Below are 288,358 nucleotides of genomic sequence, written 5' to 3' on the forward strand. Positions count from 1 at the left end.
TAGGTCAAAGGAACAAGGTGTGCTTTTCTCTATTTTAAATATATGACATCTGGAGTATATGTGATGCAAAGAATTGCTCATCAGTCTAATATAGTCACATAGTGATGCTGTCACTTGCATGTGTGCTTTAAAGCAGTCTTAGCATGAAGCTGTTGGGTATGCGAAAAAAATTATAAAACAGATTTATCTACTTAGTACAACAAATAAGGATACAAGGTGAGTCATAGATGTGTGGAGTTCATTAGCATATGAATATGTATTAAAATTGGGAAAGAAAGAGGTTTCTGGGTAGTAGAAGATACCTTAAATCTAACCAATCAAAAGGCAGAGGCAGGTGAATCATTTTGAGATTGAGGTCCACCTTGTCTACAAGAGTTAGTTCCAGATGGTCCTTGCTCCGAATCTCCCAGCAGCAGCAGCAGCAGCAGCCGTCGCCACCCTGTGATGCCCACTTCCAGTCCTCTGCAGAGTCCCATGCCTTGCTTCGCTATGACCATGGTCTCTGTCCCGCAGGGAGAGCTCGCTCTGGGCAGCCCCCTAGCACCACTGGGCTTCCTAGGGGCCCTCCCGATGGTGAGCCCGGCCCCGCCTCACTTGCCGCGCCTTCCCTACCCGCGGGCGCTGCCTCCCACCCTCTTCCTGCCGCACTTCATCTAGGGAGATGGCCCAGGCCTGGCCCCCGCGCCTCGCACCGCTGCACCATCCGGCTGCAGCCCGGCCCTGGTGGCTGCCCCGCGGGCGGCGCCCAAGAAGCATCTGATGAAGAAGGTGCGAACCAGCCAGGCTGGACAACTCCCCAGCAGCTTCCACCAGTTCCAGCAGCAATGGCCAAGCCTGGAAGGCGGCCACAGCCCGACCCCGGGGCCGACTGTGGCGCCTGAGGAGCGGGGCCCGGCGGCCACAGCCTGGCTACACCGACAACCCCCGCTCGCCAAGGAGATGTTAAAATCAAAGATGGAAAAATCGGAGAAAACTGTCCTTCCTCACGGCCAGCTTGTACATGCTATACACTTGTGTGAACAACCAAAGATAAACAGACAGAAAAGCAAATTTAACTTACCACAAACCAAGATCACCTCTGCAAAAAGGAATGAAAATGACTTTTGGCAGGACTCTGCTTCCTCCGATAGAATGCAGAAGCAGGAAAAAAGCCTTTTAAAAATACTGAGAACATTAAAGGTAACCATTTGAAGAAATCAGCATTTCTGACAGAAGTTAGCCAAAAGGAAAATTACGCGGGAGCAAAGTTTAGCGACCCATCTTCCCCTAGTGTTCTTCCAAAGCCTCCTAGTCACTGGATGGGAAACACTGCTGAAAATCCCAGCCACAGCCGGGAGCTCTTGGCAGTGCATCTGAAAACCCTCCTCAAAGTTCAGACGTAGATTATAGTTTTCAATATGTATGTTAAACATAGATTTTTTTCCACATCCTTGTACTCTAAACAGAAATGGATACAACGGTGGAAACTTGCCGTGTTGCAGCATACGACAGGAGATGAGCTTAAGTCACACACAAGAAACTTGTATTATATTTTATATTTTGTAAATACTGTATAACATGTATTATGTGTATATTTTTCATACTTGAGAGGTACATTATAGTTTTGTTATGAAAGTATGTATTTTGCCCTGCAGATGTGGTGGGTGCTTTGTATATATACAGTGGAGATATTTTAAGTGGGTGCTTAAGGCATGTGGAAGATTGTTTGCATAGGTACTGAAAGATTTTAAGAACAGCTCTCGTCAGTATTGCTGTATAGGATAAGGTCATTTCAGGTTCCCTATCCTCAGCTGCCCAAGGGACTAACTGGAGACATCACCATGGGCTCCTGGGAGCCGCTCTAGGGTCAAGTCTCTTGCCAACCCTAAGGTGGATCTCTTAACTAAGAATTGTGCTTCCGTGCTCCCCTGTCCAACTTTCCTTTATCCCAAACCTCCTGTTTCCCCAAGTTCCCCCCCTCCTTCCCTTCTCACTTTTCTCTCCCCTTCTCCCCTTACCCCCCTCTCACCCCACCCCCAAGATCCCAATTTTCTCCCCGGCAATTTTGTCTACTTCATGTTCTGGCTTTGTGGAAGCCTAGCAGGTTTTGATGTTCACCTTCCTAGACATGGACAGAGGGGGGCGGACCTTGAACTATCCACAGGGTAGGGAACCCTGACTGCTCTTTGGACTGGAGAGGGAGGGGGAGAGGAGTTTGGGGGAGGGGGAATAGGGTGAGAGGAGGGGGAGGGAAATGGGAGGCTGGGAGGAGGCAGATACTTAAAAATAATAATAATAAAAGAAGAACAGCTCTCAATTCTCCAAAGTGAAGACCTAAATGTGAAACAATTTACTATGTACTACTGAAAGTTAAATCTGGCACAATCACTGTAAACCTGGACTTTGTCTGTGTTTCTCTAAATTGACTTGCCTTTTACTCTGTAATTGCTAGAAAATTTCTTGTTTTTTTATCAAACTTGATTTCTAGATATCAATATATAGCCATTATTGAGATTTAAAACTCCTCAAATTTTAAATGCCAACAAAATTGGTTGTAATCAAATTTAAATCAATAATAATTTGGCCTCCCCCCTTTAAAAAAAAGAGTTAGTTCCAGGTCAGTTTCCAAAATCAGAGAGAAACCAGTCTCAAAAAAAAAAAAAAAAGAAAGAAAGAAAGAAAGAAAGAAAGAAAGAATAAAGAATCTGGCAGGCTGTGAGATCATAATTGTTGTTAGGCAACCCATGTGGGATTCTATCTGCTTATTTCTAGGGCCAAAGATGTAGGAAGCTGCTGAGATGTAATGTTTACACGGGAGGATTAACAAGTTACTTCTACATTTTTGGGGCATCGTTTCTGTAAGGTGATTCTTTAAATAAGGCTATGGCCATCTCTTTGCCATTTGGATATTTAGCTGGCAATATTTCACAAGTCTTGAGTTCATAATCTCACAGAGTACCATCTCTCAAAAAAGCTTTACAGAAACGTTTATGGGAAGAAGCCCTCTTCACTAAGAAATAAATCCCTGAATTAAGAATTTTAGTCTCAGAGGTCTGCAAAATGGTGAGTTTTCCATCACTACATTCATTTATATGTGTTTTATTTAATATTACAGCTCAGAAGGAAAAAGCGTCTGGGCACAAGATCATCAGTGAATACCAAAAAGTTATATAACTCATACTAAGAGTTACAAGAGATAAATACTAGGATGAATACTATAATGGGAGTGTCATATAGGAAAGATTCAGTAAGTAATTGAACAAAATGATAGATTTATATAGGCACTCTGAGATGGTGGACCTTTTCAGGGTGCGGGTTCCAGGTTATGGATTGGGGTGATTTACTATCCTGAGGTTCTTACTTATACCCAAGAGGGCAGTGATTAAGATGTGGGCTAGGTGATTTTTTATAACAGTTCCCATCATTTTTCTATTTGTGGAAAATGTCAGGTAAAATTCTCAGGGGATGGGCCTGTTGCCTAGTGTGCATAAAGGGGCCTCCATTTTTTTTAACAGTTTCATTGAATAGAAATTGGTTAGACTGAGGTATTTGTGTGAGGAGGCATCTACCAACTTCTATGTGTCATTCTCTAAAAAGAACAACATGTTCTTAAATTTCTGGTCCCTGCCTATGGAATTAGTGTCTACCCAAGAATGTACTTTTTTTATAAAAATTTTCTGTGAGAATATGATTGTTATTTCCCCATTGCTTTTTCATCTCCATTACCGTTCAATCACCATTGCTTCTGCTCTATTCTCTGATTAAATATTATTATGACAGTACAAACATGAGCATTATTTCTTAAGCAAGAGTTTAAATATCTATGGCTACTCTAAAATTAGTATCAAAGATGAAAGGATGAGTCTGAAGTACAAAAGGATCTGGTAGAAGCTTAGAGAGAATCAGATTGGGAGAAAAACTTTTCCAAATACACAGAACTATTTGTTACTCAATATAATTATTTTCTTTTTAGATGAAATAATATTGCTATAAAAAGCCCCAAAAATAACATCATAACTATAAATATATTTTTGTACTTACTCCAGATAAATAATCTGTCTAACAATGGTTTTGCAAGCATTCATCATACCAATAATTAATACTTGGTGGTGGGCTATCAGAAGCCTGGTATGCATTGTAGTTATTGGCTTTGACATTCGGTAAGACACATGAAAGAGCAGAAAGCTGTTTATTTTCTTGGAAGAAAAGTAGCAGAACAGAGATTTTCATGATGTTTTTATTTTCCATTTAATACTGTGAAATTGAGAAGAGATTCCTGTGTCCAGTTTTCATTTCTTTTGTGGTTAACCCAAAAAGTGAATTTTGAAATAACTTACTCAGTAAAAATTTGGTGGTAGTTCTTCGAAATTGGTCAAAATTCCCTTGAGAAATATCAGTGTTGAATTTTATAAAAGTTCCATCCACCATATTTCATAGAAATTCTATCTTCTTTGAGAATACAGAATGTAATTTCAGGGGGATTTATGGTTAGCATGGTGTCTAAGCATTTTGTGTCTTAAGTATGATGTGAGAAACCCACAAAATACCAAAAGATAATACATTTTTTTGTTGATTCCCTACCGAGAATTCCAAGAATGGAAAATTGGAAGAGATATCTTAGAATTATTCTTGTAATGCGTAAATGTTGGATTGCAAATCTATTTAGCAATTTCCAAATATAAAGATTTACCAAAGCTAGATCTACTGTGGAGCTATTTAAGAACAAAAACCTTACAATGAGCTCAAATTAACACAGGTTATTATTCATTTATCACATAAAATTACATATATTCTTATTCAAAGGGTTGTCTAATTTTTTTGTGAGAGCAGATAAGAACATTTACTGGAAACCATATACATAGTAATTTTTAAGATATTTGAATTCGATAGTGAGATGTTGATGAGATCCATAGGAGGAGGATGCACAAGAAATAAGGCTTTTTTTCATTTAACTGAAAGTGTGAAGTATAACACAACATAACTGCTTCTTTTGTCTGCATGGTGAAAATATGACAAGGGGATTATATGAATGATATCTATGAGGTCATCAATCTATTACAATGCAACAATGACTCCTTCACTTGCATATGTAGTTTACAGCTGACGTGGTAAGAAAGGTCTGTGGTAGCTGAAATAAAAAGAATTAAATCACACAGATTTACTTTAGTAAAAGTTAAATAAGGCTATATGTTTTGTTTGTGAATGGTGGGTGCAATTTGTTTATACTATGGAGATGTACTAGAATTCTTGTACTAGAATGACTAGAATGACTCTTGCCTGGCAAATCCACATGTACTCTCTTCACTTATATAAAAGAACCCAAAACAGGGATCAGATGATATGTTCTCTTTTTATTGGATGTCTTAGTATATCACACATGAGTATCCTATATCACATTTAAAGGCATCATAGAAGGGAGTGGAATAACCAAATAGGCTATTGCCAAATCCATAAAAAAATGGCATTTCCGTTATTTCCAAGTCACCAAAACCTTATCTCACTAAATACAGTCTGTATATAAAGTTTTCATATCTTTAATTGTTACATGTCATCTTCACTGAGAAGTAAAACTCTGAATTAAAAATTACTGACCTCAGTTGCATCTAGCTAGTGGCAGGTTTTTCAATGTTACTTTCTTTCATATAAGCTTTACTAAGTGTTAGAGCTCAGACAAATGGTTTCCTGGCAGGAGGTAGTAAAAGAGTACGACAAAGGCACACATCACAAAATCTAAATTTGAAAAACACACAAAAATTCAATTGGGACAGATAAAACCAGGAAGTTTCCTGTTTCTTCTAGGGCAAGATTAAGAACAGAAAATGTCTGAACAGAATACAGGATTTACTTTGATTTTATTTAAGGATAATGAAACTTTTTAGGTAAAGCTTTTCATGGTATCGATTGGTAGGATTTCTAGCCCTGAGCTTCAGCTATTTATACAATAAGGCAGGGCTATTATAGAAGCCAATTTCTTCCTAGTTAGAGTAAGAGTATTTTACTGGGTGCAAATTAGGTGAATTACAGCAGAGCACAACCTTGGATTAGAGTATGATCAGAAACCTCCATTTTGTAAGCCATTACTTAGATTGGATGGAGATTGAAGTATTGTCCTCTACTGAGTCTGCTACCCATATTATTCATTTTGACATCCACTGAATGTACACAATTTCCCTTCTATTCTGGGCCCTACCTATAGGGTTATAATAATTCTACAAGTGTTTTAAGTTTAGAAAAAGATTGATATTTTCATTTGCTTTTCAGTAAAGAATACTTCCCAATTAGCCTGTTTTTCTCTACCACCTGTTAAAATTAAACCAGAATCAACATGAATATGACAGCCTTAACATGAGCTTGCAAGTCTGAGAATAGCTGTTCCAATATTTCTAGAGGAAATAGCAGAAGGACTCAACACTACATAAACATCCTGAAGAAACTCAGGTGTACTGTGTGTGTGACAAATATTTCCATAATCAGAGAAATATTTGTAACTCAATATAATTATTTTGTTTAAACAAACAATACTGAAATAAAAATTGTCACAGCTATTACCTCATCAACATAAACATTGCATTACTTATTTTATCGAACACTTTCTTTAGAAATTCTTTTCACAACAACAAATGTTTATATATGTGTGTACCCATCCCTTAGTGAATACACATAACTTCACTGTTAGCTATTTTTGTTGCCTTTTGTCCTTTCTTGCTTACTTCTTTTTTGTACCCAGCGTGTTTAATCACTTTTCAGCATGGCTTCTTATTATTTCCCTTATATGTTTTTTTTTTTAATTTTGCTTCTCTTTGATTTTTTGGAGACTGATATTCTGGAATTGGCTCTGTAGACCAAACTGGCATCAAATTCATAATAATGCTCATATCTCTGCCTCCTGAGTCCTGGTACTAAAGGCATTCACCAACACTGCCCAGCTACAAATGATTCTGCCATAAAAAATTCTGCTGTTTTTTACCTGCTTTTAATGTAAATTTATTTTAATGTTATGCATTTATTTATTTTAAATAATATTTTTATTTTATATACAATCCCAGAACCCTCTCTGTATGCTCCTTCCACTTCCCCATCTTAATCCTTATATCTACTCCCTCAAAAACAACTCATAGAAGGAAAGTTCTCCCATGGGAGTCAATGGTCTGTGAAATCACCTGAGTAAGTTTCACTGCCCTCCTTCATTGTTTCCAGGCCTAGCATCATATTCCTAAAAAGGGACCAGGATCCAAAAAGAGAGCTTAAGTTGAATATAATAGATGAAGTATATTTCAAAGAATGTTTCTGAAAGAAAACTACATGCCCAGTATTACTTCTTGCCTGTAAAAATCCTAATGTGCATAGTAAGCACCTAGTTCTGGCAGTCAATATGTGGCAGCAAAATGAATACTGGGCTTTTTCTGTATAGATGATTATATGAAGGAGAGACTTTCAAGTTTTGATCAATTGGTGTTTAAAAGTAGTAAGATAGGAAGTGTTGCCTGTTTCCAGCTTTTGTTAATTTTTTGGAAAACCTATACTACATGTGTCTTGAAATACTTGCCACATTAAATATGGTGAAAACCCACACAGAAACTTCTGGGTCAAAATTCTTAAAAGTTTCAGCCATAATGTTCTAAAGCAAGTGAGTACTCCTTGGAAAGGTATAGTACAATGAAGGTGGAATAATTGATAGCACAATGTATAAATACATGGTAGGAAAAATCTGAATAAAAAAATCCCATAAAATAACTATGTATTCTGTTTTTGAATCATAGAAATGAAACCAAGCGGGGAATGTTGAAGCAGAAATCTCAGAATAGTGTTTAAAATTAGTAAATGTAGAACGCTACATCTACTACTGTGCCTTTCCAAGTATTACGATAGAATAAACACAGCTGTAAAGCAGAGGCAATGTGTGGATGCATGGAGCCTTCGTTAACACATACTATAATTAATAGAACAGATAGGAGAGACTTCTTTTCTTGTCAGCAGTGTTTTATATTTTTCTCTGAGCAGAGATAACACCATTTACTGGTAACATATACCGAGCAACTTATAAGACAAAGGAAGAACATAGGTTAATCTGTGTGAGAATTCTGAAACGGTGGACACACGAATGAGGAAACATTTTATTTAAGTGAAAGTAAATGGAATAAAAGAAATGAATATGAATGGTGCTTTTTTCATTTTGAGAATATAAAATCTAGAGAATAAGAACTATGTCTAATGTTCCTTTTTTATTATAATGATATAGTGACTTGCACTTGCATGGGTGCTTTCCTTTAGCATATTAGGTAGTTTTGGGGTAGAAGAAATTATGATACTTATAAGTCTAAAAAAATTTGTGTCCTAGGTAAATTAGGATGAATGGTGGGAATTGTAGGTGCTTGGAGTCTCTTTATAATTTTGAGATATCTTATATTAGTACAGAATATGAGATCTTAAGTTTTGCCTCCAAATACCAAAACAAATATTTTTTGAAGTTTTTCTTTATTTATTCATGTCTGTGCACATCATATGATGTGATAAACCATGGAGGTCAGAGGAATACTTAGAGGACACCCAGATCTTGTATAGCTAACCTTATACACAAAATAAAAACACTCAAATTGTATTCTTTTAAATACCGCTTGGCCCATTAGTGTCAGCCTCTTAGTGGCTAATTCTCTCATTTTGATTAACCCATTTCTAATAATTTTAGTATCAACATGAGTGGTGGCATACCAGAAAAGATTCAGCATGTCTGACCTGGTGGCTGGCTCTATTGTGTCTGACCAACTATGCTTTCTTTCTCCAGCATTCTGTTCTGTCTACTCCACCTATATAAATCCTGCCCTGTCAAGAAGCCAAGGCAGTTTCTTTATTAACCAATGAGAGTACCACATAGACAGATGACCCTCCTCCATCATTTCCCCTCTCTCTGTTTAAACAAAAAAGAAAGGCTTCAACTTTAACATAGTAAAATTAGATATAACAAAACAGTTATCAAGCATGAGTTGGAGTTACAATATTTTAATCTACTTTATCTTTTATCATAACTAAGAAAAATAATAACTCTCTATCCATTCTTCAACTCCATCAAAGAATCCTAAAGGATATATTACCTAAGTAAACAAGAAGTAAGAAACCTCGAAAACTATAGAAGTGACAGAGTCTTTTCGCTGCCTTGACAGTCACCCAAAGATCTTTTGTTCCGCTAAGGCATCCATCTTCAACCTTCAGGCTGGTAGTATCCAGAGACATTTCCATGAAGCATGAAATTTCAAGGGCAGTTCTGTCACTATCTTCTGTGTCCTGAAGAATGCACACAGAGACTCTCATGAATCAGGAATCCTGAAAGATCATGTCACCTTTAGGCAAGTTCAGCACTCCTCTCTTTGTGGGTCCTCTGTGTCCAGTTTATGCAACAGTCCAGGCAAGAGCAGTTCCTTGCCAAAATGGCTAACTAACTCCATAAGGAGCCCCTTCAATGCCCATCTTCCTCTTGAAGTAGATGGGTGCTGCCAGGAGCAGACGTGTCTCATTGTCATGATAACCTCTAAGGTATTAAAACATTTAAAATTCCATATTCCATAGTCTTGGAATGTATAAAGAATGCCTATTTAACTGAAATATATCTCCATATATCTAGAAAATCTAACTTACATAACCACAAGCTTGGCTATTATTGATGATTATCTATTAACAACCTATATTTCGTAATTATACATTACACTTTTAAATGAACTACACAATCACAATACCTTAATCAAGATCAGAAATACATATACATATAACCAAATTGCCCTAAATATAAATCACTAAAGCAAAATCCATATCATTACAAAATATTCATATCTATATCATATCCCCTTTTAAATGTAAAAGAACATTCATAAACAGTATTTGGGAACATGAGCAGTTTTTTTTCTCTCCAAACTGCTTCCTGCTGAATGGGGGTGCTGTTAATCAGGTGTTTGATGGTGTAACCTGTGTGCCAGGTTCATCTAAGTCAGCAGTTGAGTGAAGTAATTTTTTTGAGAGTGTTCTCAACCACTCAGGAGGGCGTGGTCTCTCATACCATATTGGAATAGAAGCAATCCAGAGGGTCTCATCATCTGTGAAAACCAAAGAAGAACTTTTTCAAAGCATCATAACCTTAGATCCAAATTTTGAAGTCAAGATATATAAAGAATATATATCTTTGATAAGTTCAGCAGCATTCATAAAGAAATATCTTTTAGCAGTTGTTGCTCCTTCCTCAGGAGTCAAACAATTCAAAGAGAGCATAATAGCATACAGTATCTAGATTCTCTGTGTACTTTCCGTCTTTTTGCAGCTTTGTTTTAACATCTATTTTGTATATTTTTACTTTTTTGAGACAGGTTCTCTGTATATGTTTGTCCTGGAATTACTTGGTAGACCAGGGTATCCTTGAACTCACAGAGATCCACTGGTCTCTGCCTCCCAGGCATTGGGACTAAAGGTGTGTGCTACCACACCTCGAAGTCACAGAGGTCAATCTACCTCTGCTTGTTGAAGTCACAGAGGTCAATCTACCTCTGCCAAAAAAGTGTTGGGATTAAAGGTGTATACTACCACACTCAACTATTCTCTTTCTTTTTTTTTTCCTTAAGAACTTTAACATTTTGCCTTCATATATTTTTAACAAACTGTATACCATCTAGAGGTTTTCTTGTCTTTTAATCTCTCTTTACCATATATCTCTTTTTCTGACTACACAAATCTTTAAGGAGATGGTGAAAGACATGGTTTTGATGGCTGGATCCAGCCAATTACTTAGTTTTCCAGCCTCATCACGGAAGTACCACTGGAGTCATCCAAAGTGTTTCTTCGAAATGGGTTGAACTTTTCAGTCTATATCTTTCCAGTGTAGGGATTATTGAGATATCTAGTCGAGGGCTGTGAGTTTTTACTCAGTAGGCCACGGGATGGAATATAGGCTACTTGCTGCTTTTGAAATATTTAGATTATTATATGGATGAAATCTGGCAATCAGAGGTACTTAGTGTCACTGTCCTGACCAGTAGCACATTGCAGACATCGACAGGTTTTAAAACACTTCTTTTCTTAGACAGAAATTTATGTGTGAGCACTTTTCCTATAAGGAACTTCTATAAAATTAAATTAATCTGATGACATCTAGAAACATATAATACTCATGTTCTCACTCTGTTCATGGAGTAAATGTCTTCCCCCAAATATTTACTTTTTTTATCTTTGAGGTCCAAATGTAATTATTGATTTCCCCATTTCTTGGCCAGTCCCTCAATTTTTACTGTTCTTTGAATTAATTTTTACCAGTACAACAATAAAAATATAATTATGATTGCCTAAATAATAGCATGACATGATAAAGAATGGTGGTTCCCAACTATATATGAGAAATAGCATGAGGCTTCCACAGTACAAAAAGTTGAAGATACTCTGTGTTGCTACAATGTGAGAATAATTCTCCCACAGGTAGAGAACAATGTGTATCTGTATGTGTTTGTGTGTATAACTATGCATATAGTTAAGGTGCTTCAGTATACATTTCAATGTAAGTAAACTCCATTTTCTTGGTTGCCTGTACTTGGATCCTTTTAACCTTCTTCTTTTTTTCTACTTCTCTACCTTCCCCACATTCTTAAGTATTCCTTATCCTATTTCTCTTTCCATTTTTTTTTACTTGCAAGTGTCCTCCATTAATAGAGCTCAAGTTTGGTGTCTTTGATCAGCTTCATCTTAAATGTGTCCACAAGCAACCAATATGTTTATTTTTAATACTCTGTGGTGCTATCCCTATAGTTTGCAAGTAGTTGTAATGAATTAAAAACAAGAAGAATGCTTTTATCTCAGGGTGAAAATTAGCAGAACTACTGACTACCATGATGGGATGCAATGGTGTTTAAAACCAGTGACATAGTGTTATAATATGAGTGGTGGGCTGCTTCCCGCTACCTGCTACTGGCTGCCAGGTTAAGCCCTGAAATAATTACATGGAAACTTTATTCTTTTAAACACTGCTTTGCCCATTAGCTCTAGCCTCTTACTGGCTAGCACTTACATATTGATCTAACCCATTTTTAATATTCCGTGTAGCACCACAAGCTGGCTTACCAAGAAAGATCTTAACCTGTATCTGTCTGGAGTGGGGAATCATGGTGACTGCCTTACTCAGCGTTCTTTCTCCCAGCATTCTGTTCTGTTTACTCCGCCTACTTAACTTTCTGTCCTATCAGGCCAAGCAGTTTTCTTTATTAGTTAACCAATGAAAGCAACAGATAAGATACAAGACCCACCTCCATCATTTCCCCTTTTTCTGTTTAAACAAAAAGAAAGGCTTTCATTTTAACATAGTACAATTACTTATAACAAAACAGTTAAAAAGCAAAAATTATAGTTACAATATTTATACCTATTTTATCATAACTAAGGAAAACTATAACTATCCATTTTCAACTCCATTAAAGGCTCCAGAAGGATATATAATACTACCTAAGTAAACAAGAAATGAGAAAACTTTAGAAATGACAGAGAAATCTCGCTGCCTGTACAGTTATCCAAAATTCCTCTGTACCATTGGGGCATCGATCTTCGGCCTCCAGGCCCATAGTATCCAGCAGACTTTTCCATGAAGCAGCAAATTTCAAAGACAGCACAGTCACTTTCTGCTGTGTTCTGCAGAATGTCTCACAGATTCTTTAATGAATCAAGAACCCTGAAAGACCATCTCACCTTTAGGCAAGTTCAGCAGTCCTTTCTCCACGTGTCTTTGTTTATTCAACAGTCCAGGCAAGAGCAGTTTCTTGCTAAAACGACTAACAAACTCCATAAGGAGCCTCTTCAATGCCCATCTTCCTCTTGAAGTAGCAGGTGCTGCCAGGAGCAGACATGTCTCATTGTCATGAAAAGCCCTAAGTTATTATAAAATTTAAATGCCATATTCTGCAGTCTTTGAAAGATATGAAGAATGCCTATCTGAAATATATCTATGCATATCTAGAAAATCTAACTAACATGAATACAATCTTGAACATTATCAATGATTATCTATTAACAACCTATATATCCTAATTATAGATTAAACTTGAACAATGAACTACACAATCACAATACCTTAATCAATATTAGAAATATGCATACACATATAACAAATTGACCTTAAAATCCATACCAATGCAAATTATTTATATCTATGTCATATCCCCCTTTAAATGTAAAAGCACACTTATAGACAATATTTGGGAATATGGGTGCAGTTTTTTCTCTCCAAACTGCTTCCTGCTGAATGGGGGCATCGTTAATTAGGTCTTTCATGGTATAACCTGTGTCAGGGTCATCTCAGTTGGCAATTGAGTGAAGTAATTTTTTTGAGGGTGTTCACAGCAACCTTTCAGAAGGGCGTGGTCTATCATACCATTTTGGGATAGAAGCAATCCACAGAGTATCATCCTCTGTGAAAACAAAAGAAGATCCTCTCCAAAGCATCATATACCTAGACCCAAATTCTGAAATCGTAATACCCTCATATCCATTCTGTTTTAACTTGGCAGCCCATGTAATGCTATGTCTCTCTGTACTTAGCTCCTTCACAGTCAAAAATTTTAAAGAAAACACAATGTACATAATCCAGACTCTCTGTGAATTTTCCATTTTTACGTGGCTTATATTTATTTCTTTTAATCTATTACTATCTGTACTCTCCCTTTTTAAAGACATTACCTTTTTTAAAGGGCATTAACTTTATTCTCTCTCTCTCTCTATCATAGAGAGAGAGAGAGAAGGAATATATATATATATATATATATATATATATATATATATATATATATATATATATATATAACCTCTCTCAAGCCTACCTACACTCATCCAACATTGTGAACCATTTAGTGGTCTGAATATGTCCTATTGTGAATCTGTAAGTTTTTTTACTATCCAGGATTACTTTTTTTTGCATCTTTAAATGACTAAGCTCTTAAGAATCAAAGCTGTGACCCTGACAGTTCAAAAACAGGTACTGCCTGTTTGCCCCTCCGGGTCCAACATGGCAGAGCATCTGATTCAAGCACATTGTACCAGTAGCATGGTGGAGCTGCTTGTGTCTCTGAGCCACAGCATGCAATGACTTCCTTTTAGGCACACAGCGAGTCTAGTTGCCATTAAACAAATTGTAGCACTTTACTTCAAATACTCTATTCAAAAACTCTTTCTCCCACAGAAGCCACACAGAGATTGTAACGGCAGCACAGCCCAAAAAGCCAGCATTTTAAAACAGCCCGTTTTTTTCCTGCTGCTGAGTCAGGACAATTTCTTTGTGGCACTCATCTCACAAACAGCAAAAAGCTGTGTTAAATTTTTTCTCTCTCCTTTATTTTTAAAACCCTCTCAGGTTTTTAAGTGGATTTTGTCCATCAGGTTGGGTGCCACTCTGTTGTAATAGGAGCAGTGGGCCACTCACCGCCACCTGGCTCCTGGCAGGCAGCTTGCTTATGCCCCAAAATAATTACATGGAAACTGTATTCTTTTAAACACTGCTTTGTCCATTAGCTCTAGCCTCTTACTGGCTAGCTCTTACATATTGATCTAACATATTTTTAATATTCTGTGTAGCTCACGAGACGGCTTACCAAGAAAGATCTTAACCTGCGTCTGTCTGGAGTGGGAGAATCATGGCGACTGCCTGACTCGGCTTTCTTTTTTGTATTCTGTTTTGTTTACTCAGCCTACCTTATTTTCTGTCCTATCAGGCCAAGCAGTTTTCTTTATTAGTTAACCAATGAAAGCAACAGATAAGATACAAGTTCCACCTCTATCAACATAGAAAGAGTTTTTCTGAAATTTTTTCTACTGTGTTTCTGGATTACAAACAAGCATTCATTTTTACATACCTGTCTCACATTTAGTTTTGTGACAGTTAAGTTCAATACATATAAAATTCACTAGAGAAATACTGGTGTCAAAATTCATAAAACCTTCTAGACATTCAATTTCAAACAAGCCGGCATTACATAAGATGAAACTATTTTTTTTTTTTTTTGGATTTTCGAGACAGGATTTCTCTGTAGCTTTGGTGTCTGTCCCAGAACTAGCTCTTGTAGACCAGGCAGGCCTCGAACTCCCAGAAAGAGATGACACTATTATTAATGGTAGAATAATGATTACCTAGTTCCCAAACATTATGTATTATAAATATCACCTCATAAATCCACAGTTTGACCATTACTGCTCACAAACTTTGTCACTTTCTGAGAGTTAACACCATTAATCCCCTACCATTTCCTGCTTACTACATAGCATAAACTATCTAGGGAGGTGTGGAGAATTCATGCTGATGTTGAGGATGAGGAAAAACTGGCAGGCTTACCAACTCAGCTTTCATCCATTAGTATAATCAAATTCTCTGTTTTATCAATGTCTTCCCTTAGGCTATTTTACTTCTGTTTATTCTGTTCAATTTTGATAGGTTAATTTTGCTTTACTTTTTAAATTTTATTTCTTTTTGAAGACAGGTTTTCTGTCTAGTGTGGAGCTTGACATGGGACAAGCTCTTGTAGAACAGATTGGCCTCAAACACACAGAAATCCACATGCCTCTCCTCCTGAGTGCTTGCATACCACCACTGCCCAAATATTTATATTTATATTTTTATGTTATAATTTATGTAGAAGTGCATTACCTATAAAAATATAGATATGTGATTTTTTGTAAATTTTCACACAAATAAATATCTATATATTCTTGATAATATCTGAATATTATTATCCTATATAAGTTCTATGCTACTACATAGTTCAAAGACTATAGATTATGTAATAATAAAATTTTCATATATATGTTTTTGCCCTTGGATACATATTCTAATTATTTCTAAAAGGAATGTCTACAAAATTCCCCTCCACAATTGTTGATGTATACATTTCCATATCCTGTCTTTATTCTGTCATCATAGGAGGAGAGAAAATATAAGCAATTTACATGATTTATTTGTTACATTTCTGTGGTATTAATAATTAAAAGACTGCTCCCTCATAGGAGTAGGTGAGAGTACATAGCTCTTCCTCAAAGTATAGGACAATGAAACATTAATCCTGAGGGGAACATGATGCCTCCCTGTCAAGATGAAAATTGGTTTTCCTGAGGAGACCATGAGTCATAGTAGTAGCTGTTCATTCTGGGGAATTGATCTTAAGAATCTTATATGACACTGTTCTATGAAGTATATCTTGAAGAATTTACTTGATTCACAATTATGTAGAAATAGACTTCAGTGTTTCAGACAGGAAGGTGTCCCTGACTGAAAGAACATTGTTTTGGGAAGTGGAAATGAGAGGACTCAATGGTCTACCTATTTAGTTTTACAATTGTAACAAGTATTTTCAAATATTTCTTCAATTTTATGTGTATTATGTTCTAATTTTTTGAAGTTGCAGCGGTCTCTCCAGGCAGATTTTCTAATTCTATGTAACTCAATGTCCAAATTTCCTATAAATATTTTGTTACTCTTCCCAATATTTCATGCAATATTACCACCTAAATATTAAGTTGTTCATGAACAGAGATTGAGCATAAACAATTGTACATTGCAAATTTTAAAATTTTCCATTAAATGTAGATATTTTTGCTTTTTACCCTGGGATGGTAGACCATTTTACAGTTAAATGTATTTAGAAGTGAGGATTATTATTTGCTTTCTCAGCTATACATGGAAACCCAGTGTGAGAAAAAGTAAAAAAAAAAAAAATCAACAAAAGTCACTAAAACCAAAATAGGCATGATGCTGAAATCCCTAGATTTAAGTCTGTAAGACGCCACTGGGGTATAGTGTTGGCAGGACATGATAATTTTCTGTTCATTCCTAGCATTCACCAAAAAGAAACGTTGTCTTGTTTCAATGATGTATATGCTGCAGAATGTTACACTTTTAGTGATTTAGGGATTATTATTCATGCACAATTATTATTATACATGCACAATATCATCCTTCTGAGGTTCAGAGAGGTATGGTCTAAGGGATATTCTAAGCATGGCCTATGATCTGTATAGTATTCTTCCTTTAAAATACTGGTGGGAAGATTTGGTGGACACTGTATTGACACAGGATATTAATGATATTAATCCTACCTTGGAGAGATGGAAATACGAAGAGGTAACAAGAGTCCTGTGATTTGACTCTATCTTTGATAGATAGAAAAACTTTTCCTCAAAGAATGTAAACTTGTGAGCCTAGTGCTGGTATGGAGAAAAAGGGATAGTACATTATTAGAGTACAACTGACGATGGAGAGAGTAGAGTACATATTTTCAAGAATGAGTATAGCTCCTCCTGGGCTACTATAATAGAGTCTGTCTCACTTATCAGAAAATTCACTGGATGCCAGAATTAAGTGACTGTGAGGACATTTCTGTAAATCTAGCAATGTAAAGTATAGGCCCAAGAAGACAAGAATTGTGAGTTTGAGCTTTTCTTTAGATTTATAGGTAGTGCTTGACTTAAAAATTATCAAATGCTAAAAGAGGCACAGTGATGTGATGTGAACGTATGTGGTGGTTATAGAACTGTAATTTATGCATTATAGACTAAACTTGTCAAACACTTCCACAAGGGCAGGTTTTGCAGTAATTCATTTGGTTTCACAGTCATGTAAACCCAAATTTGGAAGATGGAAATCATAGTGTATATGTTTTAACAGCCTGTGTTATAATGGTTTGAAAAAAAAAGGAATGAGAGAAAAAGAAATGGTGAGAGTGAGAAGAGAGAAGTAGGACATGCGGAAGAACACTGGGGAAAAGAGAGAAGATGGGGCATGGATAAAGGGTAGAAAGGAAAGAAATGGAGTTGTTACAGGACAAGAGACAGGATACTATCAAGATGACTGACTTTGTGTAAGGCAGTTCTTTTGGCATACATGCTTGTAATGTCGGTACAAGGAATATTTGGGTAGGAAGGAATAAGAAAGAAAGAAGTGACATAACCTGGAAAAAGGCAGAATTAGAAGGTGGAATGTGTAATAGGCTAGTGAAGCTAAGGTTTTGTTTTTGCTTTGTTTTGAGATTGGGTTTGATTGTGTATTCCCTGGCTTTGCTGGATCTAAATTTGTTTACAGGGATGGACTTAAACATGGAAATTAGTGAGCATCTTCCTATCATGTGCTGGCAGTTAAAGTCTGTGTCACTTTTCAAGGCCCAGAAACTCTCTTAAAATAAAAATAGAAGTTATCATGGCATTGTTAGATGGTTGGTAGTATACAGACTCAATTCAAAATTCTCTGTACTAGGAGCTGGAGACTATGGACCAAATAATAATAATATAATAATGTTTGGACCAAATAATAAGACTCATGTTAAAATATTAATATCTAATCTGTGGTTTAATATTTACTCCTGATTATGTAGCCCATTAGCTCATGATTTTATTAACTAATTCTTACATCTTAAAATTTCCCATTTTCATTATTTTATATTTTACCATGATGCATGTGGTTTGTCACCTAACATCTTGCTTTTTTAAGTGATATGTATCTTTGCATATCTAGAAGACATAACTAGAATGACTAAAATTTGGACTATTAGAGATGACTATATTTACCTTCATCCTACTTAACCATTTATTACCAATCTTTTTACAATGAAAGTAAACATTTATATACAATAATTTGGGGAATGTGTGAATAGTTTTATCCGAATTTGTTTTGGCTGTTTAATGAGCAAATATTTTTAGGATTTGTTGTCACCTGCTGGGGCAGTCTTCTTCCATCAAGCCACATGAACCTAATATAAATCCATAGGATTCCATAATCTGTGGAAACAAAGCCAGAAGTTCTTTTTCACTACAAATTATCTTTTGCCTCAAATGTGGAACTTAACCTATTGTTAAAATAAATGAGTTTGTTTAGCATAGCAGTCCCAGGAATCAGATATTTTTCTCCTGTCAAAAAATGCAAAGAAGATAAAATAACATACGTTCTAGACCCTCTGTGTATTAAAAAAGCATTTAAAGCATTATTTTAACCTATGAATATTTCTATGCTTTGTTTTATTTCTCTGTCAGGCCTATGCACATTCATCAAATATACTGTTGCCCATTCAGTTTTTTTCCGTGTGAATCTGTCTTTAGTGTATATCTATAATTGTTTTTTGAACAGGAGAACTTTTGATAAGCAGCAAAGCTAAGTCTAATATTGCTGCTTTGCTGTTTGGCTCTGCCATATCCAACATTGCATGGGTTTGTTTACCCAAACACTGTGAGGAATTCTAATGGCTCCAGATCCAGTGATGCAGTTGGTCTATGTTGCCATTAAGCAACTTATGGCACTCTGCTCACAAACCCCATTTAAGTGCTCTGTAGCAGGACCTCATGAAAGAGCCAGAAATATCCCTTCCACAAGTATGAACTAGAAAGGTGCCTTTAAAGAAAACCTACATCTGTTTGGCCAGCAAACATATTCTTTCTAAAAAAAAATGTGGTTACCAAGAAGCTTAAACTAACACTGGCTATTTTTTTTGCAAGAAGTATATTTTTAAGCTTCCTTAGACTTTACATGGATATATAGTGAATATGGAAGTTATAAAATAACCAAACACAAGCTCAGTATTGAGTATAATAAATAATTATTTATTTATGAGTACACTCAGTGATCACAATCTTCTGCACAAATTGGGAACAGGACTTGAATCCAGAAACCAGAAGACAGAGAGTACATATGCTTTATAGTGGTGTTTATAGCATACAAGGCCATGCTCACGATGGGCTTGTATCTTAACAGCTACTAGCCATTAGAGTTCCTATTGCACCTCCCCCTTTGGTTTAAGTAAAAGAGTTTTAAGCCTAATATAAATTATATGATAAATATAAATGAAAATTAGAATTCTAACCAACATAAGCAATATTAAGTGAAGAACATATGCTAAATGCTTCAATAATCATTCTATCCTGGGCTGTCTAAATCTTATATTAGAAATAGCCTGTCTAAATCATAGAAGGAAAGTAACTATGACTCTCTAATCTTCAGCACCAAGGTCTGAGAAGGGAGATAATATTACTTGAATAAACAGGCAGTACAATCAAGCAGCTTCCAAAATGTGCAGTAGATGACAGAGACAACTGGCTACCAAAGCAATCATGCAAATTATCATTTGCAATGGTGAAGCAATCAACATTGACTAAGGCCTAGAACAACTGACCATTTTCTGAAGAAGAAAAAATTCAGGATCATCTTACCCTATCTTGTCAAGATTTGGCCATCTTATTACTTATATAGTGTTTGTCCTGCCTGATCATCATACATTTTATCAGTGGTTTAGGCATGGGAAATTCTTTGCCCAAAGGCCAGTTTTGCTAAGATGAAAACAAGCTGCAAGTGGGATGTCTTTGGTATGCAACATTCTTTTTGGAATACATCAGTGCTGCCAGGGACAATTGTGTCTCACATAAACAGAATGCTAAGTTATTTAAATGCTATATTCTAAACATCTTTAATGTGGTTGAAGATTGCCTACGTATGCAGAATAAAAACTCTACATATCTAATCAACCTGATTAGTCTAATGATAACAGTGACAAATATGGATGATTTTTTTACCCAAATTTCTTAATACTATATAGTTCAAATACTAAGACTTCATATGAGAATATTAAACAATCTTTAAACAACTCGGCAGCAAATAGGACAATGATCTCAAAATGTATACAAAGTATAAAAATCTTGATCAGAGGTAGAATATGTAATGCAAAATGATAAATATATCCTAAACATGTATCCATATAAAAATGTCATTAACAGAGGTAGAAATATGAATGCTTAGGATATAACAAAATAAATTTACATAGCATATACAGTATAATAAACAGAATGGGACAATACTCAATATAACAAATATAATTTGAGTATGTATCACTGTACAAGGATATATACAAATGCAAATTGTCTATAAATGATAACTTACAAGTATTCACACTATAACTCACTATTAGTATTATTACTGTAAGCTAGTTCACAATAAGTTACATATTGCTTAACAGGGAGAGAAGGGTCTATAACTAGATTTAACCTTGCAGTATGTGTCAGAGTCAGGGATTACTTACCCAGAGTTCGAGCTTCTTATCACAGAATCTCCTCTGACAAGCCATCCATTAATAAATACTCTAAAGGATTCTAAGAATGTATAGGTGTGAATGATCAAAGAAAAGTTAAGCAAACAGTAATACCTTACGGCTCACCTTCACCATTTTTAGGGAAATGGTGAGAATATGGAGTCAAGCATTAAGGCTACCCATTCTGTTGGTTTCAATTTGTCCCAGCAGTCCTCTAAGACCGAGAACAGATGCTATGGTAGTGCTATAAGTGAAAAGAGGCAAACATTTTAAAATAACAGGAAAAAGTAAGAGAATTTGAGACTCTCCAAGATTAAATTCTTGTCAAGGTCTCTTACATGTATCTACAGGACCAGGCTCAACATGATTAACATAAGTTTTACCTTTTCCCTAAGCCTAAAAGCAGTGTTAAATGCTTGGGACAGTATTCAAAAATCAAGAGAAATAATACAACCATATACCAGCATTAAACAGGGCAAGAGAGAATCCCTTAGAGAGTTTTATCAAATATTAACTAAGATATTACAAGGAAGTATGAGACCCAGAAGCTAGATCAGTATTCAATGAAACTCCTGCTTTTGAAAATGACAATATAAAATGCAAAAAGATTCTTGGGCGTGAAAATATCAGATCAGCACCAAATGCATGAATGGATTTTTGCCAACAATAAGTGTTGAGACACTTAAATATATTACTGAGGTTTGGGTAGGATAAGCAAATTCCAATGTTAGGAAGGGACTCTAAAATGTCAAATGTATTAATTGTGGTACAATAACACATCAGGGAAGGTAATATAGTCAATGAAGGCCCAGCAATAATGTCTCCTTTGAAAATGGCAATATTAAAAAAGCTCAATCTTTCTGACTATGTGGTAGAGTCTGACACTGTACCAATAAATGTGGATTAACAAAGAACAGACAGAGCAACCTGATAACACCAGGAAACTCTTTGGGTGCCTTTTGCAGGCCCCATGACAAACATCTTCCAGTTATTCTCAGTCACTGTGTATGATATGTGCCACAAGAAAAATTAAAAAATCCAGTGCCTCCTGTAAAAAATCATACTTTTTTGGACTCTGGAATAGACATGGAAGATAAATCAAAACATCAGTAGGAAATAGCAAACCTATTTTTATAAACTTCTATCAATGAGCAAAGACCAAAATTAACCGTGCATATGAATAACATTGTGGTATTGCTAGACAGAGGTGTGAATGTGACTATCATTACTCAACTTTATATGATTGAAAAATATCCCAGGATAGCTTACACAATCCTCCACATTAATGGAACTTTTGGAGGCATCACAATCCCTGACTTAAAATTCTTTATTTTTTTTTTAGTTGTTGGTAAAAAAAAATTTCTGCCTACTCTCCATTCCCTATTTCCCTCCCACTCCTCACCGATATTTCCCCCTCTCTTGACTCCCCTCCCCCTCTCCTCCTTCCCCCCACTCTATACCCACTCCCTCTCATGAATGAAGAGCAGTCCAATGTTCTCTCACTTCTATCCAGGTCCAGGAGAGTGAGCATCCAAACAGGCTAGGCTCCCACAAAGCCAGTTCATGTATTAGGATCAAAACCTAGTGCCATTGTCCTTGACTTCTCATCAGCCTTCATTGTCTTCCGTGTTCAAAAAGTTCGGTGTCAAGGCATGCTTATTCAGTCCCAGTCCCGCTGGCCATGGTGAGCTCCCAATAGATCAGTTCCACTGTCACAGTGGGTGGGTGAACTCCTCGTGGTCCTGACTTCCTTGCTCATGTTCTCCTTCCTTCTGCTCCTCATTTGGATCTTAAGAGCTCAGTCCGGTGCTCCTATCTGGGTCTCTGTCTCTATCTCGATCTATCTCCAGATGAAGGTTCTAAGGTGATATGCAAGATATTCATCAGTATGGCTACAGGATAGAGTCATTTCGGGTTCCCTCTTCTCAGTTGCCCAAGGTACTATCTGGGGACATGTCCCTGGACACCTGCGACTCCTCTAGAGTCAAGTCTCTTGCCAACCCTAAGGTGGCTCCCTTAATTAGGATATATATTTCTCTGCTCCCGTGTCCCAAACATCCCATTCCCCCATCCCATTCCATTCCCCCAAGCTCCCCCATTCTCCCCTTCTCACGTTTCTCACCACAATTCCCCTTAGCCCCACACCACCTCACCCCCATTTTCCCAGTGTTTGCCAGCAATCTTGTCTACTTCCCATATCCAGGCAGATGACAATATCATTTCTTTGGCTTGACCTTCTTTTTACTTTATTGAGAAAAGGAGAAAAAAATACAAGTTTCCACCTCCTCCCAGCCTCCCATTTCCCTCCCCCTCCTCCCACCGTACTCCCCTCCCCCACTCCTCTCTCCCACCCTCTCCAGTCCAAAGAGTAGTCAGGGTTCCCTGCCCTGTGGTAAGTACTAGGTCCTCCCCAACCTCCATCCATATCTAGGAAGGTGAACATCCAAACTGGCTAGGCTCCCAGAAAGCCAGCACATTACATAGGATCAAAACCACGTGCCATTGTCCTTGGCTTCTCAGCAGCCCTCATTGTTCGCCATGTTCAGAGAGTCCAGTTAATCTCATGCTTTTTCAGTCACAGTCCAGCTGGCCTTGGTGAGCTCCCAATAGATCAGCTCCACTGTCTCAGTGGGTGGGTACACCCCTCGTGGTCCCGACTTCTTTGCTCGTGTTATTCCTTCTTCTGCTCCTCATTGGGGCTTTGGGAGCTCAGTCCATTGCTCCAGTTTGGGTCTCTGTCTCTATCTCCATCCATCAACAGATGAAGGTTCTATGATGATATGCAAGATATTAGTCAGTATTGCTATAGGATAGGGTGATTTCAGGTTCCCTATCCTCAGCTGCCCAAGGAACTAACTGGGGACATCGGCTTGAGCACCTGGGAGCCACACTAGGTTCAAGCCTCTTGCCAACCCTAACGTGGCTCCCTTAACTAAGAATTGTGCTTCCGTGCTCCCATATCCAACCTTCCTTTATCCCAATCCTCCTTTTCCCCAAGATCCCCCCATCCTCCCCTCCCTTTTCTCTCCCAATCTCCCCTTACCCCCAACCCACCCCACCCCCAAGATCCCAATTTTCTCCCCAGCAATTTTGTCCACTTCCCATAGCCAAGAGGATAACTATATGGTTTTCCTTTGGTTCACCTTCTTACTTAGCTTCTTGAGGATCACCACTTGTAGACTCTGTGACCCTTATTTATGGCTAGAAACCAATTATGAGTGAGTACATCACATATTCATCTTTTTGGTTCTGGGTTACCTCACTCAGGATAGTGTTTTCTATTTCCATCCATTTGCATGCAAAATTCGAGAAGTCACTGTTTTTTAACGCAGCATAGTACCCTAATGCGTAGATATTCCACACTTTCTTCATCCATTCTTCCATTGAAGGGCATCTACGTTGTTTCCAGGTTCTGGCTATTACAAATAATACGGATATGAACATAGTTGAACAAATGCTCTTGTCATATGATAGGGCATCTCTTGGGTATATTCCCAGGAGTGGTATTGCTGGGTCCAGGGGTAGGTTGATCCCGAATTTCCTGAGAAACCGAAACACTGATTTCCAAAGTGGTTGCACAAGATTGCATTCCCACCAGCAATGGATGAGGGTACACCTTCCTCCACAACCTCTCCAGCAAAGGCTATCATTGGAGTTTTTGACTTTAGCCATTCTGACAGCTGTAAGATGATATCTCAAAGTTGTTTTGATTTGCATTTCCCTGATTGCTAAGGAGGTTGAACATGACCTTAAGTGTCTTTTGGCCATTTGAACTTCCTCTGCTGAGAATTCTCTCTTCAGTTCAGTGCCCCATTTTTTAATTGGGTTAATTAGCATTTTAAAGTCTAGTTTCCTGAGTTCTCTATATATTTTGGAGATCAGACCTTTGCCCATTGTGGGGTTGGTGAAGATCTTCTCCCAGCCAGTAGGTTGCCTTTTTGTCTTGGTGACAGTGTCCTTTGCTTTATAGAAGCTTCTCAGTTTTAGTAGGTCCCATTTATTCAATGTTGCCCTTAATGTCTGTGCAGTTGGGGTTACACATAGGAAGTGATCTCCTGTTCCCATCTGTGGTAGGGTACTTCCCATTTCTCTTGTATCAGGTCCAATGTGTTCTGACTGATAGTGAGGTCTTTAATCCATTTGGACTTGAGTTTTGTGCATGGTGATAGATATGGGTCTATTTTCATTCTTCTACAGGTTGACATCCAGTTATGCCAGCACAATTTGTTGAAGATGCTTTCTTTCTTCCATTGTATACTTTTGGCTCCTTTATCAAAAATGTGGTGTTCATAGGTTTGTGGGTTAAAATTCGGGTCTTCAATACGATTCCATTGGTCGACTTCTCTTTTTTTATGCCAGTACTACACAGTTTTCATCACTGTAGCTCTGGTTGTTAACTCTGGTCATTTTTTTAGTCATGGAGTTTGTGTGTTTCCCTTCTTTGATTTTTGTTGGTGAAGGTGTCCAGATATCTGAGTTATTGTGGTCATTGTTGGACTTCTTGGTTAGTGTTTTTCCTTCTATTACTTTCTTCATGGCTGGATTTGTGGCTGCGTATTGTTTAAATTTGTTTTATCTTGGAAAATTTTATTTTCTCCATTTATAGTGAATGAAAGCTTGGGTGGGTATAGTAATCTGAGCTTGCATCCATGGTCTCTCAATGTCTGCAGTACATCTATCCAGGATCTTCTGGCTTTCATGGTTTCCATGGAGAAGTCAGCTGTAAATCTGATAGATTTAACTTTATAAGCATTTTGGCCTTTTTTCTTTGCAGCTCTTAATATTCTTTCCCTATTCTGTATGCTTTGTGTTTTGGATAATTATATGGCGAGGGGATGGTTTGTTTTTTTTTTTTTTTTTTTTTTTTGATCAAGCCTATTCGGTGTTCTGTATGCTTCTTGAACCTTCATAGGTATATCTTTCTTTAGGTTGGGAAAGTTTTCTTCTATAATTTTATTAAATATATTTTCTGGACCATTGAGCTGCACTTCTTCTCCTTCTTCTACTCCTATTATTCTTAGGTTTGGTCTTTTTATTGTGTCCCATGTTTCCTGAATGTTTTGTGATGAGAGTTTTTTGGACTTGCTGTTTTCTTTGATCAGTGTGTTTTTTTTTCTCTATGGTATCTTCACAATCTGAGATTCTTTCTTCTAACTCTTGTATTCTCTTGGTTATGCTTGTTTTTGTAGACTCTGTTTGTTTACTTAAATTTTCCATGTACAGCCGGCCCTCTGTTTGTGTTTTCTTCTTTGCCTCCATTTCAGTTTTCAAATCTTGAACTGTTTCCATTATCTGTTTGATTGTTTTTCCTTGGTTTTCTTGGGTATCATTCACTGATTTATTCAATTCTTCAAACTTTCTGTTATATTACTCATCCATTTCTATAAGGGCGTGTTTTACATGCTGTTTAAGGGTGTCAATCACTTTCATGAAGTCAATCTTTTCTACCTCTTCTTGATTAAGGTGTTCATGTCCTCCCATTGTGAGGTCGCTGGTTTATGGTGGCTTCATGTTGCTTTTCAGCATGTTGGGCGAATTCTTGCCTTAGCGTCTGCCCATCTCTTCTTCCAAATGCTCCCTTATGGATCTTCTTTTACCGGATCATGTCTCCTTGCCTACCCAACGCTGGCTTTCCCCAATGTTTGCTCTCCTGGCGCCGAGAGATCAGGTCTCCATGCTCATTGGGCAACTCGCAAACAAAGAGCCTAACCCCAAAGCTGGCTCATTTGGCGCAGAGAGATCAGGCCTCCATGCTGGTTGGGTAGCTCGCAAACAAAGCACCTATCCTGCTTGGTGCAGGCAGGCCATAGAAACAAAGGAACTCCCGCCGGCTTGTGTGCCCCGAGGATTTGGACCCAGTGCCCAAACAGGCTGGGCTGGGTGATGTTATGTGCCAAAAGAGGATGGTGGGGCCAAAGTGGGGAGGGTTCTGGATGGAAGCTGGTTGGGCTAGGAAGAAAGAGGCCGTAAGCAGGGAGTAGAGGCCCTGAAGAGAGCCCAAGAAGGATAGGGGGCCAAGGAACCAATGAGCTCCCCGTCCCAGGGTGGCGCTGAGCCATGGGGCCAGAAACTCACCCCAACGCTGTCTCTCCTGGTGCCGAGAGATCAGACCTCCGTGCTGGTTGGGCAGCTCACAAACAAAGTGCCTACCCTGCTTGATGCAGGCAGGCCATAGAAGCAAAGGAACTCCCACCTGTTTGCATGCCCCGAGGATTCGGACCCAGTGCCCAGACAGGCTGGACTGGGTGATGTTATGTGCCAAAAGAGGGCGGTGGGGCTGATGTGGGGAGGGTTTTTAATGCAAGCCCAATGCTGGCTCTCTGGCGCCAAGAGATCAGGCCTCCATGCTGGTTGGGCACCTTGCAAACAAAGCGCCTACTCTGCTTGGTGCAGGCAGGCCATAGAAACAAAGGAACTCCTGCCCGCTTGGGTGTGCCGAGGATTTGGACCCAGTGCCCAGACAGGCTGGGCTGGGTGATGTTATGTGCCAAAAGAGGGTGGTGGGGCCAAAGTGGGGAGGGTTCTGGATGGAAGCTGGGTGGGCTAGGAAGAAAGAGGCGGTAAGCAGGGAGTAGAGGCCCTGCAGAGAGCCCAAGAAGTATAGGGGGCCAATAACCTCTGTGCTCCCAGTCCCAGCTGGGTTGACCTTCTTATTTAACTTCTCTAGGATGACAGATTATATGCTCAATGTCCTTTATATATGGCTAGAAACCAATTATGCGGGAGTACATTCCATGTTCATCTTTTTGGCTCTGGGGTACGTCACTCAGGTTAGTGTTTTCTATTTCCATCCATTTGCATGCAAAGTTCCCAAAGTCATTGTTTTTTATATTTTTCAGCTGAGAGTACTCTATTATGTATATATTCCACACTTCATTCATCGATTCTTCCATTGAAGGGCATCTAGGTTGTTTCCAGATTCTGGCTATTACAAATAATGCTGCTATGAACATAGTTGAATAAATGCTTTTTTCATATGATAGGGCATCCCTTGGGTATATTCCCAAGAGTGGTATTACTGCATCTTGGGGTAGGTTGATCCCGAATTTCCTGAGAAATGGGCCCACTGATTTCCAACGTGGTTGCAGCACTTAAAATAATCTGTCATTGGCATAAAAATGAACAGAATGACTAGTGGGATCAAATCAAAGATGCAGATATTAATGGACATACCTACAAACACCTCATTTTCGACAAAAAGTGATGAATGGAAAATGAAAAAGAGCAAGCCTATTTAAAAAATGGTGCTGGTGTAATTGGATATCAGCATGTAGAAGAATGAAAATAGATCCATATTTGTCACCTTGTGTGCAACTCAATTCCAATGGATGAAAAAAATTCAACATAAAAGCAACCAAGCTGAAACTCATACTAGAAAAAATGAATGTATTGGCATCAAAGACCTCTTCCTAAATAAGAACCCATGTATTAGAGAAACTGAGAGAAACAATTAATAGGACCTTCTAAAACTGAGAAACTTCTGTAAAGCAAAGCACACAGAAAACAAGATAAAACAGCACCCTACAGTATATGAAAATATCTTTACCAAGCCCATATCAAATAGAAAGATCATCTTCAAAGTGCATAATAAAATCAAGAAATTGTTCATCAAGTGAACAAATTATCTAATCAAAAATGGGATACAGACCTAAACAGAGAACTCTCAAAAGAGGAATCTAAAATGGCTGAAAGTAATTAAATGCTCAACATCCTTACTCATCAGATGAATACAATTCAAAACAGCCCTGAAATTCAATCCAAGACAAAAGACACAGTTAAAAAATTATGCTGTAGAGGATGTGGGGTAAAAGGAAATCCAATGCACTGCTAGTGGGAGTGCAAGAGGGTACAGCTGCTTTGGATTTCAGTGTGTTGAATTGTCAGAAAATTAAAAAAAAATCTGCTTCACAATTCCAGAAAACATAGATAACAAATAGTGGCATATATGGGTCTAACATACACTTACATGGGAGATAGAAAGTACAAGATCTCCTAAGAAAATTGGAAGCATATGGACCAGAGAAGATTTGAAGATCGGAGGGCAATGGAGAGAATTATATAAATTAATATGAACTGCAAAAATGGTTAACTGAGAAATCAATATTGGTTAAACAATACAATTTAAAAAAAGAGAAACTGTGGGTTTTAGAACTGCTTGTTAAGGAGCAAATAGATACTCAGCATTTTGCAGAATCAAGCCATCATTGTAATTCTCTCTTATTTGTTGTTAAAAAAATCTAAAATAAGAAGAATTATTACAGATTTAAGATCTTCCAGCAAGGTAATTGTAGCCATGTTCCCTCTAAAACTGGAATTCTTTTGCCTTCCCTCTTACCTAAAGTATGATCTCTTATATTTATTTATTTAAAATATTGTTTCTTCACTATACCTTTACAAAAAAGAGTTTTAGAAGCAGGCATTGTGAAGGTAAAATGCCTGCTTCTAAAACTTCTCAGCATAGTGGAGATGTAAATGTACTGTCCTCCCAAAGAGAAAGCGAAATAGCCCCACCCTGTGACAATACATTGCAAGTCAGTCATTAAAATAAAATATCAACAGATTTCTAATTCTATACGATTACATGGAAGACATTCTGCTATCTTATTCAAATGTAGATACTTTTTGAGGGATTTACTAATTTTTCCAGATTTTTGTTTGTCTTCCCCTCCATTTCTATAAGAGAGTTTTTCACTTCTTTTTAAAGTTTTCCATCATGCTCATAAAGTCATGTTTAAACTTTGTTTCTTCTACAACTTCTTGGTTAGCATGATCAAGTCTTCTTGTTTTGTTCTGCTTAATTCTGGTGTTACCATGTTGCTTTTTAGGATGTTGGAAAAATTCTTGTTGTGGTGAATACACATCTTACCCTTCAAATGACACTGGTAGTGTCTTGTCTTCTTGATCCAATCCTTGCTGTGCTGTCTCTTAGGAAAAAGCAGTTTTGGAGCAGGCTCTTAATCCACTCAGTTTTGGTGCAGCCTGTATAGCAGTGTTCCACAGAGCTCACAAAGAATGGTGGTTTGGGGCAGGGTGGATTGAGGGCTATCAGAAAATCTCACCGCTGGCTGCTAGAAATTCCTAAGGAGCTGGAGAGTGGCCCCTGGTATTCCTCCCTTGCAGACATCCCAGGGAGTGGGGTATCTTGGGCCACAGGTACACTGCTGACTCAATTCTTAGCTACACTCAGTATTCGCAGAGGTTGTGTAGTAGGGATCCAGGGATCTTGCAGGTAATGGTGGGATGGGTGCTAGGTGGATTAAAAGCTATCAGGAAAACTCCCTGCTGGTAGTTGGAAATATGGATGGATTTGGGAGGGACCCTTGTGTTGCAAGGAAAGGGCTTTGTATTTGCCCTCGTGGCCGGGCTAGCTTATACCCAACATAACCACACATCAACTGCATTAATTAAATTATAGCTTTTCCCATTCGCTCTAACTTCATATTGGCTAACTCCCACATCTCAATTGAACCCATTTCTATTACTCTGTGTATCACCATGTGGCAGTGGCCTACCAGGAAAGATTTGGCATGTCTGTTTATGGAGGCTCTATGTCAGTTCTGCCTGACTCTGTTTTCTTCCTGCCAGAATTCAGTTCTGCCTTCTCTGCCTACATAAATTCTAGCCAATCAGGTCAAAGTGATGTCTTTATTCATTAACCAATGAAAGCAACACACAAACAGAAGGACTACAAACAGAACCCCTTGTTTTTCATGCACATTGAGGTCATAGGGAGTGGGGTGACTGGGGACACAGTGCCACTACTGTCTCAATTCTTAGGTCTACTCAGCTTTGGTGCAGGATGTGTTCCAGAGAGCTTATTGAGATTTGAGCTTAAAAGATTTATTTATTGATTATCCAGAACTAATTTTATATGAAAAAAGATATCATAAATTGTCACTAACTTTTTGAATTTTGTTTTTCTTCAGATATTTAATTTGAAGTTGAAATGAAGTTCTGAAAATTAGAAACTTACAGGGCTACATATATAAAGGTGAAAATTAATACAGAAATTTACTAGTGAATTTTGTTGGATTAACAAAAAACTGTTCAGTGCTGAAAAAAATATTTTCTTCTCTTGTAAAGACAGTTTCTTCCAGGCTCAGAATTTCTGATTTCCTTTTATATGCAAAGAGGGTTCATGACTCTGTTGTTTTACACATATTTTGGCACATGTATTGTGTGATAACTGAGAACATGTTTGGGCTGCTATACTGGTCAGATTTTATGAAATTTGAGAGCAATAAAAGATGCTGACAGAAAATTTTTGAGACTTCAAAAACGGAGAAATCATATAATAATATTGATCTGAAAAAATCAAATCGTACATTCTGAAGAAGAGCCATGTATGATCAACTACACTGGCAGAAGCAAGGATAATCAGGATATGTTGCATCCTCAGGATATGGAGACATAATGGATTTCCTTTCCATTATATCCCTAAGCAATCCATTTTTGGTAGCAGATAGTCCATAAACTTCAGAAACAGAACACACAACTCTATACTCAATGTCAGATTTCAAGACATCTCACTATGGAACAGCAGAATCTTGACATGGAACATGGTACAGTGCTGTTATCTGTCATCTGAATGCCACGTTCAAAGAAGGCCAAAATAGTTTATGCCATTCTTGGTTGTTCTGACACTCTGGATCCAGGCTACAGATATGTGTAAACATTTCAACAAATACCAAAGAATATACCTTCATCTCAAAACCTCATGGAAATTTTTTTAAAACTTACCAAATACTTGATCATAAACAAATCTTAAAAGAAACAAAGAATTGAAATAACCTTTATATAATATTAGATTACAAGCTATAGTTCAACAGTATCATAAACTACAGAAAGGCCACAAAATCATAAAACATGACCAGTTCTCAACTGTTCCACAAATAGTTTAAGGAAGACATAAAAAGTTAAAGACTTCCTAGAAATTTAAAGATGTTTAATCAACAATATATAACAACTTATGGACAAGATGAAAAAAGTTATAAGGAGAAAGTCTATATCACTAAAATTATACATAAAGAACTAGAAGAAATGTCACATGAGCAACTTAACAGTATACATAAAGGAATTAGAGCAAAAGTCAGCAAATTACCTTATATAAATAGATGGCAAAAAAATCATTAAGATAATGGCTAAACGTGATAGAATTGAAACAAATAGATAAATACAAAGAATCAATAAAATGAAAATTTAGATCTTTGAGAAAATCAACATGATTGAAAAACCAAAAAAATACTAACAAAAAAGCAGAGCGAGAGAATCCCCAAGTTAAGAATATTTAAAATAGGACATAATAACAGTTATTGAGGAAATACAGAGAAAGTTCAGGTCATATTTCAAAAAACTATGCTCCACAACACTTGAAAATCTATAAAAGAAATGGACAGCTTTTTTGATAAATTTCATATAAAGAAATTTTATCAAGTATGCTTATTCTTATTCTTATTATTCTGTCCCATATCACGTGACAGAAACTCTGAGATATCTCTTATGAAGAGGCTTGGAATTTTAGAGGGACTGATCAAGATTCCTACACCAAAACCAGCTTTATATATTTATAAATAATGCATATTAATACATATAAAAGTGTTTATACTTACTAAACAAATTCGGGTTTCTTGTTGATCCATAAAGGATCATAACTAGTTTTCATCCATCTGTATTTAAATACCCAGGGTCCCTTACATTTTTTGAAGATGAGTGTTTTACTGTGGAGATAAGAAGAGAACCCTGCCCCCAACCTATATGTTATGATTATTATCCATGTGAATGAGATTTTATTTATCTTTTCAAAGAAGCTTCTCCTCTTCAAACTGAACCTTTATTAATTTTGATGGTGTCCACCATTTTTCCTCTCCTGTGGAGACAAGAGCTAAACACCTGCCCCAACACAGCACATCTCCTGGCTTCCATCGAGTAGTCAGCACATCTTTGAAATATTCTGGTTGATTTAATTCGGCAAACTTTTACATTATCCAATGTCTTTCTGCAGCCGTTGTCCCCTTCTCATTAGCATTAAGAAAATTCAAAGTTAATAAAGCATTAGGTAATCTATTTCTGGGGTTATAATCCACCTCTTTCTGTTTGTTTAATGTATCCTTTATAGTTCAGTTTGATCATTCTATGACTCCTTGACTTGTAGGGTTGTATGGTATATCTGTAACATGCTTAGTATTGTCATAATCAAAAAACCGTTTCATTTTCCTAGAGACATAAACTGGACCATTATCCATCAGTTCTGTATCATCTGGTATAAATTCAGCAGTTTCAATATGCAAGATAACTCATTCTGCATACTGCGAGTCAGTAACTACATTAAAAGGGTTTTTTAAGTCTCTTAGCACCATAAAAATGACATATAATTCTGCCTTCTGGACAGAATCATAAGGAATTTGTTCCACCTTACTCAATTCTTCTGATTTCTAACCCACCTTCCCTGATTTATTAGCATCAGTATAAAATGTACAGGCTCTGGTTATTGGAGCATCATGGGTGATTTGAGGAAAAATCCAAGAAGTTTTCTTTATAAAGTTAAGCCTATTTCTGTTGGGATCAACTATTCTCCCACAAAATTAGCACAAGCTCTTTGCATGGTTCCTTGTCTTCCAATAACTTTTTTATCTCATCAGCAGTGAAAGGCACTATAATTTCTGCTGGGTGTATGCCTGATAATTGACAAAGTCTCAATTTATGTTTTATAATTAATTCAGAAAAATTTTCCTCATAAGTTTGTTAGTTTTTACTTGGTTTATGTGGTAAAAAGATCCATTCTAAGATAATATCATCTCTCTGCATTAAGATACCTGTTGGAGAGATTTTGGAAGGCAATATGACAAGAATACAACTAAGCTCTGGATTTACCCTATCCACATGTGCCTACTGTAACTTTTCCTCAATCATTGTTTTTTCCTTTTCTGCTTTGGTTGTTAATTCTCTGTGACTGTCCAAGTCTTTATCACCATCCAAGGATTGTTTAAATGAATTATTAGATCAGGTGTTACCCCAACAGCCAGTCATAGGCTGGAAATATCACCTAGCCATCTTTGAAAGTCATTAAGAGTCCATAACTGATCTCTCCTAATTTGTGCCTTTGTGTCTCAAATTTTTGTTAACATATTTTATAACCTAGATAATTAACAGAATCCTCTCGGTATTTTTTCAGGAGAAATCTGTAAGCCCCATTTACTTCTTCAAACAGTCTTTCTAAGGTATGTATGCTTGAATCTGACAACAGATTATCGCCCAGGTAATGTTATATGATAGACTTAGAAAATTGCTTGCATATTATTTCCAATGGTTGACTTTCAAAATATTGGCACAAGGTGGGATTGTTCAACATGTCCTATAGGAGGAGAGTCCACTGGTACCTCCTCATAGGCTGAGAGTCATTATAAGTAGGCACTGTGAAGGCAAACTTTTCTTTTTCTTGTAAAGGTATAGTGAAGAAACAATCTTTTAAATCAATAATTATGAGATGCCATCCCTTTGGTAATAGAGAGGGCAAAGGAATTCCAGATTGCAGAGGGAACATAGGTTGAATAACCTTTTTGGTAGCCCTGAGATCTGTCACCATTCTCCATTTGCCAGATTTTTTTCTTAACAACAAATACAGGAGAATTCCAAAGGATGGTAGATTCTTCTATATGTCAACCTTCTAATTGCTCTTGTACCAGCTGTTCTAAACCTGCAACAACTTTTGCTCAGCTAAAGGCCATTGCCTGGTCCATATTGGTATCTTGCTCAACCATTTTAGAGTCAGGACTGTTGGTACCTCAAAAGCATCATCAATTGCTTTGTGTTCTTTTTTTTTTTTTTTTTTTTTTTTTTTTTTTTTTTTTTTTTTTTTTTGGTTTTTTGAGACAGAGTTTCTCTGTGGTTTTGGAGCCTATCCCGGAACTAGCTCTTGTAGACCAGGCTGGTCTTGAACTCACAGTGTTCTTGTACAGTCCAAACAACCAGTATCTGCTGTCTGAAATATATTTTAATATTTTCCTCAGAAATATAGGCTCTCAAAGCAGCAGGAATGTTCATTTGGGTATTCCATTGCTGCAATAGATCATGGCCCCATAAATTCATTGCAATATTGGTTACATATGGCCTTAGTTTTCCTATTTGCCCTTTCTGGCTCTATGCATTCAACCCATTTTGTCCTTTGTCTTACTTGAGAGAGGGTACCAATTCCCAGGAGATGAACATCCACTTCCTATAGAAGTCAATTAGGATGCCAAAATTTCAGAGTAATGATACTTACATCCTCACCTGTGTCCAGTAAATCAGTAATAAAAATGCCACTTACACACACTCTTAGCTTTGGTCTTTGTTTATTTATAGAAGTCTGCCAAAATACACGTCACTCATCCTTCAGGCCATTATTGCTTTGGACAGCAGGCATGGGGCTGTCTAATTTTCCTGACGAGGCACGTTCATTCTCTAGAGTAACCAGAAATAACCAGACCACATTCACCATGGGGGCCTGTGAGAGACCCCTCATTGTGTTTCCCAATGATAACAGATTGCCTTGTCTACCTCTTGTTGATCTACACTCATTTGTCCAATGCCTGCCTTTTCCACATCTCCTACATAAACCTGAAGGCTGAGTGTTCCTATTTCTGTTATTTCTAGAAGAGGCATTATTATTATTATTCCTGGACTTGGTTGTCTGCAATTCCTTTTCTTATGTCACATTTTACCAAAATTACAACATTTGGTATCTTGATGCCTTCTTTTACCATTGGAAATTGCTTTTTCTACCCATGTTTCAGTACCATAGTCAAATGTATCAACATTAGTTGTATGAAAGACACATTTGTTCAAGGGCACTTATCTGATATTTAAAGGTTCCAGGATCCTTTTGGACTCTACATTGGCATTCTCAAAAGCTAAAGACTCATTTACTATATGTCTTGCTTCTTGGTTAGGTATCCCTATTTGTACAGCCTAAGTTCTTCTTTGTATAAAGTCACTAAAGGGTTCTCTCTGACCCTGTTTAACCCTGATATAAGATTCCATTCTCTGTCCTGGGTCATGAGTCTTATCCCAAGCCCTTAAAGTTGCTGTGGCACATATGGATAAACTGTGATCATCATACAGATCTGTTCTTGAGGATCAGAGAAAACTCCTTCACTTAGAATTTGATCTAGGGAAATCTCAATTCCTTCTGCTGTTTCCTGCTTTTCTAAAAGTCTGGCCTCTTCCTTGCAAAGGCATCTGAAATGCAACAGAGCCCCACTCTCTAGTACCACTGAAGTTAATTGAGCCCAGTCGTGAAACATGGCCTTTTTAATAAGAGCCCACGTTTTGAGTATCTCTCTAAAAAAGGACAAATATAGTTTGTAATTCGCAATAGCTTGTTTAATTTCTTTTAGATCACTCGTATGGACAGGCTCCCATGTATGTTCCTTGATGACCCTAAGGTTTTTGGAGCCAGTCACTTTTCAGATGTTATTACTGGAAAGGCAGGTAGAACTCTGAGGAAAGTATCCTGGAGAGGTTTACTCACTGACGGAATTAAGTTTTGCCTTTTAACCTTTTGCTCCTGTTCATCAGAGTCTATACTTTCCTCAGGCTTTTTCAATCTGTATACCATTGCCTTCTGTAAGGCCTGAATATCCTGTCCAGTATTCTGCTCCAAAGCCTTCGTCAACGATTTTAAGGTATGAAGTTTGTCTGTTAGAGATAATATCTCACCCTTGTATACAATTTTCATAGCATGCATTGTGACTTCTTGTACTGAAATTCTGTCCATTAATCTTTCATACCCCTTTGATGAAGTCTTATTAATACATTTAGCAGTTTGAATTTTCTCAGGTAATATTTTAGCACCTAAAGACAGCGACTGAAGTTTATGATCCAAATCAGGTGTCCCCTCCTTCAGAGCATCAAAGCTGTTTTTAATATTAGACTGCACCTTTTCTAAATTTTGCTCAGTTGATGGAGTCATATTAGACAAAGATCTATTCTCCTCCTTGAGAATTTCAAATTCTTTCTTGAGGAGGTTGGTGTCAGTCTGAATTGTTTTTGAAATTACCTCAACTGACTGAAAGTTGTCACTCAAAATAGTTGTGCCATTTCTTAAGCATTCAACCTCTACCCTAAGAATCCTGTATTCATTCTGTAAGGACTGCATCATTTTTCTATTATCAAACCATATTAAAATGAAGCCACCAAAAAAGGAGAATAATAAGCCTCAGGAATATCCAAACCACTGGAATATCCTCTTGTAAAATCTCAAACATGGTATAATTTAAAAAGCTGCGAAAACATTGAATGATAATGTTTTCCGACATTTTTTAAGCAAACCTGTAATTATTTGTATTTAATCGAAAGAAATTTTACCTGTAATGACCATTGCCCATGGCCAGCTGGGGAGGCAGTCGAGCTGAGCTGCACTTTCTGAGCTCCATTCGCTCACTCACTGAGGGCACCTCTGGGCTGTGTGGAGGGTGGGGGGAAGAGGTGCCAGAAGAGAGTTTGCCAGCTCCTGGCAGCCATGCAGCAACCAGTAGCTAGGAGGCAGCTAGCCAAAAAGCCGCACTTCAGGTGCAAATTATGGGCGTGGCTGATCAGAAGATGTAATTAACCAAACCAACTTAATATAATATTCAGCTTTAATAAACAGAAGAAAGGAAACTTAAAAAACCAGGGATTCAGGAGAGCAGGGACACATAGAGAGGAAACAAGAGCACATGGATGTTTATATTGGCTATGTTTGGCCCCAGGGGGATGCACCTTAAGCAGCATGTGATTGGCTGAAGTCCCCCATCATAAGTAGAAAGTCTATATCAGTAAAATCATACATAAAGAACTTGAAGAAATGTCACACAACCAACTTAACAGCACACATCGATAGGAATTAGAGTAAAAAGCAGCAAATTACCCTTGAGGAATAGATGGCAAAATATCATTAAGGTAATGAATAAACAATAGAATTGAAACAAAGAATCAATAAGATAAAAATTTAGTCCTTTGGGAAAATCAACATGATAGACAAACCATAAAAATAGTAACAAAAAGCAGAGAGAGAGAGTCCCAAATTAAGAAAATTTTAAAAAGGACATATTAACAGTTATTGAGGAAATACAGAGAAATTTCAGGTCATATTTCAAAAACGTAAGCTCCGCAACCCTTGAAAATCTAAAAGAAATGGATAGGTTTTTTGATAAATTTTACATACCAAAATTTAACAAAACAAGATAAAACATTTAAATAGACATACAACTCCTAAATAAAGAGAAAATATCATTAAAAGTCTCCCAACCAAAGAAGTGTAGTCATGTGATTTCAGCTCCAAATTTTATCTTAATTTCAAAGAAGTTATTAGAAAAAAAAAACACCTCAAATTGTTTTACATAATAGAAACAGAAGGAATATTGCTAAAATCATTTTATTTAGCCAGAATTATAGTGATGTGGAAACCAAAAATGATGTAATGAAGAAAAAGGATTACATACCATTCTCTCTTATGAACATTGATACAACAATAAAATACTGGAAGTGAGAACCAAGAACACATCAAAAAATCATGCACCATGACTGTATAGAATTCATCCTAGCATTGCAGTGATAGTTCAACATACAAAAATCTGTCAATGTTTTCAACCATATAAACAAAAGGAAAAAAAATCCTCTCATTAAGCTCTGAAGAAGCATTTGTTAAAATCCAATATTCCTTTATGATAAAGGTTCTTAAGGTGACAATGCTACAATTTACATGCCTAATCACAATAAATAAATTTTCCAGTAAATAAATAGCCAGTATCAAACTAATTCAAGAAAAACTCAAAGTAATTCCAATAAAATCAGGGGCAAAAATTCTGTTCACTCTCTTCTTATATTCTCAATAAAGTTCTCGATTTTTTAGCTAGAAAAATAATGCAGAATAAGAACATTGAGAGTATACAAATTGGAAAGCAAGAAGCCAAAATTTATCTAATTGTAGATAATATGATTGTATAAATGACTCCAAAATTTCTACCATGGAACTCCAACCACTGAGAAACATCTTTGGTAATTACCTGGATATAATATAACTCAAAAACTTAATATATCCCTATTATATACAAATAACAAATGGGCTGAGAAAGATATAAGTGAAACAACAATTTACAACAGCCTCAAGTAATATAAAATATCTCGGGCAAACTCTATCCAAAAAATTTCAAAATCCATTTGACAAAAATGTTAAGTTTTAAAGAAATTGATTGGGGGAAATATCAGATATTACATCTACTTTCCTCAAAGACTAATTAAATGTAAAAACGGTGATCTTACCAAAAGAAATCTACAGATTCAAATCAATCTTTATCAAATATTCCATGAAATTCGTCACAGACCTTAAAAAACAACATAAACATTTATATAAAATAAAGAAAATTCTGGATGAATCATAATCTGTGAATTCAAGCTCTATTATAGAGCTTTATAATAAAAATAATTATGTATTGGCATTAAAAACATGACTGTGAATCAATGAATTGAAGACTCTGATATCAATCCACATTTCTATGAGCATGTGATTTTGACTAAGAAGCTAAAATTATTCAATGGATAAATGAACGCATCTTCAATTATTGTGCTGATTTAAATGGATGTTCTTAGGTAGAGAAAGGCAAATGTATTCTTATCTATGATCCTGTGAAAAACTAAAGTCAACGTTGATCAAAGACTTCAAGATAAATCTAGTTACACTGAAAATTATAGAAAATGAAAAATAGCCTTGAATGCATTGTCCCAAAAGTCAATGTTAGGAGAATCCATTGCAGATCATATTTCAAGAATAAAGACCACACTCCTCTTGTGTCACACACACTTATTCAGCTACTTGTTACTCAAACAAGACACATGCAAAATTTGCTCTTTGTTAGGAGGACTAACCTAAGAAGTAAGATTAAACTAAATAGATGAAGTAATTGAATTAATAATTGTTCCAGTACAAAACTACAGTAATACACTGAAAGCAGAAAAATACACACCTACACATAACAGATTACAGAGCAATCAATTAAGCTCTCTCTCTCCTCTCTCTCTCTCTCTCTCTCTCTCTCTCTCTCTCTCTCTCTCTCTCTCTCTCTGTATTTCTCTTTCTTTCTCACACTCTCTTTCTCCCAAACACACACTCACAACCACATATACAGAATGTAAAATGACACCGATGCGCTATGTTCAATGCCAAAGGAAACTAGACATTACAATTTTCTCTAATTCTTAGTAATTTGCTTTTACCCTTAGTAATGCTTTTGATATCCCAAGAAGAACTCTTTCCCTTACTAAGTCATGAGTCTAGAGATGCAACATGATTACTACTAAGAAAACTGGTAAGCTACTTTGAGAAGTCCACTCTCCCTTTGGCTGAAACTATGTTGTCCTTCCTCCTTAATATGATGAGTCTTGTCAACAACATTGTTGCCAAAAACAACTCTTTATTCTTGAGGACAAATTATGAGGTCTCAGCAGGAGCTTGTTTTGTAATTTGTCTAAAATACTGTGCCATATATCTTGACCCAACAGTTTTTTTTCTGTTTTAACAGAAGAAGAAATAGTTGATTAAATAAGGCCCTCTGCAATTCAATATCTTGGTAAACTTTATTTGTTTGTGGGTCCCCTATCAGTGGGATTACAATCTGATCTTTATGCATGAGCTGATGTAGTGGAACATTTTCACTATGGTTGGATACCTATTCAAACCTTGATGCAGAGGAAGGATCTTGGTCTTAAGCTCAACTTGATATGTCAAGCTTATTAGCATTCATGTTATGCCTGGCACTTCCTGAAAGTAGGAAAAATGCATAGGGTGTAGGCTGGATGTTATTGGATGGAATGAAAAGTGAGAAGGTATGAAAAACTGTACATGGTATGCAAAATAATTGGAAAAAAATAGAAATGAATAAAATGAGAAATATTTTGTTGTGAAAAGTAGATCAATTCTTTTTCTGATTGCTGGATAATATGTTCTTATAACTTTAGTAACCTTACAGTATTATGTCTTTTGGAGGCTTCCCCCATTTTCCCATCTTTATTTCCTAATAACAATAGCTAGGACATCCTATGTTTACTACAGACAATAATAATACTGTGATTTCTTCAAAATATTTAGGTAAAGGTGTCCTTTTGTGTATGTGTTGCTTTCATTAGTGAATAAAGAAAATGCTTTGGGCCTACAGTAAAGCTGTAGAAGAACATAGCTAGGTGGAGAAAAGTAAACAGATCTCATGGGGTGCAAAGGCTGTGCAGGATGGAAGCCCTAAGCATCTCTTAGTGCTGACCACCATATCTGGGGGAAGGAGCCACACTCTAGGGTAGCTAATGCCTGAGAGATTATAACTTTATCCCAATATAGCCTTATCCCTATTGGTCTGGGCTCGAAGGCAGCAAACCAACCACAGGCACAACACACAGCCACCCAGGCAGCTTGCCAAAAACATGCCCACACAACTGAAAGCACAGGGACCCTTTCTCTGTAATGTTACATGCTTCTCCTAAAAGGGCCACTTTAGACTTATACATTAAAAATGGTAAATCAAGGTTTCTATCGGTGGTAAAAATCTGGGGGAAAACTGTGGCATCATGCCGAACAGGCATCGCCTTTGGGAAGGCTGACAGGATTCCCCTTCACTGCTCCGCCTTCCACTGGATCCACGTTATCAGGGATGACTGCAGGAACTTTTTCCAGAGACTCAGCCTCATCCTTAGGAACTTCCTTGATCATGCATGTCAGCCGGCTCGGAACTCAAAGCAGAGCCTCTTGGCCCTGTGGAAAAACACATACAGCTCCCCTGGATCTTGCCAACACAAGATCCGGTCCATACCATTTGTTATCCAATACATTTTTCCACATCACATATTCCTTTTGTTCCATAGGGCCTGCTGCATGCTTTTCAGCTGCTGTAGTACCCGACTCATTCAGGTTTACAAAGTTAAGTGTGAAGAGAGCAAGGGAGATTCTTTCCCTGGGGGAAGCAGATTCAGCTATTCCCCCTTTTTGTTTTTGTAGAATCTCTTTAATATTTCTGTTGGCTCTCTCCACAATACCTTGTCCTTGCAGATTTTATGGAAGACCCGTAATGTGGGTCACCTGGAACTGTGCACAAAAGGCACGAAATCCATGGGAGGTATATGCCTGGCCATTGTCTGTCTTCAGGCATAGGGGTTTTCCCCAGGCAGCCCAGGCCACAAGACAATGTGTTTTTTACATGAGTTACCTTTTCTCCCGCTAGGGGCGTGGCATGAATAATGCCCGAAAAGGTATCCACTGATACATGCAAATATTTTAATTTGCCAAAATCAGGCAGATGGGTAACATCCATTTGCCACAACGCGTTAGGTTGCAGCCCTCTAGGGTTGACCCCAACATTAAGGGGGTATAAAAAGGTCACACATGAAGAACAGGCTTTAACTATTTCTCTGGCTATCTGTCTGAAAATATGAAATTTTTTTTCTAAGGGTATTGGCAGGCACATGCCAAAGCTTATGAAAATCTCATGCTAATTCTACAGGGTCCGAGACGACCAAAGCTATGTGACCAGGTAAGGCAGTCAGCCAAATCATTGGCCTCAGACATGGGTCCTGGAAGCAAAGTATGAGCCCGAATATGTCCAATGAAAAAGGGATTATCTCTTTGTAAAATGCATGCTTGAATTTGACACAAAATATTGGAAACTGTACTTGAATTTCTAACAAAGGCAGCCACCTCCAATGAGGCAACAGCATTCACCACATATTTAGAATCTGAAAATAAATTGAAGGGTTCTGAAAATCTTTTAAAAACTTCCAGCACGGTCATACATTCCGTGACTTGCGGGGAATCAGGTCGAAAATCAAGTAAAATGGGATCCCTACCTTGAATTACTATGGCACCTTTGCCAGTTTTGGAGCCATCAGTAAAAACAGTCAAGGCCATATTAATGGGCTTTTTATTTTATTATTTTTTTTAAAGATACACATGGATTTTATGAATGCCAAATCAATTCACTTCCATTTAACACCACACACCTTACATCCACAATAACAATATCCTCCTGGAAATACAAAAATAGACTTCCACAACGGTGACCGTTACCAGGTAAATGGGGAGGAGACCACAAGAGGACATAATCTGGACTAACAGAGGGATAGGATTCTCCTCAAGCTAAGATACATAGCTCAATAAAAACAATTAAAAAGGCTCAGGCATTAAAATTGATATGTAAGAAAAAGTTGTAGTGAAATATGTTATTACATATAACTAGTATATACTAATAAAAAATATGTTGGCTTAGCATGGTAGCACATTCCTTTATAATCCCAGCACTTGGAAAGCAGAGACAGGTTGATCTCTGTGAGTTTGATAGCCTGGTCTACATACTGAATTCTAGGTCAGCCAGAGTGATACAGTAAGGCATCGTCTCAAACAAATAAACAACAAAAAGAACTGATATCCATAAAAATATGCTTTAAAACTCCAAATATTTAAATGTAACAAGTTTTAAAATATTAATATTTAATTTTTAAAGGTAACCTTAGGAAAATACACTAAGTTCCTTTCTACAAAATTTAATAGGGGATGTCTTGGATAATGATTATCAATAAGGTTAGGAAAGGTGCAAACCAAAACAGCCCATTCATTTACTGTAGCTGCCAATGTCTCCACCTGTCCCTTGGTATAGGGAATAATCAATTTATCTGGCATGGTAGCAAAAGATGTTAAACAATGTTTTATCCCCAATACCGCTTGAGAAGCAACCAACTCGGGATAATATTGAATAACCATTGGTACCTGAAGAATTACCATGGATCCACCACAAGGGGCCGTCTTGCCATAGCACTCCAGTAGGGTAATGTGCAGTTTTTAAGATGCATAAGAATATGGGCAAATCAGGATCGACTCGGCACAATTGTGCCTTAGTCATTGCTTTCTCCACCTGTTTTAAAGCCTTTTCAGCCAAGGGGGTCAAAGTTCTGTTCGAATTAACATTTGGATCACCTTCCAAAATAGAAAACAAGGGCAACAACTTTGCCCGGGGGATGTTTAAATACCCCCTAATCCAATTAATATCCCCCAATAATTGTTGAAAATCATTAAGTGTCCTCAAATGATGGGTGCGAATGGAAACCTTTTGAGGGGTCACTGTCAAAGGGGATATAACTGCCCCCAGAAATTTTATAGCAGTAGTCTGTTGGATCTTATCTGGTGCCAAGACCAGGCCCCAACATGTAGAAAAATGAAAATAGATCTACATCCATCTCCATGTACAAAACTTAAGTTTAAATGAGCCAAAGGCCTCAGCATATAAAAATTATGTTGAACCTCACAGAGAAAAATTTTTGAAGCACATTTTGCCAGGTCTCAAACACAGCCTCAGTGGCACAAACATTGTGAGAAGCCATAAATTATATCTCCTGAATTGAGAAACTTTTGTATAACAAGGCTATATAGTGGGAAAAGATCTTTACTTATTATAAACCCATTTTAAAAATATAAGAACTCAGGAAATTAGTTATTAAAAATTTAATCCAAAAATATTTATTACAGACCTAAACTGAAAACTCTCAAACGAACTAAAAATGACTGACATTTAAAAAATTTTTCCTTTAGCCCTCAGAGAAATGCAAACCAAAACTCTGAGACTTTATCTTATCCTTGTAGAAATGGCCAAGATTAAAAATTATTGTTAACAATTTATACTTAAGAAAATGTGGGTAAAGAAAAAACTCTATTGCTGGAAGTGTAAACTGGTGCTGAAAGTGTGAACTGACAGTCACCTTTGGGTCACACATAGTATTGAAAAACCTGGATGAATCCAGACTCTCCCAGCAGCGAGAGAAGAACCAAAAATCCAGGGCTAGCCGCTTCAGCGACCCTGCCCTAGGAACCAGCCAGAAGACAAAGCCAGACCTGTAATCCTGACAACAATCCTGAGAAACAGTGAGTTTCCTCCTTGTGATTATCAGCTTGCTGTTTTAGGAACTAACAGATTACGACCTTGGGAGTGGTCCCAAGGCAACCACCTGTGGATTTTTTGGAATTTATGACCCTTTTGGACCACTGGGCCTTGGCCTCCTTTTTTAAAAAGTCTTTCTCCTGGTACTCGGGGTTGAACTCCTCCCCCGCCAACCAAGGCCACGTGTGTGACCTCACCAAGGATGGTCTCCTGCGAGCCATGCAGGGGCCTGCGCCATCCCAAGACCCGAGTGAGAGTTTCCCCAGCATTGGGAGTCTCCCACTATGTCTATTTATTTAAAATTAGGCAAATATCTACCTCAAAGCTTAGCAATACCCTTTTTGGGCCTAAATACAAAGTTGTTTAATCACAAGAACAGGCGCCCAGCCGCTCAGCCTTGCTTGGAGGCTTGGCTGAGCAGAGTGGCTGGGCCCGACCATTTAAGCTGGTGAGCCTTACCACAGTTGTGCCGTGCTTCTATGCCCTGAGGCCCACGCTGGGAGTGGCCCAGCGTTCTAGCCTGTGGGTCCTCAAGGCAGGTCCTGTATTTGCAGCTTTGCATCTTGGAGCCACAGCTGTTCACATTCTACAAAATCTGGAGGCCTCGGTAACTCAAACCAGAAGAATATAATTCTCTTCCTTAGCATTACTTGTTTAGTGGCCAGATCTCTACCAAGCCTATCATAGGATGACACATTAAGATTACCTGAGGCGGCTTTCTCCAGCTCTTCCTCCTCCTGAGGGTCTAACTCCTCCTCAGATCGATCCAGGCCCACAAATTCCTCGAGCACTGGATAGAGGGGACATTCCCTCTTCTCATTAACCTCCCTTTTAGGGAGAATTGTATCAGGATCCTTTTCTTTTACTTTTTTTCTTTCAGGCCTATTCAAGTTTCCTCCCTTTGAATCTGAATCTGAAAAACTGTTCTTGTGTTTAATTCGGGCCTTTTGCCCCTCTCTTGGAATGTCCACATTGTTCCCCACTCTGAGGTTGCGGCCAGACTTACAGCAGTGCAACCAGAGACAGCAGGCTAGTACAAACACCACAAACACCACGAACACGAGACCAAACACCCAAGAACCCACTCCCGCAAACAGCATACTTGGGGAGACTGAAACCAGCATACTGTGAGAAACTTACCTACGTCTCCACTCCACGTGTTGAGTTCAGAATCCTCTTTGGCCCTTCGCCTGGCGACCAAAGTTCCCAGGTTTCTGGCACCAGCTGTGGCGGACTTCTTGACCGGTAACGGAAGAAGGACCACCACACCAGGATTCCACTCAGATCACGCTTTACTGGAGTGCCCTTGATTGATGGGTAGCAGGAAAGGAGGGGGCAAGAAAGCGAGGGACAGGGAGCAAAAGGGAAGGGAGCGAAGGGGAGAGGCAGCAGGAAGTGAAGGGGAGCAGAAAGCGAAGGGAAGGGGCGCACTTAGGCAGCCGCTTAAATAGGGAATTGGCACACGGGTCGCCCTGTGATTGGCTGCCACCAACAGCTGACACCAGACCGCATCGGGATAGGCTCAAGAATCCACATCCACCGCGCATGCAGGAAGCGGGGAGCGCAGCTCTCAGTGAATAGCCAAATATGGAGTTGTTTGTAACCAACAAGACAGGATGTCAGCTCCATCTTGTAATGGCGATCCTGTCCGGCTCACTACATTTATTCACTGAACAATAAAAGCTACATGAAGACAAAAGGCCCTCCCACACCAGGTCACTGTAAGTTGTAGGTCATCCTGGTCTACAGAGTGAGTGTGAGGACAGCCAAAGATACACAGAGAAACCATGTCTCCAAAAAAAAAAAAAAACCATAAAATAATGAAAAAGGAGTTTCAGTATATTTGAATATAATTTTCTGATGTAAACCCTGGAGTCATTGAAACATGGACAGATGAAAGTATTCTGATTGTGCAATTTTAAACAACATTCCACCCAGCCACTTAATAACTCAAAGCAAAGCAAATGCACAAGATATTCATGAACACATGATGAATACATCCCAATTACAGATGAGATCTTTCATGACAACCCTGGAGAAACACCAAACTCTTTTGGCTATGTTCATGATATTTCTCTATCTTCCGAACACAGTCTACGAACGTTCTGGACTACTGGCATTCACAAGGACAAGCTTGGAGAACTCAACTGGAGTCAACTCTCATCCCTCATATATATATATATATATATATATTCAGCTCCATACAGGAAATATATATATAGCATGGAGCTGACAATTGGATACATTTATGTGGTTGTCGTGCCTGTAGTGGTAGGCTCAAAACCTGAATTGAATTTACCGATCCTAATCCCAATGCTTATTGCAACGTGAAGCAGGGATTGGAATTTGAACCTAACCCCAATGTGATAAAACATGGTCTGTTGACTCCCATGCGATACCTGCTTCTTTCTTCACGGAGAAAGAGTGATAAAGAGGTGGTATATGGAAAGTGGGTAGAGTGATCTGGAAGACAGAAGATAATTTGTAGCAAAATATGGATGGTATGGGTGTAAGGGGAGATAGGGAGAGAAAAGTTAGAAGGGAAGGGGGGGACTTGGAGAAACAGGAGGATTGGGATAAAGGAAGGTTGTACAGGGGAGCACGGAACCACAGTTCTTAGTTAAGGGAGACAATTTAGGGAGGGCAAGAGACTTGACCCTAGAGTGGCTCCCAGGAGACAGCCAGAAATGAAGAAGCAGCCACAGCCTACAAATATTCTTTGGCTCTGCTTCGTGAGTGCTGGGATTAAGGCATTTTCCTCCTTCAGATTGATGATGTTGGACAGCACCCAAATTTGAGAAAAATCACATTATCCATCAAGCTCAGTCTCATCTGTGAAATGGCTTAAATTGTTGCTGAACACAGGAAAGAATACCGCACTTACCCTGTGGTTAATAACATTGAGATTTTGCCTCTTAGTCAAGAGATTTACTTGTCTTGCATGAGGACATTAAATAGCAATAGTCTTTTGCAGGTATTTCTCAGACTATATTCACAGAAATTTGGTAACCTTGCATTAGGTAATAGCTCCCGTGGCTAAGCCATTTCCATGGCTTTATTGTTGATTGGAATTGGAAATTCACTTAAAATGTGGGTTCACATTAAAAGGTGTACAATAGTATGACTTCAGAACCTTAAAATACTCAAGTATACCACTGCTACTCAGCTCTTCTCTGCTTCTTGAGCCACTGATATGAGTAGAGAGTGTTTGACCGGGGTTCCCATACAGCCATTATAACCTAAGAGTCTATCATTATATTGTAAACATGCTAAACCAACCACATTCACTCATGTTCTCTAACTCTATCCTCCTTTAGTTTATCAGAACCTCTTTCTGTGGTGTTACTATTTTTATACCCCTTATACCACATTTAAATACTATAGAGTCTAGCACACATGTAAGTGAAAGCATCCCTTTCATGGCCATTCTGGTACACTAATGAGCACTTAGATATATATCTCGCATATTTCCCAAATAGAGATATTAGTTGTGTGTCTCTGAATCAATCATCCCATTGTAATTCAACAGGAAAAAAAATGTGCTTCATACTCTTTGTTTAATGTGAACTGACCCCAAGGTCAAGCTACAAATTAGTAGAAAAAATTGATGAGTGGATAAATGTTCACATATGAAGAAATACTGATAGAAAATAAGGAACAGAATAATACATATCTTCAATTAAATGGTGCACACACACACAAGGACATGTACAGGAGATAAAAAATGATACCTAGCTCAAAAGCTCACATGCTCACATATATTCTTTGCCTTTGATAAATGATGGTGATGATTTTCTTGAGATTCTTAATATGTTGCCTTCTTTTCATTGGGAAAAGCTTATATTACTCTCAGATAAAGTCTACCCCTTGCCAAGTCATGAATATACAGAGGCAAGTTGTTCAATGTTGAGATCTATAGAAAAAGAACATTTTTTTCTTTGATAACATGACATCTTCACTATTTACCAACCTACGTCAAGAAGGCCTCTTTTTCTGACAAGTTTTCTTTACTCAAAATATTAGGTCTCAATAGAGACTTGTTATTTAATTTAATGTCCTTAAATGATGATCTGTTCCTGTCATAATTGAAGAACTGTGGATGCCAGAATGCAGGAAGAAGGATACTGATGTCCATGGGAAGAAAATAAATACTGTGCATGGTATGTAAAATAAATAAATGAATCTAATATAGAAAAAGGAATAGATAACCATGGTTGAGCAGGGTAGATATATCTCTTTTTTTATCACTAAACTATAACTGATGCTTAATTATACAACTCTGGATCCTTGTGTCTGTATGTGTTTTATACTGTAAGCATATCTTGGTTTTTGGTTTCATCTTAAAACTTGGAGAGAGCTGATAGTAAATATATCACCATATAACCACTACATACAAGAATCACAGTGTGATACCTTCTGTTTATCTGAAGCTTGGCTTCCTCCCCAGAAGACATACATAAAATGATTTCGCACCTGCCATTATATGGATTTGTGAAGTCAAACCCTATCTTAGTCAATAATTAGGCCCCATGCTACCCATTATTCCGACTATGATTTCCCTGCATCTTCACTAAGAAGGCTATTTAGCGATGAAATTTCATGGACGGAAAGATTTTAAAATTTTGAACATTACTGTACTCCAGAGAAAGTAGGAGTGAATTGTCACAAATTAAAATAGATCAGGTGTTTCAGCACACAACTTTCTTAAGTAAGCTACAAAGATTTTTAAATCTGGAAAAAATAAACTCCTACTATTCCACATGTTCTCAAAAGTATCCCACACAAGTTTGAATGTCTCTGCTTCTGCCTGTGTTCTCCCTGACACATGGTACAGGAATTTTACAACATGGTGCTGCACATTCACAATCGCTAGCGTAGAATCAGGCCTAACCAGTATTTCAAGCTAGAGGGCACCCTTCACATTGTATTGATAATGGACATGGACATGCTGTTGGCTTGCAGAAACATTGTCTTTCATTTTCTTTTTGTATGAACTCAATCTTAAATTTATTTGAAGGATGACACTTGAAAATCTGAAAAAAAATAGAGAGAAAGGTAGTAAAGAAAGTATGAAGGAAACCAAAACAAAAAAGAAAAAGGCCAGGTGGAACAGTATATAATCAGACATGTAAAGGATTAGGAGAGAATAAGAGATGCTCAATGATGTAAAGTGGTCAGAAGGAAAGAAGGTAGGAAAGAAGAAGCAAAGAAAGCCAAAGGTTGGAGTCTGGAAAATGTTTCATTAAAATTATTTAAGGAAGTATATATATATATATATATATATATATATACATATATATATATGTATATATATATATATATATATATATGTGTGTGTGTGTGTGTGTGTGTGTGTGTGTGTGTGTGTGTATACATATATACACATATATATACATATATATATACACACATATATATACATATATATATATATGGATCAAGAACTGATAAATGTATTAATATATATTTAATAGCTATATAATCATAACAAAATAGGAAAAGCGTCATGACTCTGCTATGAATTGAAGATAGTTGGTTTTGTAGACACATATGGAAAGGATTTTGTTGTATTTTTTATCACATAAAGGAAGCACTATTAGTATTTAATGAATGGCTATGATATGCTGTAGGACTCCCCTCTGTATCATGTGAGTGTGTTTTATTATAATTGGTTAAAAATGAGGCCATTTTGCCTATGGCAGGGCATAAAAAATTTAAGCAAGACAATTAAACTGAATAAGGAAAATGCAAATCAGGCAGATAAAATATAACCACTCAAGAAGCAAGATATGAGATAACAAACCATGCATCCTGTCATAAGATGTAAAATAATACGAATAGTTTAATTTAATATGTAATTGCTTGCTAGGAATATACCTGAGTGGATGGGCAAACAATACCGTAAGTATGGAGCTTTTACAGGATTATTCTGGTTTGGGTGGCCAGTCAGAAAACGTGCAGTCTATATTTATAGTTTTATTTCCTTTGAGAGATTGTTTCTTTGAGTCACAGAATGTCTAACCTTGTTTTTTTTTTTTCTTCGTTTTTTTCTTTTTTCTTACATCTTTGTGAAGTGTAACTAAATATGTTAGTTGAAGCTTCCTGGTGTTTCATTCACATGCTTTAGCATATTTCTTGCCAGTTTTTTTTAATTTGATAAGTTTTTTATACTGGTAATATTTTGTAAGCATTGAGAGTACATTTGGTCATATCTTGAAGGATTTTTTTATACACAAGACTTGAGATAAACAATTTAAGAACATAGTTATAAAAATTCTCATTTAGAAAAGAAGCATGGAATGCTTTAAGCTCCAAGGTTAGAGGACAGAATAACAAAGAGCTATTGAAACCCAGGTTATGAGGAATAGGAGGGTTTAGAGAGGTCGTAAACACTCAGACACACTCTTTGCGACATTTGTAGTCAATTAATATTGGATCTCTGCTAAGAAGATAAGAAGAAAACTTAGGCAAATTCCAAGATTGAATGAATTCTTACATATACTTCTGAATTTCTATAATTTTTCTTTTCTTTTTTTCCACGTGTGATCGAGTTTATTGTAGAGAAAGTTAACAGAGACTGTGGTTGTGTAAGAACAGTCAGACACAGAACTAACGTGGGCTTAGCAGCCCAGCCATGGGTCTGCCCGGTTCTTCCGCATCAAGAAGTTAATCTTTCGAGCCATTTCCATGTTGTAGATCCCCTGGCATGTTTTATAGCTCCCCCGCTGGCGGCGGCGGCGGCAGGGCTTCTCATAGAAACGCCGCTGCTTTATGACCTCAGTAAGCCTGTCACTAGTGAGGCTTCGAGAAGGAAACCTGGAGCCGCCAGAGTGCCAGGCAAGCGTCGTGCCAACGCAGTAGTCCCAAGATTATAATCCAGCTCACGGGGAGTCCACACCTCCTCTGGAGGCACCTGAACACACATGGCATAGGTATACATACACCTGTTCAGGGGCCTGTATGCACCTTCCACGTTCCCCTCCTGAACCATCACAGTCCTGGCAATGAACTTCAGGTGTTTAGCCATGGCCTCGCTTTCAAATCTTCATTCTTCGGGACCTACAGGCTGCGGCTTTAGCATTAGGACTCCAGCTATAATTTTTCTTTACTACTGAATCTGGTCAACAGAAAAACTAGGAGACCCTGCTTTCAGAATAAAATACTCAAGTATAACAATGTACATAAGCTTTTCCCTGCTTATATATGTTTTGAGCCAACTCTCTTCCTGTTTCTTTAAAGAAAAAATAACAATATTATGCCCTCTGCACGTGTGTGACAGTTGTATAGCTTTTCTGTAGGTACATCCCCAAGAAATGGAGACAGAACTTGTCTCTGGACAAGAACTGAATTTTTGGTTCCTATTTCCCATGCTGAGGAAACTCTTCAAGCTTTGATACAGGGATAGACCCTTGGTACTAACCTCAATGTAATAATCCAGTCTATGCTGACAGACAGGGGTTCTTGGCTTATTTGGAAAGGTGGAAGAGTTGGGATTAGACATGCAGGATGTGGGCAAAGAGAATATCAACCTAAAAGTTATACTGTGAAAATTATGGATGATATGTAAAATAAATGAAAGGAAAAATGAAGACTATCAATATGTTGAGGATAGATATGTCTATTTTATGATTGTTGGGCTATAACCTGTGTTAAACTCAATTATCTTTCAGTATATTTTCTGTGTGTTACTTCCATCATGTGTGCAGTTTTCTTTTTATTAAAACTTGAATAGTGCTAATAGTATATGTGTCACCCTACATCTAATATAAAACAGAATCGCTGTGTTATGACTTCTAAATTTTGGGCATTTTCTTTCTCTCTTGAGGACAGACAAGCAATGCTTTCTTTCTTGCCATTTTATGGACTTGGTGAAACTAAACTTATGTTATAAGTATACCATTTGCTATGCATTACTCTACTTGGAATCAGGCAGTATCTTCACCAGGAAGGCTCAGCAGATATGGAAAATCATAAATTGAAGGCTTTGTAGGTTTGAACCTTGCAATTCTATGATAGAATTTGAGGTTGTGGGGCTGAAATGCCACATAATTAAAAATGGATCAGATATTTCAGCATTTAAATATGTTAGATAAGCAACAGATTCATTTAAATCTGAACACATGGGACACTTCCTACTCCACAGCTATAAAAACACTCCACCACAGCATGGTAGTCTCTGTCTTCATTTAGGTTCACCCTGAAAGTCAGCAGAGTGTTTTTGCTATTGATACTACAAATGTGGTAGTAAAACCAAAAGCTCCATCTGCAATCAAACCTATAAGAATCCCTTTACATTATATTATTAATGGTGATGGTTTTTTTTTTTTTGTTTGCAGAAAAATTATCTGTAGTGTAATTGGTCTGTGAAATCAATCTTCGGCTGTCATAAAGGTAGACATTTACAAAAGAAAAGAGAAAAGATGAACGAAAGGAAGAAGAAGGAAAAAAGAGAGAAAAAAGAGAAAGAACGAAAGAAAGAAATGAAAGGTTTACGAAAAATGAGAGGGATGGGAGTCTGGCAGAAGCGCAACTGGTTACCGGTTCTACTGCAGGCCATGAGCAAAGCAGTTGCCATGAGGCACTGCAGGGCCTTCCCTGGTGTGCTATGGCGGCGCTGGTGGCAGCGGCAGCAACAGCAGCTGAGGAAGCGGCAGTACTCGTGGCCAGGCCGCCAGAAAGGCAATGGCTCTGGCTGCACTGACATGGGGCTATCTGGGGTTCAGGAGAAAATGTTTGCGGGGCAGTCAAAGATCAATGCCTACATGAAGCCAAACAAGTGCTTAGGAATGTGCTACCCTTTTCAGGAAGAGAACTCAGTTGTACATTACGAGGTCCAATGCCAGGGGAAACCATTATCTGGAATCTCCAGGAAGCCAAAAGAGGAAAGAAATGCTGGAAATATGATCCAAAGTTCCGTGAAGTCCGATGAACAGAAGATAGAAGATGCCAGGAGAGGTCCCATGGCATCTTTTCCAAACCAAAAAACCGAAGCAGCAGATCCCCCGCAAACTCCACCCTCATCATGTGATTCTATCAAAACAGTGGCTCCCAAGCAGGCCCTGAAAAAACACCTCAAGGGCAAGCAGGCCCCTAAGAAAAAATTTCAAGGGAAAACACATCAGAAGAGAAAACTGACAGATTTACACCCAGTGCGAAGGAGCTCCAGGAAGAGCAAAGCTGAGCTACAGTACGAAGAAAAGAAAAAAATTGATGAACTGATTGAGAGCGGGAAGGAAGAAGGCTTAAAGGTTGAACTCATTGATGGAAAAGGCCGGGGTGTAATTGCTACGAAGCAGTTCTCCCAGGGAGACTTTGTGGTAGAATACCATGGGGACCTCCTAGAGATCACCGATGCCAGGAAGAGGGAGGCTCTGTATGCTCAAGACCCCTCCATAGGCTGCTACATGTACTATTTTCAGTATCGGAGCAAAACCTACTGCGTGGATGCCACTCGAGAAACTAATCGCCTCGGAAGGCTGATCAATCATAGTAGGTATGGGAATTGCAAGACCAAACTTCATGACATTGATAGTGTGCCTCACCTCATCCTCATTGCCTCCCGCGACATTGCAGCTGGGGAAGAGATCCTGTTCGACTATGGTGACCGCAGCAAGGCCTCCATTGAGGCTTATCCTTGGCTGAAGCATTAACCATGTGGCATCCCTGTCTCCCTACCACCCTGCCTTCTTCTTCAAAGGAAAAAATGACCTCAATCTGAAATGATTTTTTTAAACACACTTACTCTTACCTAAAAAATTCAGATGTTTTCAAAAAGTCTATTAAAGATGGATTTTCATGTAGCATTTAAATATCTCCTACAGGTTTCCAAGGTGGACTTGAACAGGTGGTCCTGTATTATGAAAAGTTTTTTTTGAATTTTTTTTTTATTGAGAAAAGGAAAAAAACACAAGTTTCTGCCTCCTCCCAGTTCCCATTTCCCTCCCCCTTCTCCCACCATTCTCCCCCTTTCCCTACTCCTCTCCCCATCCCTCTCCAGTCCAAAGAGCAGTCAGGGTTCTCTGCCCTGTGGTAAGTCCAAGGTCCCCCCCCTCCGTCCATATCTAGGAGGGTGAACATCCTAACTGGCTAGGCTCCCACAGAGCCAGCACATTAAGTAGTATCAAAACCCCATGCCATTGTCCTTGGCATCTCATCAGCCCTCCTTGTTCGCCATGTTCAGAGAGTTCGGTTTTATCCCATGCTTTTTCAGTCACAGTCCAGCTGGCCTTGATGAGCTCCCAGTAGATCAGCTCCACTGTCACAGTGGGTGGGTGCACCCCTCGTGGTCCTGACTTCCTTGCTCATGTTCTCCCTCCTTCTGCTCCTCATTGGGACATTGTGAGCTCAGTCCAGTGCTCCAGTGTGGGTCTCTGTCTCTATCTCCATCCATCAACAGATGAAGTTTCTATGATGATATGCAAGATATTCGTCAATATTGCTATAGGATAGGGTCATTTCAGGTTCCCTATCCTCAGCTGCCCAAGGAACTAACTGGGGACATCGCCCTGGGCTCCTGGGAGCCACTCTAGGTTCAAGTCTCTTGCCAACCCTAAGGTGGCTCGCTTAACTTAGAATTGTGCTTCTGTGCTCCCCTATTCAACCTTCCTTAATCCCCATCATCCTTTTTCCTCAAGTTCCCCCAATCCTCCCCTTCTCCCTTTTCTCTCCCCATCTCCCCTTATCCCCATCCCACCCCACCCCCAAGATCCCAATTTTCTCCCCAGCAATTTTGTCTACTTCCCATAGCCAAGAGGATAACTATATGGTTTTCCTTTTTTTTTTTTTTTTGTCTTTCGAGACAGGGTTTCTCTGTGGTTTTGGAGCCTGTCCTGGAAATAGATCTTGTAGACCATGCTGGTCTCAAACACACAGAGATCTGCCTGCCTCTGCCTCCCGAATGCTGGGATTGGGTTCACCTTCTTACTTAGCTTCTTTAGGTTAACCATTTGTAGACTCCGTGACCCTTATTTATGGCTAGAAACCAATTATGAGTGAGTACATCCCATGTTCATCTTTTTGGGTATGGCTTACCTCACTTAGGATAGTGTTTTCTATTTCTATCCATTTGGATGCAAAATTCGAGAAGTCATTGTTTTTTACCGCAGCATAGTACTCTAATGTGTATGTATTCCACACTTTCTTCATCCATTTTTGCATTCAAGGGCATCTACGTTGTTTCCAGGTTCTGGCTATTACAAATAATACTGCTATGAACATAGTTGAACAAATGCTCTTGTCATATGATAGGTCATCTCTTGGGTATATTCCCAGGAGTGGTGTTGCCGGGTCCAGGGGTAGGTTGATCCCGAATTCCCAGAGAACCCGAAACACTGATTTCCAAAGTGGTTGCAAAAGAGTGCATTCCCACCAGCAATGGATGAGGGTTCCCCTTCCTCCACAGCCTCTCAAGCAAAGGCTATCATTGGCGTTTTTTATTTTAGCCATTCTGAGAGGTGTAAGATGATATCTCAAAGTTGGTTTGATTTGCATATCCATGATTGCTAAGGAGGTTGAGCATAACCTTAAGTGTCTTTTGGCCTTTTGAAATTCTTCTATTGAGAATTCTATGTTCAATACAATGCCCCATTTTTTAATTGGGTTAAGTAGCATTTTAAAGTCTAGTTTCCTGAGTTCTCTATATATTTTAGAGATCAGACCTTTGTCTGTTGTGGGGTTGGTGAAGATCTTCTTCCAGTCAGTAGGTTGCCTTTTTGTCTCAGTGAGTGTCCCATGCTTTACAGAAGCTTCTCAGTTTTAGTAGGTCCCAGTTATTCAATGTTGCTTTTAATGTCTGTGCTGCTGGGGTTATACCTAGGAAGCGATCAGATTATGAAAACTTTTCTATTCTCATTGTTTTTGTGCTGTTATGCATACAGTTGAGCGTTTGTGCTTCCCGGTGCAGTCGAGAACTGGGCATACACATTGATTTGTGTGAATATTTTTTAGCCAATGTATTGCAACAAGCTCTTCTTTCCCTCTGCTTTCTGCACAGTTTACTGGGCCTTGGGCTTGGAAGCTTTGTGGGGAACAGACTTCTTCCAAAGGGAGAAAGAACATAATCACAATATAATCTTCAAGTTATACAAAACTAACTTTACACAAAACAGTGGTTTGCATTCAACTGCAAAGATAGAGTCTAGAATAACCAGAATACATTGAGAGCCAAAGAAATAAAAAATTGTATGTTTAGAGAGGCCATAAATAACCAGGGACATGTTATGGAGCTTGAATAGTTAGGGTGATTTTTTTTTTAACTGCCAAGAAGCCAGGAAAAGAGTTCAAGTAAGATTGCACTTTCACAATATCCATATATTGTTTCCCGGATTTGTATGATGTTGCTTTCCATCTATCGTGGGTCACCAAAAACACAGAGAAAATGATTTATGTCTCATCCTATTCTAGAACCCTAGAAGTCTGCATAATGAACTAAAAACTAGACATTAAAATGGGGTCTATTGACATTTAAATACTTAAAACTTCACAGAATGAACTTTACCTTCTCCTAGAAAACTAAGATTTATTTCAATTGAAACACTGAAAAGGGAACAAAGGAAAGTGCTGCATATATTAGTTAAACAATTCTGCTTCAGGGTAACATGTCACTAAGAAGTCAAGCTATTATGACTTTGTTTTACTCACTTGGTTCATTTTGAAAAATAATTGTCCCCTTGACCTGGCTACGAAACAAGCCCACTTCCATAGACAAATCTAGACATGGGTATTTCTCACAGCATGAGTCAATGGAAGATTGTTCAGTTTAAAGACTGCAGCAATATAATTATCAATTATTTCAATCTTGCCTCTAGTGAAATGGTACCACACAAATCTTGACACAATATATACAAAATATATATATAAAATAAATTCATAATTCGCAAAAACTCCAGTAGTCTCAGAAAGAAATCCATTAACAGTGGAAAAACATACAGTGACCGGTCTCATACTGCACCAGTAACACACTGTTATGTATAGCACTCCAGCACCTGAGCTAAGAAGAACCTCAGCTATATCAGGAACACATAATCAACACGATATATAATAGCTTAAAATTTCTTGTAAAATACTGACATTCTGGATCCAAGCTTTTAAATACCTTCAGATAGAGTATGTTTTGCATTTGCCATATTAGAGAAAAACAAACCCTAAAACAGCCTCACTCTAGTCTAAGAAATGGTTTAAAACTTTGTGGAACACAGGTTAAAAATGGAAAAATTACCTTATGGGAGATAATGTTGATTTCTTATGTATCTTACTCAAAAATTTTAATTCAGATGAAGAACATACACCAGCTGAAGGCATTGAGTAGCTTCTTCACAGACTATAATCACTGAGATTAGGTGTCCTCTCTTTGGATAACACTTTCAGTTAACCAATGTCCAAGGTTTTGTTTTTGGGTTCATTAGGAGATTCACTTCCAATGCATGTTGATATTAAAGGTTGTCAAATGCCACATGCCTGTGGAGAATAAAATACATAAATGACACTGAATATTGACTTCTTCTGTGCTTCTTGGAGTCATGTAAGGGCAGAGAGAATTCTGCCATTATTAGCAGGCAACAATTTGCATGTCACTATATAATCTACCTCCAAATTTTAAATCAACCACACCCACTCATGTCCTCACATTATATCCACTTTTACTTTATCCAAAAGACACAAGTTTTCCTCTGTCTTTTAACTATTTTTAACTTCTCTTACACCACAGCTACCAACAAGAAATGTGGTCCAGCATATTTGTCAGTGAAGCTATCATCATACAACTCTAGGATATTTACATTGAACATTCAGATCTATTCTATATAATTTGCAGTTCTCATATCTACAGAATGGAAACAACATTATGACTCTTATACTTCTTACTTTTTCAACCCAATCTCACTCAAGTGAAGACATGTATACTTTATGCAGTTTTCTTTTGGGAAACTAGACCACATATGAATGAAAAAAAAGGAATGGATAAAAGCTATGTGTTCCAGTATAAACACAAAGTCACAAACTGAAGGAGAGAAAATCCACACATTCATTTCACAGATGAACACAAACACCCACACAAGCACAAATGTAAGGCACCAAAAAGGACTGTGAATCTCACAATACATATGCTGACATATATTCCTTGCCGAATGTAACCAGAAGTGACAGGTTTCTCTAGATTTTGTAATTTGCCTTTTTTTTCTTTAAGAAATGTATTTTATATCCCAAGAAGAAGCCTCCTCCTCTCTAACTCATGAGCCCATAGATGAAAGCTGAACACTGTTGAGAACTTTGGTAAGATCCATGGAAAAAGACTGACATCTGTCACTAAAGGCATGGTATTCTCCCTCTGAAACAACCCAAGTCAATGAACACCATTTGTTGCAGTCAAGTGCTGTTTTCTCATAAAGACTAGCTGTGAGGTCTCAAAGGGTAGTTTCTCTGATTTCATTCCTTGAAAGATTTTTTCTTATATTTTGAGCCAAAAGCCATTCCTGTTGTCACAAAAGAGGAGATTACTGATTATTGATTAAAATAGAACCTCTCCAGGTGGTTTATAGTTATGTATAGTTTTTGTGTGTGAAACCTCTGGGATTGGAAACAGAATCAATCCTGGTGCATGAGATGACCCTGTGGAAATAAAAACCAAACATGGGATAACAGCACAAAGCTTTAAGCATGGAGAAGGATCTTAGTCCTTATCTCAACTTAATATGCCATAATTTGAAGACTCACATGGGAACCTCCGTTCTTTCTGAGATGAAGAAGTGTGTATTGGGCTTGGGGATATTCAGTATGTGGGTGAAGGATATAAAAAGGGAGGTTTAGGGGAAAAAATTTGATACATAAAACAAGTAAAAATAATTATAAATGAAAAATGAATGTAAAATAACACGGAGAAGTGTTAATATGTCTCCATATTGATTGAGGATTAAGACCCAAGTTTATTTATGTTTGTGTGTTTATGTTTATTTTCCAAATAATACAGAATTCAACCTTCTTAAAACATGGAAAATTTGTAAGTCTTGACATAGAATCCTACAATTATTACTTTCCATGTGATACTTCTCCATTATGGAGTGTTGAAATCCTCTTTAAAGGACGAACAGAATACATTTTGTCTTACTATGTTGCATATTTTTTTAAGTTACATGCTATGATCGATTTTATGTAAGTCATATGCCAAATAATATTCTTCCTGTGATTCCCAATACAATCACAAAGATGACTATCTAAATATAAAAACCATGGATAGAAATTTTCTAAATATGAACCTTAGAATTCTCTATGAGATTTTGAACAAATACAGATAAAATGCCACAAATTAATGTGAATCAGGAACTTCACAGTATAACATTGTTAACTTTGCCACAGAGTCATTGAAATATGGACACATGAAATTCTTCCTATTCCATGAATTAACAATATTGCACACTAACATGGAAGTTCAGCTCCTTCTGTTCACCCTAAGAGATTATTATATACATTATTTTGTAAATTGATGTTAACCATTCACAAGCAAAACCAATATCTTAATTTGTAATTTTTACTAAAGAGCTCCCATCACATTATATCAATAATGGGTATGCTATTTGCATGAAGATATACTGTGTGACATGTCCATGCTTTATGAATTGATACTTCAGATCTCTTTAAGGCATACATTAACAAAGAAAAAAAAGAAAAAAATGTAAGGCAGGAATAGAAATCAACGTCAGAAAGTAAGAAAAGATACTTAACAAAAGACTTGATTAAACCTGAAAATGAATGGGAGGGAATAGTAGAAGATGAAACATGAGAAGTTGGGATGTGGCAGTAAATTAAGAAAGAAGAAGCCAAGAAGTCCCCTAGTGGTAGGGGCCTGAAACTAAGACAGTACTCTTTAATTAGGGATAATTATTAATACATAGAGGTCTGCATAACTGTACTGGAAACATTACAGTTCCTTGTGATCCAAAGAGTTTAAAGCATTGTAGAATTCACAAAAAAAGGACATCTAGTTCTTTGAGAAAATGAAAGCCCCCACTAAATATACAGAATAAAGAAAGAATATTAAGATCTGCAAAGGAAAAAGGGTAGGTAAAATATAAATGTACACCTATCAGAATTACAACTGAATGTATTCGCATTGGAGACAATGAAAGCCAGAAGGTCATTTTCAAGGGTAATGCAGAAATTAAGAGACCATGGATGACAACTCAGACAAATATACCCAGCAAAACTTTCAATTATATCCAGCAAAACTTTCAATCACCATAGAAGGACAAAAGAAGATATTCAGTGAAATAACTAGATTTCACCAATACCTAGCTAAAAACCCAGCCCTGCACAAAATAAAAAATGGAGAACTCCAAGCAAAAGAAGTTGGTAACAACAACAAAAACAGAGGAAAAAATGATAATCTCATAGCAGAAAATCTCAAATAAGGGAAAATGCACAAATTAACATCATCAACAATGACAATTTAATTAACAAAAGAAAGCAATCACTAGTCATTAATATCCATTATTATAAATAAACTCAACTCACATATAAAAAGGCACAGATTGGATACCAAAACAGAATCCCTTCTTTTTCTGCATACAAGAACCACATCTCAACCTCAAAGACAGACCTTGTCTTGGAGTAAAGGGTTGTGAGAAAAATGTTCCAATCAATTAGATCTAAGAATCGCTTGGTGTAGCTATCCTAATATCGAACAACATAGAGTTATAGATAAGAATCAGTCAAAAGAAATAAAAAGTCATTATGTATTAGTCATAGGAAAGATCCATTGACACATTTTCAAAATATGACCTGATGATTCTCTGTATTTCCTTCATGTCTGTTTTAATGTCTCTCTTTTCATGCTGGTTGTGTTAATTTGGGTATTTTATTTCTGCCTTTTGGTTAGTTTCTATAAATGTTTTTTATTTAGTTGATTTTCTCAAAAAACAAACTCTTTGCTTCATTTCTTTGTATTGTTTTCTTTGTTTTTTCTTTTTAATTTTTGATTTCAGTTCTCAATTTCATTATTTCTTGCTGTCTGAATCTCTTAGGTGCTTTTTGCTGTAAGGTTTTCAAATGTTCCATTATTTTACTATTTTGGGATTTTCCATCTTTTTAAATAGGCATTTAGTGCTATGAGCTTTCCTCTTAAAACTGATTTCATTGTGTCCCAAATATTTGGGTTTCTTTTGAAGTCATTTTCACTGAATTTTAGAAAGTCTTTAATTTCTCTCTTTATTTCTTCTTTGACTCAGGTGAGCATTGTTAAATTCCCTTGTGTTTGTGAGATTTCTGGAATTAGTATTGCTGTTGACTTCTAGTTTTAAACCATGGTGATCTAATAAGGTATATTGGGTTATTACATTTTTTGTAATTTTGAGGTTTGATTTGTTACTGATTATGTGGTCAGTTTTTGAGAATGTTCCATGAGGTGCAGAGAAGGAGGTATATTCTTTTTTTGTTTGGATGGAATATTCTATAGATGTCTGTTAAGTCCATTTGAGTCATAATCTCTGTTATTTTCTTATTTCTCTGTTCATTTTTTTTCTCTGACTGTCCTGTCAAGTGGTGAGAGAAAAGTTTTGAAGTATCCCACTATTAGTGTGTGGGGTTTGATGTATGATTTAATTTTTATAAGTATTTCTTTTAAATATGAATGTGCTGTTGAAATAGGAGTGGGGGGCCGTGTTCCTGCTGCCCAGGTCCTGGCTGCCAGCTAGCTTATGTCCGAAATTAATTACATGGAAATACAGATTCTTTTAAACACTGCTTGTCCCATTAATTTTAACCTCTTATTTGATAGCTCTTACATATTTATCTGACCCATTTCTAATATTCTGTGTAGCACCACGAGCTCGTCCTGGGGGATGTCACTGTGTTCTTGAACAGAAAAGTAGAAGGCACATAAATGTATATGTCATTGACACCTCTCAAGCAGAAGGTCTTAATAGCAAACAAGCTGCATCATCTTCCACAGTCTCTCTGGAACGTGCTTCCTAAGCATTAGAGTGAAATTGCTGTAGGAACTGGGAAGTTATATAAGCAAGTTTGGTTTGGAATTCATGGTTGTTTGAGTAACACCTTGTTCACACACTCTTTCTTGCCAAAGCAAATATGACCCAGTTGATATCAGGATCATTGTGTTTTGCAATACATTTTGAAATGGCATGGAGATTACTGTTAAATCAGACAAATGAGCTAGGCTGGCTGCATATGGTTTTGTAGTATCCACATCCCACAAAGAAGTTGCAGGTATTTCAGAAAGATCCAGTTTGGAATCCTTCTTGTAACACAACTTAAGTTTTAACCTTCCTTTATCAGGGTGACAAGATCAATTTGAAAGATGTTGAGATCATAAATATCTTCTAAGTAACAGGAAATGTTGAACAAACAAGTAGTCACACAGAAGGTGAATCACCTTCAACAAAAGAAGTTCTTTTACAAAATCATTTCATCCCAAAACAGTGTCTCATAACCAAGCCATGGCTCACACAACCTACTCATTCCTCTCCTTTGCCTTGCTTATTTAGAGCCTCATTTATACACTTCAAGGTTATCAGCACACCTGATATTCCAATCCCTCCAATGAGATCCACACAATCATTATCCTAATTTTGTTCAGAGAAAAACAAAACAGATATTCTGTTTCACATACTCACCTTCAGGAATTCACACAGGTGTAATGGACAGCACAAGCTCCATAACCCTCATAGACACTCAGGTACTCCCAGGACTAATAATATTCAGTAGGATTTACTCACATGGAAATGATGTCAATACACAGCTGAATAACCGCAAGTTTTTTTGGCACCCTGCATATTCTGAAATTGAAAGTTGTTAATAAAACTTACTTAGAATATATGAAATACTTGAATCTATGTTTCTTCAATCAAGCCCAGATGTTAGGGAATGCCCAGTATAAGAGACTGATGTTAAAAAAATTTTAAGCTTCCGTGGTTTCCAGAGAAGAATATATAATTAGCATATAACTAGTTTGCTGATTGACATATTGTCTTAAAGGATCAGGATGGTTAATACCCCTATCATGTGTGTGTTTTAAATTAATACTTAATCTATTTCATTTCATACATCAAAATGTTTCCTCATGCAATATAATTTCATCTTGATTTCCTCTTAAAATCAGTTGCCTGCCTATACACTAAGGGTAAGGATGCAGAGAGGGCATTCAGAAAAGCAACAAATTTCAGGATAGCCACAAATAGCATAAAATATCTTGGATTAACTCTGACTAAGGAAGTGAAAGATCTATTTGACAAGAACTTTAAGTCTTTGAGAAAGAAATTGAAGAGGATACCAGAAAATGGAAGGATCTCCCTTGCTCTTGGATTGGGAGGATCAAGATAGTAAAAATGGCAATTCTACCAAAAGCAATCTATAGATTCAATGCAATCCCCATAAAAATCCCTTCAAAATTCTTCACAGACTTTGAGAGGACAATAATCAACTTTATATGGAAAAACAAAAAACCCAGGATAGCAAAAACAATGCTATACAATAAAGGAACATCTGGAGGCATTACCATACCTGATTTCAGTGTTTATTACAGAGCTTCAGTATTGAAAACAGTTTGGTATTGACATAAAAACAGAGAAGGTGATCAATAGCATCAAATAGAAGACTGGGATCTTAACCCACAAACCAATGAACATCTGATTTTGATAAAGGAGCTAAAAATATACAATGGAAGAAAAAGAGCATCTTTAACAAATGGTGCTGGCAGTACTGGATGTCATCCTGTAGAAGAATAAAAATAGATCCATATCTATCACCATGTACAAAACTCAACTCCTAATGGAATAAAGACCTCAATATCAGTCTGAACACACTGAACCTGATAGAATAGAAAGTGGAAACTACAACATATGGACACAGGCGATCTCTACCTACATATAACCCCAGCATCACATACATTAAGGGCAACAGTGAACAAATGGGACCTCCTGAAACAGAGAAGATTCTGTAATGCAAAGGAAACTGGCACTAAGACAGAAAGTCAACCCAGGGACTGGCAGAAGGTCTTCACCAACCCCACAACAGACAAAGGTCTGATCTCCAAAATATATAGAGCACTCAAGAAACTAGACATTAAAATGCTAATTAAACCAATTAAAAAATGGGGCACTGAACTGAAAGAAGAATTCTCAACAGAAGAAGTTCAAATGACAAAAAGACAATTAAGGTCATGCTCAAACTCCTTAGTGATCGGGAAATGCAAATTAAAACAACATATAGATACCATCTTACACCTTTCAGAATGGCTAAAATCAAAAACACCAATGATACCCTTTGATGGAGAGAATGGAGTAAGGGGTATCCTCATCCATTACTGGTGGGAATGCAATCTTGTGCAACCACTATGGAAAGCAGTGTGATGGTTTATCAGGAAATTTGGGATCAACCTACCCCAGAACCTAGCAATACCACTCTTGGGAATATACCCAAGAGATGCCCTATCAAACTACAAAAGTATTTGCTCAACTATGTTTATAGCAGCATTATATGTAATAGCCAGAACTCGGGAACCTAGATGCCCTTCCACGGAAAAATGGATGAAGAAAGTGTGGAATATATACATATTACAGTACTATTCAGCGGAAAACATCAGTGACTTCTTGAATTTGCATGCAAATGGATGGAAATAGAAAACGCTATCCTCGGTGATGTAACCCAGACACAAAAACATGAACATGGATGTAATCACTCATAATTGAATTTTAGCCGTAAGTATAGTAAATATTGAGCTGATAATTTGTGATCCTAGAGAAGCTAAATAAGAATGTGAACCCAAAGAAAAAAAATAGAGTTAGCCTCCTGGATATTGGAAGTAGTCAAGATTGCTGGGCAAAAATTTGGGAACTGGGGGTGGGGTGGGATGGGGAAAGAGAGATGGAGAGAGAAAAATGAGAAGGGGAGGATAGGGAGACTTGAGGGAATGGGATGGTTGGGATAATGGAAGGATGAATATGGGAGCTGGGAAGAATATATCTTAATTAAGGGAGCCATTTTAGGGTTGGCAAGAGCCTTGACTCTAGAGCGGTTCCCAGGGTTTCAGAGAGATGTAATCAAGTAGGTCCTTGGGCAGCTGAGGAGAGAGAGCCTGAAATGGCCAGGTCCTATAGCCTTACTAACAAATACCTTGCATATCACCGTGGAATTTCATCTGGTGATGCCTGGAGATAGAGACAAAGACCCACATTGGAGCAATGGATTTATATCCCAAGGTCCAAATGAGGAACAGAAGGAGCGAGAACATGAGCAAGGGAGTCAAGACCGCGAGGGGGGGAACCCACCTAATGAGATAGTGGGGTTCCACTGTTAGGAGCTCACCAAGGCCAGCTCGACAGGGACTGAAAATGCATGGGGTAAAACCAGACTCTCTGAATATGGTGTACAATGGGGGCTACTGAAAATCCAAAGACAATGGCATTGAGTTTTGATCCTACTTCATGTAGTGGCTTTGTGTTTTCCTAGCCAGTTTTGGGAAGAGGCAAAAATTATTAATAAAAAAAATTGATATTAAAAAAATAAAATAAAATTTATTTATATTTAATTTTCTGTGCATGTATATTTTGCCCAGTTGTATAGTCGTGCAATATTGTGTGCAATACCCATGGATGTGAGATTATGGACATGGATTATGGATGCTAGTAGCTTAATCTGGGTGTCATACAAGATCACTCAGATCTCTTAACCATATGACGGAGGAAGGTCATTGGTTAAAAAATAAAGAAACTGCTTGGCCCTCATAGGTTAGAACATAGGTGGGTGGAGTAAACAGAACAGAATGCTGGAAGCAGGAGGAAGTGAGGGAAGATGCCTCAGACATATACCATTTCCTCTTCTCTCTGCGGCAGACATGATGAAGCTCCGACCCAGGATGAACATAGCCTAGAATATTCCCGGTATGCGCACCTTGGGGTGCTACACACATTATTAGAAATGGGATAGTCCAGGTGGGAGAGTTAGCCAAGTGGAAGCTAGATATAATGGGCCAATACAGTTTGTGTGTTGTTATTTCAGGCATAAGCTAGCCAGACGGCTGGGAGCAGAGCGACAGGAATGCAACCTGCAGCTCCCAAACCAAATGGCGCCCAGATGTATGGACAACTGAATCCATTTTAAGCCTGAGAAAGCTTGGGAAAGAGTAAAGCATGTTTTCTTGGTAGCAACAATTTCTCGGGTTTACTCTGCTTGCTAGAGGAATGCTAGCCCTCTCATCTAAGAGAGGCTTCCTGACTCAGCTTTAGCTGCAAAACCCTGCAGCTCATTAAGAGGTCCTGACATGAAACACAAATGGTATTGAATAGCTGACTGCATGGTTGTTTGTTTTCAGCTGTAGCAGGAAAAAGTTGTGCTGTTTTAAAATGCTGGCATTCTTATCTGTCCTGCCAGAGCAAACTCTGACTCTTTGAGGCACTAGGTAAGCTACACAGAGAGTATTTGAGTGTTGTAGCTTGTTTGCTGGCAAGGACCTTGAAACACTGTAGACTTGTGGCACTGAACATGGCTTTGTTCGGTACCTCAGCCACAAGGTTGGAATGGTAGAAAGCTAACGAATGGGCTGGATCCATCCATCAAGCCATGGCTTTAATCTTACCCGTATTGCTCAGTAATTTAAAGGCTCATGTGGTCAGAAAGAGAGAGAGAGAGAGAGGGAGAGAGAGAGAGAGAGAGAGAGAGAGAGAGAGAGAGAGAGAGAGAGAGAGAGGCAGTAAGAGAGATTAAAAAAATTAAATGATTTACAGTGTGTTAAAAAATATGCAGGCTAAAAGTTAAAGTTCTTAAAGTAAAAAACAAAAAGAAGGGCAGGAAGAGAGTAGTTGGGTGTGGTAATACGCACCTTTAATCCCAACACTTGGGAGGCAACGAGAGATTGACCTCTGTGACATCAATTTATGACAGAACACACCTTTATCCAAATGCCTGGGAGGCAGAGTTAGTTGGATCTCTTAGAGTTCAAGGACAGCCTGGTCCACAGAGTTATTCCATGTCAATGATATACATTGAACCTGTCTCAAAAAGAAAAAAATAGAGGTTAAAATAAAGCTACACAAAGATGGAAAATACACAGAGAATCTTGATACTATATGCTATTATGCTCACGTTGAATTGTTTGAATGCTGAGGAAGGAGCAACAGCTACTAAAAGATATTTGTTTATAAATACTGCTGAACTAATCCAACATAGATATTTTGATAATGCCTTGACTTTAAAATTTGGATTTAAGAACATGATACTTTGGAAAAGAGTTTCTTATTTTGTTTTCACAGAGGATGAAACCCTGTGGATTACTTCTATCCCAATATAGTATGATAGACCCTGTCCTCTCAAAAGGTTGCTGTGAACATCTTCAAAAAATTACTTCACTCGACTGCTGATCTAGATAAATCTAGCACACACGTTGTACCATGAAAGACCTGAATAACAGTGCCCCCATTTAGCAGGAAGCAGTTTTGAGAGAAAAATCTGTGCCCATATTCCCAAATATTTTTTATAAATATTCTTTTACATTTAAAGGAAATACGATAGAGATATGAATAGTTTGCATTGATATGGATTTGACTTTATTGATATAAACTTAAGGTCAATCTTGTTATATGTATTTCTGATCTTGATTAATGTATTGCGATTGTGTAGTTCACTTAAAAATATAATGCATATAGAGGTTGTTAATAGATAATCATAATAGTTAAGTTTGTAGTCATGTTATTTAAGATTTTCTAGATGTACATAGATATATTTTAGATAGGCATTCTTCATATCTTTAAAAAATTATAGAATATGGCATTTTAAATGTTTTAATAACTTAGGGTTTTTCAAGACAATGAGACACTCTGCTCCTGGTAGCACCAATCTACTTCAGGAAGAAGATGGGCATCAAATGTATCCTTAAGGGGTTTGATAGCCATTTGGGCAAGAAACTTCTCTTGCCTGGACTGTTGCATAAACAAGACACAAAGAACCCACAGAGAGAAGATGCTTAACTTGCCTAAAGGTGAGGTGATCTGTCGGGGTTCCTGATTCATGAAATAGTCTGCAAGATATTCTGCAGGACACAGCAGATAGTGACTGAACTGCCTTTGAAATTTCCTGCTTCATTGAAATGTCTGATGGAAACTATGGGCCTGTAGCTCAAAGATGGATGCCCCAACTGTACAGAGGAACATTGGGTGACTGTTCAGGCAGTGAGATATCTCTGTGATTTCTAAAGTTTTGTAAGTTGCTTACTTCTCATTTACTTAGGTCTTTGATGGAGTTGAAACATAGATAGTTATAGTTTTCCTTAGTTATGATAAAGATAAAATAGATATAAATATTGTAATTCTTACTTGATAACTGTTTTGTTATATGTAATTTTGCCATGATAACGTTAAAGCCTTCTTTTTTATTTGTTTAAACAGAAAAAGGGAAAATGATGAAGAAAAGTCATTGGTTAAAAAATAAAGAAACTGCTTGGCCCTCATAGGTTAGAACATAGGTGGATGAAGTAAACAGAACAGAATGTTGGAAGTAGGAGGAAGTGAGGTAAGATGCCTCAGACAGACGCCATTTCCTCTCTTCTCTGGGGCAGACACGATGAAGCTCGGACCCAGGATAGACATAGGCTAGAATCTTCCCAGTAATCTCACCTTGAGGTGCTACACACATTATTAGAAATGGGCTAGTCCAGGTGGGAGAGCTAGCCAAGAGGCTAGATATAATTGGCCAAGCAGTGTTTAAGAGAACACAGTTTGTGTGTTGTTATTTCGGTAATAAGATAGCCAGACAGCTGGGAGCAGAGCAGCAGGAATGCCACCCACAGTTCCCACAACAACCATAGATTCACCACACTATCCCCATCTTCCTTTTCTTGTTGTAAATGGTTAATTCTTTTTTTTTATTTTATTTATTTTTTTATTTACTTTTTTATTGATAAAAAGAGAATAAAAAAAATTTCCACCTCCTCTGAGCCTCCCATCTCCCTCCCCCTCCTCCCACTCCTCTCCCCCTCTTCCCACCCCTCTACCCCTCCCAACACTCCACTCCCCCTCCCTCTCCAGTCCAAAGAGCAGTCAGGGTTCCCTGCCCAGTGGTAAGTCCTATCTCCTCCTCCCTCCGTCCATATCATGGAAGGTGAGCATCCCAACTGGCCAGACTCCCACCAAGCCAGCTCATAAAGTAGGATCAAAACCCTGAGCCATTGTCCTTGGCATCTCATCAGCCGTTATTGTTCGCCATGTTCAGAGAGTCCAGATTTATCCCATGCTATTTCGGTAAGAGTCCAACTGGCCTTGGTGAGCTCCCAGGAGATCAGCTCCACTGTCTCAGTGGGTGGGTGCACCCCTCGTGGTCCCGACTTCTTTGCTCATGTTCTCACTCCTTCTGCTCCTCATTGGGACCTAGGGACCTCAGTCCAGTGCTCCAGTGTGGGTCTCTGTCTCTATCTCCATCCATCACCAGAAGAAGTTTCTATGATGATATGCAAGATATTCGTCAGTATTGCTCTAGGATAGGGTCATTTCAGGTTTCCTATCCTCAGCTGCCCAAGGAACTAACTGGGGACCTCAGCTTGGGCACATGGGAGCCCCTCTAGGGTCAAGTCTCTTGCCCACCCTAAAGTGGGTCTCTTAACTAAGAATTGTGGTTCCGTGCTCCCCTATCCAACCTTCCTTTATCTCAATCCTCCTGTTTCCACAAGTCCCCCCATCCTTCCCTTCTACCTTTTCTCTCCCCATCTCCCCTAAACCCCATCCCTCCCCACCCCCCAAATCCCAATTTTCTCCCTGGCAATTTTGTCTACTTCCCTTATCCAAGAGGATAACTATATGTTTTTCCTTGGTTTCACCTTCTTACTTAGCTTCTTTAGGTTCACCTATGGTAGACTCCGTGACCCTATTTATGGCTAGAAACCAATTATGAGTGAGTACATCCCATGTTCATCTTTTTGGGTCTGGGATACCTCACTCAGAATAGTGTTTTCTATTTCCATCCATTTGCATGCAAATTGCGAGAAGTCATTGTTTTTTAACGCAGCTTAGTACTCTAGTGTTTATATATTTCATACTTTCTTCATCCATTCTTCTATTGAAGGGTATCTAGGTTGTTTCCAGGTTCTGGCTATTACAAATAATACTGCTATGAACATAGTTGAACAAATGATTTTGTCATATGATAGAGCATCACTTGGGTATATTCCCAAGAGTGGTATTGCTAGGTCCAGGGGTGGGTTGATCCAGAATTTCCTGAGAAACAGAAACACTGACTTCCACAGTGGTTGCACAATATTGCATTCCCACCAGCAATGGATGAGGGTACCCCTTCCTCCACAGCCTCTCCAGCAAAGGCTATCCTTGGTGTTTTTGACTTTAGCCATTCTGACATGTGTAAGATGATATCACAAAGTTGTTTTGATTTGCATTTCCCTGATTGCTAAGGAAGTTGAACACAACCTTCAGAGTCTTTTGGCCTTTTGAAATTCTTCTATTGAGAATTCTATGTTCAATACTATGCCCCATTTTTGAATTGGGTTAATTATCATTTTAAAGTCTAGTTTCTTGAGTGCTCTATATATTTTGGAGATCAGACCTTTGTCTGTGGTGGGGTTGGTGAAGATATTCTCCCAATCAGTAGGTTGCCTTTGTGTCTTAGTGACAGTGTCCTTTGCTTTACAGAAACTTCTCAGTTTAAGTAGGTCCCATTTATTCAACGTTGCCCTTAAAGTCTGTGCTTCTGGGGTTATATCTAAGAAGCAATCACCTGTGCCCATCTGTTGTAGGGTATTGCCCACTTTCTCTTCTATCAGGTTTAGTGTTTTCAGGCTGATATTGAGGTCTTTCATCCATTTGGACTTGAGTTTTGTGCACGGTGATATATATGGGTCTATTTTCATTCTTCTACAGTTTGATATCCAGTTGTGCCAGCACCATTTGTTGAAGATTCTTTCTTTCTTCCATTGTATACTTTTTGCTCCTTTATCGAAAATGAGGTGTTCATAGGTTTGTGGGATAAAATCCGGGTATTCTATACGATTCCATTGGTCGACTTCTCTGTTTTTATGCCAGTACCACCCTGTTTTCATTACTGTAGCTCTGTAATAGAGTTTGAAGTCAGGGATCGTAATGCCTCCAGGGGATCCTTTATTGTATAGGATTGTTTTGGCTATCCTGGGTTTTTTGTTTTTCCATAAAATTTGATTATTGTCCTCTCCAGATCTGTGAAGAATTTTGATGGGATCTTGATGTGGATTTCATTGAATCTATAAATTGCCTTTGGTAGAATTGCCATTTTTACTATGTTGATCCTCCCAATCCAAGAGCAAGGATTGTCCATCCATTTTTTGGTATCCTCTTCAATTTCTTTCTTCAATGCCTTAAATTTCTTGTCAAATAGATCTTTCATTTCCTTGGTTAGATTTACCCCAAGATATTTTATGCTGTTTGTGGCTATCGTGAATGGAGAAGCTTCTCTGATTTCCCTCTCTGCTTCCATATCCTTTGTGTATAAGAGGGCGACTGATTTTTTGGAGTTGATCTTGTATCCTGCCACATTACTAAAGCTGTTTATCAGCTGTAAGAGTTCTTTGGTGGAGTTTTGGGGGTCGCTTATGTACACAATCATATCATCTGCAAATAATGAAAGTTTAACTTCTTCTGTTCCAGTTCGAATCCCCTTGATCCCCTTATGTTGTCTTATTGCTATTGCTAGAACTTCAAGCACTATATTGAAGAGGTATGGAGAGAGTGGACAGCCTTGTTGTGTTCCTGAGTTAAGCGGGATCGCTTTGAGTTTTCTCTGTTTAATTTGATGTTAGCTGTCGGCTTGCTGTATATAGCTTTTATTATATTTAGGTATTACCCTTGTATCCCTAATCTCTCCAAGACTTTTAACATAAACTGATGTTGAATTTTGTCAAATGCTTTTTCAGCATCTAATGAAATGATGATATGGTTTTTTTTTTTCTTTCAGTTTATTTATATGCTGGATTACATTGATAGATTTTCGTATGTTGAACCAGCCCTGCATCTCAGGAATGAAGCCTACTTGATCATAATGGATAATTTTTCGGATGTGTTCTTGGATTCGGTTTGCCAGTATTTTGTTGAGGATTTTTGCGTCGATTTTCATGAGTGAGATTGGCCTGTAATTCTCTTTCCTGGTTGAGTCTTTGTGTGGTTTTGGTATCAGAGTAACTGTAGCTTCATATAAGGAATTTGGTAATGACCCTTCTGTTTCTATATTGTGTAATACATTGAGGAGTATAGGTATTAGGTCTTCTTGGAAGTTCTGGTAGAATTCCTCATTGAAACCATCTGGCCCTGGGCTTTTTTTGGTAGGGAGGTTTTTGATAACAGCTTCTAGTTCTCGCGACTGACAGGTCTGTTTAGATTGTTCACCTGGTCCTGATTTAATTTTGGTAAATCGTATTTATCTAAAAAAGTGTCCATTTCTTTTACATTTTCCAGTTTAGTGGCATACAAGCTTTTGTAGTAAGATCTAATGACTCTCTGAATTTCCTCTGTGTTTGTGGTTATGTCCCCCTTTTCATTTCTGATCTTATTAATTTGCAAATTTTCTCTATGCCGTTTGATTAGTTTGGATAGGGGTTTGTCAATCTTGTTGATTTTCTCCAGGAACCAGCTTCTTGATTCATTGATTCTTTGGATTGTTTTCTGTGTTTCTATTTTGTTGATTTCAGCCCTCAGTTTGATTATTTCCAGTCTTCTGCTCCTCCTAGGTGAGTCTGCTTATTTTTTTTTTTCTAGAGCTTTCAGGTGGGCTGTTAAGTCTCCAATATGTGTTTTCTCTGTTTTCTTTAAGTGGGCACTTAGTGCTATGAACTTTCCTCTTAGGACTGATTTCATAGTGTTCCATAAGTTCGAATATGTTGTTTCTTTATTTTCATTGAATTCAAGGAAGACTTTAATTTCTTTCTTTATTTCTTCCTTCATCCAGGTATGGTTCAGTAGTTGATTGTTCAGTTTCCATGAGTTTGTAGGCTTTCTGGGGGTAGCATTGTTGTTGAATTCTAACTTAAATCCATGGTGATCTGATAAGACACAGGTGGTTAGTGATATTATTTTGTAACTCTGTAAGTTAGCTTTGTTACCGAGTATGTGGTCAATTTTTGAGAAGGTTCCATGAGCTGCAGAGATGAAGGTATATTCTTTCCTCTTTGGGTGGAATGTTCTATAGATATCTGTTAAGTCCATTTGCTTCATTACCTCCATTAATTCTCTACTTTTTCTCTTAGGTTTCTGTCTGATTGACCTGTCCATTGGTGATAGAGGAGTGTTTAAGTCTCCTACTATTAGTGTGTGCGGTTTGATGGCTGCCTTGAATTTTAGCAATGTTTCTTTTACGTACGTGGGTGCTTTTATATTAGGGGCATACATATTCAGGACTTAGACTTCTTCCTGATGAATTGTTCCTGTTATGAGTATAAAATGTCCCTCTCCATCTCTTCTGATTGATTTAAGTTTGAAGTCAAATTTGTTAGACATTAGCATGGCCACACCTGCTTGTTTCTTAGGTTCATTTGCTTGATAAGCCTTTTCCCAGCCCTTTACTCTGAGTAGGTGCCTGTCTGTGGTTAAGGTGTGTTTCTTGTAGACAGCAGAAGGTTGGATCCTCTTTCGTATCCAATCTCTTAGCCTGTGCCTTTTTATAGGTGAGTTGAGCCCATTGACATTAAGTGATATTAATGACCAGTGTTTGTTAACTCCGGTCACTTTTTAGTATTAGGGTTTGTGTGTTTCCCTTTTTTGAGTTGCACTGGTGAAGGGTCTCTAGATGTCTGAGTTATTGTGGTCATTGTTGGACTCCTTGGTTAGTGATTTTCCTTCTATTATTTTCTGTAAGGCCGGATTTGTGGCTACGTATTGTTTAAATTTGTTTTTATCTTGGAAATTTTGTTTTCTCTATTGATTTTGAAGAAAAGCTTGGCTGGATATAGTAGTCTGGGCTTGCATCCATGGTCTCTTAGTTTTTGAAGTACATCTATCCAGGACCTTCTGGCTTTTATGGTTTCCATAGAGAAGTCAGGGGTAAGTCTGATAGGTTTAGCTTTATAAGTAACTTGGCCTTTTTCCTTTGTGGCTCTTAATATTCTTTCTTTATTCTGTATATTTTGTCTTTTGATTATTATATGACATTGGGATGGTTTTTTTTTTTTTTTGATCCAGCCTATTTGGTGTTCTGTATGCTTCTTGAACCTTCATAAGTACATCCTTCTTTAGGTTGGGAAAGTTTTCTTCTATAATATTATTAAGTATATTTTCTGGACTGTTGAGCTGCACTTCTTCTCCTTCTTCTACTCAAATTATTCTTAGGTGTGGTCTTTTTATTGTGTCCCATATTTCCTGAACATTTTGTGATGAGAATTTTTTGGGCTTGCTGTTTTCTTTGATCAGTGCGTTTATTTTCTCTATGTTATCCTCAGAATCTGAGATTCTTTCTTCTATCTCTTGTATTCTGCTGGTTATGCTTGTTTCTGTAGTCTCTATTCGTTTACCTAGATTTTCCATGTCCAGCCGGCCCTCTGTTTGTGTTTTCTTCTTTGCCTCCATTTCAGTTTTCAAGTAATGAACTGTTTCCATTATCTGCTTGATTGTTTTTCCTTGGTTTCCAAGGGCATCATTCACTGATTTACTCAATTCCTTGAACTTTCTGTTATACTTCTCATCCATTTCTATAAGGGCATTTTTTATATGCTGTATAAGGGTGTCAATCACTTTCATGAAGTCAGTTTTTTCTCCTTCTTCTTGATTAAGGTGTTCATGTCCTCCTGTTGTGAGGTCACTGGTTTCTGATTGTTTCGTGTTGTTTTTCAGATTGTTGGGTGAATTCTTGCATTGGCGTCTCCCCATCTCTCCTTCCCAATACTCTCTTATGGATCTTCCTTTACAGGATCAGGTCTTCCTGCCCACTGATGTACCTTCCCAGTGATGTCACTCCCCAGTGATATTTCTCCTGGTGTCCAGATCGGATCTCCTTGCTGCTTGGTTAGCTGGCAAACAAAGGGCCCACCCTGCTTGCTGCAGGCAGGCTATGGGGAAAAAGGAGCTACCACCCTCCCCTTTCCCCTAATCTTTGGGTTCGGTCCCAGCGCCCAAGTAGGCTGAGCTGGGAGGCACTCTGCCCCCAAAGATGGGAGGGCGGGAGGGAGGAAGACAGGGGGTTGGGGGATCTGGATGTAAGCTGGATGGGATAGCAAGAGAGAGGGGGTATTGGGCAGTATAGCCCCTGTAGGATGGCCAGGAAGGGTAGGCAAGCCTTTCCTGGGTGCCGCAGCACTCACTCACCACAATGCTGTTTCACTCCGTGCCCAGATCGCCCAAATTGAAACTCCCTGCTGCTTGGTTAGCTCGCAAACAAATGGCCCACCCTGCTTGCTGCAGGCAGGCTATGGGGACAAAGGAGCTACTGCCCTCCCCTTTTCCCTAAGCTTAGTTTTCTGTCCCAGTGCCCAAGCAAGCTGAGCTGGGAGGCGCTCTGCCCCCAAAGTAGGGAGGGAGGGAGGGAGGGAGGGAGGGAGGGAGGAAGGGAGGGAGGGAGACAGGGGGTGGGGAGATCTGGATGTAAGCTTGATGTGATAGGAAGAGAGAGGGGGTATTGGGCAGTATAGCCCCTGTAGGATGGCCAGGAATGGTAGGCGGGCTGTTCCTGGGTGCCGCAGCACTCACTCACCACAATGCTGTTTCACTCGGTGCCCAGATCGAAACACTGTGCTGCTTGGTTAGCTCGCAAACAAAGGCTAAATGGTAAATTCTTGAAATAGATCCTGTGTCTTCATCCTTGTAAGACAGGTGCTTTCCTAACTGACCCATTTTCTCAAAATAGTGATTTGTGTTCTTAAGACAAATGGTACTAGAGCCAATATGTACCTGACAGTTACAGTCAGAGTGAGCTGAGGTGGAATTTCCTGTGTGTCTTAGCCCACTGACCCATTAGCATTGGGGATAACTCATAAACACAAAAAATGGGACATCTGAATTTTGGAAAAGTGTATTGGGAAAGTTCTACGGATGTGTGACCAACTTTTGAGGGAGAAAGAATGTGACCGCTGTCTAGATTGCCTTGGCTGCAGGCAGGACACAATGTTCTCCATAGAGTGAACAAAGACCAGGGAAGGTAAAGACCTTAATAAACTCCATTTCTCCCAGCTCATTGCTCAAGCAGAAATGGAGGGCTTTTGTGACCATCTTCCACGCTTCCCTGAGAATATAATAAATCAGAATCTGCACCATGGGCTCTGCAGAATTTAATAATGTGGATCTCTTTATCCTGTGTCCTCCTCTAAATGGAAACCTTGTTTCGATTGTTCTCTTCATGATTGTAGGCTCAACAGCATAATCCCTGAGAGAAAGCAAGCTTTTGGGGCTCATTGCCATATTTCTCACCTCCAAAAATAGCAAAGTGAAGTCTCAAACAGACCATTTATTTACTAAAATTGAGAAGTTAAGAGAAATGGCCCTTCCTGGAGCTGTCACTGGAATGATAATTTCAAGTGAGACATGAGACACTTGTAGCATTGTTGACTTTTAATATTGTTCTTTTTGTTGTACAGAATTGTGTGTATGTGTATGATAATTCTATACTTTCGTGCAGTGTGTAATGGTCAAGTGAAGGCTTTCAGTATATTGAACTCTTCAAATATTTGAAAACTTAATTCATGCCAGGCAGTGGTGGCTCATGTCTTTAATTCCAGCACTGAGGAAGTAGTGCAGGATCTGTTTGAGTTTGAGGCCAGCCTGGTCTACAGAGAGAGTTCTAGGTCAGCCAACGCTACACTGAGAGACCCTGCCTCAGAAAAACCAACAATAAATAAATAAGTTAATAAATAAATTCACACAGAATGGTAGTGTGTGTTTGTGTGGGCTTGGGGTAGGACACCCCAATATAAATCTGATAACCCAATTTTTGACTTCTTATCATTACCCTGTGGTTGGAGCCGGTAAGTTCCCCTATTATGGATAGTGGTAAAACATATAATAGTATATTTGAACTACAGTACTTCAGAAGTTCTGGCACAAAGTGTCTAACCTCCCATCATCCCTGTCTCTGAGCTGCTGTAGCCACATTTGAGGCCTTTTAGTGCTGGGTCGGACTTTAGCCACTTAAGTTAGCCTACTCTCTTTGATCTCCATACACCAAACAGTATATATGTCCTTTATCAATATGGGGCAGCATTTGCAGGTATTTCATTATAGTTGAGTTTGTAAATCCCTATTTATTCTAGATATCATTCTTTGACAGAGCAATGATTTGCAAATAGGGACCAGGGAGCTGATTGAGTTGATGAAGTGCTTAATCCATAATCACAAGTCCTGAGTTCAGTCCTCAGCCTCCAGATATAAAGAACAGGTTTTATGCTTGTGATCTAAACTCTGGGGAGGCAGTAACTGGAGGATACCAGGAGAAAAATGGCTAGATATTCTTGTCCAATCAGTGAGCTCTTTGATGTAATAACACACCCTGTTACAAAACACAAATTAAATGGATCCTGGGGGATTCAATGTCTCTTGATGTTGACCCCTGGCCACTACACACACACACACACACACACACACACACACACACATTCATGCAGGCACACATGCTCACACACACACACAAACACACACAGTTATCACCTCCAACCAGCCATGACACATTTGTTCTCAGGCTTCTCATGTCTACAATGAAACCACTGGTCTTCATTATCTGTGATTCACTGTGACTCTTCAGCCCCTCCCTTGAACTTCACACAAAGACAATACCCAATGAAGGACAAGACCTTCAATTGTTGAGTTTAGTCCTCAGCCTTTAGATCTAAAAAAAAAAAACAGGTTTTATGCTTGATGCTTGTTGTACAGGAGTGGAATAAGATAAACCTGGGGTTCCAAGAGTGGTGATTTGAGCACATAAGTAAAGGTAAGTTAAGGAAAACAGTGCTCTCCCAAAAGGCAGCTGAGGTTACAAAACTCCTTTAAATTATGTTTATAGGTTTACTTGTCAGTATTTTGTGACACCAAGTGGCTTTCCTGGAGCTGTTCTATCAGTTGTTTGTCACCAATGAGTGCTAACAAATTTCTCTTTGTCCCCATTCTGCTCTTCTCATGCTTCATAAATTAGAGCTATAAAAGGGTTGTGAACATCCACTGGTGTCAAGTTCTGTGTAGGGTGTGTCTCTTGCTGAAGTGTCCCCATGTTCTTGCCTTCTCCCCCACAGTCTCCAAGACCAATGAGACCAATTTTGTGAATGGGAAAAAGATAAAAAGCAAAGTGAGCACCATTGTGAAATATATCCACCAGCACTTCACCACCCAGGGAGTGGTAACTGTTCGGGTCCCCAACTGCTGCTGCAGATACAGAGTTCAGACACATAGCTGAGCAAGATCAAGGCCTGGAGGATCCCAGTGACATTCAAGAGAAGGTGAGTTAGAAGCTGCTGGGACCAATGTGTCTGTGGGAGGCAACATCTGAGGTGTGTTGCCATGGACTGGGTTTGGTTTCCAGCAGTGTATGGCAATGCCATTTACTCAGGCCACTGTGGATCTTATTTGGTTAATTACTAAGAGTTGGACACGAGGAAATAACATCAAAGATAATAGTAGCAATAGCAGTGGTGATACTGGTAGAATCACAGAACAGTTTTTGGGATGCAGGAGGGTGATGTGAGATCTACAAAGTATCTATACAAAGCCTGACATTTCATATTTCATATCAGAACATAACTATTTTCCAATGTTCATCAAGCGACTGTCTCTTTGTTTTTCTTTTATTTCCTTTTCCTCACTGGCAGTCATCACTCATGGAGTGAGGTGTCATGTGGACAAGACCATATGGTTGGAACTGAGATTGCCTGAAAGTTATTCTTGGTTTCTAAAATGTACTACCCTTACCTATTGACTCCACCTGTTTGTTCTCTAGTTCCCTCCACTATTAATTTGGAGCAACAGTGTTACAAGAAGTATGAAGAGTGCAGAGAAATGATGTCTGTGGAAGGGCTGATATCAAACTCCCCATCATTCAACTCTTTGGGAATTTTATGGAACTTTCAGGGGGCAGAGTGGGTCTGGGGAAATTATATCCCCAAGGTGTACTTTGTGAATGTACCTCACTTCCTTCTCATACTCTACTCTGCTTCCTGATATGTGTACAATTTAATCAGTCATTTTCTTTTTAGCCCTTTTTGCCATGCCTTCCTCATCAAGATAGACTATATTTCTTGGGAACTGTGAAACAAAAATCAACCCATTCTGCCCTGAGTTGCTTATCCTTCAGGTATTTTATGGCAGCAATTGAAATAAAATTAAGAATTCAGTCATGTGTTAAATCTGGTGCTATGCCAAGGAGTCTTTACAGATGCAATTACAGCCAGCTACCAATCTATTATAGAATGTGGTGATAATCCTGGAAGGCCAGAAACATCAGATGAGACCCTTAAAGCAGAGCTACTTCTCCAGTTTGTGGTAGAAAAGAATTGGAGAGTTCAGAGTGGTTGGGAACCATTTGACAGAGTGATGGCTGGCCTTGAAAATGGAGAAAATATTGCACCATGTGAAGTGTATGGGGCCTATAGGATCCAGAACTCTTCATGCTGAGCACAGCCCATTGTATAAAATTTTCTAAGTTTAGAAACTGATTACTAAATATAACACCTTAACTAACCTGGCTGGCTAGATGTGAACTCTTCCCCATCAGCTTCAATTTTGAAGTCTGCAAAGAACTCCCCATTTGAACCTGTTTGGACTGTGATTCACATATCCCCAAGTAAGCAAATGGATGGTGCTTTGAAACTCTGAGGTTTGTGGACATTCTGTCATACCACAAAGAATAAAGTAACCCATATATTGTTACCCACTTTGAAGTGCAGCTGTAACAACTCACAGACAGTCTTTGAAGCAGACAGTGGGCAGGTGGCACAAGAAACACATAGCCTTTGGCAGACTCTTCCTAGAGTCATGGGTGTTGAAGGAGGTGACAATGAGTTTGACTGCATGGAGCATTATGGGAAATCTCCCACCATCTAGTTGGAAATAGAAATAATCCTGAACAAGACCGAGCTTAGAAAACAGCTCTGATGAGTGTGCAGAGGATGTGGGGAAACATAGATCCTCTTCTGGCAGCTACAGAATTCCAGTGTGCCATGCCCTGTAGTTACATGGAAGAAATAAGAAAGCTAGCTCTGCAGCTGAGATTTCCAGGCAAAGTGTTAAATGTGTGCCTCGGATTCATCTTTTGTACAGTTAAATTTGAAAGGAGAGATAAACAGAGGCAAGGGCTGTTAAATGGAAGAGAACAGGAACCCAATGGTGTTTTTACAATCAACTTTTCAAGGTAATACGTGATGGGAGTCCTTAGACATACTTTGAAACATAGACTTGGGTGAGTATCAGAAAGGCCCAGCACTAGGCTACTGGCTCCTTCTCTGAAACATGAAGGGTCAGCACAGTAAGGTGGTATGGCCTACATGACTGACACCTTCCAGATGTTTCCATAAACATATAGGGACATATTTCCCCTTGAGAAAAATCAGCAAGGATAAAATTGGATCTAGGATAATTAGGCACACCAATGAAACCAGAATACCACTGATGGCCTGTAAACTCCAAAGCACCTTTGAAGCCAGAGCCTGTGTGCCAAACCAGAACAGATTTAACTGAAGTGGACTCTTAGCATCATCAGTGTGTGTGCATTAACTTTTGTGTATGTGTGTGTGTGTGTGTGTTTATTTCACAATAAAAGTAGATGGGTGTAATATTGAAATTACCAAAGGAACCAAAAAATTGTCCCATTACAGGTGGACAGGATCCTTGCCTGATGGGAATCAGGCATCAATATCATACTGGTATTATGTGGTCTGATGGGTTTGTGGTGTCTTTGCCACACTCAATCTAGCATTATGGATTCCCTAGTTAACTGATTTTATGAAGTTCATTGCATTCACCATAGGTGTGCATACCACACACCATTGTGAATCAATATGTACATATTTAGTCTGTGTGCCGGTGAGTCTGTTCATGAGTTTTATAGCACAAGTCCCACAGAACATGATCAATGACAAGGGAACAGTGTTTTCCAGATATGGCAGGGCAGATGTTTAAATGAACTCACCCGATGCTCATAAACCTCTCCAAACTACTCTAAATCAACCAAATCCTTGTCTAATCAATGGCATAGGGAAAATTCTATGTTCTCTCCAAGGTACTCTGGGTTTTTCTCATCCAAATCAGGGACTGTAGAACATTCAGCATCTTCCCCATTAATTCTGAGTCCACCAGCATCTTTCCAAAGTAAGCTATTAAACTTGTTTTGCACAGATTTATCACCCTTTTAAAAGGGCCTACAGGGCCTTAGTGTTTCCTTCTGGAATACAGGCCTTTTTCAACAAGGCACTAGATCTCATGAATCTTCTTTATCAACATCCAAAGATCTAGTACATTTTCTATATGACCAACTTTACATATCTCCTCAGGGAACTCTAGCTTCTTCACCATATAACCAACAATCACTACGACAGTCAGCATCTTCCCAAGAATAGTTGGGACTGTACAAGTTTGACCAGTGCACACATAGCCATCTGTCTTCTATTCCAGGTGATTTTGGAATGTTTCAATTTGCACATTGCCACCAACACCAATGACTCAAAGACGTTCCTCTCTAACATAAGCGAGTCTAGTACCTTCTCCATCTTTGCAAAAACATAATGAATTTTGATTATCTTCATAAGAAGCTCTTGAAGTGAACACATCAGGACAGGTGATGCTGAAACCTTCACCTACTACTCAAATTCCTGAAAAATATTTTCCTTATACAGAACCCACTTTGGCAAAACCCACACAGGCCCAGAGCACTGAAGGACATCCACTTTCTAAGTTAGGGGGTAATCAAAGTGCCCATAAGGAACTCAGTGTTTCTCCACCTATTCAAAGGCTACTGATAATTTCTTTACCTACACAAGGAACTGTTGGATTTGGGGCATCTGCCCCAGAATCTAGGATCTTCACTATCTGAACAAGTGTCTATAAATCTATCTGTATTAACACAATAAATTGTACGGACTCTGGCACCTTCTAATAGGGCTTTAAAACATCCAAATTCTTTACAATAGTATAAATAATTTTCTTCATCTACCCAACATACTAGAGGGACTACAGGACATTACAAATCTAGCCAGAAACTCAGGGAAATTTTTTTCTTCACTAGAGCACATAAAACATTTTTCATCTTCTCTAGGTGCTCAGGAAAATCCTTTATCTAACCCATGGTCTCTAGGAACTTTGCTACTTTCTAAATTGCCTAAGGTACTCTCCACAGCCACAGAGGTAACTTTGCCTGTCCCAAGTTCTTTGTCATTTATGCAAAGGTCTTCAAAACATTCAGTATATTCTTCAAAAATTTGGAGACAACAGCAACATTCCTGGAAATCCATGGGACATGATTTATGTGTGAGAGAGATTGTGAAAACTTCTCAGTCTGCTACAAGCATTATAGGAGCTTTGTCACCAACTCTAGTGGTTAGATGATTTTTTACTTCTGTCCAAAGATCTGCAGAATTTTTTATCCCTTTTGGCCAAGGTAATCTAAGGCCTTTGAATCCTGCCCATGGGCCTCTGAAACATGTTATGTCATCTGAGGAAATGCTGAATATATCATGATTTGCTGAAGAGACTCTACAACTTTCTGCACTTTTCAAAGCAGTTCCATGGCCATATTTAAATTCCCTATCTACCCAAGTGAATAGAGGAACATTCCATCTGTACCAGGGCATCTGGATGTTTTTTCATCAAGATAAACAACTCCACCATCTTCTTGTTCTGATGAAATGACTGTGAATATGACCACCATCACTAGGAACTCAGAAAATTTCCAATTCTGCACAAGGAACTCTTAGAAAATTCTTCTGCTTCCCAGGGCCATGAGAGATTCTCTTACCTGCCAAAGGCACAACTGGAAATTTGACACCTATAAAACATACTGTAAGACCATTTGCATCAAGGACAGGACCTCTGAGGTTTATTCAAAATACACAGACACTGTTAGAATATTTGCAATCCAGTCAGAGGTTTTTGTGAGTGTCATGCTTCAGAAGGGTCAGTGAACACTTCTTTATTTCCCCAAGGGTGTTTGGCCATATCTGTGACTGAACATGGAAAGATAGTGATATTTCTATATAATCAAGGAACTAGGAAACATCCTGCTTCATTCCAAACCCTCAGAAAATTTTTCAGTCTGTGCAAAATTCTCTACAGCATCATCCATCTGCCCCAGGATTTCTGAATACTTCCTAATCATAAAAGAGCACACTCTGATCTTTGTCCTCTCCTTGAGGTACTGGAATATCTGCCCCTGGTTCTTGGGGAATGTTCCAAATTTCTGCAATTTCAGGATATCCTGAACATTTTCTATATTTTGGATAATCTCTGAAAATTTCTTTGTGTGCACAAGTAACTCTGTGAATTTTTTCATTTCCTCAAGAAGAACTATTATCCTTTACATTGTTTCTCTGGTAATCTAGAATCATCTTAACTTGCCCAAATGAATCTCAGCCATTTGTCTTCTGTCATAGAGCCTGTGGTAACCTCTCTATCTGTCCCATCTCCTAGATAGTCTTCACCATTTAATAAAGTGCCTAGAAGACTTTCATCATTTGTCCCAAATAATCCAGCATTTCTAATCTCTGCTCATCTGCCTCTAGAACTTAGTCCATCAACACTTCAAATGGAACTCTGGGGCCTTTGATATCTTTTGCAGACATCCAAGTAAATTTCAAAAATAAACATTGTTATCATGGGCAATGTCACATAAAAGAGAGACATTGGAAACTTTTCCATCTCATGTAGGAAGTTCAGTATATTATGAACCTAGTCCTCAGGAGACTCTGGGAATTTACTCATTTTACCAGGGAAGTTAAGCAACTTTTCAATGTGCTCAAGAAACTGTAGGTTCCTGTCAATTTACACAAGAGTCTGGCCACATCTGCACAAAGGAGTCTAGGACATCCTACATGCTCAAGGGCTCTCAGGAACTTCCTCACATACACAACATACATTATCACAGTTCAATTCTGCACAAGTATATTAGCATATTCATCATCTACCCCACTGTCTCAGGGATATAGCCAGCATGCCAAAAAATGGTAGAAACTTTGAAATCTGTTCCATGGTCTCCAATAATTTCTATCATAGCACAAAATTCTGTAGAACTTTTGCTAACTCCCTGGGACTCCCAACGATAATCATCATCTTTACCAGGTGTATGCAAAACTGTTACAACTACCAGACGACATGTGGTATCTGATGTGCCTCTGGAACATTTTGTAAATGCCCAGAAAACTTGAGTTATTTCCATTCTTTCTAGTACCTTTGGATTCTTCCCTGTCTGAAGAAGGAAATTTTGGTTACTCTAAACCTATGAAACCCTTTCTAGGACCCTCTATTTCATTCTCTGTGATGACTTGGATATTGGAAGTCTGCCCAAAGGGTTCAACAAGCAGATTCATCTGCTGCGTATCCTTTTGGATCTGTGCCTTCTTGAAAAGGGCAAATGGTGATTTCTTTTTCTGGGCAAGAAATTCTATCGTCTTACATAGAGTCAGTGGAAATTGTCTTATCTGTTCAAGTGTGTTCCAGACATTCATTATCTTTATTAGAAGCTGTGGAATCTTGTCTTTCTTCATGTAGAAAATGACTCTGGAAGTTTATACCTGTGCACATGGCAATCTAGTGTTATGCAATTCCTCAAGAGGGGATTTGGGATCTTCATCTTCTACTCCAGTGACTCTAGGATTTTTGCCACCTGCCAAAGTGGATTTAGGAATGGCTCCATCTGTTTCATGGACTCTGAGACGTCGTGTGTCTATCCAGGGTGTTCCCAGAACACCTATGTCTTCCCCAGAGGTGTAGGAAATGGTCTTTAATCAGAGGAGAACAGAAACTTTGCCATATGCTAATGATGATCTCTTTCCCTGGGAACTGAGGGAAATCTTAATTTTCAAAGGGTGAATTAAAAGACTGGCCATCTGCCCGGGGGGGGGGGGGATGTGCAAACTGCTCTGTCTACCCCAGGGCCTGTAGAAAAATTTCTATCTGCCTCAAGGACACAAAGACTTTACATTTACACACTCCAAGATGCTGGGAGCTTTTATTTCTCCTCCCAAAGTAAATAAGAACTGTACACACCTTCATAGAAGCATACAGCATCTTCACCAAATCTCCAAACTTCTCTGAAACATTCTCTATCTTCCCAAGAGTCTCCAGCACCTACCCCACCTGCACCAGGTACTCTGGTACATTCTCCTCAAGACTAAGTGTGGTAAAAAGTGTCTTTATCCACAAAAGTGACTCTAGGATAAACACCACATCAGAAGGCCTATGAAGGATGTTCATTATTTGTCCAAGGAACGATGTGATTGTCTGTATCAGGACAAGAGTCTCTAGGACATTGTGCATTTGTCCAAGAGTCTCCAGAATCATCCAGATTGTCCCACAAAGTGCAAGATACTTTATATAATCAAGGGTCTGTGGCACAGTACCCATCTGTCCTACAAGAAACACATTTTTCCTTGCCCTGGGAATATTGCAAAATTTTTCATCTTCTCAAGTTACTCTAGAAACAACATATTCTCTCCAGAAAAATATAGAATGTTCTTTAAATGTGCATCATGCTGAGAAACTTCAACCTGACTCTCAGGGTGGTTTGGACATACCCGATAAATTCCACAGTTATCAGAAACTTTTACATCTCCCCAAATGGTGTTGAAATATTCAGAATCTTTATCTGTGAATATAGAAACTTTGACACCTCTCCCAGAAACTCTGGGACATTCAATATCTGCCCAAAGTGCTCTGTTCCCTTGTGATTCTGACCAACAAATTTAGGAATCATCATCTCTCAAAAAATCTGTTCAATCTTTTCCATCTTCTAAGTGTTCAGTGAGACCTACTTCACCTGTAATAGGGACCTCCCAATATTTATTATCAGCTCAATAGTTTTAATTATTGTTTATAGCTACCAAAGTGATTCTAGGATCATCACCACTTCAGTAAGGCTGTTTAGCAGAGTCATTATCCATGCAAAGGGCTCTTGGAACTGCAATATCAGCACAAGCATTTGTAGGACATTCAAAGTCTGTACAAAAATCTCTAGAAATGTTCATATCTTCTCAAGAGGATCTAGACCCTTCTTTAGTTCAAGAGGTTTTTGTACATTCATCGTCTATTCCACAAGATTGTGGACTTTCTCAATCTTCAAAAGATCCTTTAGGAACATCACTGTCTAAACAAGGTGCTAGGAAAACTCCATTATCTATCCAAAATTCTATAGTAACAGCACCATTATTAGCTCAAAGTGTTTTAGAAATTCAGACTTCATTGGAGTGGTCTCTGGGTACCTCCCAAATTTGCTTAAGAGACAACAGATCCTTTGCCATTTCATGAAGAGTTTTATAGTACTTTGAAATCTCTCTCAAGGTCTATAGAACCTCAGACATCTATTTTAGAGACACTGAAATTTTCAACATTTGCCAAAGGTGCACAGGCCCTTCTATAACTGAACAAGTGATCCTGAGATCACCAACAATTTCCTACAGAGCTCTGGGATTTTCTCCATCTGACCAACACTTTGTGAAAACTGCCTCATCTCAAATGGGGCCTGATAGAATTTCATTAATATACATAGGTTTAAAAAAATGTGTTTATGTGAAAAAATGATTTTATGAAACCACTGCAGCAAAACTCTCCAGGAAATATATGGTCTACACAAGGAGCTCAAGGAATGTCCATATCAGCACAAGAGTCTTTTGGAAACTCACAATTTGTTTATTGTTCTCCAGATACTTCCTTGTCACTTGAAAAGTCTTCAGGTGCTTGTTTTGAATAAGGGCATCAAAGGCAATCCTTTCCAAGGCAAGCATTATCAGGATATATTGCGCTGAGTATTCACAGGGGACACTAGAAACACCACCATCTACCCATAGAACTCTAGAAATACCATCTTCTACTTAAAGGATTATAGAAACTTCACCACCTGCGCAAAATTCTTTAGCACATCTGCCTCTTTCAATGCAGATTCTAAAACAGACTCCCCTTTTGCCAGAGACATATCAGAACTGTTGTAATCTACCAAAGAGGCTTGTAAAATATCAGATTCTTCCCCAAGAATGTCAGAAACTTTTCCATCTGCCTACCAATGTCTGGAAATTTCATTCTCTACCAAAGAACTCTGGGACCATTTGTATCTGAGAAAGAAATTTTAGGACCAGCGGTATTTCTGGAGGAATCCCTGGGACCTTCTCCTCCTGAACAAGCATCTATGGGTTCCACTCCACCTGCATCTGGGACAGGGTAACTCTCCCCCCTCAGAACAAGGTTATCAGGACATATCATTTGGTGTACAAGGAGATTCACTATCTCATCAAACCTAAGCAAAATTTATTCAACTCACAAGAGGCTCTGAGATGGTCTATATCAGCAGATACATATTCAATAAATGCTTCTGGGTCTCCGGATACTTCCTTGTCACATAAATATGCTTCAGGCACTTGTTTGGAACAAAGGCATTCAGAACAGTTATTATCATTATCCTATCTAGGAAATCTTGGACTATCTGAATATTCAAATGGCCATGAGAAGCACGACCATCTACCCATAGCACTCCAGAAGAGCCATCTTCTACTCAGGGGAATATAGAAACTTCAGCACATGCACAAAATGCTCTAGCACATATGGCTCCTTCTGTACAGATTCTAAAAGAGGCTTCCCTTATGCCAGAGACATCAGAGCCTTTGTCATCTACCATGAAGCTAGTAATATATCAGACTCTTACCCAGGAATTTCATAAACCTTTCCATCTATCCTAGAAACTCACAAAATTTCTTTCTCTCTCCAAAGGACTATAGGACCATCTGTATCTGAAAAAGAAAAATTTAGACCATCAGTGTTTTTGGAAGAATCTCTGGGACCTTCTCTTTCTGACCAAGGTTTTCTAAGACCCACTCATCCTGCATCTGGGAATTGTTCATTCTCCTCCTCATCAAAAGGTAGTTAGGAAATATCTTCAGGTGTACAAGGAGATTCACCCAATCAGCAAAGCTATACAGGAAATCCATTGCATTCACAAGAGGCTCTCGCAATTTCTGTATCAGCATAGGAATCATTTGGATGTTCATCATCTGCTCAAGAATCTCCAGATAATTCTTAGTCACCTAAGAGATTTTAGGCCATTCTTTAAACCATAAGCCTTTAAGACAGTCATCATCTGATCCAGGAATGTTTGTACTTGCTCACTCTGATTAGGGGGACAAAAGAAACCCCACCATTTACCCAAAGTTTTCTAGATATACCATATTCTTGCATTGGGCTTACAGAAACTTCAACAATTTCCCAAGATTCCTTAGAATATCAAGCGCCTTCAGTGCAGACTCTGCAACTTTCCCTTACACCAGAGAACTCAGAAACTTTTCCAACAGCAAAAGAGGTTTGTAAGACTTCAGAACCTGGTCAGGTGCTCTAGATACTTTACCACACTTTTTAGGGGCTCTGAGACATTGGCATTCTGAAAAATTTACTCTAGGCCAGTCAGTATAAGACCACAAGTATCTGGAGCCCTCAAAACCTCTTTATGATACCTTTGGAAATCCCACACAACCCCAAGGGCTTGTTGAGCCTATACCACCTACCCAAGAAAGAGTGGAAACTATCTTTTCAATGGTATCTTTGGGAATGTCCACTTGTGCACATGAAAGATTCATTCCTATTCCTTCTCATGGAGACTGCCTGAGATATTACTCTTATCCCAATAAAAGCCATAGATTTTCCAATTCTACCAAAACAATAGTGGAGCATGCTCCATTTCTTAAATGAATCATCAGATATTTACTTTTAGAACTTGATGCCTTAAAATCATTCACTCTGCCAGAAATAGGCTCACATCTTCCATATATATCAGAAAGGACTCACTTTCTACCACTACTACTCCAAGGAGTGTCTCACACCATGTATTATCAGAATTGAACTTCAGATCTAGTTCCCCTCCTAAAAAGTATCAAAGATGTTCTCCCTCTTAACAAGGTGGCTCCAAACATTTGAAATCAAAGAACACAAAATCAAAACTTGCTTCTAAAGAATCATGCCTCAAATCTATCCCAACAGAAGATGAAGGCTGGAAATTTCAGCATTCTCCCAAAAGGCAGGCAGAGATTAGGTTTCTAAAAACGTTACTCTAAGGCTTAAAACTGAGCCCAAAGAGAGCCTCACTACTACTTCTGCAAAGGGAGTTTGGAGATCATCTCAATCTTATGAGGAGGTCCTCAGATTTTCTCCTTCTTCCCATGGAATTCCTAGATATTCCAAATCTACCAAAATCAATTAGGAACAGGTCCCCTCTAACAAAGCAGTTGTTCATGTTTCCCATTCAGAACATGAGGGCTGCCTCATATGCTCCTTGTCCAAAACAGAGTCCAAGCATTCATGCTCCAAATATGACCAGAAACCAAAACCTACTCCTCAAGAATGCATAGAAACTTACATCTTTAAGGGAGTCTGCAGATCCTCATGATCTCATGAGGATAGTGGGAGAAGTATTGCTTCCTCCCAAGGCAGCCATAAACATTCAAGATCTATCAAAACTCTATTGGAACAGGTTCTAACAAAGCAGATGTTCATGCTTCCCATAGAGAACATGGGGGCTGTAAGCATCTATCTTTGTCACAAAGAGGATTTAGACAGGCTTCATCTGCCAAAAGGGACAAGAAACAAAATGTTACTCCAAAAGAGAGCATAGAAGCATCCACTTCTACAGAAAAAGGCATAGCAACTACTCCCTCTCATTAAGACATTTTTCATTTACTCATGGGACTTCAGTGTTTGTTCTATTCATACCAGAACAACATTCAGTCATTCACCATATACTCAAGAAGTCATCAAATCTTCCACTGAAGCACAAGAAAGCTTTAGTTCATCTACAGATGGAGACATTCCCATTGATAGTGATGAGTCATGTCTTTCTCATCGCCCAGAAGCAATGCTGTGAGACATCCTGTTTCTACAAAGCAGGATTTTAAACACACAGTTTCTATCCAAGAGGGACATAGACTTTGTTCTGGTGCCAGAGACTGGAGCAAGGCTTCGATTTCTGTACAATGGGGACTCATATATTCACCAATTCCAAAAAGGAGTGCCACATCATTCTCTGTTGTTCAAGGAAATTTCCGACATAGCTACCTGAAGTAGTGGAACTGAGACCTTCCATCACTTACCAAGGCAGATCCACAGGCTTTCAATATGAACATGGGATGCCCATACATAACCCTTCTGTCCTAGGAGGCCATAGATAATCATGTTTAGTCCCATACAGTCTGGAAAAGATTCCACTGTGAAAAACTAAGTAGTATTATGCCTGCCTGCATGCCTGCAGGTCAGACGAGAGCACCAGATCTCATTACAGATGGTTGTAATCCACCATGTGGTTGCTGGGAATGAACTCAGGACCTTTAGAAAAGCAGGCAGTGCTCTTGACCACTGAGCCATCTCTCTAGCTTTGAAGATCTGCCTTTTTTAAATCAGTGAAATGTGTTTAACCAAATGAATTTCTCAGATGCCTGAATATTTTGGATTTTTGTTTCTGCATTTAGACCTGTGTTTAGGAAATGCTTATGATGAGGATCCTGCCAGAATAAAAGGTAACTGGACTCACAAAAAAGCCTAAGTTCTTACCTCCCCCCCCCCTCAAGAAGGCATCAGAACATATCAATGTGACCAAAGGGGCTTTAGATTTTCCTATGGAGAAGGCAGCTTCAGAATTTTGCAGTCTGAAAGTGAGAGCCACAAGAATTAAACATCTAAATCACTGATCCTCAGATTTGCTCCTTGTGACCAGAGGAAATTCAGAAATGTGCCCTCTAATGTAGAATAAGTTAGAACTTCAGCTTCTGCCCCAGGAAGACACAAACACAATCCTTCTGCCCATGGAGGCTTCAAACCTTAAGAGCCTGTCAAACTGAAGTTCTAAAGATGCACATATCAAGGGGGGATTGTGGGTCCTACTGCCTTTTATCATGCCGTAATTACATCTTCTTATTTACAGGCCAGCCTCATATATTCCTACTCTGTGGCCCACATGAATAACAGAAGTCTATAACTTTTCTTTCTCATCAAATGCCCGTTAAACTTTTGATTTCCATTTTTGGCTATCTCAGATGCACATTAAGGCACCAGATTGGTCCATCTGAATATAAAAATGGAAGATGTTTTGCATCTGATTATTAATAAGTCACAGTTTCTACATAGAGCATGATATACAATCTATTCTTACCCACTGAGTATAGCATGTGCTTTTTAGGACAAATATTGCCCTTGACCTACCAGTGGGTGAAAGATCAATTCCCTCTGTCTTAGAGGTTCAGAGTGTTTCTTATCCAAATCTTCTGACCTCAAAGTCTCTGCCCAAAAATAAAACAACCTAGGTGCCTAAAGTTTTAGAGCATTAGAATATCTAGCATTGCCCTAAACCCAGTGTATGTGCCTTAACTTGATCAGCAGAAATAAAGAAAATAAAGAAAGAATCAGAAGGAGTTAGCTGAATTGGTTCAGAACCTAGCTGAGGATTGCCTCCTAGCATGTTGGAGATTGATCACACTGCTTCCTGACCTGCAAAACATTGATATTCGAAATTCCCGTGAAGATATTATCAGGAAAATGTTCAGGCTTCTCTAATTACTCAGTTGACTCTTGATATCCCGTGCTTCCCGCAAGAGTCAATGACCTTTCTGCATTTCCCAAAATAGTATAAGACTCTCTGTCTCTGAAAACAAAAAAATTTGTATTCAAAATTCCCTGTGTGTCTGTGGTTATATGTAGGAAGTGGTCTCCTATGTCCATGTGTTGTAGAATACATCCCCCTTTCTCATCTATCAGATTCAGTGTGTTCAGACTGATATTGAGGTCTTGAATCCATTTGTACTTGAGTTTTGTGCATGGTGATAGATATAGATCAATTTTCATTCTTCTACAGTTGACATCCAGTTTTAGCAGCACAATTTGTTGAAGATGCTCTCTTTTTCCATTTTATAATTTTAGCTACTTTATCAAAAATCAGGTGTTCATAGCTTTGTGGGTTAAAGTCCGGATCTTCTATTCAATTACATTGGTCGACTTCTCTGTTTTTATGCCAATGCCAAGGTGTTTTCAATACTGAAGCTCTGTTATAGAGTTTGAAGTCAGGGATGGCAATGGCTCCAGATGATCTATTATGGTATAAGATTGTTTTGGCTATCCTGGGTTCTTTGTTTTTTCCATATAAAGTTGATTATTTTCTTCTCAAGGTTTGTGAAGTATTTTCATGGGAATTACATTGAATCTATAGATTACCTTTGGTAGAATTGCCATTTTTACTATGTTGATCCTCCCAATCCAAGAGCAAGGGAGATCCTTCCATTTTCTAGTATCCTCTTCAATTTCTTTCTTCAAAGCCTTAATGTTGTTGTCAAATATATCTTTTCTTTCTTTGGTTAGAGTTATTCCAAGATATTTTATGCTATTTGCGGCTATTGTGAAAGTTGATGCTTCTCTGATTTCCCTCTCTGCTTCCTTATCGTTATTGTATTATAAGGCAAATGAGTTTTTGGATTTGATCTTGTATCCTGCCACATTACTAAAGATGGTTATCAGCTATAGGAGTTCCTTGGTAGAGTTTTTGGGGTTGCTTTTGTATACTATCATATCATCTGCAAATAACGAAAGTTTAACTTCTTCTTTTCCAATAGGAATCCCTTTGATCTGCCTATGTTGTCTTATTGCTTTTGCTAGAACTTCAAGCACTATGTGGAAGAGTGGACAGTCTTGCCGAGTTTGTGATTTTAGTCAGATGGATTTGAGTTTTTCTCCATTTAATCTAATGTTAGCTGTCAGCTTGATGTACATATCTTTTATTATATTTAGGTATGACCTTTGTGTCCCTAATCTCTGCAAGACTTTTATCATAAAGGGATGTTGAATTTTGTCAAATGCTTTTTCATCATCTAATGAAATCACCATATATTTTTTTTCTTTGAGTTTATTTATATGATTGATTGCCTTGATAGATTTACGTATGTTGAACAAGCCCTGCATATCTGAGATGAAGCCTACTTGATCAAAATGGATAATTTTTTTAAATTTTTTTATTGATAAAAGGAGGATAAAGAAAAGAAAAAAAAAACAAATTTCCTCCTCCCACCAGCCTCCCATTTCCCTCCCCCTCCTCCCACTCTTCTCCCCCTCCTCCCACTCTTCTCCCCCTCCTCCCACCCCTCTCCCCTTCCCCCCACTCCGCTCCCCCTCCCATTCCAGTCCAAAGAGCTGTCAGGGTTCCCTGCCCTGTGGTAAGTCCTAGGTCCTCCCCCCTCCATCCATATCTAGGAAGGTGAACATCCAGACTGGCTAGGCTCCCACCAAGCCAGCACATTGCGTAGGATCAAAACCGTGTGCCATTGTTCTTGGCGTCTCATCAGCCCTCATTGTTCGCCATGTTCAGAGAGTCCAGTTTTATCCCATGCTTTTTCTGGTAACAGTCCAGCTGGCCTTGGTGAGCTCCCAGTAGATCATCTCCACTGTCTCAGTGGGTGGGTGCACTCCTCGTGGTCTCGACATCTTTGCTCATGTTCTCACTCCTTCTGCTCCTCATTGGGACCTTGGGAGCTCAGTCCAGTGCTCCAGTGTGGGTCTCTGTCTCTATCTCCATCCATCGCCAGATGCAAGTTCTAGGATGATATGCAATATATTCGTCAGTATTGCTCTAGGGTAGGGTCATTTCAGGTTCCCTATCCTCAGCTGCCCAGGGAACTAACTGGGGACCTCAGCTTGGGCACCTGGGAGCCCCTCTAGGGTCAAGTCTCCTTCCCACCCTAAAGTGGGTCCCTTAACTAAGAATTGTGGTTCCGTGCTCCCCTATCCAACCTTCCTTTATCCTGATCCTCCTGTTTCCCCAAGTCCCCCCTCCTTCCCTTCTACCTTTTCTCTCCCCATCTCCCTTAACCCCCATCCCACCCCACCCCCAAGATCCCACTTTTCTCCCCGGCAATTTTGTCTACTTCCCTTATCCAATAGGATAACTATATGTTTTTCCTTGGGTTCACCTTCTTACTTAGCTTCTTTAGATTCGCCTATTGTAGACTCCGTGAATCCTATTTATGGCTAGAAACCAATTATGAGTGAGTACATCCCATGTTCTTCTTTTTGGGTCTGGGAAACCTCACTCAGGATAGTGTTTTCTATTTCCATCCATTTGCATGCAAAATTCAAGAAGTCATTGTTTTTTACCGCAGCGTAGTACTCTAGTGTGTATATATTCCATACTTTCTTCATCCATTCTTCCATTGAAGGGCATCTAGGTTGTTTCCAGGTTCTGGCTATTACAAATAATACTGCTATGAACATAGTTGAACAAATGATTTTGACATGTGATAGAGCATCTCTTGGGTAAATTCCCAAGAGTGGTATTGCTGGGTCCAGGGTTAGGTTGATCCCGAATTTCCTGAGAAACCGAAACACTGACTTCCACAGTGGTTGCACAATATTGCATTCCCACAAGCAATGGCTGAGGGTACCCCTTCCTCCACAGCCTCTCCAGCAAAGGCTATCCTTGGTGTTTTTGACTTTAGCCATTCTGACAGGTGTAAGATAATATCTCAAAGTTGTTTTGATTTGCATTTCCCTTATCGCTAAGGAGGGTGAGCATGACCTTAAGTGTCTTTTGGCCATTTGAACTTCTTCTGTTGAGAATTCTCTGTTCAGTTCAGCGCCCCATTTTTTAATTGGGTTAATTAGCATTTTAAAGTCTAGTTTCTTGAGTTCTCTATATATTTTGGAGATCAGACCTTTGTCTGTTGCGGGGTTGGTGAAGATCTTCTCCCAGTCAGTAGGTTGCCTTTGTGTCTTAGTGACAGTGTCCTTTGCTTTACAGGAGCTTCTCAGTTTCAGTAGGTCCCATTTATTCAATGTTGCCCTTAATGTCTGTGCTTCTGGGGTTATACCTAAGAAGTGATCGCCTGTGCCCATCTGTTGTAGGGTATTGCCCACTTTCTCTTCTATCAGATTCAGTGGTTTCGGGCTGATATTGAGGTCTTTAATCCATTTGGACTTGAGTTTTGTGAACGGTGATAGATATGGGTCTATTTTCATTCTTCTACAGGTTGACATCCAGTTGTGCCAGCACCATTTGTTGAAGATGCTTTCTTTCTTCCAATGTATACTTTTAGCTCCTTTATTGAAAATGAGGTGTTCATAGGTTTGTGGGATAAAGTTCGGGTCTTCTATACGATTCCATTGGTCGACTTCTCTGTTTTTCTGCCAGTACCACCCTGTTTTCATTACTGTAGCTCGGTAATAGAGTTTGAAGTCAGGGATGGTAATGCCTCCAGAAGATCCTTTATTGTATAGGATTGTTTTGGCTATCCTGGGTTTTTTGTTTTTCCATATAAAGTTGATTATTGTCCTCTCCATATCTGTGAAGAATTTTGATGGGATCTTGATTGGGATTGCATTGAATCTATAAATTGTCTTTGGTAGAATTGCCATTTTTACTATGTTGATCCTCCCAATCATAGAGCAAGGGATGTCCATCCATTTTTTGGTATCCTCTTCAATTTCTTTCTTCAATGCCTTAAATTTCTTGTCAAATAGATCTCTCACTTCCTTGGTTAGATTTACCCCAAGATATTTTATGCTGTTTCTGGCTATCTTGAATGGAGAAGCTTCTCTGATTTCCCTCTCTGCTTCCATATCCTTTGAGTATAGGAGGGCGACTGATTTTTTGGAGTTGATCTTGTATCGTGCCACATTACTAAAGCTGTTTATCAGCTGTAAAAGTTCTTTGGTGGAATTTTGGGGGTCGCTTATGTACACTATCATATCATCTGCAAATAACGAAAGTTTAATTTCTTCCTTTCCAATTCGAATCCCCTTGATCCCATTATGCTGTCTTATTGCTATTGCTAGAACTCCCAGCACTGTATTGAAGAGGTATGGCGAAAGTGGGCAGCCTTGTCGTGTTCCTGAGTTAAGTGGGATGGCTTTGAGTTTATCTCCGTTTAATTTGATGTTAGCTGTCGGCTTGCTGTATATAGCTTTTATTATATTTAGATATGATCCTTGTATCCCTAATCTCTCCAAGACTTTTAACATAAATGGATGTTGAATTTTGTCAAATGCTTTTTCAGCATCTAAGGAAATGATCATATGGTTTTTTTCTTTCAGTTTATTTATATGATGGATTATATTGATAGATTTTCATATGTTGAACCAGCCCTGCATCTCAGGAATGAAGCCTACTTGATCATAATGGATAATTTTTCGGATGTGTTCTTGGATTCGGATTGCCAGTATTTTGTTGAGGATTTTTGCGTCGATTTTCATGAGTGAGATTGGCCTGTAATTCTCTTTCCTGGTTGAGTCTTTGTGTGGTTTTGGTATCAGAGTAACTGTAGCTTCATATAAGGAATTTGGTAATGACCCTTCTGTTTCTATATTGTGGAATACAGTGAGGAGTATAGGTATTAGGTCTTCTTGGAAGTTCTGGTAGAATTCCTCATTGAAACCATCTGGCCCTGGGCTTTTTTTGGTAGGGAGGTTTTTGATAACAGCTTCTAGTTCTTCGCGACTGACAGGTCTGTTTAGATTGTTCACCTGGTCCTGATTTAATTTTGGTAAATCGTATTTATCTAAAAAAGTGTCCATTTCTTTTACATTTTCCAGTTTAGTGGCATACAAGCTTTTGTAGTAAGATCTAATGACTCTCTGAATTTCCTCTGTGTTTGTGGTTATGTCCCCCTTTTCATTTCTGATCTTATTAATTTGCAAATTTTCTCTCTGCCATTTGATTAGTTTGGATAGGGGTTTGTCAATCTTGTTGATTTTCTCCAGGAACCAGCTTCTTGATTCATTGATTCTTTGGATTGTTTTCTGTGTTTCTATTTTGTTAATTTCAGCCCTCAGTTTGATTATTTCCAGTCTTCTACTCCTCCTAGGTGAGTCTGCTTGTTTTTTTTCTAGAGCTTTCAGGTGGGCTGTTAAGTCTCCAATGTGTGCTTTCTCTGTTTACTTTAAGTGGGCACTTAGTGCTATGAACTTTCCTCTTAGGACTGCTTTCATAGTGTCCCATAAGTTCGAGTATGTTGTTTCTTTATTTTCATTGAATTCAAGGAAGACTTTAATTTCTTTCTTTATTTCCTCCTTAATCCAGGTATGGTTCAGTAGTTGACTGTTCAGTTTCCATGAGTTTGTAGGCTTTCTGGGGGTAGCATTGTTGTTGAATTCTAACTTTAATACATGGTGGTGTGATAAGACACAGGTGGTTAGTAATATATTTTTGTAGCTGTGTAAGTTAGCTTTGTTATCGAGTATGTGGTCAATTTTTGAGAAGGTTCCATGAGCTGCAGAGAAAAAGGTATATTCTTTCCTCTTTGGGTGGAATATTCTATAGAGGTCTGTAAAGTCCATTTGCTTCATTACCTCCATTAATTCTCTAATTTCTCTGTTAGGTTTCTGTCTGATTGACCTGTCCATCGGTGAAAGAGGAGTGTTGAAGTCTCCTACTATTAGTGTGTGTGGTTTGATGGCTGCCTTGAATTTTAGCAATGTTTCTTTTACATACGTGGGTGCTTTTATATTAGGGACCTAGATATTCAGGATTGAGATTTCTTCCTGATGAATTTTTCCTGTTATGAGTATAAAATGTCCCTCTCCATCTATTCTGATTGATATGAGTTTGAAGTCAAAGTAGTTATAAGTAAGTTGGCCTTTTCCTTTGTGGCTCTTAATATTCTTTCTTTATTCTGTATATTTTGTGTTTTGATTATTATATGGCGAGGCGATGTTTTTTTTTTTTTGATCCAGCCTATTTGGGGTTCTGTATGCCTCTTGACCCTTCATAGGTACATCCTTCTTCAGGTTGGGAAAGTTTTCTTCTATAATTTTGTTAAGTATATTTTCTGGACCATTGAGCTGCACTTCTTCTCCTTCTTCTACTCCAATTATTCTTAGGTTTGGTCTTTTTATTGTGTCCCATATTTTCTGAATGTTTTGTGATGAGAGTTTGTTGGACTTGCTGTTTTCTTTGATCAGTGCGTTTATTTTCTCTATGTTATCCTCAGAATCTGAGATTCTTTCTTCTATCTCTTGTATTCTGCTGGTTATGCTTGTTTCTGTAGTCTCTATTCGTTTACCTAGATTTTCCATGTCCAGCCGGCCCTCTGTTTGTGTTTTCTTCTTTGCCTCCATTTCAGTTTTCAAGTAATGAACTGTTTCCATTATCTGCTTGATTGTTTTTCCTTGCTTTCCTAGGGCATCATTCACTGATTTACTCAATTCCTCGAACTTTCTGTTATACTTCTCATCCATTTCTATAAGGGCGTGTTTTATATGCTGTTTAAGGGTGTCAATCCCTGTCATGAAGTCAGTTTTTTCTCCTTCTTCTTGATTAAGGTGTTCAATTCCTCCTGTTGTAAGGTCGCTGGCTTCTGGTGGATTCGTGTTGTTTTTCAGATTGTTGGGTGAATTCTTGCATTGGCGTCTCCCCATCTCTTCCTCCCAAAATTCTCCTATGGATCTTCTTTTACAGGATCAGGTCTTCTTGCCAACTGATGTACCTTCCCAGTGATGTCACTCCCCCGTGATGTTTCTCCTGGAGTTCAGTTTGGATCTCCTTGCTGCTTGGTTAGCTTGCAAACAAAGGGCCCACCCTGCTTGCTGTAGGCAGGTTATGGAGACAAAGGAGCTACCACCTTCCCCTTTGCATTCACCTTCGGGTTCAGTCCCAGCGCCCAGGCAGGCTGAGCAGGGAGGCGCTCTGCTCCAAGAAGGGAAGGATGGAGGGAGACAGGGGGTAGGGGGATCTGGATGTAAGCTGGATGGGATAGGAAGAGAGAGGAGGTACCGGGCAGTGTAGCCCTGTAGGTTGATCAGGAAGTGTAGGCGGGCTGTTCCTGGGTGCCGCAGCACTCACTCACCACAATGAAGTTTCACTAGGTGTCCTGATCTAAACTCCTTGCTGCTTGGTACGCTGGCTGACAAAGGGCCCACCCTGCTTGCTGCAGGCAGGCTATGGGGACAAAGAAGCCCCCGAGCTCCCCTTTACCCTAAGCTTTGGGTTAGGACCCAGAGCCCAAGCAGGCAGAGCAGGGAGGCGCTCTGCCACCAAGGAAGGGACGGGGGAGAGAAACAGAGGGTGTGGGATCTGGATGTAAGCTGGATAGGATAGGAATAGAGAGGAGGTATCGGGCAGGGTAGCCCTGTAGTTTGATCAGCAAGTGTAGGCGGGCTGTTCGCGGGTGCCGCAGCACTCACCACAATGATGTCTCACTAGGTGCCCTGATCACAACTCCATGCTGCTTGGTTCGCTTGCAGACAAAGGGCCCACCCTGCTTGCTGCAGGCGGGCTGTGGGGACAAAGAAGCCCCCGAGCTCCCCTTTAATGGATAATTTTTTTAATGTGTTCTTGGATTTGGTTTGCCAGTATTTTATTGAGAATTTTTACATTGATGTTCATGAGTGAGATTTGCCTGTAATTCTCTTTCTTGGTTAAGTCTTTGTGGGGTTTTGGTAGCAGGTTGATTTGGCAATGACTCTTCTCTTTTTATATTGTGAAATACCTTAGGGAGTATAGGTATTTGCTCCTCTTGGAAGTTCTGGTAGAATTCTGCATTGAATCCATCTGGTCCTGGGCTTTTTTTGGAAGGGAGGTTTTTTGATAACAGGTTCTAATTCTTCGTGACTAACAGGTCTATGTAGATTGTTCACCTGGTCTTGATTTAACTTTTGTATATGGTACTTCTCTAAAAAATTGTCTATTTCTTTTAAATTTTCCAGTTTTGTGTCCTACAGGCTTTTGTATTAAGTTCTAATGATTCTCTTTTCATTTCTGATCTTATTAATTTGCGTGTTCTCTCTCTCTCTCTCTCTCTCTCTCTCTCTCTCTCTCTCTCTCTCTCTCTCTCTCTCTGTCATTTAGTTAGATTGGATAGGGATTTGTTGATCTTGATTTTCTCCAAGAACCAACTTTTTGTTTCATTGATTCTTCGGATTGTTTTCTGTCTTTCTATTTTGTTGATTTCATTCCTCAGTTTGATTATTTCGAGTCTTCTACTCCTTCTGGCCACGTCTGCTTCTTTTTTTTCTAGATATTTCAGATGTGCTGTTAAGTAACCAATGTATGCTTTCTCCATTTTCTTTAAGTGGGCACTTAGTTCTATGAACTTTCCACTTAGCTCTGCTTTCATCATATCCTATAGGTTTGAGTATGTTGTCTCTTTATTTTCCTTTAATTCAAGGAAGATTTTAATTTCTTTCTTTCCTTGACCCAGGTGTGTTTCAGTAGTTGACTGTTCAGTTTCCATGAGTTTTTTTTTTTTTTTTTTTTTTTTTTTTTTTTTTTTTACTTTCTTGGGGCATCATTGTTGTTGTCTTCCAACTTTAATCCATGGTGATCTGATAAGACACGTGTGGACACTGATGGGGTTTTTTTTTTGTATCTGTGGAGGTTTCCATTTTTACCGAGTATATGGTCAATTTTCGAGAAGGTTCTTGAGCTGCAGAGAAGAAGGTATATTCTTTCCTATTTGGGTTGACTGTACTACAGATGTCTGTTAAGTCCATTTGCTTCATTAACTCCAATAATTCTCTTAATTCTCTATTAGGTTTCTGTCTGATTGACCTGTCCATAGGCGAAAGAGGTTGTTGAGGTCTCCTACTACTAGTGTGTGTGGTTTGATGTCTGCCTTGAGTTCTAGTAATGTTTCTTTTTCATAAGTGGGTGCTTTTTTATTAGGGGCATAGATATTCTGAATTGAGACCTCATCCTGATGAATTGTTCCTGGTATGAGTATAAAATTTCCATCTCTATCTCTTCTGATTGATTTTAGTTTGAAGTCAGTGTGGTTAGAAATTAGTATGACCATACCTGCTTGTTTCCTAGGCCCATTTGCTTGAAAATCCTTTTCCCAACCCATTACTCTGAGTAGAAGTATTTGAAATGTGATTCATGTAAACAGCAGTATGTTGGATTCTGTTTCCGCATACAATCTCTTAGCTTGTGCCACTTTATAGGTAAGTTGAGTCCATTGACATTAAGTGATATTAATGACCAGTGGTAGTTTACTCCAGTTATTCTTATTGTTTTTGGTAGAGGAGTTTGTGTGTCTCCCTTCTTTGAGTTGTGCTGATGAAGGGTCACTAGGTGCCTGAGTTACTGTAGGCAGTTTGGCAATGTTGGATTCCTTGGGTTGTTATTTTCCTTCTATTACTTTTTGTAAGGCTGGATTTGTGGCTATGTATTGTTTGAATTTGTTCTTCTCCTGGAATGTTTTGTTTCCTCCATTGATAGTGAATGATAGCTTGGCTGGGTATAGTAGTTTGGGCTTGCTTCCATGTTCTCTTATTTTCTGCAGTACCTCTATCCAGGATATTCTGGCTTTCATGGATTCCACAGGGAAGTCAGGTGTAAGTCTGATCAGTTTACCCTTATAAGTTACTTGACTTTTTCATTTGCAGCTCTTAACATTCTGTCTTTATCTGTATGTTTTGTGTTTTGGTTATTGAATGGCGATGGGATTTTTTTTTCATCCAGTCTATTTGGTGTTCTGTATGCTTCTTGAATATTCAAAGGAATTTCTTTCTTCATGTTGGGAAAGTTTTCTTCCATAATTTTTTTTTTAAAGTATTTTCTGGGCCTTTGAGCTGTGACTTGTCTCCTTCTATCCCTATTTTTCTTAGGTTTGGTCTTTTTATTGTGTCCCATATTTCCTGAATGTTTTGTGATGAGAATTTGTTGGCTTTCCTGTTTTCTTTGATCAGTGCGTTTATTTTTTCTATGGCATCCTCAGAATCTGAGATTCTTTCTTCTATCTCTTGTATTCTACTGATTATGCTTGTTTCTGTAGTCTCTGCTCATTGACTTTGCTTCTCTATATCCAGCCGGTCCTCAGTTTTTGTTTTCTTCCTTGCTCCCATTTCAGTTTTCATTTCTTGAACTGTTTCCATTACTTGTTTGATCATTTTTTTCTTGGTTTCCCAGGGTATCATTTACGTATTTACTCATTTCTTCAAATGTTTGGTTATACTTCTCATCCATTTCTTTAGTGGCATTTTTTACATGTTGTTTTAGGGACTCTTTTGTTTTCATAAAGTCATTTTTTTCGACTTCTTCTGTTCTAGGATGTTCAGGTCCTTCTGTTGTAAGATCATTGTTTTCTGATGTTTTCATGTTGTTTTTCAGATTATTGGATGAAATCTTGCCTTGCCACTGGCCCTTCTCCTCCTACCAATGCTATTTAGTGGGTCTCCTAAAACAGAATCCAATTTCCCTGCTGTGCAGGGTCCCCACTTACAAAATGCCCCCGCTCCATTTCTGGCTCCCGCTGTGGGCCAAGATCCCTCTCACCACTCAGGAGGGTCTACAGGAACAGGACAAGGCTCCCCGTTTGCCAGGTATCTTGCCAACAAAAGGCCTACCACTCTGCAGCCCAGCCACCAAAACAAAGACACTCCTGCTGCCCTCTGCCCCAAGCATTGACCCAGCGCCCAAACAGGCTGAAATGGGTGATCCCACGTCCCCGCAGAAGGGAGAGAGAAGGAAGGAAGCCTCTGGGAACAAGCTGGAATGGGCCAGGGAGAGAGAGGTTGTAGCAGAGGAAGAGCAGCCCCAGCAGAGGGGAGCAGACCCCAAAGGCTGACCGTTGAGTCAAGGGGGTTGGGGAATGCCCCTGGTCTGTTTCCAGGGTCCCACCGCAGTTCAAGAACACTCTCATATTTAGGAGGGTCTTCAGGGACAGGACCAGGTTCCCCGTTCGCCAGGGACCTAGGTAGCCAACAAGAGGCCTACTACTCTGCAGGCCGGCCACCAAACACCTACTTTAATTAGTTGTCATGGGATTATCTGCTCTCAGTGTGGGCTTCACTGTTTCAAGCTTGGACTATCAAACAATATAAGTTCGAGTCTGCGCATGTCTGCAGCATCTGCACCACGTCCACAGCATCTGCATGATATCTGCCACGTCCACTGTGTCTAATTCTGTACAGGGCTTCTACATTTTTCTTTCAGACAAAGAGGGCTCAGACTTGTTCCTTCAGGCCCAGAAGGACTCATCCTTTTCCCCAGTAACTGAAGTGGACCTCAAAATATTTTCATGGACTCACTAGGTGCTCAGGCACATTTCTTCTGAACCGGGATGCAGAATGAACTCCACTAATTCTCAAGCAGGCTATAGTCCTACCCTGACATTATAAGAGATTTCCCAAAGAGATGTATGGACGAAGGGAGCTTCTGACCACTCCTTCAGAAACTGGGGGTTTCAGATCTTTCTCAATGACCCAATTGGCCTCAATCTTTTCTGCCTAGAGCCAAAGTAACTCACAGCTTTGACCAGTAAACGAATAACCTGTCAACAACAAAAGTTTCAGCCATTACACTGTGTTCAAAAGAAGATTGACACACCCTCCTTTGAGAACCAGGAGAACTCAGATATTGTGTAATTGCCCAAATGGACCTCATACTTAAAACTTCATAACAAGGGTGTCAGGCACATCCTCAATGCTGAAGGCATCCTGAGACATAACTTGAGAAACAAAAAAAGCCTCAGACTTCCCCAATGCTCCAAGGAGACTACAAATACAAACCCTTTAAGGGAATGAGCCATAGAATTTCTGCTAATTTACACTGGGAATTCAGATTTATTACAGAAGCAGAACAGTTCAGGCCTCCAGCTAACAACTCTATCATGTCTTAGAGAGCCTCTTCTAAATTGAGTTAATTCACTAATGGAAGAAGCATACACCTTGGAGCACTCTCTTCTGAAGAGGGTTTTAAAGTTATTTCCTCCAAATACAGTAACCCTTGATTTTCATACTTTGCCAAGGAGGGATTTCTTTTACATACAATCTTCAAACAGGAAACAGAGCTTCGATTGTCTCTACTGGAGGAGTCTGAGATATGCCTGTTTGATGAAGTAAGTTGTGAAAAACTGGCATTTAACTGAAAAAAATCTCAAATATTAATACCTGGCTGACAGGTACTTGAGATTGACACCATTTTACTAGGAAAACAAAGGAGCTTCTTTTTGTGTTCATGGCTGATTCAGGTCTAGCAAATAATAGAGACTAGAGCTTCTCCTTAAGAACTGAATGACTAAGAAGTACACTTCTGATCAGCAAAGGACACTTATGGAACTCTAGTTTGAAGTTACATGGCAGAAGAATAAAAACTACCCTTGATCTAAGATAATCTGTTTTCAAGCTGCAATAATTCAACTTGTAAGAAGAACCCTCTGATTGCCATTGTACCTCAAAAAAGTGGTCAGAGATGAGAATTTTAGACAGTTCACTGAAGAGTTGGAGAAGGAATAGAGAGTGCTTAGATCTTCTCTTATAAAGAAGGTAAGCAGATGCAATCCTATTTGACCAACAAGGTCTAGGTTCTGTCTCTTTCCAAAACTTTATTTTTTTTTTGCTCTGATAACTTAGGCCTTAAAATACCCCTTTTGGCCCAAATGGCTTTCAGAAATTTCCCTCTGAGGAAGGGCACATGGAATACTTCACCACTGACCAAAAAGCATTAGTCCCTGTGGTTAGTTTACAGAAGTCAAGAATAGTAGGCAAATCTAGGAACCCATGCTACTTCCTAAATTAAAGTAGCCATGGAATAGATTTCTAAGTCACACCCTGTCCTGTTTGACTGCACAGCATTCTTGGGAGTCAATCACACTGTGCCTCCTCCAGAAGATCTTCATGAATTCTGATAGTGATGTTTTGTCTCTTGCAGATTCAGATAATGATATGGAAATTCTAAACTATAAAGCAGAGTTAAATGGTGAGGCAACTTTGAAAGCTTATGAGGTATAGAAGTCAATTGAATTTTTGATCATGGTTATATGAAATTTTCACATTCTGATCATATCTCCCCTGCCTCATGGGTCTCAGAAACTCCATTCTTCACAAGGGTCCTCACTCCTCCTATTGATAAAGGAGATATTTGATCTTCATCCTGGAACAAAGGGAGTCCTACATCTTTCCAGTTTGTTCAAAGGAGGCTTAGATGTTCCTTTCATTTGACGGGCCCATATAATTCCTGTTATTATGGATTGAACCTCAGACATTTTTCTTAAAACATGGGTCCCAGATTTCCACTGCAGTAAACTGTAGGCAAAATATTGATCCTATGAGAGCCTCTCACAATAAATACCCTGTCAAAAATGGTGGTAATATTCTACTTTCCTTGAAATGGGGGACTTTAGACACACCATTTACCTTCAAGGTTACTGAAAGAGACTCATCTGATTAAGGATATACTGACCAGGACAGTGACATGAAGACTCACTCAGATGTTCATCTTTTTGTCATGTAAACTAAAAATAAGCAATCCGTGACCTTCGCTTCCTTCAATAATCCAACTTTATCTGCAGAAACCTCAGGTCTATTTCTCTAACTGAGAAGATATTAATTTTCCCTTCTGACCTATGTGTCCAGGCATGCCATATGATCAAAAAGATGTCAGAGCACTCTGAACTGATATCCTGGGACAAAAACATTAATATCTGATCCCTGATTAATCCCTTTTACTTCTTATAGTCTCACCAGAAATGGAGTCGTCCCATTTTGTCTCCTATGGCTGTGCTTCTGATAAACGGCTTGTGGAGGACACAGGGCTAGCAACTGCCAACCAAACTATAAAAGAAACACTCTGCTTCCAAGCGGATCTCTTGAGAAAATGGAGAGCATGGGGATATTGGAAGAAGGTTGAAGAGGAGGGTAGATGCGGAGAGGAAAACGGAGAAAAATGTTCAATGAAAATCAATAAAACAGGAAAAATCACTCTGATTGCTTGAAATGAAGCTTCAGAACCTCCAAACACATGAGTATTCCATAGTGTGATGACATTTGGACCAGATAAGATATCGGCTCCTCCTTCTTCTAGTTCCCAAGGTAACCTGGGAGCCTCATCTTCTGCCTGATTGTTCTGTACCTTTGAGCTTTTTCTTACCTTCTCAAAACATTCTCCCTTTCAAACATGGGGCCAGAAACCTTACACGTATGGCCTAATAGGTCGTCCATCATGCTTTTCAGGTATATGTCCATGGGAGACTCTCTCTATAAACAAGGGACACTAGTCTATTCTGGTTTGAGGTCACATAGGCATGTTTAGCAATCGGAGCATAGAACCACATTACATCTGCATTCAAATCAGTTAATATAAATGGGATGATTTTAACATCTCTGCCTAGATAAGGACTGCTGAACACAAACTACAGGAAGTAACCTAGCGAGGAACAATCATCCATGTCTTTGGAAGAAGATCTAGATTGTTGCTGCCTTGTCTCTCCCAGATGGAATACAAACCAGCAATAAGAGTTAAAAGACCATGACCAGTGCTGGGAACTTTCTCCACTATATGAGGGGCCCAGAACAGAAATGCGTATGGCACTTTCACACTTTGTCGAAAAGGGATTCTGTTCTCATTAATAATGGGATCTCAGAGTTTTCCACTCTTAAACTGGGCTCAGAATTTTCATTTTCCTATTATTATTATCACTGTTAATGTTAGTCACCTATTCTTCTTCAGTACATGGAACAGTATGTCAGTACTCTGTTAAGACTTAGATTTTCATAATCCCATTTTCCAATGAGCCATAACCTAAAACAATTATTTGGTGTTTCATGGTTCTTATATATTCCCAATGCTCCCAAGTGACTCTGTCTTTATTCTACTCATGTCAGGGGTACCAGACCAAGAGTGCCTTATACCACCACGCAAAAGAAATACGAGACATTCATGATCTTCACTGAAGGTTTGTGACCCAATTATCTACTTCAATCCAGGAAGAAGATTTCAGAAGTTAAGTTTCCACAAAAGGAAATCTGAAAAATCAAACTCTATTGAAAGGTCTCTCAAAACTGACCCCTGTATAAAAGGGAAGTCTCAGACCTACACCCTATGATCTTCAGCACTTTAGTCTACCCTAAGATTAAAAAACCATCAAGTTTCATTTTTGTGATGTTGATATTACACATTCCTCTACTAAGATTGCTTTAGATCTGACCCTGCTGACAAAGATAATCACACAAACACATATGTGATCAATGGGAACTTAAAACTTTCTGCTTTTAAATCACAGGACAGAAGGTGGAAAGAGCAAATTGGCTCTCAAGCCATCTGTCTCCAAGTTCATTTTTCAAAAATGCACTGTTTCTGTATTTACAAATATGTACAGCTGAACACATCCTTGAGGAAACATCAATGCTTGCATTATTACTTAGTCTATTGGAAGATTGTCATGAGATTTGCCTTAGACTATCAAATATTTCTCATTGGGTATGTATTTTTGCATTGTAAAAATTATCTGGGTCCTAGTGCAGAGCCAGATTCTTATCCCATTATCCATGATGCCTTGGGCCCTTCCACTTTTGATCTTGAGTGTATTGCATGTTACTTTTCTACCATATGTGACTGGAGCCCTCCTCCATGTGAATAAAGACATTCAGGAATTCTCATTTGCCAAAGGTAGTCTCATAAATTTCCATTCTAGGAAGAGGTTCTCTGTAGTCCTGTTATCAAGAGACCTCATATATATTTTGTTTATTGAAAATTTCATGAGAAAAACCCTGAGTCAAACTGGGCCATAATCCTTCTCTCCATTAAGAATGTGTACTTACTCATAATCCACCTATCCAAGGGAGATTAGGAAGCATTGTCTTTGACTCAATGAAACTCATGCATTCCTTTTTTTTTTCACCTTGTGAAATACTGCATCCTACCTTGTAGGATTCTGTCAAAAATTCTCAAGAATTTTATTCTGTTTTCAAAGTACTCCAAAATATGCTGTTCTAAATAAAAATGATTTAAACCTTTAAGATTTGGTACAGGTGGCTAGTGAAATGCATTGCACCACTGTAGATTTTTGGCCCCTCTCATAACTTTAGAATTAGAAACTGAATCCTAAGCTATGTTTTTCAATCCAATCACTAGAAATCAACTGGCCCCATCATGTGTGCCCATATATGGAATAAGAAAACAACCTGAAAAAAAAATCTTGCTGTTGACAGGCATCCAGACATAATGAAGAAAGCTCTTGTTGGTGCCTAAACTCTCCAAGAGTCAACACAAAAGGAGAAAGCTCCAAAGAATTATTGGAAATTGAAGTGCAATAATGGGACCTTCCTTCTCTGAATGGGTTTGTAAGAACATTCACCTACAACAGGATGGTGCATGATACTTCTCCCCTGTGTGCAAGGATTTCCAACGTATACCTTGCCCTACACAGGTCTCAAAATTTACCCTTTCTCACATAGAGCCAATGTCTCGACTCTCCCCAAGTTAGCTTACTCCATTGATTTTACTAATGAAACTGTCATATCTCCTTCCTCGGACAAAGCCTACTGCAGACTTTCACCTTTTGCCAAAGGTGGTCTTAAGGATTTTTTTTTTTGGCAAAAATGCTCAAGCTTTACCTTTGAATACAAAGAGCCCAGATTAAATAATCCTTACACCACTGACACTGTAAAAGTGAGAATCAGATTTGCCCATATTCGGTCCAGTGTAGTGAATGAGGGAACTATGATTACAAACTTCAACCACAAAATTTACAAAGATCCCCTTTTTTCCGTAGGGTGTCTGGAATAGTCCACAGTGGTGAATAACATGTCAGAATTGGATTCCATGACTAAAGGGATTTCAAATCATTCACTTAGTATAAATTGAGATTCAGATCTAGCCACTGACCCTGGGAGGCTTTAGAGCATCCCCCTGCTTCCATGGACACATTTAACTTGACCATTGGACTCATATTACCTTAGTCCCAATCCCAGGGTCTACAACTGCTGGGGAAACCCTTCATAACCATGGGACCTCACAAGACTTTAGGTAGAGGGAAAATATAAAAAGCTAAAACTAATAATCATGGACTCTGCCTAAAATGTACCAGTCAGAAATGCAAAATGTTCATATCATTCATGTAAATGAAGACTGCCCTTATGTTTCCCAACTGCCCCAACCCAAATAATTACACAGAAATTTACAACATCACTTAACCTATTAACTCAGTCTTCTTTTTACCTTACTCTTACATCTTAAATTAACCCATTTCTGTTAATCTTTGTATCACCTTATGGCTGTAGCCTAATGAAAACTTCTGGTGTACAGCTACATGGCCTCCCTGGGATCCACGTGATCTCTTCCTATATCTCTTCCAGCCTGACTATATTGTACCCTGCCATAGGTCAAAGCAGATTTATTCATTAACCTAAAATGAAAAACACATATACAAGGACATCCCTCATCACTTACATTGATGGATATGCACAGATCATTACAATTCTTAGGAAACATCAAAGTTTATACCACCAATAATCATGATGAAAGAGCATTGTAATTGTTTCTTTTACTCTTCCCGGTATTTGATGTAATATAAGGGTCATGGAATTTGGAAGCAAAGTAGGAAGCAAATGATGTCTAACCAAACCTTACTCAGGTTAAACTAGTTCTTTCCCTTCTACACAATGGTGTGATTGGATCTTGCTATATGGTCAAACGTTGTCAGGAACTTTCTCACAAGGCTAGACCATTCAGAATGACCTCAGAAGTTTACCCTCTAAAATGGGCTCCCCAAAATATTCCTATTCTCCAGGCATCTCACACTGTGGCTTTTTGATGATCTGAATATATTTATGATTAAAATTGCTGTAACGACTTTCTAATATTAAAGATAACACATAAGGCTTTCTCCACTCTCTAATGAAATTCATAAAAATAAGTGGTTTTTACTAAAGTCATCTCAGAATTTCTATCTTTCTCAAGGTGATCACTACCAAAGAATTTTCAGATCATCCCCTATATGCTTCTGGGCCTCAAAATTGTCCCAATAATGGAGATCTTTCCCCTCTAAGCTGAAACTTGAATGATACCCTGAGAAATAGAGTAGACAAGAATGAGATATGATGTGACAGATGTTTTTATACAATGAGGCCACTATCCTACTTGACATATATGATGGTAACTAGAAGCCTCGATGCACAATGTCAATACCACTGAGAACTACTGAACATACTGTGGGTCACCATTGAACTTTGTGTCCAGATAAAGCCTGAATGTGCTGTACAACTGTTCATATCAATTTACTTCTGTTATGTACAGAAATCTCCTGGGATATGACTCTTGGGCTAGTATCACTGACTTATTTCTTAGGGTTCTGGAATATCTGCCCAAAAAGAATCTTGTTCTTTTCAGCTTTCTGAACCCATGTTTTCTTCATATGGGTATGATATTTTTTTACTGTGGGTATGTTTTTGTTTTATTAAAGGGAGAATCCAGTAAAAACAGCAAACCCAATATCATTCCACTAATTCAACAAGTTAGAACCATCTTTAACCAGCAGTGATGAATTAAGTGTCTTACCATATTGGTGGAGTCCTGCAATAGGCATGCAAATGGCAAATTGGAAGAGCAGGGCACAATGTGAGTGAAGTGAAACTAGGTTAAAAACAGCTTGACATTCAAGTATAAACAATGACCTTAAAATGAATGGGCTTACTTATGGATCCAATACTCTTCTTGTTAAGACATGAATTGAGTACCATCTCAATTCACCACGAAAGTGTAAGGGTTCCAACTATCTTGAAATTCCAAGGCCGTTTAAAGTCTATAGATTGTATTATAAAATATTATTTCCTAAAGACTAGAGGCCTCTGTAATTATTGATCCAAGGAAAGCAGAAAATATAGATTTCTAATTCCATTAGAGACCATGTTTGCAAGGAAAAGAACATCAATGTAACCTAAGACTACATATGATACTGCAACAAAAGAGGAACTTGCCTGGAATCCCAGCTTTTCTTACTAGCAGAAATTCATTATCTCAGTTCTACAGAGTCCTGCTCAGTTGCACAAGCTATTTCTTGGCTATCCAAACCTACCCAGTCCTCATATCCTGGGGGCAAAATTTGTACTGGTTATTCTGGTTCCTACTGGTGAAATTAAGACACATAGTTTTTTCAAAAGCATTTTTTTTGTTTTACTTTTGAGATCATGTGATTTTTTTCTTTGCAGTAACCAAATATTTATTCATGCATTTGCTCTCCAATCTGATAAATTTTTCAAAAGTGACAAATTAAAAATGACCTGAACTATCGGTAAAAAGATTTGACACAATGTATGTGGCAGACTATGGGACCAGAATGATAATAATAAGAAAATCTTGAGAAAAATAAGCAAGGCTGGAAGTAGTAGAAATTCTGTTGCTAAGGGAACAAACAAATTCATTATCCAAAATTCTTCTTTCTTCATTCCTCCAATGAAATAATTGTATTATAAAATGTTCTCCCATGTTCCTACTAAGTCACCTATATTCTTTTCCTTAATTATTAATGGTCTCTTTAGTCATTAATTACCTTTGCATAGATTAATGGATAAATAAAAATATATCTCCATGATATAATAAATATTAACTACTTGATTATCTACCATTCCTTCCTTTCTTTTATTATTTTTGTTTCTTCTTTCCTACTTCATAAATGCTCTATTGACTCTCTGTTCATATTTTTTTCTTTCCTCTCTGTAATTATTAATTCTGCTTCATTTGATTTCTCTTTTCTTTCTCTTTCATTCTTATGATATAATTTTTTCCATATTTCCATTTTATTCTCTTTCTCTCTTTTCTTTTTTAAATTTTTCTTCTTTAAAAGATATGATTAATAAATTTACTGTCTGATATTTTAGAGTCAGAATATTTTTACATGACTATTACTAAATACTTATTATTAAAACATTGTAACATGTACTTTATATAGGTATACAAATTAGACATCTGGTTTTGATACTGAATATTTGGTATCAAGAAGAAATTAAGGTGTCTTTTACTGGGAAGAGACTCTCATATGAGGATCAAAGCATATTTGAAGCCAACGAAATGTGAAGAGCTTCATGTATTCAGGTTTCACTGCCATTTTGGATTACAAAGGAAATATTCAGCATCTAATATGTGATTAATATTTAATTTGCACATATTTACTTTATCCAAGATACTTTATAGAGAATTATATAGAGAGCTTTATAAACATTCGTTTTATAGCAATGTATCCTTCATTTGTGAAACAGCATTATCACAGATGGAAGGATGACTATCATATGGCTTACTAGTAATACATTATAGGTCTCATACATGAAATGGTATGAGAGTATCCATGCAGAGTTTGTTCTCTAGAGATTAAAACAGCCATGGGTCATGAAAGAATCTCAAAAAGTGATTCAAGTAAGAAGCATCTATCTTTTTCATGGTGGTTGTCTACTATATTTTGAGAACATAAAATACCATTTGTTGAAACCCATGTGGAAAGCAATTGTTGAAACCCATGTGGAAAACAAATGATCAATCAAAAGAAGAACATAGCAACATCCTAGTGAAAACAATAAAAAGTGAAATATACTTGAAGAAAATGTCAGGAACAAAAGACATAGAATTCTTCTTGGCAAAGAGGAAGAGGAGGATGTCTCCAAGACGCAGACAGGATGGTCCTATTTCCAGAAACATTAACAAAATCTCAAAGGTAAGGATTATTATGCAAATTCATTACTTAAAGAGGAAAAAGTTCCCTATTGTTATATTAAAAGTGACTCCAAAATAAAAAAGGCTGTTTACCAAGAATCTAGACTAACTTCCTTGGATAGTGATGGAAGGTATTGAATATATTCATGGGTATTTGTAATTTCTGTTGTTTGGTGCATGTGTATGCTTGTGTATGAATATGTCTGTTTACTAGTGCTCACTCTGTGTGAACTGGAAGTCCTATTTCCTCATCTACCTCCACTTAATTGACAATAGATAATGGTGATTTTGATTTTACCCATTCCAACAGGTTTAAGATGATATCTCAAAGTTGTTTAGATTTGCATTTCCTGATCGCTAAGGAGGGTGAGCACGACCTTAAGTGTCTTTTGGCCATTTGAACTTCTTCTGTTGAGAATTCTCTGTTCAGTTCACTGCCCCATTTTTTGATTGGGTTAATTAGCATTTTAAAGTCTAGTTTCTTGAGTTCTCTATATATTTTGGAGATCAGACCTTTGTCTGTTGTGGGGTTGGTGAAGATCTTCTTCCAGTCAGTAGGTTGCCTTTTTGTCTTAGTGACAGTGTCCTTTGCTTTACAGAAGCTTCTCAGTTTTAGTAGGTCCCATTTATTCAATGTTACCCTTAATGTCTGTGCTGTTGGGGTTATACATAGGAAGTGATCTCCTGTGCCCATCTGTTGTAGGGCACTTAAAAGTTAATCATCTATCAGATTCCATGTGTTTGGACTGATATTGAGGTATTGATCCATTTGGACTTGAGTTTTGTGCATGACGGTAGATATGGGTCTATTTTCATTCTTCTACATGTTGACATCCAGTTATGCCAGCACAATTTTTGAAGATGCTTTCTTTCTTCCATTGTATACTTTTAGCTCCTTTATCAAAAATGAGGTTTTCATAGGTTTGTTTTTAAAAATCCGGGTCTTCTATACGATTCCATTGGTCAACTTCTCTGTTTTCATGCCAATACCACACTGTTTTCATTACTGTAGATCTTTAATAGAGTTTGAAGTCAGGGATAGTAATGCCTCCAGAAGATCCTTTATTGTATAGGATTATTTTGGCTATCCTAGGTTTTTTTGTTTTTCCATATAAGTCGATTATTGTCCTCTCAAGATCTGTGAAGAATTTTGATGGGACGTTGATGGGGATTGCATTGAATCTACAAATTGCCTTTGTTAGAATTGCCATTTTTACTATGTTGATCCTCCCACTCCAAGAGCAAGGGAGATCCATCCATTTTCTGGTATCCTGTTCAATTTCTTTCTTCAATGCCTTAAAGTTCTTGTCAAATAGATCTTTCACTTCTTTGGTTAGAGTTACCCCAAGATATTTTATGCTATTTGTGGCTATTGTGAAAGGTGATGCTTCTCTGATTTCTCTCTCTCTTTCCATATCCTTTGTGTATAGGAGGGCGACTGATTATTTTTTTTTTTTTTGGAGTTGATCTTGTATCCTGCCACAATACTAAAGGTGTTTCTCAGCTGTAGGAGTTATTTGGTGGTGTTTTTGGGGTCGCTTATGTACACTATCATATCATCTGCAAATAACGAAAGTTTAACTTCTTCCTTTCCAATTCGAATTCCCTTGATATCCTTATGTTGTCTTATTTCTATTGCTAAAATTTCAAGCACTGTATTGAAGAGGTATGGAGAGAGTTGGCAGCCTTGTTGTGTTCCTGATTTTAGTGGGAAGGCTTTGAGTTTCTCTCCGTTTATTTTGATGTTAGCTGTCAGTTTGCTGTAAAGAGCTTTTATTATATTTAGGTATGAGCATTGTATCCCTAATCTCTCCAAGACTTTTATCATAAAGGGATGTTGAATTTTGTCAAAAGTTTTTCTTCATCTAATGAAATGATCATATTGTTATGTTCTTTCAGTTTATTTATATGATGGATTACATTGATAGATTTTCATATGTTGAACCAGCCCTTAAACTCTGGGATGAAGCCTACTTGATCAAAATGGATAATTTTTCTCATGTGTTCTTGGACACGGTTTGCCAGTATTTTGTTGATGATTGTTGCGTCGATGTTCATGAGTGAGATTGGCCTGTAATTCTCTTTCTTGGTTGAGACTTTGTGTGGTTTTGGTGTCAGAGTGACTGTAGCTTCATAAAAGGAATTTGGTAATGATGCTTCTGTTTCTATATTGTGAAAAACATTAAGGAGTATAGGTGTTGGGTTTTCTTGGAAGTTCTGGTAGAATTCCGCATTGAAACCGTCTGGTGCTGGGCTTTTTTCGGTAGGTAGGTTTTTGATAACAGCTTCTAATTCTTCGCGACCAAGAGGTCTATTTAGATTGTTCACCTGGTCCTGGTTTAACTTTGGTATAGTGTATTTATCTAAAAACGTGTCCACTTCTTTTACATTTTCCAGTTTTGTGGCATACAGGCTTTTGTAGTAAGATCTAATGATTCTTTGAATTTCCTCTGTATCTGTGATTATGTCCCCCTTTTTATTTCTGATCGTATTAATTTGCATATTCTCTCTCTGCCACTTGATTAATTTAGATAGGGGTTTATCAATCTTGTTGATTTTCTCCAGGAACCAGCTTTTTGTTTCATTAATTCTTTGGATTGTTTTCTGTGTTTCTATTTTGTTGATTTCTGCCCTCAGTTTGCTCATTCCCAGTCTTCTACTTCTCCTACATGAGTCTGCTTCTTTTTTTTCTAGAGCTTTCAGGTGGGCTGTTAAGTCTCCAATATGTGCTTTCTCTGTTTTCTTTAAGTGGGCACTTAGTGCTATGACTTTCCTCTTACAACTGCTTTCATAGTGTTCCATAAGTTTGAGTAGGTTGTTTATTTTCATTGAATTCAAGGAAGACTTTAATTTCTTTCTTTATTTCTTCCTGGATCCAGGTGTGGTTCAGTAGTTGACTGTTCAGTTTCCATGAGTTTGTAGGCTTTCTGGGGGTAGCATTGTTGTTGAATTTTAACTTTAATCCATGGTGATCTGATAAGACAAAGGAGGTTATGAATATTTTTTTTTGCAACAGTGGAAGTTTGCTTTGTTACCTAGTATGTGGTCACTTTTCAAGAAGGTGCCATGAGCTTCAGAGAAGAATATATATTCTTTCCTATTCAGGTGGAATGTTATATAGATGTATGTTAAGTCCATTTGCTTCATTAACTCCATTAATTCTCTTATTTCTCTGTTAGGTTTCTGTCTGACTTACCTGTCCTTTGGTGAGAGAGGAGTGTTGAAGTCTCCTACTATTAGTGTGTGCGGTTTGATGGCTGCCTTGAGTTTTAGTAATGTTTCTTTTACATACGTTGGTGCTTTTATATTTGTGGCATAGATATTCAAGATGGAGACTTCATCCTGATGAATTGTTCCTGTTATGAGTATAAAATGTCCCTCTCTATCTCTTCTGATTGATTTAAGTTTGAAGTCAACTTTGTTAGAAATTAGCATGGCCACACCTGCTTGTTTCTTGGGTCCATTTGCTTGATAAGCCTTTTCCCAGCCCTTTACTCTGAGTAGGGGCCTGTCTCTGTGGTTGAGTTGTGTTTCTTGTATACAGCAGAATGTTGGATCCTGTTTTGGTATCTAATCTCTTAGCCTGTGCCTTTTTATAGTTGAGTTGAGTCCATTGACACTAAGTGATATTAATGACCAGTGGTTGTTAACTCTGGTCACTTTTTAGTAGTAGAGTTTGTTTGTTTTCCTTCTTTGAGTTGTGCTGGTGAAGGGTCTCTAGATGTTTGAGTTATAGTGGTCATTTTTGGACTCCTTGGTTTGTGATTTTCCTTCTATTACTTTCTTAAGGCTCTATTTGTGGCTACATTTTCTTTAAATTCGTTTTTATCCTGGAAAATTTTGTTTTCTCCATTTATAGTGAACGAAAGCTTGGCTGGGTATAGTAGTCTGGGCTTGCATTCATGTTCTCTTAGATTCTGCAGTACATCTCCCCTTCTTCTTTACATGGTTTCCATAGAGAAGTTAGATGTAAGTCTGAAAGGTTTACTTTATAAGTAACTTGACCTTTTTCCTTTGCAGCTCTTAATATTCTTTCTTTATTCTGTATGTTTTGTGTTTTGATTATTATATTATTATTATTATATTATATATTATAGGAGATTTTTTTGGTCCAGTCTATTCAGTGTTCTGTATGCTTCTTGAACCTTCAAAGGAATATCTTTCTTTAGGTTGGGAAAGTTTTCTTCTATAATTTTGTTAAATATATTTTCTGAACGGTTGAGCTGTACTTTTTCTTCTTCTTCTATCCCAATTATTCTTAGGTTTGGTCTTCTTATTGTGTTCCAGATTTCCTGAATGTTTTTTGAGGAGAATTTGTAGGTTTTGCTGTTTTCTTTGATCAGTGTGTTTATTTTCTCTTCGGTATCTTCAGTGTCTGACATTCTTTCTTCTATCTCTTATAATATGTTGGTAGTAATAGTCTCTGTAGTTCCTGTTCATTTACCCAGATTTTCCATCTCCATCCTTCCCTTTGTTTGTGTTTTTTTCATTACTTCCCTTTCATTCTTCAAATCGTGAACAGCTTCCCTTTCCTGTTTGATTGCTTTTTCTTGTTTCTCTTGGTTTTCTTGGGTATTTTTGAGCGATTTATTCATTTCCTCTACCTTTTTGTTTGTAATCTCTAATTTTTATGGCAGTTTTTCACCTCCTGTTTAAGGTCTTCTATTATTTTCATATAATTCACTTTTGAGTCGATTTCTTCTAATTCTTCTGGAGTAGGGTGTACAATTCTTCTTATTTCGGGATCCCTGGATTCTGGTGTTGTTATGTTGCCTTTCAGATTGGTGGAGGAATTCTCGCATTGGCGCCTTCCCATCTCTGCCTTCAAATGGAGCCAGGAGAGGCCTGGCATCTTGGTCCAGTCTTTGCTGTCACTGACTCTCTGGGTGTATCTCTTCAGTGTAAAAGCAGCAACCGGCCAGTCCAGACGGAACTCCTCAGCATCAAAACATGGACGCCTGGCATTCCAATGTCCCTTGGACAAAAGAGGGAACTTGGGGGGCAGGTCAGGGACTAGTAGAACACAGGACACACAGCCGCTCAAGCTGAAGGTGCGTGTGCTCCCTTTTGGGGGTCTTTGGCTTGCCTGGTAGGCAGGCACTCATGGCTCTGGTTTAGGAGCATAAAAGGACCTTGCAGAAAACGCAGGCTTGGGGGAGGGGTGTAAGAAAGACAGCCCTGCAGAAGGAGCTTGGGGAGTGGGGTTTGTACTCTCTTCCAGTTAAATCCGCCCCTGGATAACACACACTCACCCATCCAGATGGAACTCCTCAGCACCTAAAGAGGGCCGCCTGGTAGCCCAATGAGCCGGGGACAAAATGAAGAATGTGCCAGTCAGGGTGCGGTCCAGGAGAGCACAGGAGACCATGTAGCACAAGTTAAAGGTGCCCAGGCTAATTTACAGGGGACCTTGAGGCCTGCCTGTTGGACAGGCACTCACCACGCTGGGTGGGTAGCCTTAGTGTAGGAGCTTAAAACTGTTCTTGAGCACTGGTCATAGCATACAGCAGGGCAGGGTTGGGGGGGTGGTTCTGGGGGTCTGGGTCCTGCATAAGAAGGACAGCCCTGCAGAAGGAGCTGGGGGAGGGGGTTTTGTGCTCCAGAGACAACTATTTTAAATATTGTAATGGCATAGTATTACAACAGCTGATGAATTACTTGATATGACTACCCAGGTAGACAACTCAGAACAGGATAACACAGAGAGATCACTTGTCAGCATAAAGGTATTTACTTTATTCTAGGTGGTAGAGTGTGAAAATAGGACGTGTCTAACCTGCGGAAGGAGGTCTTTTCTCTTTAGCAACAACAAAAATTATAAACATTGAGGAGATAGCCAATGCACATTCAACCTGAAATTGTGAGGAAAGCATTTCTCAAGTGAAAATTATCACTTCACTGTAATCCAGAGGTAATTATCTGTACTGGTGATAAATGTCATGGAATCTATTTGGCAATTGGTGTTTTAAGAATGGCTATCAAAGTAGGCATAATGTAAGTGTGTTTGTAGGTGTGTGTTTCTGAGCTTAATCAAATATTGATATACCTCCTTCATTCACTGATGTTCAGTTTGCTGCTGTTCCAATTATACTCATGAGATAATAGTTGCTTGGGAATATTAAGGAGATTCTTCTGAACCTATATTGTGATCTCTGCATGCAGGAAGCAGATGAGTATCAGGATTTTCTTTTGGATATTTTAATACCCAAAGTTAAGTATCTTCTACATTCATTCATTTCAGAATATAGAAATTTTGATTCTCCCAGTGAGTCAATGGCCAAATCTTTAAGAGTTCGACATTAACTGGAATTAGAACCAAAGAGTATCGGCACTGGTTACTCCTTCTCTAAAAGCTGCTCAATGACTTTTTTGTGGTGTATGTCCTCTGTATTAATAAATTAACTCTAGAAAAATAAACTTAGAATTTGAGAATTACTTGTTACTTGTTGAGTTTTCTACTCTGTACCTGTTTTCAATAAGATTCTTACTGCATTTTATAGATAGTGCCATGCAAAGATTTGTGGTGTTTGGGATGTGTGTTCAATAGTTTATTTTTCTTTTTTTCTTTCTTGTAGGAGCTGAGCAAATACTACATCTCGTGCTCCCTTAGATAAATCCACAGTGTCAATAAAACTAGGGAAGACTAAATACCTTGTGTGTTGGCATTGAACCAGGTGTCCATATCATAGCTGATCATCCTGCATAAGTGGTGCAGGACAAGTTTCTGTATCCTCTCAATCATGTTTTAAATAAATGCTGATGGGCCAGGCAGGAAGTATAGGTAGAAACACCAGACAGGAAGTAGAAATGATGCAATGAGAACAGGGGAATTCTGGGAAGGAGGAAGTTGATTCCTCCCACTCCTGCCTAAACCACCAAAACAGCAGGATGTGATCTGCCCCTCTGAAAAAGGTTATTGAACCTAATGCCTTACATAGATCAGAAAAATGGGTTAATCAAGATGTGAGAACCAGTGAGAGGCTAGAGCTAATGGGCCAATCAGCTTATAATTTATGGAGACCTATGTATGATTTTCTTTGTGGCTTACTGACTGTGGTTTACCAGGCAGGACAAAAATCCCAACATGCTAGCCCCTCATCTTAAAAATGGCACCTTCATGTTACAGAATGATGCTCATGTGGATAACTGCATCCAGAGAAAGCCTGAAAAAGCTTGTGAAAGACTAGAGTAAAGCATTTTGGTTTTCAGCAGTAGCAAGAAAAAAGCTGCACTGTTTTAAAATGCTGGCTTTCTGATCCATCCTTCCAGGGAAAACTCTGACTCTTTAAAGCAGGCAGTCCCAACTATGGAGCTATGGACACACTCTTATAGCTTGCATCCTGGTAAGGACCTTGAAATGCCATAGGGGCTTCTGGGTGTTCTTTAAGAACATACTTTTCTTTTGCAGCTTGCTTCCTGGCAAGGACCTTGAAATGCCAAGTTGTGTCAATAAACATGGCTCTGGCAAGTACCTCAACCATACTTGCTTACTGAATTAAAGGCTAATGTGGTCATAAAAAGGCAGATATACAGTAAAGAGTGATTCACAGAGGAAGAAAACCTCCTTCTCTAGAAGCTGCTCAATGATTTTTTTGTGGTGTATGTCCTCTGTACTAATAAATTAACTCTAAATAGATAAACTTAAAATTTGAGATTTATATGTTACATGTTTAGTTTTCTATTATATGTTACATGTTTGGTATACAGTGTGTTAAAAATACATACTGGCTAAATGTTAAAGTTCTCAGAGTAAATAAAAAAGGAAAGCAAGAGCGCAGCAAGTTGTGGTGGCACATGCTGGTAGGATTTGCCTGGGAGGCAAAGACAGATGGATCTCTGTGAGTTAAAGGATAGCCTCATTTACAGAGGAAGTTTCAGGACAAAATTACACAGAGAACCTGTCTCAAAAAGCCAAAAGTTAAAAGTAAAAATAAAAGAAATAGAGGTTAAAAATCCAGTAAAGATGAAAAATACACAGAGAATCTTGATACTGTGTACTAATATGTTCTCTTTAAATTGTTTGAATTCTGAGAAAAGAACAAGTGCTACTAAAAGATATTTCCTTATAAATGTTGCAGAATTAATCCAAAATAGGTATTTTGAAAATAGCTTGGATTCAAAATTGAAGTCAAAAGGAATGTTACTTTGGAGAAGAGATTTTGCTTTTGTTTCCACAGAAAATGAGAGGCTGTGTATTTTATTCAGAGTTAAGAAATATTAGCTTTGATCAAGGAAGACCACCTAAGAAATCTCTGGCAGGAATACATGGCACAGATGTCTGATTTCTTCATCCAGAACAGGTTCAAGTCTGTGGCCTGAGGTGATCAAGGCTCAAAAGATACTTCAGTCAGGACGTGATCATAATTCTAAATATTCTTTAGGTCCCCATAAGATTATCAGTGCCCCAAACAAGCTGGAAGCAGACTGGAATATTATGCTCACATCCCCAAAGAATGGACTGTGGATACTATCATTTGATTTTTTTCCTGTTTTTTTTTTAGAGGTGCAAGGATTGTGGGAGAATTGTCAGTATTCTGATAATCATGTTTTTAATAAACACTGATAGGCCAGGTAGGAAGTATGAGTTAAAAAACAAGACAGGAAGTAGAAATGATGCAATAAGAACAGGAAAATTCTAGGAAGGAGGAAGTTGATTCCTCCCACTCCTGCCTAAACCACCAAAACAGCAGGATGTGATCTGCCCCTCTGAAAAAGGTTATTGAACCTCATGCCTTACATAGATCAGAAAAATGGGTTAATCAAGATGTGAGAACCAGTGAGAGGCTAGAGCTAATGGGCCAATCAGCTTATAATTTATGGAGACCTATGTATGATTTTCTTTGTGGCTTACTGACTGTGGTTTACCAGGCAGGACAGAAACCCCAACAAGCCAGACCCTCATGTGAAAAATGGTAACTTCATGTTACGTATAAGTGTCTGGTGTGGGTGGGCCTTCATTCTATGTGTTCCTTTTATTGGTTAATAAATAAAAAGATAGCTTGGTCTGTGTGGAGGGGCAAAACAGAGTTAGGCAGGGAATGCTTTGAAAAGAAGGCAGAGCCAAAAGAAGCCATGTTACCCTGTTGGAGACAATTGCCATAACTTGAGTAGCGACAGCACAGCCTGTGGCAGTACATAAATTGATAGAAATGGGTTATGTTAATATGTGAGAGTTAGCCAATAATAAGATATTGCAAATGGGAAAAGCAGTGATTTAATTAATACAATATCTCTGTAGTTCTTTTGGATCTGAGCAGCCCATAACTAACATGCAGCCTTCCTACTACAATTTTCCATATCAGTATGTTATTGTTGTATACTGAGAGATCCTGGGCCTCTTGCCCCAGTGTCAATTATTTTGTTTCTTAAACTTCTGGAAACTCTTTCAGATAATTGTCAGGTTCCATTAATCCCCCCCTCCAATTTCATTGTCTCTTGACATTGAAGTGATGTCATTTTTTCCTAATGAAATGAGTCAGTTCTTTGGGGAAGAGAATCCTATACAATCTTTAGCCCAAACAAGAAACCACTAGCTCAAGTTCCTTGAGACATCTCTGGTCAAATTTGCATAAGAAATCATATGGATAAAAGAGAGTCTTTGATAGGGCTCTTAGAGAACTTTTGCCTAACAGAGTGTCCATTATGTGAACCTACTAAATTATCAGTTGATTTTCTAATTAAAAAACAACTGAAATTCAACTCTTGCTAATGATCACATTGATTGACTTTAGTATTCTATGACTTGCATTGGCAGAATCCTTCTTTTAACATGACAGTGCCAGGGACCCTTCTGTCTTGGTAGTCAGAGGTGATTTAGGTGTATTGTCACTAATGGCTGGTGCCATATCATAAGACACGAAGTGTTGTACAGTTTTTCCCTTAATAAGATTGAAGACAGATTTCAAGGATAATTCCAAGCCATTTTTAGCAGGAATGCAAAACAGGAGTGACTCAGAAGTCTAAATTGGGGCTTAGTCAAAGTTGTTACCTTCCCTGGATATTCTCTCTCTCTCTCTCTCTCTCTCTCTCTCTCTCTCTCTCTTTCTCTCTCTCTGTCTTTCCCTTTCCTTAATTCTCCCTCTCCCCTTTCTCTTTGTTAATTTTTTCTTTCATCTTCCTTCACCTTTTCTTCAGTATCTCAGTTAAATCTTGTACAATCATTACGTTAGTTTGCCTTCACTAACTGCTTGCTTGAATTGAATATTTGCCCTTCTATAGATTTAAGTGTTTGTTGGATTGTTTACTTTTTTCTGCTTCAGGTTTGAATTTTTGGTATTAGCTCATTGTTTCCTGATTACGATCTTTGCTATTTTTTTATCTGTGTGATGATATTTAGGTTTTCATTTTTAGGTTCAATATTTATTTATTTGTGTGTGTACTCAAACACATACAATTTCCCACAGTTCTATTACTTTTGTACAATATAGGAGTGGTATATCCCTTTCCAATCACTGTTTGGGTTTAAGAATTTACAAAATTATTCCCAATTTCTTTAGGAAATCATGGTTTACTAAAATGTTTTAATTTTATATTCATCATGAACTTGTATATTTTCTATAGTTTTTGTTCTGCGTTGTACATTTTATACTGTGATTTGATAATAAAAGTTATTTCATTTATCTTGTGTTTCAGAAGAATTATTTGCATAAACTATGACCACTTTGAAAAGAAATTGCTTAGACTGCCATGTCCTTTTTACATTTTGTTAAACTTTCCTTACTTCTCCTTTTGTATCCTCATGCATTCCTAACCATTCTCTATCCTTTATCCTTTTTGTAAATCAAACATACTTTAATTTGTAATCTTATTTTCTTATACAGCTTTTTCCTTGGTTCTTCTTTTGTTCAATTTTTTTCTTTTCTTATTTTAAAATATCTTAAATTGATAGAATATGTTTGTGGAAGTTAAACTCATTCCCTTCAATAAAACTCATCTATGGGGACAGTGTAGGTTGGTATATATTAGGACTCTACTTTTGACAAGGGGAGTTTAGCATCAAATAGCAATAGACTGTTCTTTTTCTTAGTGTGAACATTAGTATTACCAGAGATTTCCATACTCAATTTAAAGGATTTATTACCCCTGTAACGGAAAAGTTTCTTGCATCCATTTTTGACAACCTATGTTAACTATGTTAACCAAAAATACATATTGAGGCACTCTTAATTTTATAAAAATTCTTGCGTGTTGGTCAAAGTATCCCTTGGAGAAACATCACAGATAAAATTCATATTATTTCAATACAGTCTACTCCATATTGAGGCATTCTTCAATGGAAAGACACTGAGAACTCACAGGTAATGGAGAACATAATGTCTAAATATGATGTTTAAAAATGCTGGCTTCTGAAACCCCATAAAATAACTAGTAATCTTACATTTTTTGTTTATTCCACAGAGAGCAGTTTAAGCATGGGAAGTTACAAGAGACATGTGAGAGTGCCTTCTTTAATTAGTAAATGTAGGAAAACATATTTGCCACCAGCCCTCACCAATAATTAACACAATCCAAGGGACGTCTCCAGTGAAAGCCATGTGTAGATACAACCTTCAAGCAAATTCCTAACGCATGTAAAATTTATGCAGCCCATAAGTGAGACAACTTTTTGTCTCATTAGTAGTTCATTTTTCTGTGATAACAGGTAAACAAATTGACTCTCAACTATGTGCAAAGCATCATAAAACAATTGAATTACATTTTTCTTTTATTTATTTTTATTGATTTTTACTGAACTCTAAATTTTGTCATTGTCCCTCTCCCTTCCTCTCCCCTGCCCACTTCAACCCTTGCCCAAGTTCCCAATACTCCCAATTTACTCAGGAGAACTTGTCTTTTTCTATTTCCCATGTATATTAGATCAATATATGTCTTTCTTTGTGTCCTCATTATTGTCTAAGTTCTTTGTATTATGGTTTCGCAGCTGGTTTTTTGGTGCTTTATATTTAATAACCTCCTTTGAGTGAGTATATATGATAATTATTTTTCTATGTCTGGGTTACCTAACTCAAAAGAATGCTTTTCTTCATCATCCATTTCTGTGCAAAGTTCAAGATATCATTATTTTCTTTGCTGTATAGTACTCCATTGTGTATATGTCCCACATGTTCCTTACCAATTCTTCCTTCAAGGGGAATTTAGATTGTTTCCAGGTTCTGGCTTTGATAAGCAATGACTCTAAGAACACTGTTGAGCACAAAAACTTGTGGCGTGATTGACCACCCTTTGGATATATATGCAAAAGAGGTTTTCCTGGGTCTTGAGGAAGCTTGTTTCCCTTTTTTCTTAGAAATCATCACACTGACATCCAAAGGGGTTGTACCAGCTTGCATTCCTACCATCAATGCAGAACTGTTTTCTTTTCCAAACAACCTCTCCAGCATAAGGTGCCATCAGTGTTTTTGGTCTTGGTCATTTTATAGGTGTAAGATGGAATTTCAGAGTTGTTTTGATTTGCATTTCTCTGATGACTAAAGGTTTTGTACATTTCCTTAAGTGTCTTTCAGATATTTTAGATACCTCTGTTTAGAGTTCTCTGATTAGGTCTGTTTTCCTTATTTTATTAGATTATTTGTTCTTTTCATAACCAATTTCTTGAGTTCTTTGAAAGTTTTAAAGATCAGACCTCTGTGTGATGTAGTTTCAGTGAAATTCTTTTCCCATTCTGTAGGCTGTTGTTTTGTCTTGTTGACCATATCCTTTGCTTTACAGAAGATTTTCAGTTTCAGGATATCCCATTTATTAATTGTTTCTCTTAGTTTTTGAGTTGCTGGCATTACATTTAGGTTGTCTGTGCCAATGTATTCAAGTGTATTTCGCCACTTTCTCTTCTATAATGTTCAGTATGGCTGGCTTTATGTTGAGGTCTTTGGTCCTCTTGGACTTGAGTTTCAAGACCAGCCTTGTCTATAAGACAAATGAATTTCATTGACTGCCCTTGTTTAGAGCTCATAGGATGTGGACAGAGATTAAGAAGCTGAATTTTGGGCTGGAGAGAGAGCTCAGAGGATAAGAGCTGCTCTTCCAGAGGTCCAGATTTCAATTTGCAGTAACCACATTGTCGCTCATAACCATCTATAATGAGATCTGATGCCCTCTTCTGGCCCACAGGGATACATACATGCAGGCAGAATATTGTACAATAAATAAATCTTTTGAAAAAAGAAGCTGGATTTCATTTTAATGGGAGTGTACTGACTAGGTCAAAGGAACAAGGTGTGCTTTTCTCTATTTTAAATATATGACATCTGGAGTATATGTGATGCAAAGAATTGCTCATCAGTCTAATATAGTCACATAGTGATGCTGTCACTTGCATGTGTGCTTTAAAGCAGTCTTAGCATGAAGCTGTTGGGTATGCGAAAAAAATTATAAAACAGATTTATCTACTTAGTACAACAAATAAGGATACAAGGTGAGTCATAGATGTGTGGAGTTCATTAGCATATGAATATGTATTAAAATTGGGAAAGAAAGAGGTTTCTGGGTAGTAGAAGATAACTTAAATCTAACCAATCAAAAGGCAGAGGCAGGTGAATCATTTTGAGATTGAGGTCCACCTTGTCTACAAGAGTTAGTTCCAGATGGTCCTTGCTCCGAATCTCCCAGCAGCAGCAGCAGCCATCGCCACCCTGTGATGCCCACTTCCAGTCCTCTGCAGAGTCCCATGCCTTGCTTCGCTATGACCATGGTCTCTGTCCTGCAGGGAGAGCTCGCTATGACCATGGTCTCTGTCCCGCAGGGAGAGCTCGCTCTGGGCAGCTCCCTAGCGCCACTGGGCTTCCTAGGGGCCCTCCCTATCGTGAGCCCGGCCCATCCTCACTTGCCACGCCTTCCCTACCCGCGGGCGCTGCCTCCCACCCTCTTCCTGCCGCACTTCATCTAGGGAGATGGCCCAGGCCTGGCCCCCGCGCCTTGCACCGCTGCACCATCCGGCTGCAGCCCAGCCCTGGTGGCTGCCCCGCGGGCTGCGCCCAAGAAGCATCTGATGAAGAAGGTGCGAACCAGCCAGGCTGGACAACTCCCCAGCAGCTTCCACCAGTTCCAGCAGCAATGGCCAAGCCTGGAAGGAGGCCACAGCCCGACCCCGGGGCCGACTGTGGCACCTGAGGAGCGGGCCTGGCGGACACAGCCCGGCTACACCGACAACCCCCGATCGCCAAGGAGATGTTAAAATCAAAGATGGAAAAATCAGAGAAAACTGTCCTTCCTCACGGCCAGCTTGTACATGCTATACACTTGTGTGAACAACCAAAGATAAACAGACAGAAAAGCAAATTTAACTTGCCACTAACCAAGATCACCTCTGCAAAAAGGAATGAAAATGACTTTTGGCAGGACTCTGCTTCCTCCGATAGAATGCAGAAGCAGGAAAAAAGCCTTTTAAAAATACTGAGAACATTAAAAGTAACCATTTGAAGAAATCAGCATTTCTGACAGAAGTTAGCCAAAAGGAAAATTACGCGGGAGCAAAGTTTAGCGACCCATCTTCCCCTAGTGTTCTTCCAAAGCCTCCTAGTCACTGGATGGGAAACACTGCTGAAAATCCCAGCCACAGCCGGGAGCTCTTGGCAGTGCATCTGAAAACCCTCCTCAAAGTTCAGACGTAGATTATAGTTTTCAATATGTATGTTAAACATAGATTTTTTTCCACATCCTTGTACTCTAAACAGAAATGGATACAACGGTGGAAACTTGCCGTGTTGCAGCATACGACAGGAGATGAGCTTAAGTCACACACAAGAAACTTGTATTATATTTTATATTTTGTAAATACTGTATAACATGTATTATGTGTATATTTTTCATACTTGAGAGGTACATTATAGTTTTGTTATGAAAGTATGTATTTTGCCCTGCAGATGTGGTGGGTGCTTTGTATATATACAGTGGAGATATTTTAAGTGGGTGCTTAAGGCATGTGGAAGATTGTTTGCATAGGTACTGAAAGATTTTAAGAACAGCTCTCGTCAGTATTGCTGTATAGGATAGGGTCATTTCAGGTTCCCTATCCTCAGCTGCCCAAGGAACTAACTGGAGACATCACCATGGGCTCCTGGGAGCCGCTCTAGGGTCAAGTCTCTTGCCAACCCTAAGGTGGATCTCTTAACTAAGAATTGTGCTTCCGTGCTCCCCTGTCCAACTTTCCTTTATCCCAAACCTCCTGTTTCCCCAAGTTCCCCCCCTCCTTCCCTTCTCACTTTTCTCTCCCCTTCTCCCCTTACTCCCCTCTCACCCCACCCCCAAGATCCCAATTTTCTCCCCGGCAATTTTGTCTACTTCATGTTCTGGCTTTGTGGAAGCCTAGCAGGTTTTGATGTTCACCTTCCTAGACATGGACAGAGGGGGGCGGACCTTGAACTATCCACAGGGTAGGGAACCCTGACTGCTCTTTGGACTGGAGAGGGAGGGGGAGAGGAGTTTGGGGGAGGGGGAATAGGGTGAGAGGAGGGGGAGGGAAATGGGAGGCTGGGAGGAGGCAGATACTTAAAAATAATAATAATAAAAAAAGAACAGCTCTCAATTCTCCAAAGTGAAGACCTAAATGTGAAACAATTTACTATGTACTACTGAAAGTTAAATCTGGCACAATCACTGTAAACCTGGACTTTGTCTGTGTTTCTCTAAATTGACTTGCCTTTTACTCTGTAATTGCTAGAAAATTTCTTGTTTTTTATCAAACTTGATTTCTAGATATCAATATATAGCCATTATTGAGATTTAAAACTCCTCAAATTTTAAATGCCAACAAAATTGGTTGTAATCAAATTTACATCAATAATAATTTGGCCTCCCCCCTTTAAAAAAAAGAGTTAGTTCCAGGTCAGGTTCCAAAATCATAGATAAACCAGTCTCAAAAAAAAAAAAAAGAAAGAAAGAAAGAATAAAGAATCTGGCAGGCTGTGAGATCATAATTGTTGTTAGGCAACCCATGTGGGATTCTATCTGCTTATTTCTAGGGCCAAAGATGTAGGAAGCTGCTGAGATGTAATGTTTACACGGGAGGATTAACAAGTTACTTCTACATTTTTGGGGCATCGTTTCTGTAAGGTGATTCTTTAAATAAGGCTATGGCCATCTCTTTGCCATTTGGATATTTAGCTGGCAATATTTCACAAGTCTTGAGTTCATAATCTCACAGAGTACCATCTCTCAAAAAAGCTTTACAGAAACGTTTATGGGAAGAAGCCCTCTTCACTAAGAAATAAATCCCTGAATTAAGAATTTTAGTCTCAGAGGTGTGCAAAATGGTGAGTTTTCCATCACTACATTCATTTATATGTGTTTTATTTAATATTACAGCTCAGAAGGAAAAAGCGTCTGGGCACAAGATCGTCAGTGAATACCAAAAAGTTATATACCTCATACTAAGAGTTACAAGAGATAAATACTAGGATGAATACTATAATGGGAGTGTCATATAGGAAAGATTCAGTAAGTAATTGAACAAAATGATAGATTTATATAGGCACTCTGAGATGGTGGACCTTTTCAGGGTGCGGGTTCCAGGTTATGGATTGGGGTGATTTACTATCCTGAGGTTCTTACTTATACCCAAGAGGGCAGTGATTAAGATGTGGGCTAGGTGATTTTTTATAACAGTTCCCATCATTTTTCTATTTGTGGAAAATGTCAGGTAAAATTCTCAGGGGATGGGCCTGTTGCCTAGTGTGCATAAAGGGGCCTCCATTTTTTTTAACAGTTTCATTGAATAGAAATTGGTTAGACTGAGGTATTTGTGTGAGGAGGCATCTACCAACTTCTTTGTGTCATTCTCTAAAAAGAACAACATGTTCTTAAATTTCTGGTCCCTGCCTATGGAATTAGTGTCTACCCAAGAATGTACTTTTTTTATAAAAATTTTCTGTGAGAATATGATTGTTATTTCCCCATTGCTTTTTCATCTCCATTACCGTTCAATCACCATTGCTTCTGCTCTATTCTCTGATTAAATATTATTATGACAGTACAAACATGAGCATTATTTCTTAAGCAAGAGTTTAAATATCTATGGCTACTCTAAAATTAGTATCAAAGATGAAAGGATGAGTCTGAAGTACAAAAGGATCTGGTAGAAGCTTAGAGAGAATCAGATTGGGAGAAAAACTTTTCCAAATACACAGAACTATTTGTTACTCAATATAATTATTTTCTTTTTAGATGAAATAATATTGCTATAAAAAGCCCCAAAAATAACATCATAACTATAAATATATTTTTGTACTTACTCCAGATAAATAATCTGTCTAACAATGGTTTTGCAAGCATTCATCATACCAATAATTAATACTTGGTGGTGGGCTATCAGAAGCCTGGTATGCATTGTAGTTATTGGCTTTGACATTCGGTAAGACACATGAAAGAGCAGAAAGCTGTTTATTTTCTTGGAAGAAAAGTAGCAGAACAGAGATTTTCATGATGTTTTTATTTTCCATTTAATACTGTGAAATTGAGAAGAGATTCCTGTGTCCAGTTTTCATTTCTTTTGTGGTTAACCCAAAAAGTGAATTTTGAAATAACTTACTCAGTAAAAATTTGGTGGTAGTTCTTCGAAATTGGTCAAAATTCCCTTGAGAAATATCAGTGTTGAATTTTATAAAAGTTCCATCCACCATATTTCATAGAAATTCTATCTTCTTTGAGAATACAGAATGTAATTTCAGGGGGATTTATGGTTAGCATGGTGTCTAAGCATTTTGTGTCTTAAGTATGATGTGAGAAACCCACAAAATACCAAAAGATAATACATTTTTTGTTGATTCCCTACCGAGAATTCCAAGAATGGAAAATTGGAAGAGATATCTTAGAATTATTCTTGTAATGTGTAAATGTTGGATTGCAAATCTATTTAGCAATTTCCAAATATAAAGATTTACCAAAGCTAGATCTACAGTGGAGCTATTTAAGAACAAAAACCTTACAATGAGCTCAAATTAACACAGGTTATTATTCATTTATCACATAAAATTACATATATTCTTATTCAAAGGGTTGTCTAATTTTTTTGTGAGAGCAGATAAGAACATTTACTGGAAACCATATACATAGTAATTTTTAAGATATTTGAATTCGATAGTGAGATGTTGATGAGATCCATAGGAGGAGGATGCACAAGAAATAAGGCATTTTTTTTCATTTAACTGAAAGTGTGAAGTATAACACAACATAACTGCTTCTTTTGTCTGCATGGTGAAAATATGACAAGGGGATTATATGAATGATATCTATGAGGTCATCAATCTATTACAATGCAACAATGACTCCTTCACTTGCATATGTAGTTTACAGCTGACGTGGTAAGAAAGGTCTGTGGTAGCTGAAATAAAAAGAATTAAATCACACAGATTTACTTTAGTAAAAGTTAAATAAGGCTATATGTTTTGTTTGTGAATGGTGGGTGCAATTTGTTTATACTATGGAGATGTACTAGAATTCTTGTACTAGAATGACTAGAATGACTCTTGCCTGGCAAATCCACATGTACTCTCTTCACTTATATAAAAGAACCCAAAACAGGGATCAGATGATATGTTCTCTTTTTATTGGATGTCTTAGTATATCACACATGAGTATCCTATATCACATTTAAAGGCATCATAGAAGGGAGTGGAATAACCAAATAGGCTATTGCCAAATCCATAAAAAAATGGCATTTCCGTTATTTCCAAGTCACCAAAACCTTATCTCACTAAATACAGTCTGTATATAAAGTTTCATATCTTTAATTGTTAGATGTCATCTTCACTGAGAAGTAAAACTCTGAATTAAAAATTACTGACCTCAGTTGCATCTAGCTAGTGGCAAGTTTTTCAATGTTACTTTCTTTCATATAAGCTTTACTAAGTGTTAGAGCTCAGACAAATGGTTTCCTGGCAGGAGGTAGTAAAAGAGTACGACAAAGGCACACATCACAAAATCTAAATTTGAAAAACACACAAAAATTCAATTGGGACAGATAAAACCAGGAAGTTTCCTGTTTCTTCTAGGGCAAGATTAAGAACAGAAAATGTCTGAACAGAATACAGGATTTACTTTGATTTTATTTAAGGATAATGAAACTTTTTAGGTAAAGCTTTTCATGGTATCGATTGGTGGGATTTCTAGCCCTGAGCTTCAGCTATTTATACAATAAGGCAGGGCTATTATAGAAGCCAATTTCTTCCTAGTTAGAGTAAGAGTATTTTACTGGGTGCAAATTAGGTGAATTACAACAGAGCACAACCTTGGACTAGAGTATGATCAGAAACCTCCATTTTGTAAGCCACTACTTAGATTGGATGGAGATTGAAGTATTGTCCTCTACTGAGTCTGCTACCCATATTATTCATTTTGACATCACTGAATGTACACAATTTCCCTTCTATTCTGGGCTCTACCTATAGGGTTATAATAATTCAACAAGTGTTTTAAGTTTAGAAAAAGATTGATATTTTCATTTGCTTTTCAGTAAAGAATACTTCCCAATTAGCCTGTTTTTCTCTACCACCTGTTAAAATTAAACCAGAATCAACATGAATATGACAGCCTTAACATGAGCTTGCAAGTCTGAGAATAGCTGTTCCAATATTTCTAGAGGAAATAGCAGAAGGACTCAACACTACATAAACATCCTGAAGAAACTCAGGTGTACTGTGTGTGTGACAAATATTTCCATAATCAGAGAAATATTTGTAACTCAATATAATTATTTTGTTTAAACAAACAATACTGAAATAAAAATTGTCACAGCTATTACCTCATCAACATAAACATTGCATTACTTATTTTATCAAACACTTTCTTTAGAAATTCTTTTCACAACAACAAATGTTTATATATGTGTGTACCCATCCCTTAGTGAATACACATAACTTCACTGTTAGCTATTTTTGTTGCCTTTTGTCCTTTCTTGCTTACTTCTTTTTTGTACCCAGCGTGTTTAATCACTTTTCAGCATGGCTTCTTATTATTTCCCTTATATGTTTTTTTTAAATTTTGCTTCTCTTTGATTTTTTGGAGACTGATATTCTGGAATTGGCTCTGTAGACCAAACTGGCATCAAATTCATAATAATGCTCATATCTCTGCCTCCTGAGTCCTGGTACTAAAGGCATTCACCAACACTGCCCAGCTACAAATGATTCTGCCATAAAAAAAATCTGCTGTTTTTTACCTGCTTTTAATGTAAATTTATTTTAATGTTATGCATTTATTTATTTTAAATAATATTTTTATTTTATATACAATCCCAGAACCCTCTCTGTATGCTCCTTCCACTTCCCCATCTTAATCCTTACATCTACTCCATCAAAAACAACTCATAGAAGGAAAGTTCTCCCATGGGAGTCAATGGTCTGTGAAATCACCTGAGTAAGTTTCACTGCCCTCCCTCATTGTATCCAGGCTGAGCATCATATTCCTAAAAAGGGACCAGGATCCAAAAAGAGAGCTTAAGTTGAATATAATAGATGAAGTATATTTCAAAGAATGCTTCTGAAAGAAAACTACATGCCCAGTATTACTTCTTGCCTGTAAAAATCCTAATGTGCATAATAAGCACCTAGTTCTGGCAGTCAATATGTGGCAGCAAAATGAATACTGGGATTTTTCTGTATAGATGATTATATGAAGGAGAGACTTTCAAGTTTTGATCAATTGGTGTTCAAAAGTAGTAAGATAGGAAGAGTTTCTGTTTCCAGCTTTTGTTAATTTTGTGGAAAACCTATACTACATGTGTCTTGAAATACTTGCCACATTAAATATGGTGAAAACCCACACAGAAACTTCTGGGTCAAAATTCTTAAAAGTTTCAGCCATAATGTTCTAAAGCAAGTGAGTACTCCTTGGAAAGGTATAGTACAATGAAGGTGGAATAATTGATAGCACAATGTATAAATACATGGTAGGAAAAATCTGACTAAAAAAATCCCATAAAATAACTATGTATTCTGTTTTTGCATCATAGAAATGAAACCAAGCGGGGAATGTTGAAGCAGAAATCTCAGAATAGTGTTTAAAATTAGTAAATGTAGAACGCTACATCTACTACTGTGCCTTTCCAAGTATTACGATAGAATAAACACAGCTGTAAAGCAGAGGCAATGTGTGGATGCATGGAGCCTTCGTTAACACATACTATAATTAATAGAACAGATAGGAGAGACTTCTTTTCTTGTCAGCAGTGTTTTCTATTTTTCTCTGAGCAGAGATAACACCATTTACTGGTAACATATACCGAGCAACTTATAAGACAAATGAAGAACATAGGTTAATCTGTGTGAGAATTCTGAAACGGTGGACACATGAATGAGGAAACATTTTATTTAAGTGAAAGTAAATGGAATAAAAGAAATGAATATGAATGGTGCTTTTTTCATTTTGAGAATATAAAATCTAGAGAATAAGAACTATGTCTAATGTTCCTTTTTTATTATAATGATATAGTGACTTGCACTTGCATGGGTGCTTTCCTTTAGCATATTAGGTAGTTTTGGGGTAGAAGAAATTATGATACTTATAAGTCTAAAAAAATTGTGTCCTTAGTAAATTAGGATGAATGGTGGGAATTGTAGGTGCTTGGAGTCTCTTTATAATTTTGAGATATCTTATATTAGTACAGAATATGAGATCTTAAGTTTTGCCTCCAAACACTAAAACAAATATTTTTTGAAGTTTTTCTTTATTTATTCATGTCTGTACACATCATATGATGTGATAAACCATGGAGGTCAGAGGAATACTTAGAGGACACCCAGATCTTGTATAGCTAACCTTATACCCAAAATAAAAACACTCAAATTGTATTCTTTTAAATACCGCTTGGCCCATTAGTGTCAGCCTCTTAGTGGCTAATTCTCTCATTTTGATTAACCCATTTCTAATAATTTTAGTATCAACATGAGTGGTGGCATACCAGAAAAGATTCAGCATGTCTGACCTGGTGGCTGGCTCTATTGTGTCTGACCAACTATGCTTTCTTTCTCCAGCATTCTGTTCTGTCTACTCCACCTATCTAAATCCTGCCCTGTCAAGAAGCCAAGGCAGTTTCTTTATTAACCAATGAGAGTACCACGTAGACAGATGACCCTCCTCCATCATTTCCCCTCTCTCTGTTTAAACGAAAAAGAAAGGCTTCAACTTTAACATAGTAAAATTAGATATAACAAAACAGTTGTCAAGCATGAGTTGGAGTTACAATATTTTAATCTACTTTATCTTTTATCATAACTAAGGAAAATAATAACTCTCTATCCATTCTTCAACTCCATCAAAGAATCCTGAAGGATATATTACCTAAGTAAACAAGAAGTAAGAAACCTCGAAAACTATAGAAGTGACAGAGTCTTTTCGCTGCCTTGACAGTCACCCAAAGATCTTTTGTTCTGCTAAGGCATCCATCTTCAACCTTCAGGCCGGTAGTAGCCAGAGACATTTCCATGAAGCATGAAATTTCAAGGGCAGTTCTGTCACTATCTTCTGTGTCCTGAAGAATGCACACAGAGACTCTCATGATTCAGGAATCCTGAAAGATCATGTCACCTTTAGGCAAGTTCAGCACTCCTCTCTTTGTGGGTCCTCTGTGTCCAGTTTATGCAACAGTCTAGGCAAGAGCAGTTCCTTGCCAAAATGGCTAACTCACTCCATAAGGAGCCCCTTCAATGCCCATCTTCCTCTTGAAGTAGATGGGTGCTGCCAGGAGCAGACGTGTCTCATTGTCATGATAACCTCTAAGGTATTAAAACATTTAAAATTCCATATTCCATAGTCTTGGAATATATAAAGAATGCCTATTTAACTGAAATATATCTCCATATATCTAGAAAATCTAACTTACATAACCACAAGCTTGGCTATTATTGATGATTATCTATTAACAACCTATATTTCGTAATTATACATTACACTTTTAAATGAACTACACAATCACAATACCTTAATCAAGATCAGAAATACATATACATATAACCAAATTGACCTAAATATAAATCACTAAAGCAAAATCCATATCATTACAAAATATTCATATCTATATCATATCCCCTTTTAAATGTAAAAGAACATTCATAAACAGTATTTGGGAACATGGGCAGTTTTTTTCTCTCCAAACTGCTTCCTGCTGAATGGGGGTGCTGTTAATCAGGTGTTTGATGGTGTAACCTGTGTGCCAGGTTCATCTAAGTCAGCAGTTGAGTGAAGTAATTTTTTTGAGAGTGTTCTCAACCACTCAGGAGGGCGTGGTCTCTCATACCATATTGGAATAGAAGCAATCCAGAGGGTCTCATCATCTGTGAAAACCAAAGAAGAACTTTTTCAAAGCATCATAACCTTAGATCCAAATTTTGAAGTCAAGATATATAAAGAATATATATCTTTGATAAGTTCAGCAGCATTCATAAAGAAATATCTTTTAGCAGTTGTTGCTCCTTCCTCAGGAGTCAAACAATTCAAAGAGAGCATAATAGCATACAGTATCTAGATTCTCTGTGTATTTTCCGTCTTTTTGCAGCTTTGTTTTAACATCTATTTTGTATATTTTTACTTTTTTGAGACAGGTTCTCTGTATATGTTTGTCCTGGCATTACTTGGTAGACCAGGGTATCCTTGAACTCACAGAGATCCACTGGTCTCTGCCTCCCAGGCATTGGGACTAAAGGTGTGTGCTACCACACCTCGAAGTCACAGAGGTCAATCTACCTCTGCTTGTTGAAGTCACAGAGGTCAATCTACCTCTGCCAAAAAAGTGTTGGGATTAAAGGTGTATACTGCCACACTCAACTATTCTCTTTCTTTTTTTTTCCTTAAGAACTTTAACATTTTGCCTTCATATATTTTTAACAAACTGTATACCATCTAGAGGTTTTCTTGTCTTTTAATCTCTCTTTACCATATATCTCTTTTTCTGACTACACAAATCTTTAAGGAGATGGTGAAAGACATGGTTTTGATGGCTGGATCCAGCCAATTACTTAGTTTTCCAGCCTCATCACGGAAGTACCACTGGAGTCATCCAAAGTGTTTCTTCGAAATGGGTTGAACTTTTCAGTCTATATCTTTCCAGTGTAGGGATTATTGAGATATCTAGTCGAGGGCTGTGAGTTTTTACTCAGTAGGCCACGGGATGGAATATAGGCTACTTGCTGCTTTTGAAATATTTAGATTATTATATGGATGAAATCTGGCAATCAGAGGTACTTAGTGTCACTGTCCTGACCAGTAGCACATTGCAGACACCGACAGGTTTTAAAACACTTCTTTTCTTAGACAGAAATTTATGTGTGAGCACTTTTCCTATAAGGAACTTCTATAAAATTAAATTAATCTGATGACATCTAGAAACATATAATACTCATGTTCTCACTCTGTTCATGGAGTAAATGTCTTCCCCCAAATATTTACTTTTTTTATCTTTGAGGTCCAAATGTAATTATTGATTTCCCCATTTCTTGGCCAGTCCCTCAATTTTTACTGTTCTTTGAATTAATTTTTACCAGTACAACAATAAAAATATAATTATGATTGCCTAAATAATAGCATGACATGATAAAGAATGGTGGTTCCCAACTATATATGAGAAATAGCATGAGGCTTCCACAGTACAAAAAGTTGAAGATACTCTGTGTTGCTACAATGTGAGAATAATTCTCCCACAGGTAGAGAACAATGTGTATCTGTATGTGTTTGTGTGTATAACTATGTATATGTATATGCATATAGTTAAGGTGCTTCAGTATACATTTCAATGTAAGTAAACTCCATTTTCTTGGTTGCCTGTACTTGGATCCTTTTAACCTTCTTCTTTTTTTCTACTTCTCTACCTTCCCCACATTCTTAAGTATTCCTTATCCTATTTCTCTTTCCATTTTTTTTAACTTGTAAGTGTCCTCCATTAATAGAGCTCAAGTTTGGTGTCTTTGATCAGCTTCATCTTAAATGTGTCCACAAGCAACCAATATGTTTATTTTTACTACTCTGTGGTGCTATCCCTATAGTTTGCAAGTAGTTGTAATGAATTAAAAACAAGAAGAATGCTTTTATCTCAGGGTGAAAATTAGCAGCACTACTGACTACCATGATGGGATGCAATGGTGTTTAAAACCAGTGACATAGTGTTATAATATGAGTGGTGGGCTGCTTCCCGCTACCTGCTACTGGCTGCCAGGTTAAGCCCTGAAATAATTACATGGAAACTTTATTCTTTTAAACATTGCTTTGCCCATTAGCTCTAGCCTCTTACGGGCTAGCACTTACATATTGATCTAACCCATTTTTAATATTCCGTGTAGCACCACAAGCTGGCTTACCAAGAAAGATCTTAACCTGCATCTGTCTGTAGTGGGGAATCATGGTGACTGCCTTACTCAGCGTTCTTTCTCCCAGCATTCTGTTCTGTTTACTCTGCCTACTTAACTTTCTGTCCTATCAGGCCAAGCAGTTTTCTTTATTAGTTAACCAATGAAAGCAACAGATAAGATACAAGACCCACCTCCATCATTTCCCCTTTTTCTGTTTAAACAAAAAGAAAGGCTTTCATTTTAACATAGTACAATTACTTATAACAAAATGGTTAAAAAGCAAAAATTATAGTTACAATATTTATACCTATTTTATCATAACTAAGGAAAACTATAACTATCCATTTTCAACTCCATTAAAGGCTCCAGAAGGATATATAATACTACCTAAGTAAACAATAAATGAGAAAACTTTAGAAATGACAGAGAAATCTCGCTGCCTGTACAGTTATCCAAAATTCCTCTGTACCATTGGGGCATCGATCTTCGGCCTCCAGGCCCATAGTATCCAGCAAACTTTTCCATGAAGCAGCAAATTTCAAAGACAGTACAGTCACTTTCTGCTGTGTTCTGCAAAATGTCTCACAGTTTCTTTAATGAATCAAGAACCCTGAAAGACCATCTCACCTTTAGGCAAGTTCAGCAGTCCTTTCTACACGTGTCTTTGTTTATTCAACAGTCCAGGCAAGAGTAGTTTCTTGCTAAAATGACTAACAAACTCCATAAGGAGCCTCTTCAATGCCCATCTTCCTCTTGAAGTAGCAGGTGCTGCCAGGAGCAGACATGTCTCATTGTCATGAAAAGCCCTAAGTTATTATAAAATTTAAATGCCATATTCTGCAGTCTTTGAAAGATATGAAGAATGCCTATCTGAAATATATCTATGCATATCTAGAAAATCTAACTAACATGAATACAATCTTGAACATTATCAATGATTATCTATTAACAACCTATATATCCTAATTATAGATTAAACTTGAACAATGAACTACACAATCACAATACCTTAATCAATATTAGAAATATGCATACACATATAACAAATTGACCTTAAAATCCATACCAATGCAAATTATTTATATCTATGTCATATCACCCTTTAAATGTAAAAGCACATTTATAGACAATATTTGGGAATATGGGTGCAGTTTTTTCTCTCCAAACTGCTTCCTGCTGAGTGGGGCATCGTTAATTAGGTCTTTCATGGTATAACCTGTGTCAGGGTCATCTCAGTTGGCAATTGAGTGAAGTAATTTTTTTGAGGGTGTTCACAGCAACCTTTCAGAAGGGCGTGGTCTATCATACCATTTTGGGATAGAAGCAATCCACAGAGTATCATCCTCTGTGAAAACAAAAGAAGACCCTCTCCAAAGCATCATATCTTTAGACCCAAATTCTGAAATCGTAATACCCTCATATCCATTCTGTTTTAACTTGGCAGCCCATGTAATGCTATGTCTCTCTGTACTTAGCTCCTTCACAGTCAAAAATTTTAAAGAAACACAATGTACATAATCCAGACTCTCTGTGAATTTTCCATTTTTACGTGGCTTATATTTATTTCTTTTAATCTATTACTATCTGTACTCTCTCTCTTTAAAGACATTACCTTTTTTAAAGGGCATTAATTTTATTCTCTCTCTCTCTATCATAGAGAGAGAGAATATATATATATATATAAACAAATTGTAGCACTTTACTTCAAATGCTCTATTCAAAAACTCTTTCTCCCACAGAAGCCACACAGAGATTGTAATGGCAGCACAGCCCAAAAAGCCAGCATTTTAAAACAGCCTGTTTTTTCCTGCTGCTGAGTCAGGACAATTTCTTTGTGGCACTCATCTCACAAACAGCAAAAAGCTGTGTTAAATTTTTTCTCTCTCCTTTATTTTTAAAACCCTCTCAGGTTTTTAAGTGGATTTTGTCCATCAGGTTGGGTGCCACTCTGTTGTAATATGAGCAGTGGGCCACTCACCGCCACCTGGCTCCTGGCAGGCATATTGCTTATGCCCCAAAATAATTACATGGAAACTGTATTCTTTTAAACACTGCTTTGCCTATTAGCTCTAGCCTCTTACTGGCTAGCTCTTACATATTGATCTAACCCATTTTTAATATTCTGTGTAGCTCACGAGACGGCTTACCAAGAAAGATCTTAACCTGCGTCTGTCTGGAGTGGGGAACCATGGCGACTGCCTGACTCGGCTTTCTTTTTTGTATTCTGTTTTGTTTACTCAGCCTACCTTATTTTCTGTCCTATCAGGCCAAGCAGTTTTCTTTATTAGTTAACCAATGAAAGCAACAGATAAGATACAAATTCCACCTCTATCAACATAGAAAGAGTTTTTCTGAAATTTTTTCTACTGTGTTTCTGGATTACAAACAAGCATTCATTTTTACATACCTGTCTCACCTTTAGTTTTGTGACAGTTAAGTTAAATACAAATAAAATTCAGTAGAGAAATATCGGGGTCAAAATTCAAAAAACCTTCTAGACATTCAATTTCAAACAAGCCGGCATTACATAAGATGAAACTATTTTTTTTTTTTTTTGGGATTTTCGAGACAGGATTTCTCTGTAGCTTTGGTGTCTGTCCCAGAACTAGCTCTTGTAGACCAGGCAGGCCTCGAACTCCCAGAAAGAGATGACACTATTATTAATGGTAGAATAATGGTTACCTAGTTCCCAAACATTATGCATTATAAATATCACCTCTTAAATCCACAGTTTGGCCATTACTGCTCACAAACTTTGTCACTTTCTGAGAGTTAACACCATTAATCCCCTACCATTTCCTGCTTACTACATAGCATAAACTATCTAGGGAGGTGTGGAGAATTCATGCTGATGTTGAGGATGAGGAAAAACTGGCAGGCATACCAACTCAGCTTTCATCCATTAGTATAATCAAATTCTCTGTTTTATCAATGTCTTCCCTTAGGCTATTTTACTTCTGTTTATTCTGTTCAATTTTGATAGGTTAATTTTGCTTTACTTTTTAAATTTTATTTCTTTTTGAAGACAGGTTTTCTGTCTAGTGTGGAGCTTGACATGGGACAAGCTCTTGTAGAACAGATTGGCCTCAAACACAAAGAAATCAACATGCCTCTCCTCCTGATTGCTTGCATACCACCACTGCCCAAATATTTATATTTTTATGTTATAATTTATGTAAAAGTGCATTACCTATAAAAATATAGATATGTGATTTTTTGTAAATTTTCACACAAATAAATATCTATATATTCTTGATAATATCTGAATATTATTATCCTATATAAGTTCTATGCTACTACATAGTTCAAAGACTATAGATTATGTAATAGTAAAATTTTCATATATATGTTTTTGCCCTTGGATACATATTCTAATTATTTCTAAAAGGAATGTCTACAAAATTCCCCTCCACAATTGTTGATGTATACATTTCCATATCCTGTCTTTATTCTGTCATCATAGGAGGAGAGAAAATATAAGCAATTTACATGATTTATTTGTTACATTTCTGTGGTATTAATAATTAAAAGACTGCTCCCTCATAGGAGTAGGTGAGAGTACATAGCTCTTCCTCAAAGTATAGGACAATGAAACATTAATCCTGAGGGGAACATGATGCCTCCCTGTCAAGATGAAAATTGGTTTTCCTGAGGAGACCATGAGTCATAGTAGTAGCTGTTCATTCTGGGGAATTGATCTTAAGAATCTTATATGACACTGTTGTATGAAGTATATCTTGAAGAATTTACTTGATTCACAATTATGTAGAAATAGACTTCAGTGTTTCAGACAGGAAGGTGTCCCTGACTGAAAGAACATTGTTTTAGGAAGTGGAAATGAGAGGACTCAATGGTCTACCTATTTAGTTTTACAATTGTAACAAGTATTTTCAAATATTTCTTCAATTTTATGTGTATTATGTTCTAATTTTTTGAAGTTGCAGCGGTCTCTCCAGGCAGATTTTCTAATACTATGTAACTCAATGTCCAAATTTCCTATAAATATTTTGTTACTCTTCCCAATATTTCATGCAATATTACCACCTAAATATTAAGTTGTTCATGAACAGAGATTGAGCATAAACAATTGTACATTGCAAATTTTAAAATTTTCCATTAAATGTAGATATTTTTGCTTTTTACCCTGGGATAGTAGACCATTTTACAGTTAAATGTATTTAGAAGTGAGGATTATTATTTGCTTTCTCAGCTATACATGGAAACCCAGTGTGAGAAAAAGTAAAAAAAAAAAAATCAACAAAAGTCACTAAAACCAAAATAGGCATGATGCTGAAATCCCTAGATTTAAGTCTGTAAGACGCCACTGGGGTATAGTGTTGGCAGGACATGATAATTTTCTGTTCATTCCTAGCATTCACCAAAAAGAAACGTTGTCTTGTTTCAATGATGTATATGCTGCAGAATGTTACACTTTTAGTGATTTAGGGATTATTATTCATGCACAATTATTATTATACATGCACAATATCATCCTTCTGAGGTTCAGAGAGGTATGGTCTAAGGGATATTCTAAGCATGGCCTATGATCTGTATAGTATTCTTCCTTTAAAATACTGGTGGGAAGATTTGGTGGACACTGTATTGACACAGGATATTAATGATATTAATCCTACCTTGGAGAGATGGAAATACGAAGAGGTAACAAGAGTCCTGTGATTTGACTCTATCTTTGATAGATAGAAAAACTTTTCCTCAAAGAATGTAAACTTGTGAGCCTAGTGCTGGTATGGAGAAAAAGGGATAGTACATTATTAGAGTACAACTGACGATGGAGAGAGTAGAGTACATATTTTCAAGAATGAGTATAGCTCCTCCTGGGCTACTATAATAGAGTCTGTCTCACTTATCAGAAAATTCACTGGATGCCAGAATTATGTGACTGTGAGGACATTTCTGTAAATCTAGCAATGTAAAGTATAGGCCCAAGAAGACAAGAATTGTGAGTTTGAGCTTTTCTTTAGATTTATAGGTAGTGCTTGACTTAAAAATTATCAAATGCTAAAAGAGGCACAGTGATGTGATGTGAACGTATGTGGTAGTTATAGAACTCTAATTTATACATTATAGACTAAACTTGTCAAACACTTCCACAAGGGCAGGTTTTGCAGTAATTCATTTGGTTTCACAGTCATGTAAACCCAAATTTGGAAGATGGAAATCGTAGTGTATATGTTTTAACAGCCTGTGTTATAATGGTTTGAAAGAAAAGGGATGAGAGAAAAAGAAATGGTGAGAGTGAGAAGATAGAAGAAGGACATGAGGAAGAACACTGGGGAAAAGAGAGAAGATGGGGCATGGATAAAGGGTAGAAAGGAAAGAAATAGAGTTGTTACAGGACAAGAGACAGGATACTATCAAGATGACTGACTTTGTGTAAGGCAGTTCTTTTGGCATACATGCTTGTAATGTCGGTACAAGGAATATTTGGGTAGGAAGGAATAAGAAAGAAAGAAGTGACATAACCTGGAAAAAGGCAGAATTAGAAGGTGGAATGTGTAATAGGCTAGTGAATCTAAGGTTTTGTTTTTGCTTTGTTTTGAGATTGGGTTTGATTGTGTATTCCCTGGCTTTGCTGGATCTAAATTTGTTTACAGGGATGGACTTAAACATGGAAATTAGTGAGCATCTTCCTATCATGTGCTGGCAGTTAAAGTCTGTGTCACTTTTCAAGGCCCAGAAACTCTCTTAAAATAAAAATAGAAGTTATCATGGCATTGTTAGATGGTTGGTAGTATACAGACTCAATTCAAAATTCTCTGTACTAGGAGCTGGAGACTATGGACCAAATAATAATAATATAATAATGTTTGGACCAAATAATAAGACTCATGTTAAAATATTAATATCTAATCTGTGGTTTAATATTTACTCCTGATTATGTAGCCCATTAGCTCATGATTTTATTAACTAATTCTTACATCTTAAAATTTCCCATTTTCATTATTTTATATTTTACCATGATGCATGTGGTTTGTCACCTAACATCTTGCTTTTTTAAGTGATATGTATCTTTGCATATCTAGAAGACATAACTAGAATGACTAAAATTTGGACTATTAGAGATGACTATATTTACCTTCATCCTACTTAACCATTTATTACCAATCTTTTTACAATGAAAGTAAACATTTATATACAATAATTTGGGGAATGTGTGAATAGTTTTATCCGAATTTGTTTTGGCTGTTTAATGAGCAAATATTTTTAGGATTTCTTGTCACCTGCTGGGGCAGTCTTCTTCCATCAAGCCACATGCACCTAATATAAATCCATAGGATTCCATAATCTGTGGAAACAAAGCCAGAAGTTCTTTTTCACTACAAATTATCTTTTGCCTCAAATGTGGAACTTAACCTATTGTTAAAATAAATGAGTTTGTTTAGCATAGCAGTCCCAGGAATCAGATATTTTTCTCCTGTCAAAAAATGCAAAGAAGATAAAATAACATACGTTCTAGACCCTCTGTGTATTAAAAAAGCATTTAAAGCATTATTTTAACCTATGAATATTTCTATGCTTTGTTTTATTTCTCTGTCAGGCCTATGCACATTCATCAAATATACTGTTGCCCATTCAGTTTTTTTCCGTGTGAATCTGTCTTTAGTGTATATCTATAATTGTTTTTTGAACAGGAGAACTTTTGATAAGCAGCAAAGCTAAGTCTAATATTGCTGCTTTGCTGTTTGGCTCTGCCATATCCAACATTGCATGGGTTTGTTTACCCAAACACTGTGAGGAATTCTAATGGCTCCAGATCCAGTGATGCAGTTGGTCTATGTTGCCATTAAGCAACTTATGGCACTCTGCTCACAAACCCCATTTAAGTGCTCTGTAGCAGGACCTCATGAAAGAGCCAGAAATATCCCTTCCACAAGTATGAACTAGAAAGGTGCCTTTAAAGAAAACCTACATCTGTTTGGCCAGCAAACATATTCTTTCTAAAAAAAAATGTGGTTACCAAGAAGCTTAAACTAACACTGGCTATTTTTTTTGCAAGAAGTATATTTTTAAGCTTCCTTAGACTTTACATGGATATATAGTGAATATGGAAGTTATAAAATAACCAAACACAAGCTCAGTATTGAGTATAATAAATAATTATTTATTTATGAGTACACTCAGTGATCACAATCTTCTGCACAAATTGGGAACAGGACTTGAATCCAGAAACCAGAAGACAGAGAGTACATATGCTTTATAGTGGTGTTTATAGCATACAAGGCCATGCTCACGATGGGCTTGTATCTTAACAGCTACTAGCCATTAGAGTTCCTATTGCACCTCCCCCTTTGGTTTAAGTAAAAGAGTTTTAAGCCTAATATAAATTATATGATAAATATAAATGAAAATTAGAATTCTAACCAACATAAGCAATATTAAGTGAAGAACATATGCTAAATGCTTCAATAATCATTCTATCCTGGGCTGTCTAAATCTTATATTAGAAATAGCCTGTCTAAATCATAGAAGGAAAGTAACTATGACTCTCTAATCTTCAGCACCAAGGTCTGAGAAGGGAGATAATATTACTTGAATAAACAGGCAGTACAATCAAGCAGCTTCCAAAATGTGCAGTAGATGACAGAGACAACTGGCTACCAAAGCAATCATGCAAATTATCATTTGCAATGGTGAAGCAATCAACATTGACTAAGGCCTAGAACAACTGACCATTTTCTGAAGAAGAAAAAATTCAGGATCATCTTACCCTATCTTGTCAAGATTTGGCCATCTTATTACTTATATAGTGTTTGTCCTGCCTGATCATCATACATTTTATCAGTGGTTTAGGCATGGGAAATTCTTTGCCCAAAGGCCAGTTTTGCTAAGATGAAAACAAGCTGCAAGTGGGATGTCTTTGGTATGCAACATTCTTTTTGGAATACATCAGTGCTGCCAGGGACAATTGTGTCTCACATAAACAGAATGCTAAGTTATTTAAATGCTATATTCTAAACATCTTTAATGTGGTTGAAGATTGCCTACGTATGCAGAATAAAAACTCTACATATCTAATCAACCTGATTAGTCTAATGATAACAGTGACAAATATGGATGATTTTTTTACCCAAATTTCTTAATACTATATAGTTCAAATACTAAGACTTCATATGAGAATATTAAACAATCTTTAAACAACTCGGCAGCAAATAGGACAATGATCTCAAAATGTATACAAAGTATAAAAATCTTGATCAGAGGTAGAATATGTAATGCAAAATGATAAATATATCCTAAACATGTATCCATATAAAAATGTCATTAACAGAGGTAGAAATATGAATGCTTAGGATATAACAAAATAAATTTACATAGCATATACAGTATAATAAACAGAATGGGACAATACTCAATATAACAAATATAATTTGAGTATGTATCACTGTACAAGGATATATACAAATGCAAATTGTCTATAAATGATAACTTACAAGTATTCACACTATAACTCACTATTAGTATTATTACTGTAAGCTAGTTCACAATAAGTTACATATTGCTTAACAGGGAGAGAAGGGTCTATAACTAGATTTAACCTTGCAGTATGTGTCAGAGTCAGGGATTACTTACCCAGAGTTCGAGCTTCTTATCACAGAATCTCCTCTGACAAGCCATCCATTAATAAATACTCTAAAGGATTCTAAGAATGTATAGGTGTGAATGATCAAAGAAAAGTTAAGCAAACAGTAATACCTTACGGCTCACCTTCACCATTTTTAGGGAAATGGTGAGAATATGGAGTCAAGCATTAAGGCTACCCATTCTGTTGGTTTCAATTTGTCCCAGCAGTCCTCTAAGACCGAGAACAGATGCTATGGTAGTGCTATAAGTGAAAAGAGGCAAACATTTTAAAATAACAGGAAAAAGTAAGAGAATTTGAGACTCTCCAAGATTAAATTCTTGTCAAGGTCTCTTACATGTATCTACAGGACCAGGCTCAACATGATTAACATAAGTTTTACCTTTTCCCTAAGCCTAAAAGCAGTGTTAAATGCTTGGGACAGTATTCAAAAATCAAGAGAAATAATACAACCATATACCAGCATTAAACAGGGCAAGAGAGAATCCCTTAGAGAGTTTTATCAAATATTAACTAAGATATTACAAGGAAGTATGAGACCCAGAAGCTAGATCAGTATTCAATGAAACTCCTGCTTTTGAAAATGACAATATAAAATGCAAAAAGATTCTTGGGCGTGAAAATATCAGATCAGCACCAAATGCATGAATGGATTTTTGCCAACAATAAGTGTTGAGACACTTAAATATATTACTGAGGTTTGGGTAGGATAAGCAAATTCCAATGTTAGGAAGGGACTCTAAAATGTCAAATGTATTAATTGTGGTACAATAACACATCAGGGAAGGTAATATAGTCAATGAAGGCCCAGCAATAATGTCTCCTTTGAAAATGGCAATATTAAAAAAGCTCAATCTTTCTGACTATGTGGTAGAGTCTGACACTGTACCAATAAATGTGGATTAACAAAGAACAGACAGAGCAACCTGATAACACCAGGAAACTCTTTGGGTGCCTTTTGCAGGCCCCATGACAAACATCTTCCAGTTATTCTCAGTCACTGTGTATGATATGTGCCACAAGAAAAATTAAAAAATCCAGTGCCTCCTGTAAAAAATCATACTTTTTTGGACTCTGGAATAGACATGGAAGATAAATCAAAACATCAGTAGGAAATAGCAAACCTATTTTTATAAACTTCTATCAATGAGCAAAGACCAAAATTAACCGTGCATATGAATAACATTGTGGTATTGCTAGACAGAGGTGTGAATGTGACTATCATTACTCAACTTTATATGATTGAAAAATATCCCAGGATAGCTTACACAATCCTCCACATTAATGGAACTTTTGGAGGCATCACAATCCCTGACTTAAAATTCTTTATTTTTTTTTTAGTTGTTGGTAAAAAAAAATTTCTGCCTACTCTCCATTCCCTATTTCCCTCCCACTCCTCACCGATATTTCCCCCTCTCTTGACTCCCCTCCCCCTCTCTTCCTTCCCCCCACTCTATACCCACTCCCTCTCATGAATGAAGAGCAGTCCAATGTTCTCTCACTTCTATCCAGGTCCAGGAGAGTGAGCATCCAAACAGGCTAGGCTCCCACGAAGCCAGTTCATGTATTAGGATCAAAACCTAGTGCCATTGTCCTTGACTTCTCATCAGCCTTCATTGTCTTCCGTGTTCAAAAAGTTCGGTGTCAAGGCATGCTTATTCAGTCCCAGTCCCGCTGGCCATGGTGAGCTCCCAATAGATCAGTTCCACTGTCACAGTGGGTGGGTGAACTCCTCGTGGTCCTGACTTCCTTGCTCATGTTCTCCTTCCTTCTGCTCCTCATTTGGATCTTAAGAGCTCAGTCCGGTGCTCCTATCTGGGTCTCTGTCTCTACCTCGATCTATCGCCAGATGAAGGTTCTAAGGTGATATGCAAGATATTCATCAGTATGGCTACAGGATAGAGTCATTTCGGGTTCCCTCTTCTCAGTTGCCCAAGGTACTATCTGGGGACATGTCCCTGGACACCTGCGACTCCTCTAGAGTCAAGTCTCTTGCCAACCCTAAGGTGGCTCCCTTAATTAGGATATATATTTCTCTGCTCCCGTGTCCCAAACATCCCATTCCCCCATCCCATTCCATTCCCCCAAGCTCCCCCATTCTCCCCTTCTCACGTTTCTCAGCACAATTCCCCTTAGCCCCACACCACCTCACCCCCAGATTCCCAGTGTTTGCCCAGCAATCTTGTCTACTTCCCATATCCAGGCAGATGACAATATCATTTCTTTGGCTTGACCTTCTTTTTACTTTATTGAGAAAAGGAGAAAAAAATACAAGTTTCCACCTCCTCCCAGCCTCCCATTTCCCTCCCCCTCCTCCCACCGTACTCCCCTCCCCCACTCCTCTCTCCCACCCTCTCCAGTCCAAAGAGCAGTCAGGGTGCCCTGCCCTGTGGTAAGTACTAGGTCTTCCCCTCCCTCCATCCATATCTAGGAAGGTGAACATCCAAACTGGCTAGGCTCCCAGAAAGCCAGCACATTACATAGGATCAAAACCACGTGCCATTGTCCTTGGCTTCTCAGCAGCCCTCATTGTTCGCCATGTTCAGAGAGTCCAGTTAATCTCATGCTTTTTCAGTCACAGTCCAGCTGGCCTTGGTGAGCTCCCAATAGATCAGCTCCACTGTCTCAGTGGGTGGGTGCACCCCTCGTGGTCCCGACTTCTTTGCTCGTGTTATTCCTTCTTCTGCTCCTCATTGGGGCTTTGGGAGCTCAGTCCATTGCTCCAGTTTGGGTCTCTGTCTCTATCTCCATCCATCAACAGATGAAGGTTCTATGATGATATGCAAGATATTCGTCAGTATTGCTATAGGATAGGGTGATTTCAGGTTCCCTATCCTCAGCTGCCCAAGGAACTAACTGGGGACATCGGCTTGAGCACCTGGGAGCCACACTAGGTTCAAGCCTCTTGCCAACCCTAAGGTGGCTCCCTTAACTAAGAATTGTGCTTCCGTGCTCCCATATCCAACCTTCCTTTATCCCAATCCTCCTTTTCCCCAAGATCCCCCCATCCTCCCCTCCCTTTTCTCTCCCAATCTCCCCTTACCCCCAACCCACCCCACCCCCAAGATCCCAATTTTCTCCCCAGCAATTTTGTCCACTTCCCATAGCCAAGAGGATAACTATATGGTTTTCCTTTGGTTCACCTTCTTACTTAGCTTCTTGAGGATCACCACTTGTAGACTCTGTGACCCTTATTTATGGCTTGAAACCAATTATGAGTGAGTACATCACATATTCATCTTTTTGGTTCTGGGTTACCTCACTCAGGATAGTGTTTTCTATTTCCATCCATTTGCATGCAAAATTCGAGAAGTCACTGTTTTTTAACGCAGCATAGTACCCTATTGCGTAGATATTCCACACTTTCTTCATCCATTCTTCCATTGAAGGGCATCTAGGTTGTTTCCAGGTTCTGGCTATTACAAATAATACTGATATGAACATAGTTGAACAAATGCTCTTGTCATATGATAGGGCATCTCTTGGGTATATTCCCAGGAGTGGTATTGCTGGGTCCAGGGGTAGGTTGATCCCGAATTTCCTGAGAAAACGAAACACTGATTTCCAAAGTGGTTGCACAAGATTGCATTCCCACCAGCAATGGATGAGGGTACACCTTCCTCCACAACCTCTCCAGCAAAGGCTATCATTGGAGTTTTTGACTTTAGCCATTCTGAGAGGTGTAAGATGATATCTCAAAGTTGTTTTGATTTGCATTTCCCTGATTGCTAAGGAGGTTGAACATGACCTTAAGTGTCTTTTGGTCATTTGAACTTCCTCTGCTGAGATTTCTCTCTTCAGTTCAGTTCCCCATTTTTTAATTGGGTTAATTAGCATTTTAAAGTCTAGTTTCCTGAGTTCTCTATATATTTTGGAGATCAGACCTTTGCCCATTGTGGGGTTGGTGAAGATCTTCTCCCAGCCAGTAGGTTGCCTTTTTGTCTTGGTGACAGTGTCCTTTGCTTTATAGAAGCTTCTCAGTTTTAGTAGGTCCCATTTATTCAATGTTGCCCTTAATGTCTGTGCAGTTGGGGTTACACATAGGAAGTGATCTCCTGTGCCCATCTGTGGTAGGGTACTTCCCATTTCTCTTGTATCAGGTCCAATGTGTTCTGACTGATAGTGAGGTCTTTAATCCATTTGGACTTGAGTTTTGTGCATGGTGATAGATATGGGTCTATTTTCATTCTTCTACAGGTTGACATCCAGTTATGCCAGCACAATTTGTTGAAGATGCTTTCTTTCTTCCATTGTATACTTTTGGCTCCTTTATCAAAAATGTGGTGTTCATAGGTTTGTGGGTTAAAATTCGGGTCTTCAATACGATTCCATTGGTCGACTTCTCTGTTTTTATGCCAGTACTACACAGTTTTCATCACTGTAGCTCTGGTTGTTAACTCTGGTCATTTTTTTAGTCATGGAGTTTGTGTGTTTCCCTTCTTTGATTTTTGTTGGTGAAGGTGTCCAGATATCTGAGTTATTGTAGTCATTGTTGGACTTCTTGGTTAGTGTTTTTCCTTCTATTACTTTCTGCATGGCTGGATTTGTGGCTGCGTATTGTTTAAATTTGTTTTATCTTGGAAAATTTTATTTTCTCCATTTATAGTGAATGAAAGCTTGGGTGGGTATAGTAATCTGGGCTTGCATCCATGGTCTCTCAATGTCTGCAGTACATCTATCCAGGATCTTCTGGCTTTCATGGTTTCCATGGAGAAGTTAGCTGTAAATCTGATAGATTTAACTTTATAAGCATTTTGGCCTTTTTTCTTTGCAGCTCTTAATATTCTTTCCCTATTCTGTATGCTTTGTGTTTTGGATAATTATATGGCGAGGGGATGGTTTGTTTTTTTTTTTGTTTTTGTTTTTGTTTTTTGTTTTTGATCAAGCCTATTTGGTGTTCTGTATGCTTCTTGAACCTTCATAGGTATATCTTTCTTTAGGTTGGGAAAGTTTTCTTCTATAATTTTATTAAATATATTTTCTGGACCATTGAGCTGCACTTCTTCTCCTTCTTCTACTCCTATTATTCTTAGGTTTGGTCTTTTTATTGTGTCCCATGTTTCCTGAATGTTTTGTGATGAGAGTTTTTTGGACTTGCTGTTTTCTTTGCTCAGTGTGTTTTTTTTTCTCTATGGTATCTTCACAATCTGAGATTCTTTCTTCTAACTCTTGTATTCTCTTGGTTATGCTTGTTTTTGTAGACTCTGTTTGTTTACTTAAATTTTCCATTTACAGCCGGCCCTCTGTTTGTGTTTTCTTCTTTGCCTCCATTTCAGTTTTCAAATCTTGAACTGTTTCCATTATCTGTTTGATTGTTTTTCCTTGGTTTTCTTGGGTATCATTCACTGATTTATTCAATTCTTCAAACTTTCTGTTATATTACTCATCCATTTCTATAAGGGCGTGTTTTACATGCTGTTTAAGGGTGTCAATCACTTTCATGAAGTCAATCTTTTCTACCTCTTCTTGATTAAGGTGTTCATGTCCTCCCATTGTGAGGTCGCTGGTTTATGGTGGCTTCATGTTGCTTTTCAGCATGTTGGGTGAATTCTTGCCTTAGCGTCTGCCCATCTCTTCTTCCAAATGCTCCCTTATGGATCTTCTTTTACCGGATCATGTCTCCTTGCCTACCCAACGCTGGCTTTCCCCAATGTTTGCTCTCCTGGCGCTGAGAGATCAGGTCTCCATGCTCATTGGGCAGCTCGCAAACAAAGAGCCTAACCCCAAAGCTGGCTCATTTGGCGCAAGAGATCAGGCCTCCATGCTGGTTGGGTAGCTCGCAAACAAAGCACCTATCCTGCTTGGTGCAGGCAGGCCATAGAAACAAAGGAACTCCCGCCGGCTTGTGTGCCCCGAGGATTTGGACCCAGTGCCCAGACAGGCTGGGCTGGGTGATGTTATGTGCCAAAAGAGGGTGGTGGGGCCAAAGTGGGGAGGGTTCTGTATGGAAGCTGGTTGGGCTAGGAAGAAAGAGGCCGTAAGCAGGGAGTAGAGGCCCTGAAGAGAGCCCAAGAAGGATAGGGGGCCAAGGAACTTCTGAGCTCCCCGTCCCAGGGTGGCGCTGAGCCATGGGGCCAGAAACTCACCCCAACGCTGTCTCTCCTGGTGCCGAGAGATCAGACCTCCGTGCTGGTTGGGCAGCTCACAAACAAAGTGCCTACCCTGCTTGATGCAGGCAGGCCATAGAAGCAAAGGAACTCCCACCTGTTTGCATGCCCCGAGGATTCGGACCCAGTGCCCAGACAGGCTGGACTGGGTGATGTTATGTGCCAAAAGAGGGCGGTGGGGCTGATGTGGGGAAGGTTTTTAATGCAAGCCCAATGCTGGCTCTCTGGCGCCAAGAGATCAGGCCTCCATGCTGGTTGGGCACCTTGCAAACAAAGCGCCTACTCTGCTTGGTGCAGGCAGGCCATAGAAACAAAGGAACTCCTGCCCGCTTGGGTGTGCCGAGGATTTGGACCCAGTGCCCAGACAGGCTGGGCTGGGTGATGTTATGTGCCAAAAGAGGGTGGTGGGGCCAAAGTGGGGAGGGTTCTGGATGGAAGCTGGGTGGGCTAGGAAGAAAGAGGCGGTAAGCAGGGAGTAGAGGCCCTGCAGAGAGCCCAAGAAGGATAGGGGGCCAATAACCTCTGTGCTCCCAGTCCCAGCTGGGTTGACCTTCTTATTTAACTTCTCTAGGATGACAGATTATATGCTCAATGTCCTTTATATATGGCTAGAAACCAATTATGCGGGAGTACATTCCATGTTCATCTTTTTGGCTCTGGGATACGTCACTCAGGTTAGTGTTTTCTATTTCCATCCATTTGCATGCAAAGTTCCCAAAGTCATTGTTTTTTATATTTTTCAGCTGAGAGTACTCTATTATGTATATATTCCACACTTCATTCATCGATTCTTCCATTGAAGGGCATCTAGGTTGTTTCCAGATTCTGGCTATTACAAATAATGCTGCTATGAACATAGTTGAATAAATGCTTTTTTCATATGATAGGGCATCCCTTGGGTATATTCCCAAGAGTGGTATTACTGCATCTTGGGGTAGGTTGATCCCGAATTTCCTGAGAAATGGGCCCACTGATTTCCAACGTGGTTGCAGCACTTAAAATAATCTGTCATTGGCATAAAAATGAACAGAATGACTAGTGGGATCAAATCAAAGATGCAGATATTAATGGACATACCTACAAACACCTCATTTTCGACAAAAAGTGATGAATGGAAAATGAAAAAGAGCAAGCCTATTTAAAAAATGGTGCTGGTGTAATTGGATATCAGCATGTAGAAGAATGAAAATAGATCCATATTTGTCACCTTGTGTGCAACTCAATTCCAATGGATGAAAAAAATTCAACATAAAAGCAACCAAGCTGAAACTCATACTAGAAAAAATGAATGTATTGGCATCAAAGACCTCTTCCTAAATAAGAACCCATGTATTAGAGAAACTAAGAGAAACAATTAATAGGACCTTCTAAAACTGAGAAACTTCTGTAAAGCAAAGCACACAGAAAACAAGATAAAACAGCACCCTACAGTATATGAAAATATCTTTACCAAGCCCATATCAAATAGAAAGATCATCTTCAAAGTGCATAATAAAATCAAGAAATTGTTCATCAAGTGAACAAATTATCTAATCAAAAATGGGATACAGACCTAAACAGAGAACTCTCAAAAGAGGAATCTAAAATGGCTGAAAGTCAATTAAATGCTCAACATCCTTACTCATCAGATGAATACAATTCAAAACAGCCCTGAAATTCAATCCAAGACAAAAGACACAGTTAAAAAATTATGCTGTAGAGGATGTGGGGTAAAAGGAAATCCAATGCACTGCTAGTGGGAGTGCAAGAGGGTACAGCTGCTTTGGATTTCAGTGTGTTGAATTGTCAGAAAATTAAAAAAAAAAACTGCTTCACAATTCCAGAAAACATAGATAACAAATAGTGGCATATATGGGTCTAACATACACTTACATGGGAGATAGAAAGTACAAGATCTCCTAAGAAAATTGGAAGCATATGGACCAGAGAAGATTTGAAGATCGGAGGGCAATGGAGAGAATTATATAAATTAATATGAACTGCAAAAATGGTTAACTGAGAAATCAATATTGATTAAACAATACAATTTAAAAAAAGAGAAACTGTGGGTTTTAGAACTGCTTGTTAAGGAGCAAATAGATACTCAGCATTTTGCAGAATCAAGCCATCATTGGAATTCTCTCTTATTTGTTGTTAAAAAAATCTAAAATAAGAAGAATTATTACAGATTTAAGATCTTCCAGCAAGGTAATTGTAGCCATGTTCCCTCTAAAACTGGAATTCTTTTGCCTTCCCTATTACCTAAAGTATGATCTCTTATATTTATTTATTTAAAATATTGTTTCTTCACTATACCTTTACAAAAAAGAGTTTTAGAAGCAGGCATTGTGAAGGTAAAATGCCTGCTTCTAAAACTTCTCAGCATAGTGGAGATGTAAATGTACTGTCCTCCCAAAGAGAAAGCGAAATAGCCCCACCCTGTGACAATACATTGCAAGTCAGTCATTAAAATAAAATATCAACAGATTTCTAATTCTATACGATTACATGGAAGACATTCTGCTATCTTATTCAAATGTAGATACTTTTTGAGGGATTTACTAATTTTTCCAGATTTTTGTTTGTCTTCCCCTCCATTTCTATAAGAGAGTTTTTCACTTCTTTTTAAAGTTTTCCATCATGCTCATAAAGTTATGTTTAAACTTTGTTTCTTCTACAACTTCTTGGTTAGCATGATCAAGTCTTCTTGTTTTGTTCTGCTTAATTCTGGTGTTACCATGTTGCTTTTTAGGATGTTGGAAAAATTCTTGTTGTGGTGAATACACATCTTACCCTTCAAATGACACTGGTAGTGTCTTGTCTTCTTGATCCAATCCTTGCTGTGCTGTCTCTTAGGAAAAAGCAGTTTTGGAGCAGGCTCTTAATCCACTCAGTTTTGGTGCAGCCTGTATAGCAGTGTTCCACAGAGCTCACAAAGAATGGTGGTTTGGGGCAGGGTGGATTGAGGGCTATCAGAAAATCTCACCGCTGGCTGCTAGAAATTCCTAAGGAGCTGGAGAGTGGCCCCTGGTATTCCTCCCTTGCAGACATCCCAGGGAGTGGGGTATCTTGGGCCACAGGTACACTGCTGACTCAATTCTTAGCTACACTCAGTATTCGCAGAGGTTGTGTAGTAGGGATCCAGGGATCTTGCAGGTAATGGTGGGATGGGTGCTAGGTGGATTAAAAGCTATCAGGAAAACTCCCTGCTGGTAGTTGGAAATATGGATGGATTTGGGAGGGACCCTTGTGTTGCAAGGAAAGGGCTTTGTATTTGCCCTCGTGGCCGGGCTAGCTTATACCCAACATAACCACACATCAACTGCATTAATTAAATTATAGCTTTTCCCATTCGCTCTAACTTCATATTGGCTAACTCCCACATCTCAATTGAACCCATTTCTATTACTCTGTGTATCACCATGTGGCAGTGGCCTACCAGGAAAGATTTGGCATGTCTGTTTATGGAGGCTCTATGTCAGTTCTGCCTGACTCTGTTTTCTTCCTGCCAGAATTCAGTTCTGCCTTCTCTGCCTACATAAATTCTAGCCAATCAGGTCAAAGTGATGTCTTTATTCATTAACCAATGAAAGCAACACACAAACAGAAGGACTACAAACACAACCCCTTGTTTTTCATGCACATTGAGGTCATAGGGAGTGGGGTGACTGGGGACACAGTGCCACTACTGTCTCAATTCTTAGGTCTACTCAGCTTTGGTGCAGGATGTGTTCCAGAGAGCTTATTGAGATTTGAGCTTAAAAGATTTATTTATTGATTATCCAGAACTAATTTTATATGAAAAAAGATATCATAAATTGTCACTAACTTTTTGAATTTTGTTTTTCTTCAGATATTTAATTTGAAGTTGAAATGAAGTTCTGAAAATTAGAAACTTACAGGGCTACATATATAAAGGTGAAAATTAATACAGAAATTTACTAGTGAATTTTGTTGGATTAACAAAAAACTGTTCAGTGCTGAAAAAAATATTTTCTTCTCTTGTAAAGACAGTTTCTTCCAGGCTCAGAATTTCTGATTTCCTTTTATATGCAAAGAGGGTTCATGACTCTGTTGTTTTACACATATTTTGGCACATGTATTGTGTGATAACTGAGAACATGTTTGGGCTGCTATACTGGTCAGATTTTATGAAATTTGAGAGCAATAAAAGATGCTGACAGAAAATTTTTGAGACTTCAAAAATGGAGAAATCATATAATAATATTTATCTGAAAAAAATCAAATCGTACATTCTGAAGAAGAGCCATGTATGATCAACTACACTGGCAGAAGCAAGGATAATCAGGATATGTTGCATCCTCAGGATATGGAGACATAATGGATTTCCTTTCCATTATATCCCTAAGCAATCCATTTTTGGTAGCAGGTAGTCCATAAACTTCAGAAACAGAACACACAACTCTATACTCAATGTCAGATTTCAAGACATCTCACTATGGAACAGCAGAATCTTGACATGGAACATGGTACAGTGCTGTTATCTGTCATCTGAATGCCACGTTCAAAGAAGGCCAAAATAGTTTATGCCATTCTTGGTTGTTCTGACACTCTGGATCCAGGCTACAGTTATGTGTAAACATTTCAACAAATACCAAAAATATACCTTCATCTCAAAACCTCATGGAAATTTTTTTAAAACTTACCAAATACTTGATCATAAACAAATCTTAAAAGAAACAAAGAATTGAAATAACCTTTATATAATATTAGATTACAAGCTATAGTTCAACAGTATCATAAACTACAGAAAGGCCACAAAATCATAAAACATGACCAGTTCTCAACTGTTCCACAAATAGTTTAAGGAAGACATAAAAAGTTAAAGACTTCCTAGAAATTTAAAGATGTTTAATCAACAATATATAACAACTTATGGACAAGATGAAAAAAGTTATAAGGAGAAAGTCTATATCACTAAAATTATACATAAAGAACTAGAAGAAATGTCACATGAGCAACTTAACAGTATACATAAAGGAATTAGAGCAAAAGTCAGCAAATTACCTTATATAAATAGATGGCAAAAAAATCATTAAGATAATGGCTAAACGTGATAGAATTGAAACAAATAGATAAATACAAAGAATCAATAAAATGAAAATTTAGACCTTTGAGAAAATCAACATGATCGAAAAACCAAAAAAATACTAACAAAAAAGCAGAGAGAGAGAATCCCCAAGTTAAGAATATTTAAAATAGGACATAATAACAGTTATTGAGGAAATACAGAGAAAGTTCAGGTCATATTTCAAAAAACTATGCTCCACAACACTTGAAAATCTATAAAAGAAATGGACAGCTTTTTTGATAAATTTCATATAAAGAAATTTTATCAAGTATGCTTATTCTTATTCTTATTATTCTGTCCCATATCACGTGACAGAAACTCTGAGATATCTCTTATGAAGAGGCTTGGAATTTTAGAGGGACTGATCAAGATTCCTACACCAAAACCAGCTTTATATATTTATAAATAATGCATATTAATACATATAAAAGTGTTTATACTTACTAAACAAATTCGGGTTTCTTGTTGATCCATAAAGGATCATAACTAGTTTTCATCCATCTGTATTTAAATACCGAGGGTCCCTTACATTTTTTGAAGATGAGTGTTTTACTGTGGAGATAAGAAGAGAACCCTGCCCCCAACCTATATGTTATGATTATTATCCATGTGAATGAGTTTTTATTTATCTTTTCAAAGAAGCTTCTCCTCTTCAATCTGAACCTTTATTAATTTTGATGGTGTCCACAATTTTTCTTCTCCTGTGGAGACAAGAGCTAAGCACCTGCCCCAACACAGCACATCTCCTGGCTTCCATCGAGTAGTCAGCACATCTTTGAAATATTCTGGTTGATTTAATTCGGCAAACTTTTACATTATCCAATGTCTTTCTGCAGCCGTTGTCCCCTTCTCATTAGCATTAAGAAAATTCAAAGTTAATAAAGCATTAGGTAATCTATTTCTGGGGTTATAATCCACCTCTTTCTGTTTGTTTAATGTATCCTTTATAGTTCAGTTTGATCATTCTATGACTCCTTGACTTGTAGGGTTGTATGGTATATCTGTAACATGCTTAGTATTGTCATAATCAAAAAACCGTTTCATTTTCCTAGAGACATAAACTGGACCATTATCCATCAGTTCTGTATCATCTGGTATAAATTCAGCAGTTTCAATATGCAAGATAACTCATTCTGCATACTGCGAGTCAGTAACTACATTAAAAGGGTTTTTTAAGTCTCTTAGCACCATAAAAATGACATATAATTCTGCCTTCTGGACAGAATCATAAGGAATTTGTTCCACCTTACTCAATTCTTCTGATTTCTAACCCACCTTCCCTGATTTATTAGCATCAGTATAAAATGTACAGGCTCTGGTTATTGGAGCATCATGGGTGATTTGAGGAAAAATCCAAGAAGTTTTCTTTATAAAGTTAAGCCTATTTCTGTTGGGATCAACTATTCTCCCACAAAATTAGCACAAGCTCTTTGCATGGTTCCTTGTCTTCCAATAACTTTTTTATCTCATCAGCAGTGAAAGGCACTATAATTTCTGCTGGGTGTATGCCTGATAATTGACAAAGTCTCAATTTATGTTTTATAATTACTTCAGAAAAATTTTCCTCATAAGTTTGTTAGTTTTTACTTGGTTTATGTGGTAAAAAGATCCATTCTAAGATAATATCATCTCTCTGCATTAAGATACCTGTTGGAGAGATTTTGGAAGGCAATATGACAAGAATACAACTAAGCTCTGGATTTACCCTATCCACATGTGCCTACTGTAACTTTTCCTCAATCATTGTTTTTTCCTTTTCTGCTTTGGTTGTTAATTCTCTGTGACTGTCCAAGTCTTTATCACCATCCAAGGATTGTTTAAATGAATTATTAGATCAGGTGTTACCCCAACAGCCAGTCATAGGCTGGAAATATCACCTAGCCATCTTTGAAAGTCATTAAGAGTCCATAACTGATCTCTCCTAATTTGTGCCTTTGTGTCTCAAATTTTTGTTAACATATTTTATAACCTAGATAATTAACAGAATCCTCTCGGTATTTTTTCAGGAGAAATCTGCAAGCCCCATTTACTTCTTCAAACAGTCTTTCTAAGGTATGTATGCTTGAATCTGACAACAGATTATCGCCCAGGTAATGTTATATGATAGACTTAGAAAATTGCTTGCATATTATTTCCAATGGTTGACTTTCAAAATATTGGCACAAGGTGGGATTGTTCAACATGTCCTATAGGAGGAGAGTCCACTGGTACCTCCTCATAGGCTGAGAGTCATTATAAGTAGGCACTGTGAAGGCAAACTTTTCTTTTTCTTGTAAAGGTATAGTGAAGAAACAATCTTTTAAATCAATAATTATGAGATGCCATCCCTTTGGTAATAGAGAGGGCAAAGGAATTCCAGATTGCAGAGGGAACATAGGTTGAATAACCTTTTTGGTAGCCCTGAGATCTGTCACCATTCTCCATTTGCCAGATATTTTTCTTAACAACAAATACAGGAGAATTCCAAGGGATGGTAGATTCTTCTATATGTCAACCTTCTAATTGCTCTTGTACCAGCTGTTCTAAACCTGCAACAACTTTTGCTCAGCTAAAGGCCATTGCCTGGTCCATATTGGTATCTTGCTCAACCATTTTAGAGTCAGGACTGTTGGTACCTCAAAAGCATCATCAATTGCTTTGTGTTCTTTTTTTTTTTTGGTTTTTTGAGACAGAGTTTCTCTGTGGTTTTGTAGCCTATCCCGGAACTAGCTCTTGTAGAGCAGGCTGGTCTTGAACTCACAGTGTTCTTGTACAGTCCAAACAACCAGTATCTGCTGTCTGAAATATATTTTAATATTTTCCTCAGAAATATAGGCTCTCAAAGCAGCAGGAATGTTAATTTGGGTATTCCATTGCTGCAATAGATCATGGCCCCATAAATTCATTGCAATATTGGTTACATATGGCCTTAGTTTTCCTATTTGCCCTTTCTGGCTCTATGCATTCAACCCATTTTGTGCTTTGTCTTACTTGAGAGAGGGTACCAATTCCCAGGAGATGAACATCCACTTCCTATAGAAGTCAATTAGGATGCCAAAATTTCAGAGTAATGATACTTACATCCTCACCTGTGTCCAGTAAATCAGTAATAAAAATGCCACTTACACACACTCTTAGCTTTGGTCTTTGTTTATTTATAGAAGTCTGCCAAAATACACGTCACTCATCCTTCAGGCCATTATTGCTTTGGACAGCAGGCATGGGGCTGTCTAATTTTCCTGACGAGGCACGTTCATTCTCTAGAGTAACCAGAAATAACCAGACCACATTCACCATGGGGGCCTGTGAGAGACCCCTCATTGTGTTTCCCAATGATAACAGATTGCCTTGTCTACCTCTTGTTGATCTACACTCATTTGTCCAATGCCTGCCTTTTCCACATCTCCTACATAAACCTGAAGGCTGAGTGTTCCTATTTCTGTTATTTCTAGAAGAGGCATTATTATTATTATTCCTGGACTTGGTTGTCTGCAATTCCTTTTCTTATGTCACATTTTACCAAAATTACAACATTTGGTATCTTGATGCCTTCTTTTACCATTGGAAATTGCTTTTTCTACCCATGTTTCAGTACCATAGTCAAATGTATCAACATTAGTTGTATGAAAGACACATTTGTTCAAGGGCACTTATCTGATATTTAAAGGTTCCAGGATCCTTTTGGACTCTACATTGGCATTCTCAAAAGCTAAAGACTCATTTACTATATGTCTTGCTTCTTGGTTAGGTATCCCTATTTGTACAGCCTAAGTTCTTCTTTGTATAAAGTCACTAAAGGGTTCTCTCTGACCCTGTTTAACCCTGATATAAGATTCCATTCTCTGTCCTGGGTCATGAGTCTTATCCCAAGCCCTTAAAGTTGCTGTGGCACATATGGATAAACTGTGATCATCATACAGATCTGTTCTTGAGGATCAGAGAAAACTCCTTCACTTAGAATTTGATCTAGGGAAATCTCAATTCCTTCTGCTGTTTCCTGCTTTTCTAAAAGTCTGGCCTCTTCCTGCAAAGGCATCTGAAATGCAACAGAGCCCCACTCTCTAGTACCGCTGAAGTTAATTGAGCCCAGTCGTGAAACATGGCCTTTTTAATAAGAGCCCACGTTTTGAGTATCTCTCTAACAAAGGACAAATATAGTTTGTAATTCGCAATAGCTTGTTTAATTTCTTTTAGATCACTCGTATGGACAGGCTCCCATGTATGTTCCTTGATGACCCTAGGGTTTTTGGAGCCAGTCACTTTTCAGATGTTATTACTGGAAAGGCAGGTAGAACTCTGAGGACAGTATCCTGGAGAGGTTTGCTCACTGACGGAGTTAAGTTTTGCCTTTTAACCTTTTGCTCCTGTTCATCAGAGTCTATAATTTCCTCAGGCTTTTTCAATCTGTATACCATTGCCTTCTGTAAGGCCTGAATATCCTGTCCAGTATTCTGCTCCAAAGCCTTCGTCAACGATTTTAAGGTATGAAGTTTGTCTGTTAGAGATAATATCTCACCCTTGTATACAATTTTCATAGCATGCATTGTGACTTCTTGTACTGAAATTCTGTCCATTAATCTTTCATACCCCTTTGATGAAGTCTTATTAATACATTTAACAGTTTGAATTTTCTCAGGTAATATTTTAGCACCTAAAGACAGCGACTGAAGTTTATGATCCAAATCAGGTGTCTCCTCCTTCAGAGGATCAAAGCTGTTTTTAATATTAGACTGCACCTTTTCTAAATTTTGCTCAGTTGATGGAGTCATATTAGACAAAGATCTATTCTCCTCCTTGAGAATTTCAAATTCTTTCTTGAGGAGGTTGGTGTCAGTCTGAATTGTTTTTGAAATTACCTCAACTGACTGAAAGTTGTCACTCAAAATAGTTGTGCCATTTCTTAAGCATTCAACCTCTACCCTAAGAATCCTGTATTCATTCTGTAAGGACTGCATCATTTTTCTATTATCAAACCATATTAAAACGAAGCCACCAAAAAAGTAGAATAATAAGCCTCAGGAATATCCAAACCAGTGGAATATCCTCTTGTAAAATCTCAAACATGGTATAATTTAAAAAGCTGCGAAAACATTGAATGATAATGTTTTCCGACATTTTTTAAGCAAACCTGTAATTATTTGTATTTAATCGAAAGAAATTTTACCTGTAATGACCATTGCCCATGGCCAGCTGGGGAGGCAGTCGAGCTGAGCTGCACTTTCTGAGCTCCATTCGCTCACTCACTGAGGGCACCTCTGGGCTGTGTGGAGGGTGGGGGGAAGAGGTGCCAGAAGAGAGCTTGTCAGCTCCTGGCAGCCATGCAGCAACCAGTAGCTAGGAGGCAGCTAGCCAAAAAGCCGCACTTCAGGTGCAAATTATGGGCGTGGCTGATCAGAAGATGTAATTAACCAAACCAACTTAATATAATATTCAGCTTTAATAAACAGAAGAAAGGAAACTTAAAAAAACCAGGGATTCAGGAGAGCAGGGACACATAGAGAGGAAACAGAGCACATGGATGTTTATATTGGCTATGTTTGGCCCCAGGGGGATGTACCTTAAGCAGCATGTGATTGGCTGAAGTCCCCCATCATAAGTAGAAAGTCTATATCAGTAAAATCATACATAAAGAACTTGAAGAAATGTCACACAACCAACTTAACAGCACACATCGATAGGAATTAGAGTAAAAAGCAGCAAATTACCCTTGAGGAATAGATGGCAAAATATCATTAAGGTAATGAATAAACAATAGAATTGAAACAAAGAATCAATAAGATAAAAATTTAGTCCTTTGGGAAAATCAACATGATAGACAAACCATAAAAATAGTAACAAAAAGCAGAGAGAGAGAGTCCCAAATTAAGAAAATTTTAAAAAGGACATATTAACAGTTATTGAGGAAATACAGAGAAATTTCAGGTCATATTTCAAAAACGTAAGCTCCGCAACACTTGAAAATCTAAAAGAAATGGATAGGTTTCTTGATAAATTTTACATACCAAAATTTAACAAAACAAGATAAAACATTTAAATAGATATACAACTCCTAAATAAAGAGAAAATATCATTAAAAGTGTCCCAACCAAAGAAGTGTAGTCATGTGATTTCAGCTCCAAATTTTATCTTAATTTCAAAGAAGTTATTAGAAAAAAAAAAACACCTCAAATTGTTTTACATAATAGAAACAGAAGGAATATTGCTAAAATCATATTATTTAGCCAGAATTACAGTGATTTGGAAACCAAAAATGATGTAATGAAGAAAAAGGATTACATACCATTCTCTCTTATGAACATTGATACAACAATAAAATACTGGAAGTGAGTACCAAGAACACATCAAAAAATCATGCACCATGACTGTATAGAATTCATCCTAGCATTGCAGTGATAGTTCAACATACAAAAATCTGTCAATGTTTTCAACCATATAAACAAAAGGAAAAAAAATCCTCTCATTAAGCTCTGAAGAAGCATTTGTTAAAATCCAATATTCCTTTATGATAAAGGTTCTTAAGGTGACAATGCTACAATTTACATGCCTAATCACAATAAAAAAATTTCCAGTAAATAAATAGCCAGTATCAAACTAATTCAAGAAAAACTCAAAGTAATTCCAATAAAATCAGGGGCAAAAATTCTGTTCACTCTCTTCTTATATTCTCAATAAAGTTCTCGATTTTATAGCTAGAAAAATAATGCAGAATAAGAACATTGAGAGTATACAAATTGGAAACCAAGAAGCCAAAATTTATCTAATTGTAGATAATATGATTGTATAAATGACTCCAAAATTTCTACCATGGAACTCCAACCACTGAGAAACATCTTTGGTAATTACCTGGATATAATATAACTCAAAAACTTAATATATCCCTATTATATACAAATAACAAATGGGTTGAGAAAGATATAAGTGAAACAACAATTTACAACAGCCTCAAGTAATATAAAATATCTCGGGCAAACTCTATCCAAAAAATTTCAAAATCCATTTGACAAAAATGTTAAGTTTTAAAGAAATTGATTGGGGGAAATATCAGATATTACATCTACTTTCCTCAAGGACTAATTAAATGTAAAAATGGTGATCTTACCAAAGAAATCTACAGATTCAAATCAATCTTTATCAAATATTCCATGAAATTCGTCACAGACCTTAAAAAACAACATAAACATTTATGTAAAATAAAGAAAATTCTGGATGAATCATAATCTGTGAATTCAAGCTCTATTATAGAGCTTTATAATAAAAATAATTATGTATTGGCATTAAAAACATGACTGTGAATCAATGAATTGAAGACTCTGATATCAATCCACATTTCTATGAGCATGTGATTTTGACTAAGAAGCTAAAATTATTCAATGGATAAATGAACGCATCTTCAATTATTGTGCTGATTTAAATGGATGTTCTTAGGTAGAGAAAGGCAAATGTATTCTTATCTATGATCCTGTGAAAAACTAAAGTCAATGTTGATCAAAGACTTCAAGATAAATCTAGTTACACTGAAAATTATAGAAAATGAAAAATAGCCTTGAATGCATTGTCCCAAAAGTCAATGTTAGGAGAATCCATTGCAGATCATATTTCAAGAATAAAGACCACACTCCTCTTGTGTCACACACACTTATTCAGCTACTTGTTACTCAAACAAGACACATGCAAAATTTGCTCTTTGTTAGGAGGACTAACCTAAGAAGTAAGATTAAACTAAATAGATGAAGTAATTGAATTAATAATTGTTCCAGTACAAAACCACAGTAACACATTGAAAGAAGAAAAATACACACCTACACATAACAGATTACAGAGCAATCAATTAAGCTCTCTCCTCTCTCTCTCTCTCTCTGTCTCTCTCTCTCTCTCTCTCTCTCACTCACTCACTCTCTGTATTTCTCTTTTTTTCTCACACTCTCTTTCTCCCAAACACACACTCACAACCACATATACAGAATGTAAAATGACACCGATGCTCTATGTTCAATGCCAAAGGAAACTAGACATTACAATTTTCTCTAATTCTTAGTAATTTGCTTTTACCCTTAGTAATGCTTTTGATATCCCAAGAAGAACTCTTTCCCTTACTAAGTCATGAGTCTAGAGATGCAACATGATTACTACTAAGAAAACTGGTAAGCTACTTTGAGAAGTCCACTCTCTCTTTGGCTGAAACTATGTTGTCCTTCCTCCTTAATATGATGAGTCTTGTCAACAACATTGTTGCCAAAAACAACTCTTTATTCTTGAGGACAAATATGAGGTCTCAGCAGGAGCTTGTTTTGTAATTTGTCTAAAATACTGTTCCATATATCTTGACCTAACAGTTTTTTTTTTCTGTTTTAACAGAAGAAGAAATAGTTGATTAAATAAGGCCCTCTGCAATTCAATATCTTGGTAAACTTTATTTGTTTGTGGGTCCCCTATCAGTGGGATTACAATCTGATCTTTATGCATGAGCTGATATAGTGGAACATTTTCACTATGGTTGGATACCTACTCAAACCTTGATGCAGAGGAAGGATCTTGGTCTTAAGCTCAACTTGATATGTCAAGCTTATTAGCATTCATGTTATGCCTGGCACTTCCTGAAAGTAGGAAAAATGCATAGGGTGTAGGCTGGATGTTATTAGATGGAATGAAAAGTGAGAAGGTATGAAAAACTGTACATGGTATGCAAAATAATTGGAAAAAAATAGAAATGAATAAAATGAGAAATATTTTGTTGTGAAAAGTAGATCAATTCTTTTTCTGATTGCTGGATAATATGTTCTTATAACTTTAGTAACCTTACAGTATTATGTCTTTTGGAGGCTTCCCCCATTTTCCCATCTTTATTTCCTCATAACAATAGCTAGGACATCCTATGTTTACTACAGACAATAATAATACTGTGATTTCTTCAAAATATTTAGGTAAAGCAGGTCCTTTTGTGTATGTGTTGCTTTCATTAGTGAATAAAGAAAATGCTTTGGGCCTACAGTAAAGCTGTAGAAGAACATAGCTAGGTGGAGAAAAGTAAACAGATCTCATGGGGTGCAAAGGCTGTGCAGGATGGAAGCCCTAAGCGTCTCTTAGTGCTGACCACCATATCTGGGGGAAGGAGCCACACTCTAGGGTAGCTAATGCCTGAGAGACTATAACTTTATCCCAATATAGCCTTATCCCTATTGGTCTGGGCTCGAAGGCAGCAAACCAACCACAGGCACAACACACAGCCACCCAGGCAGCTTGCCAAAAACATGCCCACACAACTAAAAGCACAGGGACCCTTTCTCTGTAATGTTACATGCTTCTCCTAAAAGGGCCACTTTAGACTTATACATTAAAAATGGTAAATCAAGGTTTCTATCGGTGGTAAAAATCTGGGGGAAAACTGTGGCATCATGCCAAACAGGCATCGCCTTTGGGAAGGCTGACAGGATTCCCCTTCACTGCTCTGCCTTCCACTGGATCCACGTTATCAGGGATGACTGCAGGAACTTTTTCCAGAGACTCAGCCTCATCCATAGGAACTTCCTTGATCATGTGTGTCAGCCGGCTCGGAACCCAAAGCGGAGCCTCTTGGCCCTGTGGAAAAACACATACAGCTCCCCTGGATCTTGCCAACACAAGATCCGGTCCATACCATTTGTTATCCAATACATTTTTCCACATCACATATTCCTTTTGTTCCATAGGGCCTGCTGCATGCTTTTCAGCTGCTGTAGTACCCGACTCATTCAGGTTTACAAAGTTAAGTGTGAAGAGAGCAAGGGAGATTCTTTCCCTGGGGGAAGCAGATTCAGCTATTCCCCCTTTTTGTTTTTGTAGAATCTCTTTAATAATTCTGTTGGCTCTCTCCACAATACCTTGTCCTTGCAGATTGTATGGAAGACCCGTAATGTGGGTCACGTGGAGCTGTGCACAAAAGGCACGAAATCCATGGGAGGTATATGCCTGGCCATTGTCTGTCTTCAGGCGTAGGGGTTTTCCCCAGGCAGCCCAGGCCACAAGACAATGTGTTTTTTACATGAGTTACCTTTTCTCCCGCTAGGGGAGTGGCATGAATAATGCCCGAAAAGGTATCCACTGATACATGTAAATATTTTAATTTGCCAAAATCAGGCAGATGGGTAACATCCATTTGCCACAACGCGTTAGGTTGCAGCCCTCTAGGGTTGACCCCAACATTAAGGGGGTATAAAAAGGTCACACATGAAGAACAGGCTTTAACTATTTCTCTGGCTATCTGTCTGAAAATATGAAATTTTTTTTCTAAGGGTATTGGCAGGCACATGCCAAAGCTTATGAAAATCTCATGCTAATTCTACAGGGTCCGAGGCAACCAAAGCTATGTGACCAGGTAAGGCAGTCAGCCAAATCATTGGCCTCAGACATGGGTCCTGGAAGCAAAGTATGAGCCCGAATATGTCCAATGAAAAAGGGATTATCTCTTTGTAAAATGCATGCTTGAATTTGACACAAAATATTGGAAACTGTACTTGAATTTCTAACAAAGGCAGCCACCTCCAATGAGGCAACAGCATTCACCACATATTTAGAATCTGAAAATAAATTGAAGGGTTCTGAAAATCTTTTAAAAACTTCCAGCATGGTCATACATTCCGTGACTTGTGGGGAATCAGGTCGAAAATCAAGTAAAATGGGATCCCTACCTTGAATTACTATGGCACCTTTGCCAGTTTTGGAGCCATCAGTAAAAACAGTCAAGGTCATATTAATGGGCTTTTTATTTTATTATTTTTTTTAAAGATACACATGGATTTTATGAATGCCAAATCAATTCACTTCCATTTAACACCACACACCTTACATCCACAATAACAATATCCTCCTGGAAATACAAAAATTGACTTCCACAACGGTGACCGTTACCAGGTAAATGGGGAGAAGACCATAAGAGGACTTAATCTGGACTAACAGAGAGATTCTCCTCAAGCTAAGATACATAGCTCAATAAAAACAATTAAAAAGGCTCAGGCATTAAAATTGATATGTAAGAAAAAGTTGTAGTGAAATATGTTATTACATATAACTAGTATATACTAATAAAAAATATGTTGGCTTAGCATGGTAGCACATTCCTTTACAATCCCAGCACTTGGAAAGCAGAGACAGGTTGATCTCTGTGAGTTTGACAGCCTGGTCTACATACTGAATTCTAGGTCAGCCAGAGTGATACAGTAAGGCATCGTCTCAAACAAATAAACAACAAAAAGAACTGATATCCATAAAAATATGCTTTAAAACTCCAAATATTTAAATGTAACAAGTTTTAAAATATTAATATTTAATTTTTAAAGGTAACCTTAAGAAAATACACTAAGTTCCTGTCTACAAAATTTAATAGGGGATGTCTTGGATAATGATTATCAATAAGGTTAGGAAAGGCGCAAACCAAAACAGCCCATTCATTTACTGTAGCTGCCAATGTCTCCACCTGTCCCTTGGTATAGGGAATAATCAATTTATCTGGCATGGTAGCAAAAGATGTTAAACAATGTTTTATCCCCAATACCGCTTGAGAAGCAACCAACTCGGGATAATATTGAATGGTTTTGGTACCGGAAGAATTACCATGGATCCACCACAAGGGGCCGTCTTGCCATAGCACTCCAGTAGGGTAATGTGCAGTTTTTAAGATGCATAAGAATATGGGCAAATCAGGATCGACTCGGCACAATTGTGCCTTAGTCATTGCTTTCTCCACCTGTTTTAAAGCCTTTTCAGCCAAGGGGGTCAAAGTTCTGTTCGAATTAACATTTGGATCACCTTCCAAAATAGAAAACAAGGGCAACAACTTTGCCCGGGGGATGTTTAAATACCCCTAATCCAATTAATATCCCCCAATAATTGTTGAAAATCATTAAGTGTCCTCAAATGATGGGTGCGAATGGAAACCTTTTGAGGGGTCACCATCAAAGGGGATATAACTGCCCCCAGAAATTTTATAGCAGTAGTCTGTTGGATCTTATCTGGTGCCAAGACCAGGCCCCAACATGTAGAAAAATGAAAATAGATCTACATCCATCTCCATGTACAAAACTTAAGTTTAAATGACCAAAGGCCTCAGCATATAAAAATTATGTTGAACCTCACAGAGAAAAATTTTTGAAGCACATTTTGCCAGGTCTCAAACACAGCCTCAGTGGCACAAACATTGTGAGAAGCCATAAATTATATCTCCTGAATTGAGAAACTTTTGTATAACAAGGCTATATAGTGGGAAAAGATCTTGACTTATTATAAACCCATTTTAAAAATATAAGAACTCAGGAAATTAGTTATTAAAAATTTAATCCAAAAATATTTATTACAGACCTAAACTGAAAACTCTCAAACGAACTAAAAATGACTGACATTTAAAAAATTTTTCCTTTAGCCCTCAGAGAAATGCAAACCAAAACTCTGAGACTTTATCTTATCCTTGTAGAAATGACCAAGATTAAAAATTATTGTTAACAATTTATACTAAAGAAAATGTGGGTAAAGAAAAAACTCTATTGCTGGAAGTGTAAACTGGTGCTGAAAGTGTAAACTGACAGTCACCTTTGGGTCACACATAGTATTGAAAAACCTGGATGAATCCAGACTCTCCCAGCAGCGAGAAAAGAACCAAAAATCCAGGGCTAGCCGCTTCAGCGACCCTGCCCTAGGAACCAGCCAGAAGACAAAGCCAGACCTGTAATCCTGACAACAATCCTGAGAAACAGTGAGTTTCCTCCTTGTGATTATCAGCTTGCTGTTTTAGGAACTAACAGATTACGACCTTGGGAGTGGTCCCAAGGCAACCACCTGTGGATTTTTTGGAATTTATGACCCTTTTGGACCACTGGGCCGTGGCCTCCTTTTTTAAAAAGTCTTTCTCCTGGGACTCGGGGTTGAACTCCTCCCCCGCCAACCAAGGCCACGTGTGCGACCTCACCAAGGATGGTCTCCTGCGAGCCATGCAGGGGCCTGCGCCATCCCAAGACCCGAGTGAGAGTTTCCCCAGCATTGGAAGTCTCCCACTATGTCTATTTATTAAAAATTAGGCAAATATCTACCTCAAAGCTTAGCAATACCCTTTTTGGGCCTAAATACAAAGTTGTTTAATCACAAGAACAGGCCCTCAGCCGCTCAGCCTTGCTTGGAGGCTTGGCTGAGCAGAGTGGCTGGGCCCGACCATTTAAGCTGGTGAGCCTTACCACAGTTGTGCTGTGCTTCTATGCCCTGAGGCCCACGCTGGGAGTGGCCCAGCATTCTAGCCTGTGGGTCCTCAAGGCAGGTCCTGTGTTTGCAGCTTTGCATCTTGGAGCCACAGCTGTTCACATTCTACAAAATCTGGAGGCCTCGGTAACTCAAACCAGAAGAATATAATTCTCTTCCTTAGCATTACTTGTTTAGTGGCCAGATCTCTACCAAGCCTATCATAGGATGACACATTAAGATTACCAGAGGCGGCTTTCTCCAGCTCTTCCTCCTCCTGAGGGTCTAACTCCTCCTCAGATCGATCCAGGCCCACAAATTCCTCGAGCACTGGATAGAGGGGACATTCCCTCTTCTCATTAACCTCCCTTTTAGGGAGAATTGTATCAGGATCCTTTTCTTTTACTTTTTTTCTTTCAGGCCTATTCAAGTTTCCTCCCTTTGAATCTGAATCTGAAAAACTGTTCTTGTGTTTAATTCGGGCCTTTTGCCCCTCTCTCGGAATGTCCACATTGTTCCCCGCTCTGAGGTTGCGGCCAGACTTACAGCAGTGCAACCAGAGACAGCAGGCTAGTACAAACATCACAAACACCACGAACATGAGACCAAACACCCAAGAACCCACTCCTGCAAACAGCATACTTGGGGAGGCTGAAACCAGCATACTGGGAGAAACTTACCTACGTCACCACTCCACGTGTTGAGTTCAGAATCCTCTTCGGCCCTTCGCCTGGCGACCGAAGTTCCCAGGTTTCTGGCACCAGCTGTGGCGGACTTCTTGACCGGTGACGGAAGAACGACCACCACACCAGGATTCCACTCAGATCACACTTTACTGGAGTGCCCTTGATTGATGGGTAGCAGGAAAGGAGGGGGCAGGAAAGCGAGGGACTGAGGGCGAACGGGCAGGGAGCGAAGGGGAGAGGCAGCAGGAAGCGAAGGGGAGCAGGAAACGAAGGGAAGGGGCGCACTTAGGCAGCCGCTTAAATAGGGAATTGGCACACGGGTCGCCCTGTGATTGGCTGCCACCAACAGCTGACACCATACCGCATCGGGATAGGCTCAAGAATCCACATCCACCGCGCATGCAGGAAGCGGGGAGCGCAGCTCTCAGTGAATAGCCAAATATGGAGTTGTTTGTAACCAACAAGACAGGATGTCAGCGCCATCTTGTAATGGCGATCCTGTCTGGCTCACTACATTTATTCACTGAACAATAAAAGCTACATGAAGACAAAAGGCCCTCCCACACCAGGTCACTGTAAGTTGTAGGTCATCCTGGTCTACAGAGTGAGTGTGAGGACAGCCAAAGATACACAGAGAAACCATGTCTTCAAAAAAAAATAAACCATAAAAAAACAAATGAAAAAGGAGTTTCAGTATATTTGAATATAATTTTCTGATGTAAACCCTGGAGTCATTGAAACATGGAGAGGTGAAAGTATTCTGATTGTGCAATTTTAAACAACATTACACCCAGCCACTTAATAACTCAAAGCAAAGCAAATGCACAAGATATTCATGAACACATGATGAATACATCCCAATTACAGATGAGATCTTTCATGACAACCCTGGAGAAACACCAAACTCTTTTGGCTATGTTCATGATATTTCTCTATCTTCCGAACACAGTCTACGAACCTTCTGGACTACTGGCATTCACAAGGACAAGCTTGGAGAACTCAACTGGAGTCAACTCTCATCCCTCATATATATATATATATATATATATATATATATATATATATATATATATATATATATTCAGCTCCATACAGGAAATATATATATAGCATGGAGCTGACAATTGGATACATTTATGTGGTTGTCGTGCCTGTAGTGGTAGGCTCAAAACCTGAATTGAATTTACCGATCCTGATCCCAATGCTTATTGCAACGTGAAGCAGAGATTGGAATTTGAACCTAACCCCAATGTGATAAAACATGGTCTGTTGACTCCCATGCGATACCTGCTTCTTTCTTCACGGAGAAAGAGTGATAAAGAGGTGGTATATGGAAAGTGGGTAGAGTGATCTGGAAGACAGAAGATAATTTGTAGCAAAATATGGATGATATGGGTGTAAGGGGAGATAGGGAGAGAAAAGTTAGAAGGGAAGGGGGGGACTTGGAGAAACAGGAGGATTGGGATAAAGGAAGGTTGTACAGGGGAACACAGAACCACAGTTCTTAGTTAAGGGAGACAATTTAGGGAGGGCAAGAGACTTGACCCTAGAGTGGCTCCCAGGAGACAGCGAGAAATGAAGAAGCAGCCACAGCCTACAAATATTCTTTGGCTCTGCTTCGTGAGTGCTGGGATTAAGGCATTTTCCTCCTTCAGATTGATGATGTTGGACAGCACCCAAATTTGAGAAAAATCACATTATCCATCAAGCTCAGTCTCATCTGTGAAATGGCTTAAATTGTTGCTGAACACAGGAAAGAATACCGCACTTACCCTGTGGTTAATAACATTGAGATTTTGCCTCTTAGTCAAGAGATTTACTTGTCTTGCATGAGGACATTAAATAGCAATAGTCTTTTGCAGGTATTTCTCAGACTATATTCACAGAAATTTGGTAACCTTGCATTAGGTAATAGCTCCCGTGGCTAAGCCATTTCCATGGCTTTATTGTTGATTGGAATTGGAAATTCACTTAAAATGTGGGTTCACATTAAAAGGTGTACAATAGTATGACTTCAGAACCTTAAAATACTCAAGTATACCACTGCTACTCAGCTGTTCTCTGCTTCTTGAGCCACTGATATGAGTAGAGAGTGTTTGACCAGGGTTCCCATACAGCCATTATAACCTAAGAGTCTATCATTATATTGTAAACATGCTAAACCAACCACATTCACTCATGTTCTCTAACTCTATCCTCCTTTAGTTTATCAGAACCTCTTTCTGTGGTGTTACTATTTTTATACCCCTTATACCACATTTAAATACTATAGAGTCTAGCACACATGTAAGTGAAAGCATCCCTTTCATGGCCTTTCATGGCTCATGGTACACTAATGAGCACTTAGATATATATCTCGCATATTTCCCAAATAGAGATATTAGTTGTGTGCCTCTGAATCAATCATCCCATTGTAATTCAACAGGAAAAAAAATGTGCTTCATACTCTTTGTTTAATGTGAACTTGACCCCAAGGTCAAGCTACAAATTAGTAGAAAAAATTGATGAGTGGATAAATGTTCACATATGAAGAAATACTGATAGACAATAAGGAACAGAATAATACATATCTTCAATTAAATGGTGCACACACACACAAGGACATGTACAGGAGATAAAAAATGATACCTAGCTCAAAAGCTCACATGCTCACATATATTCTTTGCCTTTGATAAACAATGGTGAAGATTTTCTTGAGATTCTTAATATGTTGCCTTCTTTTCCGTGGGAAAAGCTTATATTACTCTCAGATAAAGTCTACCCCTTGCCAAGTCATGAATATACAGAGGCAAGTTGTTCAATGTTGAGATCTATAGAAAAAGAACATTTTTTCTTTGATAACATGACATCTTCACTATTTACCAACCTACGTCAAGAAGGCCTCTTTTTCTGACAAGTTTTCTTTACTCAAAATATTAGGTCTCAATAGAGACTTGTTATTTAATTTAATGTCCTTAAATGATGATCTGTTCCTGTCATAACTGAAGAACTGTGGATGCCAGAATGCAGGAAGAAGGATACTGATGTCCATGGGAAGAAAATAAATACTGTGCATGGTATGTAAAATAAATAAATGAATCTAATATAGAAAAAGGAATAGATAACCGTGGTTGAGCAGTGTAGATATATCTCTTTTTTTATCACTAAACTATAACTGATGCTTAATTATACAACTCTGGATCCTTGTGTCTGTATGTGTTTTATACTGTAAGCACATCTTGGTTTTTGGTTTCATCTTAAAACTTGAAGAGAGCTGATAGTAAATATATCACCATATAACCACTACATACAAGAATCACAGTGTGATACCTTCTGTTTATCTGAAGCTTGGCTTCCTCCCCAGAAGACATACATAAAATGATTTCGCACCTGCCATTATATGGATTTGTGAAGTCAAACCCTATCTTAGTCAATAATTAGGCCCCATGCTACCCATTATTCCAACTATGATTTCCCTGCATCTTCACTAAGAAGGCTATTTAGCGATGAAATTTCATGGACGGAAAGATTTTAAAATTTTGAACATTACTGTACTCCAGAGAAAGTAGGAGTGAATTGTCACAAATTAAAATAGATCAGGTGTTTCAGCACACAACTTTCTTAAGTAAGCTACAAAGATTTTTAAATCTGGAAAAAATAAACTCCTACTATTCCACATGTTCTCAAAAGTATCCCACACAAGTTTGAATGTCTCTGCTTCTGCCTGTGTTCTCCCTGACACATGGTACAGCAATTTTACAACATGGTGCTGCTCATTCACAATCGCTAGCGTAGAATCAGGCCTAACCAGTATTTCAAGCTAGAGGGCACCCTTCACATTGTATTGATAATGGACATGGACATGCTGTTGGCTTGCAGAAACATTGTCTTTCATTTTCTTTTTGTATGAACTCAATCTTAAATTTATTTGAAGGATGACACTTGAAAATCTGAAAAAAAATAGAGAGAAAGGTAGTAAAGAAAGTATGAAGGAAACCAAAACAAAAAAGAAAAAGGCCAGGTGGAACAGTATATAATCAGACATGTAAAGGATTAGGAGAGAATAAGAGATGCTCAATGATGTAAAGTGGTCAGAAGGAAAGAAGGTAGGAAAGAAGAAGCAAAGAAAGCCAAAGGTTAGAGTCTGGAAAATGTTTCATTAAAATTATTTAAGGAAGTATATATATATATATATATATGTGTGTGTGTGTGTGTGTGTGTGTGTGTGTGTGTGTGTGTGTGTGTGTATACACATATATACACATATATATACATATATATATACACACACATATATATACATATATATGGATCAAGAACTGATAAATTTAATAGCTATATAATCATAACAAAAATAGGAAAAGCGTCATGACTCTGCTATGAATTGAAGATAGTTGGTTTTGTAGACACATATGGAAAGGATTTTGTTGTATTTTTTATCACATAAAGGAAGCACTATTAGTATTTAATGAATGACTATGATATGCTGTAGGACTCCCCTCTGTATCATGTGAGTGTGTTTTATTATAATTGGTTAAAAATGAGGCCATTTTGGCCTATGGCAGGGCATAAAAAATTTAAGCAAGACAATTAAACTGAATAAGGAAAATGCAAATCAGGCAGATAAAATATAACCACTCAAGAAGCAAGATATGAGATAACAAACCATGCATCCTGTCATAAGATGTAAAATAATACGAATAGTTTAATTTAATATGTAATTGCTTGCTAGGAATATACCTGAGTGGATGGGCAAACAATACCGTAAGTATGGAGCTTTTACAGGATTATTCTGGTTTGGGTGGCCAGTCAGAAAACGTGCAGTCTATATTTATAGTTTTATTTCCTTTGAGAGATTGTTTCTTTGAGTCACAGAATGTCTAACCTTGTTTTTTTTTCTTCGTTTTTTTCTTTTTTCTTACATCTTTGTGAAGTGTAACTAAATATGTTAGTTGAAGCTTCCTGGTGTTTCATTCACATGCTTTAGCATATTTCTTGCCAGTTTTTTTTTAATTTGATAAGTTTTTTATACTGGTAATATTTTGTAAGCATTGAGAGTACATTTGGTCATATCTTGAAGGATTTTTTTATACACAAGACTTGAGATAAACAATTTAAGAATATAGTTATAAAAATTCTCATTTAGAAAAGAAGCATGGAATGCTTTAAGCTCCAAGGTTAGAGGACAGAATAACAAAGGGCTATTGAAACCCAGGTTATGAGGAATAGGAGGGTTTAGAGAGGTCGTAAACACTCAGACACACTCTTTGCGACATTTGTAGTCAATTAATATTGGATCTCTGCTAAGAAGATAAGAAGAAAACTTAGGCAAATTCCAAGATTGAATGAATTCTTACATATACTTCTGAATTTCTATAATTTTTCTTTTCTTTTTTTCCACGTGTGATCGAGTTTATTGTAGAGAAAGTTAACAGAGACTGTGGTTGTGTAAGAACAGTCAGACACAGAACTAACGTGGGCTTAGCAGCCCAGCCATGGGTCTGCCCGGTTCTTCCGCATCAAGAAGTTAATCTTTCGAGCCATTTCCATGTTGTAGATCCCCTGGCATGTTTTATAGCTCCCCCGCTGGCGGCGGCGGCAGGGCTTCTCATAGAAACGCCGCTGCTTTATGACCTCAGTAAGCCTGTCACTAGTGAGGCTTCGAGGAGGAAACCTGGAGCCGCCAGAGTGCCAGGCAAGCGTCGTGCCAACGCAGTAGTCCCAAGATTATAATCCAGCTCACGGGGAGTCCACACCTCCTCTGGAGGCACCTGAACACACATGGCATAGGTATACATACACCTGTTCAGGGGCCTGTATGCACCTTCCACGTTCCCCTCCTGAACCATCACAGTCCTGGCAATGAACTTCAGGTGTTTAGCCATGGCCTCGCTTTCAAATCTTCATTCTTCGGGACCTACAGGCTGCGGCTTTAGCATTAGGACTCCAGCTATAATTTTTCTTTACTACTGAATCTGGTCAACAGAAAAACTAGGAGACCCTGCTTTCAGAATAAAATACTCAAGTATAACAATGTACATAAGCTTTTCCCTGCTTATATATGTTTTGAGCCAACTCTCTTCCTGTTTCTTTAAAGAAAAAATAACAATATTATGCCCTCTGCACGTGTGTGACAGTTGTATAGCTTTTCTGTAGGTACATCCCCAAGAAATGGAGACAGAACTTGTCTCTGGACAAGAACTGAATTTTTGGTTCCTATTTCCCATGCTGAGGAAACTCTTCAAGCTTTGATACAGGGATAGACCCTTGGTACTAACCTCAATGTAATAATCCAGTCTATGCTGACAGACAGGGGTTCTTGGCTTATTTGGAAAGGTGGAAGAGTTGGGATTAGACATGCAGGATGTGGGCAAAGAGAATATCAACCTAAAAGTTATACTGTGAAAATTATGGATGATATGTAAAATAAATGAAAGGAAAAATGAAGACTATCAATATGTTGAGGATAGATATGTCTATTTTATGATTGTTGGGCTATAACCTGTGTTAAACTCAATTATCTTTCAGTATATTTTCTGTGTGTTACTTCCATCATGTGTGCAGTTTTCTTTTTATTAAAACTTGAATAGTGCTAATAGTATATGTGTCACCCTACATCTAATATAAAACAGAATCGCTGTGTTATGACTTCTAAATTTTGGGCATTTTCTTTCTCTCTTGAGGACAGACAAGCAATGCTTTCTTTCTTGCCATTTTATGGACTTGGTGAAACTAAACTTATGTTATAAGTATACCATTTGCTATGCATTACTCTACTTGGAATCAGGCAGTATCTTCACCAGGAAGGCTCAGCAGATATGGAAAATCATAAATTGAAGGCTTTGTAGGTTTGAACCTTGCAATTCTATGATAGAATTTGAGGTTGTGGGGCTGAAATGCCACATAATTAAAAATGGATCAGATATTTCAGCATTTAAATATGTTAGATAAGCAACAGATTCATTTAAATCTGAACACATGGGACACTTCCTACTCCACAGCTATAAAAACACTCCACCACAGCATGGTAGTCTCTGTCTTCATTTAGGTTCACCCTGAAAGTCAGCAGAGTGTTTTTGCTATTGATACTACAAATGTGGTAGTAAAACCAAAAGCTCCATCTGCAATCAAACCTATAAGAATCCCTTTACATTATATTATTAATGGTGATGGTTTTTTTTTTTTGTTTGCAGAAAAATTATCTGTAGTGTAATTGGTCTGTGAAATCAATCTTCGGCTGTCATAAAGGTAGACATTTACAAAAGAAAAGAGAAAAGATGAACGAAAGGAAGAAGAAGGAAAAAAGAGAGAAAAAAGAGAAAGAACTAAAGAAAGAAATGAAAGGTTTACGAAAAATGAGAGGGATGGGAGTCTGGCAGAAGCACAACTGGTTACCGGTTCTACTGCAGGCCATGAGCAAAGCAGTTGCCATGAGGCACTGCAGGGCCTTCCCTGGTGTGCTATGGCGGCGCTGGTGGCAGCGGCAGCAACAGCAGCTGAGGAAGCGGCAGTACTCGTGGCCAGGCCGCCAGAAAGGCAATGGCTCTGGCTGCACTGACATGGGGCTATCTGGGGTTCAGGAGAAAATGTTTGCGGGGCAGTCAAAGATCAATGCCTACATGAAGCCAAACAAGTGCTTAGGAATGTGCTACCCTTTTCAGGAAGAGAACTCAGTTGTACATTACGAGGTCAAATGCCAGGGGAAACCATTATCTGGAATCTCCAGGAAGCCAAAAGAGGAAATAAATGCTGGAAATATGATCCAAAGTTCCGTGAAGTCCGATGAACAGAAGATAGAAGATGTCAGGAGAGGTCCCATGGCATCTTTTCCAAACCAAAAAACCGAAGCAGCAGATCCCCCGCAAACTCCACCCTCATCATGTGATTCTATCAAAACAGTGGCTCCCAAGCAGGCCCTGAAAAAACACCTCAAGGGCAAGCAGGCCCCTAAGAAAAAATTTCAAGGGAAAACACATCAGAAGAGAAAACTGACAGATTTACACCCAGTGCGAAGGAGCTCCAGGAAGAGCAAAGCTGAGCTACAGTACGAAGAAAAGAAAAAAATTGATGAACTGATTGAGAGCGGGAAGGAAGAAGGCTTAAAGGTTGAACTCATTGATGGAAAAGGCCGGGGTGTAATTGCTACGAAGCAGTTCTCCCAGGGAGACTTTGTGGTAGAATACCATGGGGACCTCCTAGAGATCACCGATGCCAGGAAGAGGGAGGCTCTGTATGCTCAAGACCCCTCCATAGGCTGCTACATGCTACATGTACTATTTTCAGTATCGGAGCAAAACCTACTGCGTGGATGCCACTCGAGAAACTAATCGCCTCGGGAGGCTGATCAATCATAGTAGGTATGGGAATTGCAAGACCAAACTTCATGACATTGATAGTGTGCCTCACCTCATCCTCATTGCCTCCCGCGACATTGCAGCTGGGGAAGAGATCCTGTTCGACTATGGTGACCGCAGCAAGGCCTCCATTGAGGCTTATCCTTGGCTGAAGCATTAACCATGTGGCATCCCTGTCTCCCTACCACCCTGCCTTCTTCTTCAAAGGAAAAAATGACCTCAATCTGAAATGATTTTTTTAAACACACTTACTCTTACCTAAAAAATTCAGATGTTTTCAAAAAGTCTATTAAAGATGGATTTTCATGTAGCATTTAAATATCTCCTACAGGTTTCCAAGGTGGACTTGAACAGGTGGTCCTGTATTATGAAAAGTTTTTTTTGAATTTTTTTTTATTGAGAAAAGGAAAAAAAAAACACAAGTTTCTGCCTCCTCCCAGTTCCCATTTCCCTCCCCCTCCTCCCACCATTCTCCCCCTTTCCCTACTCCTCTCCCCATCCCTCTCCGGTCCAAAGAGCAGTCAGGGTTCTCTGCCCTGTGGTAAGTCCAAGGTCCCCCCCTCCGTACATATCTAGGAGGGTGAACATCCTAACTGGCTAGGCTCCCACAGAGCCAGCACATTAAGTATTATCAAAACCCCATGCCATTGTCCTTGGCGTCTCATCAGCCCTCATTGTTCACCATGTTCAGAGAGTTCGGTTTTATCCCATGCTTTTTCAGTCACAGTCCAGCTCGCCTTGGTGAGCTCCCAATAGATCAGCTCCACTGTCACAGTGGGTGGGTGCACCCCTCGTGGTCCTGACTTCCTTGCTCATGTTCTCCCTCCTTCTGCTCCTCATTGGGACATTGTGAGCTCAGTCCAGTGCTCCAGTGTGGGTCTCTGTCTCTATCTCCATCCATCAACAGATGAAGTTTCTATGATGATATGCAAGATATTCGTCAATATTGCTATAGGATAGGGTCATTTCAGGTTCCCTATCCTCAGCTGCCCAAGGAACTAACTGGGGACATCGCCCTGGGCTCCTGGGAGCCACTCTAGGTTCCAGTCTCTTGCCAACCCTAAGGTGGCTCCCTTAACTTAGAATTGTGCTTCTGTGCTCCCCTATTCAACCTTCCTTAATCCCCATCATTCTTTTTCCTCAAGTTCCCCCCATCCTCCCATTCTCCCTTTTCTCTCCCCATCTCCCCTTATCCCCATCCCACCCCACCCCCAAGATCCCAATTTTCTCCCCAGCAATTTTGTCTACTTCTCATAGCCAAGAGGATAACTATATGGTTTTCCTTTTTTTTTTTTTTTTTTTTGTCTTTCGAGACAGGGTTTCTCTGTGTTTTTGGAGCCTGTCCTGGAACTAGATCTTGTAGACCATGCTGGTCTCGAACACACAGAGATCTGCCTGCCTCTGCCTCCCGAATGCTGGGATTGGGTTCACCTTCTTACTTAGCTTCTTTAGGTTAACCATTTGTAGACTCCGTGACCCTTATTTATGGGTAGAAACCAATTATGAGTGAGTACATCCCATGTTCATCTTTTTGGGTCTGGCTTACCTCACTTAGGATAGTGTTTTCTATTTCTATCCATTTGGATGCAAAATTCGAGAAGTCATTGTTTTTTACTGCAGCATAGTACTCTAATGTGTATGTATTCCACACTTGCTTCATCTATTTTTCATTTCAAGGGCATCTAGGTTGTTTCCAGGTTCTGGCTATTACAAATAATACTGCTATGAACATAGTTGAACAAATGCTCTTGTCATATGATAGGTCATCTCTTGGGTATATTCCCAGGAGTGGTGTTGCCGGGTCCAGGGGTAGGTTGATCCCGAATTTCCACAGAACCCGAAACACTGATTTCCAAAGTGGTTGCAAAAGAGTGCATTCCCACCAGCAATGGATGAGGGTTCCCCTTCCTCCACAGCCTCTGAAGCAAAGGCTATCATTGGCGTTTTTTTTATTTTAGCCATTCTGAGAGGTGTAAGATGATATCTCAAAGTTGGTTTGATTTGCATATCTGTGATTGCTAAGGAGGTTGAACATAACCTTAAGTGTCTTTTGGCCTTTTGAAATTCTTCTATTGAGAATTCTATGTTCAATACAATGTCCCATTTTTTAATTGGGTTAATTAGCATTTTAAAGTCTAGTTTCCTGAGTTCTCTATATATTTTAGAGATCAGACCTTTGTCTGTTGTGGGGTTGGTGAAGATCTTCTCCCAGTCAGTAGGTTGCCTTTTTGTCTCAGTGAGTGTCCTATGCTTTACAGAAGCTTCTCAGTTTTAGTAGGTCCCAGTTATTCAATGTTGCTTTTAATGTCTGTGCTGCTGGGGTTATACCTAGGAAGCGATCAGATTATGAAAACTTTTCTATTCTCATTGTTTTTGTGCTGTTATGCATACAGTTGAGCGTTTGTGCTTCCCGGTGCAGTCGAGGACTGGGCATACACATTGACTTGTGTGAATATATTTTAGCCAATGTATTGCAACAAGCTCTTCTTTCCCTCTGCTTTCTGAACAGTTTACTGAGCCTTGGGCTTGGAAGCTTTGCGGGGAACAGACTTCTTCCACAGGGAGAAAGAACATAATCACAATATAATCTTCAAATTATACAAAACTAACTTTACAAAAAACAGTGGTTTGCATTCAACTGCAAAGATAGAGTCTAGAATAACCAGAATACATTGAGACCCAAAGAAATAAAAAATGGTGTGTTTAGAGAGGCCATAAATAACCAGGGACATGCTATGGAGCTTGAATAGTAAGGGTGACTTTTTTTTAACAGCCAAGAAGCCAGGAAAAGAGTTCAAGTAAGATTGCACTTTCACAATATCCATATATTGTTTCCCGGATTTGTATGATGTTGCTTTCCATCTATCGTGGGTCACCAAAAACACAGAGAAAATGATTTATGTCTCATCCTATTCTAGAACTCTAGAAGTCTGCATAACTGAACTAAAAACTAGACATTAAAATGGGGTCTATTGACATTTAAATACTTAAAACTTCACAGAATGAACTTTACCTTCTCCTAGAAAACTAAGATTTATTTCAATTGAAACACTGAAAAGGGAACAAAGGAAAGTGCTGCATATATTAGTTAAACAATTCTGCTTCAGGGTAACATGTCACTAAGAAGTCAAGCTATTATGACTTTGTTTTACTCACTTGGTTCATTTTGAAAAATAATTGTCCCCTTGACCTGGCTACGAAACAAGCCCACTTCCATAGACAAATCTAGACATGGGTGTTTCTCACAGCATGAGTCAATGGAAGATTGTCCAGTTTAAAGACTGCAGCAATATAATTATCAATTATTTCAATCTTGCCTCTAGTGAAATGGTACCACACAAATCTTGACACAATATATACAAAATATATATATATATATAATAAATTCATAATTCACAAAAACTCCAGTAGTCTCAGAAAGAAATCCATTAACAGTGGAAAAACATACAGTGACCGGTCTCATACTGCACCAGTAACACACTGTTATGTATAGCACTCCAGGACCTGAGCTAAGAAGAACCTCAGCTATATCAGGAACACATAATCAACACGATATATAATAGCTTAAAATTTCTTGTAAAATACTGACATTCTGGATCCAAGCTTTTAAATACCTTCAGATAGAGTATGTTTTGCATTTGCCATATTAGAGAAAAACAAACCCTAAAACAGCCTCACTCTAGTCTAAGAAATGGTTTAAAACTTTGTGGAACACAGGTTAAAAATGGAAAAATTACCTTATGGGAGATAATGTTGATTTCTTATGTATCTTACTCAAAAATTTTAATTCAGATGAAGAACATACACCAGCTGAAGGCATTGAATAGCTTCTTCGCAGACTATAATCACTGAGATTAGGTGTCCTCTCTTTGGATAACACTTGCAGTTAACCAATGTCCAAGGTTTTGTTTTTGGGTTCATTAGGAGATTCACTTCCAATGCATGTTGATATTAAAGGTTGTCAAATGCCACATGCCTGTGGAGAATAAAATACATAAATGACACTGAATATTGACTTCTTCTGTGCTTCTTGGAGTCATGTAAGGGCAGAGAGAATTCTGCCATTATTAGCAGGCAACAATTTGCATGTCACTATATAATCTACCTCCAAATTTTAAATCAACCACACCCACTCATGTCCTCACATTATATCCACTTTTACTTTATCCAAAAGACACAAGTTTTCCTCTGTCTTTTAACTATTTTTAACTTCTCTTACACCACAGCTACCAACAAGAAATGTGGTCCAGCATATTTGTCAGTGAAGCTATCATCATACAAATCTAGGATATTTACATTGAACATTCAGATCTATTCTATATAATTTGCAGTTCTCATATCTACAGAATGGAAACAACATTATGACTCTTATACTTCTTACTTTTTCAACCCAATCTCACTCAAGTGAAGACATGTATACTTTATGCAGTTTTCTTTTGGGAAACTAGACCACATATGAATGAAAAAAAAGGAATGGATAAAAGCTATGTGTTCCAGTATAAACACAAAGTCACAAACTGAAGGAGAGAAAATCCACACATTCATTTCACAGATGAACACAAACACCCACACAAGCACAAATGTAAGGCACCAAAAATGACTGTGAAGCTCACAATACATATGCTGACATATATTCCTTGCCAAATGTAACCAGAAGTGACAGGTTTCTCTAGATTTTGTAATTTGCCTTTTTTTTCTTTAAGAAATGTATTTTATATCCCAAGAAGAAGCCTCCTCCTCTCTAACTCATGAGCCCATAGATGAAAGCTGAACACTGTTGAGAACTTTGGTAAGATCCATGGAAAAAGACTGACATCTGTCACTAAAGGCATGGTATTCTCCCTCTGAAACAACCCAAGTCAATGAACACCATTTGTTGCAGTCAAGTGCTGTTTTCTCATAAAGACTAGCTGTGAGGTCTCAAAGGGTAGTTTCTCTGATTTCATTCCTTGAAAGATTTTTTTCCTATATTTTGAGCCAAAAGCCATTCCTGTTGTCACAAAAGAGGAGATTACTGATTATTGATTAAAATAGAACCTCTCCAGGTGGTTTATAGTTATGTATAGTTTTTGTGTGTGAAACCTCTGGGATTGGAAACAGAATCAATCCTGGTGCATGAGATGACCCTGTGGAAATAAAAACCAAACATGGGATAACAGCACAAAGCTTTAAGCATGGAGAAGGATCTTAGTCCTTATCTCAACTTAACATGCCATACTTTGAAGACTCACCTGGGAACCTCCGTTCTTTCTGAGATGAAGAAGTGTGTATTGGGCTTGGGAATATTCAGTATGTGGGTGAAGGATATCAAAAGGGAGGTTTAGGGGAAAAATTTTGATACATAAAACAAGTAAAAATAATTAGAAATGAAAAATGAATGTAAAATAACACGGAGAAGTGTTAATATGTCTGCATATTGATTGAGGATTAAGACCCTAGTTTATTTATGTTTGTGTGTTTATGTTTATTTTCCAAATAATACAGAATTCAACCTTCTTAAAACATGGAAAATTTGTAAGTCTTGACATAGAATCCTACAATTATTACTTTCCATGCGATACTTCTCCATTATGGAGTGTTGAAATCCTCTTTAAAGGACGAACAGAATACATTTTGTCTTACTATGTTGCATAATTTTTAAGATACATGCTATGATCGATTTTATGTAAGTCATATGCCAAATAATATTTTTCCTCTGATTCCCAATACAATCACAAAGATGACTATCTAAATATAAAAACCATGGATAGAAATTTTCTAAATATGAACCTTAGAATTCTCTATGAGATTTTGAAAAAATACAGATAAAATGCCACAAATTAATGTGAATCAGGAACTTCACAGTATAACATTGTTAACTTTGCCACAGAGTCATTGAAATATGGACACATGAAATTCTTCCTATTCCATGAATTAACAATATTGCACACTAACAAGGAAGTTCAGCTCCTTCTGTTCACCCTAAGAGATTATTATATACATTATTTTGTAAATTGATGTTAACCATTCACAAGCAAAACCAATATCTTAATTTGTAATTTTTACTAAAGAGCTCCCATCACATTATATCAATAATGGGTATGCTATTTGCATGAAGATATACTGTGTGACATGTCCATGCTTCATGAATTGATACTTCAGATCTCTTTAAGGCATACATTAACAAAGAAAAAAAAGAAAAAAAATGTAAGGCAGGAATAGAAATCAACGTCAGAAAGTAAGAAAAGATACTTAACAAAAGACTTGATTAAACCTGAAAATGAATGGGAGGGAATAGTAGAAGATGAAACATGAGAAGTTGGGATGTGGCAGTAAATTAAGAAAGAAGAAGCCAAGAAGTCCCCTAGTGGTAGGGGCCTGAAACTAAGACAGTACTCTTTAATTAGGGATAATTATTAATACATAGAGGTCTGCATAACTGTACTGGAAACATTACAGTTCCTTGTGATCCAAAGAGTTTAAAGCATTGTAGAATTCACAAAAAAAGGACATCTAGTTCTTTGAGAAAATGAAAGCCCCCACTAAATATACAGAATAAAGAAAGAATATTAAGATCTGCAAAGGAAAAAGGGTAGGTAAAATATAAAGGTACACCTATCAGAATTACAACTGAATGTATTCGCATTGGAGACAATGAAAGCCAGAAGGTCATTTTCAAGGGTAATGCAGAAATTAAGAGGCCATGGATAACAACTCAGACAAATATACCCAGCAAAACTTTCAATTATATCCAGCAAAACTTTCAATCACCATAGAAGGACAAAAGAAGATATTCAGTGAAATAACTAGATTTCACCAATACCTAGCTAAAAACCCAGCCCTGCACAAAATAAAAAATGGAGAACTCCAAGCCAAAGAAGTTGGTAACAACAACAAAAACAGAGGAAAAAATGATAATCTCATAGCAGAAAATCTCAAATAAGGGAAAATGCACAAATTAACAATATTAACAATGACAATTTAATTAACAAAAGAAAGCAATCACTAGTCATTAATATCCATTATTATAAATAAACTCAACTCACATATAAAAAGGCACAGATTGGATACCAAAACAGAATCCATTCTTTTTCTGCATACAAGAACCACATCTCAACCTCAAAGACAGACCTTGTCTTGGAGTAAAGGGTTGTGAGAAAAATGTTCCAATCAATTAGATCTAAGAATCGCTTGGTGTAGCTATCCTAATATCGAACAACATAGAGTTATAGATAAGAATCAGTCAAAAGAAATAAAAAGTCATTATGTATTAGTCATAGGAAAGATCCATTGACACATTTTCAAAATATGACCTGATGATTCTCTGTATTTCCTTCATGTCTGTTTTAATGTCCCTCTTTTCATGCTTGTTGTGTTAATTTGAGTATTTTATTTCTGCCTTTTGATTAGTTTCTATAAATGGTTTTTATTTAGTTGATTTTCTCAAAAAACAAACTCTTAGCTTCATTTCTTTGTATTGTTTTCTTTGTTTTTTCTTTTTAATTTTTGATTTCAGTTCTCAATTTCATTATTTCTTGCTGTCTGAATCTCTTAGGTGCTTTTTGCTGTAAGGTTTTCAAATGTTCCATTATTTTACTATTTTGGGATTTTCCATCTTTTTAAATAGGCTTTTAGTGCTATGAGCTTTCCTCTTAAAACTGATTTCATTGTGTCCCAAATATTTGGGTTTCTTTTGAAGTCATTTTCACTGAATTTTAGAAAGTCTTTAATTTCTCTCTTTATTTCTTCTTTGACTCAGGTGAGCATTGTTAAATTCCCTTGTGTTTGTGAGATTTCTGGAATTAGTATTGCTGTTGACTTCTAGTTTTAAACCATGGTGATCTAATAAGGTATATTGGGTTATTACATTTTTTGTAATTTTGAGGTTTGATTTGTTACTGATTATGTGGTCAGTTTTTGAGAATGTTCCATGAGGTGCAGAGAAGGAGGTATATTCTTTTTTTGTTTGGATGGAATATTCTATAGATGTCTGTTAAGTCCATTTGAGTCATAATCTCTGTTATTTTCTTATTTCTCTGTTCATTTTTTTTCTCTGACTGTCCTGTCAAGTGGTGAGAGAAAAGTTTTGAAGTATCCCACTATTAGTGTGTGGGGTTTGATGTATGATTTAATTTTTATAAGTATTTCTTTTAAATATGAATGTGCTGTTGAAATAGGAGTGGGGGGCCGTGTTCCTGCTGCACAGGTCCTGGCTGCCAGCTAGCTTATGTCCGAAATTAATTACATGGAAATACAGATTCTTTTAAACACTGCTTGTCCCATTAATTTTAACCTCTTATTTGATAGCTCTTACATATTTATCTGACCCATTTCTAATATTCTGTGTAGCACCACGAGCTCGTCCTGGGGGATGTCACTGTGTTCTTGAACAGAAAAGTAGAAGGCACATAAATGTATATGTCATTGACACCTCTCAAGCAGAAGGTCTTAATAGCAAACAAGCTGCATCATCTTCCACAGTCTCTCTGGAACGTGCTTCCTAAGCATTAGAGTGAAATTGCTGTAGGAATTGGGAAGTTATATAAGCAAGATTGGTTTGGAATTCATGGTTGTTTGAGTAACACCTTGTTCACACACTCTTTCTTGCCAAAGCAAATATGACCCAGTTGATAACAGGATCATTGTGTTTTGCAATACATTTTGAAATGGCATGGAGATTACTGTTAAATCAGACAAATGAGCTAGGCTGGCAGCATATGGTTTTGTAGTATCCACATCCCACAAAGAAGTTGCAGGTATTTCAGAAAGATCCAGTTTGGAATCCTTCATGTAACACAACTTAAGTTTTAACCTTCCTTTATCAGGGTGACAAGATCAATTTGAAAGATGTTGAGATCATAAATATCTTCTAAGTAACAGGAAATGTTGAACAAACAAGTAGTCACACAGAAGGTGAATCACCTTCAGCAAAAGAAGTTCTTTTAGAAAATCATTTCATCCCAAAACAGTGTCTCATAACCAAGCCATGGCTCACACAACCTACTCATTCCTCTCCTTTGCCTTGCTTATTTAGAGCCTCATTTATACACTTCAGGGTTGTCAGCACACCTGATATTCCAATCCCTCCAATGAGATCCACACAATCATTATCCTAATTTTGTTCAGAGAAAAACAAAACAGATATTCTGTTTCACATACTCACCTTCAGGAATTCACACAGGTGTAATGGACAGCACAAGCTCCATAACCCTCATAGACACTCAGGTACTCCCAGGACTAATAATATTCAGTAGGATTTACTCACATGGAAGTGATGTCAATACACAGCTGAATAACCGCAAGTTTTTTGGCACCCTGCATATTCTGAAATTGAAAGTTGTTAATAAAACTTACTTAGAATATATGAAATACTTGAATCTATGTTTCTTCAATCAAGCCCAGATGTTAGGGACTGCCCAGTATAAGAGACTGATGTTAAAAAAATTTTAAGCTTCCGTGGTTTCCAGAGAAGAATATATAATTAGCATATAACTAGTTTGCTGATTGACATATTGTCTTAAAGGATCAGGATGGTTAATGCCCCTATCATGAGTGTGTTTTAAATTAATACTTAATCTATTTCATTTCATACATCAAAATGTTTCCTCATGCAATATAATTTCATCTTGATTTCCTCTTAAAATCAGTTGCCTGCCTATACACTAAGGGTAAGGATGCAGAGAGGGCATTCAGAAAAGCAACAAATTTCAGGATAGCCACAAATAGCATAAAATATCTTGGATTAACTCTGACTAAGGAAGTGAAAGATCTATTTGACAAGAACTTTAAGTCTTTGAGAAAGAAATTGAAGAGGATACCAGAAAATGGAAGGATCTCCCTTGCTCTTGGATTGGGAGGATCAAGATAGTAAAAATGGCAATTCTACCAAAAGCAATCTATAGATTCAATGCAATCCCCATAAAAATCCCTTCAAAATTCTTCACAGACTTTGAGAGGACAATAATCAACTTTATATGGAAAAACAAAAAACCCAGGATAGCAAAAACAATGCTATACAATAAAGGAACATCTGGAGGCATTACCATACCTGATTTCAGTCTTTATTACAGAGCTTCAGTATTGAAAACAGTTTGGTATTGACATAAAAACAGAGAAGGTGATCAATAGCATCAAATAGAAGACTGGGATCTTAACCCACAAACCAATGAACATCTGATTTTGATAAAGGAGCTAAATATATACAATGGAAGAAAAAGAGCATCTTTAACAAATGGTGCTGGCAGTACTGGATGTCATCCTGTAGAAGAATAAAAATAGATCCATATCTATCACCATGTACAAAACTCAACTCCTAATGGAATAAAGACCTCAATATCAGTCTGAACACACTGAACCTGATAGAATAGAAAGTGGAAACTACAATATATGGACACAGGCGATCTCTACCTACATATAACCCCAGCAGCACATACATTAAGGGCAACAGTGAATAAAAGGGACCTCCTGAAACTGAGAAGATTCTGTAATGCAAAGGAAACTGGCACTAAGACAGAAAGTCAACCCAGGGACTGGCAGAAGGTCTTCACCAACCCCACAACAGACAAAGGTCTGATCTCCAAAATATATACAGAACTCAAGAAACTAGACATTAAAATGCTAATTAAACCAATTAAAAAATGGGGCACTGAACTGAAAGAAGCATTCTCAACAGAAGAAGTTCAAATGACCAAAAGACAATTAAGGTCATGCTCAAACTCCTTAGTGTTCGGGAAATGCAAATTAAAACAACCTATAGATACCATCTTACACCTTTCAGAATGGCTAAAATCAAAAACACCAATGATACCCTTTGATGGAGAGAATGGAGTAAGGGGTACCCTCATCCATTACTGGTGGGAATGCAATCTTGTGCAACCACTATGGAAAGCAGTGTGATGGTTTATCAGGAAATTTGGGATCAACCTACCCCAGAACCTAGCAATACCACTCTTGGGAATATATCCAAGAGATGCCCTATCAAACTACAAAAGTATTTGCTCAACTATGTTTATAGCAGCATTATATGTAATAGCCAGAACGCGGGAACCTAGATGCCCTTCCACGGAAAAATGGATGAAGAAAGTATGGAATATATACATATTACAGTACTATTCAGCGGAAAACATCAGTGACTTCTTGAATTTGCATGCAAATGGATGGAAATAGAAAACGCTATCCTGGGTGATGTAACCCAGACACAAAAACATGAACATGGATGTAATCACTCATAATTGAATTTTAGCCATAAGTATAGTAAATATTGAGCTGATAATTTGTGATCCTAGAGAAGCTAAATAAGAATGTGAACCCAAAGAAAAAAAATAGAGTTAGCCTCCTGGATATTGGAAGTAGTCAAGATTGCTGGGCAAAAATTTGGGAACTGGGGGTGGGGTGGGATGGGGAAAGAGAGATGGAGAGAGAAAAATGAGAAGGGGAGGATAGGGAGACTTGAGGGAATGGGATGGTTGGGATAATGGAAGGATGAATATGGGAGCTGGGAAGAATATATCTTAATTAAGGGAGCCATTTTAGGGTTGGCAAGAGCCTTGACTCTAGAGCGGTTCCCAGGGTTTCAGAGAGATGTAATCAAGTAGGTCCTTGGGCAGCTGAGGAGAGAGAGCCTGAAATGGCCAGGTCCTATAGCCTTACTAACAAATACCTTGCATATCACCGTGGAATTTCATCTGGTGATGCCTGGAGATAGAGACAAAGACCCACATTGGAGCAATGGATTTATATCCCAAGGTCCAAATGAGGAACAGAAGGAGCGAGAACATGAGCAAGGGAGTCAAGACCGCGAGGGGGGGAACCCACCTAATGAGATAGTGGGGTTCCACTGTTAGGAGCTCACCAAGGCCAGCTCGACAGGGACTGAAAATGCATGGGGTAAAACCAGACTCTCTGAATATGGTGTACAATGGGGGCTACTGAAAATCCAAAGACAATGGCATTGAGTTTTGATCCTACTTCATGTAGTGGCTTTGTGTTTTCCTAGCCAGTTTTGGGAAGAGGCAAAAATTATTAATAAAAAAAATTGATATTAAAAAAATAAAATAAAATTTATTTATATTTAATTTTCTGTGCATGTATATTTTGCCCAGTTGTATAGTCGTGCAATATTGTGTGCAATACCCATGGATGTGAGATTATGGACATGGATTATGGATGCTAGTAGCTTAATCTGGGTGTCATACAAGATCACTCAGATCTCTTAACCATATGACGGAGGAAGGTCATTGGTTAAAAAATAAAGAAACTGCTTGGCCCTCATAGGTTAGAACATAGGTGGGTGGAGTAAACAGAACAGAATGCTGGAAGCAGGAGGAAGTGAGGGAAGATGCCTCAGACATATACCATTTCCTCTTCTCTCTGCGGCAGACATGATGAAGCTCCGACCCAGGATGAACATAGCCTAGAATATTCCCGGTATGCGCACCTTGGGGTGCTACACACATTATTAGAAATGGGATAGTCCAGGTGGGAGAGTTAGCCAAGTGGAAGCTAGATATAATGGGCCAATACAGTTTGTGTGTTGTTATTTCAGGCATAAGCTAGCCAGACGGCTGGGAGCAGAGCGACAGGAATGCAACCCGCAGCTCCCAAACCAAATGGCGCCCAGATGTATGGACAACTGAATCCATTTTAAGCCTGAGAAAGCTTGGGAAAGAGTAAAGCATGTTTTCTTGGTAGCAACAATTTCTCGGGTTTACTCTGCTTGCTAGAGGAACGCTAGCCCTCTCATCTAAGAGAGGCTTCCTGACTCAGCTTTAGCTGCAAAACCCTGCAGCTCATTAAGAGGTCCTGACATGAAACACAAATGGTATTGAATAGCTGACTGCATGGTTGTTTGTTTTCAGCTGTAGCAGGAAAAAGTTGTGCTGTTTTAAAATGCTGGCATTCTTATCTGTCCTGCCAGAGCAAACTCTGACTCTTTGAGGCACTAGGTAAGCTACACAGAGAGTATTTGAGTGTTGTAGCTTGTTTGCTGGCAAGGACCTTGAAACACTGTAGACTTGTGGCACTGAACATGGCTTTGTTCGGTACCTCAGCCACAAGGTTGGAATGGTAGAAAGCTAACGAATGGGCTGGATCCATCCATCAAGCCATGGCTTTAATCTTACCCGTATTGCTCAGTAATTTAAAGGCTCATGTGGTCAGAAAGAGAGAGAGAGAGAGAGATGCAGTAAGAGAGATTAAAAAAAATTAAATGATTTACAGTGTGTTAAAAAATATGCAGGCTAAAAGTTAAAGTTCTTAAAGTAAAAAACAAAAAGAAGGGAAGGAAGAGAGTAGTTGGGTGTGGTAATACACACCTTTAATCCCAACACTTGGGAGGCAACGAGAGATTGACCTCTGTGACATCAATTTATGACAGAACACACCTTTATCCAAATGCCTGGGAGGCAGAGTTAGTTGGATCTCTTAGAGTTCAAGGACAGCCTGGTCCACAGAGTTATTCCATGTCAATGATATACATTGAACCTGTCTCAAAAAGAAAAAAATAGAGGTTAAAATAAAGCTACACAAAGATGGAAAATACACAGGGAATCTTGATACTATATGCTATTATGCTCACGTTGAATTGTTTGAATGCTGAGGAAGGAGCAACAGCTACTAAAAGATATTTGTTTATAAATACTGCTGAACTAATCCAACATAGATATTTTGATAATACCTTGACTTTAAAATTTGGATTTAAGAACATGATACTTTGGAAAAGAGTTTCTTATTTTGTTTTCACAGAGGATGAAACCCTGTGGATTACTTCTATCCCAATATAGTATGATAGACCATGTCCTCTCAAAAGGTTGCTGTGAACATCTTCAAAAAATTACTTCACTCGACTGCTGATCTAGATAAATCTAGCACACACGTTGTACCATGAAAGACCTGAATAACAGTGCCCCCATTTAGCAGGAAGCAGTTTTGAGAGAAAAATCTGTGCCCATATTCCCAAATATTTTTTATAAATATTCTTTTACATTTAAAGGGAATACGATAGAGATATGAATAGTTTGCATTGATATGGATTTGACTTTATTGATATAAACTTAAGGTCAATCTTGTTATATGTATTTCTGATCTTGATTAATGTATTGCGATTGTGTAGTTCACTTAAAAATATAATGCATATAGAGGTTGTTAATAGATAATCATAATAGTTAAGTTTGTAGTCATGTTATTTAAGATTTTCTAGATGTACGTAGATATATTTTAGATAGGCATTCTTCATATCTTTAAAAAATTATAGAATATGGCATTTTAAATGTTTTAATAACTTAGGGTTTTTCAAGACAATGAGACACTCTGCTCCTGGTAGCACCAATCTACTTCAGGAAGAAGATGGGCATCAAATGTATCCTTAAGGGGTTTGATAGCCATTTGGGCAAGAAACTTCTCTTGCCTGGACTGTTGCATAAACAAGACACAAAGAACCCACAGAGAGAAGATGCTTAACTTGCCTAAAGGTGAGGTGATCTGTCGGGGTTCCTGATTCATGAAATAGTCTGCAAGATATTCTGCAGGACACAGCAGATAGTGACTGAACTGCCTTTGAAATTTCCTGCTTCATTGAAATGTCTGCTGGAAACTAGGGCCTGTAGCTCAAAGATAGATGCCCCACCTGTACAGAGGAACATTGGGTGACTGTTCAGGCAGTGAGATATCTCTGTGATTTCTAAAGTTTTGTAAGTTGCTTACTTCTCATTTACTTAGGTCTTTGATGGAGTTGAAACATAGATAGTTATAGTTTTCCTTAGTTATGATAAAGATAAAATAGATATAAATATTGTAATTCTTACTTGATAACTGTTATGTTATATGTAATTTTGCCATGATAACGTTAAAGCCTTCTTTTTTATTTGTTTAAACAGAAAAAGGGAAAATGATGAAGAAAAGTCATTGGTTAAAAAATAAAGAAACTGCTTGGCCCTCATAAGTTAGAACATAGGTGGATGAAGTAAACAGAACAGAATGTTGGAAGTAGGAGGAAGTGAGGTAAGATGCCTCAGACAGACGCCATTTCCTCTCTTCTCTGGGGCAGACACGATGAAGCTCGGACCCAGGATAGACATAGGCTAGAATCTTCCCAGTAATCTCACCTTGAGGTGCTACACACATTATTAGAAATGGGCTAGTCCAGGTGGGAGAGCTAGCCAAGAGGCTAGATATAATTGGCCAAGCAGTGTTTAAGAGAACACAGTTTGTGTGTTGTTATTTCGGTAATAAGATAGCCAGACAGCTGGGAGCAGAGCAGCAGGAATGCCACCCACAGTTCCCACAACAACCATAGATTCACCACACTATCCCCATCTTCCTTTTCTTGTTGTAAATGGTTAATTCTTTTTTTATTTTATTTATTTATTTATTTACTTTTTTATTGATAAAAAGAGAATAAAAATAATTTCCGTCCTCCTCTGAGCCTCCCATCTCCCTCCCCCTCCTCCCACTCCTCTCCCCCTCCTCCCACCCCTCTACCCCTCCCACCACTCCACTCCCCCTCCCTCTCCAGTCCAAAGAGCAGTCAGGGTTCCCTGCCCAGTGGTAAGTCCTATCTCCTCCTCCCTCCGTCCATATCATGGAAGGTGAGCATCCCAACTGGCCAGACTCCCACCAAGCCAGCTCATAAAGTAGGATCAAAACCCTGAGCCATTGTCCTTGGCATCTCATCAGCCGTTATTGTTCGCCATGTTCAGAGAGTCCAGATTTATCCCATGCTATTTCGGTAAGAGTCCAACTGGCCTTGGTGAGCTCCCAGGAGATCAGCTCCAATGTCACAGTGGGTGGGTGCACCTCTCTTGGTCCTGGCTTCTTTGCTCATGTTCTCCCTCCTTCTGCTCCTCATTGGGACCTAGGGACCTCAGTCCAGTGCTCCAGTGTGGGTCTCTGTCTCTATCTCCATCCATCACCAGATGAAGTTTCTATGATGATATGCAAGATATTCGTCAGTATTGCTCTAGGATAGGGTCATTTCAGGTTTCCTATCCTCAGCTGCCCAAGGAACTAACTGGGGACCTCAGCTTGGGCACATGGGAGCCCCTCTAGGGTCAAGTCTCTTGCCCACCCTAAAGTGGGTCTCTTAACTAAGAATTGTGGTTCCGTGCTCCCCTATCCAACCTTCCTTTATCTCAATCCTCCTGTTTCCACAAGTCCCCCCATCCTTCCCTTCTACCTTTTCTCTCCCCATCTCCCCTAACCCCTATCCCTCCCAACCCCCCAAATCCCAATTTTCTCCCTGGCAATTTTGTCTACTTCCCTTATCCAAGAGGATAACTATATGTTTTTCCTTGGGTTCACCTTCTTACTTAGCTTCTTTAGGTTAACCATTTGTAGACTCCGTGACCCTATTTATGGCTAGAAACCAATTATGAGTGAGTACATCCCATGTTCATCTTTTTGGGTCTGGGATACCTCACTCAGAATAGTGTTTTCTATTTCCATCCATTTGCATGCAAATTGCGAGAAGTCATTGTTTTTTAACGCAGCTTAGTACTCTAGTGTTTATATATTTCATACTTTCTTCATCCATTCTTCTATTGAAGGGCATCTAGGTTGTTTCCGGGTTCTGGCTATTACTAATAATACTGCTATGAACATAGTTAAACAAATGATTTTGTCATATGATAGAGCATCACTTGGGTATATTCCCAAGAGTGGTATTGCTAGGTCCAGGGGTGGGTTGATCCAGAATTTCCTGAGAAACAGAAACATTGACTTCCACAGTGGTTGCACAATATTGCATTCCCACCAGCAATGGATGAGGGTACCCCTTCCTCCACAGCCTCTCCAGCAAAGGCTATCCTTGGTGTTTTTGACTTTAGCCATTCTGACATGTGTAAGATGATATCACAAAGTTGTTTTGATTTGCATTTCCTTGATTTCTAAGGAAGTTGAACACAACCTTAAGAGTCTTTTGGCCTTTTGAAATTCTTCTATTGAGAATTCTATGTTCAATACTATGCCCCATTTTTGAATTGGGTTAATTATCATTTTAAAGTCTAGTTTCTTGAGTGCTCTATATATTTTGGAGATCAGACCTTTGTCTGTGGTGGGGTTGGTGAAGATATTCTCCCAATCAGTAGGTTGCCTTTGTGTCTTAGTGACAGTGTCCTTTGCTTTACAGAAACTTCTCAGTTTAAGTAGGTCCCATTTATTCAACGTTGCCCTTAAAGTCTGTGCTTCTGGGGTTATATCTAAGAAGCAATCACCTGTGCCCATCTGTTGTAGGGTATTGCCCACTTTCTCTTCTATCAGGTTTAGTGTTTTCAGGCTGATATTGAGGTCTTTCATCCATTTGGACTTGAGTTTTGTGCACGGTGATATATATGGGTCTATTTTCATTCTTCTACAGGTTGATATCCAGTTGTGCCAGCACCATTTGTTGAAGATTCTTTCTTTCTTCCATTGTATACTTTTTGCTCCTTTATCGAAAATGAGGTGTTCATAGGTTTGTGGGATAAAATCCGGGTATTCTATACGATTCCATTGGTCGACTTCTCTGTTTTTATGCCAGTACCACCCTGTTTTCATTACTGTAGCTCTGTAATAGAGTTTGAAGTCAGGGATTGTAATGCCTCCAGGGGATCCTTTATTGTATAGGATTGTTTTGGCTATCCTGGGTTTTTTGTTTTTCCATAAAATTTGATTATTGTCCTCTCCAGATCTGTGAAGAATTTTGATGGGATCTTGATGTGGATTTCATTGAATCTATAAATTGCCTTTGGTAGAATTGCCATTTTTACTATGTTGATCCTCCCAATCCAAGAGCAAGGATTGTCCATCCATTTTTTGGTATCCTCTTCAATTTCTTTCTTCAATGCCTTAAATTTCTTGTCAAATAGATCTTTCATTTCCTTGGTTAGATTTACCCCAAGATATTTTATGCTGTTTGTGGCTATCGTGAATGGAGAAGCTTCTCTGATTTCCCTCTCTGCTTCCATATCCTTTGTGTATAAGAGGGCGACTGATTTTTTGGAGTTGATCTTGTATCCTGCCACATTACTAAAGCTGTTTATCAGCTGTAAGAGTTCTTTGGTGGAGTTTTGGGGGTAGCTTATGTACACAATCATATCATCTGCAAATAATGAGAGTTTAACTTCTTCTGTTCCAGTTCGAATCCCCTTGATCCCCTTATGTTGTCTTATTGCTATTGCTAAAACTTCAAGCACTATATTGAAGAGGTATGGAGAGAGTGGACAGCCTTGTTGTGTTCCTGAGTTAAGCGGGATCGCTTTGAGTTTATCTCTGTTTAATTTGATGTTAGCTGTCGGCTTGCTGTATATAGCTTTTATTATATTTAGGTATTACCCTTGTATCCTTAATCTCTCCAAGACTTTTAACATAAACTGATGTTGAATTTTGTCAAATGCTTTTTCAGCATCTAATGAAATGATGATATGGTTTTTTTTTCTTTCAGTTTATTTATATGCTGGATTACATTGATAGATTTTCGTATGTTGAACCAGCCCTGCATCTCAGGAATGAAGCCTACTTGATCATAATGGATAATTTTTCGGATGTGTTCTTGGATTCGGTTTGCCAGTATTTTGTTGAGGATTTTTGCGTCGATTTTCATGAGTGAGATTGGCCTGTAATTCTCTTTCCTGGTTGAGTCTTTGTGTGGTTTTGGTATCAGAGTAAATGTAGCTTCATATAAGGAATTTGGTAATGACCCTTCTGTTTCTATATTGTGGAATACATTGAGGAGTATAGGTATTAGGTCTTCTTGGAAGTTCTGGTAGAATTCCGCATTGAACCCATCTGGCCCTGGGCTTTTTTTGGTAGGGAGGTTTTTGATAACAGCTTCTAGTTCTTCGCGACTGATAGGTCTGTTTAGATTGTTCACCTGGTCCTGATTTAATTTTGGTAAATCGTATTTATCTAAAAAAGTGTCCATTTCTTTTACATTTTCCAGTTTAGTGGCATACAAGCTTTTGTAGTAAGATCTAATGACTCTCTGAATTTCCTCTCTGTTTGTGGTTATGTCCCCCTTTTCATTTCTGATCTTATTAATTTGCAAATTTTCTCTCTGCCGTTTGATTAGTTTGGATAGGGGTTTGTCAATCTTGTTGATTTTCTCCAGGAACCAGCTTCTTGATTCATTGATTCTTTGTATTGTTTTCTGTGTTTCTATTTTGTTGATTTCAGCCCTCAGTTTGATTATTTCTAGTCTTCTACTCCTCCTAGGTGAGTCTGCTTCTTTTTTTTTTCTAGAGCTTTCAGATGGCTGTTAAGTCTCCAATATGTGCTTTCTCTGTTTTCTTTAAGTGGGCACTTAGTGCTATGAACTTTCCTCTTAGGACTGATTTCATAGTGTTCCATAAGTTTGAGTATGTTGTTTCTTTATTTTCATTGAATTTAAGGAAGACTAATTTCTTTCTTTATTTCTTCCTTCATCCAGGTATGGTTCAGTAGTTGATTGTTCAGTTTCCATGAGTTTGTAGGCTTTCTGGGGGTAGCATTGTTGTTGAATTCTAACTTAAATCCATGGTGATCTGATAAGACACAGGTGGTTAGTGATATTATTTTGTAACTCTGTAAGTTAGCTTTGTTACCGAGTATGTGGTCAATTTTTGAGAAGGTTCCATGAGCTGCAGAGAAGAAGGTATGTTATTTCCTATTTGGGTGGAATGTTCTATAGATGTCTGTTAAGTCCATTTGCTTCATTACCTCCATTAATTCTCTACTTTTTCTGTTAGGTTTCTGTCTGATTGACCTGTCCATTGGTGATAGAGGAGTGTTTAAGTCTCCTACTATTAGTGTGTGCGGTTTGATGGCTGCCTTGAATTTTAGCAATGTTTCTTTTACGTACGTAGGTGCTTTTATATTAGGGGCATACATATTCAGGACTTAGACTTCTTCCTGATGAATTGTTCCTGTTATGAGTATAAAAAGTCCCTCTCCATCTCTTCTGATTGATTTAAGTTTGAAGTCAAATTTGTTAGACATTAGCATGGCCACACCTGCTTGTTTCTTAGGTCCATTTGTTGATAAGCCTTTTCCCAGCCCTTTACTCTGAGTAGGTGCCTGTCTCTGTGGTTGAGGTGTGTTTCTTGTAGACAGCAGAAGGTTGGATCCTCTTTCGTATCCAATCTCTTAGCCTGTGCCTTTTTATAGGTGAGTTGAGCCCATTGACATTAAGTGATATTAATGACCAGTGTTTGTTAACTCCGGTCACTTTTTAGTATTAGGGTTTGTGTGTTTACCTTTTTTGAGTTGCACTGGTGAAGGGTCTCTAAATGTCTGAGTTATTGTGGTCATTGTTGGACTCCTTGGTTAGTGATTTTCCTTCTATTATTTTCTGTAAGGCCGGATTTGTGGCTATGCATTGCTTAAATTTGTTTTTATCCTGGAAAATTTTGTTTTCTCCATTTATGGTGAATGAAAGCTTGGCTGGATATAGTAGTCTGGGATTGCATCCATGGTCTCTTAGTTTTTGCAGTACATCTCTCCAGGACCTTCTGGCTTTCATGGTTTCTCTGCCCCCAAAGTAGGGAGGGAGGGAGGGAGGGAGGGAGGAAGGGAGGGAGGGAGACAGGGGGTGGGGAGATCTGGATGTAAGCTTGATGTGATAGGAAGAGAGAGGGGGTATTGGGCAGTATAGCCCCTGTAGGATGGCCAGGAATGGTAGGCGGGCTGTTCCTGGGTGCCGCAGCACTCACTCACCACAATGCTGTTTCACTCGGTGCCCAGATAGAAACTCTGTGCTGCTTGGTTAGCTCGCAAACAAAGGCTAAATGGTAAATTCTTGAAATAGATCCTGTGTCTTCATCCTTGTAAGACAGGTGCTTTCCTAACTGACCCATTTTCTCAAAATAGTGATTGGTGTTCTTAAGACAAATGGTACTAGAGCCAATATGTACCTGACAGTTACAGTCAGAGTGAGCTGAGGTGGAATTTCCTGTGTGTCTTAGCCCACTGACCCATTAGCATTGGGGATAACTCATAAACACAAAAAATGGGACATCTGAATTTTGGAAAAGTGTATTGGGAAAGTTCTACGAATGTGTGACCAACTTTTGAGGGAGAAAGAATGTGACCGGTGTCTAGATTGCCTTGGCTGCAGGCAGGACACAATGTTCTCCATAGAGTGAACAAAGACCAGGGAAGGTAATGACCTTAATAAACTCCATTTCTCCCAGCTCATTGCTCAAGCAGAAATGGAGGGCTTTTGTGACCATCTTCCACGCTTCCCTGAGATTATAATAAATCAGAATCTGCACCATGGGCTCTGCAGAATTTAATAATGTGGATCTCTTTATCCTGTGTCCTCCTCTAAATGGAAACCTTGTTTCGATTGTTCTCTTCATGATTGTAGGCTCAACAGCATAATCCCTGAGAGAAAGCAAGCTTTTGGGGCTCATTGCCATATTTCTCACCTCCAAAAATAGCAAAGTGAAGTCTCAAACAGACCATTTATTTACTAAAATTGAGAAGTTAAGAGAAATGGCCCTTCCTGGAGCTGTCATTGGAAGGATAATTTCAAGTGAGACATGAGACACTTGTAGCATTGTTGACTTTTAATATTGTTCTTTTTGTTGTACAGAATTGTGTGTATGTGTATGATATTTCTATACTTTCATGCAGTGTGTAATGGTCAAGTGAAGGCTTTCAGTATATTGAACTCTTCAAACATTTGAAAACTTAATTCATGCCAGGCAGTGGTGGCTCATGTCTTTAATTCCAGCACTGAGGAAGTAGTGCAGGATCTGTTTGAGTTTGAGGCCAGCCTGGTCTACAGAGAGAGTTCTAGGTCAGCCAACGCTACACTGAGAGACCCTGCCTCAGAAAAACCAACAATAAATAAATAAGTTAATAAATAAATTCACACAGAATGGTAGTGTGTGTTTGTGTGGGCTTGGGGTAGGACATCCCAATATAAATCTGATAACCCAATTTTTGACTTCTTATCATTACCCTGTGGTTGGAGCCGGTAAGTTCCCCTATTATGGATAGTGGTAAAACATATAATAGTATATTTGAACTACAGTACTTCAGAAGTTCTGGCACAAAGTGTCTAACCTCCCATCATCCCTGTCTCTGAGCTGCTGTAGCCACATTTGAGGCCTTTTAGTGCTGGGTCGGACTTTAGCCACTTAAGTTAGCCTACTCTCTTTGATCTCCATACACCAAACAGTATATATGTCCTTTATCAATGTCGGGCAGCATTTGCAGGTATTTCATTATAGTTGAGTTTGTAAATCCCTATTTATTCTAGATATCATTCTTTGACAGAGCAATGATTTGCAAATAGGGACCAGGGAGCTGATTGAGTTGATGAAGTGCTTAATCCATAATCACAAGTCCTGAGTTCAGTCCTCAGCCTCCAGATATAAAGAACAGGTTTTATGCTTGTGATCTAAACTCTGGGGAGGCAGTAACTGGAGGATACCAGGAGAAAAATGGCTAGATATTCTTGTCCAATCAGTGAGCTCTTTGATGTAATAACACACCCTGTTACAAAACACAAATTAAATGGATCCTGGGGGATTCGATGTCTCTTGATGTTGACCCCTGGCCACTACACACACACACACACACACACACACACACACACACACACACACACACACACACATTCATGCAGGCACACATGCTCACACACACACACACACACACAAACACACACAGTTATCACCTCCAACAGCCAAGACACATTTGTTCTCAGGCTTCTCATGTCTACAATGAAACCACTGGTCTTCATTATCTGTGATTCACTGTGACTCTTCAGCCCCTCCCTTGAACTTCACACAAAGACAATACCCAATGAAGGACAAGACTCCTTGGTTAGTGATTTTCCTTCTATTATTTTCTGTAAGGCCGGATTTGTGGCTACGTATTGTTTAAATTTGTTTTTATCTTGGAAATTTTGTTTTCTCTATTGATTTTGAAGAAAAGCTTGGCTGGATATAGTAGTCTGGGCTTGCATCCATGGTCTCTTAGTTTTTGAAGTACATCTATCCAGGACCTTCTGGCTTTTATGGTTTCCATAGAGAAGTCAGGGGTAAGTCTGATAGGTTTAGCTTTATAAGTAACTTGGCCTTTTTCTTTTGTGGCTCTTAATATTCTTTCTTTATTCTGTATATTTTGTCTTTTGATTATTATATGACATTGGGATGGTTTTTTTTTTTTTGATCCAGCCTATTTGGTGTTCTGTATGCTTCTTGAACCTTCATAAGTACATCCTTCTTTAGGTTGGGAAAGTTTTCTTCTATAATATTATTAAGTATATTTTCTGGACTGTTGAGCTGCACTTCTTCTCCTTCTTCTACTCAAATTATTCTTAGGTGTGGTCTTTTTATTGTGTCCCATATTTCCTGAACATTTTGTGATGAGAATTTTTTGGGCTTGCTGTTTTCTTTGATCAGTGCGTTTATTTTCTCTATGTTATCCTCAGAATCTGAGATTCTTTCTTCTATCTCTTGTATTCTGCTGGTTATGCTTGTTTCTGTAGTCTCTATTCGTTTACCTAGATTTTCCATGTCCAGCCGGCCCTCTGTTTGTGTTTTCTTCTTTGCCTCCATTTCAGTTTTCAAGTAATGAACTGTTTCCATTATCTGCTTGATTGTTTTTCCTTGGTTTCCAAGGGTATCATTCACTGATTTACTCAATTCCTTGAACTTTCTGTTATACTTCTCATCCATTTCTATAAGGGCATTTTTTATATGCTGTATAAGGGTGTCAATCACTTTCATGAAGTCAGTTTTTTCTCCTTCTTCTTGATTAAGGTGTTCATGTCCTCCTGTTGTGAGGTCACTGGTTTCTGATTGTTTCGTGTTGTTTTTCAGATTGTTGGGTGAATTCTTGCATTGGCGTCTCCCCATCTCTCCTTCCCAATACTCTCTTATGGATCTTCCTTTACAGGATCAGGTCTTCCTGCCCACTGATGTACCTTCCCAGTGATGTCACTCCCCAGTGATATTTCTCCTGGTGTCCAGATCGGATCTCCTTGCTGCTTGGTTAGCTCGCAAACAAAGGGCCCACCCTGCTTGCTGCAGGCAGGCTATGGGGAAAAAGGAGCTACCACCCTCCCCTTTCCCCTAATCTTTGGGTTAGGTCCCAGCGCCCAAGTAGGCTGAGCTGGGAGGCACTCTGCCCCCAAAGATGGGAGGGCGGGAGGGAGGAAGACAGGGGGTTGGGGGATCTGGATGTAAGCTGGATGGGATAGCAAGAGAGAGGGGGTATTGGGCAGTATAGCCCCTGTAGGATGGCCAGGAAGGGTAGGCAAGCCTTTCCTGGGTGCCGCAGCACTCACTCACCACAATGCTGTTTCACTCCATGCCCAGATCGCCCAAATTGAAACTCCCTGCTGCTTGGTTAGCTCGCAAACAAATGGCCCACCCTGCTTGCTGCAGGCAGGCTATGGGGACAAAGGAGCTACTGCCCTCCCCTTTTCCCTAAGCTTCGTTTTCTGTCCCAGTGCCCAAGCAAGCTGAGCTGGGAGGCGCTCTGCCCCCAAAGTAGGGAGGGAGGGAGGGAGGGAGGGAGGGAGGGAGGGAGGAAGGGAGGGAGGGAGACAGGGGGTGGGGAGATCTGGATGTAAGCTTGATGTGATAGGAAGAGAGAGGGGGTATTGGGCAGTATAGCCCCTGTAGGATGGCCAGGAATGGTAGGCGGGCTGTTCCTGGGTGCCGCAGCACTCACTCACCACAATGCTGTTTCACTCGGTGCCCAGATCGAAACACTGTGCTGCTTGGTTAGCTCGCAAACAAAGGCTAAATGGTAAATTCTTGAAATAGATCCTGTGTCTTCATCCTTGTAAGACAGGTGCTTTCCTAACTGACCCATTTTCTCAAAATAGTGATTTGTGTTCTTAAGACAAATGGTACTAGAGCCAATATGTACCTGACAGTTACAGTCAGAGTGAGCTGAGGTGGAATTTCCTGTGTGTCTTAGCCCACTGACCCATTAGCATTGGGGATAACTCATAAACACAAAAAATGGGACATCTGAATTTTGGAAAAGTGTATTGGGAAAGTTCTACGGATGTGTGACCAACTTTTGAGGGAGAAAGAATGTGACCGCTGTCTAGATTGCCTTGGCTGCAGGCAGGACACAATGTTCTCCATAGAGTGAACAAAGACCAGGGAAGGTAAAGACCTTAATAAACTCCATTTCTCCCAGCTCATTGCTCAAGCAGAAATGGAGGGCTTTTGTGACCATCTTCCACGCTTCCCTGAGAATATAATAAATCAGAATCTGCACCATGGGCTCTGCAGAATTTAATAATGTGGATCTCTTTATCCTGTGTCCTCCTCTAAATGGAAACCTTGTTTCGATTGTTCTCTTCATGATTGTAGGCTCAACAGCATAATCCCTGAGAGAAAGCAAGCTTTTGGGGCTCATTGCCATATTTCTCACCACCAAAAATAGCAAAGTGAAGTCTCAAACAGACCATTTATTTACTAAAATTGAGAAGTTAAGAGAAATGGCCCTTCCTGGAGCTGTCACTGGAATGATAATTTCAAGTGAGACATGAGACACTTGTAGCATTGTTGACTTTTAATATTGTTCTTTTTGTTGTACAGAATTGTGTGTATGTGTATGATAATTCTATACTTTCGTGCAGTGTGTAATGGTCAAGTGAAGGCTTTCAGTATATTGAACTCTTCAAACATTTGAAAACTTAATTCATGCCAGGCAGTGGTGGCTCATGTCTTTAATTCCAGCACTGAGGAAGTAGTGCAGGATCTGTTTGAGTTTGAGGCCAGCCTGGTCTACAGAGAGAGTTCTAGGTCAGCCAACGCTACACTGAGAGACCCTGCCTCAGAAAAACCAACAATAAATAAATAAGTTAATAAATAAATTCACACAGAATGGTAGTGTGTGTTTGTGTGGGCTTGGGGTAGGACACCCCAATATAAATCTGATAACCCAATTTTTGACTTCTTATCATTACCCTGTGGTTGGAGCCGGTAAGTTCCCCTATTATGGATAGTGGTAAAACATATAATAGTATATTTGAACTACAGTACTTCAGAAGTTCTGGCACAAAGTGTCTAACCTCCCATCATCCCTGTCTCTGAGCTGCTGTAGCCACATTTGAGGCCTTTTAGTGCTGGGTCGGACTTTAGCCACTTAAGTTAGCCTACTCTCTTTGATCTCCATACACCAAACAGTATATATGTCCTTTATCAATATGGGGCAGCATTTGCAGGTATTTCATTATAGTTGAGTTTGTAAATCCCTATTTATTCTAGATATCATTCTTTGACAGAGCAATGATTTGCAAATAGGGACCAGGGAGCTGATTGAGTTGATGAAGTGCTTAATCCATAATCACAAGTCCTGAGTTCAGTCCTCAGCCTCCAGATATAAAGAACAGGTTTTATGCTTGTGATCTAAACTCTGGGGAGGCAGTAACTGGAGGATACCAGGAGAAAAATGGCTAGATATTCTTGTCCAATCAGTGAGCTCTTTGATGTAATAACACACCCTGTTACAAAACACAAATTAAATGGATCCTGGGGGATTCGATGTCTCTTGATGTTGACCCCTGGCCACTACACACACACACACACACACACACACACACACACATTCATGCAGGCACACATGCTCACACACACACACACAAACACACACAGTTATCACCTCCAACCAGCCATGACACATTTGTTCTCAGGCTTCTCATGTCTACAATGAAACCACTGGTCTTCATTATCTGTGATTCACTGTGACTCTTCAGCCCCTCCCTTGAACTTCACACAAAGACAATACCCAATGAAGGACAAGACCTTCAATTGTTGAGTTTAGTCCTCAGCCTTTAGATCTAAAAAAAAAAAAACAGGTTTTATGCTTGATGCTTGTTGTACAGGAGTGGAATAAGATAAACCTGGGGTTCCAAGACTGGTGATTTGAGCACATAAGTAAAGGTAAGTTAAGGAAAACAGTGCTCTCCCAAAAGGCAGCTGAGGTTACAAAACTCCTTTAAATTATGTTTATAGGTTTACTTGTCAGTATTTTGTGACACCAAGTGGCTTTCCTGGAGCTGTTCTATCAGTTGTTTGTCACCAATGAGTGCTAACAAATTTCTCTTTGTCCCCATTCTGCTCTTCTCATGCTTCATAAATTAGAGCTATAAAAGGGTTGTTAACATCCACTGGTGTCAAGTTCTGTGTAGGGTGTGTCTCTTGCTGAAGTGTCCCCATGTTCTTGCCTTCTCCCCCACAGTCTCCAAGACCAATGAGACCAATTTTGTGAATGGGAAAAAGATAAAAAGCAAAGTGAGCACCATTGTGAAATATATCCACCAGCACTTCACCACCCAGGGAGTGGTAACTGTTCGGGTCCCCAACTGCTGCTGCAGATACAGAGTTCAGACACATAGCTGAGCAAGATCAAGGCCTGGAGGATCCCAGTGACATTCAAGAGAAGGTGAGTTAGAAGCTGCTGGGACCAATGTGTCTGTGGGAGGCAACATCTGAGGTGTGTTGCCATGGACTGGGTTTGGTTTCCAGCAGTGTATGGCAATGCCATTTACTCAGGCCACTGTGGATCTTATTTGGTTAATTACTAAGATTTGGACACGAGGAAATAACATCAAAGATAATAGTAGCAATAGCAGTGGTGATACTGGTAGAATCACAGAACAGTTTTTGGGATGCAGGAGGGTGATGTGAGATCTACAAAGTATCTATACAAAACCTGACATTTCATATTTCATATCAGAACATAACTATTTCCCAATGTTCATCAAACGACTGTCTCTTTGTTTGTCTTTTATTTCCTTTTCCTCATTGGCAGTCATCACTCATGGAGTGAGGTGTCATGTGGACAAGACCATATGGTTGGAACTGAGATTGCCTGCAAGTTATTCTTGGTTTCTAAAATGTACTACCCTTAACTATTGACTCTACCTGTTTGTTCTCTAGTTCCCTCCACTATTAATTTGGAGCACCAGTGTTACAAGAAGTATGAAGAGTGCAGAGAAATGATGTCTGTGGAAGGGCTAATATCAAACTCCCCATCATTCAACTCTTTGGGAATTTTATGGAACTTTCAGGGGGCAGAGTGGGTCTGGGGAAATTATATCCCCAAGGTGTACTTTGTGAATGTACCTCACTTCCTTCTCATACTCTACTCTGCTTCCTGATATGTGTACAATTTAATCAGTCATTTTCTTTTTAGCCCTTTTTGCCATGCCTTCCTCATCAAGATAGACTAAATTTCTTGGGAACTGTGAAACAAAAATCAACCCATTCTGCCCTGAGTTGCTTATCCTTCAGGTATTTTATGGCAGCAATTGAAATAAAATTAAGAATTCAGTCATGTGTTAAATCTGGTGCTATGCCAAGGAGTCTTTACAGATGCAATTACAGCCAGCTACCAATCTATTATAGAATGTGGTGATAATCCTGGAAGGCCAGAAACATCAGATGAGACCCTTAAAGCAGAGCTACTTCTCCAGCTTGTGGTAGAAAAGAATTGGAGAGTTCAGAGTGGTATGGAACCATTTGACAGAGTGATGGCTGGCCTTGAAAATGGAGAAAATATTGCACCATGTGAAGTGTATGGGGCCTATAGAATCCAGAACTCTTCATGCTGAGCACAGCCCATTGTATAAAATTTTCTAAGTTTAGAAACTGATTACTAAATATAACACCTTAACTAACCTGGCTGGCTAGATGTAAACTCCTCCCCATCAGCTTCAATTTTCAAGTCTGCAAAGAACTCCCCATTTGAACCTGTTTGGACTGTGATTCACATATCCCCAAGTAAGCAAATGGATGGTGCTTTGAAACTCTGAGGTTTGTGGACATTCTGTCATACCACAAAGAATAAAGTAACCCATATATTGTTACCCACTTTGAAGTGCAGCTGTAACAACTCACAGACAGTCTTTGAAGCAGACAGTGGGCAGGTGGCACAAGAAACACATAGCCTTTGGCAGACTCTTCCTAGAGTCATGGGTGTTGAAGGAGGTGACAATGAGTTTGACTGCATGGAGCATTATGGGAAATCTCCCACCATCTAGTTGGAAATAGAAATAATCCTGAACAAGACCGAGCTTAGAAAACAGCTCTGATGAGTGTGCAGAGGATGTGGGGAAACATAGATCCTCTTCTGGCAGCTACAGAATTCCAGTGTGCCATGCCCTGTAGTTACATGGAAAAAATAATAAAGCTAGCTCTGCAGCTGAGATTTCCAGGCAAAGTGTTAAATGTGTGCCTCGGATTCATCTTTTGTACAGTTAAATTTGAAAGGAGAGATAAACAGAGGCAAGGGCTGTTAAACGGAAGAGAACAGGAACCCAATGGTGTTTTTACAATCAACTTTTCAAGGTAATACGTGATGGGAGACCTCAGACATACTTTGAAACATAGACTTGGGTGAGTATCAGAAAGGCCCAGCACTAGGCTACTGGCTCCTTCTCTGAAACATGAAGGGTCAGCACAGAAAGGTGGTATGGCCTACATGACTGACACCTTCCAGATGTTTCCATAAACATATAGGGACATATTTCCCCTTGAGAAAAATCAGCAAGGATAAAATTGGATCTAGGATAATTAGGCACACCAATGAAACCAGAACACCACTGATGGCCTGTAAACTCCAAAGCACCTTTGAAGCCAGAGCCTGTGTGCCAAACCAGAACAGATTTAACTGAAGTGGACTCTTAGCATCATCAGTGTGTGTGCATTAACTTTTGTGTATGTGTGTGTGTGTGTGTGAAGGCGTAAGTCACAAACAATGCCACAGCAATTTGGGATTATGATTAATAGGGTGATATTTATTTAAAGGGGAAAAACTTACAGATCACTGTCCCAGGCAACAGCCCTCTACGCGACCAGGAGTCTAGTCGCCGGCGGAGCAGGAAGTGAAGAGAGAGAGGAGAGGGAAGTGGCCGTTTTTTTAAAGGGAGAGAGACCACGCCCCAAGGGGCTGGTATCTCAGCGGTGATAGGCTTGAGGAGTGGGAGGACCTCCCGCAACATGTGTGTGTGTGTTTATTTTACAATAAAAGTAGATGGATTGTAATATTGAAATTACCAAAGGAACCAAAAAATTATCCCATTACAGGTGGACAGGATCCTTGCCTGATGGGAATCAGGCATCAATATCGTACTGGTATTATGTGGTCTGATGGGTTTGTGGTGTCTTTGCCACACTCAATCTAGCATTATGGATTCCCTAGTTAACTGATTTTATGACGTTCAGTGCATTCACCATAGGTGTGCATACCACACACCATTGTGAATCAATATGTACATATTTAGTCTGTGTGCCGGTGAGTCTGTTCATGAGTTTTATAGCACAAGTCCCACAGAACATGATCAATGACAAGGGAACAGTGTTTTCCAGATATGGCAGGGCAGATGTTTAAATGAACTCACCCGATGCTCATAAACCTCTCCAAACTACTCTAAATCAACCAAATCCTTGTCTAATCAATGGCATAGGGAAAATTCTATGTTCTCTCCAAGGTACTCTGGGTTTTTCTCATCCAGATCAGGGACTGTAGAACATTCAGCATCTTCCCCATTAATTCTGAGTCCACCAGCATCTTTCCAAAGTAAGCTATTAAACTTGTTTTGCACAGATTTATCACCCTTTTTCAAAGGGCCTACAGGGCCTTAGTGTTTCCTTCTGGAATACAGGCCTTTTTCAACAAGGCACTAGATCTCATGAATCTTCTTTATCAACATCCAAAGATCTAGTACATTTTCTATATGACCAACTTTACATATCTCCTCAGGGAACTCTAGCTTCTTCACCATATAACCAACAATCACTACGACAGTCAGCATCTTCCCAAGAATAGTTGGGACTGTACAAGTTTGACCAGTGCACACATAGCCATCTGTCTTCTATTCCAGGTGATTTTGGAATGTTTCAATTTGCACATTGCCACCAACACCAATGACTCAAAGACGTTCCTCTCTAACATAAGCGAGTCTAGTACCTTCTCCATCTTTGCAAAAACATAATGAATTTTGATTATCTTCATAAGAAGCTCTTGAAGTGAACACATCAGGACAGGTGATGCTGAAACCTTCACCTACTACTCAAATTCCTGAAAAATATTTTCCTTATACAGAACCCACTTTGGCAAAGCCCACACAGGCCCAGAGCACTGAAGGACATCCACTTTCTAAGTTAGGGGGTAATCAAGGAACTCAGTGTTTCTCCACCTGCTCAAAGGCTACTGATAATTTCTTTACCTACACAAGGAACTGTTGGATTTTGGGCATCTGCCCCAGAATCTAGGATCTTCACTATCTGAACAAGTGTCTCTAAATCTATCTGTGTTAACACAATAAATTGTAGGGACTCTGGCACCTTCTAATAGGGCTTTAAAACATCCAAATTCTTTACAATAGTATAAATAATTTTCTTCATCTACCCAACATACTAGAAGGACTACAGGACATTACAAATCTAGCCAGAAACTCAGGGAAATTTTTTTCTTCACTAGAGCACATAAAACATTTTTCATCTTCTCTAGGTGCTCAGGAAAATCCTTTATCTAACCCATGGTCTCTAGGAACTTTGCTACTTTCTAAATTGCCTAAGGTACTCTCCACAGCCACAGAGGTAACTTTGCCTGTCCCAAGTTCTTTGTCATTTATGCAAAGGTCTTCAAAACATTCAGTATATTCTTCAAAAATTTGGAGACAACAGCAACATTCCCGGAAATCCTTGGGACATGATTTATGTGTGAGAGAGATTGTGAAAACTTCTCAGTCTGCTACAAGCATTATAGGAGCTTTGTCACCAACTCTAGTGGTTAGATGATTTTTTACTTCTGTCCAAAGATCTGCAGAATTTTTTTCCCTTTTGGCCAAGGTAATCTAAGGCCTTTGAATCCTGCCCATGGGCCTCTGAAACATGTTATGTCATCTGAGGAAATGCTGAATATATCATGATTTGCTGAAGAGACTCTACAACTTTCTGCACTTTTCAAAGCAGTTCCATGGCCATATTTAAATTCCCTATCTACCCAAGTGAATAGAGGAACATTCCATCTGTACCAGGGCATCTGGATGTTTTTTCATCAAGATAAACAACTCCACCATCTTCTTGTTCTGATGAAATGACTGTGAATATGACCACCATCACTAGGAACTCAGAAAATTTCCAATTCTGCACAAGGAACTCTTAGAAAATTCTTCTGCTTCCCAGGGCACTGCAGAGATTCTCTTACATGCCAAAGGCACCACTGGAAATTTGACACCTATAAAACATACTGTAGGACCATTTGCATCAAGGACAGGACCTCTGAGGTTTATTCAAAATATACAGACACTGTTAGAATATTTGCAATCCAGTCAGAGGTTTTTGTGAGTGTCATGCTTCAGAAGGGTCAGTGAACACTTCTTTATTCCCCCAAGGGTGTTTGGCCATATCTGTGACTGAACATGGAAAGATAGTGATATTTCTATATAATCAAGGAACTGCTTCATTCCAAACCCTCAGAAAATTTCTCAGTCTGTGCAAAATTCTCTACAGCATCATCCATCTGCCCCAGGATTTCTGAATACTTCCTAATCATAAAAGAGCACACTCTGATCTTTGTCCTCTCCTTGAGGTACTGGAATATCTGCCCCTGGTTCTTGGGGAATGTTCCAAATTTCTGCAATTTCAGGATATCCTGAACATTTTCTATATTTTGGATAATCTCTGAAAATTTCTTTGTGTGCACAAGTAACTCTGTGAATTTTTTCATTTCCTCAAGAAGAACTATTATCCTTTACATTGTTTCTCTGGTAATCTAGAATCATCTTAACTTGCCCAAATGAATCTCAGCCATTTGTCTTCCGTCATAGAGCCTGTGGTAAACTCTCTATCTGTCCCATCTCCTAGATAGTCTTCACCATTTAATAAAGTGCCTAGAAGACTTTCATCATTTGTCCCAAATAATCCAGCATTTCTAATCTCTGCTCATCTGCCTCTAGAACTTAGTCCATCAACACTTCAAATGGAACTCTGGGGCCTTTGATATCTTTTGCAGACATCCAAGTAAATTTCAAAAATAAACATTGTTATCATGGGCAATGTCACATAAAAGAGAGACATTGGAAACTTTTCCATCTCATGTAGGAAGTTCAGTATATTATGAACCTAGTCCTCAGGAGACTCTGGGAATTTACTCATTTTACCAGGGAAGTTAAGCAACTTTTCAATGTGCTCAAGAAACTGTAGGTTCCTGTCAATTTACACAAGAGTCTGGCCACATCTGCACAAAGGAGTCTAGGACATGCTACATGCTCAAGGGCTCTCAGGAACTTCCTAACATACACAACATACATTATCACAGTTCAATTCTGCACAAGTATATTAGCATATTCATCATCTACCCCACTGTCTCAGGGATATAGCCAGCATGCCAAAAAATGGTAGAAACTTTGAAATCTGTTCCATGGTATCCAATAATTTCTATCATAGCACAAAATTCTGTAGAACTTTTGCTAACTCCCTGGGACTCCCAACGATAATCATCATCTTTACCAGGTGTATGCAAAACTGTTACAACTACCAGACAACATGTGGTATCTGATGTGCCTCTGGAACATTTTGTAAATGCCCAGAAAACTTGAGTTATTTCCATTCTTTCTAGTACCTTTTGATTCTTCCCTGTCTGAAGAAGGAAATTTTGGTTACTCTAAACCTATGGAACCCTTTCTAGGACCCTCTATTTCATTCTCTGTGATGACTTGGATATTGGAAGTCTGCCCAAAGGGTTCAACAAACAGATTCATCTGCTGCGTATCCTTTTGGATCTGTGCCTTCTTGAAAAGGGCAAATGGTGATTTCTTTTTCTGGGCAAGAAATTCTATCGTCTTACATAGAGTCAGTGGAAATTGTCTTATCTGTTCAAGTGTGTTCCAGACATTCATTATCTTTATTAGAAGCTGTGGAATCTTGTCTTTCTTCATGTAGAAAATGACTCTGGAAGTTTATACCTCTGCACATGGCAATCTAGTGTTATGCAATTCCTCAAGAGGGGATTTGGGATCTTCATCTTCTACTCCAGTGACTCTAGGATTTTTGCCACCTGCCAAAGTGGATTTAGGAATGGCTCCATCTGTTTCATGGACTCTGAGACGTCGTGTGTCTATCCAGGGTGTTCCCAGAACACCTATGTCTTCCCCAGAGGTGTAGGAAATGGTCTTTAATCAGAGGAGAACAGAAACTTTGCCATATGCTAATGATGATCTCTTTCCCTGGGAACTGAGGGAAATCTTAATTTTCAAAGGGTGAATTAAAAGACTGGCCATCTGCCCGGGGGGGGGGTGTGCAAACTGCTCTGTCTACCCCAGGGCCTGTAGAAAAATTTCTATCTGCCTCAAGGACACAAAGACTTTACATTTACACACTCCAAGATGCTGGGAGCTTTTATCTCTCCTCCCAAAGTAAATAAGAACTGTACACACCTTCATAGAAGCATACAACATCTTCACCAAATCTCTGAACTTCTCTGAAACATTCTCTATCTTCCCAAGAGTCTCCAGCACCTACCCCACCTGCACCAGGTACTCTGGTACATTCTCCTCAAGACTAAGTGTGGTAAAAAGTGTCTTTATCCACAAAAGTGACTCTAGGATAAACACCACATCAGAAGGCCTATGAAGGATGTTCATTATTTGTCCAAGGAACGATGTGATTGTCTGTATCGGGACAAGAGTCTCTAGGACATTGTGCATTTGTCCAAGGGTCTCCAGAATCATCCAGATTGTCCCACAAAGTGCAAGATACTTTATATAATCAAGGGTCTGTGGCACAGTACCCATCTGTCCTACAAGAAACACATTTTTCCCTGCCCTGGGAATATTGCAAAATTTTTCATCTTCTCAAGTTACTCTAGAAACAACATATTCTCTCCAGAAAAATATAGAATGTTCTTTAAATGTGCATCATGCTGAGAAACTTCAACCTGACTCTCAGGGTGGTTTGGACATACCCGATAAATTCCACAGTTATCAGAAACTTTTACATCTCCCCAAATGGTGTTGAAATATTCAGAATCTTTATCTGTGAATATAGAAACTTTGACACCTCTCCCAGAAACTCTGGGACATTCAATATCTGCCCAAAGTGCTCTGTTCCCTCGTGATTCTGACCAAAAAATTTAGGAATCATCATCTCTCAAAAAATCTGTTCAATCTTTTCCATCTTCTAAGTGTTCAGTGAGACCTACTTCACCTGTAATAGGGACCTCCCAATATTTATTATCAGCTCAATAGTTTTAATTATTGTTTATAGCTACCAAAGTGATTCTAGGATCATCACCACTTCAGTAAGGCTGTTTAGCAGAGTCATTATCCATGCAAAGGGCTCTTGGAACTGCAATATCAGCACAAGCATTTGTAGGACATTCAAAGTCTGTACAAAAATCTCTAGAAATGTTCATATCTTCTCAAGAGGATCTAGACCCTTCTTTAGTTCAAGAGGTTTTTGTACATTCATCGTCTATTCCACAAGATTGTGGACTTTCTCAATCTTCAAAAGATCCTTTAGGAACATCACTATCTAAACAAGGTGCTAGGAAAACTCCACTATCTATCCAAAATTCTATAGTAACAGCACCATTATTAGCTCAAAGTGTTTTAGAAATTCAGACTTCATTGGAGTGGTCTCTGGGTACCTCCCAAATTTGCTTAAGAGACAACAGATCCTTTGCCATTTCATGAAGAGTTTTATAGTACTTTGAAATCTCTCTCAAGGTCTATAGAACCTCAGACATCTATTTTAGAGACACTGAAATTTTCAACATTTGCCAAAGGTGCACAGGCCCTTCTATAACTGAACAAGTGATTCTGAGATCACCAACAATTTCCTACAGATCTCTGGGATTTTCTCCATCTGACCAACACTTTGTGAAAACTGCCTCATCTCAAATGGGGCCTGATAGAATTCCATTAATATACATAGGTTTAAAAAAATGTGTTTATGTGAAAAGATGATTTTATGAAACCACTGCAGCAAAACTCTCCAGAAAATATATGGTCTACACAAGGAGCTCAAGGAATGTCCATATCAGCACAAGAGTCTTTTGGAAACTCACAATTTGTTTATTGTTCTCCAGATACTTCCTTGTCACTTGAAAAGTCTTCAGGTGCTTGTTTTGAATAAGGGCATCAAAGGCAATCCTTTCCAAGGCAAGCATTATCAGGATATATTGCGCTGAGTATTCACAGGGGACACTAGAAACACCACCATCTACCCATAGAACTCTAGAAATACCATCTTCTACTTAAAGGATTATAGAAACTTCACCACCTGCGCAAAATTCTTTAGCACATCTGCCTCTTTCAATGCAGATTCTAAAACAGACTCCCCTTTTGCCAGAGACATATCAGAACTGTTGTAATCTACCAAAGAGGCTTGTAAAATATCAGATTCTTCCCCAAGAATGTCAGAAACTTTTCCATCTGCCTACCAATGTCTGGAAATTTCATTCTCTACCAAAGAACTCTGGGACCATTTGTATCTGAGAAAGAAATTTTAGGACCAGCGGTATTTCTGGAGGAATCCCTGGGACCTTCTCCTCCTGAACAAGCATCTATGGGTTCCACTCCACCTGCATCTGGGACAGGGTAACTCTCCCCCCTCAGAACAAGGTTATCAGGACATATCATTTGGTGTACAAGGAGATTCACTATCTCATCAAACCTAAGCAAAATTTATTGTACTCACAAGAGGCTCTGAGATGGTCTATATCAGCAGATACATATTCAATAAATGCTTCTGGGTCTCCGGATACTTCCTTGTCACATAAATATGCTTCAGGCACTTGTTTGGAACAAAGGCATTCAGAACAGTTATTATCATTATCCTATCTAGGAAATCTTGGACTATCTGAATATTCAAATGGCCATGAGAAGCACCACCATCTACCCATAGCACTCCAGAAGAGCCATCTTCTACTCAGGGGAATATAGAAACTTCAGCACATGCACAAAATGCTCTAGCACATATGGCTCCTTCTGTACAGAGTCTAAAAGAGGCTCCCCTTATGCCAGAGACATCAGAGCCTTTGTCATCTACCATGAAGCTAGTAATATATCAGACTCTTACCCAGGAATTTCATAAACCTTTCCATCTATCCTAGAAACTCACAAAATTTTTTTCTCTCTCCAAAGGACTATAGGACCATCTGTATCTGAAAAAGAAAAATTTAGACCATCAGTGTTTTTGGAAGAATCTCTGGGACCTTCTCTTTCTGACCAAGGTTTTCTAAGACCCACTCATCCTGCATCTGGGAATTGTTCATTCTCCTCCTCATCAAAAGGTATTTAGGAAATATCTTCAGGTGTACAAGGAGATTCACCCAATCAGCAAAGCTATACAGGAAATCCATTGCATTCACAAGAGGCTCTCGCAATTTCTGTATCAGCATAGGAATCATTTGGATGTTCATCATCTGCTCAAGAATCTCCAGATAATTCTTAGTCACCTAAGAGATTTTAGGCCATTCTTTAAACCATAAGCTTTTAAGACAGTCATCATCTGATCCAGGAATGTTTGTACTTGCTCACTCTGATTAGGGGGACAAAAGAAACCCCACCATTTACCCAAAGTTTTCTAGATATACCATATTCTTGCATTGGGCTTACAGAAACTTCAACAATTTCCCAAGATTCCTTAGAATATCAAGCGCCTTCAGTGCAGACTCTGCAACTTTCCCTTACACCAGAGAACTCAGAAACTTTTCCAACAGCAAAAGAGGTTTGTAAGACTTCAGAACCTGGTCAGGTGCTCTAGATACTTTACCACACTTTTTAGGGGCTCTGAGACATTGGCATTCTGAAAAATTTACTCTAGGCCAGTCAGTATAAGACCACAAGTATCTGGAGCCCTCAAAACCTCTTTATGATACCTTTGGAAATCCCACACAACCCCAAGGGCTTGTTGAGCCTATACCATCTACCCAAGAAAGAGTGGAAACTATCTTTTCAATGGTATCTTTGGGAATGTCCACTTGTGCACATGAAAGATTCATTCCTATTCCTTCTCATGGAGACTGCCTGAGATATTACTCTTATCCCAATAAAAGCCATAGATTTTCCAATTCTACCAAAACAATAGTGGAGCATGCTCCATTTCTTAAATGAATCATCAGATATTTACTTTTAGAACTTGATGCCTTAAAATCATTCACTCTGCCAGAAATAGGCTCACATCTTCCATATATAACAGAAAGGACTCACTTTCTACCACTACTACTCCAAGGAGTGTCTCACACCATGTATCATCAGAATTGAACTTCAGATCTAGTTCCCCTCCTAAAAAGTATCAAAGATGTTCTCCCTCTTAACAAGGTGGCTCCAAACATTTGAAATCAAAGAACACAAAATCAAAACTTGCTTCTAAAGAATCATGCCTCAAATCTATCCCAACAGAAGATGAAGGCTGGAAATTTCAGCATTCTCCCAAAAGGCAGGCAGAGATTAGGTTTCTAAAAACGTTACTCTAAGGCTTAAAACTGAGCCCAAAGAGAGCCTCACTACTACTTCTGCAAAGGGAGTTTGGAGATCATCTCAATCTTATGAGGAGGTCCTCAGATTTTCTCCTTCTTCCCATGGAATTCCTAGATATTCCAAATCTACCAAAATCAATTAGGAACAGGTCCCCTCTAACAAAGCAGTTGTTCATGTTTCCCATTCAGAACATGAGGGCTGCCTCATATGCTCCTTGTCCAAAACAGAGTCCAAGCATTCATGCTCCAAATATGACCAGAAACCAAAACCTACTCCTCAAGAATGCATAGAAACTTACATCTTTAAGGGAGTCTGCAGATCCTCATGATCTCATGAGGATAGTGGGAGAAGTATTGCTTCCTCCCAAGGCAGCCATAAACATTCAAGATCTATCAAAACTCTATTGGAACAGGTTCTAACAAAGCAGATGTTCATGCTTCCCATAGAGAACATGGGGGCTGTAAGCATCTATCTTTGTCACAAAGAGGATTTAGACAGGCTTCATCTGCCAAAAGGGACAAGAAACAAAATGTTACTCCAAAAGAGAGCATAGAAGCATCCACTTCTACAGAAAAAGGCATAGCAACTACTCCCTCTCATTAAGACATTTTTCATCTACTCATGGGACTTCAGTGTTTGTTCTATTTATACCAGAACAACATTCAGTCATTCACCATATACTCAAGAAGTCATCAAATCTTCCACTGAAGCACAAGAAAGCTTTAGTTCATCTACAGATGGAGACATTCCCATTGATAGTGATGAGTCATGTCTTTCTCATCGCCCAGAAGCAATGCTGTGAGACATCCTGTTTCTACAAAGCAGGATTTTAAACACACACTTTCTATCAAAGAGGGACATAGACTTTGTTCTGGTGCCAGAGACTGGAGCAAGGCTTCGATTTCTGTACAATGGGGACTCATATATTCACCAATTCCAAAAAGGAGTGCCACATCATTCTCTGTTGTTCAAGGAAATTTCCGACATAGCTACCTGAAGTAGTGGAACTGAGACCTTCCATCACTTACCAAGGCAGATCCACAGGCTTTCAATATGAACATGGGATGCCCATACATAACCCTTCTGTCCTAGGAGGCCATAGATAATCATGTTTAGTCCCATACAGTCTGGAAAAGATTCCACTGTGAAAAACTAAGTAGTATTATGCCTGCCTGCATGCCTGCAGGTCAGACGAGAGCACCAGATCTCATTACAGATGGTTGTAATCCACCATGTGGTTGCTGGGAATGAACTCAGGACCTTTAGAAAAGCAGGCAGTGCTCTTGACCACTGAGCCATCTCTCTAGCTTTGAAGATCTGCCTTTTTTAAATCAGTGAAATGTGTTTAACCAAATGAATTTCTCAGATGCCTGAATATTTTGGATTTTTGTTTCTGCATTTAGACCTGTGTTTAGGAAATGCTTATGATGAGGATCCTGCCAGAATAAAAGGTAACGGGACTCACAAAAAAGCCTAAGTTCTTACTTCCCCCCCCCAAGAAGGCATCAGAACATATCAATGTGACCAAAGGGGCTTTAGATTTTCCTATGGAGAAGGCAGCTTCAGAATTTTGCAGTCTAAAAGTGAGAGCCACAAGAATTAAACATCTAAATCACTGATCCTCAGATTTGCTCCTTGTGACCAGAGGGAATTCAGAAATGTGCCCTCTAATGTAGATTAAGTTAGAACTTCAGCTTCTGCCCCAGGAAGACACAAACACAATCCTTCTGCCCTCGGAGGCTACAAACCTTAAGAGCCTGTCAAACTGAAGTTCTAAAGATGCACATATCAAGGGGGGATTGTGGGTCCTACTGCCTTTTATCATGCCGTAATTACATCTTCTTATTTACAGGCCAGCCTCATATTTTCCTACTCTGTGGCCCACATGAATAACAGAAGTCTATAACTTTTCTTTCTCATCAAATGCCCGTTAAACCTTTGATTTCCATTTTTGGCTATCTCAGATGCACATTAAGGCACCAGATTGGTCCATCTGAATATAAAAATGGAAGATGTTTTGCATCTGATTATTAATAAGTCACAGTTTCTACATAGAGCATGATATACAATCTATTCTTACCCACTGAGAATAGCATGTGCTTTTTAGGACAAATATTGCCCTTGACCTACCAGTGGGTGAAAGATCAATTCCCTCTGACTTAGAGGTTCAGAGTGTTTCTTATCCAAATCTTCTGACCTCAAAGTCTCTGCCCAAAAATAAAACAACCTAGGTGCCTAAAGTTTTAGAGCATTAGAATATCTAGCATTGCCCTAAACCCAGTGTATGTGCCTTAACTTGATCAGCAGAAATAAAGAAAATAAGAAAGAATCAGAAGGAGTTAGCTGAATTGGTTCAGAACCTAGCTGAGGATTGCCTCCTAGCATGTTGGAGATTGATCACACTGCTTCCTGACCTGCAAAACATTGATATTCGAAATTCCCGTGAAGATATTATCAGGAAAATGTTCAGGCTTCTCTAATTACTCAGTTGACTCTTGATATCCCGTGCTTCCCGCAAGAGTCAATGACCTTTCTGCATTTCCCAAAATAGTATAAGACTCTCTGTCTCTGAAAACAAAAAAAAAAATTTGTATTCAAAATTCCCTATGTGTCTGTGGTTATATGTAGGAAGTGATCTCCTATGTCCATGTGTTGTAGAATACATCCCCCTTTCTCATCTATCAGATTCAGTGTGTTCAGACTGATATTGAGGTCTTGAATCCATTTGTACTTGAGTTTTGTGCATGGTGATAGATATAGATCAATTTTCATTCTTCTACAGTTGACATCCAGTTTTAGCAGCACAATTTGTTGAAGATGCTCTCTTTTTCCATTTTATAATTTTAGCTACTTTATCAAAAATCAGGTGTTCATAGCTTTGTGGGTTAAAGTCCGGATCTTCTATTCAATTACATTGGTCGACTTCTCTGTTTTTATGCCAATGCCAAGGTGTTTTCAATACTGAAGCTCTGTTATAGAGTTTGAAGTCAGGGATGGCAATGGCTCCAGATGATCTATTATGGTATAAGATTGTTTTGGCTATCCTGGGTTCTTTGTTTTTTCCATATAAAGTTGATTATTTTCTTCTCAAGGTTTGTGAAGAATTTTCATGGGAATTACATTGAATCTATAGATTACCTTTGGTAGAATTGCCATTTTTACTATGTTGATCCTCACAATCCAAGAGCAAGGGAGATCCTTCCATTTTCTAGTATCCTCTTCAATTTCTTTCTTCAAAGCCTTAATGTTGTTGTCAAATATATCTTTTCTTTCTTTGGTTAGAGTTATTCCAAGATATTTTATGCTATTTGCGGCTATTGTGAAAGTTGATGCTTCTCTGATTTCCCTCTCTGCTTCCTTATCGTTATTGTATTATAAGGCAAATGAGTTTTTGGATTTGATCTTGTATCCTGCCACATTACTAAAGATGGTTATCAGCTATAGGAGTTCCTTGGTAGAGTTTTTGGGGTTGCTTTTGTATACTATCATATCATCTGCAAATAACGAAAGTTTAACTTCTTCTTTTCCAAAAGGAATCCCTTTGATCTGCCTATGTTGTCTTATAGCTTTTGCTAGAACTTCAAGCACTATGTGGAAGAGTGGACAGTCTTGCCGAGTTTGTGATTTTAGTCAGATGGATTTGAGTTTTTCTCCATTTAATTTAATGTTAGCTGTCAGCTTGATGTACATATCTTTTATTATATTTAGGTATGACCTTTGTGTCCCTAATCTCTGCAAGACTTTTATCATAAAGGGATGTTGAATTTTGTCAAATGCTTTTTCATCATCTAATGAAATCACCATATATTTTTTTTCTTTGAGTTTATTTATATGATTGATTGCCTTGATAGATTTACATATGTTGAACAAGCCCTGCATATCTGAGATGAAGCCTACTTGATCATAATGGATAATTTTTTTTTAATTTTTTTATTGATTAAAGGAGGATAAAGAAAAGAAAAAAAACAAATTTCCTCCTCCCACCAGCCTCCCATTTCCCTCCCCCTCCTCCCACTCTTCTCCCCCTCCTCCCAATCTTCTCCCCCTCCTCCCACCCCACTCCCCTTCCCCCCACTCCTCTCCCCCTCCCATTCCAGTCCAAAGAGCTGTCAGGGTTCCCTGCCCTGTGGTAAGTCCTAGGTCCTCCCCACTCCATCCATATCTAGGAAGGTGTACATCCAGACTGGCTAGGCTCCCACCAAGCCAGCACATTGCGTAGGATCAAAACCATGTGCCATTGTTCTTGGCGTTTCATCAGCCCTCATTGTTCGCCATGTTCCGAGAGTCCAGTTTTATCCCATGCTTTTTTGTAACAGTCCAGCTGGCCTTGGTGAGCTCCCAGTAGATCATCTCCACTGTCTCAGTGGGTGGGTGCACTCCTCGTGGTCCCGACATCTTTGCTCATGTTCTCACTCCTTCTGCTCCTCATTGGGACCTTGGGAGCTCAGTCCAGTGCTCCAGTGTGGGTCTCTGTCTCTATCTCCAACCATCGCCAGATGCAAGTTCTAGGATGATATGCAATATATTCGTCAGTATTGCTCTAGGGTAGGGTCATTTCTGGTTCCCTATCCTCAGCTGCCCAGGGAACTAACTGGGGACCTCAATTGGGCACCTGGGAGCCCCTCTAGGGTCAAGTCTCCTGCCCACCCTAAAGTGGGTCCCTTAACTAAGAATTGTGGTTCCGTGCTCCCCTATCCAACCTTCCTTTATCCCGATCCTCCTGTTTCCCCAAGTCCCCCCTCCTTCCCTTCTACCTTTTCTCTCCCCATCTCCCCTAACCCCCATCCCACCCCACCCCCAAGATCCCACTTTTCTCCCCGGCAATTTTGTCTACTTCCCTTATCCAAGAGGATAACTATATGTTTTTCCTTGGTTTCACCTTCTTACTTAGCTTCTATAGATTCGCCTATTGTAGACTCCGTGAACCCTATTTATGGCTAGAAACCAATTATGAGTGAGTACATCCCATGTTCTTCTTTTTGGGTCTGGGAAACCTCACTCAGGATAGTGTTTTCTATTTCCATCCATTTGCGGGCAAAATTCGAGAAGTCATTGTTTTTTACCGCTGCGTAGTACTCTAGTGTGTATATATTCCATACTTCCTTCATCCATTCTTCCATTGAAGGGCATCTAGGTTGTTTCCAGGTTCTGGCTATTACAAATAATACTGCTATGAACATAGTTGAACAAATGCTTTTGACATGTGATAGAGCATCTCTTGGGTAAATTCCCAAGAGTGGTATTGCTGGGTCGAGGGGTAGGTTGATCCCGAATTTTGAGAAACCGAAACACTGACTTCCACAGTGGTTGCACAAGATTGCATTCCCACCAGCAATGGATGAGGGTACCCCTTCCTCCACAGCCTCTCCAGCAAAGGCTATCCTTGGTGTTTTTGACTTTAGCCATTCTGACAGGTGTAAGATAATATCTCAAAGTTGTTTTGATTTGCATTTCCCTGATCGCTAAGGAGGTTGAGCATGACCTTAAGTGTCTTTTGGCCATTTGAACTTCTTCTGTTGAGAATTCTCTGTTCAGTTCAGCGCCCCATTTTTTAATTGGGTTAATTAGCATTTTAAAGTCTAGTTTCTTGAGTTCTCTATATATTTTGGAGATCAGACCTTTGTCTGTTGCCGGGTTGGTGAAGATCTTATCCCAGTCAGTAGGTTGCCTTTTTTCTTAGTGACAGTGTCCTTTTCTTTACAGGAGCTTCTCAGTTTTAGTAGGTCCCATTTATTCAATGTTGCCCTTAATGTCTGTGCTTCTGGGGTTATACCTAAGAAGTGATCGCCTGTGCCAATCTGTTGTAGGGTATTGCCCACTTTCTCTTCTATCAGATTCAGTGGTTTCGGGCTGATATTGAGGTCTTTAATCCATTTGGACTTGAGTTTTGTGATCGGTGATAGATATGGGTCTATTTTCATTCTTCTACAGGTTGACATCCAGTTGTGCCAGCACCATTTGTTGAAGATGCTTTCTTTCTTCCAATGTATACTTTTAGCTCCTTTATCGAAAATGAGGTGTTCATAGGTTTGTGGTATAAAGTCCGGGTCTTCTATACGATTCCATTGGTCGACTTCTCTGTTTTTATGCCAGTACCACCCTGTTTTCATTACTGTAGCTCGGTAACAGAGTTTGAAGTCAGGGATGGTAATGCCTCCAGAAGATCCTTTATTGTATAGGATTGTTTTGGCTATCCTGGGTTTTTTGTTTTTCCATATAAAGTTGATTATTGTCCTCTCCAGATCTGTGAAGAATTTTGATGGGATCTTGATGTGGATTTCATTGAATCTATGAATTGCCTTTGGTAGAATTGCCATTTTTACTATGTTGATCCTCCCAATCCAAGAGCAAGGGATGTCCATCCATTTTTTGGTATCCTCTTCAATTTCTTTCTTCAATGCCTTAAAGTTCTTGTCAAATAGATCTCTCACTTCCTTGGTTAGATTTACCCCAAGATATTTTATGCTGTTTCTGGCTATCTTGAATGGAGAAGCTTCTCTGATTTCCCTCTCTGCTTCCATATCCTTTGAGTATAGGAGGGCGACTGATTTTTTGGAGTTGATCTTGTATCCTGCCACATTACTAAAGCTGTTTATCAGCTGTAAAAGTTCTTTGGTGGAATTTTGGGGGTCGCTTATGTACACTATCATATCATCTGCAAATAACGAAAGTTTAATTTCTTCCTTTCCAATTCGAATCCCCTTGATCCCATTATGCTGTCTTATTGCTATTGCTAAACTTCCAGCACTGTATTGAAGAGGTATGGCGAAAGTGGCAGCCTTGTCGTGTTCCTGAGTTAAGCGGGATGTCTTTGAGTTTTTCTCCGTTTAATTTGATGTTAGCTGTCGGCTTGCTGTATATAGCTTTTATTATATTTAGGTATGACCCTAATATCCCTAATCTCTCCAAGACTTTTAACGTAAAAGGATGTTGAATTTTGTCAAATGCTTTTTCAGCATTTAATGAAATGATCATATGGTTTTTTTCTTTCAGTTTATTTATATGATGGATTATATTGATAGATTTTCATATGTTGAACCAGCCCTGCATCTCAGGAATGAAGCCTACTTGATCATAATGGATAATTTTTCGGATGTGTTCTTGGATTCGGTTTGCCAGTATTTTGTTGAGGATTTTTGCGTCGATTTTCATGAGTGAGATTGGCCTGTAATTCTCTTTCCTGGTTGAGTCTTTGTGTGGTTTTGGTATCAGCGTAACTGTAGCTTCATATAAGGAATTTGGTAATGACCCCTCTATTTCTATATTGTGGAATACATTGAGGAGTATAGGTATTAGGTCTTCTTGGAAGTTCTGGTAGAATTCCGCATTGAACCCATCTGGCCCTGGGCTTTTTTTGGTAGGGAGGTTTTTGATAACAGCTTCTAGTTCTTCGCGACTGTCAGGTCTGTTTAGATTGTTCACCTGGTCCTGATTTAATTTTGGTAAATCGTATTTATCTAAAAAAGTGTCCGTTTCTTTTACATTTTCCAGTTTAGTGGCATACAAGCTTTTGTAGTAAGATCTAATGACTCTCTGAATTTCCTCTGTGTTTGTGGTTATGTCCCCCTTTTCATTTCTGATCTTATTAATTTGCAAATTTTCTCTCTGCCGTTTGATTAGTTTGGATAGGGGTTTGTCAATCTTGTTGATTTTCTCCAGGAACCAGCTTCTTGATTCATTGATTCTTTGGATTGTTTTCTGTGTTTCTATTTTGTTGATTTCAGCCTTCAGTTTGATTATTTCCAGTCTTCTACTCCTCCTAGGTGAGTCTGCTTCTTTTTTTTTCTAGAGCTTTCAGGTGGGCTGTTAAGTCTCCAATATGTGTTTTCTCTGTTTTCTTTAAGTGGGCACTTAGTGCTATGAACTTTCCTCTTAGGACTGCTTTCATAGTGTCCCATAAGTTTGAGTATGTTGTTTCTTTATTTTCATTGAAATCAAGGAAGACTTTAATTTCTTTCTTTATTTCCTCCTTAATCCAGGTATGGTTCAGTAGTTGACTGTTCAGTTTCCATCACTTTGTAGGCTTTCTGGGGGTAGCATTGTTGTTGAATTCTAACTTTAATACATGGTGGTCTGATAAGACACAGGTGGTTAGTAATATATTTTTGTAGCTGTGTAAGTTAGCTTTGTTATCGAGTATGTGGTCAATTTTTGAGAAGGTTCCATGAGCTGCAGAGAAAAAGGTATATTCTTTCCTCTTTGGGTGGAATATTCTATAGAGGTCTGTAAAGTCCATTTGCTTCATTACCTCCATTAATTCTCTAATTTCTCTGTTAGGTTTCTGTCTGATTGACCTGTCCATCGGTGAAAGAGGAGTGTTGAAGTCTCCTACTATTAGTGTGTGCGGTTTGATGGCTGCCTTGAATTTTAGCAATGTTTCTTTTACATACGTGGGTGCTTTTATATTAGGGGCCTAGATATTCAGGATTGAGATTTCTTCCTGATGAATTTTTCCTCTTATGAGTATAAAATGTCCCTCTCCATCTATTCTGATTGATTTGAGTTTGAAGTCAAAGTAGTTATAAGTAAGTTGGCCTTTTCCTTTGTGGCTCTTAATATTCTTTCTTTATTCTGTATATTTTGTGTTTTGATTATTATATGGCGAGGGGATTTTTTTTTTGATCCAGCCTATTTGGGGTTCTGTATGCCTCTTGAACCTTCATAAGTACATCCTTCTTCAGGTTGGGAAATTTTTCTTCTATAATATTATTAAGTATATTTTCTGGACCGTTGAGCTGCACTTCTTCTCCTTCTTCTACTCCAATTATTCTTAGGTTTGGTCTTTTTATTGTGTCCCATATTTCCTGAATGTTTTGTGATGAGAGTTTGTTGGACTTGCTGTTTTCTTTGATCAGTGCGTTTATTTTCTCTATGTTATTCTCAGAATCTGAGATTCTTTCTTCTATCTCTTGTATTCTGCTGGTTATGCTTGTTTCTGTAGTCTCTATTTGTTTACCTAGATTTTCCATGTCCAGCCGGCCCTCTGTTTGTGTTTTCTTCTTTGCCTCCATTTCAGTTTTCAAGTAATGAACTGTTTCCATTATCTGCTTGATTGTTTTTCCTTGCTTTCCTAGGGCATCATTCACTGATTTACTCAATTCCTCGAACTTTCTGTTATACTTCTCATCCATTTCTATAAGGGCGTGTTTTATATGCTGTTTAAGGGTGTCAATCCCTGTCATGAAGTCAGTTTTTTCTCCTTCTTCTTGATTAAGGTGTTCAATTCCTCCTGTTTTAAGGTCGCTGGCTTCTGGTGGATTCGTGTTGTTTTTCAGATTGTTGGGTGAATTCTTGCATTGGCGTCTCCCCATCTCTTCCTCCCAAAATTCTCCTATGGATCTTCTTTTACAGGATCAGGTCTTCTTGCCAACTGATGTACCTTCCCAGTGATGTCACTCCCCCGTGATGTTTCTCCTGGAGTCCAGTTTGGATCTCCTTGCTGCTTGGTTAGCTTGCAAACAAAGGGCCCACCCTGCTTGCTGTAGGCCGGTTATGGAGACAAAGGAGCTACCACCTTCCCCTTTGCATTCACCTTCGGGTTCAGTCCCAGCGCCCAGGCAGGCTGAGCGGAGGCGCTCTGCTCCAAGAAGGGAAGGATGGAGGGAGACAGGGGGTAGGGGGATCTGGATGTAAGCTGGATGGGATAGGAAGAGAGAGGAGGTACCAGGCAGTGTAGCCCTGTAGGTTGATCAGGAGGTGTAGCCGGGCTGTTCCTGGGTGTCGCAGCACTCACTCACCACAATGAGGTTTCACTAGGTGTCCTGATCTAAACTCCTTGCTGCTTGGTACACTGGCTGACAAAGGGCCCACCCTGCTTGCTGCAGGCGGGCTATGGGGACAAAGAAGCCCCCGAGCTCCCCTTTACCCTAAGCTTTGGGTTAGGACCCAGAGCCCAAGCAGGCAGAGCAGGGAGGCGCTCTGCCACCAAGGAAGGGAGGGGGGAGAGAAACAGAGGGTGGGGGATCTGGATGTAAGCTGGATGGGATAGGAATAGAGAGGAGGTACCAGGCAGGGTAGCCCTGTAGTTTGATCAGCAAGTGCAGGCGGGCTGTTCCCGGGTGCCGCAGCACTCACCACAATGATGTCTCACTAGGTGCCCTGATTGCAACTCCATGCTGCTTGGTTCGCTTGCAGACAAAGGGCCCACCCTGCTTGCTGCAGGCGGGCTGTGGGGACAAAGAAGCCCCCGAGCTCCCCTTTAATGGATAATTTTTTTAATGTGTTCTTGGATTTGGTTTGCCAGTATTTTATTGAGAATTTTTACGTTGATGTTCATGAGTGAGATTTGCCTGTAATTCTCTTTCTTGGTTAAGTCTTTGTGGGGTTTTGGTAGCAGGTTGATTTGGCAATGACTCTTCTCTTTTTATATTGTGAAATACCTTAGGGAGTATAGGTATTTGCTCCTCTTGGAAGTTCTGGTAGAATTCTGCATTGAATCCATCTGGTCCTGGGCTTTTTTTGGAAGGGAGGTTTTTTGATAACAGGTTCTAATTCTTCGTGACTAACAGGTCTATTTAGATTGTTCACCTGGTCTTGATTTAACTTTTGTATATGGTACTTATCTAAAAAAATTGTCTATTTCTTTTAAATTTTCCAGTTTTGTGTCCTACAGGCTTTTGTATTAAGTTCTAATGATTCTCTTTTCATTTCTGATCTTATTAATTTGCGTGTTCTCTCTCTCTCTCTCTCTCTCTCTCTCTCTCTCTCTCTCTCTCTCTCTTTCTTTCTCTCTGTCATTTAGTTAGATTGGATAGGGATTTGTTGATCTTGATTTTCTCCAAGAACCAACTTTTTGTTTCATTGATTCTTCGGATTGTTTTCTGTCTTTCTATTTTGTTGATTTCATTCCTCAGTTTGACTATTTCGAGTCTTCTACTCCTTCTGGCCACGTCTGCTTCTTTTTTTTCTAGATATTTCAGATGTGCTGTTAAGTAACCAATGTATGCTTTCTCCATTTTCTTTAAGTGGGCACTTAGTTCTATGAACTTTCCACTTAGCTCTGCTTTCATCATATCCTATAGGTTTGAGTATGTTGTCTCTTTATTTTCCTTAAATTCAAGGAAGATTTTAATTTCTTTCTTTCCTTGACCCAGGTGTGTTTCAGTAGTTGCCTGTTCAGTTTCCATGAGTTTTTTTTTTTTTTTTTACTTTCTTGGGGCATCATTGTTGTTGTCTTCCAACTTTAATCCATGGTGATCTGATAAGACACGTGTGGACACTGATGGGGTTTTTTTTTGTATCTGTGGAGGTTTCCATTTTTACCGAGTATATGGTCAATTTTCGAGAAGGTTCTTGAGCTGCAGAGAAGAAGGTATATTCTTTCCTATTTGGGTTGACTGTACTACAGATGTCTGTTAAGTCCATTTGCTTCATTAACTCCAATAATTCTCTTAATTCTCTATTAGGTTTCTGTCTGATTGACCTGTCCATAGGCGAAAGAGGTGTGTTGAGTCTCCTACTACTAGTGTGTGTGGTTTGATGTCTTCCTTGAGTTCTAGTAATGTTTCTTTTTCATAAGTGGGTGCTTTTTTATTAGGGGCATAGATATTCTGAATTGAGACCTCATCCTGATGAATTGTTCCTGGTATGAGTATAAAATTTCCATCTCTATCTCTTCTGATTGATTTTAGTTTGAAGTCAGTGTGGTTAGAAATTAGTATGACCATACCTGCTTGTTTCCTAGGCCCATTTGCTTGAAAATCCTTTTCCCAACCCATTACTCTGAGTAGAAGTATTTGAAATGTGATTCATGTAAACAGCAGTATGTTGGATTCTGTTTCCGCATACAATCTCTTAGCTTGTGCCACTTTATAGGTGAGTTGAGTCCATTGACATTAAGTGATATTAATGACCAGTGGTAGTTTACTCCAGTTATTCTTATTGTTTTTGGTAGAGGAGTTTGTGTGTCTCCCTTCTTTGAGTTGTGCTGATGAAGGGTCACTAGGTGCCTGAGTTACTGTAGGCTGTTTGGCAATGTTGGATTCCTTGGGTTGTTATTTTCCTTCTATTACTTTTTGTAAGGCTGGATTTGTGGCTATGTATTGTTTGAATTTGTTCTTCTCCTGGAATGTTTTGTTTCCTCCATTGATAGTGAATGATAGCTTGGCTGGGTATAGTAGTTTGGGCTTGCTTCCATGTTCTCTTATTTTCTGCAGTACCTCTATCCAGGACATTCTGGCTTTCATGGATGCCACAGGGAAGTCAGGTGTAAGTCTGATCAGTTTACCCTTATAAGTTACTTGACTTTTTCATTTGCAGCTCTTAACATTCTGTCTTTATCTGTATGTTTTGTGTTTTGGTTATTGAATGGCGACGGGATTTTTTTTCATCCAGTCTATTTGGTGTTCTGTATGCTTCTTGAATATTCAAAGGAATTTCTTTCTTCATGTTGGGAAAGTTTTCTTCCATAATTTTTTTAAAAATATTTTCTGGGCCTTTGAGCTGTGACTTGTCTCCTTCTATCCCTATTTTTCTTAGGTTTGGTCTTTTTATTGTGTCCCATATTTCCTGAATGTTTTGTGATGAGAATTTGTTGGCTTTCCTGTTTTCTTTGATCAGTGCGTTTATTTTCTCTATGGCATCCTCAGAATCTGAGACTCTTTCTTCTATCTCTTGTATTCTACTGATTATGCTTGTTTCTGTAGTCTCTGCTCATTGACTTTGCTTCTCTATATCCAGCCGGTCCTCAGTTTTTGTTTTCTTCCTTGCTCCCATTTCAGTTTTCATTTCTTGAACTGTTTCCATTACTTGTTTGATCATTTTATTCTTGGTTTCCCAGGGTATCATTTACGTATTTACTCATTTCTTCAAATGTTTGGTTATACTTCTCATCCATTTCTTTAGTGGCATTTTTTACATGTTGTTTTAGGGACTCTTTTGTTTTCATAAAGTCAATTTTTTCGACTTCTTCTGTTCTAGGATGATCAGGTCCTTCTGTTGTAAGATCATTGTTTTCTGATGTTTTCATGTTGTTTTTCAGATTATTGGATGAATTCTTGCCTTGCCACTGGCCCTTCTCCTCCTACCAATGCTATTTAGTGGGTCTCCTAAAACAGAACGCAATTTCCCTGCTGTTCAGGGGTCCCACTTACAAAATGCCCCCGCTCCATTTTCTGGCTCCCGCTGTGGGCCAAGATCCCTCTCACCACTCAGGAGGGTCTACAGGAACAGGACAAGGCTCCCCGTTTGCCAGGTATCTTGCCAACAAAAGGCCTACCACTCTGCAGCCCAGCCACCAAAACAAAGACACTCCTGCTGCCCTCTGCCCCAAGCATTGACCCAGCGCTCAAACAGGCTGAAATGGGTGATCCCACGTCCCCGCAGAAGGGAGGGAGAAGGAAGGAAGCCTCTGGGAACAAGCTGGAATGGGCCAAGGAGAGAGAGGTTGTAGCAGAGGAAGAGCAGCCCCAGCAGAGGGGAGCAGACCCCAAAGGCTGACCATTGAGTCAAGGGGGTTGGGGAATGCCCCTGGTCTGTTTCCAGGGTCCCACCGCAGTTCAAGAGCACTCTCATATTTAGGAGGGTCTTCAGGGACAGGACCAGGTTCCCCGTTCGCCAGGGACCTAGGTAGCCAACAAGAGGCCTACCACTCTGCAGGCCGGCCACCAAACACCTACTTTAATTAGTTGTCATGGGATTATCTGCTCTCAGTGTGGGCTTCACTGTTTCAAGCTTGGACTATCAAACAATATAAGTTCGAGTCTGCGCATGTCTGCAGCATCTGCACCACGTCCACAGCATCTGCATCATGTCTGCCACGTCCACTGTGTCTAATTCTGTACAGGGCTTCTACATTTTTCTTTCAGACAAAGAGGGCTCAGACTTGTTCCTTCAGGCCCAGAAGGACTCATCCTTTTCCCCAGTAACTGAAGTGGACCTCAAAATATTTTCATGGACTCACTAGGTGCTCAGGCACATTTCTTCTGAACCGGGATGCAGAATGAACTCCACTAATTCTCAAGCAGGCTATAGTCCTACCCTGACATTATAAGAGATTTCCCAAAGAGATGTATGGACGAAGGGAGCTTCTGACCACTCCTTCAGAAACTGGGGGTTTCAGATCTTTCTCAATGACCCAATTGGCCTCAACCTTTTCTGCCTAGAGCCAAAGTAACTCACAGCTTTGACCAGTAAACGAATAACCTGTCAACAACAAAAGTTACAGCCATTACACTGTGTTCAAAAGAAGATTGACACACCCTCCTTTGAGAACCAGGAGAACTCAGCTAATTTACACTGGGAATTCAATTTATTACAGAAGCAGAACAGTTCAGGCCTCCAGCTAACAACTCTATCATGTCTTAGAGAGCCTCTTCTAAATTGAGTTAATTCACTAATGGAAGAAGCATACACCTTGGAGCACTCTCTTCTGAAGAGGGTTTTAAAGTTATTTCCTCCAAATACAGTAACCCTTGATTTTCATACTTTGCCAAGGAGGGATTTCTTTTACATACAATCTTCAAACAGGAAACAGAGCTTCGATTGTCTCTACTGGAGGAGTCTGAGATATGCCTGTTTGATGAAGTAAGTTGTGAAAAACTGGCATTTAACTGAAAAAAATCTCAAATATTAATACCTGGCTGACAGGTACTTGAGATTGACACCATTTTACTAGGAAAACAAAGGAGCTTCTTTTTGTGTTCATGGCTGATTCAGGTCTAGCAAATAATAGAGACTAGAGCTTCTCCTTAAGAACTGAATGACTAAGAAGTACACTTCTGATCAGCAAAGGACACTTATGGAACTCTAGTTTGAAGTTACATGGCAGAAGAATAAAAACTACCCTTGATCTAAGATAATCTGTTTTCAAGCTGCAATAATTCAACTTGTAAGAAGAACCCTCTGATTGCCATTGTACCTCAAAAAAGTGGTCAGAGATGAGAATTTTAGACAGTTCACTGAAGAGTTGGAGAAGGAATAGAGAGTGCTTAGATCTTCTCTTATAAAGAAGGTAAGCAGATGCAATCCTATTTGACCAACAAGGTCTAGGTTCTGTCTCTTTCCAAAACTTTATTTTTTTTTTTGCTCTGATAACTTAGGCCTTAAAATACCCCTTTTGGCCCAAATGGCTTTCAGAAATTTCCCTCTGAGGAAGGGCACATGGAATACTTCACCACTGACCAAAAAGCATTAGTCCCTGTGGTTAGTTTACAGAAGTCAAGAATAGTAGGCAAATCTAGGAACCCATGCTACTTCCTAAATTAAAGTAGCCATGGAATAGATTTCTAAGTCACACCCTGTCCTGTTTGACTGCACAGCATTCTTGGGAGTCAATCACACTGTGCCTCCTCCAGAAGATCTTCATGAATTCTGATAGTGATGTTTTGTCTCTTGCAGATTCAGATAATGATATGGAAATTCTAAACTATAAAGCAGAGTTAAATGGTGAGGCAACTTTGAAAGCTTATGAGGTATAGAAGTCAATTGAATTTTTGATCATGGTTATATGAAATTTTCACATTCTGATCATATCTCCCCTGCCTCATGGGTCTCAGAAACTCCATTCTTCACAAGGGTCCTCACTCCTCCTATTGATAAAGGAGATATTTGATCTTCATCCTGGAACAAAGGGAGTCCTACATCTTTCCAGTTTGTTCAAAGGAGGCTTAGATGTTCCTTTCATTTGACGGGCCCATATAATTCCTGTTATTATGGATTGAACCTCAGACATTTTTCTTAAAACATGGGTCCCAGATTTCCACTGCAGTAAACTGTAGGCAAAATATTGATCCTATGAGAGCCTCTCACAATAAATACCCTGTCAAAAATGGTGGTAATATTCTACTTTCCTTGAAATGGGGGACTTTAGACACACCATTTACCTTCAAGGTTACTGAAAGAGACTCATCTGATTAAGGATATACTGACCAGGACAGTGACATGAAGACTCACTCAGATGTTCATCTTTTTGTCATGTAAACTAAAAATAAGCAATCCGTGACCTTCGCTTCCTTCAATAATCCAACTTTATCTGCAGAAACCTCAGGTCTATTTCTCTAACTGAGAAGATATTAATTTTCCCTTCTGACCTATGTGTCCAGGCATGCCATATGATCAAAAAGATGTCAGAGCACTCTGAACTGATATCCTGGGACAAAAACATTAATATCTGATCCCTGATTAATCCCTTTTACTTCTTATAGTCTCACCAGAAATGGAGTCGTCCCATTTTGTCTCCTATGGCTGTGCTTCTGATAAACGGCTTGTGGAGGACACAGGGCTAGCAACTGCCAACCAAACTATAAAAGAAACACTCTGCTTCCAAGCGGATCTCTTGAGAAAATGGAGAGCATGGGGATATTGGAAGAAGGTTGAAGAGGAGGGTAGATGCGGAGAGGAAAACGGAGAAAAATGTTCAATGAAAATCAATAAAACAGGAAAAATCACTCTGATTGCTTGAAATGAAGCTTCAGAACCTCCAAACACATGAGTATTCCATAGTGTGATGACATTTGGACCAGATAAGATATCGGCTCCTCCTTCTTCTAGTTCCCAAGGTAACCTGGGAGCCTCATCTTCTGCCTGATTGTTCTGTACCTTTGAGCTTTTTCTTACCTTCTCAAAACATTCTCCCTTTCAAACATGGGGCCAGAAACCTTACACGTATGGCCTAATAGGTCGTCCATCATGCTTTTCAGGTATATGTCCATGGGAGACTCTCTCTATAAACAAGGGACACTAGTCTATTCTGGTTTGAGGTCACATAGGCATGTTTAGCAATCGGAGCATAGAACCACATTACATCTGCATTCAAATCAGTTAATATAAATGGGATGATTTTAACATCTCTGCCTAGATAAGGACTGCTGAACACAAACTACAGGAAGTAACCTAGCGAGGAACAATCATCCATGTCTTTGGAAGAAGATCTAGATTGTTGCTGCCTTGTCTCTCCCAGATGGAATACAAACCAGGAATAAGAGTTAAAAGACCATGACCAGTGCTGGGAACTTTCTCCACTATATGAGGGGCCCAGAACAGAAATGCGTATGGCACTTTCACACTTTGTCGAAAAGGGATTCTGTTCTCATTAATAATGGGATCTCAGAGTTTTCCACTCTTAAACTGGGCTCAGAATTTTCATTTTCCTATTATTATTATCACTGTTAATGTTAGTCACCTATTCTTCTTCAGTACATGGAACAGTATGTCAGTACTCTGTTAAGACTTAGATTTTCATAATCCCATTTTCCAATGAGCCATAACCTAAAACAATTATTTGGTGTTTCATGGTTCTTATATATTCCCAATGCTCCCAAGTGACTCTGTCTTTATTCTACTCATGTCAGGGGTACCAGACCAAGAGTGCCTTATACCACCACGCAAAAGAAATATGAGACATTCATGATCTTCACTGAAGGTTTGTGACCCAATTATCTACTTCAATCCAGGAAGAAGATTTCAGAAGTTAAGTTTCCACAAAAGGAAATCTGAAAAATCAAACTCTATTGAAAGGTCTCTCAAAACTGACCTCTGTATAAAAGGGAAGTCTCAGACCTACACCCTATGATCTTCAGCACTTTAGTCTACCCTAAGATTAAAAAACCATCAAGTTTCATTTTTGTGATGTTGATATTACACATTCCTCTACTAAGATTGCTTTAGATCTGACCCTGCTGACAAAGATAATCACACAAACACATATGTGATCAATGGGAACTTAAAACTTTCTGCTTTTAAATCACAGGACAGAAGGTGGAAAGAGCAAATTGGCTCTCAAGCCATCTGTCTCCAAGTTCATTTTTCAAAAATGCACTGTTTCTGTATTTACAAATATGTACAGCTGAACACATCCTTGAGGAAACATCAATGCTTGCATTATTACTTAGTCTATTGGAAGATTGTCATGAGATTTGCCTTAGACTATCAAATATTTCTCATTGGGTATGTATTTTTGCATTGTAAAAATTATCTGGGTCCTAGTGCAGAGCCAGATTCTTATCCCATTATCCATGATGCCTTGGGCCCTTCCACTTTTGATCTTGATTGTATTGCATGTTACTTTTCTACCATATGTGACTGGAGCCCTCCTCCATGTGAATAAAGACATTCAGGAATTCTCATTTGCCAAAGGTAGTCTCATAAATTTCCATTCTAGGAAGAGGTTCTCTGTAGTCCTGTTATCAAGAGACCTCATATATATTTTGTTTATTGAAAGTTTCATGAGAAAAACCCTGAGTCAAACTGGGCCATAATCCTTCTCTCCATTAAGAATGTGTACTTACTCATAATCCACCTATCCAAGGGAGATTAGGAAGCATTGTCTTTGACTCATTGAAACTCATGCATTCCTTTTTTTTTTTCACCTTGTGAAATACTGCATCCTACCTTGTAGGATTCTGTCAAAAATTCTCAAGAATTTTATTCTGTTTTCAAAGTACTCCAAAATATGCTGTTCTAAATAAAAATGATTTAAACCTTTAAGATTTGGTACAGGTGGCTAGTGAAATGCATTGCACCACTGTAGATTTTTGGCCCCTCTCATAACTTTAGAATTAGAAACTGAATCCTAAGCTATGTTTTTCAATCCAATCACTAGAAATCAACTGGCCCCATCATGTGTGCCCATATATGGAATAAGAAAACAACCTGAAAAAAAATCTTGCTGTTGACAGGCATCCAGACATAATGAAGAAAGCTCTTGTTGGTGCCTAAACTCTCCAAGAGTCAACACAAAAGGAGAAAGCTCCAAAGAATTATTGGAAATTGAAGTGCAATAATGGGACCTTCCTTCTCTGAATGGGTTTGTAAGAACATTCACCTACAACAGGATGGTGCATGATACTTCTCCCCTGTGTGCAAGGATTTCCAACTTATACCTTGCCCTACACAGGTCTCAAAATTTACCCTTTCTCACATAGAGCCAATGTCTCGACTCTCGCCAAGTTAGCTTACTCCATTGATTTCACTAATGAAACTGTCATATCTCCTTCCTCGGACAAAGCCTACTGCAGATTTTCACCTTTTGCCAAAGGTGGTCTTAAGGATTTTTTTTTGGCAAAAATGCTCTAGCTTTACCTTTGAATACAAAGAGCCCAGATTAAATAATCCTTACACCACTGACACTGTAAAAGTGAGAATCAGATTTGCCCATATTCGGTCCAGTGTAGTGAAAGAGGGAACTATGATTACAAACTTCAACCACAAAATTTACAAAGATCCCCTTTTTTCCATAGGGTGTCTGGAATAGTCCACAGTGGTGAATAACATGTCAGAATTGGATTCCATGACCAAAGGGTTTTCAAATCATTCACTTAGTATAAATTGAGATTCAGATCTAGCCACTGACCCTGGGAGGCCTTAGAGCATCCCCCTGCTTCCATGGACACATTTAACTTGACCATTGGACTCATATTACCTTAGTCCCAATCCCAGGGTCTACAACTGCTAGGGAAACACTTTTGTAACCATGGGACCTCACAAGACTTTAGGTAGAGGGAAAAGTATAAAAAGCTAAAACTAATAATCATGGACTCTGCCTAAAATGTACCAGTCAGAAATGCAAAATGTTCATGTCATTCATGTAAATGAAGACTGCCCTTATGTTTCCCAACTGCCCCAACCCAAATAATTACACAGAAATTTACAATATCACTTAACCTATTAACAACTCAGTCTTCTTTTTACCTAACTCTTACATCTTAAATTAACCCATTTCTGTTAATCTTTGTATCACCTTATGGCTGTAGCCTAATGGAAACTTCTGGTGTACAGCTACATGGCCTCCCTGGGATCCACGTGATCTCTTCCTATATCTCTTCCAGCCTGACTATATTGTACCCTGCCATAGGTCAAAGCAGATTTATTCATTAACCTAAAATGAAAAACACATATACAAGGACATCCCTCATCACTTACATTGATGGATATGCACAGATCATTACAATTCTTAGGAAACATCAAAGTTTATACCACCAATAATCATGATGAAAGAGCATTGTAATTGTTTCTTGTACTCTTCCCGGTATTTGATGTAATATAAGGGTCATGGAATTTGGAAGCAAATGATGTCTAACCAAACCTTACTCAGGTTAAACTAGTTCTTTCCCTTCTACACAATGGTGTGATTGGATCTTGCTATTTGGTCAAACGTTGTCAGGAACTTTCTCACAAGGCTAGACCATTCAGAATGACCTCAGAAGTTTACCCTCTAAAATGGGCTCCCCAAAATATTCCTATTCTCCAGGCATTTCACACTGTGGCTTTTTGATGATCTGAATATATTTATGATTAAAATTGCTGTAACGACTTTCTAATATTAAAGATAACACATAAGGCTTTCTCCACTCTCTAATGAAATTCATAAAAATAAGTGGTTTTTACTAAAGTCATCTCAGAATTTCTATCTTTCTCAAGGTGATCACTACCAAAGAATTTTCAGATCATCCCCTATATGCTTCTGGGCCTCAAAATTGTCCCAATAATGGAGATCTTTCCCCTCTAAGCTGAAACTTGAATGATACCCTGAGAAATAGAGTAGACAAGAATGAGATATGATGTGACAGATGTTTTTATACAATGAGGCCACTATCCTACTTGACGTATATGATGGTAACTAGAAGCCTCGATGCACAATGTCAATACCACTGAGAACTACTGAACATACTGTGGGTCACCATTGAACTTTGTGTCCAGATAAAGCCTGAATGTGCTGTACAACTGTTCATATCAATTTACTTCTGTTATGTACAGAAATCTCCTGGGATATGACTCTTGGGCTAGTATCACTGACTTATTTCTTAGGGTTCTGGAATATCTGCCCAAAAAGAATCTTGTTCTTTTCAGCTTTCTGAACCCATGTTTTCTTCATATGGGTATGATATTTTTTTACTGTGGGAAATTTTTTGTTTTATTAAAGGGAGAATCCAGTAAAAACAGCAAACCCAATATCATTCCACTAATTCAACAAGTTAGAACCATCTTTAACCAGCAGTGATGAATTAAGTGTCTTACCATATTGGTGGAGTCCTGCAATAGGCATGCAAATGGCAAATTGGAAGAGCAGGGCACAATGTGAGTGAAGTGAAACTAGGTTAAAAACAGCTTGACATTCAAGTATAAACAATGACCTTAAAATGAATGGGCTTACTTATGGATCCAATACTCTTCTTGTTAAGACATGAATTGGGTACCATCTCAATTCACCACGAAAGTGTAAGGGTTCCAACTATCTTGAAATTCCAAGGCCGTTTAAAGTCTATAGATTGTGTTATAAAATATTATTTCCTAAAGACTAGAGGCCTCTGTAATTATTGATCCAAGGAAAGCAGAAAATATAGATTTCTAATTCCATTAGAGACCATGTTTGCAAGGAAAAGAACATCAATGTAACCTAAGACTACATATGATACTGCAACAAAAGAGGAACTTGCCTGGAATCCCAGCTTTTCTTACTAGCAGAAATTCATTATCTCAGTTCTACAGAGTCCTGCTCAGTTGCACAAGCTATTTCTTGGCTATCCAAACCTACCCAGTCCTCATATCCTGGGGGCAAAATTTGTACTGGTTATTCTGGTTCCTACTGGTGAAATTAAGACACATAGTTTTTTCAAAAGCATTTTTTTTGTTTTACTTTTGAGATCATGTGATTTTTTTCTTTGCAGTAACCAAATATTTATTCATGCATTTGCTCTCCAATCTGATAAATTTTTCAAAAGTGACAAATTAAAAATGACCTGAACTATCGGTAAAAAGATTTGACACAATGTATGTGGCAGACTATGGGACCAGAATGATAATAATAAGAAAATCTTGAGAAAAATAAGCAAGGCTGGAAGTAGTAGAAATTCTGTTGCTAAGGGAACAAACAAATTCATTATCCAAAATTCTTCTTTCTTCATTCCTCCAATGAAATAATTGTATTATAAAATGTTCTCCCATGTTCCTACTAAGTCACCTATATTCTTTTCCTTGATTATTAATGGTCTCTTTAGTCATTAATTACCTTTGCATAGATTAATGGATAAATAAAAATATATCTCCATGATATAATAAATATTAACTACTTGATTATCTACCATTCCTTCCTTTCTTTTATTATTTTTGTTTCTTCTTTCCTACTTCATAAATGCTCTATTGACTCTCTGTTCATATTTTTTTCTTTCCTCTCTGTAATTATTAATTCTGCTTCATTTGATTTCTCTTTTCTTTCTCTTTCATTCTTATGATATAATTTTTTCCATATTTCCATTTTATTCTCTTTCTCTCTTTTCTTTTTTAAATTTTTCTTCTTTAAAAGATATGATTAATAAATTTACTGTCTGATATTTTAGAGTCAGAATATTTTTACATGACTATTACTAAATACCTATTATTAAAACATTGTAACATGTACTTTATATAGGTATACAAATTAGACATCTGGTTTTGATACTGAATATTTGGTATCAAGAAGAAATTAAGGTGTCTTTTACTGGGAAGAGACTCTCATATGAGGATCAAAGCATATTTGAAGCCAATGAAATGTGAAGAGCTTCATGTATTCAGGTTTCACTGCCATTTTGGATTACAAAGGAAATATTCAGCATCTAATATGTGATTAATATTTAATTTGCACATATTTACTTTATCCAAGATACTTTATAGAGAATTATATAGAGAGCTTTATAAACATTCGTTTTATAGCAATGTATCCTTCATTTGTGAAACAGCATTATCACAGATAGAAGGATGACTATCATATGGCTTACTAGTAATACATTATAGGTCTCATACATGAAATGGTATGAGAGTATCCATGCAGAGTTTGTTCCCTAGAGATTAAAACAGCCATGGGTCATGAAAGAATCTCAAAAAGTGATTCAAGTAAGAAGCATCTATCTTTTTCGTGGTGGTTGTCTACTATATTTTGAGAACATAAAATACCATTTGTTGAAACCCATGTGGAAAGCAATTGTTGAAACCCATGTGGAAAACAAATGATCAATCAAAAGAAGAACATAGCAACATCCTAGTGAAAACAATAAAAAGTGAAATATACTTGAAGAAAATGTCAGGAACAAAAGACATAGAATTCTTCTTGGCAAAGAGGAAGAGGAGGATGTCTCCAAGACGCAGACAGGATGGTCCTATTTCCAGAAACATTAACAAAATCTCAAAGGTAAGGGTTATTATGCAAATTCATTACTTAAAGAGGAAAAAGTTCCCTATTGTTATATTAAAAGTGACTCCAAAATAAAAAAGGCTGTTTACCAAGAATCTAGACTAACTTCCTTGGTTAGTGATGGAAGGTATTGAATATATTCATGGGTATTTGTAATTTCTGTTGTTTGGTGCATGTGTATGCTTGTGTATGAATATGTCTGTTTACTAGTGCTCACTCTGTGTGAACTGGAAGTCCTATTTCCTCATCTACCTCCACTTAATTGACAATAGATAAATGTTTCATGTAACACTGATACAAAACAGTATAAATAGAACATGTTTTCCTGCAAGGCCAAACAGCTGAGCAAAGTAGAAACACCTGAGTTCTGGGGTCATGTGCCTTAGAAATGAGATCAGGAATATCTTGACTCTGTCTAAGTACTCATCTATCAATGTTCTAGGCATAGTGATGACCTCAAGTGCTTGTGTCTTTTACAACAATCACAGAAGAATGCTTTGTGAAGGAGAAGTCAAAGCAGTCACAACTTATAAAGAGACATATTAATAGAAAAGTAAATAAATATATAATGTGATATGATGAGTGGAAGGGTTCAGTTTAATATGAGGAACTGTATTAAATTGGGATAGACTTGAGAGATAATAGCTGTTTTCCAACTAACCAAGTGTGATTATCTTTGATTGTCTATATGCAGAAAAGAAGGGAGGAAAGTGAGCAGAAGAAAAGTAAAGATTTTTGTTTATTTTTTTAGAGAGACAACTATTTATTTTTTATTGAAAAATGAAAAATTATTTCCTTCTCCCAGCCTTCGTTTTCCCTCCTCCTCCTCCACTCCCCTCCCCCTCCTTCCACTCCTGCCCCCTACCTCTCCAGTCCAAACAGCAATCAGGGTTCCCTGTCCTGTGGAAAGTCCAAAGTCCTCCCTTCTCCATCCAGGTCTAGGAAGGTGAACATTCAAACTGGCTAGGCGCCCAATAAGCCAGAACATGAAGGAGGATCAAAACCCAGTGCCATTGTCCTTGGCTTCTCAGCAGCGCTCATTGTCCGCCATGTTCAGAGAGTCCAGATTTATCCCATGCTTTTTTGGTAACAGTCCAGCTGGCCTTGGTGAGCTCCCAGTAGATCAGCCCCACCGTCTCAGTGGGTGGGTGCACCCCTCGTGGTCCCGACTTCTTGGCTCATGTTCTCCCTCCTTCTGCTCCTCATTGGGACCTTGGGAGCTCAGTCCAGTGCTCCAGTGTGGGTCTCTGTCTCTATCTCCATCCATCACCAGATGAAGGTTCTATGGTGATATGCAAGATATTCGTCAGTATTGCTATAGGATAGGGTCATTTCAGGTTCCCTATCTTCAGCTGCCCAAGGAACTAACTGGAAACATCGCCCTGGGCACCTGGGAGCCCCTTCAGGTCCAAGTCTCTTGCCAACACTAAGATGGCTCCGATAATTAAAGTATGTGCCTCCCTCCTCTCCTATCCAACCTTCCTTTATCCCAAAAATCCTGTTTCCCCAAGTTTCCCCCATCCTCCTCTTCTCACATTTCTCTCCCCATCTCACCTTACCCCCCTCATACCCCACCCCCAAGATCCCAATTTTTGCCTGGCAATCTTGTCTACTTCCCATAACCAGGAGGATTGTTATATGTTTTTCTTTGGGTTCACCTTCTTATTTAGCTTCTTTATGATATCAAATTATAGACTCACGGATCTTTATTTATGGCTAGAAACCAATTATGAATGAGTACATCCCATGTTCATCTTTTTGGGTCTGGGTTACCTCACTCAGGATAGTTTGCATGCAAAATTTGAGAAGTCATTGTTTTTATCACTGAGTAGTACTGTAATGTGTATATATATTCCAGACTTTCTTCATCCATTTTTTCATTTAAGGACATGTAGGTTGTTTCCAGTTTCTAGGTATTACAAATAATGCTGCTATGAAGAAAGTTGAACAAATGCCCTTGTCATATGATTGGGCATCTGGGTTTATTCACAAGAGTGGCATTGCTGGGTCCACGGGTGGGTTGATTCCGATTTACTGAGAAACCGAAACACTGATTTCCAATGTGGTGCACAAGATTGCATTCCCACCAGCAATGGATGAGGGTACCCCTTCCTCCACAGCCTATCCCGCAAAGGCTATCATTGGTGATTTTGATTTTACCCATTCCAACAGGTTTAAGATGATATCTCAAAGTTGTTTAGATTTGCATTTCCCTGATCGCTAAGGAGGGTGAGCACGACCTTAAGTGTCTTTTGGCCATTTGAACTTCTTCTGTTGAGAATTCTCTGTTCAGTTCAGTGCCCCATTTTTTGATTGGGTTAATTAGCATTTTAAAGTCTAGTTTCTTGAGTTCTCTATATATTTTGGAGATCAGACCTTTGTCTGTTGTGGGGTTGGTGAAGATCTTCTTCCAGTCAGTAGGTTGCCTTTTTGTCTTAGTGACAGTGTCCTTTGCTTTACAGAAGCTTCTCAGTTTTAGTAGGTCCCATTTATTCAATGTTACCCTTAATGTCTGTGCTGTTGGGGTTATACATAGGAAGTGATCTCCTGTGCCCATCTGTTGTAGGGCATTTAAAAGTTAATCATCTATCAGATTCTATGTGTTTGGACTGATATTGAGGTATTGATCCATTTGGACTTGAGTTTTGTGCATGACGGTAGATATGGGTCTATTTTCATTCTTCTACACGTTGACATCCAGTTATGCCAGCACAATTTTTGAAGATGCTTTCTTTCTTCCATTGTTTACTTTTAGCTCCTTTAACAAAAATGAGGTTTTCATAGGTTCGTTTTTAAAAATCCGGGTCTTCTATACGATTCCATTGGTCAACTTCTCTGTTTTCATGCCAATACCACACTGTTTTCATTACTGTAGGTCTTTAATAGAGTTTGAAGTCAGGGATAGTAATGCCTCCAGAAGATCCTTTATTGTATAGGATTATTTTGGCTATCTTAGTTTTTTTGTTTTTCCATATAAGTTGATTATTGTCCTCTCAAGATCTGTGAAGAATTTTGATGGGACGTTGATGGGGATTGCATTGAATCTACAAATTGCCTTTGTTAGAATTGCCATTTTTACTATGTTGATCCTCCCACTCCAAGAGCAAGGGAGATCCATCCATTTTCTGGTATCCTGTTCAATTTCTTTCTTCAATGCCTTAAAGTTCTTGTCAAATAGATCTTTCACTTCTTTGGTTAGAGTTACCCCAAGATATTTTATGCTATTTGTGGCTATTGTGAAAGGTGATGCTTCTCTGATTTCCCTCTCTCTTTCCATATCCTTTGTGTATAGGAGGGCGACTGATTATTTTTTTTTTTGGAGTTGATCTTGTATCCTGCCACATTACTAAAGGTGTTTCTCAGCTGTAGGAGTTATTTGGTGGTGTTTTTGGGGTCGCTTATGTACACTATCATATCATCTGCAAATAACGAAAGTTTAACTTCTTCCTTTCCAATTCGAATTCCCTTGATATCCTTATGTTGTCTTATTTCTATTGCTAAAATTTCAAGCACTGTATTGAAGAGGTATGGAGAGAGTTGGCAGCATTGTTGTGTTCCTGATTTTAGTGGGAAGGCTTTGAGTTTCTCTCCGTTTAGTTTGATGTTAGCTGTCAGTTTGCTGTAAAGAGCTTTTATTATATTTAGGTATGAGCATTGTATATCTAATCTCTCTAAGACTTTTATCATAAAGGGATATTGAATTTTGTCAAAAGTTTTTCTTCATCTAATGCAATGATCATATTGTTATGTTCTTTCAGTTTATTTATATGATGGATTACATTGATAGATTTTCATATGTTGAACCAGCCCTTAAACTCTGGGATGAAGCCTACTTGATCAAAATGGATAATTTTTCTCATGTGTTCTTGGACACGGTTTGCCAGTATTTTGTTGATGATTGTTGCGTCGATGTTCATGAGTGAGATTGGCCTGTAATTCTCTTTCTTGGTTGAGACTTTGTGTGGTTTTGGTGTCAGAGTGACTGTAGCTTCATAAAAGGAATTTGGTAATGATGCTTCTGTTTCTATATTGTGAAAAACATTAAGGAGTATAGGTGTTAGGTTTTCTTGGAAGTTCTGGTAGAATTCCGCATTGAAACCGTCTGGTGCAGGGCTTTTTTCGGTAGGTAGGTTTTTGATAACAGCTTCTAATTCTTCGCGACCAAGAGGTCTATTTAGATTGTTCACCTGGTCCTGGTTTAACTTTGGTATAGTGTATTTATCTAAAAACATGTCCACTCCTTTTACATTTTCCAGTTTTGTTGCATACAGGCTTTTGTAGTAAGATCTAATGATTCTTTGAATTTCCTCTGTATCTGTGATTATGTCCCCCTTTTCATTTCTGATCTTATTAATTTGCATATTCTCTCTCTGCCACTTGATTAATTTAGATAGGGGTTTATGAATCTTGTTGATTTTCTCCAGGAACCAGCTTTTTGTTTCATTAATTCTTTGGATTGTTTTCTGTGTTTCTATTTTGTTGATTTCTGCCCTCAGTTTGCTCATTCCCAGTCTTCTACTTCTTCTACATGAGTCTGCTTCTTTTTTTTCTATAGCTTTCAGGTGGGCTGTTAAGTCTCCAATGTGTGCTTTCTCTGTTTTCTTTAAGTGGGCACTTAGTGCTATGAACTTTCCTCTCACGACTGATTTCATAGTGTTCCATAAGTTTGAGTAGTTTGTTTCTTTATTTTCATTGAATTCAAGGAAGACTTTAATTTCTTTCTTTATTTCTTCCTTGATCCAGGTGTGGTTCAGTAGTTGACTGTTCAGTTTCCATGAGTTTGTAGGCTTTCTGGGGGTAGCATTGTTGTTGAATTTTAACTTTAATCCATGGTGATCTGAAAAGCAAAGGAGGTTATGAATATTTTTTTTTGCAACAGTGGAAGTTTGCTTTGTTACCTAGTATGTGGTCACTTTTCAAGAAGGTTCCATGAGCTTCAGAGAAGAATATATATTCTTTCCTATTCGGGTGGAATGTTATATAGATGTATGTTAAGTCCATTTGCTTCATTAACTCCATTAATTCTCTTATTTCTCTGTTAGGTTTCTGTCTGACTGACCTGTCCTTTGGTGAGAGAGGAGTGTTGAAGTCTCCTACTATTAGTGTGTGCGGTTTGCTGCCTTTAGTTTTAGTAATGTTTCTTGTATGTACGTGGGTGCTTTTATATTAGGGGCATAGATATTCAAGATGGAGATTTCATCCTGATGAATTGTTCCTGTTATGAGTATAAAATGTCCCTCTCTATCTCTTCTGATTGATTTAAGTTTGAAGTCAACTTTGTTAGAAATTAGCATGGCCACACCTGCTTGTTTCTTGGGTCCATTTGCTTGATAAGCCTTTTCCCAGCCCTTTACTCTGAGTAGGGGCCTGTCTCTGTGGTTGAGTTGTATTTCTTGTATACAGCAGAATGTTGGATCCTGTTTTGGTATCTAATCTCTTAGCCTGTGCCTTTTTATAGTTGAGTTGAGTCCATTGACACTAAGTGATATTAATGACCAGTGGTTGTTAACTCTGGTCACTTTTTAGTAGTAGAGTTTGTGTGTTTTCCTTCTTTGAGTTGTGCTGGTGAAGTGTCTCTAGATGTTTGAGTTATAGTGGTCAATTTTGGACTCCTTGGTTTGTGATTTTCCTTCTATTACTTTCATTTTTTTTTTAATTTTTTTATTGATAAAAGGAGGATAAAGAAAAGAAAAAAAAACAAATTTCCACCTCCTCCCACCAGCCTCCCATTTCCCTCCCCCTCCTCCCACTCTTCTCCCCCTCCTCCCACTCTTCTCCCCCTCCTCCCACCCCTCTCCCCTTCCCCCCCACTCCTCTCCCCCTCCCTTTCCAGTCCAAAGAGCTGTCAGGGTTCCCTGCCCTGTGGTAAGTCCTAGGTCCTCCCCCCTCCATCCATATCTAGGAAGGTGAGCATCCAGACTGGCTAGGCTCCCACCAAGCCAGCACATTGCATAGGATCAAAACCGCGTGCCATTGTCCTTGGCGTCTCATCAGCCCTCATTGTTCGCCATGTTCCGAGAGTCCAGTTTTATCCCATGCTTTTTCTGGTAACAGTCCAGCTGGCCTTGGTGAGCTCCCAGTAGATCATCTCCACTGTCTCAGTGGGTGGGTGCACTCCTCGTGGTCCCGACATCTTTGCTCATGTTCTCACTCCTTCTGCTCCTCATTGGGACCTTGGGAGCTCAGTCCAGTGCTCCAGTGTGGGTCTCTGTCTCTATCTCCATCCATCGCCAGATGCAAGTTCTAGGATGATATGCAATATATTCGTCAGTATTGCTCTAGGGTAGGGTCATTTCAGGTTCCCTATCCTCAGCTGCCCAGGGAACTAACTGGGGACCTCAGCTTGGGCACCTGGGAGCCCCTCTAGGGTCAAGTCTCCTGCCCACCCTAAAGTGGGTCCCTTAACTAAGAATTGTGGTTCTGTGCTCCCCTATCCAACCTTCCTTTATCCCGATCCTCCTTTTCCCCAAGTCCCCCCTCCTTCGCTTCTCCCATTTCTCTCCCCATCTCCCCTTACCCCCATCCCACCCCACCCCCAAGATCCCACTTTTCTCCCCGGCAATTTTGTCTACTTCCCTTATCCAAGAGGATAACTATATGTTTTTCCTTGTGTTCACCTTCTTACTTAGCTTCTTTAGATTCACCTATTGTAGACTCCGTGAACCCTATTTATGGCTAGAAACCAATTATGAGTGAGTACATCCCATGTTCTTCTTTTTGGGTCTGGGATACCTCACCCCGGCAGTTTTGTCTACTTCATGTTCTAGCTTTGTGGAAGCCTAGCAGGTTTTGATGTTCACCTTCCTAGACATGGACAGAGGGGGGCGGACCTTGAACTATCCACAGGGTAGGGAACCCTGACTGCTCTTTGGACTGGAGAGGGAGGGGGAGAGGAGTTTGGGGGAGGGGGAATAGGGTGAGAGGAGGGGGAGGGAAATGGGAGGCTGGGAGGAGGCAGATACTTAAAAATAATAATAATAATAATAAAAGAACAGCTCTCAATTCTCCAAAGTGAAGACCTAAATGTGAAACAATTTACTATGTACTACTGAAAGTTAAATCTGGCACAATCACTGTAAACCTGGACTTTGTCTGTGTTTCTCTATATTGACTTGCCTTTTACTCTGTAATTGCTAGAAAATTTCTTGTTTTTTATCAAACTTGATTTCTAGATATCAATATATAGCCATTATTGAGATTTTAAACTCCTCGAATTTTAAATGCCAACAAAATTGGTTGTAATCAAATTTAAATCAATAATAATTTGGCCTCCCCCTTTAAAAAAAAAGAGTTAGTTCCAGGTCAGGTTCCAAAATCAGAGAGAAACCAGTCTCAAAAAAAAAAAAAAAAGAAAGAAAGAAAGAAAGAAAGAAAGAATAAAGAATCTGGCAGGCTGTGAGATCATAATTGTTGTTAGGCAACCCATGTGGGATTCTATCTGCTTATTTCTAGGGCCAAAGATGTAGGAAGCTGCTGAGATGTAATGTTTACACGGGAGGATTAACAAGTTACTTCTACATTTTTGGGGCATCGTTTCTGTAAGGTGATTCTTTAAATAAGGCTATGGCCATCTCTTTGCCATTTGGATATTTAGCTGGCAATATTTCACAAGTCTTGAGTTCATAATCTCACAGAGTACCATCTCTCAAAAAAGCTTTACAGAAACGTTTATGGGAAGAAGCCCTCTTTACTAAGAAATAAATCCCTGAATTAAGAATTTTAGTCTCAGAGGTCTGCAAAATGGTGAGTTTTCCATCACTACATTCATTTATATGTGTTTTATTTAATATTACAGCTCAGAAGGAAAAAGCGTCTGGGCACAAGATCGTCAGTGAATACCAAAAAGTTATATACCTCATACTAAGAGTTACAAGAGATAAATACTGGGATGAATACTATAATGGGAGTGTCATATAGGAAAGATTCAGGAAGTAACTGAACAAAATGATAGATTTATATAGGCACTCTGAGATGGTGGACCTTTTCAGGGTGCGGGTTCCAGGTTATGGATTGGGGTGATTTACTATCCTGAGGTTCTTACTTATACCCAAGAGGGCAGAAATTAAGATGTGGGCTAGGTGATTTTTTATAAAAGTTCCCATCATTTTTCTATTTGTGGAAAATATCAGGTAAAATTCTCAGGGGGTGGGCCTGTTGCCTAGTGTGCATAAAGGGGCCTCCATTTTTTTTAACAGTTTCATTGAATAGAAATTGGTTAGACTGAGGTATTTGTGTGAGGAGGCATCTACCAACTTCTATGTGTCATTCTCTAAAAAGAACAACATGTTCTTAAATTTCTGGTCCCTGCCCATGGAATTAGTGTCTACCCAAAAATGTACTTTTTTTATAAAAATTTTATGTGAGAATATGATTGTTATTTCCCCATTGCTTTTTCATCTCCATCACCGTTCAATCACCATTGCTTCTGCTCTATTCTCTGATTAAATATTATTATGACAGTACAAACATGAGCATTATTTCTTAAGCAAGAGTTTAAATATCTATGGATACTCTAAAATTAGTATCAAAGATGAAAGGATGAGTCTGAAGTACAAAAGGATCTGGTAGAAGCTTAGAGAGAATCAGATTGGGAGAAAAACTTTTCCAAATACACAGAACTATTTGTTACTCAATATAATTATTTTCTTTTTAGATGAAATAATATTGCTATAAAAAGTCCCAAAAATAACATCATAACTATAAATATATTTTTGTACTTACTCCAGATAAATAATCTGTCTAACAATGGTTTTGCAAGCATTCATCATACCAATAATTAATACTTGGTGGTGGGCTATCAGAAGCCTGGTATGCATTGTAGTTATTGGCTTTGACATTCGGTAAGACACATGAAAGAGCAGAAAGCTGTTTATTTTCTTGGAAGAAAAGTAGCAGAACAGAGATTTTCATGATGTTTTTATTTTCCATTTAATACTGTGAAATTGAGAAGAGATTCCTGTGTCCAGTTTTCATTTCTTTTGTGGTTAACCCAAAAAGTGAATTTTGAAATAACTTAATCAGTAAAAATTTGGTGGTAGTTCTTCGAAATTGGTCAAAATTCCCTTGAGAAATATCAGTGTTGAATTTTATAAAAGTTCCATCCACCATTATTCATAGAAATTCTATCTTCTTTGAGAATACAGAATGTAATTTCAGGGGGATTTATGGTTAGCATGGAGTCTAAGCATTTTGTGTCTTAAGTATGATGTGAGAAACCCACAAAATACCAAAAGATAATACATTTTTTGTTGATTCCCTACCGAGAATTCCAAGAATGGAAAATTGGAAGAGATATCTTAGAATTATTCTTGTAATGCGTAAATGTTGGATTGCAAATCTATTTAGCAATTTCCAAATATAAAGATTTACCAAAGCTAGATCTACAGTGGAGCTATTTAAGAACAAAAACCTTACAATGAGCTCAAATTAACACAGGTTATTATTCATTTATCACATAAAATTACATATATTCTTATTCAAAGGGTTGTCTAATTTTTTTGTGAGAGCAGATAAGAACATTTACTGGAAACCATATACATAGTAATTTTTAAGATATTTGAATTCGATAGTGAGATGTTGATGAGATCCATAGGAGGAGGATGCACAAGAAATAAGGCATTTTTTTCATTTAACTGAAAGTGTGAAGTATAACACAACATAACTGCTTCTTTTGTCTGCATGGTGAAAATATGACAAGGGGATTATATGAATGATATCTATGAGGTCATCAATCTATTACAATGCAACAATGACTCCTTCACTTGCATATGTAGTTTACAGCTGACGTGGTAAGAAAGGTCTGTGGTAGCTGAAATAAAAAGAATTAAATCACACAGATTTACTTTAGTAAAAGTTAAATAAGGCTATATGTTTTGTTTGTGAATGGTGGGTGCAATTTGTTTATACTATGGAGATGTACTAGAATTCTTGTACTAGAATGACTAGAATGACTCTTGCCTGGCAAATCCACATGTACTCTCTTCACTTATATAAAAGAACCCAAAACAGGGATCAGATGATATGTTCTCTTTTTATTGGATGTCTTAGTATATCACACATGAGTATCCTATATCACATTTAAAGGCATCATAGAAGGGAGTGGAATAACCAAATAGGCTATTGCCAAATCAATAAAAAAATGGCATTTCTGTTATTTCCAAGTCACCAAAACCTTATCTCACTAAATACAGTCTGTATATAAAGTTTTCATATCTTTAATTGTTACATGTCATCTTCACTGAGAAGTAAAACTCTGAATTAAAAATTACTGACCTCAGTTGCATCTAGCTAGTGGCAGGTTTTTCAATGTTACTTTCTTTCATATAAGCTTTACTAAGTGTTAGAGCTCAGACAAATGGTTTCCTGGCAGGAGGTAGTAAAAGAGTACGACAAAGGCACACGTCACAAAATCTAAATTTGAAAAACACACAAAAATTCAATTGGGACAGATAAAACCAGGAAGTTTCCTGTTTCTTCGAGGGCAAGATTAAGAACAGAAAATGTCTGAACAGAATACAGGATTTACTTTGATTTTATTTAAGGATAATGAAACTTTTTAGGTAAAGCTTTTCATGGTATCGATTGGTGGGATTTCTAGCCCTGAGCTTCAGCTATTTATACAATAAGGCAGGGCTATTATAGAAGCCAATTTCTTCCTAGTTAGAGTAAGAGTATTTTACTGGGTGCAAATTAGGTGAATTACAACAGAGCACAACCTTGGACTAGAGTATGATCAGAAACCTCCATTTTGTAAGCCATTACTTAGATTGGATGGAGATTGAAGTATTGTCCTCTACTGAGTCTGCTACCCATATTATTCATTTTGACATCCACTGATGTACACAATTTCCCTTCTATTCTGGGCTCTACCTATAGGGTTATAATAATTCAACAAGTGTTTTAAGTTTAGAAAAAGATTGATATTTTCATTTGCTTTTCAGTAAAGAATACTTCCCAATTAGCCTGTTTTTCTCTACCACCTGTTAAAATTAAACCAGAATCAACATGAATATGACAGCCTTAACATGAGCTTGCAAATCTGAGAATAGCTGTTCCAATATTTCTAGAGGAAATAGCAGAAGGACTCAACACTACATAAACATCCTGAAGAAACTCAGGTGTACTGTGTGTGTGACAAATATTTCCATAATCAGAGAAATATTTGTAACTCAATATAATTATTTTGTTTAAACAAACAATACTGAAATAAAAATTGTCACAGCTATTACCTCATCAACATAAACATTGCATTACTTATTTTATCAAACACTTTCTTTAGAAATTATTTTACAACAACAAATGTTTATATATGTGTGTACCCATCCCTTAGTGAATACACATAACTTCACTGTTAGCTATTTTTGTTGCCTTTTGTCCTTTCTTGCTTACTTCTTTTTTGTACCCATGCGTGTTTAATCACTTTTCAGCATGGCTTCTTATTATTTCCCTTATATGTTTTTTTTAAATTTTGCTTCTCTTTGATTTTTTGGAGACTGATATTCTGGAATTGGCTCTGTAGACCAAACTGGCATCAAATTCATAATAATGCTCATATCTCTGTCTCCTGAGTCCTGGTACTAAAGGCATTCACCAACACTGCCCAGCTACAAATGATTCTGCCATAAAAAATTCTGCTGTTTTTTACCTGCCTTTAATGTAAATTTATTTTAATGTTATGCATTTATTTATTTTAAATAATATTTTTATTTTATATACAATCCCAGAACCCTCTCTGTATGCTCCTTCCACTTCCCCATCTTAATCCTTACATCTACTCCCTCAAAAACAACTCATAGAAGGAAAGTTCTCCCATGGGAGTCAATGGTCTGTGAAATCACCTGAGTAAGTTTCACTGCCCTCCTTCATTGTATCCAGGCTTAGCATCATATTCCTAAAAAGGGACCAGGATCCAAAAAGAGAGCTTAAGTTGAATATAATAGATGAAGTATATTTCAAAGAATGTTTCTGAAAGAAAACTACATGCCCAGTATTACTTCTTGCCTGTAAAAATCCTAATGTGCATAGTAAGCACCTAGTTCTGGCAGTCAATATGTGGCAGCAAAATGAATACTGGGATTTTTCTGTATAGATGATTATATGAAGGAGAGACTTTCAAGTTTTCATCAATTGGTGTTCAAAAGTAGTAAGATAGGAAGAGTTTCCTGTTTCCAGCTTTTGTTAATTTTGTGGAAAACCTATACTACATGTGTCTTGAAATACTTGCTACATTAAATATGGTGAAAACCCACACAGAAACTTCTGGGTCAAAATTCTTAAAAGTTTCAGCCATAATGTTCTAAAGCAAGTGAGTACTCCTTGGAAAGGTATAGTACAATGAAGGTGGAATAATTGATAGCACAATGTATAAATACATGGTAGGAAAAATCTGACTAAAAAAATCCCATAAAATAACTATGTATTCTGTTTTTGAATCATAGAAATGAAACCAAGCGGGGAATGTTGAAGCAGAAATCTCAGAATAGTGTTTAAAATTAGTAAATGTAGAACGCTACATCTACTACTGTGCCTTTCCAAGTATTACGATAGAATAAACACAGCTGTAAAGCAGAGGCAATGTGTGGATGCATGGAGCCTTCGTTAACACATACTATAATTAATAGAACAGATAGGAGAGACTTCTTTTCTTGTCAGCAGTGTTTTCTATTTTTCTGTGAGCAGAGATAACACCATTTACTGGTAACATATACCGAGCAACTTATAAGACAAATGAAGAACATAGGTTAATCTGTGTGAGAATTCTGAAACGGTGGACACATGAATGAGGAAACATTTTATTTAAGTGAAAGTAAATGGAATAAAAGAAATGAATATGAATGGTGCTTTTTTCATTTTGAGAATATAAAATCTAGAGAATAAGAACTATGTCTAATGTTCCTTTTTTATTATAATGATATAGTGACTTGCACTTGCATGGGTGCTTTCCTTTAGCATATTAGGTAGTTTTGGGGTAGAAGAAATTATGATACTTATAAGTCTAAAAAAATTTGTGTCCTAGGTAAATTAGGATGAATGGTGGGAATTGTAGGTGCTTGGAGTCTCTTTATAATTTTGAGATATCTTATATTAGTACAGAATATGAGATCTTAAGTTTTGCCTCCAAACACCAAAACAAATATTTTTTGAAGTTTTTCTTTATTTATTCATGTCTGTGCACATCATATGATGTGATAAACCATGGAGGTCAGAGGAATACTTAGAGGACACCCAGATCTTGTATAGCTAACCTTATACCCAAAATAAAAACACTCAAATTGTATTCTTTTAAATACCGCTTGGCCCATTAGTGTCAGCCTCTTAGTGGCTAATTCTCTCATTTTGATTAACCCATTTCTAATAATTTTAGTATCAACACGAGTGGTGGCATACCAGAAAAGATTCAGCATGTCTGACCTGGTAGCTGGCTCTATTGTGTCTGACCAACTATGCTTTCTTTCTCCAGCATTCTGTTCTGTCTACTCCACCTATCTAAATCCTGCCCTATCAAGAAGCCAAGGCAGTTTCTTTATTAACCAATGAGAGTACCACGTAGACAGATGACCCTCCTCCATCATTTCCCCTCTCTCTGTTTAAACAAAAAAGAAAGGCTTCAACTTTAACATAGTAAAATTAGATATAACAAAACAGTTATCAAGCATGAGTTGGAGTTACAATATTTTAATCTTCTTTATCTTTTATCATAACTAAGGAAAATAATAACTCTCTATCCATTCTTCAACTCCATCAAAGAATCCTAAAGGATATATTACCTAAGTAAACAAGAAGTAAGAAACCTCGAAAACTATAGAAGTGACAGAGTCTTTTCGCTGCCTTGACAGTCACCCAAAGATCTTTTGTTCCGCTAAGGCATCCATCTTCAACCTTCAGGCCGGTAGTATCCAGAGACATTTCCATGAAGCATGAAATTTCAAGGGCAGTTCTGTCACTATCTTCTGTGTCCTGAAGAATGCACACAGAGACTCTCATGAATCAGGAATCCTGAAAGATCATGTCACCTTTAGGCAAGTTCAGCACTCCTCTCTTTGTGGGTCCTCTGTGTCCAGTTTATGCAACAGTCCAGGCAAGAGCAGTTCCTTGCCAAAATGGCTAACTAACTCCATAAGGAGCCCTTTCAATGCCCATCTTCCTCTTGAAGTAGATGGGTGCTGCCAGGAGCAGACGTGTCTCATTGTCATGATAACCTCTAAGGTATTAAAACATTTAAAATTCCATATTCCATAGTCTTGGAATATATAAAGAATGCCTATTTAACTGAAATATATCTCCATATATCTAGAAAATCTAACTTACATAACCACAAGCTTGGCTATTATTGATGATTATCTATTAACAACCTATATTTCGTAATTATACATTACACTTTTAAATGAACTACACAATCACAATACCTTAATCAAGATCAGAAATACATATACATATAACAAAATTGACCTAAATATAAATCACTAAAGCAAAATCCATATCATTACAAAATATTCATATCTATATCATATCCCCTTTTAAATGTAAAAGAACATTCATAAACAGTATTTGGGAACATGGGCAGTTTTTTTCTCTCCAAACTGCTTCCTGCTGAATGGGGGTGCTGTTAATCAGGTGTTTGATGGTGTAACCTGTGTGCCAGGTTCATCTAAGTCAGCAGTTGAGTGAAGTAATTTTTTTGAGAGTGTTCTCAACCACTCAGGAGGGCGTGGTCTCTCATACCATATTGGAATAGAAGCAATCCAGAGGGTCTCATCATCTGTGAAAACCAAAGAAGAACTTTTTCAAAGCATCATAACCTTAGATCCAAATTTTGAAGTCAAGATATATAAAGAATATATATCTTTGATAAGTTCAGCAGCATTCATAAAGAAATATCTTTTAGCAGTTGTTGCTCCTTCCTCAGGAGTCAAACAATTCAAAGAGAGCATAATAGCATACAGTATCTAGATTCTCTGTGTATTTTCCATCTTTTTGCAGCTTTGTTTTAACATCTATTTTGTATATTTTTACTTTTTTGAGACAGGTTCTCTGTATATGTTTGTCCTGGCATTACTTGGTAGGCCAGGGTATCCTTGAACTCACAGAGATCCACTGGTCTCTGCCTCCCAGGCATTGGGACTAAAGGTGTGTGCTACCACACCTCGAAGTCACAGAGGTCAATCTACCTCTGCTTGTTGAAGTCACAGAGGTCAATCTACCTCTGCCAAAAAAGTGTTGGGATTAAAGGTGTATACTGCCACACTCAACTATTCTCTTTCTTTTTTTTTCCTTAAGAACTTTAACATTTTGCCTTCATATATTTTTAACAAACTGTATACCATCTAGAGGTTTTCTTGTCTTTTAATCTCTCTTTACCATATATCTCTTTTTCTGACTACACGAATCTTTAAGGAGATGGTGAAAGACATGGTTTTGATGGCTGGATCCAGCCAATTACTTAGTTTTCCAGCCTCATCACGGAAGTACCACTGGAGTCATCCAAAGTGTTTCTTCGAAATGGGTTGAACTTTTCAGTCTATATCTTTCCAGTGTAGGGATTATTGAGATATCTAGTCGAGGGCTGTGAGTTTTTACTCAGTAGGCCACGGGATGGAATATAGGCTACTTGCTGCTTTTGAAATATTTAGATTATTATATGGATGAAATCTGGCAATCGGAGGTACTTAGTGTCACTGTCCTGACCAGTAGCACATTGCAGACACCGACAGGTTTTAAAACACTTCTTTTCTTAGACAGAAATTTATGTGTGAGCACTTTTCCTATAAGGAACTTCTATAAAATTAAATTAATCTGATGACATCTAGAAACATATAATACTCATGTTCTCACTCTGTTCATGGAGTAAATGTCTTCCCCCAAATATTTACTTTTTTTATCTTTGAGGTCCAAATGTAATTATTGATTTCCCCATTTCTTGGCCAGTCCCTCAATTTTTACTGTTCTTTGAATTAATTTTTACCAGTACAACAATAAAAATATAATTATGATTGCCTGAACAATAGAATGACATGATAAAGAATGGTGGTTCCCAACTATATATGAGAAATAGCATGAGGCTTCCACAGTACAAAAAGTTGAAGATACTCTGTGTTGCTACAATGTGAGAATAATTCTCCCACAGGTAGAGAACAATGTGTATCTGTATGTGTTTGTGTGTATAACTATGTATATGTATATGCATATAGTTAAGGTGCTTCAGTATACATTTCAATGTAAGTAAACTCCATTTTCTTGGTTGCCTGTACTTGGATCCTTTTAACCTTCTTCTTTTTTTCTACTTCTCTACCTTCCCCACATTCTTAAGTATTCCTTATCCTATTTCTCTTTCCATTTTTTTTTTACTTGTAAGTGTCCTCCATTAATAGAGGTCAAGTTTGGTGTCTTTGATCAGCTTCATCTTAAATGTGTCCACAAGCAACCAATATGTTTATTTTTACTACTCTGTGGTGCTATCCCTATAGTTTGCAAGTAGTTGTAATGAATTAAAAACAAGAAGAATGCTTTTATCTCAGGGTGAAAATTAGCAGCACTACTGACTACCATGATGGGATGCAATGGTGTTTAAAACCAGTGACATAGTGTTATAATATGAGTGGTGGGCTGCTTCCCACTACCTGCTACTGGCTGCCAGGTTAAGCCCTGAAATAATTACATGGAAACTTTATTCTTTTAAACATTGCTTTGCCCATTAGCTCTAGCCTCTTACTGGCTGGCACTTACATATTGATCTAACCCATTTTTAATATTCCGTGTAGCACCACAAGCTGGCTTAAGAAAGATCTTAACCTGTATCTGTCTGGAGTGGGGAATCATGGTGACTGCCTTACTCAGCGTTCTTTCTCCCAGCATTCTGTTCTGTTTACTCCGCCTACTTAACTTTCTGTCCTATCAGGCCAAGCAGTTTTCTTTATTAGTTAACCAATGAAAGCAACAGATAAGATACAAGACCCACCTCCATCATTTCCCCTTTTTCTGTTTAAACAAAAAGAAAGGCTTTCATTTTAACATAGTACAATTACTTATAACAAAACAGTTAAAAAGCAAAAATTATAGTTACAATATTTATACCTATTTTATCATAACTAAGGAAAACTATAACTATCCACTTTCAACTCCATTAAAGGCTCCAGAAGGATACTACCTAAGTAAACAATAAATGAGAAAACTTTAGAAATGACAGAGAAATCTCGCTGCCTGTACAGTTATCCAAAATTCCTCTGTACCATTGGGGCATCCATCTTCGGCCTCCAGGCCCACAGTATCCAGCAAACTTTTCCATGAAGCAGCAAATTTCAAAGACAGTACAGTCACTTTCTGCTGTGTTCTGCAAAATGTCTCACAGTTTCTTTAATGAATCAAGAACCCTGAAAGACCATCTCACCTTTAGGCAAGTTCAGCAGTCCTTTCTACACGTGTCTTTGTTTATTCAACAGTCCAGGCAAGAGCAGTTTCTTGCTAAAACGACTAACAAACTCCATAAGGAGCCTCTTCAATGCCCATCTTCCTCTTGAAGTAGCAGGTGCTGCCAGGAGCAGACATGTCTCATTGTCATGAAAAGCCCTATGTTATTATAAAATTTAAATGCCATATTCTGCAGTCTTTGAAAGATATGAAGAATGCCTATCTGAAATATATCTATGCATATCTAGAAAATCTAACTAACATGAATACAATCTTGAACATTATCAATGATTATCTATTAACAACCTATATATCCTAATTATAGATTAAACTTGAACAATAAACTACACAATCACAATACTTTAATCAATATTAGAAATATGCATATACATATAACAAATTGACCTTAAAATCCATACCAATGCAAATTATTTATATCTATGTCATATCCCCCTTTAAATGTAAAAGCACATTTATAGACAATATTTGGGAATATGGGTGCAGTTTTTTCTCTCCAAACTGCTTCCTGCTGATTGGGGGCATCGTTAATTAGGTCTTTCATGGTATAACCTGTGTCAGGGTCATCTCAGTTGGCAATTGAGTGAAGTAATTTTTTTGAGGGTGTTCACAGCAACCTTTCAGAAGGGCGTGGTCTATCATACCATTTTGGGATAGAAGCAATCCACAGAGTATCATCCTCTGTGAAAACAAAAGAAGACCCTCTCCAAAGCATCATATCTTTAGACCCAAATTCTGAAATATTAATACCCTCATATCCATTCTGTTTTAACTTGGCAGCCCATGTAATGCTATGTCTCTCTGTACTTAGCTCCTTCACAGTCAAAAATTTTAAAGAAAACACAATGTACATAATCCAGACTCTCTGTGAATTTTCCATTTTTACGTGGCTTATATTTATTTCTTTTAATCTATTACTATCTGTACTCTCCCTTTTTAAAGACATTACCTTTTTTAAAGGGCATTAACTTTATTCTCTCTCTCTCTCTATCATAGAGAGAGAGAGAAGGAATATATATATATATATATATATATATATATATATATATATATATAACCTCTCTCAAGCCTACCTACACTCATCCAACATTGTGAACCATTTAGTGGTCTGAATATGTCCTATTGTGAATCTGTAAGTTTTTTTACTATCCAGGATTACTTTTTTTTGCATCTTTAAATGACTAAGCTCTTAAGAATCAAAGCTGTGACCCTGACAGTTCAAAAACAGGTACTGCCTGTTTGCCCCTCCGGGTCCAACATGGCAGAGCATCTGATTCAAGCACATTGTACCAGTAGCATGGTGGAGCTGCTTGTGTCTCTGAGCCACAGCATGCAATGACTTCCTTTTAGGCACACAGCGAGTCTAGTTGCCATTAAACAAATTGTAGCACTTTACTTCAAATACTCTATTCAAAAACTCTTTCTCCCACAGAAGCCACACAGAGATTGTAACGGCAGCACAGCCCAAAAAGCCAGCATTTTAAAACAGCCCGTTTTTTCCTGCTGCTGAGTCAGGACAATTTCTTTGTGGCACTCATCTCACAAACAGCAAAAAGCTGTGTTAAATTTTTTCTCTCTCCTTTATTTTTAAAACCCTCTCAGGTTTTTAAGTGGATTTTGTCCATCAGGTTGGGTGCCACTCTGTTGTAATAGGAGCAGTGGGCCACTCACCGCCACCTGGCTCCTGGCAGGCAGCTTGCTTATGCCCCAAAATAATTACATGGAAACTGTATTCTTTTAAACACTGCTTTGTCCATTAGCTCTAGCCTCTTACTGGCAAGCTCTTACATATTGATCTAACATATTTTTAATATTCTGTGTAGCTCACGAGACGGCTTACCAAGAAAGATCTTAACCTGCGTCTGTCTGGAGTGGGAGAATCATGGCGACTGCCTGACTCGGCTTTCTTTTTTGTATTCTGTTTTGTTTACTCAGCCTACCTTATTTTCTGTCCTATCAGGCCAAGCAGTTTTCTTTATTAGTTAACCAATGAAAGCAACAGATAAGATACAAGTTCCACCTCTATCAACATAGAAAGAGTATTTCTGAAATTTTTTCTACTGTGTTTCTGGATTACAAACAAGCATTCATTTTTACATACCTGTCTCACATTTAGTTTTGTGACAGTTAAGTTCAATACATATTAAATTCACTAGAGAAATACCGGGGTCAAAATTCATAAAACCTTCTAGACATTCAATTTCAAACAAGTCGGCATTACATAAGATGAAACTATTTTTTTTTTTTTTTGGATTTTCGAGACAGGATTTCTCTGTAGCTTTGGTGTCTGTCCCAGAACTAGCTCTTGTAGACCAGGCAGGCCTCGAACTCCCAGAAAGAGATGACACTATTATTAATGGTAGAATAATGGTTACCTAGTTCCCAAACATTATGTATTATAAATATCACCTCATAAATCCACAGTTTGGCCATTACTGCTCACAAACTTTGTCACTTTCTGAGAGTTAACACCATTAATCCCCTACCATTTCCTGCTTACTACATAGCATAAACTATCTAGGGAGGTGTGGAGAATTCATGCTGATGTTGAGGATGAGGAAAAACTGGCAGGCTTACCAACTCAGCTTTCATCCATTAGTATAATCAAATTCTCTGTTTTATCAATGTCTTCCCTTAGGCTATTTTACTTCTGTTTATTCTGTTCAATTTTGATAGGTTAATTTTGCTTTACTTTTTAAATTTTATTTCTTTTTGAAGACAGGTTTTATGTCTAGTGTGGAGCTTGACATGGGACAAGCTCTTGTAGAACAGATTGGCCTCAAACACACAGAAATCCACATGCCTCTCCTCCTGAGTGCTTGCATACCACCACTGCCCAAATATTTATATTTATATTTTTATGTTATAATTTATGTAGAAGTGCATTACCTATAAAAATATAGATATGTGATTTTTTGTAAATTTTCACACAAATAAATATCTATATATTCTTGATAATATCTGAATATTATTATCCTATATAAGTTCTATGCTACTACATAGTTCAAAGACTATAGATTATGTAATAGTAAAATTTTCATATATATGTTTTTGCCCTTGGATACATATTCTAATTATTTCTAAAAGGAATGTCTACAAAATTCCCCTCCACAATTGTTGATGTATACATTTCCATATCCTGTCTTTATTCTGTCATCATAGGAGGAGAGAAAATATAAGCAATTTACATGACTTATTTGTTACATTTCTGTGGTATTAATAATTAAAAGACTGCTCCCTCATAGGAGTAGGTGAGAGTACATAGCTCTTCCTCAAAGTATAGGACAATGAAACATTAATCCTGAGGGGAACATGATGCCTCCCTGTCAAGATGAAAATTGGTTTTCCTGAGGAGACCATGAGTCATAGTAGTAGCTGTTCATTCTGGGGAATTGATCTTAAGAATCTTATATGACACTGTTGTATGAAGTATATCTTGAAGAATTTACTTGATTCACAATTATGTAGAAATAGACTTCAGTGTTTCAGACAGGAAGGTGTCCCTGACTGAAAGAACATTGTTTTGGGAAGTGGAAATGAGAGGACTCAATGGTCTACCTATTTAGTTTTACAATTGTAACAAGTATTTTCAAATATTTCTTCAATTTTATGTGTATTATGTTCTAATTTTTTGAAGTTGCAGCGGTCTCTCCAGGCAGATTTTCTAATTCTATGTAACTCAATGTCCAAATTTCCTATAAATATTTTGTTACTCTTCCCAATATTTCATGCAATATTACCACCTAAATATTAAGTTGTTCATGAACAGAGATTGAGCATAAACAATTGTACATTGCAAATTTTAAAATTTTCCATTAAATGTAGATATTTTTGCTTTTTACCCTGGGATAGTAGACCATTTTACAGTTAAATGTATTTAGAAGTGAGGATTATTATTTGCTTTCTCAGCTATACATGGAAACCCAGTGTGAGAAAAAGTAAAAAAAAAAAAATCAACAAAAGTCACTAAAACCAAAATAGGCATGATGCTGAAATCCCTAGATTTAAGTCTGTAAGACGCCACTGGGGTATAGTGTTGGCAGGACATGATAATTTTCTGTTCATTCCTAGCATTCACCAAAAAGAAACGTTGTCTTGTTTCAATGATGTATATGCTGCAGAATGTTACACTTTTAGTGATTTAGGGATTATTATCCATGCACAATTATTATTATACATGCACAATATCATCGTTCTGAGGTTCAGAGAGGTATGGTCTAAGGGATATTCTAAGCATGGCCTATGATCTGTATAGTATTCTTCCTTTAAAATACTGGTGGGAAGATTTGGTGGACACTGTATTGACACAGGATATTAATGATATTAATCCTACCTTGGAGAGATGGAAATACGAAGAGGTAACAAGAGTCCTGTGATTTGACTCTATCTTTGATAGATAGAAAAACTTTTCCTCAAAGAATGTAAACTTGTGAGCCTAGTGCTGGTATGGAGAAAAAGGGATAGTACATTATTAGAGTACAACTGACGATGGAGAGAGTAGAGTACATATTTTCAAGAATGAGTATAGCTCCTCCTGGGCTACTATAATAGAGTCTGTCTCACTTATCAGAAAATTCACTGGATGCCAGAATTATGTGACTGTGAGGACATTTCTGTAAATCTAGCAATGTAAAGTATAGGCCCAAGAAGACAAGAATTGTGAGTTTGAGCTTTTCTTTAGATTTATAGGTAGTGCTTGACTTAAAAATTATCAAATGCTAAAAGAGGCACAGTGATGTGATGTGAACATATGTGGTGGTTATAGAACTGTAATTTATGCATTATAGACTAAACTTGTCAAACACTTCCACAAGGGCAGGTTTTGCAGTAATTCATTTGGTTTCACAGTCATGTAAACCCAAATTTGGAAGATGGAAATCATAGTGTATATGTTTTAACAGCCTGTGTTATAATGGTTTGAAAAAAAAAGGAATGAGAGAAAAAGAAATGGTGAGAGTGAGAAGAGAGAAGAAGGCCATGCGGAAGAACACTGGGGAAAAGAGAGAAGATGGGGCATGGATAAAGGGTAGAAAGGAAAGAAATGGAGTTGTTACAGGACAAGAGACAGGATACTATCAAGATGACTGACTTTGTGTAAGGCAGTTCTTTTGGCATACATGCTTGTAATGTCGGTACAAGGAATATTTGGGTAGGAAGGAATAAGAAAGAAAGAAGTGACATAACCTGGAAAAAGGCAGAATTAGAAGGTGGAATGTGTAATAGGCTAGTGAATCTAAGGTTTTGTTTTTGCTTTGTTTTGAGATTGGGTTTGATTGTGTATTCCCTGGCTTTGCTGGATCTAAATTTGTTTACAGGGATGGACTTAAACATGGAAATTAGTGAGCATCTTCCTATCATGTGCTGGCAGTTAAAGTCTGTGTCACTTTTCAAGGCCCAGAAACTCTCTTAAAATAAAAATAGAAGTTATCATGGCATTGTTAGATGGTTGGTAGTATACAGACTCAATTCAAAATTCTCTGTACTAGGAGCTGGAGACTATGGACCAAATAATAATAATATAATAATGTTTGGACCAAATAATAAGACTCATGTTAAAATATTAATATCTAATCTGTGGTTTAATATTTACTCCTGATTATGTAGCCCATTAGCTCATGATTTTATTAACTAATTCTTACATCTTAAAATTTCCCATTTTCATTATTTTATATTTTACCATGATGCATGTGGTTTGTCACCTAACATCTTGCTTTTTTAAGTGATATGTATCTTTGCATATCTAGAAGACATAACTAGAATGACTAAAATTTGGACTATTAGAGATGACTATATTTACCTTCATCCTACTTAACCATTTATTACCAATCTTTTTACAATGAAAGTAAACATTTATATACAATAATTTGGGGAATGTGTGAATAGTTTTATCCGAATTTGTTTTGGCTGTTTAATGAGCAAATATTTTTAGGATTTGTTGTCACCTGCTGGGGCAGTCTTCTTCCATCAAGCCACATGAACCTAATATAAATCCATAGGATTCCATAATCTGTGGAAACAAAGCCAGAAGTTCTTTTTCACTACAAATTATCTTTTGCCTCAAATGTGGAACTTAACCTATTGTTAAAATAAATGAGTTTGTTTAGCATAGCAGTCCCAGGAATCAGATATTTTTCTCCTGTCAAAAAATGCAAAGAAGATAAAATAACATACGTTCTAGACCCTCTGTGTATTAAAAAAGCATTTAAAGCATTATTTTAACCTATGAATATTTCTATGCTTTGTTTTATTTCTCTGTCAGGCCTATGCACATTCATCAAATATACTGTTGCCCATTCAGTTTTTTTCCGTGTGAATCTGTCTTTAGTGTATATCTATAATTGTTTTTTGAACAGGAGAACTTTTGATAAGCAGCAAAGCTAAGTCTAATATTGCTGCTTTGCTGTTTGGCTCTGCCATATCCAACATTGCATGGGTTTGTTTACCCAAACACTGTGAGGAATTCTAATGGCTCCAGATCCAGTGATGCAGTTGGTCTATGTTGTCATTAAGCAACTTATGGCACTCTGCTCACAAACCCCATTTAAGTGCTCTGTAGCAGGACCTCATGAAAGAGCCAGAAATATCCCTTCCACAAGTATGAACTAGAAAGGTGCCTTTAAAGAAAACCTACATCTGTTTGGCCAGCAAACATATTCTTTCTAAAAAAAAAAATGTGGTTACCAAGAAGCTTAAACTAACACTGGCTATTTCTTTTGCAAGAAGTATATTTTTAAGCTTCCTTAGAATTTACATGGATATATAGTGAATATGGAAGTTATAAAATAACCAAACAGAAGCTCAGTATTGAGTATAATAAATAATTATTTATTTATGAGTACACTCAGTGATCACAATCTTCTGCACAAATTGGGAACAGGACTTGAATCCAGAAACCAGAAGACAGAGAGTACATATGCTTTATAGTGGTGTTTATAGCATACAAGGCCATGCTCACGATGGGCTTGTATCTTAACAGCTACTAGCCATTAGAGTTCCTATTGCACCTCCCCCTTTGGTTTAAGTAAAAGAGTTTTAAGCCTAATATAAATTATATGATAAATATAAATGAAAATTAGAATTCTAACCAACATAAGCAATATTAAGTGAAGAACATATGCTAAATGCTTCAATAATCATTCTATCCTGGGCTGTCTAAATCTTATATTAGAAATAGCCTGTCTAAATCATAGAAGGAAAGTAACTATGACTCTCTAATCTTCAGCACCAAGGTCTGAGAAGGGAGATAATATTACTTGAATAAACAGGCAGTACAATCAAGCAGCTTCCAAAATGTGCAGTAGATGACAGAGACAACTGGCTACCAAAGCAATCATGCAAATTATCATTTGCAATGGTGAAGCAATCAACATTGACTAAGGCCTAGAACAACTGACCATTTTCTGAAGAAGAAAAAATTCAGGATCATCTTACCCTATCTTGTCAAGATTTGGCCATCTTATTACTTATATAGTGTTTGTCCTGCCTGATCATCATACATTTTATCAGTGGTTTAGGCATGGGAAATTCTTTGCCCAAAGGCCAGTTTTGCTAAGATGAAAACAAGCTGCAAGTGGGATGTCTTTGGTATGCAACATTCTTTTTGGAATACATCAGTGCTGCCAGGGACAATTGTGTCTCACATAAACAGAATGCTAAGTTATTTAAATGCTATATTCTAAACATCTTTAATGTGGTTGAAGATTGCCTACGTATGCAGAATAAAAACTCTACATATCTAATCAACCTGATTAGTCTAATGATAACAGTGACAAATATGGATGATTTTTTTACCCAAATTTCTTAATACTATATAGTTCAAATACTAAGACTTCATATGAGAATATTAAACAATCTTTAAACAACTCGGCAGCAAATAGGACAATGATCTCAAAATGTATACAAAGTATAAAAATCTTGATCAGAGGTAGAATATGTAATGCAAAATGATAAATATATCCTAAACATGTATCCATATAAAAATGTCATTAACAGAGGTAGAAATATGAATGCTTAGGATATAACAAAATAAATTTACATAGCATATACAGTATAATAAACAGAATGGGACAATACTCAATATAACAAATATAATTTGAGTTTGTATCACTGTACAAGGATATATACAAATGCAAATTGTCTATAAATGATAACTTACAAGTATTCACACTATAACTCACTATTAGTATTATTACTGTAAGCTAGTTCACAATAAGTTACATATTGCTTAACAGGGAGAGAAGGGTCTATAACTAGATTTAACCTTGCAGTATGTGTCAGAGTCAGGGATTACTTACCCAGAGTTCGAGCTTCTTATCACAGAATCTCCTCTGACAAGCCATCCATTAATAAATACTCTAAAGGATTCTAAGAATGTATAGGTGTGAATGATCAAAGAAAAGTTAAGCAAACAGTAATACCTTACGGCTCACCTTCACCATTTTTAGGGAAATGGTGAGAATATGGAGTCAAGCATTAAGGCTACCCATTCTGTTGGTTTCAATTTGTCCCAGCAGTCCTCTAAGACCGAGAACAGATGCTATGGTAGTTCTATAAGTGAAAAGAGGCAAACATTTTAAAATAACAGGAAAAAATAAGAGAATTTGAGACTCTCCAAGATTAAATTCTTATCAAGGTCTCTTACATGTATCTACAGGACCAGGCTCAACATGATTAACATAAGTTTTACCTTTTCCCTAAGCCTAAAAGCAGTGTTAAATGCTTGGGACAGTATTCAAAAATCAAGAGAAATAATACAACCATATACCAGCATTAAACAGGGCAAGAGAGAATCCCTTAGAGAGTTTTATCAAATATTAACTAAGATATTACAAGGAAGTATGAGACCCAGAAGCTAGATCAGTATTCAATGAAACTCCTGCTTTTGAAAATGACAATATAAAATGCAAAAAGATTCTTGGGCGTGAAAATATCAGATCAGCACCAAATGCATGAATGGATTTTTGCCAACAATAAGTGTTGAGACACTTAAATATATTACTGAGGTTTGGGTAGGATAAGCAAATTCCAATGTTAGGAAGGGACTCTAAAATGTCAAATGTATTAATTGTGGTACAATAACACATCAGGGAAGGTAATATAGTCAATGAAGGCCCAGCAATAATGTCTCCTTTGAAAATGGCAATATTAAAAAAGCTCAATCTTTCTGACTATGTGGTAGAGTCTGACACTGTACCAATAAATGTGGATTAACAAAGAACAGACAGAGCAACCTGATACCACCAGGAAACTCTTTGGGTGCCTTTTGCAGGCCCCATGACAAACATCTTCCAGTTATTCTCAGTCACTGTGAGTGATATGTGCCACAAGAAAAATTAAAAAATCCAGTGCCTCCTGTAAAAAATCATACTTTTTTGGACTCTGGAATAGACATGGAAGATAAATCAAAACACCAGTAGGAAATAGCAAACCTATTTTTATAAACTTCTATCAATGAGCAAAGACCAAAATTAACCGTGCATATGAATAACATTGTGGAATTGCTAGACAGAGGTGTGAATGTGACTATCATTTCTCAACTTTATATGATTGAAAAATATCCCAGGATAGCTTACACAATCCTCCACATTAATGGAACTTTTGGAGGCATCACAATCCCTGACTTAAAATTCTTTATTTTTTTTAGTTGTTGAAAAACAAAATTCTGCCTACTCTCCATTCCCTATTTCCCTCCCACTCCTCACCGATATTTCCCCCTCTCTTGACTCCCCTCCCCCTCTCCTCCTCCCCCCCACTCTATACCCACTCCCTCTCATGAATGAAGAGCAGTCCAATGTTCTCCCACTTCTATCCAGGTCCAGGAGAGTGAGCATCCAAACAGGCTAGGCTCCCACAAAGCCAGTTCATGTATTAGGATCAAAACCTAGTGCCATTGTCCTTGACTTCTCATCAGCCTTCATTGTCTTCCGTGTTCAAAAAGTTCAGTGTCAAGGCATGCTTATTCAGTCCCAGTCCCGCTGGCCATGGTGAGCTCCCAATAGATCAGTTCCACTGTCACAGTGGGTGGGTGAACTCCTCGTGGTCCTGACTTCCTTGCTCATGTTCTCCTTCCTTCTGCTCCTCCTTTGGATCTTAAGAGCTCAGTCTGGTGCTCCTATCTGGGTCTCTGTCTCTATCTAGATCTATCGCCAGATGAAGGTTCTAAGGTGATATGCAAGATATTCATCAGTATGGCTACAGGATAGAGTCATTTCGGGTTCCCTCTTCTCAGTTGCCCAAGGTACTATCTGGGGACATGTCCCTGGACACCTGCGACTCCTCTAGAGTCAAGTCTCTTGCCAACCCTAAGGTGGCTCCCTTAATTAGGATATATATTTCTCTGCTCCCGTGTCCCAAACATCCCATTCCCCCATCCCATTCCATTCCCCCAAGCTCCCCCATTCTCCCCTTCTCACGTTTCTCACCACAATTCCCCTTAGCCCCACACCACCTCACCCCCAGATTCCCAGTGTTTGCCCAGCAATCTTGTCTACTTCCCATATCCAGGCAGATGACAATATCATTTCTTTGGCTTGACCTTCTTTTTACTTTATTGAGAAAAGGAGAAAAAAATACAAGTTTCCACCTCCTCCCAGCCTCCCATTTCCCTCCCCCTCCTCCCATCGTACTCCCCCTCCCCCACTCCTCTCTCCCTCCCTCTCCAGTCCAAAAAGTAGTCAGGGTTCCCTGCCCTGTGGTAAGTACTAGGTCCTCCCCTCCCTCCGTCCAAATCTAGGAAGGTGAACATCCAAACTGGCTAGGCTCCCAGAAAGCCAGCACATTACATAGGATCAAAACCACGTGCCATTGTCCTTGGCTTCTCAGCAGCCCTCATTGTTCGCCATGTTCAGAGAGTCCAGTTAATCTCATGCTTTTTCAGTCACAGTCCAGCTGGCATTGGTGAGCTCCCAATAGATCAGCTCCACTGTCTCAGTGGGTGGGTGCACCCCTCATGGTCCCGACTTCTTTGCTCGTGTTATTCCTTCTTCTGCTCCTCATTGGGGCTTTGGAAGCTCAGTCCATTGCTCCAGTTTGGGTCTCTGTCTCTATCTCCATCCAACACCAGATGAAGGTTCTATGATGATATGCAAGATATTCGTCAGTATTGCTATAGGATAGGGTGATTTCAGGTTCCCTATCCTCAGCTGCCCAAGGAACTAACTGGGGACATCGGCTTGGGCACCTGGGAGCCACACTAGGTTCAAGCCTCTTGCCAACCCTAAGGTGGCTCCCTTAACTAAGAATTGTGCTTCCGTGCTCCCATATCCAACCTTCATTTATCCCAATCCTCCTTTTCCCCAAGTTCCCCCCATCTTCCCCTCCCTTTTCTCTCCCAATCTCCCCTTACCCCCAACCCACCCCACCCCCAAGATCCCAATTTTCTCCCCAGCAATTTTGTCCACTTCCCATAGCCAAGAGGATAACTATATGTTTTTCCTTTGGTTCACCTTCTTATTTAGCTTCTTTAGGATCACCAATTGTAGGCTCTGTGTCCCTTATTTATGGCTAGAAACCAATTATGAGTGAGTGCATCACATATTCATCTTTTTGGTTCTGGGTTATCTCACTCAGGATAGTGTTTTCTATTTCCATCCATTTGCATGCAAAATTCGAGAAGTCACTGTTTTTTACCGCAGCGTAGTACCCTAATGCGTAGATATGTCACACTTTCTTCATCCATTCTTTCATTGAAGGGCATCTAGGTTGTTTCCAGGTTCTGGCTATTACAAATAATACTGATATGAACATAGTTGAACAAATGCTCTTGTCATATGATAGGGCATCTCTTGGGTATATTCCCAGGAGTGGTATTGCTGGGTCCAGGGGTAGGTTGATCCCGAATTTCCTGAGAAACCAAAACACTGATTTCCAAAGTGGTTGCACAAGATTGCATTCCCACCTGTAATGGATGAGGATACCCCTTCCTCCACAGCCTCTCCAGCAAAGGCTATCATTGATGTTGTTTTATTTTAGCCATTCTGACAGGTGTAAGATGATATCTCAAAGTTGTTTTGATTTGCATTTCCCTGATCGCTAAGGAGGTTGAGCCTAACCTTAAGTGTCTTTTGGCCATTTGAACTTCCTCTGCTTAGAATTCTCTGTTCAGATCAGTGCCCCATTTTTTAATTGGGTTAATTTCCATTTTAAAGTCTAGTTTCCTGAGTTCTCTATATATTTTGGAGATCAGACCTTTGTCTGTTGCGGGGTTGGTGAAGATCTTCTTCCAGTCAGTAGGTTGCCTTTTTGTCTTGGTGACAGTGTCCTTTGCTTTACAGAAGCTTCTCAGTTTTAGTAGGTCCCATTTATTCAATGTTGCCCTTAATGTCTGTGCTTCTGGGGTTACACATAGGAAGCTATCTCCTGTGCCCATCTGTGGTAGGGTACTTCCTATTTCTCTTGTATCAGGTCCAATGTGTTCTGACTGATAGTGAGGTCTTTACTCCAATTGGACTTGAGTTTTGTGCATGGTGATAGATATGGGTCTATTTTCATTCTTCTACAGGTTGACATCCAGTTATGCCAGCACAATTTGTTGAAGATGCTTTCTTTCTTCCATTGTATACTTTTGGCTCCTTTATCAAAAATGTGGTATTCATAGGTTTGTGGGTTAAAATTCGGGTCTTCAATACGATTCCATTGGTCGACTTCTCTGTTTTTATGCCAGTACTACACAGTTTTCATCACTGTAGCTCTGATTGTTAACTCCAGTCATTTTTTTAGTCATGGAGTTTGTGTGTTTCCCTTCTTTGATTTTTGTTGGTGAAGGTGTCCAGATATCTGAGTTATTGTGGTCATTGTTGGACTTCTTGGTTAGTGTTTTTCCTTCTATTACTTTCTGCATGGCTGGATTTGTGGCTGCGTATTGTTTAAATTTGTTTTATCTTGGAAAATTTTATTTTCTCCATTTATAGTGAATGAAAGCTTGGATGAGTATAGTAATCTGGGCTTGCATCCATGGTCTCTCAGTGTCTGCAGTACATCTATCCAGGATCTTCTGGCTTTCATGATTTCCATGGAGAAGTCAGCTGTAAATCTGATAGATTTAACTTTATAAGCATTTTGGCCTTTTTTCTTTGCAGCTCTTAATATTCTTTCCCTATTCTGTATGCTTTGTGTTTTGGATAATTATATGGCGAGGGGATGGTTTTTTTTGTTTTTTTTTGATCAAGCCTATTCGGTGTTCTGTATGCTTCTTGAACCTTCATAGGTATATCTTTCTTTAGGTTGGGAAAGTTTTCTTCTATAATTTTATTAAATATATTTTCTGGACCATTGAGCTGCACTTCTTCTCCTTCTTCTACTCCTATTATTCTTAGGTTTGGTCTTTTTATTGTGTCCCATGTTTCCTGAATGTTTTGTGATGAGAGTTGTTTGGACTTGCTGTTTTCTTTGATCAGTGTGTTTTTTTTCTCTATGGTATCTTCACAATCTGAGATTCTTTCTTCTAACTCTTGTATTCTCTTGGTTATGCTTGTTTTTGTAGACTCTGTTTGTTTACTTAAATTTTCCATGTACAGCCGGCCCTCTGTTTGTGTTTTCTTCTTTGCCTCCATTTCAGTTTTCAAATCTTGAACTGTTTCCATTATCTGTTTGATTGTTTTTCCTTGGTTTTCTTGGGTATCATTCACTGATTTATTCAATTCTTCAAACTTTCTGTTATATTACTCATCCATTTCTATAAGGGCGTGTTTTACATGCTGTTTAAGGGTGTCAATCACTTTCATGAAGTCAATCTTTTCTACCTCTTCTTGATTAAGGTGTTCATGTCCTCCCATTGTGAGGTCGCTGGTTTATGGTGGCTTCATGTTGCTTTTCAGCATGTTGGGCGAATTCTTGCCTTAGCGTCTGCCCATCTCTTCTTCCAAATGCTCCCTTATGGATCTTCTTTTACCGGATCAGGTCTCCTTGCCTACCCAACGCTGGCTTTCCCCAATGTTTGCTCTCCTGGCGCCGAGAGATCAGGTCTCCATGCTCATTGGGCAGCTCGCAAACAAAGAGCCTAACCCCAAAGCTGGCTCACTTGGCGCAGAGAGATCAGGCCTCCATGCTGTTTGGGTAGCTCACAAACAAAGCGCCTATCCTGCTTGGTGCAGGCAGGCCATAGAAACAAAGGAACTCCGGCCGGCTTGTGTGCCCCGAGGATTTGGACCCAGTGCCCAGACAGGCTGGGCTGGGTGATGTTATGTGCCAAAAGAGGGTGGTGGGGCCAAAGTGGGGAGGGTTCTGGATGGAAGCTGGTTGGGCTAGGAAGAAAGAGGCCGTAAGCAGGGAGTAGAGGCCCTGCAGAGAGCCCAAGAAGGATAGGGGGCCAAGGAACCTCTGAGCTCCCCGTCCCAGGGTGGCGCTGAGCCATGGGGCCAGAAACTCACCCCAACGCTGGCTCTCCTGTTGCCGAGAGATCAGGCCTCCGTGCTGGTTGGGCAGCTCACAAACAAAGTGCCTACCCTGCTTGATGCAGGCAGGCCATAGAAGCAAAGGAACTCCCACCTGTTTGCATGCCCCGAGGATTCGGACCCAGTGCCCAGACAGGCTGGACTGGGTGATGTTATGTGCCGAAAGAGGGCGGTGGGGCTGATGTGGGGAGGGTTTTTAATGCAAGCCCAATGCTGGCTCTCTGGCGCCAAGAGATCAGGCCTCCATGCTGGTTGGGCACCTTGCAAACAAAGCGCCTACTCTGCTTGGTGCAGGCAGGCCATAGAAACAAAGGAACTCCTGTCCACTTGGGTGCGCCGAGGATTAGGACCCAGTGCCCAGACAGGCTGGGCTGGGTGATGTTATGTGCCAAAAGAGGGTGGTGGGGCCAAAGTGGGGAGGGTTCTGGATGGAAGCTGGTTGGGCTAGGAAGAAAGAGGCGGTAAGCAGGGAGTAGAGGCCCTGCAGAGAGCCCAAGAAGGATAGGGGGGCAATAACCTCTGTGCTCCCAGTCCCAGCTGGGTTGACCTTCTTATTTAACTTCTCTAGGATGACAGATTATATGCTCAATGTCCTTTATATATGGCTAGAAACCAATTATGCGGGAGTACATTCCATGTTCATCTTTTTGGCTCTGGGATACGTCACTCAGGTTAGTGTTTTCTATTTCCATCCATTTGCATGCAAAGTTCCCAAAGTCATTGTTTTTTATATTTTTCAGCTGAGTAGTACTCTATTATGTATATATTCCACACTTCATTCATCGATTCTTCCATTGAAGGGCATCTAGGTCGTTTCCAGATTCTGGCTATTACAAATAATGCTGCTATGAACATAGTTGAATAAATGCTTTTTTCATATGATAGGGCATCCCTTGGGTATATTCCCAAGAGTGGTATTACTGCATCTTGGGGTAGGTTGATCCCGAATTTCCTGAGAAATGGGCCCACTGATTTCCAACGTGGTTGCAGCACTTAAAATAATCTGTCATTGGCATAAAAATGAACAGAATGACTAGTGGGATCAAATCAAAGATGCAGATATTAATGGACATACCTACAAACACCTCATTTTCGACAAAAAGTGATGAATGGAAAATGAAAAAGAGCAAGCCTATTTAAAAAATGGTGCTGGTGTAATTGGATATCAGCATGTAGAAGAATGAAAATAGATCCATATTTGTCACCTTGTGTGCAACTCAATTCCAATGGATCAAAAAAATTCAACATAAAATCAACCAAGCTGAAACTCATACTAGAAAAAATGAATGTATTGGCATCAAAGACCTCTTCCTAAATAAGAACCCATGTATTAGATAAACTGAGAGAAACAATTATTAGGACCTTCTAAAACTGAGAAACTTCTGTAAAGCAAAGCACACAGAAAACAAGATAAAACAGCACCCTACAGTATATGAAAATATCTTTACTAAGCCCATATCAAATAGAAAGATCATCTTCAAAGTGCATAATAAAATCAAGAAATTGTTCATCAAGTGAACAAATTATCTAATCAAAAATGGGATACAGACCTAAACAGAGAACTCTCAAAAGAGGAATCTAAAATGGCTGAAAGTCAATTAAATGCTCAACATCCTTACTCATCAGATGAATACAATTCAAAACAGCCCTGAAATTCAATCCAAGACAAAAGACACAGTTAAAAAATTATGCTGTAGAGGATGTGGGGTAAAAGGAAATCCAATGCACTGCTAGTGGGAGTGCAAGAGGGTACAGCTGCTTTGGATTTCAGTGTGTTGAATTGTCAGAAAATTAAAAAAAAAAAACTGCTTCACAATTCCAGAAAACATAGATAACAAATAGTGGCATATATGGGTCTAACATACACTTACATGGGAGATAGAAAGTACAAGATCTCCTAAGAAAATTGGAAGCATATGGACCAGAGAAGATTTGAAGATCGGAGGGCAATGGAGAGAATTATATAAATTAATATGAACTGCAAAAATGGTTAACTGAGAAATCAATATTGGTTAAACAATACAATTTAAAAAAAGAGAAACTGTGGGTTTTAGAACTGCTTGTTAAGGAGCAAATAGATACTCAGCATTTTGCAGAATCAAGCCATCATTGGAATTCTCTCTTATTTGTTGTTAAAAAAATCTAAAATAAGAAGAATTATTACAGATTTAAGATCTTCCAGCAAGGTAATTGTAGCCATGTTCCCTCTAAAACTGGAATTCTTTTGCCTTCCCTCTTACCTAAAGTATGATCTCTTATATTTATTTATTTAAAATATTGTTTCTTCACTATACCTTTACAAAAAAGAGTTTTAGAAGCAGGCATTGTGAAGGTAAAATGCCTGCTTCTAAAACTTCTCAGCATAGTGGAGATGTAAATGTACTGTCCTCCCAAAGAGAAAGCGAAATAGCCCCACCCTGTGACAATACATTGCAAGTCAGTCATTAAAATAAAATATCAACAGATTTCTAATTCTATACGATTACATGGAAGACATTCTGCTATCTTATTCAAATGTAGATACTTTTTGAGGGATTTACTAATTTTTCCAGATTTTTGTTTGTCTTCCCCTCCATTTCTATAAGAGAGTTTTTCACTTCTTTTTAAAGTTTTCCATCATGCTCATAAAGTTATGTTTAAACTTTGTTTCTTCTACAACTTCTTGGTTAGCATGATCAAGTCTTCTTGTTTTGTTCTGCTTAATTCTGGTGTTACCATGTTGCTTTTTAGGATGTTGGAAAAATTCTTGTTGTGGTGAATACACATCTTACCCTTCAAATGACACTGGTAGTGTCTTGTCTTCTTGATCCAATCCTTGCTGTGCTGTCTCTTAGGAAAAAGCAGTTTTGGAGCAGGCTCTTAATCCACTCAGTTTTGGTGCAGCCTGTATAGCAGTGTTCCACAGAGCTCACAAAGAATGGTGGTTTGGGGCAGGGTGGATTGAGGGCTATCAGAAAATCTCACCGCTGGCTGCTAGAAATTCCTAAGGAGCTGGAGAGTGGCCCCTGGTATTCCTCCCTTGCAGACATCCCAGGGAGTGGGGTATCTTGGGCCACAGGTACACTGCTGACTCAATTCTTAGCTACACTCAGTATTCGCAGAAGTTGTGTAGTAGGGATCCAGGGATCTTGCAGGTAATGGTGGGATGGGTGCTAGGTGGATTAAAAGCTATCAGGAAAACTCCCTGCTGGTAGTTGGAAATATGGATGGATTTGGGAGGGACCCTTGTGTTGCAAGGAAAGGGCTTTGTATTTGCCCTCGTGGCCGGGCTAGCTTATACCCAACATAACCACACATCAACTGCATTAATTAAATTATAGCTTTTCCCATTCGCTCTAACTTCATATTGGCTAACTCCCACATCTCAATTGAACCCATTTCTATTACTCTGTGTATCACCATGTGGCAGTGGCCTACCAGGAAAGATTTGGCATGTCTGTTTATGGAGGCTCTATGTCAGTTCTGCCTGACTCTGTTTTCTTCCTGCCAGAATTCAGTTCTGCCTTCTCTGCCTACATAAATTCTAGCCAATCAGGTCAAAGTGATGTCTTTATTCATTAACCAATGAAAGCAACACACAAACAGAAGGACTACAAACACAACCCCTTGTTTTTCATGCACATTGAGGTCATAGGGAGTGGGGTGACTGGGGACACAGTGCCACTACTGTCTCAATTCTTAGGTCTACTCAGCTTTGGTGCAGGATGTGTTCCAGAGAGCTTATTGAGATTTGAGCTTAAAAGATTTATTTATTGATTATCCAGAACTAATTTTATATGAAAAAAGATATCATAAATTGTCACTAACTTTTTGAATTTTGTTTTTCTTCAGATATTTAATTTGAAGTTGAAATGAAGTTCTGAAAATTAGAAACTTACAGGGCTACATATATAAAGGTGAAAATTAATACAGAAATTTACTAGTGAATTTTGTTGGATTAACAAAAAACTGTTCAGTGCTGAAAAAAATATTTTCTTCTCTTGTAAAGACAGTTTCTTCCAGGCTCAGAATTTCTGATTTCCTTTTATATGCGAAGAGGGTTCATGACTCTGTTGTTTTACACATATTTTGGCACATGTATTGTGTGATAACTGAGAACATGTTTGGGCTGCTATACTGGTCAGATTTTATGAAATTTGAGAGCAATAAAAGATGCTGACAGAAAATTTTTGAGACTTCAAAAACGGAGAAATCATATAATAATATTGATCTGAAAAAAATCAAATCGTACATTCTGAAGAAGAGCCATGTATGATCAACTACACTGGCAGAAGCAAGGATAATCAGGATATGTTGCATCCTCAGGATATGGAGACATAATGGATTTCCTTTCCATTATATCCCTAAGCAATCCATTTTTGGTAGCAGGTAGTCCATAAACTTCAGAAACAGAACACACAACTCTATACTCAATGTCAGATTTCAAGACATCTCACTATGGAACAGCAGAATCTTGACATGGAACATGGTACAGTGCTGTTATCTGTCATCTGAATGCCACGTTCAAAGAAGGCCAAAATAGTTTATGCCATTCTTGGTTGTTCTGACACTCTGGATCCAGGCTACAGATATGTGTAAACATTTCAACAAATACCAAAGAATATACCTTCATCTCAAAACCTCATGGAAATTTTTTTAAAACTTACCAAATACTTGATCATAAACAAATCTTAAAAGAAAAAAGAATTGAAATAACCTTTATATAATATTAGATTACAAGCTATAGTTCAACAGTATCATAAACTACAGAAAGGCCACAAAATCATAAAACATGACCAGTTCTCAACTGTTCCACAAATAGTTTAAGGAAGACATAAAAAGTTAAAGACTTCCTAGACATTTAAAGATGTTTAATCAACAATATATAACAACTTATGGACAAGATGAAAAAAGTTATAAGGAGAAAGTCTATATCACTAAAATTATACATAAAGAACTAGAAGAAATGTCACATGAACAACTTAACAGCATACATAAAGGAATTAGAGCAAAAGTCAGAAAATTACCTTATATAAATAGATGGCAAAAAAATCATTAAGATAATGGCTAAACGTGATAGAATTGAAACAAATAGATAAATACAAAGAATCAATAAAATGAAAATTTAGACCTTTGAGAAAATCAACATGATCGAAAAACCAAAAAAATACTAACAAAAAAGCAGAGAGAGAGAATCCCCAAGTTAAGAATATTTAAAATAGGACATAATAACAGTTATTGAGGAAATACAGAGAAACTTCAGGTCATATTTCAAAAAACTATGCTCCATAACACTTGAAAATCTAAAAGAAATGGACAGCTTTTTTGATAAATTTCATATAAAGAAATTTTATCAAGTATGCTTATTCTTATTCTTATTATTCTGTCCCATATCACGTGACAGAAACTCTGAGATATCTCTTATGAAGAGGCTTGGAATTTTAGAGGGACTGATCAAGATTCCTACACCAAAACCAGCTTTATATATTTATAAATAATGCATATTAATACATATAAAAGTGTTTATACTTACTAAACAAATTCGGGTTTCTTGTTGATCCATAAAGGATCATAACTAGTTTTCATCCATCTGTATTTAAATACCCAGGGTCCCTTACATTTTTAGAAGATGAGTGTTTTACTGTGGAGATAAGAAGAGAACCCTGCCCCCAACCTATATGTTATGATTATTATCCATGTGAATGAGTTTTTATTTATCTTTTCAAAGAAGCTTCTCCTCTTCAATCTGAACCTTTATTAATTTTGATGGTGTCCACAATTTTTCTTCTCCTGTGGAGACAAGAGCTAAACACCTGCCCCAACACAGCACATCTCCTGGCTTCCATCGAGTAGTCAGCACATCTTTGAAATATTCTGGTTGATTTAATTCGGCAAACTTTCACATTATCCAATGTCTTTCTGCAGCCGTTGTCCCCTTCTCATTAGCATTAAGAAAATTCAAAGTTAATAAAGCATTAGGTAATCTATTTCTGGGGTTATAATCCACCTCTTTCTGTTTGTTTAATGTATCCTTTATAGTTCAGTTTGATCATTCTATGACTCCTTGACTTGTAGGGTTGTATGGTATATCTGTAACATGCTTAGTATTGTCATAATCAAAAAACCGTTTCATTTTCCTAGAGACATAAACTGGACCATTATCCATCAGTTCTGTATCATCTGGTATAAATTCAGCAGTTTCAATATGCAAGATAACTCATTCTGCATACTGCGAGTCAGTAACTACATTAAAAGGGTTTTTTAAGTCTCTTAGCACCATAAAAATGACATATAATTCTGCCTTCTGGACAGAATCATAAGGAATTTGTTCCACCTTACTCAATTCTTCTGATTTCTAACCCACCTTCCCTGATTTATTAGCATCAGTATAAAATGTACAGGCTCTGGTTATTGGAGCATCATGGGTGATTTGAGGAAAAATCCAAGAAGTTTTCTTTATAAAGTTAAGCCTATTTCTGTTGGGATCAACTATTCTCCACAAAATTAGCACAAGCTCTTTGCATGGTTCCTTGTCTTCCAATAACTTTTTTATCTCATCAGCAGTGAAAGGCATTATAATTTCTGCTTGGTGTATGCCTGATAATTGACAAAGTCTCAATTTATGTTTTATAATTAATTCAGAAAAATTTTCCTCATAAGTTTGTTAGTTTTTACTTGGTTTATGTGGTAAAAAGATCCATTCTAAGATAATATCATCTCTCTGCATTAAGATACCTGTTGGAGAGATTTTGGAAGGCAATATGACAAGAATACAACTAAGCTCTGGATTTACCCTATCCACATGTGCCTACTGTAACTTTTCCTCAATCATTGTTTTTTCCTTTTCTGCTTTGGTTGTTAATTCTCTGTGACTGTCCAAGTCTTTATCACCATCCAAGGATTGTTTAAATGAATTATTAGATCAGGTGTTACCCCAACAGCCAGTCATAGGCTGGAAATATCACCTAGCAATCTTTGAAAGTCATTAAGAGTCCATAACTGATCTCTCCTAATTTGTGCCTTTGTGTCTCAAATTTTTGTTAACATATTTTATAACCTAGATAATTAACAGAATCCTCTCGGTATTTTTTCAGGAGAAATCTGCAAGCCCCATTTACTTCTTCAAACAGTCTTTCTAAGGTATGTATGCTTGAATCTGACAACAGATTATCGCCCAGGTAATGTTATATGATAGACTTAGAAAATTGCTTGCATATTATTTCCAATGGTTGACTTTCAAAATATTGGCACAAGGTGGGATTGTTCTACATGTCCTATAGGAGGAGAGTCCACTGGTACCTCCTCATAGGCTGAGAGTCATTATAAGTAGGCACTGTGAAGGCAAAATTTTCTTTTTCTTGTAAAGGTATAGTGAAGAAACAATCTTTTAAATCAATAATTATGAGATGCCATCCCTTTGGTAATAGAGAGGGCAAAAGAATTCCAGATTGCAGAGGGAACATAGGTTGAATAACCTTTTTGGTAGCCCTGAGATCTGTCACCATTCTCCATTTGCCAGATTTTTTTCTTAACAACAAATACAGGAGAATTCCAAGGGATGGTAGATTCTTCTATATGTCAACCTTCTAATTGCTCTTGTACCAGCTGTTCTAAACCTGCAACAACTTTTGCTCAGCTAAAGGCCATTGCCTGGTCCATATTGGTATCTTGCTCAACCATTTTAGAGTCAGGACTGCTGGTACCTCAAAAGCATCATCAATTGCTTTGTGTTCTTTTTTTTTTTGGTTTTTTGAGACAGAGTTTCTCTATGGTTTTGGAGCCTATCCCGGAACTAGCTCTTGTAGACCAGGCTGGTCTTGAACTCACAGTGTTCTTGTACAGTCCAAACAACCAGTATGTGCTGTCTGAAATATATTTTAATATTTTCCTCAGAAATATAGGCTCTCAAAGCAGCAGGAATGTTAATTTGGGTATTCCATTGCTGCAATAGATCATGGCCCCATAAATTCATTGCAATATTGGTTACATATGGCCTTAGTTTTCCTATTTTCCCTTTCTGGCTCTATGCATTCAACCCATTTTGTGCTTTGTCTTACTTGAGAGAGGGTACCAATTCCCAGGAGATGAACATCCACTTCCTATAGAAGTCAATTAGGATGCCAAAATTTCAGAGTAATGATACTTACATCCTCACCTGTGTCCAGTAAATCAGTAATAAAAATGCCACTTACACACACTCTTAGCTTTGGTCTTTGTTTATTTATAGAAGTCTGCCAAAATACACGTCACTCATCCTTCAGGCCATTATTGCTTTGAACAGCAGGCATGGGGCTGTCTAATTTTCCTGACGAGGCACGTTCATTCTCTAGAGTAACCAGAAATAACCAGACCACATTCACCATGGGGGCCTGTGAGAGACCCCTCATTGTGTTTCCCAATGATAACAGATTGCCTTGTCTACCTCTTGTTGATCTACACTCATTTGTCCAATGCCTGCCTTTTCTACATCTCCTACATAAACCTGAAGGCTGAGTGTTCCTATTTCTGTTATTTCTAGAAGAGGCATTATTATTATTATTTCTGGACTTGGTTGTCTGCAATTCCTTTTCTTATGTCACATTTTACCAAAATTACAACATTTGGTATCTTGATGCCTTCTTTTACCATTGGAAATTGCTTTTTCTACCCATGTTTCAGTACCATAGTCAAATGTATCAACATTAGTTGTATGAAAGACACATTTGTTCAAGGGCACTTATCTGATATTTAAAGGTTCCAGGATCCTTTTGGACTCTACATTGGCATTCTCAAAAGCTAAAGACTCATTTACTATATGTCTTGCTTCTTGGTTAGGTATCCCTATTTGTACAGCCTAAGTTCTTCTTTGTATAAAGTCACTAAAGGGTTCTCTCTGACCCTGTTTAACCCTGATATAAGATTCCATTCTCTGTCCTGGGTCATGAGTCTTATCCCAAGCCCTTAAAGTTGCTGTGGCACATATGGATAAACTGTGATCATCATACAGATCTGTTCTTGAGGATCAGAGAAAACTCCTTCACTTAGAATTTGATTTAGGGAAATCTCAATTCCTTCTGCTTTTTCCTGCTTTTCTAAAAGTCTGGCCTCTTCCTTGCAAAGGCATCTGAAATGCAACAGAGCCCCACTCTCTAGTACCGCTGAAGTTAATTGAGCCCAGTCGTGAAACATGGCCTTTTTAATAAGAGCCCACGTTTTGAGTATCTCTCTAACAAAGGACAAATATAGTTTGTAATTCACAATAGCTTGTTTAATTTCTCTTAGATCACTCGTATGGACAGGCTCCCATGTATGTTCCTTGATGACCCTAGGGTTTTTGGAGCCAGTCACTTTTCAGATGTTATTACTGGAAAGGCAGGTAGAACTCTGAGGACAGTATCCTGGAGAGGTTTGCTCACTGACGGAGTTAAGTTTTGCCTTTTAACCTTTTGCTCCTGTTCATCAGAGTCTATACTTTCCTCAGGCTTTTTCAATCTGTATACCATTGCCTTCTGTAAGGCCTGAATATCCTGTCCAGTATTCTGCTCCAAAGCCTTCGTCAACTATTTTAAGGTATGAAGTTTGTCTGTTAGAGATAATATCTCACCCTTGTACATAATTTTCATAGCATGCATTGTGACTTCTTGTACTGAAATTCTGTCCATTAATCTTTCATACCCCTTTGATGAAGTCTTATTAATACATTTAACAGTTTGAATTTTCTCAGGTAATATTTTAGCACCTAAAGACAGCGACTGAAGTTTATGATCCAAATCAGGTGTCCCCTCCTTCAGAGCATCAAAGCTGTTTTTAATATTAGACTGCACCTTTTCTAAATTTTGCTCAGTTGATGGAGTCATATTAGACAAAGATCTATTCTCCTCCTTGAGAATTTCAAATTCTTTCTTGAGGAGGTTGGTGTCAGTCTGAATTGTTTTTGAAATTACCTCAACTGACTGAAAGTTGTCACTCAAAATAGTTGTGCCATTTCTTAAGCATTCAACCTCTACCCTAAGAATCCTGTATTCATTCTGTAAGGACTGCATCATTTTTCTATTATCAAATCATATTAAAACGAAGCCACCAAAAAAGTAGAATAATAAGCCTCAAGAATATCCAAACCAGTGGAATATCCTCTTGTAAAATCTCAAACATGGTATAATTTAAAAAGCTGCGAAAACATTGAATGATAATGTTTTCCGACATTTTTTAAGCAAACCTGTAATTATTTGTATTTAATCGAAAGAAATTTTACCTGTAATGACCATTGCCCATGGCCAGCTGGGGAGGCAGTCGAGCTGAGCTGCACTTTCTGAGCTCCATTCGCTCACTCACTGAGGGCACCTCTGGGCTGTGTGGAGGGTGGGGGGAAGAGGTGCCAGAAGAGAGCTTGTCAGCTCCTGGCAGCCATGCAGCAACCAGTAGCTAGGAGGCAGCTAGCCAAAAAGCCGCACTTCAGGTGCAAATTATGGGCGTGGCTGATCAGAAGATGTAATTAACCAAACCAACTTAATATAATATTCAGCTTTAATAAACAGAAGAAAGGAAACTTAAAAAAACCAGGGATTCAGGAGAGCAGGGACACATAGAGAGGAAACAAGAGCACATGGATGTTTATATTGGCTATGTTTGGCCACAGGGGATGTACCTTAAGCAGCATGTGATTGGCTGAAGTCCCCCATCATAAGTAGAAAGTCTATATCAGTAAAATCATACATAAAGTACTTGAAGAAATGTCACACAACCAACTTAACAGCACACATCGATAGGAATTAGAGTAAAAAGCAGCAAATTACCCTTGAGGAATAGATGGCAAAATATCATTAAGGTAATGAATAAACAATAGAATTGAAACAAAGAATCAATAAGATAAAAATTTAGTCCTTTGGAAAAATCAACATGATAGACAAACCATAAAAATAGTAACAAAAAGCAGAGAGAGAGAGTCCCAAATTAAGAAAATTTTAAAAAGGACATATTAACAGTTATTGAGGAAATACAGAGAAATTTCAGGTCATATTTCAAAAACGTAAGCTCCGCAACACTTGAAAATCTAAAAGAAATGGATAGGTTTCTTGATAAATTTTACATACCAAAATTTAACAAAACAAGATAAAACATTTAAATAGATATACAACTCCTAAATAAAGAGAAAATATCATTAAAAGTGTCCCAACCAAAGAAGTGTAGTCATGTGATTTCAGCTCCAAATTTTATCTTAATTTCAAAGAAGTTATTAGAAAAAAAAAACACCTCAAATTGTTTTACATAATAGAAACAGAAGGAATATTGCTAAAATCATATTATTTAGCCAGAATTACAGTGATTTGGAAACCAAAAATGATGTAATGAAGAAAAAGGATTACATACTATTCTCTCTTATGAACATTGATACAACAATAAAATACTGGAAGTGAGAACCAAGAACACATCAAAAAATCATGCACCATGACTGTATAGAATTCATCCTAGCATTGCAGTGATAGTTCAACATACAAAAATCTGTCAATGTTTTCAACCATATAAACAAAAGGAAAAAAAAATCCTCTCATTAAGCTCTGAAGAAGCATTTGTTAAAATCCAATATTCCTTTATGATAAAGGTTCTTAAGGTGACAATGCTACAATTTACATGCCTAATCACAATAAAAAAATTTCCAGTAAATAAATAGCCAGTATCAAACTAATTCAAGAAAAACTCAAAGTAATTCCAATAAAATCAGGGGCAAAAATTCTGTTCACTCTCTTCTTATATTCTCAATAAAGTTCTCAATTTTATAGCTAGAAAAATAATGCAGAATAAGAACATTGAGAGTATACAAATTGGAAACCAAGAAGCCAAAATTTATCTAATTGTAGATAATATGATTGTATAAATGACTCCAAAATTTCTACCATGGAACTCCAACCACTGAGAAACATCTTTGGTAATTACCTGGATATAATATAACTCAAAAACTTAATATATCCCTATTATATACAAATAACAAATGGGTTGAGAAAGATATAAGTGAAACAACAATTTACAACAGCCTCAAGTAATATAAAATATCTCGGGCAAACTCTATCCAAAAAATTTCAAAATCCATTTGACAAAAATGTTAAGTTTTAAAGAAATTGATTGGGGGAAATATCAGATATTACATCTACTTTCCTCAAGGACTAATTAAATGTAAAAATGGTGATCTTACCAAAAGAAATCTACAGATTCAAATCAATCTTTATCAAATATTCCATGAAATTCGTCACAGACCTTAAAAAACAACATAAACATTTATGTAAAATAAAGAAAATTCTGGATGAATCATAATCTGTGAATTCAAGCTCTATTATAGAGCTTTATAATAAAAATAATTATGTATTGGCATTAAAAACATGACTGTGAATCAATGAATTGAAGACTCTGATATCAATCCACATTTCTATGAGCATGTGATTTTGACTAAGAAGCTAAAATTATTCAATGGATAAATGAACGCATCTTCAATTATTGTGCTGATTTAAATGGATGTTCTTAGGTAGAGAAAGGCAAATGTATTCTTATCTATGATCCTGTGAAAAACTAAAGTCAATGTTGATCAAAGACTTCAAGATAAATCTAGTTACACTGAAAATTATAGAAAATGAAAAATAGCCTTGAATGCATTGTCCCAAAAGTCAATGTTAGGAGAATCCATTGCAGATCATATTTCAAGAATAAAGACCACACTCCTCTTGTGTCACACACACTTATTCAGCTACTTGTTACTCAAACAAGACACATGCAAAATTTGCTCTTTGTTAGGAGGACTAACCTAAGAAGTAAGATTAAACTAAATAGATGAAGTAATTGAATTAATAATTGTTCCAGTACAAAACCACAGTAACACATTGAAAGAAGAAAAATACACACCTACACATAACAGATTACAGAGCAATCAATTAAGCTCTCTCCTCTCTCTCTCTCTGTCTCTCTCTCTCTCTCTCTCTAACTCTCTCTCTCTCTCTCTCTCTCTCACTCACTCTCTGTATTTCTCTTTTTTTCTCACACTCTCTTTCTCCCAAACACACACTCACAACCACATATACAGAATGTAAAATGACACCGATGCTCTATGTTCAATGCCAAAGGAAACTAGACATTACAATTTTCTCTAATTCTTAGTAATTTGCTTTTACCCTTAGTAATGCTTTTGATATCCCAAGAAGAACTCTTTCCCTTACTAAGTCATGAGTCTAGAGATGCAACATGATTACTACTAAGAAAACTGGTAAGCTACTTTGAGAAGTCCACTCTCTCTTTGGCTGAAACTATGTTGTCCTTCCTCCTTAATATGATGAGTCTTGTCAACAACATTGTTGCCAAAAACAACTCTTTATTCTTGAGGACAAATATGAGGTCTCAGCAGGAGCTTGTTTTGTAATTTGTCTAAAATACTGTTCCATATATCTTGACCTAACAGTTTTTTTTTCTATTTTAACAGAAGAAGAAATAGTTGATTAAATAAGGCCCTCTGCAATTCAATATCTTGGTAAACTTTGTTTGTGGGTCCCCTATCAGTGGGATTACAATCTGATCTTTATGCATGAGCTGATATAGTGGAACATTTTCACTATGGTTGGATACCTACTCAAACCTTGATGCAGAGGAAGGATCTTGGTCTTAAGCTCAACTTGATATGTCAAGCTTATTAGCATTCATGTTATGCCTGGCACTTCTTGAAAGTAGGAAAAATGCATAGGGTGTAGGCTGGATGTTATTAGATGGAATGAAAAGTGAGAAGGTATGAAAAACTGTACATGGTATGCAAAATAATTGGAAAAAAATAGAAATGAATAAAATGAGAAATATTTTGTTGTGAAAAGTAGATCAATTCTTTTTCTGATTGCTGGATAATATGTTCTTATAACTTTAGTAACCTTACAGTATTATGTCTTTTGGAGGCTTCCCCCATTTTCCCATCTTTATTTCCTCATAACAATAGCTAGGACATCCTATGTTTACTACAGACAATAATAATACTGTGATTTCTTCAAAATATTTAGGTAAAGCAGGTCCTTTTGTGTATGTTGTGTTGCTTTCATTAGTGAATAAAGAAAATGCTTTGGGCCTACAGTAAAGCTGTAGAAGAACATAGCTAGGTGGAGAAAAGTAAACAGATCTCATGGGGTGCAAAGGCTGTGCAGGATGGAAGCCCTAAGCGTCTCTTAATGCTGACCACCATATCTGGGGGAAGGAGCCACACTCTAGGGTAGCTAATGCCTGAGAGATTATAACTTTATCCCAATATAGCCTTATCCCTATTGGTCTGGGCTCGAAGGCAGCAAACCAGCCACAGGCACAACACACAGCCACCCAGGCAGCTTGCCAAAAACATGCCCACACAACTGAAAGCACAGGGACC

General features: G+C 38.2%; 1 protein-coding gene and 4 pseudogenes across 1 annotated transcript; 4 read left to right on the plus strand and 1 right to left on the minus strand.

The window, feature by feature from the left end:
* Positions 1-489: 489 nt before the first annotated feature.
* LOC142842003 (proline-rich nuclear receptor coactivator 1 pseudogene) lies at positions 490-128,377 on the plus strand (annotated as a pseudogene).
* LOC142842012 (small ribosomal subunit protein bS21m-like) lies at positions 51,475-52,051 on the minus strand. The gene is made up of 2 exons (XM_075959000.1): positions 51,904-52,051; positions 51,475-51,766 (listed from the first exon to the last, which is right to left on the minus strand). The coding sequence occupies exons 1-2, from the start codon at positions 51,990-51,992 to the stop codon at positions 51,586-51,588; spliced, it is 270 nt and encodes an 89-aa protein (XP_075815115.1). The 5' UTR covers positions 51,993-52,051; the 3' UTR covers positions 51,475-51,585.
* Positions 53,521-54,615, plus strand: LOC142842033 (N-lysine methyltransferase KMT5A pseudogene; annotated as a pseudogene).
* Positions 127,179-128,288, plus strand: LOC142842002 (proline-rich nuclear receptor coactivator 1 pseudogene; annotated as a pseudogene).
* Positions 128,378-179,765: 51,388 nt separating the features above from the next.
* LOC142842029 (N-lysine methyltransferase KMT5A pseudogene) lies at positions 179,766-180,867 on the plus strand (annotated as a pseudogene).
* Positions 180,868-288,358: the final 107,491 nt, after the last annotated feature.

This window comes from Microtus pennsylvanicus, chromosome Y (genome assembly GCF_037038515.1).
Source record: "Microtus pennsylvanicus isolate mMicPen1 chromosome Y, mMicPen1.hap1, whole genome shotgun sequence".
NCBI classification, from domain to species: domain Eukaryota; kingdom Metazoa; phylum Chordata; class Mammalia; order Rodentia; family Cricetidae; genus Microtus; species Microtus pennsylvanicus.

Coding starts and splice junctions, on each gene's coding strand:
- LOC142842012 (XM_075959000.1), bottom strand. CDS start 51,992: ATGGCTAAACACCTGAAGTTCATTGCCAGGACTGTGATGGTTCAGGAG. Junction 51,767..51,903: donor AGGCCCCTGAACAGGTGTAT/GTATACCTATGC, acceptor TCCTTCTCGAAG/CCTCACTAGTGACAGGCTTA.